The sequence below is a fragment of the Anomaloglossus baeobatrachus genome, chromosome 4, assembly GCF_048569485.1.
Source record: "Anomaloglossus baeobatrachus isolate aAnoBae1 chromosome 4, aAnoBae1.hap1, whole genome shotgun sequence".
NCBI classification, from domain to species: Eukaryota; Metazoa; Chordata; class Amphibia; order Anura; family Aromobatidae; genus Anomaloglossus; species Anomaloglossus baeobatrachus.
Window position 1 is genome coordinate 95,773,056 of NC_134356.1, and position 288,358 is coordinate 96,061,413.

Below are 288,358 nucleotides of genomic sequence, written 5' to 3' on the forward strand. Positions count from 1 at the left end.
TGAGTGGGTGTTTTTTTTATTTTATCTTAGACATGGGCCATTTTGAGACTCCACTTACAAATTGAAAATTTTATATCTCACACCAAAACTATACACTAAGATAATGCATTTCTTATTTGTGATGGTACTCATCCACAAGCTCAACCTTCTGTAGAGTGTATGCAGAAAATGATGACTAGTTACTGGTCTTTAGTGAGTACATTCTTCTGGACATCGCTGCTCTGGTAAGGTGGAAAAATTGTGACATGCATTTTAAAGTGTTATTTAAATAGCGAAAAATTAGTTTGATTACAGCCTGTTGTAGGCCCTGTTTTAAAATTGAAAGGGAATCTGTCAGCAGGTTTTTGCTACCTCATGAGAGCGCAGCATGATGTAGGCAAAGAGGTTCTGAGTTCAACTATGTATTGCTTAGATCAGTGGCTGCAGGCGTTCTGGCACAGTGAAAGACTTGATTTTGCACATAGCAGTGCTGGGAGAGCTGCCCCGGCCCACACCAGGCTTTCAGTGTACATTTCCATAGACAGAAGCTGCTAATCTGAGGGGGGGAGGGGTTGTGGAGATGGCTAGCGCTCATGTGTTGAGACCCACTAATGATAAAGGTAAGAGGCATAAACAAACGTTCTAAGAGAACAACAAAAATTTGAGGTAAGAGACTCAGGGCTGAATTCTCTGTTTTAACTATTGCAGAATTTGGTCATCAGATTACATTGCAAAAACCTGATGACAGTTACTTAAATCTGGTATCTATAATGGGATTAATATTTATCCCAGGTTACCTGTGAAAACACTGGAATATCTTCCAATATGGTATTGGCCTTAATTACCGGAAAATTCAGAAATTACGTTCCAGGAAGCATTCTGTACCAATATTAGCCTTCAGAAAATGACTCTTCCATCTACAATATGATGTACAATACAAAATTATATTGTTGAACAGTGTTAGCTAGAAAAATCAATATAAATCATTTTGTACAAATATTTTTCACTTTACCACAACAGCGCCACCTGAGAGAAAGGTCCAACCATTGTTAGGACAGGAAACCCAATGAAATAAAAATGCGGCACCTCTACTACATCAGTTCGGTTTCCTGTACCAGATAGGAGACCCAGAAGTGCTGTGGTGCTGCTACAGTGAAGGATGGAGATCCTGGGGTTGAGAGCTGGTTGACAGACTGGTTATTCTGCTTTCCTGGTTTTTGGCCCTGGAAGCGTCTCCAGGGGGTAATTTTTTATTTTTTTTTTCCATCACCCATGACGGCACTATGTAAGAGGGGATCAGCCCTTCAAGGACAGGAAACCTACAGGATAAAAATGGGCAGCACTTCTCCCTGCATTAGTTGGTTTCCTGTCCTTGAACAGAGAACCTCCAGATGGCGGTTCAGGAGGCCCCTTGGGGCTGAATCAGATATTGGATGTTTGGTCCGTCCTGGCGGATCAGCGCACGCGCCTCAGTGGCCCACAGGGTGTATCAGCTGGGCTCGCTAACTGGGATCCCTCCCTGGCTTTATGCGACCCCATGCTCCAAGGGGACTGGGTTGGTGCCGGGATGCTGCTGCAGCAGTGAAATACAGGAGCTTACCCAATAAGGGCGGGGAAGTGCCATCTTGCTGGATCCATGGAAGGTGAGGGCCGGCTGCGCATGCACAGGATTGCTAGAGGGAATCCCGGCTGAAGTAGTACTAACGTCGCGTCCGACCGGAAGTGACGTGGGCGGTACAATTGGAGGGCTTTTTGAAAACTGAATGCTGGAGGGAGCAGGCTAGGTATCATTCAGCCTTGCTCCCCAACAAAAAAATGGATGATGAACAGCAGCGGCAGTCGCTGCGGCAGTCACAACAAACGTCTCCGTCATGAGTAAAAACTTCAAGGCCACAAACTGCTTCACCTAAAAAGAAGACTGTCTCGTAAAGGTCGAGACAGCCGTGGACGCTCAAGGAAGTGTGACGAACGGTCCAGTCAGCATAAAGTGACGTCTGGTAGATCCAAAAAGCCCTCCAGAGGAGACTCATCAGCTGATGTGAATATTCCTCCTTCTTGCCTGGCTCCTGATAGACCTAGAAAGTGTAGTTCTAAGGCCAAGAACAGGGAATGTGCTCTCTGCAACTAAGAGTTGTCCAGTACATAGACTAAGAGGCTTTGCCAGGACTGCAAACGGCAAACTCTCTCGGAAGAGACCCCGGAGTTCGTAACAGATTTAAGATCAGTAATCAGAGTGGTAATCAAGGAATCCCTCAGCTCCTTGTCTCAGAGGGATAGTAGCCATTGTGAAGGTAAACCTGCTTCCCCGACTATTGAGGAGTCAGATAAATCTGAAGGTGAATATGATTCTTCTGACTCCCTTTCCCCTTCCTCCTCCTATAGTGATTCTGGTGGCTGTTACTGTTTCCTTGTAGAGAACACAGGAAAATTAGTCAAGTCATCTACTATGGGTATCTAGGAAGAGAAAGTTGAGAAGACAATGTAGGACTGCATGTTTAGTGGGCTAGATCGGAAAAAGCACCGTACATATCCCAGTGGTTGATAAGATTCAGTATCTCAATTCCAGGGAATGGAAGAAGCCAGACAAGAGAAGTTCCCTGCCAGGGATCTTCAAGTGGAAGTACTCCTTTGAGGATGCGGCCTGTTCCTTCTGGGGCAAAGCTCCCAAACTGGATGTTGCCATTACCAAGGCTTCAAAAAAAATTTCTTTGCCATTCGAGGATATGGGGTCCTTAAGAGATCCCTTGGATAGGAAAGCGGATCAGTTCCTTTGGAGTACTTGGGAATCATCGGCAGGAGCGCTCAGATATGCTATTGCAGCTACCTGCACGGCCTGAACTTTGACGGTCTAGATCATTCAGCTGGAAGAGCAGCTGAAGGACGGATCCCATAGACAGTCCATTATTGCATCCCTTCCTTTATAATGGGGAGCAGCAGCATTCTTAGTGGACGCATCTGCAGACTCTGCTCGACTAGCGGCTAAGTCAGCAGCATTATCTAACGGAGCCAGGTGGGCAATTTGGCTCAAAAGTTGTCCTGGGAATATTCAGACTCGATCCTAACTGCAATTCCATGCAAAGGAGAATATCTGTTTGGGCCTGTTTTAGATGACATTTTAGAGAAAGTAGGCGACAAGAGGAAAGGTTTTCCTGGCGCGCCCTTTCGGTCTTTTCAGAGGTCCTTTCGGAAAACTATAATCGATAACAGGGCTTCAAACAGGGACCGGAGTAACTGGTCTGACACAAGACCGTTTTGGGACAGGATCTCCTCCAACAGATGGATCCTAGACCTTTATAACATTAGGTCTCAAACCACCATTCCTGACATTGCCTCCCCGACGATATGTAACAACTCCTCTAAGATCCTCCCCAAGGGAACAGCGGGCCTTGGAGAGAGAGGTCCAGACTCTGGTCCAGAAGTGAGTCCTGTTGGAAGTCCAGAGCCAAGAACGGGGTGCGGGGTTTTACACTACTTTTTTTTTTGGTCCGTAAGCGGGACGGCTCCTTCCGTACAATTATCAACTTGAAGGCCCTCAACAAACACTTAATCGTAGAAAGTTTCAAGCTGGAATCAATGAAATCCACGGTGAGACACCTGTTTCCAAACTGCCACATGGTGGCTGTGGACTTGGAGGATGCAAATTTCTCACAGTAGCCCTCTATGTAAGGGGAAAAATAAAACACTTTCAGTATGCAGCCCTCCCATTCAGTCTTGCCATTGCGCCAAGGGTCTTTACAAAGATAATAGCGGAGGTTTCAGCCTGTCTAAGACAAAGGGAAGTACTCTTTATCCCGTACTTGGACGACTTCTTGATCGTCGGTTTATCCGCACCTCACTGCCACCACCTTCTCATCAACTGGGAAAACTCACGGTTGGTCCCCACCAAACTCCAGCTTTTCTTGGGTGTCATGTTAGATTCAGAAATTCAGGAGACCCGCCTTCCAGAGTCCAAAGTACAAGATCTCCAGGTCCAGGTGATGAGAGCAGTCAAGTCTCCGCAGATAAATATATAGAAATTACAGGCTTCACCACATACACTAAAGGTGCTTAGGGGATCAAGAATCATATAGTAAAGAGAATCCCAGCACTCAAATTGAAGACAAGAGGGAAATTATGCAAAAGTGAATTTATTGACTAATACACTGCAAAAGGAACCTAACCAGAGCAACAGCACCAACGTTTCGGCATAGAGCCTTTCTCAAGGTCGTTGCATCACTGGTCAGAGTAAGGAAATACGGGTCTCGGAGGACAACCAGAGGTTTGCAAATAATGGTAAGGTTCCACACGTTTTTGCAGAGTATGCATGGGTGAAGGGGTGACAGGATCACAATGTGAGGTGAGAGGACGCCTGCAGTGGAGATCCGGGACTGGCATCAGTGGCAGGGAGAGAGGCTGCAGCGGCCTCTCTCCCTGCCACTGATGCCAGTCCCGGATCTACAAAGGAATTACTGGCAGTAGAAAGAGCAATTTGCCAGTTCCTATCATTCCTGACGGGTCATCATGTAAGAGTCCTTTCGGACAACCCTGCTACTGTGGCATACCTCAACCATCAGGGGCGAACACAGTCCAGAGCTCTCATGGAGATAACTAGCAGACTTTTCGTAATAGCAGAAAGCTCCCTTCTGTCACGATCTGTAGTCCATATTAGCGGAAAGGACAATTATACAGCAGATTTTCTCAACCGCAGCGGGCTGCGTCAGGGGGAGTGGGTCTTAAACAATTCAGTGATTTTGCATATAGCAAATATATGGGGCACACCAGTGATAACCTTTTTGCGACCCGTCAGAACAGGAAAGTTCATCAGTTCTGTTCCCTGAATCCAAGGGATCAGCATCAAGCAGTGGATGCACTCCTAGTCAGGTGGGACTTTGACCTCGCATATGCTTTTCCTCTGATTGCCCTGATCCCAGTAGTTCTGAAGAAAATTCAGGAGGACAGGGCAATGGTGATCCTCATAGCCCCCTTTTGGCCAAAACGGCCTTGGTTCTTTTGGATGAGAAGGATGTCCATAGCCAGACCATGGGTTCTACCAGAACTACCGGACCTTCTCACTCAGGGCCCAGTTCGTCTTCCTCTCATGGGCAGGCTACATCTGACAGCTTGGCTATTGAGAGGTTGCTTTTAGCTAATAGGGGATGCTCCCCGGGTCTAGTAACTACCCTCATGAAATGTAGGAAGCCAATTACAACCAAGATCTATGGGCTTGGAGAATGGAGAAAGTTTCTATCTTCCTCAGGGTCGAGGCCAGAAGGTCCCCGTCCCATTCCAGCTATAGAAGGGGTTAGACCAGGGCCTCTCTGTTAGCACTCTTCAAGGGGTGGTTCACCCATATTTTTTATTTTCTAGATCGATATTATATTGAGAAACAATATTTCTCTCAAATATCTTATGTTGGCAGTAATGCCTTTTGAGAGGCGCTATTGCAGACCGCTGTTCCTTATGCCTGACCCCCGGGCTCCTTGACCTCGGGGATCCGGTGACGTCACGTCAAGTTCCTGACTCAGTGGCCGGCCCCAGTTTTCCTGACTCACTGGGCTTTGGGCGGTGTTTCACCGCTTGTCACAGCTCAGTGTGTCTCCTGCATGCAGCACTCTGCTGTGAGGGAGGAGGGAGTAGATGGCCTGTGACGAGCGGTGAAACACGACCCACAGCCCATCACTCACGGACACTGCGGCCGACCACGGTGTTCTGGAACTTGACATGATGTCACCGGATCCCCGAGGTCACGAAGCCCGGGGGTCAGGCATGGGGAACAGCGGTCTGCAATAGCGTCTCTCACGGGCACTATTGCGAACATAAGGTATTTGAGAGAACCTTGTTTCTCAATATAATATCGATCTAGAAAATAAAAAATATGGGTGAACCAATAAATGGGGGGAAACGCGTCAAGGCTTTGTTACTTCTTTTTTGGTTAAGGACCAGGGAGAGCCTGGATATCACCATAAGAGAGAGAGACTATTACTGAAGGGCATCTGCCCCGAATTTATCTCCGATAAGTGATTCTTTTTGCTTTGCTTCCTCTAATATCAAATGACATGACCCTATAAGCCCTGCTTGATAAGAAGGGAGGTGAGGGATATCATATGAGGAAAAGGCGCCGAGGAATGTGGGCACCACTTTACCTTTAGGATACGTGTAACGTAAGTTATATCTCCATTGGTAGGTAGGGGTAAGAAAGATTGAGGGTCATCTAGAATCTGCCCCTTTAATATTATTATTAAATTGATACTCTGAATGTGTATATAATTTTCTCTTGCCAGGAATAATCTATTACGGCTGTCCCATGGTCCTGGGATTTTTTGTGTCATTATTCACGGTGTGGGATGTATAAGAATTTTAATAAGCTTACATAAAAGTGTTATGTAAAATAATTAACGTGGCTTTTGAGGATAATAAAGGCGGCCACTTGGTCCTCACCTTCTACTTCTTATAGGCACTATCGCTTGGATTTATCTGGCATTGACCTTACCTTTAGGAGACGGGTTCTGCAAACTGTAGTCCCTCCCTATCTCATCTATCTTTGTAATTCTCTCGTAGTGCCAACATGGGTGATGAAAAAATACGTAATTACTTACTGGTAATGTGGTGGGTTTTTTTTTTTTTTTTTTTAACCCAGGCCAGCACCTTTCCATTCCCTCCCTGCACATTACAGATTTGTTTTGAGGTGTCTTTTTCTGCATGTGGATTATGTTGGTGGTGGAATTTTTTCTGCTAATGATGTTCCTTGCCAGAGGTCTTTTTTCAGACTCTGTAACCAACTGAAGCGGGGAGAGGTGCCGCCCCTTTTTATCCTGGCGGTTTCCTGTCCTTGAAGGGCGGATCCCCTCTCTCGTAGTGCTGTCATGAGTTCAGAAAAAACACATTACGGGTAAGTAATTACATATTTTTCTTCGAGACGATGCACAGTTGAACACGCCAGACATTGTGCACCCTCCGGGTCTGTGATCCTGCGGGGTACTGTGTGCTGTACCTGCGATTGAACATGCCGGACAACGCTCCTGCCCGCGTCTGCATTCCTACTCGGTGCCCATCGGCTGTCCCTGCAGTTGAACATGCCACGTGAATCCGGACATGCCGGCGTGTTGCATCCAGATGACATCGACAGGCACTGGAAGTGGCGTTCCTGCCTGTACCGGCGTTCCTGCTCGGCGCCCGTTGGCTGTCCTGCTGTGAGCGCGCCAGGTGATGATCTGGAGGTCCAGCGCGACTGGATGACATCAGCAGGTAATCTGGTAACTGCACAGACAATGGCAAGATGGCGCTGCTCCAGGTGAAGGATAACTGCGGTGCGGGAGTGGAATGGTTACGCATGCCCCTCCAGATCTCAGTAGGAGATCAGCAGAAGCGTTTGCACCAGGAGCAGATGGACCAGCAGCGTTGGCCAAAGGGGAGAAGGTCGCATGAGAGGTATTCCTAGAGTGGAAAGTTTTTTTATCCTTTAAAATGTCATCATACAACGGATTCTGGGGGTCTCTGCCTTCCCTTTCCTCTTTCAAACTGTCTGGTGCTGGCACCTCTGGAACATGGGGCCCGCTGCCATCAGCTTACTGTATGCAATGATGTGGTATTCTTGGCTGTGACCTGTGACTCCGCTTCTTTCCATGGAGAGCTCTCGGTGAAGGCTGCACAGGTACGTACACGGTGAATTGCTTAGCCTCTGAGCTGACTGCGGCTGCACGCTCTTAGGCCCCTTTCAGACATCCGTGTTTAAACAGGTGCAAGCCACATGTACCGGTATTGTCGTCTGTGTGACGTCCGTGTTTGCATACGTGTGACATCCATGTGACTGGTACCCGTAAAAAATGCATGATACTGATATGAATGTTTTTTAATGTGTAAAAGATGGCCAAAGCCTGAAAAATTATAGATAGAACAGATAAAATAGACCATATAAGAGCGATATAAAGAAAGAGAAAATAAGAAAGAACATATACAGTTAGGTCCAGAAATATTTGGACAGTGACACAAGTTTTGTTATTTTAGCTGTTTACAAAAACATGTTCAGAAATACAATTATATATATAATATGGGCTGAAAGTGCACACTCCCAGCTGCAATATGAGAGTTTTCACATCCAAATCGGAGAAAGGGTTTAGGAATCATAGCTCTGTAATGCATAGCCTCCTCTTTTTCAAGGGACCAAAAGTAATTGGACAAGGGACTCTAAGGGCTGCAATTAACTCTGAAGGCGTCTCCCTCGTTAACCTGTAATCAATGAAGTAGTTAAAAGGTCTGGGGTTGATTACAGGTGTGTGGTTTTGCATTTGGAAGCTGTTGCTGTGACCAGACAACATGCGGTCTAAGGAACTCTCAATTGAGGTGAAGCAGAACATCCTGAGGCTGAAAAAAAAGAAAAAATCCATCAGAGAGATAGCAGACATGCTTGGAGTAGCAAAATCAACAGTCGGGTACATTCTGAGAAAAAAGGAATTGACTGGTGAGCTTGGGAACTCAAAAAGGCCTGGGCGTCCACGGATGACAACAGTGGTGGATGATCGCCGCATACTTTCTTTGGTGAAGAAGAACCCGTTCACAACATCAACTGAAGTCCAGAACACTCTCAGTGAAGTAGGTGTGTCTGTCTCTAAGTCAACAGTAAAGAGAAGACTCCATGAAAGTAAATACAAAGGGTTCACATCTAGATGCAAACCATTCATCAATTCCAAAAATAGACAGGCCAGAGTTAAATTTGCTGAAAAACACCTCATGAAGCCAGCTCAGTTCTGGAAAAGTATTCTATGGACAGATGAGACAAAGATCAACCTGTACCAGAATGATGGGAAGAAAAAAGTTGGGAGAAGAAAGGGAACGGCACATGATCCAAGGCACACCACATCCTCTGTAAAACATGGTGGACGCAACGTGATGGCATGGGCATGCATGGATTCAATGGCATTGGGTCACTTGTGTTTATTGATGACATAACAGCAGACAAGAGTAGCCGGATGAATTCTGAAGTGTACCGGGATATACTTTCAGCCCAGATTCAGCCAAATGCCGCAAAGTTGATCGGACGGCGCTTCATAGTACAGATGGACAATGACCCCAAGCATACAGCCAAAGCTACCCAGGAGTTCATGAGTGCAAAAAAGTGGAACATTCTGCAATGGCCAAGTCAATCACCAGATCTTAACCCAATTGAGCATGCATTTCACTTGCTCAAATCCAGACTTAAGACGGAAAGACCCACAAACAAGCAAGACCTGAAGGCTGCGGCTGTAAAGGCCTGGCAAAGCATTAAGAAGGAGGAAACCCAGCGTTTGGTGATGTCCATGGGTTCCAGACTTAAGGCAGTGATTGCCTCCAAAGGATTCACAACAAAATATTGAAAATAAAAATATTTTGTTTGGGTTTGGTTTATTTGTCCAATTACTTTTGACCTCCTAAAATGTGGAGTGTTTGTAAAGAAATCTGTACAATTCCTACAATTTCTATCAGATATTTTTGTTCAAACCTTCAAATTAAACGTTACAATCTGCACTTGAATTCTGTTGTAGAGATTTCATTTCAAATCCAATGTGGTGGCATGCAGAGCCCAACTCGCGAAAATTGTGTCACTGTCCAAATATTTCTGGACCTAACTGTAAAATAGGCAGAACAGAATAATGATATAGATATAGAGGTAGCTAGCTTGGCCAGCTGTTTTACAGCATTTTTTTTTTTTAACTTAAAAAATTATGTTGGGTTCCCACCAATTTTCATATCCAGCACAGGACCAGCTGTAGGCTGCAACCTTCAGCTGTGTGCTTTACTTTGGCTGGTTATTAAAAAATAAAGGGGATCCCACACTTATTTTCAAAATTTTTAGATTTAAAAATAAGTAAATTAAAAAAAAAAAAAAAGGCGTGGGGTCCCCTCCATTTTACTAAAACCAGCCATGGTACAGCAGACAACTGGGGGCTGATATTATTAGGGTGGGAATGGCCATGGTTATTTGGCCCTTTCCAGCCGAACAATAGCAGCCCACAGCCACCCCAGAAATGGCGCATCCATTAGAATAGCCAATGCTGGTAATAGAAAAAGAAGGAATGTGCACCGCACTGCTTACCTATTTGGGAGGTAATGTAGTAGTCCCGTTCCAAACACTATTCAGTGTGGCTCTTGCCTGATAATATTCTTGGCATGCCGGGTATAAACATGGATCTTTATCCTGATCTGATGGATGAAGAAGTCACCTACCGAGGTGCTATTGCCCAGCTGAAGCAAGTAAGTCCATAGAAAAAAGGAAGACGGGCAGCACTCTCCGGTATTATGGGACTGCTTTATTTTTCAATGCTGACAGGTGATACAGACAAGAGGGAATGGAGGGAGGGGAGCACGAGAATTAGAAGAGCCAATGCTGGTGCTGGACCCAGCTCTTGCCATTGCCCTGGTGCGGTGGCAAACGGGGTAATATTTATGGGGTTGAAGTCAAGCCCTGGTATTAATAATGGGGGGCGTCTAGCAGACACCACAATTACTAATCCAGTAGTTGAAAGGAGAATAACAAAGTTTATTTGAACAAACCCCCGCCCCCCAACTCCAGCCTTCATTCACCAATTTATTTGATTTTTAAAAATAGAAAAAAGGCCCGCCGTAGTCCATGGTGAGGTCCCATGACATTCCCCAAAAGCAACCTGAAAAGACATAAAAAGCGCGCGTGCGCACACACACACACACACTCTGCTGTGTGTGCTTCCCTGCGGGGACCTGGACCTTACAAGGTGAGCCCAGGTCACCGCAGGAGCGCCCTCAGCACTGTGTGTGGTCTGGCAGTAAAGTCACGGGTTCATCGGAGTTCACAATGAACTCTGATGAACACATGAAGTGACAGCCGCTACACCCGCGGTAGCAGGGGTGTCGTCAGGATATCATCTGAGTTCCTTTGATACTCCGATGACATTCTGACCTCACTGCACACACACTTCTGGATACTCACATGTCCCCAGTGATGCGATCCCAGGCACTGAAGTCGCTGATGCTGCTGCTACCAGCTCCTCAGTGCAGTGCATATGCAATGAGCCTAATGAGAAAGGGGGGCCAGCACAATCTGAGAGTGGCATGCATTTTATAAAAGTGCAAATTCACGGATTTATTCCAACTGTACTATAATACAAAATGAGATTTTTAGCAAATAATTGATCAATTCTTTGAGCCACCCCTGCTACGTCACGGCTAAACTTCGATAGGGGGGTCCTACTCTATATTATGTATTTCATGTGCCATGCGGCCTCCTTTTTTTTTTTTATTTATCTAGGAGGCCGCATGGTATATGATAATAATAATATTTATGCATATTAATTCCACAGTGCTTTACATATATTGACAACACTGTCCCCATCAGGGCTCACAATCTAAATTCCCTATCAGTATGTTTTTAGAGTGTGGGAGGAAACCGGAGAACCCGGAGGAAACCCATTCAAACACGGGGAGAACATAGAAACTCCTTGCAGATGTTGTACTTAGTGGGACTTGAACCCTGCGCTGCAAGACTGCGGTGCTAACCACTGAGCCATTGTACCGCAGATCAAAGTGCACCTGCGCAAGACCTCGATGTCGGTTTGCATGTATGATGTAGAACGCGTCATCCACACTAGCTTCAGAGGAAGGAGGACAAAGATGGCCGAAAGAGGAGGTGCGGACCCGGAGAACGGAGACTCCCAACTGACCAGTCTGGTCCACACCGACTGTTAGATTCCCTTTAAACTTTCTTTTCCAATACCTTTTGAATCCCTTCCATGATCTATTCTCTTGATGTAACCTTTGTGAGGTCGAGCTCTTGTTCACATCACCACTTTGTCTATATGACCACCTAACTATGTATTAGGCTTCAAATTAGTAAGCATCTTCTATCTCTGATTTATTGAGGTCCTAGTTTTTCCAAGTCTCAAAAAGATCTCATAAAGGCTGCTCCAGGATTGTTCTTGTACAAGTGTGTCAGTGGGTGACAGGTCCTCTTTAAACATTGCAGTGTCCAAACCATAGTGTAGACATAGCATTGGTGCCATAGTAACATATACACAAAACTGTCCATGCCTTTGTATACTTAGCATAATTAACCATTGAATTGTGCCAGCCACACATCAGTGCCCACATAGTAGCTACTTCTATAGAAGTGACCAATGCTTAAGACTTACCATTGTCATTTACTTACACCTGTGTAGCCAGTGACATGTATCCATAATTAATGGTCGACAGTGGGAAATTCCACTGGATGAAAGCAATATGGGATGGAATTCTTCAATCAGGTTAATCTTTTGCATTTTGAGACAATACCAGAAATGTTGAACTTTTTTAGTTAACCTAAAATCTTGTCATTATATGGTCTTTCCGAATATACTATCAACAATTCATTACGATAATGGAATACAGCACAGCTAACAAATCTATCCAAACCAAATGTAAGATCCCCGTACAATTTATGCCGGGTACAGAAGCTTCCAGTATCATCCACGATCTACCAGACAAATACATATATACTGTACTTCAAGTGCTATTTTTTAATAAATCCTGCTCGACAGACATTTGTAAACAATGTAAAATGGATACTTTTGGAAATTAAAATACAAGAGCTAATAGATTGTCCTGACATTAAAATAAAAAAAGTAATTCTTAAAGAATAGCTAATCGAGTTCAATGGCAGAATAAAAAAATAGGTATAAATGAGAAAAATGAAGCAATGTCCTTCAGTTCTGATTCAGATGATGTGGACAAATCGTTGTTCTGCTCCTCTGTCTTCAGACAGTCTTATACATACGTTCAGAAAAGTGTCCAATGCAGCATAGCCAACGGCGAAGAAAAGGGCGAAATCGTCAAAATGTTACGTGGGACTAACTCCTGCTGAGGACTCTTCATCGGTGGGATGACACGAGACTGTGGTTATATGTCCGGTAGTTACCTTGGCCGGTATGGCCTTAATAGAAGCAGGCAATGAACAGCTTTGCTCACTTGGTGCAGAATCAGCTGGGCTAGTAAGCTCGCAAGAAGAATAAGCAGAAGTTGATATGCATTGGACTCCAGTCACTGGGGAGGAGGGAGAGTCTACAGGACTTCCATCGGAAGAAATTGGGCTGCCACAGCGTCCTTCTCCTTGTAAGTACCGAATGCACTTCTTTTTCCTCCTAAGAACAGTGAAGAGAGTTATCTGTAAATAAAGGGCAAGTCCATCATTTCACATACTAAAAGGAAACAAGCTAAACAAATAGGAAATAAACATTATATTGAAGTATCAATCTAATAATATAATCTTTGACAAAATTCAGCTCTAGCTACGGACAAACTGGTTCTATTTGGCCCATAGGCATCGCAGATACAGCTGGCACAGAGGTATTTGGACAGTGTCGGGTTTTCCTCTGTACACCAGTACAATAACAGAGCAATTAATATGTGACTTAACTATAGACATTGAGCATTAATTACAAAGATTTCGACAAAGAAATTGCATTAACCTTTAGGAATCACTTTTTTTTCCATATGGTCTTGCCATTTATTTCTGGCCTGTAAGAATTTGGTCAGTTGACTATTAAAAATGTTAACGCCCCCAGAGATTAAAATTGGTGAGTTCAGACAACTTTTAATTAGCCATCTATCTAATGTTAATTGGGGATCCGCCAACTATCCTCCAGCATAAGGCTATGTGCGCACGTTGCGTAATTGCATGCAGTTACGCTGTGATCTGCACCGCAGCGTAACTGCATGCATCCTGCGTCCCCTGCACAATCTATGGAGATTGTGCAGCAGACGTGCGCACGTGGCGTATTAGAGCGCAGCGCTTCTGCTGCTGCCCGAAGCGCGCGTTCTAAGAAGTGACATGTCACTTCTTTCTTGCGCTCTGCATGCATCCCCCGCCCTGTCTATGGGAGGAGCTACATGCAGAGCGAATGAAATCGGCTTTTGTTTCTGCAGCGATTTGAAGCGCACGTGTGCTGTTCAAATCGCTGCAGAAATTTCTGTAGGGCCAGTACGCAATGTGCGCACATAGCCTAAAGATCGGCTATAAGGATCGGCTGGTTTAATTAAGCTGCCAGATGGAGTTTATCAGTGGTCACTTTGCTTTCACCATAAAAAACACATGAATGTCTGTGTGTGCACATTCGTGTATATATAGAGGTGTCAGGAGAGATAGCGCTCAGGAGAATGTGCTCATTCTGCCAACAGTTATCCATGTTATATGTGCACCTTTAACCCCTTTACAATAAAGGATGCACCTATATGTCCTAGGTTGCCTCCCTCCCTTTAATTATTTCCCGTACGTCTGCTGATTTGATCGGAGATCCATCTGTGCCTATTAACTCTGGCAGCATGATCCCCGCCGCCATCAGTAGCCCCATGACGCTATCACGGTGTGCCGGTGGGTTGCTAAGACAGCAGGGGATCAGCTGATGACCCCTCTTGCTGTCATGACTCATTTCCTGTGAATGTCGGCAGAGAACCGGGCACCGGCATTCACGGGAGAGCAGCATCTCTGCTGTTCAGAGCAGCAGAAGTGATCAGATGGTACAGGCATAAAGTCCCCTAAGGGGAGTAGTAAAATCAGTAAAAATGTAAAAAAAAAGTTTTATAAAATATGAAAAACAACCCCCAAACCCTAAAAGTTTCTGATGAGACAACTGTTTTAAAACTGTAATAAAATTCCTAGTAATGCGATTTATACACCTTCTGGCAAAACAACCCAATGTTTCAGACAAACCCTCCCTGACTTTCTACTTTGCGCATATTAAAAACATCAAAATGATGAAGTGTCTTATAATTAGTAAAAACTGTCAGGTGGAAGAAAAAAAGAGGAGCAGGAGCAGTAATGATAAGTCACAGAGGCTGAAATCACAGCTCTATGTTTGTACTGGACAGCACACTAAATATAACCCGGACGGCACGTGCTGTCCATTCACATAAACAACTCACGTATTGACAAGAATGAGTTGGGTTTGCAAACTGGATCAAATTGTTACATGCATCTGCTTTTTTGGGCACTATTAGTCCCCCCTCTTCCCCCAAAAAGTAAAAAAAGAATGCATGGAAAGAGCCATAGGTCACAATGTGGTTGTGTGCTAAATAAAAAAGGGCACATTGATTGGCGAGACTCTAATCCATCTGTTATGAAAACAAGGAAGATCAGCTCACCCACTTTGATGGAGGATGTCACAGCCGGTGCACGTAACGTCCTGGCTTGGGACGGAATCTTGCAGAGAAGAAAAATAGGAAAATCTCCAGCATCCACGGAAGGTACAGGTGAGTAAATTAAAAAAGTCTTTATTGAAGAATCATTAAAAACAGGTATGGAGCCAGATGTAAACCACCATGATACAGACAGGGGAGGATAATCCTACGCGAAAAGCCACTTTATTCATGGATGGTGTCTTTTTGCCGAAACGCGTAGGATTATCCTCCCCTGTCTGTATCATGGTGGTTTACATCTGGCTCCTTACCTGTTTTTAATGATTCTTCAATAACGACTAATTTAATTTACTCACCTGTACCTTCCGTGGATGCTGGAGATTTTCCTCTAATCCATCTGTTGGGTCAATAGTCTCTGGCCGATGGACTGGAGTCTCACGAATTGATCTGTCTCTATCTAGTTTTAACCATTAAACAAACCTATCACTCATACATGAAAACAGCACATGTGAATGAGACCTTACACCACACAATGTGCCAGCATCTCCGCTTCATACACCAGCATTAATTAGGGCATTTAAGAAGCGGACTGCTAATCCTGCGTGTCTGAGAATACTGCTCCACAGCTTCTCACACAACACAAGAAGGGACCTCTCTTTGTAGATGACACGCTACTACAATGTAACCAGTAATTACTATTAAAGCTTGGTGAACAGGTCTAACTCGCTCAGGGAGTTAAACTTGTCATAACATCCCTTACCATAAGCTAAATAAATGACCTGACTAGAGATAAATGTAAAGATGTGACTGTGAGGAGTACGCAGGATATCCGTAATGTATCATAGCTGAGCCCCGCCTGTTATTAAATGCATGCGAAAGAACGAGACTCTTCATCTATTGTATCTGTGTGTTGATGTGTTCTTTTTAACTAGATATAACAACACCTGTTACCTAAAGCCATTAACAACCTGTGACCCTTTTTTTGTATAGAGCTGGCTCAGGAGGCGACTGCTCCATATACTGTACCATAAGCGCCAGCTGTGTGATACAGCCGACACTTGCCTCTAAGTGCCACAACCAGAGCCAGCTCTGATCGCTGATGTTTTGCCATTTAGATACCACTGTCTATTTCTGACAGCAGCATATAAGTGATTGCTTAGTTGTTTGGCCGCCCTTTGGCTGCACAAGAGGCAGTCATAGGATGCTGTTGTATGAATATTGATAGCCGGGGGCTTCGGTGTTTACCAGTTACCTCCATCTTGGTACACCTATGGATTGTTGCATTGAGTAAATACTGCAAAACTGAAATATTGCAGTATAGACTACAAGCAAGTGATCAATCAAGCCAAATGTAATCATTATGATTGTTTTGAAGAAAATTGAATCACCCTTTGTTCCCAATCCAAAAACACAGACATATGAAAAATAAAGATACTTGGATTGGTCTTTTACAGATGCAGCAAACTCTGAAAATGTAGAATTAGGCTAGTTTCACACTTGCGTTGGACGGGATCCGTAGCATTGCGTTGTGTGACGCATGCAACGGATGCGTTGCATATAGTGGCACAACGCAATGCTACGGATCGTACAAAATAACGGAAAGCCGAACGCTCAGCTGGGCGCACAGACATGCCGGTAGCCGAGCACTCAGCTGGGCGCCCTGACATGCCGGCGGCCGAGCGCTCAGCTGAACGTTCGGCCACCGAGAAATAAAATAAAGTTTGTGATAAAAAAAAAAAAAAAAAAAAAAAAGAGCATGCGCAGTTAAAAATAAAGGTTTCTGCTGCTCAAAAAAAGTTACATGCAGCGTTCCATCCGCCAGACGCTCACTGACGGTCAGCGTCAAAACAACTGATGCGCTGCGGGGCGGATCCAATGCAAGACCATCCGTTGCTATCCGTAGCTAATAGAAGTCTATGAGGAATATAACAGTTTCCTGCAACGGTTCAAGCACTCTACAACTCTATGGGAGCATGTGAAACCTCACACTGCACTAACATGTAATCCGACTGTAGTGCGATGTACGCTGAGACAGGCAGCGGATGAGATGGGGAGAAAGTGCTCCCTCCCTCTCCTCCGCAGCTGTGATGCCATATACGCTAATGGAACCGTACCCTAACTGTCACTATATGAGTGAAAGTAACTATGGATAAATGACCTATAATGCCCTGCACATAAGGTAAGAGACATGGTTATATCAGGAGAACTATACAACATTTCTAATTTTAGGCATTTGCTAATATTTATTATTATTAATTATTATTATTGTAATACCTACTACATATTAGTATAGGATCTTGGAGATGAAAATGACCTTTTAAGTAATAATATCCTACTGTGGTTTAAAAAAAACTACAGCAATTATCCCAGTACGTGATCCAGGCCTGGAATCAGTCTAATTCATTATGCTGCTGTCAGATCAGGTAGCAAAAACCTGCTGACAGATTCCCTTTAAGGGCATGTGCACACAACATCTATTTCAGGTGGATTCCTGCTGAAACATGCATGAAAAAACACTTAAGAAAATCTAAAAAGAATTAACTGATACACTGCAATGTTAAAATAATTTGCTGTGCATGTTCTGTCTTTTTGAACTTCTTTGAAACTCTTCAGGATTTGCAAGCTGTGAAGTGGCTAAAAGAAGTGATCTTGCCATTCTTCAAATGTATCCAAAGAAGATGATCATTAAATCTAATATGTAAAGCAGAGTCTATTTATGTGTGGCTGTATGTGTGTGTGTGTGTGTGTGTGTGTGTGTGTGTGTCCGCTAAAGGAATCCACACCGTCACATTTACAATCATGAAATTTTGCACAGATACCTCATGTGACTACTCAGGGAACGTCATAGACTATGTTTTGACGGGAAAATTTAACCCTGCGCTTTACAGTTACTCTCCAAAATACCTGCCTCCATTAAAGTCAATGGAGCTAGGAGTTACAGGTAATAATTAGCAGCTCTAATTGGTTTCTATAGGAACAAAGGACATTCATAGTATAAGAAGCTTATGTGTGATGTAGCATGATGTCGGTGGGGAGACAGAAAGAGAGAGAGAGACAGACGGGGAGAGAGACAGACACAGGGAAAGTGACAGACAAAGGGATAGAGACAGAGCGAGTCAGACAGCGAGGGAGACAGACAGAGACTGGGAGAGAGACAGTTACTATCCCGGGCAACGATGGGTACTACAGCTAGTTATATATAAACTTGTCCCTCAAAAATCAAGCTCTGAAATGGCTATGCAGATTTGGAAAATAAAGTTATGGCTACTGGAAGAAGGGGAGAAAATAATGAAAGATCAAAAGTGAGGAATTGCTCGGTCCTTAAGGAGTTAAACCACTTAAGACCTTGTGCACACGCTGCATTTTTTTTTACGTGTTTTTTGATGCATATTTTTTTTCTTCAAAATCTGCATGCCTCTCCTGAAACCAGCAAAGTCTTTGATTTCTGAAGTGCTGTGCTAACGCTGCGGTTTTTTCTTGCAGATTTTGATTCAGCAAAAATCTGCAGCATGTCAATTATTGGTCCGGATTTGCAGTATTTACATATGTAACAATTTGTATCTATAAATGAGTTTGTTAATAAAAGTATGCCCTCTGACAAGTTAAGGGTTACTATGTTTTTGTGTTAGGAGCAATAAATGGGTTGTCCAATTTTGTGATGAAAATCTGCAGTCTTTCTATTTGATTGCAGACCTCTGAATTCTCACATTGCATGCTGTCAGGATTCTCTGATGCCGGCGCTGAGAGTGGGAGGTCATGAAACCGCAGGTATGTGATTTACATACATGCAGTTCCGTGCCAAGTAGACATGCGTGGCCTCATGCAATACAAGTGAATTGAATGAGGCTAGACACGTCTAGTCGGAATGTGGCTGAAAGTATGCAAATCACATACATGCACTCACGTGACCGTCCACTCTTGCCACCGGCATGGGAGAATCCAAAAATGTGCAGTGCACAAGCTATGAGAATTCAGAATTTTGCAGTTAACTAGGGTGACTGCTGACTTTCATCACAAACCTAGACAAGCCCTTTAATTATAAAATTAAGCAATGTAGCAAGCCCAATTTTAAAGGAGTTGTCCGACATAAACTCCCAAAAAATGTTTTAAACTAATCTGTGCTGTATTCTCATATAAAACACCCCTACATTGTTTTTTTTTTGTTTTCTAACTATTGTTCCTCTTGAATTATCACTTTATTCTCTGCAGCTCTTTGTTTACATTCAGCTCAACCAAACATCACCTCTTCCTGTGCCAAACCTCACAGTCAGAGCTGGCACCGCCCACTGCACACTCATTGGCTGTAAGTATTCTGCCCCAACACTGACCTCTCATCACTCTAGCAAAGATGGGTACATTACTACTGTATATTATATGTGTGGTGGAGGTGAGGTGATTGTGCTGCACAGATGAGAGATCACTGCTCTGTATATCCAATCATTGGTAGTACAGAGCAGTGATCCTGCTTCTCTAATCTGTGACAGCACAATCGCCTCACATTCACCGCACATATAAATATAGTAATGTGCCCATCCCAGTCCCCATACTATACTAATGTGCCTATCCCTGTCCCCATACTATAGTAATGTGGCCATCCCTGTCCCCATAATATTGTAATGTCCCCTTTCCTTGTGCCCATCCTGTAGTAATGTCCACTTGGGCTCCTCTTCTTGTAGTAATACTCTGTCCTGTAGAATTTCCCCCTAGTCTGCCATTCTTCACACACACAAATAAACAAACACAAATCCTTCTCGCCTATACTCGTTCCCTCGGTGCCCTGTGTCCTGCCTCTTGCGGCCGCAGCCCCCTCGTTGCTGATTGCGGCCTCTGCAGGGGGCCGTGCAGTCAGCGCTTTATATCAGTGGACTGATTTCCAGGCACTGTGCAAGGACCTGCTCTCTATGCAGCTTCTCCAGTGATTTGCTGCTGGCTTCTGATTGGCTGGTGGCTGATCATAGCTGTATACAGAGCTTGGCTCTGCAGAGCGCCCGAGAATCTGTCATCTGTTATAAAGTGCTGACTGCACAGCCCCCTGCAGAAGCCACGAACAGCAAGTGGGCTGCGCGCCACAAGCAGCATCAGGAACCGCAGCTGACAGCGCTTTATATCAGATGACAGATTCCTGGGCGCTCTGCAGAGCCAAGCTCTGTATACAGCTACTGCAATAATCCGTGGCTGGCCTCCGATTGGCCGGCAGCTGCTCATAGCTGTATACAGCGCTCTCATCTGCGCAGCGTCAGTGAATCAGTCATCTGATGTACAAGACTGACTGCACGGCCCCAGCACAGGCAGCGTTCAGCAAGGGGGCCTGGACCTACATGCAGCAAGCAGCATCGGGGGCTGCATGCAGCGTACAGGCAGCGAGACCCCTGCACTATGGGATGTGTGGGAGGCTGCAAGGAAGGGGGGCGAGGAAGCCACGCACTGTACCTGCCCAGCAGCGCGCCTACATGACGTCGGCTGTGATGCCCGTCTACAAAGCGAGCATAAGCTCCTGCACCTGTCGTTGTGACATCACACGAAGCAGCAAAATGACGGCAGGAGCGGTCACATAACCGCTCTTAGCCCGGGGAGAAGGGTTGACAGCAGGGCAGGTAGGTAGTCACTATCTACTTACCTGCCCCAATGTAGCCCAATAGTGTAATGACAAGAAAAAGGTAAAATAAGCTGGATAACCCCTTTAACAATGTGTAATATACTCACTGTAAGCTCTGTTTGCTAATTCCAGCAGTCATCACATGGCCACTAAACTCATACTTATGGTCACAGGACATTTAGATGTTCTTCCTAAAGGGCTGTAGTTTTACAATGAACATTGAAAAACTTAGGAAGAGCAGCAGCTTGTAGGCATGTAACTGTAAGTATGCAAATCACTTATGAATGAGAAGTCACATGACGACTACTCAAAACGCATGCAGGGTGAGGGGGGCGCTAAACTGAATTCTTGCCCCAGGTGCTGGAAAAGCTAGATCCACTTCGGAATAGGCCATTGAAATACATGAATGTGATTTGATCTTAACCATTCCATTGTAGCTCTGGCGTATGTTAAGGTTAGTTGTCCTGCTGGAAAGTGAACCTACACTACAGTCTCAAGTCTCTTGCAGTCTCTAACAGGTTTTCCTCCAGGATTGCCTGTATTTAGCTCTATTTGTCTTCCCATCAACTCTGACAAGCTTCTCTGTAAATGCTAAAGAAAAAAATGATGCTGTCACTACCATGTTTGACAGTAGGCAATGTGTTTTCAGGGTAATGTGCAGTGTTAGTTTTCTGCCACAGATAGCATTTAAAACATTTAGCCCAAAAAAGTTCCAGTTTGTCTCAACTGGCCAGAGTACCATCTTGCACATGCTAGCTATATTACATGTAGCCTACACAGCTATTTGCAAACTGCTGGAAATGGCACTCTTCCATGAAGGCCAGATTTGTGGAGTATATGAATAATACTTGTCCAGTGGACAGATTCTCCCACCTGAGCTCTGGATCTCTGCAGTTCATCCAGAGTGAATATGGGCCTCTTGGCTACTTCTCCAATTAGTACTCTCCCTACTTGGGATCTGGGTTTTAGTAAACAGCCATGTCTTGGTTTGCAGTTGTGCCATACTCTCTCCATTTTTGAACAGTGCTCCTTAAGATGTTCAGAGATTGGGCAATATTTTTATTACCTATACCTTCCTTACTCTTCTTCACTATGTTATCCCTGACCTGTCTGGTGTGTTCCTTTGTTTTCATGATGCTATTTGATCCATAATGTTCTCAAACAAACAAGAGGCCTTCACAGAACAGCTGTAGTTATACTGAATAAATATATACTGAATAAATTACACACAGGTTGACTCAATTTACTAAATAGGTGACTTTTTGGGGGTATCAAAGTCTACAGGGTATGAATATCAACACCCATCAAAATGTTCAGATTTATAGTTTTAAAATATTTAGAAAACCATTTATCATTTCTTCTACACTTCACAAATTCGTCATACTTTGTGCTGGTAAATTAGATAAAATCCCAATAAAATTAATTTAGGTTTCTGGGTGTAATGTGGAAGTTCATGGGGTATGAGTGCTATTTCAAGGTATCACACACACACGCACGCACGCACGCACGCACGCACGCACGCACGCACACACACACCAAAGGGCTTTGGTCCAATGAACTTTAATGGACAATAATCAACCATGGTAAATGCCACCGTATTCTACAATGAATGCATGCAGAACAATATTTAATAGCCACAAGCACTTTTGTTAAACAGCACCAAATAAATCCTTCTGATCAATAGAAACTGGTGTATTCTCTCTAGCACAAGCAAGCATGTTAAAAGTAGGAGCATGCAGAAGAGTGAAGGAAGAAAAGCCATAGAAGCAGACACCATAGTTTGTAATACACACCTGCATGGGCCGCACCAGTCCGTTTGTTGGTTGAGGCCAAAACGAGCTCTGCATTTCTTAGGGGAGCCAGGATCTGAGTATAGAAGCATGCGCAGGAAGGAGGCAGAGGCACACAAAAAAAGGAAAGAAAAGATGCAACAGATATTTAGCCACTTAAACCTGAAGATACAGACAAACAGATGCAAAGTGTCTGCAAAGGAAAATAACAAAATACACAACATTTAATACCATTTCTAACAATCTGTCAGTTGCTTTCTACCTTTTAAGGAAGAGAGGTTTGTGCCTTATGATTCCGACTCATCACTTGGCCTGATAGACATTGGTGCCGCTCTTCATCTTATCAGAGATTGTTATGAGTTTGAAAACTTTCATTCACTCCATTGGAACTACTATACACATGCTGTCCAATTGCAGTATATTTAGAGTTTAAAAGGGATTGTCCACTACACGGACAACCTCTTCTCAATCCCTGTGTTTCACCACAGTAAAATAATAACACTTATACTCACCAGTGCAGTTAAAGCACTTGCTCTCCTGGGGTTCCCGTAACATAATGTCACATGATCTTTGCAGCCAATCAGCACTGGCTTCACTGTCCCCTCTTTCAGACAAGGCAGGCATCCAGAGCAAGTGAAAGCTGTGGCTGCTCTAACTTTCTCCTGAGGTCAAATACTTCAAAATAAGGAGACAGTGAAGCCAGGACTGATTGGCAGTAGAAATCATTATGTCATGTGAGCCCTGGGAAAGAAAGTGCCAGCATTGCTGGAGTAGCGCTGGCATTGGAGGGTAGTGTAAGTATTATTATTAGGGGATGTCCAATTAGTGAACTACTCCTTTAAGGGTAAATTCAATCTAAATTGTGGAAAAAAAAAGTGTTTTTGAAGCTTGTGGTTCCTTGTTCCAAAATTGCCTTTACTTACTGTTACTCACCTGTTTTGGCTCCAGCGTTGGCTTTCAGCTTTTCACCTGCTCCTTTTTTCTGTATACCCAGATACCACGGCAATACAGCACTTTCTCCGAAGTCATATTCCCAGGCCTTATAGGCTGGCTCAAGTGGCAGCTCAACACCTTAATATTCAGGTAGTGGGTGTGCTAGCCACTATTTTGGAGGTATGCCTAGTTCCATTAACCCTGTTTGCAAATATACTTTCTGAAATACCCAGCTCTTGTGCTTCATTGGGTTCTGAGATATCAGTACAAGTGAGTCTCCAGGTAAAACCAGCCTTTTGACATAACCAGCTCTTTTGTGCCACTACTACATCATTATTGGTGAGTCTCCTGAAATACCCAGCTCTGCCTTATCACTGGGCTCTGCTACAACTCTACAAGTGTGTTTCCTAGATACCCAGCTCTGCCTTATCACTGGGCTCTGCTACAACTCTACAGGTGTGTTTCCTAGATACCCAGCTCTGCCTTATCACTGGGCTCTGCTACAACTCTACAGGTGTGTTTCCTAGATACCCAGCTCTGCCTTATCACTGGGCTCTGCTACAACTCTACAGGTGTGTTTCCTAGATACCCAGCTCTGCTGTCCTGCTAGCTTTGCTCTATCACTGCTGTCAGTCTCCTGACATACACAGCTCTGTTACATTGAAAAGCTTACTCTACCGTTCCACTATCACGTCTGTTTTATCGGTCTCGATTCACTATGTCTCCGGCTTTCCTGTGGTCTACTACTATACTCCTGTCCAGACCTTACAGCCTCCAATGCTCCAGCCTGTCTGCTTAACAAGCGATCATCTATACTTCGGGTTTGAGGTTCCACTTCACCGGGAGGGACCTAACACGTACTATAGTCATTAGGCACAGCACTCCCTGTATATTCATGAAGGATTCGGGGGTGATAACTCGCAGATGAATCAACATTTGAGCAATCTCACTTTATATACAGCAAATAACAAATCTGAAGGAATATTTAACTGCAGAAAGATACCCGTGATCTATAATAGCAGAAGTGTCACTATGGCCCTTTTAGGTATTTGTACGCAGATGTCACAGTATAGACGTCCGTCCGCTCTATTGTCAAGAGGCATCACAAAGCCAATACTCATCCGGATAGAAGCTTATATCTCGTATAATGAAAAGCAACCCAACATTTTAACATTTTCAATATCTCTGATAGCTCGTCTCATGTCTGAACGATTACACCTCAGATCATGTGCATCAGTCCACTTAATATAAGATGACACAGTAAGAAGATATGTTCTGGTTAGATATGGAAAAACAAAGTATAGTGATCTGAGGATCAATGTACCAAAGGCTCAGAAAAGTAAAGGCTTTCCTGGTGGCTGTGCTTGCAGACCAATGCACATGGTGGACATGGACATGGGGGTCCCCAGGCCCCAGAATTGAGAGCTGCGGCATGGAGGCTCCAAAGATTTTGTAGGCTTCACAGTACAGTTTTGCAGAGACACATTTAGCTTGTACTTTTTACCTGAAATAGTCTAATTGGACCCAAAATGAAAACATTGACAAAATATTTGTAATCTTCACCTTACAGGTCATGTTCAGGTTTTCGGTCCCATTTTTTTCCATGTCCTTTAGCAGTTAATGCGTCTGGACCCCACACCACGTAAATCACATTATCAGCCACTTTTACTAGACAAAAGTACTGCCTCTCCCCCCCCTTTGATTTCCAAAAGTAACAACGGTGTACCCCCTCCTTCTCATAGTCAGCAGAGCAGTTTTTCTTACCCAGTATTACAGCAGTGCCTCCCATCATAGTGACAGCGGTCCCTTCCCCCCCAGGAGGGCCAACGTCAGCACCCGGGCAAATGCCAGGGCATGGGTGGGGGGGCACACTCACTGTATCCAGTCCTGCGGGCCCTGGACTGAGTTCCGAGGACTGCAGTGCTTGGGCTGGCAGCTGCACTACCCTGGATAGTGCAGATGCCAGCCCTTTAATCCACACTGGCACATGGCAATCAGTGCTGAATGCTCCGTGCTCCTCCTGCATTGAAGTTCATCTGTGGGCGGAGCTACTGCGTGGTGTGCTCCAGTCCCACATATGAAGAGGAGCCGCAGCGCAGCTCCAGCCAGTGTCCCCCAGCACATTGAGCACAGCGTATGTCTTCCCGCACTGTATGGCCCCCCTCCACCTGATCTGCATGTTCCACCCTCCCTGATCTGTATGAGGCCCCCCTCCTGACCTGTATGTTCCACCCCCCCAATCTGTATGGGGCCCCCCTCCTGAGCTGTATGTTCCAACCCCCCAATCTGTATGGGGCCCCCCTCCCGAGCTGTATGTTCCACCCCCCCCAATCTGTATGGGACCCGCCTCCTGAGCTGTATGTTCCACCCCCCCCCCCAATTTGTATGGTGTCCCCTCCTGTGCTGTATGTTCCATCCCCCCCAATCTGTATGGGGCCCCCCTCCTGAGCTTTATGTTCCCTCCCTCCATCTGAGCTGTATGTTCCACCCCCTCGAGCTGTATGTGCCCCCACTCCTGAGCTGTATGGGTCCTTTCAGAGCAGTACGTGCCCCCTCTTGAGCTGTATGAGACCCCCCCAGAGCCGTATGTGCTGCCACCCCAGAGCAGTTTGTGCGGCCCCACAGAGCTCTATGCCACCTACCCCAATAATGTGTATGCCCCACAGAGTTGTATGCTACCCAAGTAACATCTATGCAACTCAGTAACATGTATGCCCCCTCCAGTAATGTCCATGCCCCCAGCCCCATCTGTCATTTATATATTGTAGCCTGGAGCCCATCCTGTGATGTACAGTTAGGTCCAGAAATATTTGGACAGTGACACAATTTTCGTGAGTTGGGCTCTGCATGCCACCACATTGGATTTGAAATGAAACCTCTACAACAGAATTCAAGTGCAGATTGTAACGTTTAATTTGAAGGTTTGAACAAAAATATCTGATAGAAATTGTAGGAATTGTACACATTTCTTTACAAACACTCCACATTTTAGGAGGTCAAAAGTAATTGGACAAATAAACCAAACCCAAACAAAATATTTTTATTTTCAATATTTTGTTGCGAATCCTTTGGAGGCAATCACTGCCTTAAGTCTGGAACCCATGGACATCACCAAACGCTGGGTTTCCTCCTTCTTAATGCTTTGCCAGGCCTTTACAGCCGCAGCCTTCAGGTCTTGCTTGTTTGTGGGTCTTTCCGTCTTAAGTCTGGATTTGAGCAAGTGAAATGCATGCTCAATTGGGTTAAGATCTGGTGATTAACTTGGCCATTGCAGAATGTTCCACTTTTTTGCACTCATGAACTCCTGGGTAGCTTTGGCTGTATGCTTGGGGTCATTGTCCATCTGTACTATGAAGCGCCGTCCGATCAACTTTGCGGCATTTGGCTGAATCTGGGCTGAAAGTATATCCCGGTACACTTCAGAATTCATCCGGCTACTCTTGTCTGCTGTTATGTCATCAATAAACACAAGTGACCCAGTGCCATTGAAAGCCATGCATGCCCATACCATCACGTTGCCTCCACCATGTTTTACAGAGGATGTGGTGTGCCTTGGATCATGTGCCGTTCCCTTTCTTCTCCAAACTTTTTTCTTCCCATCATTCTGGTACAGGTTGATCTTTGTCTCATCTGTCCATAGAATACTTTTCCAGAACTGAGCTGGCTTCATGAGGTGTTTTTCAGCAAATTTAACTCTGGCCTGTCTATTTTTGGAATTGATGAATGGTTTGCATCTAGATGTGAACCCTTTGTATTTACTTTCATGGAGTCTTCTCTTTACTGTTGACTTAGAGACAGATACACCTACTTCACTGAGAGTGTTCTGGACTTCAGTTGATGCTGTGAACGGGTTCTTCTTCACCAAAGAAAGTATGCGGCGATCATCCACCACTGTTGTCATCCGTGGACGCCCAGGCCTTTTTGAGTTCCCAAGCTCACCAGTCAATTCCTTTTTTCTCAGAATGTACCCGACTGTTGATTTTGCTACTCCAAGCATGTCTGCTATCTCTCTGATGGATTTTTTCTTTCTTTTCAGCCTCAGGATGTTCTGCTTCACCTCAATTGAGAGTTCCTTAGACCGCATGTTGTCTGGTCACAGCAACAGCTTCCAAATGCAAAACCACACACCTGTAATCAACCCCAGACCTTTTAACTACTTCATTAATTACAGGTTAACGAGGGAGACGCCTTCAGAGTTAATCCAGCCCTTAGAGTCTCTTGTCCAATTACTTTTGGTCCCTTGAAAAAGAGGAGGCTATGCATTACAGAGCTATGATTCCTAAACCCTTTCTCCGATTTGGATGTGAAAACTCTCATATTGCAGCTGGGAGTGTGCACTTTCAGCCCATATTATATATATAATTGTATTTCTGAACATGTTTTTGTAAACAGCTAAAATAACAAAACTTGTGTCACTGTCCAAATATTTCTGGACCTAACTGTATATACAGCTGTGTCACTGTGCTCTGTGTGCGGCCGTGTCTGTTAGTGATGGCCACTAATCAGCGCAGCACAACCACATGCCCAGGAAAAGCTGGACAGGATATGAGCGAGGAGGTGAGTGAGGCTGCTGCCGGCTTCCCCATATTAATAATATCTCTAATGTGTCTGTGTGTCTGTATTGATGATGTGTATCTATGTATGTCAGTGTGTATGTCTGTGTATAGATTTATGTCTATTTATGCGTTTTTGTGAATTTGTCTTTAAATATGTAGATATACGTATGCCTGTATGTGTATGTATCTGTGTAGGTGAGTGTCTGCGTGTGCATGGGGCCCACTGAGACTTTCACCCAGGGCCCACAAAAACTTGGAGCCGGCCCTGCCATCTAGTACTTATAAACAGTAGAACCAGCTGGGCCTTCTCTTTCCAGAAGTTGTGACAAAAAGTACTGTCCACCTAGCGTCTCCATTTGGTCACAGTAGTACCTCCCCCTATAGTCACAGTATGTTTCTATATTGATATACAGGGGATGTAAAAAGTCTACACACCCCTATTAAAAAGTCATTTTTTTGTCCTGTAATAGAAAAAAAAAATTATACCAAGAAGAATCATTTGAGAATGTTTTCCACCTTTAATATCACCCATAATCCATGCTATTCAATTGAAAACAAACTGAAATTTTTTCAGGGGAGAAAGAAAGCTAAAGAACTAAAAGAATGTGGTTGCATTAATACAAAACACCCTTAAGCTTAGACTTTGCTGAAGTAGTATTTTATTATGAGGTTCAGTCTTTGTGAGTCTATCAGCATGGTACATCTACAATTAGCAGTCTTTGCCCACTCTTCCTTGCAGTAGTGCTCCAAGTCTGTCAAATGGTGAGGCCATCTCCTGTGTACAGCGCCCTCTTCAGGTCACCCACAGATTTTTACTAAAATTCAGGTCTGGGCTCTGGCTAGGTCATTAAAAAACCTGTGATCATCTTCTTGTGAAGCCATTCTTTTGTCTATATCAATGTATGCTTAGGGGTACTTTGCACGCTGCGACATCGCAAGCCGATGCTGCGATGCCGAGTGCGATAGTCCCCGCCCCCGTCGCAGCTGCGATATCCTTGTGATAGCTGCCGTAGCAAACATTATCACTACGGCAGCTTCACATAGACTCACCTGTCCTGGAACGTCGCTCTGGCCGGCAACCCGCTTCCTTATTAAGGGGGCGGATCGTATGGCATCACTGCGACATCACACGGCAGGTGGCCAATAGGAGCGGAGGGGTGGAGATGAGCGGGATGTAAACATCCTGCCCACCTTCTCCCTTCCGCATAGCCTACGGGAGCAGCGGTGACGCCGGTAGGAGATGTTCCTCGCTCCTGCAGCTTCACACACAGCGATGTGAGCTGCCGCAGGTACAAGGAACAACATCGGACCATCGCGTCAGCGTAATTATGGATTACGCCGACGCTACACCGATGATACGATTACGACGCTTTTGCGCTCGTTAATCGTATCATCTAGGCTTTACACACTACGATGTCGCCTGCGATGCCGGATGTGCGTCACTTTCAATTTGACCCCACCGACATCGCACCTGCGATGTCGTAGTGTGCAAAGTACCCCTCAGTGTCGTTGTCATGCAAAAAGTTGAAATCCCTCTTCATCTTCAGCTTTTTAACAAAGGCCTGAAAGTTTTGATGCAAAATTTGGAACTGTTCATAATTCCCTCCACACCTTGACTAAAGCCCCAGTTCCAGGTGTCAAAAACACTCCAAAGTTTAATGCGGCCTCCACCACGCTTCAATGTGGGTATGGTGTTCTTTTGGTGATGCACAGAGCTGGCTCAACCTTAATCTCACATGACCATAACATTTTCCCACATGCTTTTGACAGATTTGATGCAAGTTTTGGTAAAACATAGGTTGAGCCTGGATGTTTTTCTTTGTAAGAAAAGGCTTACATCTTTCCACCACAGCCCACAGGGGACACATATGAAGAATATGAGAAATTACTGTTACATGCAGTAGTTGTCAGAAAATCCTACAACTCCTTTAATGTTGCGGTAGACTCCTTGACAACCTCTCACACCAATTTTCTCCTTGTCATCAATTTTTGAGTGATGTCCAGTTGTAGGTAAACTTACTGTTGTGCCAAATATAAGCCACTTCTTGATGAACATCTTCATAGTTTCCTATGGCATATCTAATGCCTTGGAATTTTTTTTTTGTACCCTTCTAACTGATAACTTTTAACAATGAGATTCCTTTGCTGTGTTGTCAGCTGTTTACAGACCATGGCTTTTGCTGTGAAATTCAACTATGAAATCGTCAGGGAAATCTGACTACAACAAAACCTTTTTATGGGGTTAATCAGAATCACTTCAAATAAAAGCAGCGGTGTACTGACTACTAATTAATAGGAGTTTAAATATTACTGGCTAATTTTGAACACAACCAAGTCCTCAATTATAAAAGGGTGTTCAAACTTATGCAGCCACATTATTTTAGATCTGTTATTTTTATTTTCAGTTTGTTTCTCAATGGATTTGTACAGATTTTTATTAGATCTGTAGGTCTAAAGCCAGCTTTACACGTTGCAATTAGTTGTACAATCGCATTTGCGATGTGACACGCCCAGGTTGCATACGGGATCTTATGAGATTGCACGTTGGTCGTTCATTTGCTGTCACACGTGCGTTAGAAGTCTATGTTAAATTGATCAATTTTTTGTGCGATCTGTTTAGATCATGACGTATGCATTGGGCACCTTTTTTTTTTTTTTATTTATTGACTTGCCAAGCGTGTGTAATGTGTAGGGATGCGTTTTTACTATGTCATCTGCCATTCAGCTCTGCTACATGGCCGCTGACAGCAGACACAGACAGCCATGTAGCAGAGCTGAATGGCAGATGACAGCAGGCACAGACAGAGCCGCACTGTCAGAATGTACTCGGGTGAACTTCACCCGACTTCATGGTCATGCTGCGGCTCTGTCTGTGTCGCGCCCTGATTAGCGGTCACCTGTGAAGGGCTCACCGGTGACCGCTAATCTCCTAAGTGACTGAAGTTAGCAGCCCTCTCTCATACTCACCAATCCCGATCCCCGGCACTGCACGGCGTTCACACTGCTCCGGCGGCTTTTACTGTTTTGAAAAAGCCGGCCGCCCATTAAACAATCTCGTATTCCCTGCTTTCCCCGCCCACCGGCAAATATGATTGGTTGCAGTGAGACACGCCCACACGCTGAGTGACAGGTGTCACACTGCACCCAATCACAGCAGCCGGTGGGCGTGTCTATACTGTGTAGTGAAATAAATAATTAAATAATTAAAAAAAACGGCGTGCGGTCCCCCCCAATTTTAAAACCAGCCAGATACGGCTCATACGGCTGAAGGCTGGTATTCTCAGGATGGGGAGCTCCACGTTATGGGGAGCCCCCCAGCCTAACAATATCAGCCAACAGCCGCCCAGAATTGCCGCATACATTAGATGCGACAGTTCTGGGACTGTACCCGGCTCTTCCCGATTTGCCCTGGTGCGTTGGCAAATCGGGGTAATAAGGAGTTATTGGCAGCCCATAGCTGCCAATAAGTCCTAGATTAATCATGTCAGGCGTCTATGAGACACCTTCCATGATTAATCTGTAAATTACAGTAAATAAACACACACACCCGAAAAAAATCCTTTATTAGAAATAAAAAACACAAACATATACCCTGGTTAACCACTTTAATCAGCCCCAAAAAGCCCTCCATGTCCGGCGAAATCCAGGATGCTCCTGCGTCGCTTCCAGCTCTGCTGCATGGAGGTGACCAGAGCTGCAGAATACACCGCCGCTCCGGTCACCTCCACGCAGCAACTGAAGAGTGCCGCGCGATCAGCTGAGCTGTCACTGAGGTTACCCGCTGTCACTGGATGCAGCGGTGGCCGCGGGTAACCTCAGTGACAGCTCAGCTGATCGCGCTACTCACCGCCGCTCCTCTCACCTCCACGCAGCAACTGAGGTGAGTAGCGCGATCAGCTGAGCTGTCACTGAGGTTACCCGCGGACACCGCTGGATCCAGTGACAGCGGGTAACCTCACTGACAGCTCAGCTGATCGCACGGCTGTCTTCATTAGCTGCGTGGAGGTGACCGGAGCGGCTGTGTCTGCTGCAGCTCCGGTCACCTCCATGCAGCAGCGCTGGAAGCGACGCTGGAGCATCCTGGATTACGCCGGACATGGAAGGCTTTTTGGGGCTGATTAAAGTGGTTAACCAGGGTATATGTTTGTGTTTTTATTTCTAATAAATGATTTTTTCGGGTGTGTGTTTATTTACTGTAATTTACAGATTAATCATGGAAGGTATCTCGGGGAGACACCTGACATGATTAATCTAGGACTTATTGGCAGCTATGGGCTGCCAATAACTCCTTATTACCCCGATTTGCCAACGCACCAGGGCAAATCGGGAAGAGCCGGGTACAGTCCCAGAACTGTCGCATCTAATGTATGCGGCAATTCTGGGCGGCTGCTGGCTGATATTGTTAGGCTGTGGGGCTCCCCATAACGTGGAGCTCCCCATCCTGAGAATACCAGCCTTCAGCCGTATGGCTTTATCTGGCTGGTTTTAAAATTGGGGGGGACCGCACGCCGTTTTTTTAAATTATTTAATTATTTATTTCACTACACAGTATAGACACGCCCACCGGCTGCTGTGATTGGGTGCAGTGTGACACCTGTCATTCAGCGTGGGGGCGTGTCTCACTGTAACCAATCATAGGCGCCGGTGGGCGGGGTAAGCAGGGAATACGAGATTGTTTAATGGGCGGCCAGCTTTTTCAAAACAGTAAAAGCCGCCGGAGCAGTGTGAACGCCGTGCAGCGCCGGGGATCGGGGATCGGTGAGTATATGAGAGAGGGGGATAGACTGACATGGACAGAGAGTGAGGGACAGAGATAGTGACCGACTGACAGAGATTAGTGAATGACAGACATTGTGAGGCGCTTCAGAACGCAGCTTTTCAGCTGCGCTCTGAAGCGGACCTTTTTTAAGCTGCAGTGCAGAGCGCACACCTGCGCACATACAGTTAGGTCCAGAAATATTTGTACAGTGACACAATTTTCGCGAGTTGGGATCTGCATGCCACCACATTGGATTTGAAATGAAACCTCTACAACAGAATTCAAGTGCAGATTGTAACGTTTAATTTGAAGGTTTGAACAAAAATATCTGATAGAAATTGTAGGAATTGTACACATTTCTTTACAAACACTCCACATTTTAGGAGGTCAAAAGTAATTGGACAAATAAACCAAACCCAAACAAAATATTTTTATTTTCAATATTTTGTTGCGAATCCTTTGGAGGCAATCACTCCCTTAAGTCTGGAACCCATGGACATCACCAAACGCTGGGTTTCCTCCTTCTTAATGCTTTGCCAGGCCTTTACAGCCACAGCCTTCAGGTCTTGCTTGTTTGTGGGTCTTTTTCGTCTTAAGTCTGGATTTGAGCAAGTGAAATGCATGCTCAATTGGGTTAAGATCTGGTGATTGACTTGGCCATTGCAGAATGTTCCACTTTTTTGCACTCATGAACTCCTGGGTAGCTTTGGCTGTATGCTTGGGGTCATTGTCCATCTGTACTATGAAGCGCCGTCCGATCAACTTTGCGGCATTTGGCTGAATCTGGGCTGAAAGTATATCCCGGTACACTTCAGAATTCATCCGGCTACTCTTGTCTGCTGTTATGTCATCAATAAACACAAGTGACCCAGTGCCATTGAAAGCCATGCATGCCCATGCCATCACTTTGCCTCCACCATGGTTTACAGAGGATGTGGTGTGCCTTGGATCATGTGCCGTTCCCTTTCTTCTCCAAACTTTTTTCTTCCCATCATTCTGGTACAGGTTGATCTTTGTCTCATCTGTCCATAGAATACTTTTCCAGAACTGAGCTGGCTTCATGAGGTGTTTTTCAGCAAATTTAACTCTGGCCTGTCTATTTTTGGAATTGATGAATGGTTTGCATCTAGATGTGAACCCTTTCTATTTACTTTCATGGAGTCTTCTCTTTACTGTTGACTTAGAGACAGATACACCTACTTCACTGAGAGTGTTCTGGACTTCAGTTGATGTTGTGAACGGGTTCTTCTTCACCAAAGAAAGTATGCGGCGATCATCCACCACTGTTGTCATCCGTGGACGCCCAGGCCTTTTTGAGTTCCCAAGCTCACCAGTCAATTCCTTTTTTCTCAGAATGTACCCGACTTGATTTTGCTACTCCAAGCATGTCTGCTATCTCTCTGATGGATTTTTTCTTTTTTTTCAGCCTCAGGATGTTCTGCTTCACCTCAATTGAGAGTTCCTTAGACCGCATGTTGTCTGGTCACAGCAACAGCTTCCAAATGCAAAACCACACACCTGTAATCAACCCCAGACCTTTTAACTGCTTCATTGATTACAGGTTAACGAGGGAGACGCCTTCAGAGTTAATTGCAGCCCTTAGAGTCCTTTGTCCAATTACTTTTGGTCCCTTGAAAAAAGAGGAGGCTATGCATTACAGAGCTATGATTCCTAAACCCTTTTTCCAATTTGGATGTGAAAACTCTCATATTGCAGCTGGGAGTGTGCACTTTCAGCCCATATTATATATATAATTGTATTTCTGAACATGTTTTTGTAAACAGCTAAAATAACAAAACTTGTGTCACTGTCCAAATATTTCTGGACCTAACTGTAGCCTCAGACACCAAAATCGTATGAGGGATGTCACACGTTACAATTGACTAGGTTCGTGCAACAAAACGCTCAATTCTAGACAAAGATACGATGTGTTTGCGATCAACAGTTTTGCGTTCAATCCTGATCGCACGTAGATGTCACATGCAGATACCTCACAAACGATGCCGGATGTGCGTCACTTACAACTTGACCCCAACGACGGATTGTGAGATATATTGAAGCGTGTAAAGTGGGCTTAAGTAAGGCCGGTGTCCTACTTGTGATTGCCTCACGTGTATCTCGCGTGAGTTTCGCGGTGCATCACCTGGCACGGACTCACACTCTGCTCACAGGAGCGGGTTAGTTGCATGCATCTCTATGCAGCTGACCTGCTTCTGTGAGCAGAGTGTGAGTCCATGACGGGTAATGCACCGCGAAACTCACGCGAGATACACGTGAGGCAATCGCAAGTGTGACACCGGCCTAAGGGATGGACTGTCTGCAGGTCTCTTGACTTGAACTTGACAGCCTCATATATGACTTTGAGACTGTCAAGTTTCGGTAGACCTGCACACAGTCTGTGCATCATGGTTTGTACATGGACGGTGACACGTGAATTATGGGTTACATTCAAAGTGGAAAAAGTTCTTGGCATAATTTTTTTTTTACGTAACAAAAACCTGGCATTTTAATACGGGTATGTAGACTTTTTATATCTAAAAGATATCGCTAACTAATATATACATTGTATGATTGCTGTTGTCAGTGACAAACGTGAGGAGTCAGGTTCATATGAGGCTGCAGGTGCACCATGAACAAGCAGATCCTCCATATTATTTCCCACATATTGAATACCATGTGTTTGACTGACGTTCATTTGCTGGAACGAAGAGACATCAATTTAGCATATGGAGATGGCAATAAAAGGGCGATAATGTGGTGAATCCGTGCACTTGTTGAGTAAAGGCCCCGTCACACACAAAGATAAATCTTTGGCAGATCTGTGGTTGCAGTGTAATCATGGACATATTGTTCCATTTGTACACAGCCTCAAACCTGCCACTGATTGTCCACAATTTCACTGCAACCACAGGTCTGCCGCAGATTTATCTCTGTGTGTGACAGGGCCTTTAGTCCACCCTCATATACATTAAGATTTAAAGCCAATTTTCTAAGTGATGGAACATTATGTGGCCACAAAGGTGAAATTCAACTTGTCTTTTTTTCCAATTCTAAAATCCATTCAATATTGACCCTGTTATGACACGTCTGAAATCTCACCTGAGCTGGAATCCTGATGTTTTTCTCTGCTTCTTCGTTTCTTTTTTCCCTATAAAAAAAAATAAAATTAGTATAAGTAAAATAGACACTCTAATAAGAGTAGAGCCGCACATAAAGCAACATCCACATACTAATTTACCACAATAGGCAGTTTCTTTACCCTTGAAGAGTGGGGTGGGGTTTTTTGCAAATAAAATTGTTGTTTACCTGCAAAAAATAGTCCAAAACTAAAACATTTGACTACAACAACGATTCACAATAAAAGATGTAATGTTTATAAAATCTTATAAGGCCCTGGTGCCTAAAGACCGCTTTACACACTTGCGATATAGTGACCGATATCGCTAGCGTGGGTACCCGCCTCCATCGGTTGTGCGACATGGGCAAATCGCTGCCCGTGGCGCACAACATCGTGCAGACCCGTCACACGTACTTACCTGCCCTGTGACGTCGCTGTGACCGGCGAACCGCCTCCTTTCTAAGGGGGTGGTTCGTTCAGCGTCACAGCGATGTCAAAGCAGCGTCATTGAACCGCCGCCAAATAGAAGCGGAGGGGCGGAGATGAGCGGGACGTAACATCCCGCCCACCTCCTTCCTTCCGCATTGCGGGCGGGAGGCAGGTAAGGAGAGGTTCCTCGTTCCTGCGGTGTCACACATAGCGATGTGTGCGGCCGCAGGAGCGATGAACTACATCATTACTGCAGCAGCAACGATATTCGAGAATGGACCCCCATGTCACCAATGAGCGATTTTGCACGTTTTTGCGACAATGCAAAATCACTCATAGGTGTCACATGCAACGGCATCGCTAAAGCGACCGGATGTGCGTCACAAAATCCGTGACCCCAACGAGATCGCTTGAGCGATGTCGCAGCGTGTAAAGCGGCCTTTAATGTGTGCAATGAAATGTAAAGGGGTTGTCCAGTATAACAAGTTATCACCTATGATATGATCTGCTGATCAAAAGGTGTCCATGACTGGGACCCATAGGGCTGTGACTCCCACTGACCGGTATATCTTGGAATGTTTATTCCCGATTGAGAACTTTAATTCCTTTACAAAAATGGTCTGATGGCCGATCGCCACTTCATTCTTCTATTGGTCTGCCAGAAAAATCCAAAGCACAGAAATGGCAGCCACAGAGATTAAATGGAGCAGCTGTCAGTCACACTTCATTATATCAGAAAAAAATCCCCATTCTGCCTATCAATGCCGGTCTGATCAACAAGTCATGTATAGGTGATAACTATTGATGAGCGAGCACTACCATGCCCGACTCTCGAAACAAGCAGTTGGATGCTCTGATGAGCGCAACTCGAGTACCCAAGTATAATGGAAGTCAATGTGAGACTCCCCCATCCGAGCACCAACTGCTCATTACGAGACCCGAGCATGGTAGTACTCACTCATCACCAGAAAAACCTTTTAATGACAAGTGAGAAATAAACGTTTTCACAACACTGAATTATCCAAGTGGACATGGTTTCCTATATAAAGCTACAGTTGAAACCAGAAGTTTACATACCCTATCTATAAAGACACATCTGCATGTTTTTCTCACTATCTGACATGAAATCAGAATAAACCTTTCCCGTTTTAGGTCAATTAGGATCAAAATTATTTTCATTTGCTAAATGCCAGAATAATGAGAGAGAGAATGTTTTAAGGCATTTTTATAACTTTCTGCAAAATCAAATGTTTTCATACATTTCATTAGTATTTTTGTGAAACGTTTTGGCTATCCTTCCACAAGCTTCTCACAATAGTTGGTAGGGATTTGGGTCCATTCCTCCTGACAGAACTGGTGTAACTGAGCCATATTTGTAGGTCGCCTTGCTCACACCAGCCTTTTCACCTTTGCCAATAACTGTTCAATAGGATTGAGATCAGGGCTTTCTGATGGCCACTCCAAAACATTGACTTTGTTATTCGTAAACCACTTTGTAACCAGTTTGGCAGTATGCTTCGGGTCATTGTCCATTTGGAAGACCCATTTCCACCCAAGCTTTCAGTTCCTGGCTAATGTTTTGAGATGTTGCTTCAGTATTGCCACATATTCTTCTTTCCTCATGAAGCCATCTATTTTGTGAAGTACACCAGTTCCTCCTGCATCAAAACAACCCCACAACATGTTGCTGCCATCCCCATGTTTCACAATTGGGATGGTGTTCTTAAGCTTCAAAGATTCTCCCTTTTTCCTCCAAATGTAACAATGGTCAAACAGTTAAATTTTAGTTTCGTCAGATCACCGGACATGTCTCCAAAATTAAGGGCTTTGTCCTGTGTTTATTTGTAAGCATTAATCTGGCTTTTTTATGTTTCTTTTGGAGCAATGGCTTCTTCCTGGCAGAGTGGCCTTTCAGCCCAAGTTGATACAGTACTCATTTCACTGTGGATAATGACACAATCTTACCAGCTTCCACCAGCATCTTCACAAGATTACATCTATCTTTATCAACAATAATCAGTAATAATTATTACCTTGTGGTTTTCCCTGCACTTTTTTAGTGCTTATATTTATACAAACATACAGTCAGGGCCAGAAATATTTGGACAGTGACACAAGTTTTGTTATTTTAGCTGTTTACAAAAACATGTTCAGAAATACAATTATATATATAATATGGGCTGAAAGTGCACACTCCCAGCTGCAATATGAGAGTTTTCACATCCAAATCGGAGAAAGGGTTTAGGAATCATAGCTCTGTAATGCATAGCCTCCTCTTTTTCAAGGGACCAAAAGTAATTGGACAAGGGACTCTAAGGGCTGCAAGGCGTCTCCCTCGTTAACCTGTAATCAATGAAGTAGTTAAAAGGTCTGGGGTTGATTACAGGTGTGTGGTTTTGCATTTGGAAGCTGTTGCTGTGACCAGACAACATGCGGTCTAAGGAACTCTCAATTGAGGTGAAGCAGAACATCCTGAGGCTGAAAAAAAAGAAAAAATCCATCAGAGAGATAGCAGACATGCTTGGAGTAGCAAAATCAACAGTCGGGTACATTCTGAGAAAAAAGGAATTGACTGGTGAGCTTGGGAACTCAAAAAGGCCTGGGCGTCCACGGATGACAACAGTGGTGGATGATCGCCGCATACTTTCTTTGGTGAAGAAGAACCCGTTCACAACATCAACTGAAGTCCAGAACACTCTCAGTGAAGTAGGTGTATCTGTCTCTAAGTCAACAGTAAAGAGAAGACTATATGAAAGTAAATACAAAGGGTTCACATCTAGATGCAAACCATTCATCAATTCCAAAAATAGGCCAGAGTTAAATTTGCTGAAAAACACCTCATGAAGCCAGCTCAGTTCTGGAAAAGTATTCTATGGACAGATGAGACAAAGATCAACCTGTACCAGAATGATGGGAAGAAAAAAGTTTGGAGAAGAAAGGGAACGGCACATGATCCAAGGCACACCCCATCCTCTGTAAAACATGGTGGAGACAACGTGATGGCATGGGCATGCATGGCTTTCAATGGCACTGGGTCACTTGTGTTTATTGATGACATAACGGCAGACAAGAGTAGCCGGATGAATTCTGAAGTGTACCGGGATATACTTTCAGCCCAGATTCAGCCAAATGCCGCAAAGTTGATCGGCCGGCGCTTCATAGTACAGATGGACAATGACCCCAAGCATACAGCCAAAGCTACCCAGGAGTTCATGAGTGCAAAAAAGTGGAACATTCTGCAATGGCCAAGTCAATCACCAGATCTTAACCCAATTGAGCATGCATTTCACTTGCTCAAATCCAGACTTAAGACTTAAAGACCCACAAACAAGCAAGACCTGAAGGCTGCGGCTGTAAAGGCCTGGCAAAGCATTAAGAAGGAGGAAACCCAGCGTTTGGTGATATCCATGGGTTCCAGACTTAAGGCAGTGATTGCCTCCAAAGGATTTGCAACAAAATATTGAAAATAAAAATATTTTGTTTGGGTTTGGTTTATTTGTCCAATTACTTTTGACCTCCTAAAATGTGGAGTGTTTGTAAAGAAATGTGTACAATTCCTACAATTTCTATCAGATATTTTTGTTCAAACCTTCAAATTAAACGTTACAATCTGCACTTGAATTCTGTTGTAGAGGTTTCATTTCAAATGCAATGTGGTGGCATGCAGAGCCCAACTCGCGAAAATTGTGTCACTGTCCAAATATTTCTGGACCTAACTGTATGTCAGCTTTAAAGGTAGTTTTTCCACCTGTGCAGCGCAGATATTTATTATGAACTTGTTAGTCTAGAGTGGTGATTTTTTTTATTTTTTAGTTATTTTTTTTTTATAATATCATTCACACTGTTTAAATCTGCGGTGTCGCTAAGGCTATATTTATCATCCAGTTTTCAGTGTAAGTATAGGTATATTTTCCTGCCGATGATATAGAGAGAAGTCATGTTTGTTCTATTTATAACAACAATAGTAATTATTACCTTGCTTTTTTTCTGCACTTTTATGTGCTTATATCTGTATAGGTATTTGTTAGCATTATAGATAGTTGTTTTTTTTTGCCCACCTACCGTATATGGTACGGTTATCTAGAGTTACATATCATTGTTATATCTATATTTATGAATCATGTAATTTAGCATATACAACCAACCATATCTAGGTTTTATATATATATATATATATATATATATATATATATATATATATATAGTGGTGGCGTTCTTTTTAGGCACTCAGAGTTAAGTGCACTATTTTGGATGGTTTTTCTCAGATGTTGCTGATCAATGTAATTGCATTTTTCCTCCTACCTGTTCCGTCCCCCTTTTTTGTTATTTAAGTTTACTTTGATTTTATGTTTGTTATGGTTACGACTAAGGAAGACTGTCTTCCGAAACGCGTCAACCGCGTCTCCATGTCTGTATGTGTAATGGATTTTAATTAGTACTAATAAACGGGATTTTAATGATGGATATGTTCCCTGAATGAAAACGTTTTTTGTTGTTGGATTCCACCCCCTCTTCTGCAGCATCTTCACAAGGTCTTCTGCTTTTGTTTTTGGGTTGATATGCACAAGTTTGAGCAAAGCACGTTCATCTCTAGTACACAGAACTCGTCACCTTCCTCAGTGGTGTGATGACTGGACATTCCCATCTTGCTTGTACTTGTGTATAATTGTTTGTACAGATGAATGATGCACCTTCAGGTATCTGGAAATTGCATCCCAGGAAGAACCAGACTTGTGCAAGTCCACAATTTTCTTCTTGAGATCTTGGCTAATTTCTTTTGACTTTCCCATGATGCTACACAAAGAAGCAGTGTGTTTCAGGTGTGCATTAAAATACATCCAAAGGTGTCTCTAATTAACTCAGATGTTGCCAATAAACCTATCAGAGGCTTCCAAACACATGACATCATCATATGGGCTGTCCCATATTGTTTAAAGGCATAATACTCTAAAGGCCGCTTTACATGCTGCGATATCGTGACAGATATCGCTAGCGTGCGTACCCGCCCCATCGGTTGTGCGACACGGGCAAATCGCTGCCCGTGGCGCACAACATCGCGCGAACCCGTCACACTACTTACCTGCCTAGCGACGTCGCTGTAACCGGCGAACCGCCTCCTTTCTAAGGGGGCGGTTCGTTCAGAGTCACAGCAGCGTCACTGAACCGCGGCACAATAGAAGCGTAGGGGCGGAGATGAGCGGGAAGTAACATCCCGCCCACCTGCTTCCTTCCACATTGTCGGCGGCCGCAGGTAAGGTGAGGTTCCTCGTTCCTGCGGTGTCACACATAGCGATATGTGTGCTGACGCAGGAGCGACAAACTACTTCGTACACCGATCAGCAGCGATATTTGAGAATGGACCCCCATGTCACCGATGAGCGATTTTGAACGTTTTTGTGATGATTCAAAATCGCTCATCGGTGTCACACGCAAAGACATCGCTAAAGCGACCGGATGTGCAGCACAAATTCCGTGACCCCAACGAGATCGCTCGGGCAATGTCGCAGCGTGCAAAGTACCCCTTAAGGGGGCTTTACACGCTGCGACATCGCTAATGCGGAGTCGTTGGGGTCACGGAATTTGTGACGCACATCCGGCCGCATTAGCGATGTTGCTGCATGTGACACCGATGAGCAATTTTGCATCGTTGCAAAAACGTGCAAAATCGCACATCGGTGACATGGGGGTCCATTCTCGATTATCGTTACTGCAGCAGTAACGATGTAGTTCGTCGCTCCTGCGGCAGCACACATCGCTATGTGTGACGCCGCAGGAACGAGGAACCTCTCCTTACCTGCCTCCCGGCCGCTATGAGGAAGGAAGGAGGTGGGCGGGATGTTCCGTCCACTCATCTCCGCCCCTCCGCTTCTATTGGGCGGCCGCTCAGTGACGTCGCTGTGACGCCGCACGGACCGCCCCCTTAGAAAGGGGGCGGTTCGCCGGTCACAGCGACGTCGCCGGGCAGGTAAGTATGTGTGACGGGTCTGCGCGATGTTGTGCGGCACGGGCAGCAATTTGCCCGTGTAGCACAACAGATGGGGGCGAGTACCCACGCTAGCGATATCGGGACCGATATCGCAGCATGTAAAGTAGCCTTAAGTGTACGTAAACTTTTGACTTTGCAGAAAACAATAATAATGCCTTAAAACATTTTCTCTCTCATTATTCTGGCATTTGGCAAATATAAATAATTTTAGTTCCTAATTTACCTGAAACGGGAAAGGTTTATTCTGGTTTCATGTCAGATAGTGAGAAAAACATGCAGATGTGTCTGTTTAGATAGTGTATGTAAACCTCTGGTTTCAACTGTATATGCCTATGAGGCTGTCATGTTTTGGGTCAAGAGACCCCCGGACAGTTTGTGTATCATGGCCCGTACTTGGTCGATGACTCATGATGTGTGAATCCGGCATAAAAGAAACCTTCTATACCATTTTATAATTTATTCACAAGTGAAGCATCTCTAGGTCGCCTATATCTTTTCACAAAGTGGAGTCTAAACTTCAGTCCCATGTTAACAATGTAGTCTCACAAATAATTTATAAAGGGGAAATAATACATTTGAATCTTTTTTTTATACACCTTAAAATCCTTTTTGCTTTTGCAGCTGCTGCCTGACATTGAGTACTGGTGACCAGCTCACGTGTAACCAGAATATACAAGTCCTTCTCCTGTTCTATATGTTTTCATATACTGTATATGTGGCAATAGGATTGCTCTGGCCTAAGTGCATTACTCTACATTTATCAACATTAAACTTCATCCATTATGTTCTTGCCTGTATTGCTAACTTATCCTTCTTTGTATAATAATATTATATATATACGGTATCTTAGACTTACCATCAACGATTCTGGTGATTTTACCTGAAATGCCATGACATACAGACTCTGTATATGAAATAAATAAGCTTTATGAAAGCTTGATTCCATTTTTGACCATTTTTGCCTGATTGACAGCTGCTCAGAGTCCTCTTCCCTGCTGTTGAAATCTCACACTGCTCAGTACAAGCTGCAGCTATCAGACAGACTTTCCCATTACTGAGATAGGAGATGGCAGTTACTGATGAGATTTTATGTAGATAGAAGAGGGAGGAGAGGGCGGAGCCCTGGCTCTAGCTCCTCCTTCTGCATCTAACCCCTCCCTCTGCCTCTAGCTCCTCCCTCCTCCCGTTGACATACAATCTCATCAATAAAAACTGCCATCTCCTATCTCAGTAATGAGAAAGTCTTCACTGAATACAGATTTTACCTCAGAATTCAGAATTTTGATAATGACTGATCAATTCTGGCCAAGAAAGTTGCTTATTTTCATGTGTACTATTGAATTATGAAATACAAATTAAAACACAGATTGTGCTTTAATGTTTTTCTAATGACTGATTTGTTACAATATCTTAAATGAAGCACTCATTAAGAAAATTCACAGCTGCATTTACAATGAGGAAAAATGTATTGGTGTTCAATTAAAGGGCTATTCTCACTGATTTAGTAAAGGCCACGTCTCACTTAAGTGACATCGCTAGCAACATCACTGCTGAGGCACGGTTTTTGTGACGCAACAGCGATCTTGCTAGCCATGTTGCTGTGTGTGACATCCAGCAACAACCTGGCCCCTGCTGTGAGGTCGCTGGTTGTTGCTGAATGTCCTGAACCATTTTTTAGTTGTTGCTCTCCCGCTGTGAAGCGCACATCAATGTGTGTGACAGCGAGAGAGCAACAACTGAATGTGCAGGGAGCTGGGAGCCAGCTTCTGACAGCCTGCGGTAAGCTGTAACCAAGGTAAATATCGGGTAACCAAGCAAAGTGCTTTGCTTGGTTACCCGGTATTTACCTTAGTTACTAGCGTGAGCCGCTCTCAGGCTGTCAGTGCTGGTTCCCTGCACACGTAGCCAGAGTACACATCGGGTTAATAAGCAAAACGGTTTGCTTATTAACCCGATGTGTACTCTGGCTACGAGTGTAGGGAGCCAGCGCTAAGCAGTGTGCGCTGGTAACCAAGGTAAATATTGGGTAACCAAGCGCTTGGTTACCCAATATTTACCTTAGTTACCAAGCGCAGAATCGCTTCCACGCGTTGCTGGTGGCTGGGGGCTGGTCACTGGTGAGATCTGCCTGTTTGACAGATCACCAGCGACCATGTAGCGACGCTCCAGTGATCCCTGCCAGGTCAGATTGCTGGTGGGATCACTTGAGCGTCGCTTAGTGTGACGGTACCTTTACTTAGATGACATGTAAACAAGCAAGATTGCAATTAACTTGCTTTATCATCTGCTTTCATTTTCTTGCTGTGAGAGCTTTTATCTTACATAGTGTACAGGTTGTTTCCAAGGAGCTCAGCCTCTAGAGCCTGGCTGAGTATACACAGTGGTTAAATTCCGAGCCAACCCCAAACACCCCAGTCCGCTCTCTCCAGCACATTGATTTCTATACAGCAATTAGCTGATCATCTCACTGTGAGATTCTGACCGAGTTGCGGTTATCGCTCATATAAAATCACCAGCCCTCCTGCCCCCACCATAGGCAGTTCCAGTGCAGATCTCCTAATAACAGCCCTCACACTGAGTTGTGTGCTTGATCAAATGCCCTGTTATCTCAATATGTAAATATAGCCATTACAGTGTATTTGGAATTCAGAACAAACACTGACAGTCCAAACTCTTGATCAGAACTGTCAATTATACAGGAGTGCCCATTCTAAAAGCAACTAGGAAGTAAGGAGCCTGCACAGCTTTGAGCAGCTCAAGAGACAACTTAAGAATAGCTTTTTAATAGTTCTTGTACCATAGATGCATCAAGATACATAAAGAGGTCACACACCAATAACAGACACTTTTGATAGTAGTAATATAATAGAGATGATGGGAATACATACTTCACTACTTACATAGTTGTCCCGTGCAGACCAGCCAGGGTAGAGCTGCATATGGAGCTGCCTCTCTTTCCTAGCTAGTTCATAGTACTTTGCTTGTTCCTCTCTGGACAGTGCGTGCCACTAAAAAAAATAACATTAATTAATATTGTGCGGTGTCACCATGGAAATAAACATACATGCTCGGGGTTATTGGAAAAAACAGGCATAATAAATGACTGGAATTACGCAAAGTCTTCTTAAAGGGAATCTGTCACCAGATTTTTGCTCTCCCATCTGAGAGTAGCATAATGTAGAGACAGAGATCCTGATTCCAGTGATGTGTCACTTACTGAGCTGTTTGCTGTCATTTTGATAAAATCAGTGTTTTCTCTGCTGTAGATCTAGCAGTTAGGCCTTAAGCTCTACTTGCTTATGGCAGCCTATGCGAGAGCATTAGAAGCGATATGCCAGTGACCCTCTGCTCATGTTCTGCTGCGAGTGTGAGCCGAGTGTCATGCGACTGTGATCCAATTTCGTGATCGGACTACAGGTACGGAGAAGAGGTACAGAGAATTTCTCCCTGTTCTCTGTTGTCTGTCTGTGCATATATCACACTGCACTTGGATGACATTCGAGTGCAGTGCGATGTTTCACGTACACCCTTAGACTGCCAAATACAGCATGTAGCGATTCTTTTCTTATGCAGATATGGCATGAGAAAAGAATCCAAGATGGACACTGCCCCATAGTTTTACGACTGCAATCTGATGTTTTATTGGATTGCACTTCTCCGTGTAAAATGCAAGTGGAGTCGAGACCTTATACAAAACTCATAAATATCCAGGACTACCTGACAGCAGGCCAAGTAGTCCTCTAATGATAATCGACTGCAGATTAAACAGTGATTTTATCAAAACTACACTAAGCAGCCCAGTAAGTGACACATCACTGGAATCAGGGTTTCCGCCCCTACATTATGCTGCTCTCAGATTAGGTGTTAAAAACCTAGTGACAGATTCCCTTTAAATCAGCTTTAGTGATCTTATCTGAAGGGTGAATAAAAGGGATCTAAAATATACAAAAACAGTCAAATATATTATTAGCTCAAGTTTAGGATGACAACATCGAGTGAAGTTACAAGTATATAAGTCCAGGTGTCAACACTAAACTAAAGCTGTTGTCCTGTGACCAAAGCTCGGTAGCCTGTAGGAGGAATAACGTTTTCATACACACTACAGGTACTTAGAAGGGTTACGTGGGACCTTTTTTTTAACAATGTGCCTAAACACTGATAGGCAGCTAGTTTCTAACCACATGTCTGTTGTGCTCGGCAGTGATCACAGACCACTTTTTCTGGCGATTCAGCGTCTTCTGCTGTTGTCACACGGACAGAGCAGCGGCTTCTTTTCTGCTCTGTTGACGTGGCATGACTGCTGAAGTCATGCTGATTGACAGCCAGGTCTGCGCTGCCTAATTTCCCGAATATCTGACCACTCACAATGACAAAATTCATGGCCTCCAGACAATTTTTCTAGCCAAATATAAGCTTTTTGCACCACTCTGTTGATAATTTCTTCCACTTTTCCACTGCAATTTTGTCAAAATCTTGGATATTTGAAGGATTTCTTTTCCCAACAGCAGATTTCTACAATGCTGTGATAATCGTACGATTTCATTGTTCTTGTGACCATTGAGATTAAAAAAACACCCACAAACTTTGTTCTGATTACATTCAAGGAATTCTTAAATTCCTTATCTCCATGAAATCCAAGCATAAATCACATCAAGAGCACTTGCAACATATTCACTGTATTGTAAACAACAGGAATCCTTCAACAGGTTTGAATTCTATTATTTTAAATCCATGAGGACTTACTGAAACCCTGCATGTTGGAGGTGGAAGGAAATTGTTTTTGTTACACATTCAAGGACTCCAGTCCCAGAAGCCTCAAAGCCGGAAAACAAAATTATGGATCCACCATCATGTTTCACTGGAGGTAGGTGACCTGTTTTTTATAGGTTTCTTTGCGTTGATTATAAAGAAAACACTAGTATTCATTGACAAAAAGTTTGGTTTCATCTATTCGTAAACATTTTCCCTCATGATTGTCTTTTTACCAATATAAATTTTGTCCAAATTGACAGACTTTTTTTATGCTTTTCTTAAGCCTTTACCAACTACGTTTTATTCAATGTACAGCGGACGTTGAAAACTTCACTGTAGTTGTCTCCAGCTCAGGTAAGAGATCTTTAGATGTTATTTCTTTGCCAAATTTAGACCAACTATTGTAGTCTACTCATTAATTTTTCTCTTTCAGCACAATCTGCAATGTGCTTGACCATTTCATGAGTAGCAGCTTCATAATATTTTAAACCAGGATGTCAAGTTCTTGTTCTTTTTAAACTGCTTATGCTTGGTGAGCATTTTTGGTCTGCTTGGTGATGGTTAGTCTGTGCCATTGTGAACAAAGAATAGGAATAAAAAATTGGCCATTTTTAAGTATTAAATCCACTATTATTATTATTATTATTATTATTTATTTTTAGAGCACCATTGACTCCATAGTGCTGTACATGTGTAAACAGGTTACATATAAAATTACAGTGATCAAACTAAAGCTGGTGTCACACACAGCGACAACGACGTCGCTGCTACGTCACCATTTTCTGTGACGTTGCAGCGACGTCCCGTCGCTGTCGCTGTGTGTGACATCCAGCAACGACCTGGCCCCTGCTGTGAGGTCGCCGGTCGTTGCTGAATGTCCAGCTTCATTTTTTGGTCGTCACTCTCCCGCTGTGACACACACATCGCTGTGTGTGACAGCGAGAGAGCGACGAAATGAAGCGAGCAGGAGCCGGCACTGGCAGCTGCGGTAAGCTGTAACCAGCGTAAACATCGGGTAACCAAGGGAAGACCTTTCCCTGGTTACCCGATGTTTACGCTGGTTACCAGCCTCCGCTCTTGCTGCCAGTGCCGGCTCCTGCACTGTGACATGTGGCTGCAGTATGCATCGGGTAATTAACCCGATGTATACTGTAGCAAGGAGAGCAAGGAGCCAGCGCTAAGCAGTGCGCGCGGCTCCCTGCTCTCTGAACTGTGACATGTAGCTGCAGCACACATCGGGTTAATTAACCCGATGTGTGCTGCAGGAGAGCAAGGAGCCAGCGCTAAGCGCGGCTCCCTGCTCTCTGAACTGTGACATGTAGCTGCAGCACACATCGGGTTAATTAACCCGATGTGTGCTGCAGGAGAGCAAGGAGCCAGCGCTAAGCGCGGCTCCCTGCTCTCTGAACATGTAGCACAGCGACCTTATGATCGCTGCTTCTGCTGTGTTTGACAGCTAAGCAGCGATCATAACAGCGACTTACAAGGTCGCTGTTACGTCACCGAAAATGGTGACGTAACAGCGACGTCGTTGTCGCTGTCGTTTAGTGTGAACCCAGCTTAACAATGGCAGACTGGAGATTGCAGAGGACCTTGCCCTTGTGGGTTTACTGCCTATATGATAAAGTGGAAAGAGAAAGTAGGTTGGGGGGTTACAGCAGCTCCAGTGGTAGTGAGGTGGTAGCTGTCAAGTTCTATCTGAAAGTTTAGAATGTGGTAGAAAATTGGATGTTTTGGGGTATAGGATTCCAGAGGATGGGGGGGATAGTTGAGAGAAGTCTTGTAGACGATTGAGTGAGGAATACACAACTGTGGAGGAGAGAAGGTGTCGGGAGAACTGGAGATTACGTGTGGGAAATTACCGTATTTTTCGCACTATAAGACGCACTTTTTCCCCCCCAAATGTAGGGGAAAATTGGCGGGTGCATCTTATAGTCTGAATGTGGCTGCGGGGATTGAGGGTGCTGCGGTGGAGCGGGTCATCGGGGGCACGAGTAGGCTGTAGCAGCGCCTGCCTTGACCACGTGGGTCCGCTCATTACATATGCACGCCCGTCCTCCCGCCCATCATCCCTCAGCGCTGAAGCCAACTCTGACAGGTGGGAAGGATGATGGGCGGGGGGTGCGCGCATAATTAACAGCCGGCCCGCATGATCACCCCTGGTAACTACAGCCTGGAGTGATCATGTGCGGCTGTATTCACTGCCCTCCGTGCATCATTATCAGTGCAGGACACAGTGAATATTACGGTATACTCACCGGTCACTTCCCTGCAGCGTCGCGATCTCCTCCTGTGTGTACCGGCCAGCTGATCTGTGCAGAGAGCGGTGAGCACAGCGATGACGTCATCGCTGTGCGCGCCGCTGGTCTCCACGCAGGTCAGCTGACAGGCAGACAGGAAGAGGAGCGATGCTGTAGACAACGGTGACGGCTCCACACAGATCAGCGCTGCTGCTGGCACTGACAGGAGGAGGAGCGATGCTGCATGGAGCGAGGAAAGGTGAGTATAAACGTTTTTTTTTGTGTGTGACACAGCATACATGCCATATAGCAGGATGGGGGTATATAGCAGGATGGGGATATATATCAGGATGAGAGCATATTCCAGGATGGCAGTATATAGCAGGATGGGGGTATATAGCAGGATGCCAGTATATAACAGGATAAAGGCATATACCAGGATAGGGTACATATATACAAGGATGGGGATCATATACAAGGCAGGAGGCTCATTACCAGGATGGGGTACCTTAGTAGAGAATTTGAGGACATTACCCCCATAACAGTGTCAGCAGCAGATCCTCGCACCATAACAGTGTGTCATGACCACATTGTTTGCTTAAAATTTTATTTTCCTATTTTCCTCCTCTAAAACCAGGGTGTGTCTTATGGTCCGGTGCATCTTATAGTCCGAAAAATACGGTATTGGTAGATTAGTTGAGAGATATAGAAAGGAGACAGAATATAGATGGCTCTGTAGGTCACTGTTAGTAGTTAGAACTGGAAAAGCTAGAGAATTTGGAGACGATGAAAGGATTTGCAGAGGAGCAGCGAAGGAAGAGTAGTGGTAGAGAGGTGAACTAGTAAAGCAGCAGAGTTAAGGATGTTCTGGAGAGGTGCAAGACTTTAGCAGGAAGATCACAGAGGAGTATGTTGCAGTTGTTAAGGCAGGAGATCATGGCATGCAAAGCATTTTAGTAGTTTTAGTTTCGGTTGATGAAAAGATTCTGAAAATATTTTTGAGTTGGAGGTGGCACAAACTGGTAAGAGCTTGGGTGTACAGTTTCAAGGACAAGGCAGAATCGAGGGTTAAGGGTACTTCTCACATAGCGAGTCACAGGTTTTGTGACGTACCAGAGACCTCATCAACATCTCGCTGTGTGTGACACTAAGCAGCGGCCTTGCCCCTGCTGTGAAATCGCTGATCGTTACACACTGCTCTGGTTTATTTTTTGGTCGTCGGGCTCCCACAGGGCAGCACGCATCGGTGTGTTTGACACCTTAACCAACGACCTCGTTCACGACTCACATAGGCGTGCATCTTCGTTGTTTTCCGCGCCCTCTCTGTTCCGATTGGTGTTCGCTACTGCGTTTGGATTTGCCGCTTCCATCCTCTGTTCTGGCTTGTAGATCGCAGTACATTTCAGAGGGCTGAATTCACATGTCCCGGACCGCATGTAGCAGCAGATCGTAATACAGTCCATTCTGCATCGCTTCATCCATTCAACAGTTCTTCTGGATCTGCAAACCAGAATAAAGGATGGAAGCGCTATTATGTTGCCTTCTCTAAAGGCAAGGCCGCCCAGTCACAACGCAGTTATGACCACCAATTGGAGCAGAGGGGGGCGCGGAAAAGGCAATGTAAATGCACGCCTATGTTACTAATCAAGATTTGAATCGTGCTATGTCACAGGGTCCCAGCGACCCCCGTATCGTTGTACAGATCGTTATGGGTCGCCGGATCGTTGCTGCGTCGTTGGGAAGATCTGACTGTTTGACAGCTCACTAGCGACCCTGTAGCAATGTACCAGCCATTCTGACCAGGTCGGAATCGCTGGTACGTCGTTTAGTGTGACGGTATCCTTACTCTGAAGCAGCGGACTTCTGGTGCAGGTTGTAATAGATAGATAAGGTAAGGGATTAAGGGTACCTTCACACTTAGCGATGCAGCAGCGATCCGACCAGCGATCTGACCTGGTCAGGATCGCTGCTGCATCGCTACATGGTCGCTGGTGAGCTGTCAAACAGGCAGATCTCACCAGCGACCAGTGAACAGCCCCCAGCCAGCAGCGACGTGCAAGCGACGCTGCGCTTGCACGGAGCCGCCGTCTGGAAGCTGCAGAGACTGGTAACTAAGGTAAACATCGGGTATGGTTACCCGATGTTTACATTAGTTACCAGTGTGAGCAGGGAGCAGGGAGCCGCGCACACTGAGCGCTGGCTCCTTGCTCTCCTAGCTACAGTACACATCGGGTTAATTAACCCGATGTGTAATGCAGCTACATGTGCAGAGAGCAGGGAGCCGCGCACACTGCTTAGCGCTGGCTCCTTGCTCTCCTAGCTGCTGTACACATCGGGTTAATTAACCCGATGTGTACAGCAGCTACATGTGCAGAGAGCCGGAGCCGGCAGCACAGGCAGCGTGAGAGCTGCAGAGGCTGGTAACTAAGGTAAATATCGGGTAACCACCTTGGTTACCCGATGTTTATCTTGGATACAGCTTACCTCAGCTGTCAGACGCCGGCTCCTGCTCCCTGCTCGCTTCATTTGTCGCTCTCTCGCTGTCACACACAGCGATCTGTGTGTCACAGCAGGAGAGCGGCTTTGAAGAAAACGAACCAGGGCTGTGTGTAACGAGCAGCGATCTCGCAGCAGGGGCCAGATCGCTGCTCAGTGTCACACACAGCGAGATCGCTAATGAGGTCACTGCTGCGTCACAAAAAGCGTGACTCAGCAGCGATCTCGGCAGCGATCTCGCTGTGTGTGAAGCACCCCTAAGTGGCATGGAGGAAAGATGATTAGTTTGGATTTGTCCACATTGAGCTTTAGGAAGCATGATGATAAGAAGGAAGATATGGCCTCCAAGTCACCTCCTGCTGTCCACAATCTCAAGGTGCGAGATCCGAGTATTATCAGCGTATAGACATTACTGAAAGCTATGGGACTCAAGCAGTTGTGTACCTTTGGCCTGGGACATGTAGGGGTTCCAAGACAGAGCCGTGAGGGACACCAACAGAGATGCATTGAGGAGGAGGTAGTATAGAAATGTGAGAAGCTAAATGTGACGTTAGAAAGGTATAAGGAGATCTAAAAGAGGGCAAGGTCTTGGATTCCAAGGAAACAGAGGATCGATAGAGAGTAATCGACTGTGTCAAAGGCAGAGGACAGGTCTAGAAGGAGGAGCAATAGAGAATTGTCTATTCGCTTTGGTGGTGTCAGGTTTCCGGGATTTCCAGTTCTCTTTTGAAAGAGCTTGCCCTCGGTTAAGATGGAGTTTACTGTTCTGTTGCCCTACTTCCTGTCCAGCTGCTTAAAAGGCCGCCTCTAAGCCTAGTCCAGTGCCTGAGTATACTGCTTGCTGTTTGCTCCTGCTTTGCTGCTCCTAATTCTTGATTGCCTTTGGATCCTCCTGAAAGACTACCGACACCGTCTCTGGACCGTACCCCGTTTTCTTCAAGCTGTTCCCGGACTCCGTCTGCCATCTTCGGTCAGCACTTCTGCCCGGTACCTTCCAGTTCGTAACCACTCTGGACTATCATCCCGTACGGACACTTCTGGACTTTACCACTTGCCCCTTGTGTCCCGGCTGCTGCGCATTTAGGCCTTCCGGGGTGATTGCCAGACAGTCCCTGTATAGGGGTTCGCTCTTGGTGGTCTCCCTGGGGGAGTCCGGTGCGTGGCCCCGGGAATTCCCTTCGCTCCGTTTCGGGAAGGTATTTCGTGTATTATTGTTCTACTGTGTTTGTTCCGTTGTGTACCTATCGTGGTTACCTGTTATAAACATATTTGTACCAAGAACTCGTCTCTGGTTGTCATTGCCCTAACGCTATCGAAATCCTCAGAACATACAATAGTATTACATTATACTCAGGCCATAAAAGGATTTCGCTGGGGCAATGACTGAGACACGAGTAGATCAGCTCTTTTCCATGATTAACTCCTTGCAGCAGGAGATGGAGGCGGTACAAACTAAACTTAGAGATGTGGAGGCACAGCTGGGCCATGATCACCAGGTACTGGGTCCGGCTATTCAGGATTTGCAAGTCAGAGTGGAGGCTCAGGAAGCCGTCCCCACTACGTCCGTATCAGCTGCCGGTATGCCTAGGTTACCCCCATTCCGTTTCAATGGTGATCGTAGTCAGTTTCGTGGATTTATCAACCAATGTATACTGTTTTTTGATGTACATGCTGATTATTACCGTTCTGACCGGTCAAAAGTGTTATGTATAATCATGTTATTAACCTCACGAGCACTGGCTTGGGCTAATCCTATGATAGAGAATCGGGATATCCGTTTAAATCACCTGGATGACTTTCTGACCGCAATGGCGCAAATGTTTGATGATCCGAATCGCCGTGCTACCGCTGAATCGGCTCTCCTTTCCTTACGTCAGGGAAAGCGTTCTGTCGTTGAATACGCCACTGAGTTCAAGAGGTTAGTGGTAGACACCGACTGGGGAAACAATGCATTATTGTCTGTTTTCAGAAAAGGTTTGTCCGGTACCATCAAGGATGAGTTAGCCCGTTCCGAATCTCCAGGGGATTTTGAACTGTTTCTCCAGCACTGTGTGCGTATTGATACCCGCTTGACGGAACGTAGACAGGAAAAATGGGCAGCTGTAAACCGAGTAACCAACCTTGCTTTTCCTTCCAGAGAACCCGCTCCCACGGGAGGCCGAGGACGTTCCTATGCAAGTGGACTCTCTGCAAAAGCGAGAGACCAACGAACGTCGTGAACACCGGCTCCGTGAGCGTTTATGTTTCTATTGCGGTCAATCGGACCATTTCTTGATCGACTGCCCGAGACGTCCAAATCGCCCAAATAAGGTATTGGCAGCCATGGCAGAGTGTGACAACACGGACGCAGAGTCCGATATCTCTGAGGCAAGTGGACACCTGGATGCGGTATTTCCCTTGACTGTAATGTCAACATCACCGCAGGACTCAGAAGGGAAATATACCCATTGTTCGCTTCCCATTCAGATCCGGTGGGAGGGACAGCTAATACCTACATCGGCAATGATAGACTCTGGGGCAGGGGGAAATTTCATGGACTCTTCTTTTGCCAGGAAACACGGTATCCGGACTCAGCAAAGAGCCTCACCGGTTACCATGGAGACGGTAGACGGATCTCCGTTAGTTTCTGGACCAGTTGATCGGGAAACAGTACCCCTAGAATGCGTGATGAAGCCGGGTCAGCAGGAGACTCTTGTTTTCATGTTGATTTCTTCTCCTCATTTTCCGATTATTCTAGGAATTCCGTGGCTACGGTCTACAAATCCAGTCATCGATTGGGAGACTAAGGAAATATCCTTCCCACCGCAGTGGTCCGACCATTAGTCCAACTGTACCGGTTCCAGTAACACCGAATGCGGAGGGCACTGTACAGGTACCTGTTTTACCCCCGGTTGCATGTCTACCCGTTGGCGGCACCTGAGCTAGAAGCACTAAAAGAGTACATCGATGAAAGTCTAGCTAAGGGATTTATTCGCCCGTCTACCTCACCAGCAGGGGCACCCATTTTTTCGTGAAAAAGAAAGAGGGGACTCTGAGACCCTGTATTGACTACCGGGAACTGAATAAAATAACCATCCGGAACCGATATCCGTTACCGTTGATTCCTGAGCTATTGGAGAGAGTCCAACAGGCAAAAATATTCACTAAATTGGATCTCCGTGGGACATATAATCTACTTCGCATACGTCCGGGAGACGAGTGGAAGACCGCGTTCCGATGTCGGTATGGACATTATGAGTACCTAGTGATGCCTTTTGGACTTTGTAACGCTCCCGCGGCTTTCCAACATCTAGTTAACGATATTTTTAGGGATATAATGGACCAATTCATGGTGATTTATCTGGATGATATCCTGATCTTTTCTGATTCCCTACAGGAACACCAGGAGCACGTCAAGACCGTACTGACCCGTCTGAGGGATAACCACCTGTACATTAAACTGGAGAAATGCGAATTCCATTGCTCACAAATACAATTCTTAGGTTATGTCATCTCTCCTCAGGGACTGAACATGGAGTCTGGCAAGATACAAGCAATTCTAGACTGGCCGGAACCGGGAAACATCAAAGAGGTACAACGCTTTGTCGGTTTTGCCAACTTTTATCGACGCTTTATCCGTAACTTTTCAGAGATCGTCCGTCCCATCACTCTGTTAACCAAAAAAGGACAGAAGTTTGTGTGGTCCGCCCAGGCCCAGGAAGCTTTCAATCGTCTCAAGGTATGTTTTACCTCAGCGCCAATATTAGTACATCCGAATCCCGCACTTCCCTTTATCGTGGAAGTCGACGCTTCCGACTATGCATTAGGGGCAATCCTTTCTCAAAGGACTGGGGACAAGAGTCTCTTGCATCCGTGTGCTTTCTTTTCTCGACGGTTGTCCCCTGCAGAAAGGAACTATGACATTGCGGACAAGGAATTGTTGGCGATTATTTCAGCTTTTAAGGAATGGAGACACCACTTACAGGGAGCTGCGCAGCAAGTGATAGTACTCACAGATCATCGTAACCTGGAGTTTCTTAAATCTGCCAGGTGCCTGTCTCCACGGCAAGCCCGTTGGAGCCTATTCCTTAACCAGTTCAATTTTATCGTTACATACCGTCCAGGTTCACGTAATGGGAAAGCCGATGCCTTGTCCCGAATCCACGCCGTGGACTCCGTGCCTGGAACCCCGTCTCAGACCGTGTTATCGGATGCCAATTTCGTTGGAGTAATCCAGGACCAGGACTTGTGGAAGGACATCAAGCTGGCCTATGATGGTGACGTATTTCTTGCTGCGCCCCCGAATGATGTAACTCTGGTTCTTCGGAATGGTGTGTGGTTGAGAGAGCGACGCATTTATGTCCCGGAGGCCGTAAGACTTCGGGTTCTCAAGTTGGTTCATGACTCCGTGTTGGGCGGTCATAGGGGGGTACAGAAGACGCAGGAATTTCTGAGCCATTTTTTCTGGTGGCCTACCTGTTTAAAGGACGTAAAGGACTATGTCCACTCATGTGTGGTTTGTGCCCGGTGCAAGGTCCCTCGTGTGGCTCCTACGGGACTCCTCCAACCGTTACCCGTTCCATCTCGCCCTTGGGGTTCTATCTCAATGGATTTTATTGTGGAGTTGCCAGTCTCAGGCGGTCACAATACCATTTTAGTGGTGGTGGATCGGTTGACAAAAGCTGCTCACTTTATTCCGTGTACCGGTCTTCCCTCAGCCGCAGAGACAGTGGATTTGGTTATCCAGAACGTATTCCGATTACATGGGGTACCAGACGAGATCATCTCTGACCGGGGCGTGCAGTTCACGTCTAGATTCTGGAAGGGGTTTTGTACGGCACTCCAGATTGATGTCTGTTTGTCTTCTGCATACCATCCTCAGACAAATGGGCAAACCGAACGGACTAACCAAACCCTGGAACAATACCTTCGATGTTATGTCAGCCATCTGCAGGACGATTGGTTGAAGATGCTTCCGTTGGCGGAGTTTTCGTATAACAACACTCAGAGCAGCTCCACTAAGGTAACGCCCTTTTTCGCTAACTTGGGTTACCATCCGAATGTTTTGCCTAGGTCACCGGTTGCGGTTTCTGTGCCTGCGGTGGAGGACAGATTGACAGAGCTACGACAAAATCTGGAGGTTCTAAAGGACACTGTGGCTACGGCTCAGGAGCGTTACAAGAGGTCGGCAGACACTCACCGGAGACCGGCACCCATGTATAAGGTAGGGGACTCTGTATGGTTATCCACCAAAAACCTGAGATTGGGTGTTCCTTCGCAGAAGCTGGGACAAAAATTCATCGGTCCGTTTAGGATCACCGGGATCGTGAGCCCTGTAGCCTGTCGGCTGCGGTTACCGCACCATCTAAAGGTACACCCGGTCTTTCATGTTTCTCTCCTCAAACCCGTTTCTCCTAATACGTTTCATGGTCGTGTCGTGCCTCCTCCTCCGCCTGTGATGGTTGACGGCGAGGAGCAGTTCGTGGTTGAGGACATTATTGACTCCCGGCTCCATCGTCGTCGGCTTCAGTATCTGGTACGTTGGCAGGGGTACGCCCCCGAGGACGATTCCTGGGAACCGGTGGGTAACATTCGGGCACCCCGGAAGATTGCTCAGTTTCATCGGCGGTACCCGGACAAGCCAGGCCCTAATCCGTCCTGAGGCCGTTTCTGGGGGGGGGGGGAGTAATGTCAGGTTTCCGGGATTTCCAGTTCTCTTTTGAAAGAGCTTGCCCTCGGTTAAGATGGAGTTTACTGTTCTGTTGCCCTACTTCCTGTCCAGCTGCTTAAAAGGCCGCCTCTAAGCCTAGTCCAGTGCCTGAGTATACTGCTTGCTGTTTGCTCCTGCTTTGCTGCTCCTAATTCTTGATTGCCTTTGGATCCTCCTGAAAGACTACCGACACCGTCTCTGGACCGTACCCCGTTTTCTTCAAGCTGTTCCCGGACTCCGTCTGCCATCTTCGGTCAGCACTTCTGCCCGGTACCTTCCGGTTCGTAACCACTCTGGACTATCATCCCGTACGGACACTTCTGGACTTTACCACTTGCCCCTTGTGTCCCGGCTGCTGCGCATTTAGGCCTTCCGGGGTGATTGCCAGACAGTCCCTGTATAGGGGTTCGCTCTTGGTGGTCTCCCTGGGGGAGTCCGGTGCGTGGCCCCGGGAATTCCCTTCGCTCCGTTTCGGGAAGGTATTTCGTGTATTATTGTTCTACTGTGTTTGTTCCGTTGTGTACCTATCGTGGTTACCTGTTATAAACATATTTGTACCAAGAACTCGTCTCTGGTTGTCATTGCCCTAACGCTATCGAAATCCTCAGAACATACAATAGTATTACAGGTGGTAAGTCAATAGTCATTTTGGTTAGGGCGGTTTTAATGGAGTAGTGGGGATGGAAGCCATATTGTAGGTTTTCAAAGAGCGACTTAAAAGAGAGATCAGAGGATAGTTCAGTGTGAACATGTTGTTTGAGGAGTTTGGAGGTGAAAGGGAAAAACGATATGGGATGATAGCTGGATGTAGAGGTTGGGTCGAGGGATGGTTTCTTCAGAATAGGTGTGATTGTGGCATGTTTGAAAGCAGAAAGGAAGGTACCAGAAGTTAATATTAGGTTGAAATGATGGGTTGGGGTGGGATAAATGTGGGAGTAAGGTTGAGGAGGAGGTGGGATGGGATCAGATTAAGTGCCAGGTTGTGATTTGGAGAGAATATGATTAAGCTCTCCTTCAGTGATAGTGAAGAGGAAGGTTATATGGGAATACCATTGGTCTGTTATATGGAACGATTGTGGTGGTTGAATAGTAAATACTTGCCTAATTTCTTCAGTCATATTCTTGAAAAGTGGGACAAAGCCTTCTGCAGAGATGAGGGAGGTCAGTGGGTGGGGGGGGTTTAGGAATGGGGGAGAGTTAAAAGTGTTAAATAACTGTTTGGGATTGTGGGATAAAGAACATATGAGGATTGTGAAGCCGTCCTGTTTAGCAGAGATAATGGCTGATTTGAATATGACAGTTGCTTGTTTGAATGTGGTCAAGTCATTCCATGAGAGCATTTTCTACCAGCGACACTCCACAACCCTGGACCCTAAACAAACTCTTTAATGAGGCTGGTGTACCAGGGTTGTCTATTGATTTGTTGCAATCTTCCATGCAAGAGGGGCGACCAAATAGCGAATGTGGCGTTTTAGAAAATGATGGCAATGTTTGAGTCATGGAGATATTCAAAACAGATGTAGAATAGAGTCAGTGTGTGATATCTAGGTTGTGAGGTTTCTGCGAGGGGAATGCTAGATATGGGGGCAGGTGAAAAGGTTGTGATGGGAAAAGAATTAGATGGTGGTCAGAGAGGTGGAATTATGAGGTTGTGAGGTTAGATAGAGAGAACAGACATGTGAAGATAAGGTCTTTTGTATGTCAGTCTGTGTGGATGGCCGTGAAGGACCATAGAAAGGCCAAAGCGTGAAGCAAGTGACAGGAGCTTGGAGGCTGCCGACTGGTGGGTGTCAGTGTGGATATTGAAGTCACCTATGATGATGGTGTGAATGTCACTAGAGAGAAAGTGTAGAAGCCAGGTGGAGAAGTGATCAATAAAGGCAGCGGCTGGGACCAGGGGTAGTGGCTAAAGTTATCTGAGCACTGACAAAGGCCTCCATACACATTAGACTAAAGTCGGCCAACCTTGATGGACCGACAGTATGGGTCCCCCGGACTCTTCTCCAACAGATTATATCAGTGAAGAGAAGGATACGGGAATTTGGATTCCCAAAAGCTGATCCTTTTGTTTTCCGTGAAAAAAGTCATTCTCTCGTAAAAAATACAGGAGCGCTTGGTCAAGCCAAAAGTTCCTGCGTTCACAAGCAATGAGATTAGTGACACTCATCATTAAATGCAAAACAATTTATTTTTTTCCAACTTCGTTGAAGCTTTTATAATCTTGAAGATTGCAGAGTAGAGAGATGCACAGCAGGTGCATTCACAGACGATGGCGGATTCCCACCAGTGTGCGCTTCCGCAGATCTGAACCGGTTCAGCCGAGTCTTGTTAGCTAAAAACTCCTCATTTCATTGTTAATCACAAAAGTAAGGGTGCAGCCATTGATTAATCCATTTGTATTTCAGGGTAGTACCGAGTTTTTTTCATTTTTCTTTTTCCAGATATTCCAAAAGTTCCTATGTATTGAGAACTTCAATCGTTCAGCCAACAGCCATATCATGTGTTTGGGTAGCTTTAGTCCAATTTCTGATTAATCATAGGTCTGTTTTATATTGTGCTTTGTTTTTAACCTTTTTGCTGCCAAGTATTTTGTTTTACTTTTGTGTTTTGTGATTTTCTGTATTAAGCAGATGACTTAAATCACATATCCAAGCAATTCCACTAAACAGTTTATTTCAAGACATATCTTACATAATATTGATGGCATCTGAGTATGTGTCTGTAATAATGGGCTACACTAATTATTTTCCACAAATTGCACATTTCGATGTAGGATAAAACGCTGGTGAGTCAGGTAGAATGTTGTGGATCAGACGTGATTCACCAGAAGAACTGAAATAGTTCACACCGGTTGAATTCTAAACAGGTTTTTAATATGCCCCAATATCGGTGATCCCTTCACTCTAGACACCTGGCTATGGCACTCGCATAGGACACTCACCCTCCTTCCTAGAATCTGATTGATCGCGGCGCTCTCCTTTAATGTGCACTCAGCAATAACCTTTGCACGCATCTCTTTCATATATAACATAAAAGCATTCAGTGGTTTCTTAATGGTCGGTTTCTTGGGTTCTCTCTCTCTTTTTGGTTCTGAGTGAGGTTTCCTAGAAAACATAATAAAACATTTATGATGAGATAAAGTACTGTTAATATTCTACTGTAACTCTATTAGATGCACTTTTCATCTAACAAAAAACAATCACTTTCATATCTGTGCACCTAACATCCCCAGTGCGGAGATATGGTGGGGGGGGGGTCTTCAGAGAGTCCGAGCAGGTGCCATACTACTCCTTTGTTCATTAGACAGGCGGTGTGGTTTACGACTAGGTGGGTGTGGCCTTAAGCTTGCGCCCATCTAGTAGAATTCTGACCGGGAGTCTGCATATCCCAAACTTGTGGCCAAGTAACCACCGTTCCCGGCTTGGACACCGGAGAATCCTCACAACACACAGATGTTGCAATGTGAGGATTCACAAGTCTGCAATCTCATAAAGTGAAAACCCCTTTAAGATGCCCTTGATGAAGCTTTGGGGTGAAAGGAGTGGTGATTCTCTTTAAAGAGATTCTCTAAGAATAGAAAAAAAAAGATTAAACGTGTCACTATGAATAAATACCTTTAAAAAAAACAAGTTAAACTTGTTTTGTCCAAGGAATCAATCTTTATGTAGAGCATGAAAATAGTCATCGTCTTGTTACAATGGCAGAAAGCCATCTTAGGCCTGTGCCACACACACGTGAAAATCACGCACGTTCCGTGAGACACGTATTTTCCTTTCGTGTTGCGTTTGGTAAGTACGTGTCTTCGGTACGTACGGGCCACGTGTGTTCTTTGTGTGCTATCCGCGATAACACACAGAGAACCGGTAATTTGCATACTCACGTGGTCCTTGCTGCTGTCCGTGGTGCTGATCTTCGGTCTCCAGCCCTTCCGACTCCCCGCTGCTGCTGCCGCTTCCGGCCGCAGTAAAGTGAATATTAAATGAGCGGCGGTCGGCAGCAAGTGACAGCAGCGGCAGAGACAGCAGGGCAGGAGAAGGTGAGTAAAGATTTGTTATTTTTTTCTCTGACATGTGAGTTTTCTCCGGTGCGTGTCACACGGGACCGCATCCACACTACATCCGTGTGGTACGGGTGCGGGCCGTGTGACACCCATGATGCCGGAGCAAAACGGACATGTCAGCGTGAGAAACTCACGGACACATGTAAGTACGGAACGGACACACGTTCCGTTCAAAAATACTTACGTGTGTCCAATACATTAGGAAAACATTGGTCCACGTGTGTACGTGTCTCCGGTACGTGAAAAAACTGCCAAACACGTACCGGAGACACGAACGTGTGACAGAGGCCTTAGAGTGTTTATAGGACAGGTGTCTTTGAGCATGTGGACTATGAAGTCCCCTCCCTGTAGGAAGATGTTTGCTCAGCAATGAGGGGGGAAGCTACTTTAATGCTCTAAGCAGATCGGGCACATTGCCCACCGACCGCCAAGTTCCTTTCCCCAGACACATGTAAAATCTGCTCTGAAGTACACATTTACAGTATCTGCCAGAACTCCCAACACATCAAATATTTCCATATGACCTTATTAATCTAACCAGAGCCAAAATGGCCTTTTGGCCACTGTCAAGCTGGTATACATCACATATACAGTATGTAGATATTTAGCTGTATGGAATGGCATTTACTGCACTATTTATCCACAGACATACAGTCAAAAAAATAACCTATACCTAACTATGTCGGAGTTGGAAGTAGATGACGTGAAATTCCCTTGATAAACACCACTGACAGATACTATAAAACACTCCCAAATAATACACACGTGGTCAAAATTGTTGTACCCCTCATTTAATGAAACTAAAACCCACAATGGTGACAGAAATAGCTTGAATCTGTCAAAAGTAATAATAAATAAAAAAAAATCTATGAAAATGAAAAAATGAAAGTCAGACATTGCTTTTCAACCATACAGATTTTTTTATAAAAATAAAAGTCATGAAACAGGCCTGGACAGAAATGATGGTACCCCAGAAAATAATGTGACAAAAGGAGGTGTCTACAATCTTGTAATCAGTCAGTGGACCTGTATATAGGGCTACAGATACTCACTGTGCTGCTTGGTGACATGGTGTGTACCACATTCAACATGGACCAGAGGAAGCGAAGGAAAGAGTTGTCTCAGGAGATTAGAAAAAATAATTATAGACAAGCATGTTAAATGTAAAGGTTATAAGACCATTTCCAAGCAGCTTGATGTTCCTGTGACTACAATTGCACATATTATTCAGAAATTTAAGATCCATGGGACTGTAGCCAACCTCCCTGGACGTTGCCGCAGGAGGAAAATTGATGACAAATCAAAGAGATGGAAAATTTGAATGGTAACAAAAGAGCCCAGAAAAACTTCTAAAGAGATTAAAGGTGAAATTCAAGCTCAAGTAACATCAGTGTTAGATCGTACTATCCATCGTTGTTTGAGCCAAAGTGGACTTCAGGGCAGATGACCAAGGAAAACACCATTGTTAAAAAAAAAATCATAAAAAAAGCCAGAATGGAATTTGCCAAACTACATGTTGACAAGCCACAAAGCTTCTGGAAGAATGTCTTATGGCCAGATGAGACAAAAATTTAACTTTTTGGCAAAGCACATCAGCTCTATGTTCACAGATGGAAAAATGAAGCATATCAAGAAAAGAACACAGTCCCTGTGAAACATGGAGGAGGCTCGGTTATATTCTGTGGCTGCATTGCTGCATCTGGCACAGGTCGTCTTGAATCTGTGCAGGGTACAATGAAATCTCAAGACTGTCAAGGGATTCTATAAAGACATGTGCTGCCCAGTGTCAGAAAGCTTGGTCTCAGTCGCAGGTCATGGTTCTTGCAATAGGATAATGACCCAAAACACACAGCTAAAAACAAGCAAGAATGGCTAAAAGGAAAACATTGGACTATTCTGAAGTGGCTTTCTATGAGCCCCGACCTAAATCCTATTGACCATATTTTGAAAGAACTGAACATTCCGTCTGGAAAAGGCAACCTTCAAACACGAGACAACTGGAGCAGTTTCCTCTTGAGGAGCGGCCAAAGGACGTCCACTTTTATGCCTTTCTGTGACTCTTCCAGTCTCTCTGTATCTCTGTTGAACCCTGCTGATGACACTCTGACACTGTAAGCTCAGTGGGCACGTCTATTTGAGAACATCCTGCTTGAAGCCTCACAATGGCGAGGTACTGTTGATCAATTGTTAGATTTCGTCTTCGTCTCATGATGTCAAAATGTGAACAGCATGATGAGGAGGACTATATAAATACCAATTCTAATTGAACCCCGAAATTTATTGGATGTTCATGAATAAAACACATGTTGTTAATTTTGCCATTAAGCTTCATGTTAGAGAACAGCAAGTTGTGCAAAAAGTACTGAAACATTGAACAGTTAGACATGTGCATCCAAAAGTTTAGAGAAGGTAATATTAAGTTCACCTGAAAAGGTTAGTGTATTTTAGGGTCATCCTGAAATTTCACCCAAAAAAACCTTAACACACACAAACTACATATATTTTGAATTGTTTTGGGAGGGTTCAATGTAATTGCCAAGATGGTGCCCTGGTAAATTGCCTAACATTCATCCTGATTCTTGCTCCTAGCAGATATTCTGACCCAATGGTAGAGATCTGAAGTAAGACGAGGCTGCTTACACTGCTATCCACCATGTCTTTCTGATCTAATACTGGAGATACTAGTGTTCTGAAGTAAGAAGAGGCTGCTTACACTGCTGTCCACCATATCTTTCTGATCTAATACTGAAGATACCAGAATTCTGTGGTAATAAGAGGCTGCACACACTGCTGACCACCAGGCCTTTCTGAAAACTAATCAGATGCTGTAACCTGGAGATAGTAGTAGATAGATAGCTGTGGTATAGGTTAACCAGTGGAGCTTTTATACTATAAATGGTCAGAAGACAAGTTCTGCTACAGGTTTCAATCAGTGTAAAGCAAAGCAACCAAAATTGCCAGACTATCCTCTGGACATCAGCACACAGCCCACACATTTTTGGGAGAACACTATATAGCAATATCTATTTCCCAGTGGTCTGCATTAAATTATGTAAGGCTTCCTATTAACTGGTAGTTATGGTCCAGACTAGTGTATCAGTTGCGGTATAAAAAGGAGCTTTCCGTACTGCTTTATCGCACTCTCGTCTCACATATTTTAGAAGGACAAACTTTTCCCAAGCTGCCGTCACTGCAGGTCTAATGGTTGTCCACATGAATAAGGACCAATCTTTCTTAGCAGCCTTCTGTTCTGGCTAATGATTAGGGTCCAGAGCAGAGGACCACACTGTATAATATCCTAAAAGGGCGCATAAATGGAACACAAGAAGATAGCTAAGATTTTACCAAAAATAAGACATTTTCATAGTAACGTAAGAAAAAACAGACAATAACAGGGGGTGACTTACATGCCCCGGCCATAGCAGTCCATATCTTTATTCCCTGAGTGAGGCACTATGGCTGGATGAGGGATTCCTGTGGTGTGGACTCCGGAGCCAAGCATTAGGGGATGGGTAAACCTAAAAACAAAAACATTTTTAAAGATTAATTCTACTTTGGTCAAGAAAGAGAAATATATTACACCTTCTATGGTCTAAGATAGAGGTTTATACAGTGTATAAATCGGAGGTGTATGTCAAGATTTGTGCTGATTTCTATGAGTGACAGCAGCTCTTTACTGTGCCCATTACTTACCTGCCTCCAGGATTATACACTAATCCGGGTATGTAGAATAGTACATAATCTCCTACGGTTATTAGGCACGTGTTCGCTTTCTATGAACTTTCAGCTGAAGCGTCTGTGCCGATTGCCTCTAACCTTTAACTAGAATTTGTCTTATGATTCTTACAGTCAAACAGAACTTGTTACTTTAGCTCTTTACCAATTTTCCAGTTCAATAATCCTTAGACACAAGTAATATGTCTACAGAAAAACTGGCATTGGGAGTAAAAGGAACATGCACAGATGCTCAATTTATATTCTGCTTCCTCTCTTAACAGACTGCAAAGTTTCAACTGGAGTGACGTATAATTAGTGCCAAATATGTCCCAGATTTATACACAGGCAAGATCACTCATTTACCAAATAAAAAAAAATATAATAAAAAAAATAATAATATTAATAATAATAATGATAAATATAATATATATATGTATTATAATAATAGCATAATATTATATCTAATAGGAATATATATAAAAATAAAATAATAATAATGATAAATATATATATATAGTATATTAATATATAGTATATATAATAATAGATAGTATATATTATTATTATAAATTATAATAATAAATATATAAATATATATAGTATATATGCAATAATATCTCTCTCTCATAAGTATATATATATATATATATATATATAAAATATAAAAATATATAATAGGAATAATATAAATATATATTAATAACAATAATAAATATATAATAGATAATCATATTTTATATATATATATATATATATATATATATATATATATATATATATATATATATATAATAGTATATATAATAGGAATAATATATTTTAAATAATAATAATAATAAAAATATAATATATAATAGGCATAATATAAATATCTAAAAATAATAATGATAATAATAATAATACCACCAAACAAAATCACAGATTGTAAGCTTTTAGATTTTTCAGCAATGATTGCTTGTGGTGGATTTTGCCATAGATTTCACTCATCCAAATCACAATAAACTAAAAACAAACCTAAAAAACCACTACAACTTAAAACAAACAGAAACCCAAATATATCATTGCTCTCTGCAGTCTCCCCAAAGGTAATAAGCACACACAGGTCATTTTCTTGAAAAAGGATGAACTGAAGACAGACAATTACAATAGAGACAGGCCCTATGTGGCAGAAACAGGTGTAAGATTATTAGATTTTGTAGAATGGTATTATACATGATACCTTAGCTTTTCCATGAGAGGCTAATGCAGTTTATTGTAGATTTACTGGACGTTTTCAATATATGACAATAGAAGCGGCTGTAATGCCAGACTGCGCCACAAGGTGGCAATAGTACACTAATCATAGAGTTCACTAACCAATCTGTAAACATTTTAATAAAGAGAGAGGTTTTTCCCACTTTTTATTTAGATTCCCGTTTCTAGTCCCCCACCCTATTTAAAGCACTCAGGGGAATAGGACTGAGCTGAGAAGAAAAACCAAGCTATAAAGGGGCTATCTTACAATATTACCAATGGAAGTTTGGTGAGAATATGGATCCCACTTCTCACTAGTAAAGAAGCGCTGGATGAATGTGACCACTGCTCAGCCAGTTAAGTAGATCTACAAGGTGGCCATAAAATAACCTAAGGTGTTTGGAGCCGTGTGCAGACTGACCCAGTGGACAGAATTGGCTGAAAATTGATATGTATGCTATTCAAGGCATGGGGAAACGGAAGACATCTTCTCATAAAACAACCGCACTAACAGTGCACGGTCCGGCAAAGAGACAGGCATCTTGCAGACTGAGTTGCAAGGCGCACTCACTGTACAGCACCACTTTTTCACCTGGTGGGGAGTTTTGGTATACATTTTTTTTTAAGATGCCTTCCATGTCCTTATACCTTGAATAGCATACATACCAATTTTCAGCCAATTCTGTCCAGTGGGTCAGTCTGCACACGGCTCCAAACAACTTACCGTAGGTTATTTTATGGCCACCTTGTATAGTAGTGTACATACAGATATGCATACGGTTTATATGGAAACCCTTTTTAGGCTGTGTTCACAAGTTGCATTTGTGCTGTGTTTTTGTTGCTTTTTTTCATGAGTTTTATGCAAATTAAAAGCTGCTTTTTCCAGTACCACCAAAGCTGTAAAATTTCAGAAATCACATGAAGATACTTTTTTTTTGCTGACAAATGGAATTGTGCTGGGTTTTTGAAAGATGCAGCGTGTCAATTCTTTCAGTTTTTTGCAGCGTTTTTCATCATTGAAAGCAATGAGAAAGCGCTAAAGCACAGCTGCGTTATTGCTTTTTTTTGCGGCTTTTGTGGTGAATAAAACTAATTTTATTAAACGTGCACTGTAGACAAATGACAAATCAAAACAGTCGCTCCAAAAAATGCAACAAAAAAGCAAGGAAAAAAAAAAGCAGCAAAAATGCAGCAAAACCTGCAGCTTTTTTCTTTTTACTACGAAGAGACCAGGTTTTGGCTGCAGGAAAAACACAGCAAAACATTTTTTTTCATGGATAGTGGGGTCCCAGTAGACTGACCACCACCAATTATACATATATCCCCTATCCTGTGGCCTGGTACAAAAAGAAAATAATTCCTGAATTAACCCTTTTAAATTTTGAAATACCATTATAGTAGTACAAAGTTTTATACTATGATGCTGGACAATTTTCTCCATATTGGACAGTAAAAGCATCTACTAAAACTAAAACACAGAATTTCTCCTCCGTTGTACTTATTGAGGCATATCCAGCAGGGACGCGATCAGCGTTGAGCACGAAGATTTGCAGGACCTTGGTCCAATGGCCAAGTGAGAAGTCTGTAGAACCTCTTACTATTTACTGGCATCCAGCGCCTCTACTGATTAGTTGATTTGACGTTATTGCGCGACTCATACAATGACGTTGCACCGGGCCTAGTAATCAAAAGAGGCGCTAGAATTGCCCGCAGGTAGGATAGGGACTATTATGCTAAAACAATTATGCGACTAAAGGGTGCTTTACACACTGCGACATCGCTAGCTATTGCTAGTGATGTCACGAGCGATAGCACCCGCCCCCGTCGTACGTAAGATATGTGTTGATCGCTGCCGTAGCGAACATTATCGCTATGACAGCGTCACACGCACATACCTTTGTCAGCGACGTCGCTGTGACCGCCGAACAATCCCTCCTTCAAGGGGGAGGTGCATTCGGCGTCATAGCGATGTAACTGCAGCGTCACTAAGCGGCCGGCCAATAGAAGCGGAGGGGCGGAGATGAGCGGGACGTAACATTCCGCCCACCTCCGCCCTTCCGCATTGCCGGTGGACGCTGGTAAGGAGATGTTCGTCGTTCCTGCGGTGTCACACACAGCGCTGTGTGGTGCCACAGGAACGACGAACAACATCGCTACTCACCAGACAACGATATTTGGTTTTTGAACGACCTCTCCAACACCAACGATTTTTACCACTTTTGCGATTGTAGAAGGTCTCTCGTACGTGTCCCACGCTGTGATGTTGCTAACGACGCCGGATGTGCGTCACAAACACCGTGACCCCGACAATAAATCGTTAGTGATATCCAAGCGTGTAAAGCACTTTTAAGAATTAGCGGATACAAGTAAACTTGCACACCGAAATGGATATAAGGATTTAATTATACAGGCAATCCAAAAAATGTAAAATGTAACGTTTCGACGCCTATATATATAGGTTTTCTTTTCTGTATTTGTCTAATTTCAGTGTCTGATGAAGACCCATACAGTGCCTTGTGAAAGTATTCGGCCCCCTTGAATTTTTCAAACTTTTCCCACATTTAAGGCTTCAAACATAAAGATAAAAATTGTAATGTTATGGTGAAGAATTAACAACAAGTGGGACACAATTGTGAAGTTGAACAAAATGTATTGCTTATTTTAAACTTTTGTAAAAAAGAATAAACTGAAAATTGGGGCGTGCAATATTATTCGGCCCCTTTCTCTGAATGATCCAATGTTGTCCTAAATGACTGATGATGATAAATATATTCCACCTGTGTGTGATCTAGTTTCCGTATAAATGCACCTGCTCTGTGATAGTCTCAGTGTTCTGTTTAAAGCGCAGAGAGCAACATGAAGACCAAGGAACACAACAGGCAGGTCCGTGATACTGTTGTGGAGAAGTTTAAAGCTGGATTTGGTTACAAAAAGATTTCCAACACTTTAAACATACTTTTTCCATTTCAATATGATCGCTTGCACAGTGCTTCTTGGGATGTTTAAAGTGTTGGAAATCTTTTTGTAACCAAATCCAGCTTTAAACTTCTCCACAACAGTATCACGGACCTGCCACTGCAAATTTACCAAGACCCAGCTGTCCATCCAAACTTTCATCTCAAACAAGGAGAAGACTGATCAGAGGAGGCAGCCAAGAGGTCCATGATCACTCTGGATGAACTGCAGAGATCTACAGCTGAGATGGGAGAGTCTGTCAATAGGACAACAATCAGTCGTACACTGCACAAATCTGGCCTTTATGGAAGAGTGGCAAGAAGAAAGCCATTTCTCAAAGATATCCATAAAAAGTTTATTTTAAAGTTTGCCACAAGCCACCTGGGAGACACACCAAACATGGAAAAAGGTGCTCTGGTCAGATGAAACCAAAATCGAACTATTTGGGCACAATGCCAAACGATATGTTTGGCGTAAAAGCAACACAGCTCATCACCCTGAACACACCATCCCCACTGTCAAACATGGTGATGGCAGCATCACGGTTTGGACCTGCTTTTCTTCAACAGGGAAAGGTAAGATGGTTAAAATTGATGGGACGATGGACGGATCCAAATACAGGACCATTCTTGAAGAAAACCTGTTGGAGTCTGCAAAAGACCTGAGACTGGGACGGAGATTTGTCTTCCAACAAGACAATGATCCCAAACATAAAGCAAAATCTACAATGGAATGGTTCACAAATAAACGTATGTAGGGTTAAAATGGCCAAGTCACAGTCCAGACATGAATCCAATCGAGAATCTGTGGAAAGAGCTGAAAACTGTGTACCGCCCCGCGGCCTCGGCTGCGGCCGCCGAGCCGCTCGGATCCATGCTCATGTACTGCGAGTGGTGACTCAAGCCTCTCACGGACCCGGGGGTCACGTCGCTCTGAAAGGGGGGTAGTGGCGGTGCACGCAGGGGTTTGGTGGAATAGGTAAAGTTCGCGACGCCACCCACAGGTTGTGGTGATTGTATGGTGGACACCACCACTGCCGATGAGTAGGCCTCCTGGGGATGGTGTTATGCAGCTCGGTGTTAACCCCTCCGTGGACAGGGGCGATGGTACCGGGGGCCCGTGGGAAGGGTGCTGAGGCAAGGGAGCATGGGCGTCCTGGACGCAGGTGCGGTGCGCGGCCCGAAGGCGCTGGTGTACTCACTCTGACACAAGATACTGGAGTCTCTGGTAAACCAAACGGCAGAATGGACGGGGCCCGCAGCCGGCTGCAGTGTTCTCCCTGGACGGGTTGGTGATGGCTGTCGTTTCCCTGCACCTGTGTTATGTAGATGTTGACTACTGTGCCTGGACACTGGTAGTCCGCTCCCCGGCGTGTAAGTGTCGTAGGAGCCCGGTTGCCCGCAGACGCTGGCCCTTTGGATCTCTTGCCTGTGGCGGTGGCACTTATCCTGGATGGTTGGGCTGTTGCCTTCAATTGGGACTTGGGTGGGAATGAACCCCTGAGGTCCAGACCACAATCAGTGAATTTGACTATCAGGGCGGCTTCTAGCCTAGTCGAGGTCTGAGTACCCTGCCTGGTGCTTGGCTCCCAATCGGCTCCCTGGTTCGGTACCGGCGGGCCACCGCCCGACCCCGGCCCTACGGTTCCACCGACCATGCTGCCAACTCCTGCAGACGGCCACCACCGTCTGCCGACCTTGCTGGAGGTGCCTGGGCTCCGACCCAGATACCTAGCAGTTCCACTGGTGGGCCTGGTCTCAGGTCCGCCGGTGCGTGTCTTTTCTCCTCTCCTCACTCCACTCAACCGCACTCAACTCTACTCAACTGCACTGAACTGTACTGTTGTGTTTTCCCGCCTCCAGGCCTGTGAACTCCTTGGTGGGCGGGGCCAACCGCCTGGCTCCGCCCCACCTGGTGTGGACATCAGACCCTGGAGGGTGGCAACAAGGGTTTTTGTGTGACTGATGTCACCTATCCGGAAAAGGGGTGTGTGTGATGTTGTGTCTGTGACCTCCTGGCTAGTCCAGGGCGTCACAACTGCAGTTCACAAACGCTCTCCATCCAACCTCACTCAGCTCCAGCTGTTTGCAAAGGAAGAATGGGCAAGAAGTTCAGTCTCTCGATGTGCAAAACTGATAGAGACAAACCCCAAGCGACTTGTGCTGTAATCGCAGCAAAAGGTGGCGTTAGAAACTTAAAGGGGCCGAATAATATTGCACGCCCCACTTTTAAGCTTATTATTTTTCATAAAAGTTTAAAATAAGCAATACATTTCGTTCAACTTCACAATTGTGTCCCACTTGTTGTTGATTCTTTATCATAAAATTTAAATTTTTATCTTTATGTGTCAAGCCTGAAATGTGGGAAAAGGTTGAAAAATTCAAAGGGGCCGAATACTTTTGTAAGGCAGTGTGTTTAGGGGTTGAAACGTTTTGGATTGCCTGTATAATAAAATCCTTATATTCACTTTGGTGTGCAAAGTTTCTTATATCTAATGACAGGATTGAACCCTTCTTGAGCACCCATAACTCCAAGTATGCCATAAACCTTATTCTACTGAGAATGAGGAGACAGAAGAAAGACAATCTGACTGCAAGATCAGACTATAAAGGGTTTTATTTGTAGTCTGTAACCATGGAAACAAATACAGGTCATTTCCTCCTTTGCAGTGAGACAAATTCTTTTAAGTAAAACTTTTTTACTTTTTTGTTGCTTAAATGTTCCAAAATATGCCTTGTGCTTTTCTCACAATGCACTTAAAACAAACATTTGCAACATATTTAAAGGGAATCCTTCAGCTGGATTTTACAGGCCAAACCATTTATATGCGCATATGGGTCTATCAAAAAGTCCAGCAATACCAGTACATGAAGCCTCTGTCACTCCAGCTCTATTCCCTACTCAGCATTGCATCCTTTGCCAGAAAAACACACAACAGAGGCTGTCAGTCAAGCAAAAGGAGGCGGCACTCAGTGGGAAATAGAGCTGGAGTGACAGAGGCTTCAGATCTGCAGTAGCTCTTCAACCTCATATGAATATCAATTCAAATGCTGATTTCTCAGCAATGGAGGAACTGACTGGTCATGTAAATGTATAGCTGGACTTGTCTCTGAAAGCATTACATGCACATAGAAATAGTTTGGATGGGGGTGAAATCCTACTACTGGATTCTGTTTAAAGGAAATTTGTCACCAGCTTTTTACTACTCCATCTGTGAGCAGCAGGATATTGGTGTAGGGATCCTCATTACCAGGGACGGCATCACAACCCTCCGCACGGTCACGTGTCGGGGCTTTGGACAAACGGGGGCACTCGCTGTCAGGGACGTCGTCTGCGCTGCTCGCGGACGGTGTCCCCAGCCCTTGATGTATGGGGCCCGGGTTAACAGTCTCTCTTCTCCGTTGAGTTCTCTCCCCCCTGCACTGTGTGTAGAGCGCAGAATCCCGACTGCTGCTGGCTTATAAATAGTAATAAGAGAGACAGTGCCCAGGGGGAAGAGACAACACAGGGGGGAAGAGACAGCACAGGGGGGAAGAGACAGCACAGGGGGGGAAGAGACAGCACAGGGGGGGAAGAGACAGCACAGGGGGGAAGAGACAGCACAGGGGGGAAGAGACAACACAGGGGGGAAGAGACAACACAGGGGGGAAGAGACAACACAGGGGGGAAGAGACAACACAGGGGGGAAGAGACAACACAGGGGGGAAGAGACAACACGGGGGAAGAGACAACACAGGGGGGAAGAGACAACACAGGGGGGAAGAGATAGCACAGGGGGGAAGAGACAGCACAGGGGGGAAGAGCCAGCACAGGGGGGAAGAGACAGCACAGGGGGGAAGAGACAACACAGGGGGGAAGAGACAACACAGGGGGGAAGATACAGCACAGAAGGGAAGAGACAGAACAGGGGGGAAGAGACAACACAAGAGGGACAGAGCGCACAACAGGGAGAGACAGAGACTGCATGTGGGGGGATTAGATTTACATGGATTGCATTATGCATATATACAGCCCACAACCTCTATATTGAAATCATGAATTGTGGTATGTGTTAAAGGGGCCCACGTAAACCTGGAGCCAGCCTTGCTTATTACAGTCATTTATTACTTAGCTTACTGGGTGCAGCAGTTATGATACAATCAATGTTTTCTCTACTGAAGATCTAGTAGTTCTCTCAAGGCTGAGCCCTGTATAACCCCACCGAAACCTCTGCTTGATGGTATACAGAGAGGAGCAGGCCTTGAAGGCACAAGACAGCTAATCCTGTAGTGATAATCTTATGCTGATAAAACAATGATTTTATTAACACAACAGCACACATCCTAATAAAGTGATACATTGCTGGAATCAGAGTCTCTGCCTCTGCATCATGTTACTCTCAGATTACTTAGCAAACAGATTCCTTTTAAGGATTTTTAAACTTATATTTGAATGTCTAATTTAAGTAAAAAAAAAAAAAAAACATTTTTACACATACACACAGATATAATGAATGTGGTTGTGACAATGATACCAAAATCATCCAAAGTTACCAATGCTGGATGCGTTTAAAAAAACCCCCAGGAAATAATCCCTTATTTTGTTATTTTATGATTAAAAGGGAATCTGTCTCACTGCATTTAACCTACAGTTAGGTCCAGAAATATTTGGACAGTGACACAATTTTCGCGAGTTGGGCTCTGCATGCCACCACATTGGATTTGAAATGAAACCTCTACAACAGAATTCAAGTGCAGATTGTAACGTTTAATTTGAAGGTTTGAACAAAAATATCTGATAGAAATTGTAGGAATTGTACACATTTCTTTACAAACACTCCACATTTTAGGAGGTCAAAAGTAATTGGACAAATAAACCAAACACAAACAAAATATTTTTATTTTCAATATTTTGTTGCGAATCCTTTGGAGGCAATCACTGCCTTAAGTCTGGAACCCATGGACATCACCAAACGCTGGGTTTCCTCCTTCTTAATGCTTTGCCAGGCCTTTACAGCCGCAGCCTTCAGGTCTTGCTTATTTGTGGGTCTTTCCGTCTTAAGTCTGGATTTGAGCAAGTGAAATGCATGCTCAATTGGGTTAAGATCTGGTGATTGACTTGGCCATTGCAGAATGTTCCACTTTTTTGCACTCATGAACTCCTGGGTAGCTTTGGCTGTATGCTTGGGGTCATTGTCCATCTGTACTATGAAGCGCCGTCCGATCAACTTTGCGGCATTTGGCTGAATCTGGGCTGAAAGTATATCCCAGTACACTTCAGAATTCATCCGGCTACTCTTGTCTGCTGTTATGTCATCAATAAACACAAGTGACCCAGTGCCATTGAAAGCCATGCATGCCCAATGCCATCACGTTGCCTCCACCATGTTTTACAGAGGATGGGGTGTGCCTTGGATCATGTGCCGTTCCCTTTCTTCTCCAAACTTTTTTCTTCCCATCATTCTGGTACAGGTTGATCTTTGTCTCATCTGTCCATAGAATACTTTTCCAGAACTGAGCTGGCTTCATGAGGTGTTTTTCAGCAAATTTAACTCTGGCCTGTCTATTTTTGGAATTGATGAATGGTTTGCATCTAGATGTGAACCCTTTATATTTACTTTCATGGAGTCTTCTCTTTACTGTTGACTTAGAGACAGATACACCTACTTCACTGAGAGTGTTCTGGACTTCAGTTGATGTTGTGAACGGGTTCTTCTTCACCAAAGAAAGTATGCGGCGATCATCCACCACTGTTGTCATCCGTGGACGCCCAGGCCTTTTTGAGTTCCCAAGCTCACCAGTCAATTCCTTTTTTCTCAGAATGTACCCGACTGTTGATTTTGCTACTCCAAGCATGTCTGCTATCTCTCTGATGGATTTTTTCTTTTTTTTCAGCCTCAGGATGTTCTGCTTCACCTCAATTGAGAGTTCCTTAGACCGCATGTTGTCTGGTCACAGCAACAGCTTCCAAATGCAAAACCACACACCTGTAATCAACCCCAGACCTTTTAACTACTTTATTGATTACAGGTTAACGAGGGAGATGCCTTCAGAGTTAATTGCAGCCCTTAGAGTCCCTTGTCCAATTACTTTTGGTCCCTTGAAAAAGAGGAGGCTATGCATTACAGAGCTATGATTCCTAAACCCTTTCTCCGATTTGGATGTGAAAACTCTCATATTGCATCTGGGAGTGTGCACTTTCAGCCCATATTATATATATAATTGTATTTCTGAACATGTTTTTGTAAACAGCTAAAATAACAAAACATGTGTCACTGTCCAAATATTTCTGGACCTAACTGTGTCTAAACTATTAATATGGGTAAATGGGTTATAGAATGCTGAAAAATGTCACACCTGTCTGCCTCATATCAGATGCCTTGTTGTGGATACATCATCTTTTAATCACTTTATGTAAATGATGTCTGCCAGGCTATGGGGCGGATGCTGCCTGGCAGATAACTCCACTTCCAGTGCTTTTTTTAAATAGAAGGGGGTGTTTACCAGTGTGAGACAAGTAACTGACACAGGACAGAAGAAATTAAATTTGGCTTCTTGCAAACACATTTGCTGCAGCACTGTTGTATTGTAACAATATTACAGCCCTGTCTACCTGTGAGGTGGAGGCTGAAGCTGAGAGGACCCTGCAAATGTGTCAGTTATAATCACACACAGCTCTGCAGTGAGATCAGGGGAGCAGACAGCGGCCATCACACATCTCACTGGTAACGCACCTTCTGTTTAAAATAATCTCTGGAGGTGGAGTTATCTTCCAGGCAGCATCCATCCCATAGCCTGGAAGACATCATTTACATAAAGTGATAAAAGATGTATTATTCCCAACAAGGCATCTGATATGAGGCAGACAGGTCTGATTTTTTTCAGCATTCTCTAACCTATATGCCCATATTAATAGTTTAGATAGGTCAAATGTGGTGACTGATTCCCTTTAAGCTCATCTTATGTATCCTTAGAACTTTCCTTACGAGCAGGAAGAGCTACAAATGCTGTGTGTTCACTTGAAAGTTCAGTTAGTGGAAGACTCTGAAAATATACACATGGAATATTTGGTGGCTTCCTGTACATTCAGATTACTGCTCAAACCACAAAGGTGGCCTCAGGCTTTACATGCTACCAATAACGTAAGACGAACGTCAAAACGTAGAAACACACAACATAAATTCTGCAACGGAATGCTGGAAAGCTGGCTTCTCGGCTGCACTTATTTACTTGCAATGGGGAAATCCACACGTGACAATTCTTTCGGGGGAGAACATTAACAAGATACGGAGGCAACACGTAAAAGCTGGCTTCAACTGCAACTTGCAGGATGGACGAGAATGGCGAAAAAGCTGGAGAGCTTGAAGCTGCAAAGCACTGAACACAGGGAGGCGCTGTCTCACTGGTCCGATACTCACCTGGAGTACGGTGCACCGGTAGACAGTGCTGGTGAATATGGCTGTCTAAATCCACAAGAAGATAGGGGATAGACAGGCTGACTTTGCCTGCGAGTGGGAGAAAACAATCCATGGAGTCAATTTGGGGTCTTAAACATAAAGGAGTCATTTTGAATTATTGATTAATAATATCATTGATAAACTAATCCAAATAAAATTGGGATAGGTGGCTCCCCTATCATTTTTGGATTACTGAATAAACTATGTCTGAAAACTACAGATTAATCCAGAATTACACCATAATGGAAATAAATTATAGTCCGTATGCAACATTCAGCCATGCTTTAATCTGGGGAGTTGATTCACACGGCACTTCTGGGATGGTGCACAAGTAGGGTCCAAAACCGTCTCAAGTAGATGTAGAAACTTGGCACTCAAGATTAATGTGAACAGTGGTTTTTATTGTCAAGAACTTGTAGGACCAGAACAAGCACAGACGTTTCGATCAAAAGACCTTCATTAGAAAACGTGCAGAGGGTCCTCAGAAAGTATAATGGCATGGCGAGTGACGTAGCTGGGTATGACACGGTGTCCACCGCTGTGTATGTGGCACCACACACTGATGAAGGTCTTTTCACCGAAATGCCTGTGCTTGTGCTGGTCCTACAAGTTCTTCACAATAAAAACCACTATTCACATTGATCTTGAGTGCCAAGTTTCTACACATCTGGAACATAGTGGCATTTCCAAGTGAGCACACCGCAAAGAGTATCAATCACCGATCTGGGGCTGCTCTTTATATTTATCTAAACAGTGGGCAGCCCCAGATTGATGACTTCTCGAAATATAACCGATAACAAAACCTTTCAGAAGAAGCCTTAATGTCCATTTAAAGTCCCCAACTTTCTAACAATGTCGGGCCAGAACTTATGGGTTGTGGGATACTAACATATAGCGCTGGATCTCAACCCTCTGTGGCCTCTCTCGCAGTGGAATATCTCATTTTCCACTAATCCAGTACATACTTTACTAACATCGTTAATGTGTTCTTGTCTGTGTAACAGCTTAAAAGAAATTGGTCAACAAGTTTTTGCTATGTAAGCTGAATACAGCATGCTGCAAGGGTTAATATAGAGAATTCAGGGATGCCTGTCTTGTCAAGGTCTGAGCTGTTGTTTATTTGATATGTTTGTTTAAGCAGCAGGACTTTTGATTGCTCAGACTACAATGTCAAGTGCACAGTAAGGGGTGTGCGGGACTGCTGTGCACTCCACCTTGTAGTCTGAGAAATGAAGAGTCCTGCTGCTTAATATTCAGTCGGTCTCTGATAGAACATTATCATTAAATATTCTTGTTACATGCAACTGCCTATATAAAGGCAGGGTTGTCTTATGGTGTTAATGGATATTGTCTGGAATCGAACAACTGATCACCAATCCATAGAATTGGTCATTATCATGAAAGATGATGAGTGCTCATGTACATAAGTTGGGAGACATAGCTGTCTTACGTATATGTCCAACTTTAGGCAAAGTGAGAAAGCCCCAAAATACAAACACATGTAACTGTCCACATGGGACTGTCCAGCTTAGGAAAACTTAGTTACTTAATAAAACATTTTAATACTTTTCTATTCCAAAACCTCAATATTTCCAAAATCTGAGGTTTGTCGATAGTAAAATGGTTATGTTTGGTCACTGATAACCTGATGGCTCACATATCTTACAGACCCTCATTGTTTTTGGAGTCCAAGACAAGAAAGACTTATGCTGGTACGTTAAAGGGAGCGTGTAAGAATAAAATGACTGCTAGGTGCACCCATGGTGTGGTCAAGCAGTCCAGTGCATCTTCGAACCTATTTTTCTTTTAAATTATATCTACCCTCTCCCCATCTTCCTTGATTGACTTCTCTGGCTTTACCGGTGCCAAAGGAGGGTGGAGAAGGAAAACAAGTAGATAGGAAGGGTGCATTGACTTGCTCAACTACGCCGAGGGTGCATTGACCTGCTCAGCCACGCCGAGGGTGCACTGACCTGCTCAGCCACGCCGAGGGTGCACTGACCTGCTCAGCCACGCCGAGGGTGCACTGACCTGCTCAGCCACGCCGAGGGTGCACTGACCTGCTCAGCCATGCCGAGGGTGCATTGACCTCCTCAGCCACCCCGAGGGTGCATTGACCTCCTCAGCCACCCCGCGGGTGCATTGACCTACTCAGCTAAGGGTGCACTGAGACCTGTGACTAGTTTAAAAGTGACTAAATCGGCACAGGATGACTGTTCATACCAAGTGCAGGCACTTGGTGCACTACAGCGAGGTTAATCCTTTAAATTCACCTTCCCGCCTGCTTGTTTTCTCTCTATCTCCACCCCATCCTCTTCTGTGATTGACAGCTCTGGCTTCATAGAGCCAGAGAAGGGAGGAGATCAAAAACAAGCAGGTGGGAAGGTGTATGTAAATGATTAGCCCCGCCATGATGTACGAGGACCTGTACTTGGTGTGAACAGTTATCCTGTGCTGATAGAAGTCCCTTAAAAGTTATGTTCCCAAGTTGCTGATTTGTACGCGCTAAAAACATACGTTTTTTGCTGCAGTTTTGTGGGGTTTTTAATGACTCTTTTATGCATTATTTGATGCGTTTTGTTATGCATTCTGATAGGAGAAATGCTGGAAAAAAAGCACAGAAACAATTGACATGTCAATAGTTTGGTGCAGTATCTTTCTGCACCAAAATCTGGAAAGAAAAAAATCTGGAAAGAAAAATTCGGGAAAGAAAAAATTGCTGGGATGCGTTTTCTCTTGCATATTGATTAAAATCTGCAAGAACAAATGCATCAATAAAACGTGAAAAAAACCCAGCATGTGCACAGATTTTGGGATAGACTCCATTCTACACTGTAGCTATTTCCTTCTTTCAGAAGTCTCTTTATGGATAGCAGGAAAAATAAGTATATAGAGAATTATAAAAAGTACAGTGTGTAACACCCTGCAAGGATTTCATAACGGAGGACCCGAATTACCTCGTATCTTTGTTTCTTCGGCATTTCTCACACTATATAATCTGCTGTGACTGTACAATGGAGAAATTGTGTGACTAGTATTGGGAACCTTTCCTCCCCTGTCATACCACACATATTTGAGAGTGTGAGCACCAGTTATGTGTCCAGGCAACACCATAATTGCGCTGTCACGTCTCGCCTGCCTTTACCTCCGTGTTGCCCGTCTGTTTACAGCCTGTCATACTACAATCACTCCCACACTACTTAAAAGTTAATCATGTATGTTGTGATCACACCAACAAATACCCGGGCGCTGCAGAACATCGCGTCCTTTGAAGTTCCACATTCCGTCCCGAAGCAAAACAGTAACGCACAGAGTTAATCCAACAGTGACATTTGTAACTCCATGGGACAAATTACTAGAATACAAAAGGATTAAGGCCTTCACACCTTTACCCTAAATGAGTCTGACACGTTAATTAGTGCAATTGGAAATCAAGGTTGATGGATAGGAAGGGAAATAGATTTTCCTTTCAGTGTGACATGGTTTGTCCACATCTTTGGAGGCCCTTTCTCATCGGTGATGAATGGAAAACGGACCATTTTCCTAATGTCCCGGTGTAATAAGTCAGTCCTCATCAGGAGAAAAGTTAGAAAATTACTACATATGAGGCCCGCCTAAACCTAATTTTACTAACATATTCTTTGAGACATCACAGGGCATAACCTTCCCCTTTATGGCGCAATCTGAAATGGACAGGTTACTAGGCCCGCAACGCTGGACATGGTTGTTGGACAACGTATACCTGCCAAAGCACCTGCACAAATGGCTGTCAGTGTGCTGACACTGCAGAAGACGTCTTAACATTGACCACCTCCACCCAAAAAAAGAACCCACTGCTACTGAATGCCTGCATATCTTTCCATAGGGAGCCTGTCCTAAGAATCAAGTACCCCACCCTAAAATCACATATGGGCCTTACAGGGCTTTGAAATGTAAATCCATCTGTTGTTGCGTTCCAAAGAAATTAAGAGTTTTAATTCACATGCAAATAAGGTGTTAAATGTAAAGGGTGTCACAAAGCCCTGTAAGAGTCACTGCCTCCTAAAGTTGTTTCCCAGCCCATCATCATCCTCTTTAGCTTGACTGATTGCTTACTGTCTGATTTCCTTACCTTGTGCCTGATGTCACAGAAAGTGAGCTATCAATCAAGCTAAAGAAGCTGGTGGTAGGTGGTGAAACACTCAAGGGAGGCAGTGGCTTATTAAGTGCTCTGTCACACCATTGCACTTAAAGGGGTTGTCCCCTACTTAGACAACCCTTCTTATTCCCCACGTTTGGCCTCATTAAAATAAAAAAAAAATGTACACTCACCTCCCGTGTTCCAGTGGTGTCGGTGCTTCCAGGGCTCACATGAGGTTTTGATGTCACACAAGTCTTCAGACATATGGGTAATCAACAAGAAGTGAGAGCTACGGCTGGCCGTATAAGCTTCTTGCTTTAAATTGGGCAAAACATGGGGAATGAGAACAGGTTGTCCTAGTAAAGGACAACACCTTTAAATCCTTATTTGCACATGAAGGATAAGGTTTAGTACTAGGGAATACAGCAACAGATAAAATATATAAAAGGTGTCAATGGACTTAAGATTTCCAAGCAAGTGTGAAACTGATGGTTGGGGGCCAGCAGGGCATTTGACTCAGGAGCAGCCAGCTGGGAGTTGCCATTAGGCTGCTCCATGCAGGAGTCCCAGTAATCTCCCAGGTCCGCATTCTGCCTCTCCTGAAAATGGGGTTTGAATGTTAAACCGACAGTTTGCTTGGAGAATAGGTAATAGATCGGCTTCCTGTATTCTTTCAGTTGAGAGTAAAATTTGAGATCTGACAGCCAGCAGTTCTGGTATAAAGGCGATATACAGCAGCACAATGAGGTGACCTGATCACACTGCGGACATCACTCCTGCGTCACAGAGAAGAAAATGGTGATAACGTAAACACGCTATTGGAGCAGAAGAAATATAGTAGTTTTATTGTGAAGAGGGCAATGTAGAGGTAAATTATAAAGGGATGGGTTGACTGAGGAGTCACAGTAGAGAGACTGGATAGTGTGGAGGGGACAGTATAGAGAGGTGACAGTGAGCAACGACATTGTGAGGGCACAGTATGGTGGTAAGTGTGTGAAGGGGGCACAGTATAGAGACTGAGCAGTACAGAGGGGAAAAATGTGAGGGCACAGTATAGAGAGGGGGCAATGTGAGTTGGGGAGGGAGAGTAGAGTATTTAAGATAAGCACAATGTGGAGACTATAGCTTATAAGGGACAGCAAGGTAGTTATCTCTATAATTTTATAGGACAGGACAATAAGCAAAATAAGAGGCAATTATTTTTCAGAACCACAGCAAATTTGCAATTGATTGCTGTGCTAAGCTTGGTGATTAATACATCAACAAAACCATCATGCATGTAAAGATGGTGGTTCTGATAATGTATTCCTGTACTCATGGTGGTTCTGGTGCTCTATTCTTTTTTTGTTATTGGTTCTGGTCCTGTATGCAATCATAACATGTCAGATAATGTGATACATTTTGTGACTTCAGACAAGTTAAAGATTACTACCCACATTAAATGTAAGAATGCATTTAGACTTCTTGTAGGACGCTTCCTAATTTTTACTTTTTAGTAAAAGCAGCAGCTTGCAAAAGTATCATGATGTCAAAAAATACTTCAAGACTGCAGCTGTAGATAAAATTGGAAGTCTGAGGAATTGTGCAGTCGGAGGGGGGGAGGTTCTCTTTGGATTGCGGCTCCCTGGAAATTACGACACAAGCTTATCCCCCCTCCCATCGTTGGTTAAAGAAGTCAGCTAAGGCCCGTTTCACACATCTGGCATTTTGCCGGATGCCGGATCTGGCACGCATGCAGTACAGTACATTCATTTACAGTGGAAGCGCGACACCATGCGGTTGTGTGCTTCATGCACAACCGCATTTGTCCGCATGGTGTCGCGCTTCCACTGGGGAGGTGGAGGCCGTGGGATTAGAAGGGCCGTCGAACACCTGATTAAGGCTTCCTTGACTGAAACAACGTGGACAGCTTATCAACGGGTGTGGCAGCAATGAGAGCTTTGGGTGGAGTCTTTGGGTTCATTTGTATCCGAGGAAGAACAGGTAGGCGTGTTGTTGCTCTGGGTCAGACAGTGGTCGGTTTGTGGTTGGTCTTCGGCAAAGGTTGGTCAGCTGGTGGCGGGGTTGACTTTTGGATTTAAGCTTAGAAATCGTCAACATCTGACAAAGAATTTCATGGTGAGGCAGGCACTGAGGGGTTTTCGGAAGGGAAGGTCTAGGAAAGATCGCAGGAGGATTATGTCCTTTGCACTGTTGGAACGCTTTGGTGTGCAGTTAGGATCGGTGTGTAATTTATTATTTGAGGTGACCTTGTTCATGTTGTCCTTTACCTTTGCCTTTTTTGGTGCACTAAGGATTGGGGAGCTGGTCACTGTCAGTCGGCATGACCTGGGTGGCATTTTGACTCGGGATGTTGTCCTACTTGAGGGTAGGGTGGATTTTTGGATTAGGAGGTCAAAAACGGATCAGCCGGAAAAGGCAGGTGTCTAGCCAGGAAAGTTGACTTACTGCAAAGGGAGAATCAATATCAAAGTCAGAAAACAGAATTGAGTCAGAATCCGGGAGATCAGGTAAGCAGAGGGAAACACAAACAACAGACAGGAGCGAGAAGTCAGGGACCGGGGCAGGCAGTCGAACGGGGGAGGGTTAAAGTCAGGACACAATAGCAGGGAGGCAGAACAGATCGGGAACACTCACCAGAACCAGTATACAAGCTGCAAGGCAGAAATATCACTGGCACTGAGCCATAGGTAGAGAGGCAACATATAGTCTCCTGGGATCCAGAACGAGGCAAGGGAAGTTAACCCCTGACATGACCAGGCCAGAGCTGGGTGTAACCAGCAGCAGAGAAAAGCCGGCCTGGATCATGACAGCGGCAGTTTGCACTTTGACCCCCGAGATAATTCAGAGGATTGGGCGCTGGCAGTCCAGGCGGTATCAGAGCTATGTGAGGCCTCAGGGATTTTTTGAGTAACATGGTAGTTTGAGTTGTGCGGGTTAAGTGTTGTTGCTGATTTTTAGTGTGGATTTTTGGTCACTCATTTTTGTTCCTGGCGGCGATCCAGGCTGATGTTCACGTGGAAGGAAGGCAGCTCGGGTTTGCGAGGAGTGCAGCGATTATCATATGGTTGGGTTTTCGAGGTATGTGTTGGGGTTGGGTTTTGCTGGAGGTGCATAGGGCAGTATGTTTGGACTGGGTTCCAGATATTATGGTCTTGCATGTGGGTGGAACCGATTTAGGGGTTGATAAGTGTCGGTATTTAATACGGGATATGAAACACGATTTGCTGTGGCTTTGGGTATCCTTTCCAGGACTTCGGACGGTCTTGTCAGAATTAGACATGAGGCAGATGTTGGCGGAGGCCCATTGAGTGGAAAGGCTTAATAAGGCCCAGATTAAGGTGAATATGGCGATTTCAAGATTCGTCATGAGGAAAGGTGGAGTGGTGGTTCGCCATTTTAACTTAGAGGCGGTGAAGCAGGATTATTGGTTGGCCGACGGTGTCCACCTAAATGCGGTTTGTACGAATTTATGGTCTTTGAGGTTACAGGAGGGGATCGAGAGGGCCATAGCATTGTCGGCGGTGGGGTCTCAACCATTTGAGGTGTTCAAAGTAATTTTGTTGTGGCGGTTGAGGTGGATCCTCGAAGTTGGTGTACATTTTTATTGGGGGGTCCATGGAGATGTTGATCTCCTTTAATTTGTTGGTTTGGGTTGGTGATCTAGTGATTTTGGGGGACCACTGGCAATGGAATGTCGGATTCCGTGTTTGGTATTTACCCCCTCCCTCGCTTTTTACATTGGTGCTCCCGAGTTGGTGGTTGCAGCTGGGAATAAGTTTGGTTCAGGGGGAAGGTAATGCTAGTAAGGTACTAGTCAATCACCAGATTTATAAGCTTTGAGGACCTCGCCCCTATCAATGTTTATTCTATGTACATATGTTAAATAAAAGGTTGCTGTGGATATTTCATCCAACTTGGTTGTTATTCTGTAGCCGTTAGGGATATGGGGTTAGGTAGAAGAGGTATGTCTGGGGGGTCACCGGAACTCGACTATACCAAAGTCATATATACATGAAAAGAAACAAGTTGAAGGGGTGGTTCACCCATATTTTTTATTTTCTAGATCGATATTATGTTGAGAAACAATGTTTCTCTCAAATACCTTATGTTGGCAATAGTGCCTGTGAGAGGCGCTATTGCAGACCGCTGTTCCCCATGGCCTGATCCACGGGCTCAATGACCTCGGGGTTCCGGTGATGTCACGTAATATTCCTGTTGACCTGACATCACCGGGGATGGCCGCACTCTTCATGACTCACTGGGCTGTGGGTGGCGTTTCACCACTCGTCACAGCCCAGCGTGTCTTCTGCTTGCAGCACTCTGCTGTGAGTGAGGAGGTAGGAGGCAGCTGATTGGCTGTCACGCTGGGATGTGCTGAGCGGTGAAATTACGCCCACAGCCAATCACTCACGGACACTGCGATCAGCCACGGTGATGTCAGGTTAACAGGAACTTGACTTGACATCACCGGATCCCCGAAGTCACGGAGCCCGGGGGACAGGCATGTGGAACAGCGGTCCGAAATAGCGCCGCTCACAGGCACTATTGCCAACATAAGGTAAACATTGTTTCTCAACATAATATCGATCTAGAAAATAAAAAATATGGGTGAACCACCCTTTTAATATCATCAGGAGACTCCAAGTCCTTTGACTCTCTGGCTCCTTGGATCTGTACAAACCTAACAAACACACATGTAAATGATTTTCACTGCATTTGAGTGGACCTTAATTTTTAGACCCCACTCATGTGGTGTCTCCATTGTTTCTTTTTATACATGGTAGACCTCAGCTGGTAATTAACATCATATTACCTGGAAATGGTCCCACTTGCCCGAAGCACCAAACCGCAATCTAGGCTAAGAGTCTGTAAAGGGAAATCCCCTTGGTTGAACAAATTCCCCACTCGTGTCTGTATCCTTCCTTCACCGTTGATGTAAAAATAGTTTGTGAAGATGATAAGTTAAATGTTTGCTTCCCACTCATCTGATTAAATTGTACTTTTAGATGTAAGTGCAGCTAAAGAGTACTTTATTTATTAACCTTTATAGTGTTCTTGGTTATTCCTGTAGTTTTATTTCAGTGTTTTTGCTATTTACAATTTGATAATCTTTTATATATTCAAATTACAACCACATACAGAAGAATCAAAGATGAAAAGTCAAAGATTTGCATTATCGGCAGCACAGTGGCTCAGTGGTTAACACTCAGTGGTTGTTTTCAGTGCTAGGGTTCAAATCCCACCAAGGGCAAGATCTGCAAGGAGTTTGTCTGTGCTCTCCATGTTTGCATGGGTTTCCTCTGGTTTTCCCACACACCAAAGACATACTGCTATCGAATTTAGATTCTGAGCCCCAAAGGGAACAGTGATGATGGTATCTGTAAAAAGCTGTGGAATTAATGGCGCTATATAAATGAATAAAATAGTTAGGAGGTCCCAAAAATGACATACTTGACTGCTGAAGGACCAGCTAGACCCAACAGAGCAGCTGCCCTACTTAAGGGGTTGCCCACTTGGTGGTGGTATGGTTCCAGCTGTGTATTGGCTCGCGTTCCGGGGACTCAAGACATACGAGCCTCTTGACCAATCACCGCCGACTTCCCGCTCCCCGCCTTCGGACAAAAGAGTTAATCAACAAGTAGTGAGAGTCAGCGGTGATCCCCCAGAAAGCGAGTGCCAACACCGCAGGAACCACGCCACCACCGGAGAGGAGTATTGGCTTTTTTATTTCAATAGAGGGAAATATGTGGCATGAGAAGGGGTTGTCCTAGTAGTGGACAACCCCTTTAATTGCCAATTCTGGGGCATCTCTTTTAGGACTGTATATTGTGCCACTTCCGATATTCTCCCTTGACTTGTAGAAATTCAGTAGTATCTAGCTCTATACCACAAATATTAACACTACTTTGACATTGATTGTTTTATGATGATAATTTATATTAAACATTTTTTACATACCATGCACCAAAAAAAAAATAAAGAAAATGTTTTTTTAACCACTTTATGCAAGTCATTTTTCAAATTGTCAAAGCGTATATTTTCATTTGCTAGCACTGAGGTATTCCTCATTTTACTCTGAGACAATAGAGAAGAGACTTCTGAATTAGTCAGAGCCACATTGAGACATTCAAGATCAATAGAAATCAATGGACTCCCTTCCAATGATTGGCAATCTAGTGTTCACATTGTAGTTCAACCTCTATTTAAAGGGAATCAGTCATCAGGTTTTTGCATTAATCTTAAAGCAGCATGATGTAGGGTCAGATGGCCTGATTCTAGGGATGTGCCACTTGCTCAGCAGCTTGCTGTAGTTTTAATACAACCAATGTTTTATCAGCAGGACATTATCACTGCAGGACTAGGTGTTGAATGCCAGGCAGTCCAGCTAGCTAATCTGTGTAACCCTACCCCTGATATTGATTGACAGCTACCTCTGTATAGTGTATATTGTCAGCAAGCTGACAGTCAAGGGTATGGGTGGGGTTACACAGGGCTCAGCATTCTGAGCTCTGCTACAGAGAAAATAGAGATCTTATTAGTACCATATCATCAGCTCAGCAAGTCACTGGATATCCCTGGAATCAGGCTCTCTGCCCCTACATTGTGCTACCCTCAGATTCCATAGCAAAAACTAGCTGACAGATTCCCTTTAAAAAGAGATTGTATAATCCAGAGTGCCCATTTAACAAACCAGGGACCCAATACATTATTGCATCTGCGTGTTTAGTTTTTTTACTTTACTTTTGGTAGGTTTTTTTTCAGTTTCTTTCCTTTTTTCCTTTGTGAACATACAACTTTTTTTGTGCTAAAAAGTCTAAAAAAAAAAGTGAAAAACAAAAAAAGGAGCACTTCTGGGATTTTTGCACATGGTTCATGAACTTTCTGCAAAATCCAAACACAAAAATAGAAATGACTTGGGGGAAAAAAAAACAAAAATAAAAAGTTTTCCAAGGTGCCCGGTGGATAATTTGGACTTGTAATTAATTAGATTAACCAGTTGAGGTACTTTGGGCTTACGTCATTATTACCTCTGGTTTCCCATGTTATAATTCTACTTGGGTGTGAATTACTTTGGCGGTCTCGGACTCAGCGTAAACTCCCTTCACTTTCACTTTCATTAGTATATTATGAAGAGATTAGACAGGTTATGAGGATTTGCAAAAAACAAGAGTATTATTTAGGTCAATAACTAATCTCTTAAGAGCAACACATACTCACCAGCCCATTGAAGGCGATATTTGTCCGACACCGCCTGGGGGAATAGAGTAAAATGCTGGAATGTCTGGTGTTTGGGAAGGTCTGTGAGCGCCTGTAGAATAAAAAGCAAATGTTCACCTACCGTAGTGGATAATTAGACATACAAACAGATAGAAGGTCAGACACACCGCTCATTCTATATACCAGTTATGTCAAGTTATCCCAACAATCTACAGATTAGAGCAGAAAATTCTGATATTTTGTGACTTTACTATCGATATTGATCACTGACAGTTAGTACAGGTTCATAGCTATACAGTGTGTCAACCCATATCCTGTCCACCGCCATTAACTTGAGAACGGCGGCAGCTATAGGCATAGAAGTGGAGTCTAGGTATAGTAAAGTAGCCATGCGCTACGCAATGAAACCACCTATAGCGCCACCTGGTGGAAAACAACGGAGTTAGCATTTTTATCTCGAAAACTGAACGAGATAGAGAAAAAGGTGAATTAATAAATTGTAGGGCATCATCAATTCAATACGAATCGACACCTTGCACACAGAAATGCTATGATATGAAACCCATGACTTCCCCAAAACATTGAATGCTGGTCACGCATATGGCGCTCATTTAACTTTGATGCTCAAAGTGGCCCCCGTCAGCTGCAATGCACATCTGGACTCTGGACAGCATACTGTATCTTGCGGCACGTTGTGCAATATGGCAGGTGACACGTTTGCACAAGCATCTGTGATACGTCATCGAAGGTCCTGCAATGTTGGTGGAGGGGTCGCATACATCTGCTGTTTGATGTGACCTCACAGAGAGAAGTCCAATGGGGTCAGGTCAGGTGAGCGTGGAGGACACCCCACACAGCCACCATACCCAATGACTTGTAGGAAGGTCTCCATGAGGTATCGCTTCACTTCCGCAGCCTTGTGAGTTTTACACGTTCTAATCATAGCATTTCTGTATGCAAGGTGTCGATTCGTATTGAATTGATGATGCCCTACAACTTTGTAATTCACTTTTTCTTTCTATCGCGTTATGTTTTCCAGATAAAAATGCTAACTCCGTTGTTTTCCACCCGGTGGCGCTATAGGTGGTTTCATTGCGCAGTAAATGGCTACTTTACTATACCTAGACACCACTTCTATGCCTATAGCTAATGCCGTTCTCATGTTAATGGCGGTGAACAGGATATGGGTGGACACACTGTATGTCTGGAGCTACAACCAACCACAGATCTATCAGACTGCTTCCATATTGACTTTGAAAGTAAAGCAAATTGAGGTCTGAAGGCAGGTTGGTGCAGCACAAAGCTCTAGTCAATGGGGCTATAACAAGAAGATACAATAAAAATAGCGATGAGCGAACACTTCCATGCTTGGTACTCGTAATGACTAGTGATGAGCGAGCACTACTATACTCAGGTGCTCAGTACTCGTAACGACTAGTGATGAACAAGCACTACGATGCTTGGATTCTTGGTACTTGTAATGATTAGTGATGAGCGAGCACTACTATGCTCAGTACTCGTAACGACTAGTGATGATCGAGCACTACCATCCTCGGGTGCTCGCTACTTGTAACGACTAGTGATCAGCAAGCACTACTGTGCTCGGGTGCTCAGTTCCCGTAACGACTAGTGATGAGTGAGCACTACTATGCTCGGGTGCTCGGTACTCGTAATTGGTGATGAGTGAGCACTACTATGCTTTGGTGCTCGGTACTCGCTAAGAGCAGTTGGAAGCTTGGATGGGTGTGACTCGAGTACTAAGTATAATGGAAGTCAATGTGGAATAAGACCATTTTTCTGGCAGATTCCCAAGAAAAATGCTTGAGTGACTTCCATTATACTCAGTACTTGAGTCACACCCATCCAAGCTTCCAACTGCACTTAGCGAGTACCGAGCACCCGATCATAGTAATGCTCGCTCATCACTAGTCGTTTCCACTACCGAGCATAGTAGTGCTCGCTCATTACTAGTTAGGAGTACCAAGAATACGAGCATAGTAGTGCTCGCTCATTACTAGTTAGGAGTACCAAGAATACGAGCATAGTAGTGCTCGCTCATTACTAGTTAGGAGTACCAAGAATACGAGCATAGTAGTGCTCGCTCATTACTAGTTAGGAGTACCAAGAATACGAGCATAGTAGTGCTCGCTCATTACTAGTTAGGAGTACCAAGAATACGAGCATAGTAGTGCACGCTCATCACTAGTCATTACGAGTACCGAGGATATGAGCATAGTAGGGCACGCTAATCACTAATTATGAACTTAAGGGGCTTGTCTCAAATTCAGAAAAAGGTAAAATTGTAAAAACAAGCAACTTTCAATTTATCCTTACAACATCTCTCTGTTCCTAGGCAAGGAGCATGCAGCAGATTCTACATTTTACAGCCCCATACATCACTCTGAATCCATCCACATTGCTGCATCCGACCAGCTTCACTCCACCTATGCTTCTCCCATGTTGCACAGTTCTAACAAGTGGAAAGAATAAGCCGCCGGTCCAAAATGTCAGCCTTCAGGAGTGCACTGCCCCTAACACAGAAAGCCAAGAGCAGGGCGTGGTCAACTCCTTAAAGCCACGTACACACGTTGAGTATTTGGTGAGCTGTAACCCAAAACCAGGAGTGGGGGAAAACAAATGCAGAACTTGTGCCCGTGTTTCCATTAAACTTTCCCTCTGATTGTTCTACCTCTGGTTTTGGTTTACAAATACCGACGTAAAAAACTCTCCAAATACTCAATGTCTACACGTGGCCTAGAGTCATTTTGAGAACACTCCTTTAATAGTTATCAGATATTTGTGGATTTGATCATCAATCTGTGAATGTTTACTAATTCATACCACATATCCCAGTGCCTCTATTCACCCCACGGATGTCATAGGAGTGTTTTGTTATAATTGGGCCAGTAAGCAGTGGGATATTTTTGTTCTCGAGTAGAAATTGTGCTATATGCAAAAATAAATACACTGTTCAATATAGTTTTTCATAATCAGATCCTCTGGAAATCATATGCTGACCTCCTGCTTTTAGTAATTCGGGATCCTCCAAATTAGCCCTCAATCTCAATCATTGGCCAAGATGTACAAACCCCCCCCCCCCCAATACAGTTTTATTAGCCCATTTGATATTTTTGTCGGCTGTTGGATTGATCACCCTTCGGTGCTTGTTTAAAGGCCCCAAAATGGCCAACGTAAAGGGTATATGCTGTACACACATCCTATTCTGGATGCTTATAGAAGTTTCCCATTTGCTTTGTACTTTTACTTCTCAGGACATTGTCCCAGTTTATGGCAGTAAGCTCATCTCTTATACATTAGAAATTCACCTTCCTGAAATTTAGTTTCCTTGTTACCCCTCTACTATACATCTTAATAAAGGATACATGAAAACTTTTTAATTTTGTGATCACTAATAGTCAAGTGACCCCCTGACCCATATATCTGATATGTGGTCCGGCCTATTGGTTAATTTTTGGTCTAGCAGTCACCCCCTGATATGCTGCCTTTTCCATTTGCTTTTTGGGGATAATTTCTTCCATTTCCATTATATTTGGAGACTTTCATAGACCCCTATCAGTATTTTATTATTCTTTCTCCCTCCCCTTATCTCCACCCATAGGCACTCTACGTTGGCTTCACATAAATTATCCCACAGGATGGGTTTTAGGGACGACTTTACATATAAATGCACACACCTCCCCCTCGCTTATTTGTATGGCCATTCCTGAACAGACTATATCCCTGTAAAGTCACAGCCCAGTCATAGCTGTCATCCAGCCAGGTCTTAGTTATCCCTACAATATCATGTTTTTCCAACAATATTAATTCTAGTTCCTCCATCTTGTTGGTGAGGCTTCTGGCATTAGCGTACATGCACTTTATATATTTCCCTGTACCTATAATCCTGTTTAGTGTATTGACTGTCCTAACCCTTCCCTCAATTTCATTACTTATGCCCAGGTCACTATCGGCACTATCTTCCCCTCCTATACAGTAAGTGCCCTCCACCCCAGTCACTACTTCTCCTAACCTTCTAGACCAGAGGTCTCAAACACGCGGCCCGCGGGCCGTATGTGGCCCCTGAGGCTGCTTGTTGCGGCCCGCAGACCCCCTGACGATCGCAGCTCTGCAGTGGGCCGGCGCCGGCACGGCTTTACTACAGTTGATTCATTTGCGGTGCCGCCGCCGCGCAGAGGAGCTGTCAGCACTATACCTATGACTTCTGCCCACCAATCGAATGCAAGGAAGTGACGTCTCTGTATGATGCCACATCCTTGCATCTGATTGCCCGACGCAGCCAGTGCTATAGAGCACAGAGCTCCTCTGTTCGGCACCGCAAATGATTCAACTGTTGTAAAACCGTGCCGGTCCACTGCAGAGCTGCAATCGTCAGGGGGTCTGCTGGCCGCAACAAGTAAGTAAGATACATGCCCACTATCAGAACTCGCGTCCTAAACGTGGCAGGTCCTGACTTGCAGGGCCACCCGCAAGTCTCCTCCGCAGAAGAGCGCAGCTGCCCATGCCCGAGTTCAGGGTGCGGGCCACTGCGGTCTCCTCGCTGTGTTCTCCCTAGGGAGGACACATGCGACTTTGCAGCAAATAACTGACATGCTGCGGCCTTTGAAAGCCGCACCGCAGGTCAGTGTTTGCTGCAAGCAGTACACACACAGTGGCATAGGATTTCTAGGAATCATATCCACTCTGCTTGTACTGCACATCGCAGCGTTTTGGACACAGCTGAAACAGGCTGCATCCAAGACGCTGCAAACACTGATCATGGGCACGGAGCCTAATAAGAGGGAACGGAGGAAAGGTGAGATTTTTTTTTTTGTGTATTACTAAAGGTTGAGCACAATACCACAGGATGGGCACAAGGATGAGCACAATGCTACAGGATAGGCACAATACTACTGGGCACAAGGATGAGCACAATGCTACAGGATAGGCACAATACTAGGCACAATACTACAAGGATGAGCACAATACTACTGGGCACAATACTGCAAGGATGGGCACAATACTACAAGGATGAACACAATACTACTGGGCACAATACTGCAAAGATGGGCACAATACTACAAGGATGAACACAATACTACTGGGCACAATACTGCAAAGATGGGCACAATACTACAAGGATGAGCACAATACTACTGGGCACAATACTGCAAAGATGGGCACAATATTACAAGGATGAGCACAATACTACTGGGCACAATACTGCAAGGATGGGCACAATACTACAAGGATGAGCACAATGCTACAGGATAGGCACACTACTTGGCACAAGGATGAACACAATGCTACAGGATAGGCACAATACTACTGGGCAAAATACCGCAAGGATGGGCACAATACCACAAGGATGAGCACAATACTACAGGGCACAAGGATGGGCACAATACTACGAGGATGAACACAATACTACAGGGCACAAGGATGGGCACAATACTACTGGGCTCAATACCACAAGGATGAGCACAATACTACACAAGGGCACAAGGATGGGCACAATACTACAAGGATGGGTACAATACTACAAGGATGGGTACAATACTACTGTACTATTGAGCACAATACTACAGGATGGGGACATTACTGCAGCACGGGGTCATTACTACAAGATGTTGGCTAAGATTACTACATGATGCAATTAATTGTAAATCAATATTACAAGAAGGTAATAAAATGTAAAAAAAAAAATCAAAGCATGAATTATTTTGAATGTGGCCCCTCTCAATTTCTTTTTTTCTATGTGCGGCCCATACACCCAGCTGAGTTTGAGACCCCTGTTTTAGACAGTTTGTCCCCCAGCACAGCTGCACCCTCCGTATTGAGGTGCAGCCCAGCCCTAGAATAGAGCCAGTAACCAACGGAGCAGTTGGCCCACTTTTCCAGAAATCAAAAATTCTCCTCACTACACCAATTCCTGAGTCACTTATTCACCCCCCTAATCTCCCGCTGCCTCTCTGGCGTGGCACGTGGTGCAGGCAGTATTTCAGAAAATACCACCTTCTTCTTGATCCTTGCTTTAAGCTTACAGCCTAATTCACAGAAATCATGTTTAAAGGACCTTCTATCAACCTCTAACTACGTCATTTGTGCCAATGTGCACCATGACTGCTAGGTCCTCACCAGCCCTTCCCAGTAATCTGTTGACCCGATCAGTGATGTGCCTAATTTGAGCGCCAGGAAGATAACACGCTGTTCATCAATCCCTGTCTTTGTGACAGTTTACCCTAATAAAGTAGTTCCACACTACCAGCACCTGTCTTCTCTGCGCTGCACTCCTTCCCCCCCCTTCTTTATTTGGGCAGACATTCCCCCGGCTTTCAGAGTAGGTGTCGTGCTACTTTTGTACTGATACCCCCCTCATCTGCTGACTGCAAACTTGTTGGGTTGTGCCTGATCAGAACGAACCTACTGGCACTCTACTCTGCCTTCTAACTGTGGCCCAGCTAGCTGCCTCACTGTCCTGTAGCTCCATACTCCCCCACATCTATACCAGCAAGCAGCTGCTCAATGGGCAGCAGAACTCCTTTCCATATGGTCTATGGATCTCAGTGTTGCCAGCTGCTCATTTAGATCCAATAAATGGGCTTCCAAGTGCACAACGAGCATACATCTCGCACAGCAGTATGCACCCTCAAATGGCTGTTCAAGGATTGCATACATGCGACAAGATATACATTGGTTGTTAATGGAGCACATTTTCCTAATGGGGATTTAATAACACAAAAATATTAATAAGTAATAAAAAAATATATTACAAACAGTGATTCAGTACAAATTACTCCCTTCTAACTCCCTGAATCCAGAATCACAAGTCACAAACTCAATCCAAATCACACTTAGGGCTGCTTCTCACTTGCGAGTTTCTCGCAGTAGAGCAATGCGAGAAAAACTCGCATTGAAATCGGACACGTTAGTGAATGATTCAGCTCTCATCTGCGATTTTTTTCTCAGTCAAAATCGGACTGAGAAAAAAATCGCAGCATGTTGCTTTTTTGCGAGTTGCTCGCACCATTTGTCCCAATGATTTCCTATGGAAGGGGATTAAAAGTAGCATCACACACGCGCACCAGCGTTCACATTTGCGAGTGTGGCAGTAACTTCGCTCATTAGATGAATGTGACAGCACATTCCCATAGGTTAATTAAATGACACATGTGTAATAGCTTTTATCTAATTAAGATGTTGCATGAAACTAGCATCGCAATCGCAACACACACGCGAGCAAAAAGCATCGCACTTGCGTTGCACTCGCACCTAACGTGAACTAAAATCAGCCGAGTATTTTTCAGCCCAGTCGGACCGATTTTACTCGCATAGATGTGTTTCCACCCTTAGGGTGGAAACACATCTATGCGAGTAAAATCGGTCCGACTGGGCTGAAAAAAACTCGGCTGATTTTAGGTTCACGTTAGGTGCGAGTGCAACGCAAGTGCGATGCTATTTCTGAATAAATTAATGATTTTACTAGCGTGTGTAATGCGTGTGTAATGCGTATTTTTTACTATGTCATCTGCCATTCAGCGCTGCTACATGGCCGCTGACAGCAGACACAGACAGCCATGTAGCAGAGCTGAATGGCAGATGACAGCAGACACAAACAGAGCCGCACGATCAGAATGAACTCGGGTGAACTTCACCCGACTTCATTGTCATGCTGCGGCTCTGTCTGTGTGCCGCGTACTGATTAGCGGTCACCAGTGAAGGGTTCACCGGTGACCACTAATCCCCCGAGTGACTGAAGTTAGCAGTCCTCTCTCATACTCACCGATCCCCGGCGCCGCGCTGCACGGCATTCACACTGCTCCGGCGGCTTTTACTATTTTGAAAAAGCCGGCCGCTCATTAAACAATCTCGTATTCCCTGCTTTCCCCGCCCACAGGCGCCTATGATTGGTTGCAGTGAGACACGCCCCCACGCTGAGTGACAGGTGTCACACTGCACCCAATCACAGCAGCCGGTGGGCGGGTCTATACTGTGCAGTGAAATAAATAATTAAATAATTAAAAAAAAATGGCGTGCGGTCTCCCCCAATTTTAATACCAGCCAGATAAAGCCATACGGCTGAAGGCTGGTATTCTCAGGATGGGGAGCTCCACGTTATGGGGAGCCCCCCAGCCTAACAATATCAGCCAGCAGCCGCCCAGAATTGCCACATACATTATATGTGACAGTTCTGGGACTGTACCCGGCTCTTCCCGATTTGCCCTGGTGCGTTGGCAAATCGGGGTAATAAGGAGTTAATGGCAGCCCATAGCTGCCACTAAATCCTAGATTAATCATGTCAGGCGTCTATGAGACACCCTCCATGATTAATCTGTAAGTTACAGTAAATAAACACACACACCCGAAAAAATCCTTTATTAGAAATAAAAAACACAAACACATTCCCTCATTACCAATTTAATAAGCCCCAAAAAGCCCTCCATATCCGGCGTACTCCACGGACCTCCAGCGTCGCTTCCAGCATGAAGGTGACAGGAGCTGCAGAAGACACGGCCGCTCCGGTCACCTCCAAGCAGCAACTGAGGTGAGTAGCGCGATCGGCTGAGCTGTCACTGTTGGAGGATCCAGCGGTGGCCGCGATTAACCTCAGTGACAGCTCAGCTGATCGCGCTACTCACCTCAGTTGCTGCTTGGAGGTGACCGGAGCGGCGGTGTCTTCTGCAGCTCCTGTCACCTTCATGCTGGAAGCGACGCTGGAGGTCCGTGGAGTACGCCGGATATGGAGGGCTTTTTGGGGCTTATTAAATTGGTAATGAGGGAATGTGTTTGTGGTTTTTATTTCTAATAAAGGATTTTTTCGGGTGTGTGTGTTTATTTACTGTAACTTACAGATTAATCATGGAGGGTGTCTCATAGACGCCTGACATGATTAATCTAGGATTTAGTGGCAGCTATGGGCTGCCATTAACTCCTTATTACCCCGATTTGCCAACGCACCAGGGCAAATCGGGAAGAGTCGGGTACAGTCCCAGAACTGTCGCATATAATGTATGCGGCAATTCTGGGCGGCTGTTGACTGATATTGTTAGGCTGGGGGGCTCCCCATAACGTGGAGCTCCCCATCCTGAGAATACCAGCCTTCAGCCGTATGGCTTTATCTGGCTGGTATTAAAATTGGGGGGGACCGCACGCCATTTTTTTTCATTATTTATTTATTTATTTCACTTCACAGTATAGACCCGCCCACCGGCTGCTGTGATTGGGTGCAGTAAGACACCTGTCACTCAGCGTGGGGGCGTGTCTCACTGCAACCAATCATAGGCGCCTGTGGGTGGGGAAAGCAGGGAATACGAGATTGTTTAATGAGCGGCTGGCTTTTTCAAAATAGTAAAAGCCGCCGCAGCAGTGAGAAAGCCGTGCAGAGCCGCGCCGGTGATCGGGGAACGGTGAGTATGAGAGAGGAGGGGAAAATGACCGACAGACTGTGAGAGAGGGACAGAGATAGTGACGGACCGACAGAGAGAGAATAGAGACCGAGAGGGAGAGACCGACTGACAGAGAATAGTGATTGACAGACATTGGGAGACATCGCTCGTTTCCAGTGTTTTAGGAAACATGCGAGAAATGTATTTAGAAAATCGGATGTCACTAGGATGGTGTGAGTGCCGTCCCGTGACATCCGATTTTTTACACGCTCCCATAGACTTGCATTGGAGAAACTCGCAGTAGAAACTCGCAAAAAAGCAGCATGCTGCGATTTTTTTCTCAGTCCGATTTGGACTGAGAAAAAAATCGCAGATGAGAGCTGAATCATTCACTAACATGTGTCCGATTCCAATGCGAGATTTTCTCGCATTGCTCTACTGCGAGAAACTCGCAAGTGAGAAGCAGCCCTTAGAAACAAATTACACTCACCCGCTCATTCACACTCGCAATGGAAGAGGATTTATATAGTTACTTTTCCCCTTAGCTGCAATACAACCAGCAACTCGGTGTAATGATTGTAAAGCATATTTATTTCCTTTGTGTGTATTGGTACAACACAAAATTAAAAAAAAAAAAGGAGAGAGAGAAAAAAAAAGGCAAATTGGACAGAATTTCAGTCAAAACCCCAAAAATGGGCAGGCCAAAATTGCTGGCACCTTTCCAAAACTGTGGGTCTGTGGCTAAACATTTTTGTTTCAAGCATGTGATGATTGTTCAAACGCACCTCTAGCAAGTAACAGGTATGGGAAATATGAAAAAGACACCTGAAACTAGATTAAAAAGGGAGAAGTTAACACAATTTTTGCATTGTGTGACTGTGTGCCACACTAAGCATTTAGAACAGAAAAGGGAGAAGAGAACTGTTTGAGGACTTGAGTCAAAACTGTTGAAAAATATCAACAACTTGAAGGTTACAAGTTCATCTTCAGAGATCTTGATGTTCCTTTTGTCCACAGTGCGCAACATAATCAAGAAGTTTACAACCCAAGGTACTGTAGCTAATCTTCCTAGATGTGGATGGCAGAGAAAAACTGATGAAAGGTTGCAACGTGGGACAGTGGATAAGTAGCCCCAATCAAGTTCCAAAGAATTCAAGCTGTCCTGCAGGCTCATGCTGCATCAGTGTCAGCGTGAACTATCCATTGATATATCAATGAAAATAAAACTATCTGGCAGGAGACCCAGGAGGACCCCACTGCTGACACAGAGTCATAAAAAAGCTAGACTGCACTTTGCCAAAAATGAAGGTGAGTAAGCTAAAAATCCTTTTAGGAAAGCGTCTTATGTTCAGATGGGATCAAGATAGAGCTTTTTGGTAAAGCACATCATTCTACTGTTTATCGAAAGTGGAATGAAGAATACAAAGAGAAGAATACAATACCTAAAGTCAAATATGTTGGAGGTTCAAAGATGTTTATTTTGCTGCCTTTGGCACAGAGTGCCATGACTGTGTGCAAGGCATGATGAAATCTCAACATTACCAAAGGATTTTGCCTCAGAATGTAGCGCCCAGTGTCAGAAATCTGGGTTTGCGTACTAGGTCATGGTCTTTAAGCAGGACAGTGACCCCAAACATACTTTAAGAAGCCCCCAGAAATAGATAGAGTCAAAGTGCTGGAAAGTTCTGAAGTGGCAGCAATGAGTCTGGATCTAAATCCCACTGAACACCTGTGGAGAGACCTTAAAATTGCTTTGGGAGAAGGAAACGTTCAAATATCAGAGACCTGCAGCAGTTTGCAAAAGAAGAGTCCAAAATTCCGGATGAGAGGTGTAATTAGCTTGTTGATGGGTATAGGAAGCGATTGATTTCAGTTATTTAATCCAAAGAGTGTGCAACCAAAATATTAAGTTGAGGGTGCCAACAATTTTGTCTGGCCTATTTTTGTCGTTTTGTGTGAAATTATGGCCAATTTGCCTTTTTTTTCGTGTTGTTAAAATACACAGAAAAGGAAAGAAACGTGTATAACAAAACGTGTAATTACAATAATGTTCTGGGATAAATACTTTATTTTCTGAAACAATATGAAGGGTTCGAACACAGTCAGCCATGACTGTATATATGATTACAACCACAACCACCTACCAATGTATGGACAAACACCTCTCAGCGTATGTGAAATCCAGGGGCAAACCAGATACATAGCTGTTGAAGCAAGACGGCTTCCTGTTTCATTCAGCTTTTTTTCAAAGGATGACTGGTTGCTCTCATTTATGGTATAATGCACTTTCCATTTTCATCACCACATGAACACTTCGCTCGCCGCCTGCTGACAAAATCTACTTCCTATCTACAACCCATGCACAGCTCATTATGAGTCGTTACTGGCTCACGACCTGCACTGGCCACGAGGCCAATAACGAGACCAAATCTACTCAAGCAGATGGATGAAGACCACATAACTAAGCTGTCTGAGTCTTCCAAAAGAAAGAAAATTGTGCTACTCCAGTTACCTTTAACGGTGTTGGCCACTACTTTTTAAAATGATGACCGATCTTAGGGTAGGTCACCAACATCAGATATTGGGCTTTATTAGTGATCCACACAGTCAGGGGGCAGCTCAGCAAGTCTGTGTGAATAGGCGTAGGGTTCATAATACATCTATGATCCAGAGTGTACAAAAGTGCAGCATTAACCCCGAGTTATGTAGGTACCTAGCTGTGACATCATCCTTACTGTACAATATTCAGTACATCCCTACAGTCTACGAGTCTCGTATACTTCCAACAGTCTGTCCCTGTAGGTTCTATGAAAATGATCAGAAACCTTTACACTCCCTCAAAAACCACGTGAAGCCCTGACTGATGACTATATGCACTAGCTGCACTTAAACATCTGCATATATAATAATGAATGCATGGTCCTCCATTAAAGGGAACCTGTCAGCAGATTTGGGGCCTATAAGCTGTGGTCACCACCAGTGGGCTCTTATATACAGTATTCTAACATGCTGTATATAAGAGCCCAGGCCTCTGTGTAGAACGTAAAAATCCCTTTGTAATAGTTACCTAAACGGTCGCTGCAGTGGAGTTGGGTCACATGGGTGTCTCTGTTCTCCGATGCCGGCGCCTCCTCTTTCGGCCACATTGGTCCTCCTTCTGAAGCCTGTGTGCATGACGCGTCCTACGTCATACACACTCGCCGATCCTGCGCAGGCGCACTACAATACTTTGATCTGCCCTACTCAGTGCAGGACCTCAATGCCGGCGAGTGTGGATGACATAGGACGCGTCATGCACCCCGGCTTCAGAAGAAAGACGACAAAGATGGCCGAAAGATGAGGTGCTGGCACCGGAGAACAGAGACGCCCATATGACCCAACTCCACCGCACCGATCATTTAGTTAAGTATTATAAAGTGATTTTTACTTTCTACACAGCTTCCTGGGCTCTTATATACAGTATGTTAGAATGCTGTAGATAGGAGCCCAGTGGTGGTGGTTGCAGCTTATAGGCCCTAAATCTGCTGACAGGTTCCCTTAAATGCCAAACTGAATGGTATCAAACACCTTTCCGCACATTTCCTTACGGAATCCAATTTCTCATGATACAAATTCAAGATGCATAGTAATATGCTAAAAAATCCTTCATCAGGCTTAATGCACATCACAGCTCTGGGTGGACACACGTTTACGCCATATGGGTCTACATTGCCTGATAAGAGTATGACAAAATCATGTTTTTCCCCCCCAAATCTGCTCATTTCATGCCTCTCATCTTGGGATATGTCGAGCCAAGAGGAAACGTATGTTCACACTGATTTTTTTTCAGGGTTTTTTGGAGTGGAAACTTTCCAAAATCCTCCTCAAAAACTCTGCTAACAACTTTCTATGGGTAATCCATGCTACTGTTGACATGAGGTTTTTTTTTAGCTCCCTCCCCCACCTGAAAAAACTTAAAAATTCATAGGGGGGGGGAAAAAAGAAGCGGATCCTGAAGGAATCCTCTCTAAACTAAGCACTGTCCAACAAAAGGCTGCAAAAAAAACACTTCAAAAGCATTCAAGATAAAGACAAAGTCCACTAAAACCTCCTCATGATGATGTGTACATGGCGCAATTTAGTCATCGGCGCAGTTGACTAGCTTTTCCAGGCAAAGTCACTTCAGAAAAACACCGGCAATCGCTTTCCTGAGGCAGCTTCACTGGTGGCCTTACCCTAGGTCTTCCACTGGTTTTGCAGTTGGAGGCTTTCACTCTATACATTAAGTACAGAGAGTGGAGGACCTTGAATGAGCAGGTCACTTCTTTTACCAATACTAGATAAAACATGTTCCTGAATTCCATGATTTTAGAATTCCTCACAGTGTGAACAGAACCCAAGGACACATCTATAAAATGTAAACTGTAGTTTTGTCCTATGTCATTATTTCCTTAGCGATCAGAAAGGTAACAATTGAAGACTGAGGCTGTTAGGACTTCTGTGTGCTGAGGTTCAAATTCAGTGCCAAATTTATTGTGCAATGTTCTGGTGCCGTCACGTGACGTCACCCTTTGGCTTGATCTCTGATCATCTCACGACTACAAATGAGACTCACTTTGTACAATCCCAGTACATGGTCCAAATCAGTGCCCGATGACTGTGGACAGGAGAGCATTAAGTTTCTTACCTTCTGTGATACTAGGTTCGGCTTATGAATGGATGGGCTGGTGCGTCGTCCCCTGTCATGCCAGGCTGGAGAATCAAGAGCTAAGCTGGTGAACATGGGAGCTTACGAAACTTGTGCAGCTCCTGACCACATCCAGAGAGCACTGACCTAGACCGAGGTTGTGGGAAGCCACCTGCTCTTTTCTTCTTAGGCCCATAGTTGCATGTGGCTCACCAGGCAACAAAGGTTAGCACCCTTATGGTCTAACCAGTTTGAGAAAAACTCTGTCCCCTGCTTTAATTTACCCTTCCTGGGTCCAGTACTGAGCCTCCACCGCTGCTACCAGTGCCTGTGATTGTCTGCATCTTGGATGTCATGTCAACAGTAATGCAGCCAGTCACCGAATTACAGAAACAGCGTACCTTACTGTGTTACAGTTTCCGTAATGCACATTTCTTTCTTTGATCAATATGCAAGTCCAAAGTTTTATGTTTATAATTTTGGACTTTGACGGAATTGAATTGGTAAGCCAAGGGGCAGGCAATCGTAACCCCCAGAAGGAATGATCAGAGGAGAGCATTAACACCATGTGAATTGTAAGGTTATGGTCGGTGAGGACATTTTACACAATACGAAGTTCCCCTTTTATGGCTTAATTACATTTATCTGGAGCATGCATTAAAGAGGTGGTTCACTGCTCTGCAATAGTGGCCACATCTCTGTAAAACTGATAGGGAAGGCTTTTTCTAAATACCTTGTTCAGCCAATTCTGCCTCTAAGCGGCATTACTGCAGTCTGCTCATCCCCATGAAGTGTACCCCTGTGACCTCTGGGATCCGGTGAGGTCACATCAACTTCCAGTTGACACAGCATCACCGAGGCGGGCCGCAGTCTTCCTGAGTGACTGGGCTGTGGGCTTTGTTTCACTGCTCATCACAGCTCAGCATCGCTCCTGTTACGGGGGGCTGTCTGATAACCTAAAGGAGTATCAGACAGTCAGGGTCCACCGTGCAAAGACTCTGCTGCAGACTATGGCAGAGTGCAATACCTCTGTTAACTCACAGAAGGATATAATAAGTAAGTAAAGCAATTCCTCCCTTACTTGGAGGGTGTGTGGAATGATCTCTGTTAATAATCACAGAGACAAAGGCAATGTGTGCGAAATGGCACCTACCTAGGTCCGCTCTTCTAGTGGTGCAAAAGAGACGAACAGCAGCGTAAGCCGCACAAAGCTCCTACCTGCGTTCGCTCCACTAGTGTGCGAGGACACGAACCACTAGATATGGCACCTGCCTAGGTCCGCTCTTCTAGTGGTGCAAAAGAGACGAACAGCAGCGTAAGCCGCACAAAGCTCCTACCTCTGTTCGCTCCCCTAGTGTGCGAGGATACGAACAACTGCCAGACGCAGTATAAGGAACGTTACCCTAGCGGCAACGTCCACCTACGAGTCGAACCACAAGGCCCAGCCAGACCATGTGCCTCAGGCACCTGCCTATGTCCGCTCCCCTAAGAGGTAAGGATACGGACAGCAGCCGAAGCTGTAAGGTATAAGAACGCTACCCTGCCGGTAGCGCTCACCTAGCATAGACAGAGGAATGCCTAGAGGAACGCGCACAGAGCGTCTACTCTTATGCATGAACCAAGAGGACTGAGCGCCATGCGGCGTGTGTCAGGGTCTTATATAGACTCTGTGCCTCATCCAAGATGGAGGACACCAGAGCCAATCCGCTGCCAGAACGACAGGAGTGACGTCATGCTGGCCTATCACCGAGCAAGGCATCACAAGCACATGACCAGCGACCAATCGGCATAGAAGGTGTCAGAGACATGTGACCTCGTGTCAGCGATGATGTCACCCGCACATGTGCAATGGCTCCAAGATAGGACTTAGTCTCCGGCGCTCGCACATGTGCAGTAGCAAGAAATCTGGACTTAGTCTCCAGCGCTCGCACATGTGCAGTAGCAAGAAATCTGGACTTAGTCTCCAGTGCTCGCAGCAACCGTAACAGCTCCTGCTTGCGGCGCTCTGCAGTGAAGGAGAGAGCGCAACATGCTGGGCTGAGATGAGCGGTGAAATGCCGCCCACAACCCAGTCACTCAGGAAGACTGGGGCCACCTCGGTGATGTTGAGTCATCACCGGATACCAGAGGTTGCGGAGCCCGGGGAGGGTCACTTCATGGGGATGAGCGGACCACAATAGCGTCGCCCAGAGGCAGAATTGGCTGAACAAGGTATTTAGAAAAAGCCTTCCCTATCAGTTTTACAGGGACGTAGCTACTATGGCAGAGTAGTGAACCACCCCTTTAACCATAAGCTTGCCTTTCTAAGGTAAAAACGGATTGTCACCACTGGATTGAAATTACCTGGTTTTTGGTTGAGGTCAGCAGGAAGGTGTGGCGAGTGGGAACTGTGACTGAATGGCTCGTTGTTGTATGGAATGAGAGGAGTGAGAGGGTGGACCCCATGCGATGGCTGCACCACAGGAACCTTACTGGACTAAAAGACAAAATAAAACATTGGATTATATCCCTTGGAATCACAAGCTTTTGTTTTTTTCTACATGACAGTACTTTAGTAGGAATACACAACTTTTTATTAGAATTTAGGAATCTAAAACTAATGTTTAATACAAGTCCTCGGACAACCGCTTTGCATTACCCATGTTTGCCCCCATAAAAATGCCTATACTCCCTTCCAGTTCCGGCGCGGTTCCAGCAATGTCGGAAATCGCGTTCCAGGGGCTTACGTGACAATGTTGTGACACGCGAGCCCCACAACCAATCAGCGCCGGCTTCCTTTTCCCCGCCTTTAGGCACCAGAGTAATTGACAGGACATAAGCGGCTGCCGCAGCTCTCCCTTCCTATTAGTTACTTATCCATTCGAAGGTGGGGAGAAGGAAGACGGCGCTGATTTGTTGCGGAGCTCGCATGTCATAACATGGTCACGTATTCCCTGGGAACGTAAGTTCTGATGTTGCTGGAACTGCGCCAGCACTCAAGGGGAATATAGGCTTTTTTTATGGGGCTGAACATGGCGAATGAGAAGTGGTTGTCCGAGTAGTGGACAACCCCTTTAAACATGGAGTAGTGGCTGCAGAGATGCATAAAACGTTTTTTTTTGTTTTTTTTTTACATTTCTTCTAGATGTTGCAGAGATTTTACTGTTTAACATTGGTTATAGTTTATCCCAACAGGGTGTTACAAGAGATTTTTCTCTGGGGTGTGTGCCTTTTTATTTTTGCATGATGGGAAAAAGAACCTACCCCCAAGAAGTCATAAGAATATGATGTTTACTGTGAGATGTAATGAAAGACAGCCTTGCTCTCAGCCCTGATCTTAGCAGTACTTTGTAAAGTAATTACAAACACATGCTGCAGCTTCCATTTTAAGGTGTGGAGGGAGCTGACAGTCCTGTGAGAGGAGAGCTGCAGAGGTTCTTGTAATCACACTCAGCACTGCTGTACTCAGTAACTGCAAAAATCAGGACTGTCTATCATTACATCTCACAGGAGAAAGTATGTTCTTTTGATCTTCTGGGGGTGTGTTCTATTTTCTTCTCCTGCATATGATTGGTCAATGTCATACATGGGAAGAAGGACACACCCCAGAGTCAAAGTCCTGTTGGAATGATCATAAATTATAGACTAAAATTTAACAAGCTAATATCTCTGCAAAGGAGAGGAGAAATAAACAGATAAAAAGATGCATTATACAGCTATGCAGCCACAACTAATCATGTTTAAATGTGAATACAGAAATTCTTATAATTATGTAGCCACTATTGCCTCCAGCCATTCTGTCTTATTAAGGTAATAAAAATAAGGCACAGAATAAAGGAAACCTTATATGATATATCATAAATAAAAAATAAAAGGTTCAGAATTAGAAAAAAAAAAACATTAACAGGTATAATGATGGTGGAAAACCGAAAAAGCATCTTGGGAGGATCCAAGTCTGAAGTAGCTGGATTGAAGGTAAGGTGAGAAAATATGTTAGACCTACTAAAGATGAAATAAAAGGGGCACTGGAGTACATCAGCAACAAATTCAGTGACTTTTTGGAAAGTTGCAAAGTGATGAATAAGGCAAAAACATCTGGAATGGAATGAAAACCATGGGGCAGTACTGAGCGGTGTGGATGTGAGTCCAGCGCTGGAGTGAGACAAAACAGTGTCTGCTTGTCTTTTGCTCTTTGCGCCTCCTTACCCTTGAATACGGTATATTACAAAGCATAAGCAGATAACCTCAATATGTTGGTAGTTGACTTGCTTTGACCAAGACAGATTTTCGTAGTGGATGATGAATTCAGAGGGCATAGGAGGCTCATTAGTGGAGAAACGAGGCCAGCAAATGACTCATTAGAGGAAAAAGAAGCAGCTTTCTTTCATCAGATATATTACAAACTTCATTATATTTTCCTATATAAAGTGGTTTATGCAAAGTTTGCTAAAATGACAGTGATCATCTAAATTATGAGGAATAAATCTCTGTTTTACTCGGCCACTGGAAGCGCATTGATGGGTCTTGAAAGGGCCACTATAAGAAATCTTATTTCCCCACTGACATTTCTTCTATTGTTTGTATCCCTTTACCTGGTTATACTAAAGGCCCTGTCACACACAACGAGATCGCTAACGAGATCATTGCTGAGTCACGATTTCTGTGATGGAGCAACGATCTCGCCAGCGATCTCGTTATGTGTGACACCTACCAGCGATCAATCCCCGGCTGTGAGATCGCTAGTCGTTGCCGAATGGTCCGGACCATTTTCTTCAAAGGCGATGTCCTGCTGGGCAGGACACATCTCTGTGTTTGACGCCTACCAACAACCTCCTACATGGTCCCAACAGGTCGCTGATCGTTACTGCGTCATTGGTAAGGCCTGACTGTGTGACATCTCACCAGCGACCTCCCAGCGACTTACCAGCGATCCTTATCAGGTCGCATCGTAGTCAGGATCGCTGGTAAGTCGTTGTGTGTGACTGGGCCTTAAGACTTGTAACGTTTTCACTCACTTCAGTGCTGGTTGTGGTATTACGGGAACCATTTAATTTAAAAAGTTTAGCTGATTTATTTTCAGTTCATATAAAATGCTACACAAGAAAACATGAATAAAACCTTTCTCTGGCATAAAGGTGTAAACATAGAATAGAAACAGTTTGTTTAGCTGCAGGGTCGCCCATTCAGGATAAGACCCATTACCTTGAGACAGGTGTCCCACTGGAGGTGTAGCAATCTCCACACACAGACACCTTCTCAGGCCACTCAGGAGAAGACCCGTTACCTTGAGACAGGTGTCCCACTGGAGGTGTAGCAACCTCCACACACAGACACCTTCTCAGGCCACTCAGGATAAGACCCGTTACCTTGACACAGGTGTCCCACTGGAGGTGTAGCAACCTCCACACACAGACACCTTCTCAGGCCACTGGTCTCTATTTTATATTATGTACCACTCCCAATGATGGGGCGTGTGAGCAACCAGACCCGCCCATCTCTCATCTGCTCCTTATTATTATTAATTATTATAGTGCCATTTATTCCATGGCGCTTTACATGCTCATAAAACCCGGACCTGATACGCCCTAATATCTCTCTTAGTACTAGGTGTATTAGAGCTTGCATCCAGGAATCACCTCTGTGATACATACCTCCCATCGACTATGTGACTGGCACCTATCCTACAGGCTTCACAGCCACATTTCCCTATGGGGAAGTAGTAACTTGACAATTGCAAGAACTAAACAGTCACAATTTTTGCAACTATTACACATCAACTACAATATCAGAAACCTTAAGTCCACACTGCCCTCAGATGTTCCTTTGATCATTTCATGAACATGCAGTGCCGCTTTTGTCATCAAGGTGACAGGCACCATTATTAGCCTAAGACTGGGGTGACAAGGAGACCTTTATCGCGTTACAGCAATTTGCACAAACAAAAACATTGGGGCAACTGGTCTGCAGATGGCCATCACGTGATTTAGAGCGGTTATTCTGGTGTAAAAAGAAACAAAATGCAGATACGTTGATGTTGCATGTGACTTGCATTTAAGTCATGTGCAATGTGCAGCCAGCAACCGAATATCCAACACGTTTGTAAACATTTGTGACTCTGTGAAAGTCACAAGAAGTCACAATTAGACACCGTAGAAAATCATTAGATATGATGTTGCAATGAGACATTGTGATTTCAATGTTACGCATGTAGCCAAGGGCACAACAATTGTGGTCGCAGGTATCGCGACTGCGACCGGACCAGGGAGTTCAGGGGGCCCGTTAACCCCAGCCCCTGCTTAAGCTGGATGTGCGCACATCCAGGTGAAATGCATTGCTGCACAGAGTCCCGTTGGGTCCCTGTACTGCGATACACACTGCCGGCCAAACAGAAGCCGGCAGCTTTCATCTGCGTCTCAGTGACTGAGCGCCTCGCATGACAATGACATCATGCGTTGCCATAGCACCGATGCCAATGAAACCTGACAGCCACTGCATGCTGGCTACACAGAAGGAAGTGCGCGCCTTGGTAGTTGAGGAGGGGAAGTTTAATGTTTGATTTTTTTTGTGCTAGACAGAACGGGGACATATTTACCAGGAGGGGACAGTAGATACCAAGAAGGGGACAGTATATACCAAGAAGGGGTCAGTAGATACCAGAAGGCCCGAGGATGGGGGATATAGCTACCAGGATGGGGGACATTTTTTACCAGGATGAGGTTACATATCCCAGGATTTGGCCTAGAAAAGGGAACATATATACCAAAATTGGGGAAATATATCCAGGATGGGGGTATATATACCAGGAGGGAGCCCTGAATGGGGGACATTACTACATAATGACAGGGAGGCAACTTGTATGTCTTTATAGGATTTAAAACGCTATATGTATAAATGCCTAACATACCTCTGACTCGTATGCAAGGGGGAAGGGGGGGGGGGGGGGGGTGGTCAGGTCTAAATTTTGCATCGGGGCCCGTGGCACTCTAGTTACACCACTGCATGTAGCCCTAGGCTAAGACTAGATTATGCAGAACATTGTTACTGTAAACCTCAGGCAGTGGAGGTCCCGCAGCGTCACTCACCACTGCGGACATCATTACAACATTGTCGTAAAGGTACCGTGAAGCTGCACATTTTATCTTTGCATTCGCACGTATCCAAGGCTGTGCCTCCTGTAGATTTCGCTGTGTATTTTGCGGCATGCACATGACATTTCATTACACCTTTGCCCGCACTCTGAAATGCTGCAGATTTTGTGCATGTGAATACGCAATAGAAAATCAGCTAAGATTTTTATCTCCGCACCATGGGAACTTAACCTAACGGGTCCACCTGTTGACGTTGGCGTCCATCACAATCAAAAACTGGCTGTGGGATAGTATAAAGACAAGAAGAGTATTTTATTTTAAATCCCCCTCCTACTAATACTGATATAAAGTAACCAGCACAATCCCTTGCTTATAATATGCACAAATCTTAGGTATAATAGAATTTATTTTAGGACCCAGCTGTGTGTAAACACACTTTTCCACCAAGGAGAAATTGCATTTTCGTAAGGACCATTAACCGGATTCATTACCACTTTGATATATTTTTCTAAAATAAGGATGTCCTTCTAAAGCTTTATTTCATCACATCAAAGGATTCTGTGGTAAAAGCCGGGGAACAATTTGAAACAGGTAGGCAGATCCCTTTCTTAGAAGACCGTGTGTCAAGGAACATTTTGCTAAGGGCAGCCTCGGTAGATTAGGCCTCTTCTGAAATGAAGCCCAAAACAGATTATCCTAACACCAGGTAGCTCATATTTCTATACTATAAGACATTTTCGACCACTTAACAGTGTATATCAAACAGGCCATAATGATAAAAGTAATTTCCAAAGGGCCTTTACAGACATGCCATCTTATTTATATAGGATGGGGTCCAATTTCCTTAAATTTGCTGGATTATTAAACTGTAAACTTAAAGCACACCAATCACCAGGATTTTGCTATATAACCTGAAGCCAGTGCTATACTTTTGCTATCATGATGATTCTATACATACTTTTAGTTGTCAGCTCGGATGTAATGTTTTAGAAACATAAGAAAGTAAAGTTTGTAAAATGAGCAGCTTTTTGATTGGCAGCAGCTGCCGATCAGCTAATAGCTGGGGTAGGTTGTGATAGTGATTCCCGCCCCCCCCCCCCCCGCCTGTTGTTCCTCCCCATATCTGATATTTATGCTAATTCTATGATAGAAGTATTTTACTAAGTGGCTAGAAGGACCTCTCTGGTGTCATACCCATGTGACTAGAAGGGGCGGGGCCACTACATGTACAGTAGTGCAAGTTCCGATCATTGCGCAGCAACACGCGATGATCGAGTTAAGATGACTGCTATCTCTGACAGGGGACCATCCCTACACATTGCCCACCGCGTATGCTGTGATTGGCAGGTCAATTTTGACCAGCCATATATAAATTGAATATGCTCCTCTGCGACCATATATAGCTGGTGCTCAGAAAAAATAGTTCAAGAATAATATAAATTTCTGGCACACATGGGGATGTGAAAAATAATTCTATTTTATTTTGTGTTTTTCTGCAAAAAGTCACACCATTAGTTTGCTAACGTTTCGGCTCTTAGATTCAGAACCTTCGTCAGGAGAAAAACAATCCTGAGGTGGACTATGGCGAAGCTTTGCTGAAATATACAAGTAATGGAGACACTATGAGTGCTTTACTGTTTACTGGAAATCGGCAAAAAAATTCCAAATGCGGAAAAATTGCAAAAAAAGTGCGATTGCACGATTGTTTTGGGAGAATTTTATTCACCATGCCTACTATATGGTAAAACCGATGTGTTGGTGTAATGCCGCAGGTCGGTATGAGTTCGTAGACTCCAAACACGTATAGGTTTACTTTTATCTAAGGGGTTAAAAAAAAAATCAGAAGTTTGTTAAAAAAACTGGCGTACTTTTTGAGCCATTTTCCACAACTTGTAGCGTTCTCATGTCTTGGGATTTGAGGCTCAGTGATGGGTTATTTTTTTGTGTCTTGAGCTGACGTTTTTAATGGTACCATATTTGCACAGATGCTACATTTTAATCAACTGTTATTGCATTTTGCGCACCATTTGCAACGACCAAAAAACGTAATTTTAGTGTTTAGAATTTTTTTGCAGCTAAGCTGTGTACCGATTACATTAATTGATTTTATATTTTCATAGGACGGCCATTTATGAATGCGGCGATACCAAATACCTTTTTTTATTTATTTTACTAGTCCCCCTAGGGGGCTATAAAAATCAGCAGTCTGATTGCTGATTCATTTTTCACGATCAGAGCAGCATCACTCTTATCAGGAGAAATGCTGCGTTACTGTTACAGCTGCTGCGCTGCAGGCTGCAACAGGAACTACGTCATGATAGCGACAGGAGTCATCACATGGCCCTGTGCTACCATGACAACTATTGACTTCCTGTGATCGTATCACGGGGCCTCCGATGGTGGCGGGAAAAAGGTCTGTTCCTCACTAGGGCACTTTAAAATCACGCTACCATATTTTGATAGCGTGATTTAAGGGGTTAACAGGCGCGAGTGGATCACGGATCAAGTCACACATGTCTACTGTTCAAATCAGCAGACATGTGAAGGGATCACCATCGGCTCACCGCAGCAGCCAGTGGTGATCACCCCTTTATGATTTAGGATGTACCGTTATGTCCTAGGTCGTGAAGGGGTAAATATAGGGACGCCGGCAAAAAGCCTTGATCACCTCCTCTGCTTGTCTCCTGTCCAGCTCCTCCCGGGCACGTGGCTGTGCAGGCCGCACCAAGTAAGAGGGCAAGGTACAGAATTAAACTTCAGAAGCTGTGCGAGAATACCTCAGGGTATACCCACGGATTTAGGTTTATAAAAAGAGTGAAACCTGGATTTACCACCCTGAATGCCCTCCTGTCTTGGGGTTGAGTGAGAAACTTGTGTGGGAATTGGTGCACCCACTGCTGGATAAGGGTTATCACCTCTACGCAGATCACGTTTACACCAGCATTTGAGGACTTTGTCCAGTGACTTCATTGTTGATGTGCCCATAGCAATTCTCCTAATGACTTTTGGTGTCATCGCTGCATCTTGAGTGATCATTGATCAGGGAAGGTGTAAGTCCTTTACAACTTACAGTTTGTCGCTGTCCATCTCAAATGTGTTCCAATCATACCAGGCAGTAGTCAATATCTTAGTCTTCTTTCGATTGAATCTTCTGCATATTTAAAGGGGGCTTTACACACAGCGACACTGCTATCGATGTCGCTCGTGAAAGCACCCACCCCCGTCGTTTGTGCGTCACGGGCAAATCGCTGCCCGTGGCGCACAATATCACTAGGAGCCATCACATATACTTACCTTCCTAGCGACGTTGCTGTGGCCGGCAAACAGCCTCTTTTCTAAAGGGGCGGTTCGTGCGGCGTCACAGCGACGTCACACGGCACGCATCCAATAGTAGCAGAGGGGCGGAGAGCAGCCGCACAGAAGTCACGCCCACCTCGTTGCCGGAGGACGCAGGTACGGTGTTGTTCGTCGTTCCTGGGGTGTCACACATAGCGATGTGTGCTGCCTCAGGAACGACGAACAACCTGCGCCCTGAAACAACAATGACATTTTGAAAATGAACAACGTGTCAACGATCAGCGATTAGGTATTTCTGATCGTTAGCGGTCGCTCGTACGTGTCACAACCAACGACGTCGCTAACGAGGCCGGATGTGCGACACGAATTCCGTGACCCCAACGACATCTCGTTAGCGATGTCGTTGCGTGGAACGGGGCCTTAAGATTGTTGAAATGATTTCTTCTTCTTTTTCGGCAAGTCCAACCTTCCTGAAATTTGCTTCTTTGTATAATTTGAAGAGCAATGGTGACAGGACGCAGCCGTGTCTGATGCCTCGCTCCACTTTGAACCTCGTTGTCAGAGTATTCCTCGGACAACTATGAATATACTCACTCAATGATAATAGCCAAACTATGTAAGTGCATGTATTTCTGTATATGACGTTTAAACTTGATACTGAATAAATCAAGGTTTTGAAAATTTTGTTTCCATTTTCTTTCATAATTTGCATATCGGTCCATCCATCCTGTGATTTTCATACTTCCACTACTATTCCTTCTTGGAGTTGCAGTTTCACTGTTGGGGTGTACAAACATACAGAAGATGATGTTTTGACCAGCTTCCAGGTCTTCTATCTGATGCTGTCAGCTGATTTACAAGGTCAAAGCTGTTGACAGACGCCCTGCAAACTTATTTTGTAAGCTGACAGTGGCACCCTCTAGTGGTAACTACAGGAATATGAGGTATATGTACTGGCTGCATATCTGCCGTGGAGATGGTAGTCAGGTCTCCTGATACAGATCTGGGATAATGGTTGTGCTTCGAGCTGCTGTGCTTGCACAATAACTTGAGTGTGTGACTAATTTCACAGTAGGGGGAAATGATTGTCTATGATGTATTCCTACAGAAAGCACGTCTACCTCTGAACACCATTATATCATTTATACATATAGCAGGTTTATTCTTTTTTAATATCTTTTTGGGAGTTTTTTTTTGGGCTATGAAGATTCCCCACTTGATAGTCTGATCCCTTTAAAGGATAACATTAAGTTTGCAGAATGAAAAAGTAGTAGTAAGAATTCTGGTTTGGGCTTACATGGCAGGCCTACACCGAGGAGGACTACTGGTAGCCAATTAATGCATAGAAGCGCTAGTATTTGGGTGGAGGGCTCATAGTCTCCTAAACTTTGGTTACTTTTACTGTTAGACACCTGTTAGGGTTAAGAATACAAGGGAGGTGGCAAAATACAGCAAACACAATAACTCGGGGTTAACCACTACCTGCCTGTAACAGCTGGTAATGTCACCGCACAGTATACAGCTGCCGACAAAACAGACACCAGCAACAGAAAGTGACACCAGCGGCAGTGTGTAAGGTGTGGGGGCAGCGCCTCTCTATTTCTCTTATATAATAGCTATCTGGGCGATCGCCGTATATAACATGAAATGTGTGTTTGGTGTTCTCAGACCATATCACTCAAGGTCAGGTAAACCTAAGAAGGGTAAGGAAAAAAAAAAAACACAGACTGTTCAGGAGACTCCCCAAAAAAGAGCAGGAATTTGCTGAACCTGTGGAACACCATAAAGCGAGGGGATGCTGTTATGGTCAGGAGACCGCTAACATTCTGGTAAATATGCAATTCAAGGGTAAACTCCTTCCCTATCCAGGGATAGAAGCAACCCAAGAACTATGAACTACTCCCCCAAGAGTCCAGGTGGAAAAAACCTAGTAAACCCCAAAAATAGAGCACAAGAGTGGTTGGAAACTAACAGGCGGTAACCCCCACTATATATTTACAATTAGAACTAGTGGTGGAGCGTGCCTATTCTACCTAGACGCCTCATCACCGCCTAAGAAACTAGCTAGCCTCAAAGATGAAAAAAGGAATCCTAACTTGCCTCAGAGCAGCCCCAAAGGGATAGTTAAAGCCCCCAACATATATTGACAATGATATTAGAAGTAAACAATACACAGTTGGTTAGGAATAGACTTGAGCAAAGAGAGGCCCTGCTAACTAAGACACAAAAGGATAGGATAGATCACTGGGTGCTCCCAGCAAAACCCTAATATATGCCAACTCCTGATTATCAAAATTCCCTTAGGACCACACAATCCTCCACCCACTACATCAAAGAACTCTTGTGCAAGTGATACCAGACAAAATTAGCATCCAAAACAGGTTGTCACAAAAAAACTATATTTGAGCAAAAAAAACGCAGGACCGTGTTCAGACAGACAAAACCTCACTATGCGTTTTTTCACCGAGAATGAACAGCTTCCATAGCATTACAAAACTAATTGAAACATAATCAAAATAAACATTGCACACAAGAGAAAAATTCATGAAAACCATTCAATCACAGGAAAGATGGAAGACAAAGTACTTTCCCAGGGTCTAAAGGTGAAATCAGGATGACTAAAAAAAAAAAAAGGGCAAAAATTGCATCCAAAAAAGCAGACAGCACTGGAGATCTCCAAGAGAAGAATACAAGCTGGAGCACACTGGAGAAATGTCCAGCAGGTCACAGACACACGGCCGACATGACAGGAGGACCTGGTGCTCAAGACTTGTTCACTGGTGCAAAACTGACACAGGAAACGATATCACCGGTATCAGCTTGAGGCAGAATTTCTTTTTTTATACACCAAGGGCTGGACATGCTTGGCCCACTGGAAGAGCCATGCCCCACACATGTGTCACTGACAAGCACAGAACCTGACTCACTTCTAGCAAAGGCCACTAGAGGGAGCTCAGAAACATCCTCAGGAAGAATCTTAACCTTCACAACCAGCAACAACCAAACCAACAGAAATACCATTAATAACAGGATGCTATGCAGTTTGTGCGGCAGAGCATCATCCATCTTTTCCAATTATTCTGCCCAGTCCACAATTTCGATTAGGTAAGTAGGTAAGGAGAAATAACCAAGCCGCTGTAGAAGCCAATGGCTCTGGATGGCCAAGTGTATGTGCTGAGTGCATTTAGATATAATTTTCGCCCAACGTTCTGCAATCACACAGCCTCATCTTAGGTCTAGGATGGGTAATGGGCTGCTGATTACAATTCATTTAGCCCACAACATTGCCCCGGTCTATTGAATATACTGATGTTGAATAGCTTAGTTTTTGTTTCAAATGTAAAGACGCAACTATACATATACAGATATTTTCATTTAATCTGTAAGCAGGTTTTTGCTATGTAATTTGAGAGCAGAATAATGTAGGTGTTCAGGGACTTGTCACTTATTAGGCTGTGTGCTGTAGTTTTAAAGCAAATCAGTATTTTATCACCAGGAGATTATCACTGGTTGATTACATGTGTGGTGCAGGCCAATCAGGCTAATCTGTGTAATCCCGTGCCCACCATTGATTGAAAGCTTGCTGAAATTGCACGGTGTGCATAAAAAGCTGCCAATCAAAGGTGTGGGCGGGGTTAAGCACAACGCAGTAGACTAAGGATGCCGTCACCCTTTAGCGATGTTCCAGTGATCCCACCAGCGAGCTGACCTGGTCAGGATCGCTGGTGTGTCGCTACATGGTCGCTGGTGAGCTGTCAATCAGCAGATCTCACCAGCGACCAGCCCCCAGCCACGCGTGGAAGCAATGCTGCGCTTGGTAACTAAGGTAAATGTCGGGTAACAAAGCGCTTGGTTACCCGATATTTACCTTGGTTACCAGCGCACACTGCTTAGCGCTGGCTCCCTGCACTCCTAGCCAGAGTACACATCAGGTTAATAAGCAAACCGCTTTGCTTATTTACCCGATGTGTACTCCGGCTACTTGTGCAGGGAGCCGACACTGACAGCGTGAGAGCGGCGGACGCTAGTAACCAAGGTAAATATCGGGTAACCAAGCAAAGGGCGAGTTAATGGTGTGGATTTTTCACTTCTTTGAGGGTGGAGTTAGAGGGGGACTGAATCCTCAGGACAAAAAGACATTTGCAATCATACATGACATAGCCATGATAGCTAAAAGGTGCATCCTAAGACATTGGATACAGGAGGAGGCTCCATCCACAGGGGAAGTCATTGGCGAACTACATAATCTTTTGAGGATGGAGAAACTAGAAGCAGAAAGGGACAAAGACAATAAGACTACCAAGTTTTTTAGGAGGTGGAAAACTTTTATTGAAGTTTATTTCAAACAGGAAGAAATAAACCATTTAGTGGCACCTTTTAGGCATACGGAGTGGTACCTTCTGAATGAAATCCAGGGCAGCTTGGGAGAGTTGAGGATTACTTAGCGGGGACTAAGGTGAAGGACAAAGTTAAGATGGTATGGCATGATCAAGGCACGGCATCAACATTAGAAATATTAAAGAATGGCACAGGGGCTCAAGGGTTTGTTTCGTGTATGTTATGTTCGAATTTTATAATTTTTACTTATTTTATGTCAATGTAACCTGAAAATCATACTTCTTATGATACGATATTGTATAGAATTTGTAAAATCAATAAAAATTGTTTGGAAAAAAAAAGAATTCATTTATATATAAAAACACAAAATAAAAAAAAGCAAACAACAAACAAATATATTGCAATTAATACAAATATTTAAGCAATAATAAAAAGAAAAGTACACATATTTGCTATAGTTAACAACCTGATCTATACCTCTTTCACACTAGTTAACATTGTTAAGTGAAACATAAAAAAATATGGTAAAAATTACAAAAAAATAAATAAAATAAAGCTATAGCTGTCAAAATATAGTGATGCAAAATATTTTTTTTTTCTATAAAATTGTTTTTGTTTGTCTATGTCTATCGGTGATAATCGGTCCAACATGTCAGGAAGTGCAAAAAAGAGATCATGAATTGTGTCTAGGGTGAGAAAGTGTTGTTTTGACTCAGCACAGTAAGATGACTCAAGAACGTCTACAGTTACTTATATACTACAGTAACAATCAGGAAAGAATGAATCCAACTTCCCATGACAATACCTCACCAAGATTAGTAATGAAGTGCTCACAAAGTCTTGATATTCTCTAGTTTTTCTATCACTTGTAGTTCATCTACGTGGAATCCTCAAAAATTACACTCATTGGTGGCACAAAAGTAAGTGCTCATCAATGAAATGAATAAAACGTTAAGCGGGCTTTACACGCTGCGACATCGCTAATGCGGAGTCGTTGGGGTCACGGAATTCGTGACGCACATCCGGCCGCATTAGCGATGCCGTTGCGTGTTACACCGATAAGCGATTTTGCATCGTTGCAAAAACGTGCAAAATCGCTAATCGGCGACATGGGGGTCCATTCTCAAATCTCGTTACTGCAGCAGTAACGAGGTTGTTCCTCGTTCCTGCGGCAGCACACATCGCTGCGTGTGACGCCGCAGGAACGAGGAAGCTCCCCTTACCTGCCTCCCGGCCGCTATGAGGAAGGAAGGAGGTGAGCGGGATGTAATGTCCCGCTCAGCTCCGCCCCTCCGCTGCTATTGGGCGGCGGTTCAGTGACGTCGCTGTGACGCCGCACGGACCGCCCCCTTAGAAAGGAGGCGGTTCGCCCGTCACAGCGACGTCGCCGGACAGGTATGTATGTGTGACGGCTGTTGTGCGACACGGGCAGCGATTTGCCCGTGTCGCGCAACAGATGGGGGCGGGTACCCACACTAACGATATCGGGACCGATATCGCAGTGTGTAAAGTAGCCTTTACTCTTTGCTTAGTATGGAGCCTTCATGCAAACTATGACTATGGGTTTCTTTACATGAGCAGCACATTGTTGACCGTAACCTCACAATGTCTGACATGAGCTTACACAGGACGAGCATCATGAATGAAATGGTTGAATAGTGAATGCTACATCGTATCCTCGGACGTTGTGTACGGTGGTCACACACGTAATCTGAAGTGTAGGTGTGTTCAATGATCCTATGTATTACAAATAGTGATGAGCCAGCACTACCATGCTCAGGAGCTCCGTATTCATTAAGGGCAGTTGGATCCTCGGAAGGGCACAACTCGTGTATCATTGAAGTCAATGGGGTCATGAGCATTTTTCAGAAGATTTCCTGGAAAAATGCTTGAGTCCACCTTTGACTTCCGGAAGAGAAGGGAATATCAGCAAAAGACAATAGAGGGAATTAATACATAACTTTTGGAGCCTGTCCGAATTATACTCATACATTAATGACAGTAACCACCCCTATCCGGTGTGCTAGCTCCAGTTTTGGTTCCTCATCTAATTGGTCCTCGCAGACATGAATTTGGATTTTGTTTGTTTACACTAACAACTTTTATAGTTGCATCACTGGGCAACATTTTAATAATAATAATCTATTAAAAGTTATGTATTAATTCCCTCTATTGTCTTTTGCTGATATTCTATTATACTTCTAGAGGTATTGTAGTGGTGTTTTTTTCTTACCCCCACTACACTTTGCTGATAGTTTTCACACCTTTGACTTCCATTGTACTCGGGTGCTTGAGTTGTGCCCATCCGAGACAATTGCTCACTACGAGTACTGAGCACCCGAGTATGGTAGTGCTCGCTCATCACTAGTCGTTACAAATACTAAGCACCTGAGCCTGGCAGTGCTCACTCATCACTAGTTGTAACAAGTACCGAGCACCTGAGCATGACAGTGCTCACTCATCACTACTCGTAACGAGTAGGTAGTGCTCGCTCATCACTAGTCGTTACGAATACTGAGCACCTGAGCATGACAGTGCTCACTCATCACTACTCGTAACGAGTAGGTAGTGCTCGCTCATCACTAGTCGTTACGAATACTGAGCACCTGAGCATGGCAGTGCTCACTCATCACTACTCGTAACGAGTAAGTAGTGCTCGCTCATCATTAGTGACTAGTGATATGGTATGATCAGACCATGCCCCTGTACGGTCAGACACAGCCATTACACAGTACATAGCAGGGGCACATTTATATGATTATCTCAGCACAGGGCCATCTTTTTTAAACACATTCAATTTTATAAATTATTATTATAAGATCTATTGATAAAAATAAACTTTGAAATTAACTTTGTTAATGGGAAAGCCCCTTTAAGGTTTTTTCAAGGGGAAGAGAAGAAATCTGCGATCAGACACCTCTGTGTGTCTTATCGTCCCTGAAAACAAAAGGATCCTTGCCTTGAAATTCCATCTGATTGCCGACCAGTTTTCCTTTGCGCCCCCCCCCCCCCCCCGTCACATTTAACGACTTTCCAGTGATCCCGACAATGGTACGACCTGATAAGGATCGCTGGTAAGTCACTATGTGGTCGCTGGTGAGGTGTCAAACAGTCATCTTCCCAACGACGCAGCAACGATGTAGCGACCTGTATAATGATCTCGGTGGTCGTTGGGACCCTGTCACACGGCAGCTAGTGTGACGATTTAGGCCTACGTGGCTGTATGTGTCTGAGCTCTGAGTCGTCAACGAGGTCGTTGGTAAGGTGTCAAACACACCGATGCATCCTGCCCAGCAGGACCTCGACGATCAAAAAATGGTCCAGGCCATTCCGACATGACCAGCAATCTCACAGCAGGGGCCTGGTCGTTGCTATGTGTCAAACACAGCGAGATCGCTGGCAAGGTCGTTGTTGCATCACAGAATCTGTGACTCAGCAGCGATCTCGCTATGTGTGAAGATACCTTTACTTTGACCTAATCTATACTAGGGCCATAAAACTATAAAATCTATTAATCATTTGTCCGAGATCTGAGAAGTCAGGAGACCTCTATGGGTTGAGAATAATTTCAAGACAAGTAAAACTACAACCAACTACCTATATAAAATAATCTCATCTATAGACAATCACATATCTGGTAAATGAAACTGAGATGATCAGCCTCCAAAAATGAAGATAATCTGGAGGACTAAAACTGGGCAGTGTATTTCTTTACATGCACCACATATATACTCTTCCCGTTAGGATAATCATCAATGTCACCCCTACCATAGTCTCTGAGATCACATGGATGAATATAGCCAAACAGTGATTGTAACCTGCACAATTTTATTATTTTACGTGGAGATACCGGTCAGCTCTTATCTCCCTTGATCTATGGACATGAAATGGCCATTCATGCTCTAATGGGCATAAACTACGGCCTATAATGAAGCCAAATATCATCTTCATCGATGACCATCATGCCGTTTTTAGGGCTAAAATTCTGTTTTTTGGTAGTTGAAGAGAAATAGCAGTGACCAATATCGCAGACGTACTAAATAGCATGTTTTCTCCACAAATCATGAGCGGGTTAATGTTAAATCCTTTGAAGAAGATATATGTGCACATAATGATTTATTTCAGGTTCGGTGACAGCGGGGAATGTGCTGCGCTAATAGTTGGCACTTCATTGATGTTCGACTAATTGCTACATTTGTGTCTGAGCTTGTCGCACCTTTCTAATCTAATTATAACATTTTTGCTCCTCCAGCTATGTTTGTCTGGGAGGATAAGTATAGTATGTTTGTTATACGTCCAACAGATACTAAAGGGACATGAATACCAACATTGTGCCCCCAGGCGCTCTCAGCTGTCTAATCCAGTGTTGTACTAGATCTAATGACCCTCGGAGAGATAAGGAATCAGGTTTTGGCTAGGTACGATAAAATCTCTATAAGGGTCTGTTCACATTTTGTTTTTATGATCAATACGCACTGTTCTAAACTGTGGTGGGGGCGTGTTCTTCTGTACTTTGAGTGTTGCTTCATGGCTATGATTGGTCAGCTTTATACAGGAGGAAAAAGTTCACGACCCCAGAAAAAACTCTGATAACACCCACTCGGATTTAAAGGGAACCTGTCAGATCCAATATGCACCCAGAACCACGAGCAGTTCTGGGTGCATATTGCTAATCCCTGCCTAACCGTCCCTCTATACAGTAGCATAGATAAAGAGATCTTTAGAAAAAGTATTTCTAAAGAGATCATTTATCGTATGCTAATGAGCAAGGGCACTAGTCCCCTGGATGTTAGTTCCTCTGGCTAGTTGGCCCCATTAGCATGTTAGTATGCCCCTGTGGGCGTGCTATCATGCTAATAAATGCGCAGCGTCGGAGGATGATCTCACTCACCTCTCTATCCAATCCAATCAATACCTAAATCCAGTGGCATACAGCCAATGGTAGCAGACCACGCGACCGCTATGGGGCCCATGAGTTGGGGGGGCCCGAGCTAGCGCCGGCCTCTCCTGACATTCATCTCATGTTCAACTGTATTGGCATCCTGGATGCCGATACCGTAGACAGCCATGATGAAAGAGGGAGCAGTCTGCTCTCTCGGCATCTGAAGTTCTGACAGGTCCTGCAGCGGGCGAGATGACATCACTTCATCACTCACTGCAGAATGCTCGCTGCCGAGACTGCAGCAGCAGGGAACGAGGGAAGGCAAGGATTTATTTTTCTTAAATCAGTGACTACACTGTGGTGGCTATAATACTATAGAGAGGACTATGGGGTGCAATATATTATCTGGAGGACTATGGGGTGCATAGTACTATATGGAGGACTATGGGGAGTGCATTATACTATATGGAAGGCAATGTTTGGCCTATTATACTATATGGAGGGTTATGTGGGGCCCATTATATGACATCAAAGGCAATGTGGGGCCATTATACTATATGGACTTCAATGTGGGGCCCATTATATGACATCAAAGGCAATGTGGGGCCATTATACTATATGGACTTCAATGTGGGGCCCATTATACTATATGGAAGGTTATGTGGAGCCTATTATAACATTTGGAAGGCTCTTTGAGGGCCATTATACTGTATGCAAGCAATTATACAGTGTGATGGTTTGTATGGGGTATATAATACTGTGTGGGAGGCCACAAATAGGGCAATTTGGGGTTATTATACTACATTTAAGGCAATGTGGGGCCGCAATATACAATATGGAAGGCAATGTGGGAACCATTATAACACTTGGAGGGCTCTGTAAGGGCCATTATACTGTGTGCAAGTAATTATACAGTGTGAAGGTTTGTGTGAGGTACATCATACTGTTTGGAGGGCTAGTGGGGGCCATTAGACAGTATGAAGAGGTCTGAGAGCCATTATACTATATGTAGGCACATTATACTGCATGGAGAGCTGTATGGGGTTCGCAGTAAGGGGATCGTTGTTTGTTGGGGACACCACCATCTCTTCATCTCTTTGCTGGGGGAGTTGAGAGGGGGTAGGGGGTACAGTAGAGTCATTATACTGTGCGTGTGCAGGAATTCACTGTGGGGGTATCATATAGTGTTTGTGGGGCATTTTTGTTGCCATCATACTTTTTATGGGCACCATTAAAGGGGAATTTAGGGGCTTCAATAGGAGGAAAACTACTTTGTAAGGGCTGTAAAGTTATGTGATATGCTCTTCTGTGACCCCACCGAATATTCGTCTTTTCTTTTGGGTGGGGGCAATTAGAACGTCTGCTATAGGGCCCCATGATTTCAATGTATGCCCCTTCCTAAATCTCTCTGGAGGCATAGCTGATCCTACGCCTGGACAGGACATTACCAATCACAGGTGGGCATCCGGCAACGCCATCGTAGACGCATTTGAAGGGTCACAAAAAAAACTACTCTGGACTTTCACATTAACATTTTTTTTACCACTGAATTAAATTATTTTTTGCCCTATTTACCAAATTGAATAAATGATTCCTGGGATGAATTCCAAAGGCTTCCACCACGTTGTAGTCCATTTCTGATGATTATGCTGTACTTTGCTATGGACAGATGTAACCAGGGTAAAAAGCTCAATCAAAAAGAAAGAGCGTGAGAGGAATGAGCTCGGAGCACAACAAAAGGCTTTGAAGACCCTCCAATTACACATATAGGTGAATCTAAAAGGAGTCGTTGTCATTGAGGAACTAATTCTGCTTAGTACATTTGCCAGTTGCAATTAAATAGAGAATTCTCTGTTTCAGCATGTACTGTGCATTGATCTAGACACGCTCTACTTCCAAATTACCAGCGTAGACTGGTGTAGGGTGGCCATCATCTCATTAGAGAACTCATTAAACTCAAAAGGAAGACGTTGGAAGAGTCTGCCATCTTTCCTTTGTTGTCTTTTAAGCTTTGGCAAATCCCATCCAATTATTTGAAATGTTATTGAGAAAAATGAGAGAGAAAAAAAAGTACACCTGAAGAAGCGGTATAAACGTAGTTCTTATATGTTTAATATTGAAAGGAAAGACCGCTTTTTAGATTGTCCCCCGTAGAATAACAATCTCAAAAGTGCCTTAATTATTGCAAATTAAGTACAAGCACTAAAACCTGAAATGCACATGGATATATTACTGCAGCGCTAACTGATAGTGAGTAGGAAGTGTGGCTCTGGCATCTCAGCCCCAGCTGGGTCGCGACCTCACCCGCACTCCCCTGGCCATCCACGTTTGATGCTGCCTCTTTCCCCTCTTGGGCCCTGTATATGCTGCACAGGGTTCTCTGAAGTGTAGCTAAGACACGCATGCACACACTAGCCCTCCTCTTAAAAGGCTGGCGTTCTATTTCCAGGAAATGCCTCTCAGCCATAGGCTGAGAGGCAGAGTGTATTTAAGGCATCCTCCCATTAGGGGAGGTGCCTGCGCAACACTCCTACTTAGTCAGTGTTTCAGTATGCTACCTAGCTAGTTGTTAGGTCCTGAGCTCCTGTCCAGTCATCCCTGTGTCCGTCTCCAGTACCTGCCTTCCCATACCTGTGTCTCCCTGCTGTGCCCACAATTCCTGTCTGTACCTGCCTGTCCAGCCTCAGTCATCCCGCCTGTACCTGTCTATTCCTAAGTCCATCACTTGTCCTGGGGGTCTGCTGCCATATTTCCAGTCACTGCCCTGGGGTGGTACCTGGTGTCCGCCTTGCGGTGGGCGCTTAGTTAAGCCTCTCCCACTAAAGGGTAAGCCTGGGTCCCCCCTGTGGTCCAGTGGGTCCACTAATCCAGCTTGCCGCTTCTACACTGGCTGCGAGCATTACAGGAAGAGTCCTTTTGCTAAGCAGCTGGAGTTTTTTTTTTTTAGATAATCTTTTGGACAGGTCTTAAAGGGGTGTTCCAGGTTTAATATATTGAATGTCTATGGTCAGAATAGGTCATCAGTATTAGGTTATTGGAGGTCCATGCCTTGGTAACCACACATGTGTAACAGTCCCTACAAACAGCTGATCATCAGGAGTCAGACACCACAATGATCACAGCCCGTCATACTAATAGGCCATCAGTATGTTAATTCTAGTAAAACCTTTTAAAGAGGGTGGCCCATTTCTAATAAATGGTAGCAAGATGTTATAAAACATAGTTGAGATATTTGTGACAACAACTGCTGTTACTTTAGGCCTACAAAGTCAAAGATTAGGGTTGGGTATTCTCAACTGATTATTATGCGATATCACTAGTATATTTCATATAGTTTTGGTCGTTTAGGAGTTTGAACTCTTGGATCTAAGTAACTGATATCCAGGGAAACATTAAAGGAGCTGCAGTCCGATGGATTGAGACGGCCTAGGTTATCTGACATCTGCAGAATAGCAAGGGATGGCCGCATTCAATCATGTTTAGTAGTGAGAAAACACCTATTAAAATTGCATATTATGTCTAGTTGAGTGGATTCCTATATTACTTTGGATATAATTTGTGGTATGTGTCCATTCATGGAAATCAGACAATGACAATATTAAGAGATGCAAAATCTGTATCGTACATGTTTGTACACACAAAAAATGATATCTGCTCGTATATTCCTAAAGGTCTTTATGTGTTTCATCAATTCATGAAGCTGGAATTAGGACAAGTATTAACACGATCAAAGCCTTTGGTTTCCTGTTCCACCTTCAGTGCTATAAAGTAGGTGTCTGAGAGATGGACCTATATAAGTATCTGGGAGACAAAGTTGTGGTTTGAGAGAAGGTCACATTGTCAATATACATTAACCCCTTCACCCCCCAGCCTGTTTTGACGTCCATGACCGGCCATTTTTTTTTGCAATTCTGTCCAGTGTCACTTTTTGAAGTTCTAATTCTGGAACACTTCAACGGATTCCGGTGATTCTGACACTGTTTTTTTTGTGACATTTGTACTTCACGATACTGGTAAATTTAGGACAATATTTTTTGTGTTTATTTGTGAAAATATTAGAAATCTGGAGAAAATTTACAAACTTTGAATTTTTATGCCATTAAATCCAATAGCTATCTCACACAAAATAGTTAATAAATAACATTTCGTACATGTCTACTTTACATCAGGGCTAGGGATGATCGAATACCTCAAATATTCGGCTTCGTGAATATCCAACGAATAGGTCGCCGCTTTACACGCTGCGATATCGTTACCGATATCGCTAGCGTGTGTACCCGCCCCCATCTGTTGTGCGACACGGGCAAATCGCTGCCTCTGGCACACAACATCGCTCAGACCCGTCACACTACTTACCTGCCTAGCGACGTCGCTGTGACCGGTGAACCGCCTCCTTTCTAAGGGGGAGGCTTGTTCGGCGTTACAGCGACGTCACTAAGCGGGCACCCAATAGAAGCGGAGGGGCGGAGATGAGCGGGACGTAACATCCCGCCCACCTCCTTCCTACCGCATTGCCGGCGGCCGCAGGTAAGGTGAGGTTCCTCGTTCCTGTGGTGTTACACATAGCGATGTGTAACATCATCGACGAACAACATCGTACCTGCAGCAGCAACGATAATTAGGAATAGGGGGTGATGTCACCGATTAGCGATTTTGCATGTTTTTGCAACGATGCAAAATCGCTCATAGGTGTCACACACAACGACATCGCTAAAGCGGCCGGATGTGCGTCACAAATTCCGTGACCCCAACGAGATCGCTTGAGCAATGTCGTAGCGTGTAAAGCGGCCTTAAGGCTATGTGTCCACGTGTGTGTGCTCTGCACCGCAGCGTTTTGTCACTGCATGTCCGCTACAGAGCGCAGCTGAAAAGCTCCGTTCTGAAACTTTGGTGACTGCAGAATTCGTGCTCTCTGGATGCTGCCTCTCCCTATAGACAGAATGGAGACAGCATGCAAAGCACACGAAAGAAGTGACATGTTGCTTTTTAGAACGCAGCCATTTGGCACCATGCAAATCGCTGCGTTCTAAAAGCCACGTGGGCATGGATTATGCACAATCTTCATAAATTGTGCTGGGGACGCAGGACGCATGCAGTTACACTGCAGTGCAGAATGCACCGTAAACTGCATGCAATACGCACACGTGGGCACAGGGCCTAAGTGAATATTCGATGCACAATGTAAGTCTATGGGAAGCCCGAATAGTTCCGAATAGTTGTTATTCGGGTTTCCCATAGACTTAGGGGTACTTTACACGCTGCGACATCGCTGCCGATATATCGTCGGGGTCACATCGTTAGTGACACACATCCGGCACCGGTAGCGACATCGCAGCGTGTAACACAAATGAGTGACGATCAATGAGCGCAAAAACGTGCAAAATAGTTGCTCGTTGACACGTCGTTCATTTCCAAAATATCGGTGCTGCTGCAGTAACGATGTTGTTTGCCGTTCCTGTGGCAGAACACATCGCTATGTGTGACGCCGCTGGAACGACAAACATCTCCTTACCTCCGTCCACCGCAAACAGAGGAAGGAAGGAGGTGGGCGGCATGTTCCGGCCGCTCCTCTCCTCCCCTCCATTTCTATTGGGCGGCGGTTCAGTGACGCTGCTGTGACGTCGCTGTAACGCTGAACGAACCGCCCCCTTAGAAAGGAGGCGGTTCGCCGGTCACAGTGACGTCGCAGAGCAGGTATGTGCGTGTGACGCTGCCGTAGCGATAATGTTCGCTACGGCAGCGATCACCACATATCGGCAGTGCGACAGGGGCGGTTGCAATCGCGCTCGACATCACTACCAAATGCTAGCGATGTTGCAATGTGTAAAGTCCGCCTTACACTGCGCATCGAATATTCGCGAATAGTTGAATAGTGGCGACGTAATCGGCAAATAGTCGCAAAGCAGAATATTTGAGGTATTCGATCATCCCTAATCAGCACAATTTTTGAAACATCATTCCTTTTGTTAGGAAGTTAGAAGGGTTCAAAGTTTATCAGCAATTTCTTTTTTTTTTGTTTTAATTTAGGGGCCACATCACATTTGAAGCGATTTTAAGAGGCCTAGATGATAGAAAACACCCAAAAGTGACCCCATTCTAAAAACTGCACTCCTCACACTGCTCAAAACCACATCCAAGACGTTTAACCCTTTAGATGTTTCATAGGGACTAAAGCAATGTGCAAAGAAAAAATTATAGTTTTACTTTTCCCACACAGACGTTACTTTAGCCTCACATTTTGCATTTTACAAGGGTAAAGGGTACTTTACACGCTGCGATATCGGTATCGATATCGCTAGCGAGCGTACCCACCCCCGTTGGTTGTGCGTCATGGGCAAATCGCTGCCCGTGGCGCACAACATCGCTTACACCCGTCACACTACTTACCTGCCTAGCGACGTCGCTGTGACCGGCGAACCGCCTCCTTTCTAAGGGGGCGGGTCGTTCGGCGTCACAGCGACGTCACTTAGCGGCCGCCCAATAGCAGAGGAGGGGCGGAGATGAGCGGGCTGAACATCCCGCCCACCTCTTCCCTTCCTTATTGCCGGCAGGACGCAGGTGCGGTGAGGTTCCTCATTCCTGCGGTGTCACACACAGCGACACAAGCAACCTCGCTACTCACCAGACAATGATATTTGGTGTTTGAACGACCTCTCCAAAACCAACGATTTTTACCACTTTTGCGATCGTTGAAGGTCGCTCGTATGTATTACACGCTGCGATGTCGCTATCGACGCCGGATGTGCGTCACAAACACAGTGACCCCGACGATAAATCGTTAGCGATGTCGCAGCGTGTAATGTACCCTTAAGGGGGGCTTTACATGTTGCAACATCGCTACTGATATATCGTCGGGGTCACGCCGTTAGTGATGCACATCCGATGCCGGTAGCGACATCACAATGTGTAAAGCCTAGGTGCGACGATGAACGAGCGCAAAAGTGACAAAAATCGCTGATTTGTGTCACGTCGTTCATTTTCATAATGTCGCTCCTGCTGCAGATACGATGTTGTTTGTCGTTCCTGCAGCTCCACACATCGCTGTGTGTGAAGCCGCAGGAACGACAAACATCTCCTTACCTGCGTCCACCAGCTATGCGGAAGGAAGGAGGTGGGCGGGATGTTATGTCCCACTCATCTCTGCCCCTCCGCTGCTATTGGCCGGCTGCTTAGTGACGTCGCGGTGACGCCGAACGTACCTCCCCCTTGAAGGAGGGATTGTTCGGCAGTCACAGCGACGTCGCCGACCAGGTATGTGCGTGTGAAGCTGCCGTAGCGATAATGTTCGCTACGGCAGCAAACACCATATATCGCATGTACGATGGGGACGTGTGCTGTCGTGCTGGACATCGCTAGCCGATGCTAGCGATGTCGCAGCGTGTAAAGCCCGCCTTAGGCTATGTTCACACAGGGCATTTTTTTTCCTGACCTAAACCTGATCTTGTGGCAGGATGTCTCCTGGGAGTCATCTGCGGATTTGGTGCAGTTTTTGACGTGGTTTTGTGTGGCGGTTTTTGCAGCGGTTTTTCTACAAAGTGGGTTGTTTCAATGCAAAACCGTTGCAAAAACGTAAAGAATTGACATGTTCATTCTTTGAAAAGCTGACCGGTATTTTACAAAATAGGAAAAAATCCGCACACTTTGTTGGGACTGTAAAAAGGAGTGTTTTATTAGCATGGATTAAGGTGTGGGGACCATTCCTGGCTGTGAGAATCGGGGCTCAGCTATAAGATAAGCCGAGCTCCCGGCGGCGCTGGCGGATTGCTCATGTCGAGGGATCGAATCACTGCTAAGAACAAATTTAGGGGCAATCAATACAACAACTAAATAAGTTGGCATCATAAATATAGCAGCAGTAGTGGCGACACTATGATGAAAGCGAGTGTATATGTGAGGTTCATTGTAATAAGTTCACAAAGCACCATGCTCATATCCTAACCATATATTTGTCTATATAGATAAGGACTATAAGCAGCAGGTGTATATTTGGAAGAAGTAAAAGCACCCATGTTGTGCCATCATATACCTGCAAGAATATATTCTTTTTTTTTTTAATACTAAAGCATTTACATTTTGTATATGTTGAGTAACATTTATGAACTGTAGAAAAGTGACTAATGTATGACTGTAAAATCCCTTCTAAGGGGAACAGTCACAAAAAACCTGATTGAAATAGCTTGTAAAAATCCCGGCATTCTGCTGCTTGTGATGCTCTTTTTCATTACTTCCAGAGATGCTCCCATTTCTTGCTATTAGAGCTCAGTATGTGACATTTCTGCTTGAGGATCAACTGGGTATTTTTTCAGTGTCTCCTTTGGGGGCGTATTCTTTCACCCCTCTTTGCCAGACACTGCCAATCACAGCTTGGCAGCATCTGTGCAGGTGGGTTAAACACAAAGTCTCTAAAAGGTGCATTAAGGCTGCTTTCACACTACGTTCTTTTAACATGCGTCATGAACGTGTTTTTAACGCAAAAGTGGATCCAGTGCAAATGCGTTTTCATTTCAATGCATTTGCAATGGACTCGCGTCAACATGCGTTCACATGCCTTTGCGTGCGTTATATTGAGGATCCAGCGACTTGCAGTTTTTTAACTTTTTTCTAAAACGCTTCTTGTAGCGTTTTTGAGCTGCATCCAAAAATTGTTTTTCACTGGATCCTGACTATACTGCACGCAAACGCATGTAAACGCTGGCATGCTGATAGACAGGATCCTGCTTGCTCTACTGAGCATGCCCAGAAACCAGCCTGGCGTGATCAGTCTCTCTCTCCCCTTTCTCTCTCCCCCGCCTGAGAGCGGCGGACGCTCGTAACCAAGGTAAATATCGGGTAACCAAGCAAAGCGCTTCACTTAGTTACCCGATGTTTACCTTGGTTACGTGTGCAGGGAGCAGGCAGCCCGGCTCCTGGCAGCTACTGACGCTCGTAACCAAGGTAAATATCGGGTATCCAAGCAAAGCATTTCGCTTAGTTACCCGATGTTTACCTTGGTTACCAGCGTCTGCTGCTGTCAGATGCCACCTCCCAGTCTATCACGTTCAGTTCCCAGTCTATCACGTTCAGTTCCCCTCACTCCCGATCACTTGACTTCAATGCCCTCCCATAAACTTCAAGTGGCAGGATCCTGCAAAATAACACATGCGTTTGCATGCGTTTTTCTTTGTAAAAACCACTTTTACAGCAAAAAAAGGTTCATGACGCATGCTAAAAAAACGTAGTGTGAAAGCAGCCTAACATGTAAGCTGTGTGTGGACAGTCTCCCAACACTACCAGCTACTTACAAGACCACTCCATAGAGAATGTAAACCAGAGAAAACAAGGACTTTTAAAGGTCAATAAAAGTACAAAATTTATTAGAACACTAGTAAAATTGAATAAAGACATAACAAGGCATAGAACACAATACAGTGGAACCTTGGTTTACGAGCATAATCCGTTCTGGGACTGTGCTTGTAAACCAAGTTACTCGTCTAGCAAAGCAAGATTTCCCATAGGAAATAATGCAAGCTCAGACAATTCGTTCCACAACTTGTTCAATGTCCCCTATTTTGCCATTCCACGCACGCACAAACACATGCAAACACATAAACACATGCACACGCACATATTATGCTCACCTTACCTTCCATTCCATCACCGCCCTCCTGGTTCTTGTAATTCGCCGGTACAGGATGTGTATCGGGTAACCATCGCGACTGATGCCGGAGCTTCCGCTCCCAGTGCACTGACGTCAAAGGCAGGAGCCGCTTGCCTCTGATTGGCCAGCGCGCTGCCTTTGAGTAGAGGCTGACAGCGGAAGTTCCTCCATTGTTGCGATGGTTACCCGATACAAAAACATCCTGTACCGGCGAACTACAAGAACCATGAGGCCGGCGATGGAACAGAAGGTAAGGTGAGCATAATATGTTTGTGTGCGTGTGCGTGCTTGTGCATGTTTGTGCGGACTGCAAGAGCCGGTCAAAGAGCGGTTAAAGTACGGAACCGGAAGTGTGTGTGGTGAGTATTTGCTCGTACAGCAAAGCTTGCTTGTAAACAGAGTTAGGCTATGTGCGCAGGTGTGCGCTCTGCACCGCACACAAAAGGTCCGCATCAGAGCGCAGCTGAAAAGCTCCGTTCTGAAGCGCCTGGTGCCTGCAGAATTTGTGCGCTCTGCATGCTGCCTCTCCCTATAGACAGCATGCAAAGCGCACGAAAGAAGTAACATGTTACTTCTTAGAATGCACGCTTCGGGCAGCAGCCAAATCGCTGCGTTCTAATACGCACACGTGCGCGCGTCTCATGCACAATCTTCAGATTGTGCTAGGGAAGCAGGACGCATGCAGTTACGCTGCAGTGCAGAACGCAGTGTAACTGCATGCAATACGCACACATGCGCACATAGCCTTACAAAGTTACAGCAAGCTTTGCTCATATAGCGAAATGCTCGCAAACCGGGTTACTCGTAAACCGAGGTTCCACTGTACATAAAAATACATAGTGGAGAATAGCACCCAGGTAACAGACCATAAAAAGACAGTTTCCAAAAAGGAGGATCTGAATCCCTTATACATAGTCATGCTTTGCAAGGAAAATAGTACATATACAGCCAAGGGAATATAAGATCACATACCAAAGTGCCAAGTGCTTAATGATATAAGAGACTGCTCTCAGGGTGAAACCAAAGGTGCTCTAAGAATTCTCCAAATATAGACCTCCGACCTCGACGTACGTTTCATGTTCAGTAATTTGCTTAATCATGATTAAGCAAATGACAACTATTAGTGTTCTACTAAATTTTTTACTTTTATTGACCTTTAAAACTCCTTGTTCTATCTGTGCAGGTGGGGTATAAGAGCACAATCCCAAGGAAAACGCTAAAGAAACGCTCAGAGGGTCTGAAGGCAGAGATTTCACATAATGAACTCCAAAATTAACAAATGTGAATATCTCAACGGATTGATTCAGCCCAAAATGCAAAAATGTGTCAGAATCAGGGGAGCGCAGGGATTTTTACATCTTTTTTTAAGCAAATGACATTAAAAGCAGAGAGCAGCAAGCTTTCGTGTGCATCATAGCTTTCCTACAGAGGAAATGGGTTGTGCACAAAATTCTTACCCTTGTAATGAAAACCGTAAAAGGGAAATTTTACTGTAGAAAGTCAGTTTTCGGTTGTAGATGTTACACAATATTTGTAAGATATTGAACCACTACATATGAAACTACAATTGCAAGACAAGGTAAACTGTGTCAACTACCACTAGGCTCTTATATACAGCATTCTAACATGCTGTATATAAGAGCCCAGGTCGCTGTGTAGAACGTAAAAATGACTATATAATACTCTCCTAAACTGTCGGATGGGTGTCTCCGTTTTCCGAATGCGGCACCTTCTCTTTCGGCCATCTTTGTCCGCCTTCTTCTGAAGCCTGTGTGCATGACGCGTCCTACGTCATGCACACAGGCGGGCATTGAGTTCCCGCTCATGCGCACTACAATACTTTGATCTGCCCTACTCAGGGCAGATCAAAGTGCGCCTGCGCAGGACCTCAATGCCCGCCTGTGTGCTTGACGTAGGATGCGTCGTGCACCCAGGCATCAGAAGGAGGACAAAGATGGCCGAAAGAGGAGGCGCCGGACCTAGAGAACGGAGACGCCCATCTGCACCGCACCGACCGTTTAGGTAAGTATTATAAAGTGATTTTTACGTTCTACACAGCAGCCTGGACTCTTATATACAGCATGTTAGAATGCTGTATATAAGAGCCCAGTGGTGGTGGCCGCAGCTTATAGTCACCAAATCTGGTGACAGGTTCCCGTAAAGCCCTACACCCAGCAAAATATAAAGTGACTAATTTACAATTTGTGTCCTAATTAACCATGTTAATTCTGTGATAATGAGCATTTACTAGGGAGAGATTCATTTTGGTGTAAGACAGCATATAAATTTGGAACATCAAAAAATGTGTCAAACTGAACGAGAAAGCCATCTTGTTACTCAGTTTTAGCCAAGTAGGGCCTGACATAGAACTGCCATACATAACTATCACAGCAATTACATTTCAAACCTCTATAAATGTGATTAAAAATAAATAATAGCATTGTTAAGTTTTTAAGTTGCACACTAAAGTGTCGGGGGTGTTGTGATCTTTGTACTTTTTGGAGCAAATAAATATTATATGGAATCTTTCCAAAAAGTAAAAAAAACAGAAGAAAAAATCTACACCAGTTTTTAAGTATTGCTTCATCTCCTTAAAAACATAAAAATCATCCTTAACGCCTACCCCTCCTAACAGTGTTTGTTCACATGGCTGCAGCAGTGACGCTACATCTACAGCATGTGACTGCTGCAGCCAATCAATGGCCTAAAGGCCGCTTTACACGCTGCGACATCGCTCAAGCGATCTCATTGGGGTCACGGAATTGGTGACGCACATCCGGCCGCTGTAGCGATGCCGTTGCGTGTGACACCTATGAGCGATTTTGCATCGTTGCAAAAACGTGCAAAATCGCTCATCGGTGACATGGGGGTCCATTCTCAAATATCGTTGCTGCAGCAGTAACGAGGTTGTTCCTCGTTCCTGCAGCAGCACACATCGCTCCGTGTGACACCGCAGGAACGAGGGACATCTCCTTACCTGCCTCCCGCAATGCGGAAGGAAGGAGGTGGGCGGGATGTTCATCCCGCTCATCTCCGCCCCTCCGGTTCTATGGTGCGGCGGTTCAGTGACGCAGCTGTGACGTCGCTGTGACGCTGAACGAACCGCCCCCTTAGAAAGGAGTCGTTTCGACGGTCAGTGACGTCACAGGGCAGGTAAGTAATGTGACGGGTCTGGGCGATGTTGTGCGCAACGGGCAGCGATTTGCCCATGTCGCGCAACCGATGGGGGAGGGTACCAACGCTAGCGATATCGGTACCGATATTGCAGCGTGTAAAGTGGCCTTTAGTTGCAGCAGTGTCAATAATGGACTAACAGGGAGGAGCAGATTTGTCCCCTATAACACCAGTGAGCCCTTATATACAGCATTCGAGAATGCAGTATATAAGTGCCCAAGCTTATGTGTTTAACATAAAAAGACCTTTTATTATACTCACTTGCGGGACAGTCCACTCTAATGGGCGTCACTGGTCTTGACCCGGCACCTTCTCTCTTTCTTCCATCGCCATCCTACATCATCCGCACAGAGGCCTCCAGCACGCTCCTGCGCAGGCGCACTTCTCTCTGCCCTGAACTATAGTGCGCAGGAACGCGGAAACGTCAAATAATGCCCGCGCATGCGCAATACAATACACTGATCTGCCCTCAGCAGGGCAAAGAAGTGCGCGTGCACAGGAGCGCAATGGAGGCCTCTGTGTGGATGATGTAGGATGCGTCATCTACACAGAACAGGTAAGGAGGCTGGCGATCACAAGAAGGGAGACAGCGCCGAGTCAAGACCAGTGACACCCATCGGACCAGACCGCCCCGCAGGTGAGTATAATAATAGAATGTTGTATGCAAGAGCTTACTGGTGGTGGCCACAGTTTATATGGGACAAATTGTCACGTGTATAGTGACAGGCTCAGGGCTAGCTCTCAACTTACCATCTAGACCATGCACTTTAAACAGGTTTTTCCTTTAGGAACTGATGGGGTTTAATGCAATATCCCTTGCAGCAGCAGACTGGTTCATCTGGCAGCAGTAAATCAATTGCCAGCTGGTATTTAAGCCCTCTGCTTCCTGAATTTGTTACTGGTTACTCTATTCAGTTAGGAGCTAGCCAGGGAGCAGAGAGGACGTTTTGCTCACTACTGCTGCTATCTGCTGTTTGTTGTAAGTTGTTCTCCTATCTCCTTATCTTTGTACTCCTACCTGTACATCTTCTGTTATCCCCTGGTTATGATTTTTTGGTGTGTATGTTTTTTTGTTATCCCGTATGTTGTTCAGTGTTGGTGGGTTGTTGGGCTCCTTCCGGGTCAATCCCCTGGGTGGTGGTGGCATAGTGGTTAGTGCCTGGGCCACATTGGAGACTCGCCCCTGACTACCATTAAGTCTACCATCGGGATAAGGGACAGCTCAGTGTCCCGAGTCATAGGGCCAGCTTAGGAGCCCAGTACCATCCTATTCTCCGCCCGTTACACAAATCTGGTGAGTTTCCCTTTAAATAAGTAGACCAAGTCTTTGTCCTATTGGACTTTAAAAACCTGACAACCCCCTTTAATTAAAATTACTGAACTACATAGTGTATACTAAGTACCCTATGATATTTATATGTACTATTACTTTTTACAGCTGGGTATGTGCTCACGTTGTTTCCATCTTAGGTCTTGTCTAACTGCTAGCATGCCCATAGTGACAGCCACAGTAGCAGAGGACTCCGTGGATTACAGGAAAATCACAGATGACCGGCCCGTACTAATGACGATAAGCTCCACTAGGGGCGTTTTCATTCCCATGAAGATGTAGAAGCAGCAAAACAAGTGAAAGAAACGTCTATTTTGTAAGGACATAAGTGGTCGTCTTTAAAAACAATTCCATATGGAGCTTAATGATCAAAAGAAAAGAAGAACCATTGTTAATGATATACTGACAAATGTTGCCAACTAAGCAACCACAAAGCCATACTGTATAATCTGGCTTCAATACAGCCATGGGTTGGTGGTAGACACTAATTGGAAACAAATGTAAACTCCAAGATATAAAATGCTCCGATATTTCCAAGGCCAAAGCTGCTAAGAAACTTCTGAGGTAACTAAGGACTTAAAGCTCAGTTTCCCCGTCCATTCATTTTGTTTGATAAATGAAGTTGTTAGAGCGTTTATTTAATAAGTAAATAAATAAGCATTTAAAGGGAACCTGTCACCAGATTTGGGGCCTATGAGCTGCGGCCCAGCCCCCATTAGTGCGCATTAAAGGGAACCTGTCACCAGATTTGGGGCCTATGAGCTGCGGCCCAGTCCCCATTAGTGCGCATTAAAGGGAACCTGTCACCAGATTTGGGGCCTATGAGCTGCGGCCCAGTCCCCATTAGTGCGCATTAAAGGGAACCTGTCACCAGATTTGGGGCCTATGAGCTGCGGCCCAGTCCCCATTAGTGCGCATTAAAGGGAACCTGTCACCAAATTTGGGGCCTATGAGCTGCGGCCCAGTCCCCATTAGTGCGCATTAAAGGGAACCTGTCACCAGATTTGGGGCCTATAAGCTGCGGCCACCACCAGTGGGCTCTTATATACACATTCTAATATACTGTATATAAGAGCCCAGGCCGCTGTGTAGAACGTAAAAATCACTTTATAATACTCACCTAACGGGCGCTGCGGTGGAGTTGGGTCATACGGGCGTCTCCGGTGCAGGCGCTTCCTCTTTCGGCCATCTTTGTTCTCCTTCTTCTGAAGCTAGGGTGCATGACGCGTCCGACATCATCCACACTCGCCGACATTGAGGTCCTGCAGAGGCGCACTTTGATCTGCCCTGAGCAGTGCAGATCAAAGTATTGTAGTACGCCTGCGCGGGAGCGGCGAGTGTGTATGACGTAGGACGCGTCATGCACACAGGCTTCAGAAGGAGGATGAAGATGGCCGAAAGAGGAGACGCCGGCACCGGAGGACAGAGACGCCCATATGGCCCAACTCCACCGCAGCGACCATTTAGGTGAGTATTATAAAGTGATTTTTACTTTCTACACAGCGGCCTGGGCTGTTATATACAGCATTGTTAGAATACTGTATATAAGAGCCTACTGGTGGTGGTCGCAGCTTATAGTCACCAAATCTGGTGCCAGGTTCCCTTTAAATGGTCAGATAGAACTTAAAAGAGGCTGTCCCACAAACGCCTTACATTATAATCAATAGATCTTGGAATAATAATAATTTCCACAATTTGATGTGTTTCCATAAAACGTTCCTGTGCTGAGATAATCTTATATACGTGTCCCTGCTGTGTACTGTGTAATGGCCGAGTCTGACTGTACAGGGACATTGCCTGATCATAGCACAGCTCCTGGGCAGGGGAGGAAGTAATAAAGTATACAGACATTACAGCATGGTATCACAAGGTGCTTCTTTCTATGAAGTAAAACATTTCCCTGACTATTTACAACAATGTTTTACCTCACAGAATCAGTAGTGATCCCCTACTTTACTTCCTCACGGAGATGAGGTATGATCAGACCATGTCCCTCTATGGTCAGACACGGACATTACACAGTACAAAGCAGGCACATATATAAGATTATCTCTGCACAGGAACATTTTTTTTTGGTTTTACACATACGTAATTCCAGAACTTAATGTTATTCCAATATCTATTATAATGTACTTTGTTCATGGGACAGCCCCTTTAAAATGGATTCTGGCACTCCCATAGCACTAATCAGTCATATAGGGGACTTATCCAATATAAAAATCATACGTTACTGTACAAATCTATCCCTGCGTTGTATAGGGTATCCAAATTCAGGGGTTGGAAAGGTGCAATAAGGTGGGCTTCACATCAGCGGTATTCTGCCGCAATGCTGGATCCAACACAAATGCGTTTCACTTCAATGCATTTCCTATGGACTCGCGGCAAGTTCCGGTCACATGCAGTTGCGTGCGTCATACACAACCGCATGTGACCGGAACTTGCCGCAAGTCCATAGGAAACGCATTGAAGTGAAACGCATTTGTGCTGGATCCGGCATAAGTCAATATCAACCTTTTAAACGCTTTGCCCTATATTTTAATATAAGAAGTTAAACCAAAAACTCTATTTGCAGACATGTTTCTGGGTGTTTGCTCCTCATCAGTGAAAAGCAGGAGAACTGATTCGGCTAGGTGAGAGCTCTTTGACAATGGATGTAAGCGGTACACTTTCTCAGTGTGAAGAGTGAAAGGTCCGCCTATGGAGACGTATAGACCATGCAATACTTTTATGGCAATTTAAATATGCAAATAGCCTCTTCAGAGAGGAAGAGGATTGGAACTATCCTATTGGATGTAGCAATTCTAAAAGTCAATATTGACCAATTAAGGGGCCTTGACACACGATTTAGGATGTCCTTAGAGTTAAATGTGCTTTGTGGTAAAAGGCTCCCTTTAAAAAGTTAATACGATGAGATATTATGGCCATTTTTGCAATTTTCACAGAAGTGTAAGGGGTACTTTGCACACTACAATATCGCAAGCCTGGCCCCGGCGACCCGCCTCCTTCCTAAGGGGGCGGGTCGTGCGGCGTCACAACGACGTCACACGGCAGGGGGCCAATAGAAGCAGGGGGGCGGAGATGAGCGGGACGTAAACATCCCGCCCACCTCCTTCCTTCCGCATTGCAGCCGGGACGCAGGTAGGAGATGTTCCTCGCTCCTGCGGCTTCATACACAGCGATGTGTGCTGCCGCAGCAACGAGGAACAACATCGTAACATCGGTCCATCCGAAATTATGGAAATGACCGACGCTACACCGATGATACGATTTCAACGATTTTGCACTCGTTAATCGTAGTAAAAAGGATTCACATACTCCGATGTCGACAGCGACGCCGGATGTGCGTCACTTTCGATTTGACCCCACTGACATCGCACCTGCGATGTCGTAGTGTGCAAAGTACCCCATAGGAAAGAATTATGCACAGATGTGGCTGTTTTTTTATGGGCACATGGTCTACAAAAAAAAAACACAAAACACATTGCTATACAGATAATAAAGACATAATGAAAGGGAAATTAAGTTAAAGGGAACCTGTCACCAGATTTGGGGCCTATAAGCTGCGGCCACCACCAGAGATCTTATATACACATTCTAACATGCTGTACTGTATAGAAGAGCCCAGGCCGCTGTGTACAACATAAAAATCACTTTATAGTACTCACCTAACGGGCGGTGCAGTGGAGTTGGGTCATATGGGCGTTTCCGTTCTCCGGTGCCAGGGCCTCCTTTTTCGGCCATCTTTGTCGTTTTTCTTCTGAAGCCTGGGAGCATAACCGTCCTACGTCATCCACACTCGCCAGCATTGAGGTCCTGCGCAGGCGCACTTTGTTCAGGGCAGATCAAAAGTATTGTACTGTGCCTGTGCTGGATCGGCGCGAGTGTGGATGACGTAGGACGCGTCATGCACACAGTCTTCAGAAGGAGGACAAAGATGGCCGAAAGAAGAGGCGCCGGCACCAGAGAACGGAGAAGCCTATATGATCCAACTCCACTGCAGCGTCCATTTAGGTCAGTATTATAAAGTGATTTTTAAGTTCTACACAGCGGGCTGGGCTCCTGTATACCGCATGTTAGAATGTGTATATAAGAGCCCACTGATGGTGGTCGCAGCTTATAGGCCCCAAATCTGGTGACAGGTTCCCTTTAATGCGCACTAATGGGGACTGGGATGATAAGGTATAGAAGGGTGGTGGCACACGATCTGGAGATGCTGCATCCTGGACGCAGTGTCTTCTCCTGCAGAGACAAAAATGTTGTCCGCAGGCAACTGCAGCCCATGCCCACAATCAGGATACGGGCTACTGCAGACTTTCACTCTGCTCCCCTGCTGAAAACACTAATATCTCTGCAAGCATAAACCGATATGCTGCTGCTCAGAAAGCTGCGTCGTAGATCAGATTATGATGCACAGAAAAGAAGCACAGAGGGCAGGAGATTTCTATAAATCCCATCCACTGTGCTTCTACTGTACAATGCAGCGTTTTGGACAGAGCAAAAATACCCTGCATCCAAAACGCTGTTAATCCTGATCATGGGCATGCAGCTTTAAGTGATGTGGAATATAATGACTGCACAAGCTTTTTTGGTCCATCGACCATATTGTCATAGTGAATCAGTCAAAAAGGACTCAGTAAAAATTAAAAGGGGTATTATCATCTGAGACATTTCTAGCAAAGCAAAAGTATATGACAAAAAATCTTAAATAGATAATAGAAAGTAAATTGGGGTTCCCGTTTCACCTAGTTGGAACTTCAAAGAGGTGAAAACCATGTGTGATTGTGTGATCTGATGTGTGTGAGTGTGTGTGTGTGATCTGATGTGTGTGAGTGTGTGATCTGATGTGTGTGAGTGTGTGTGTGTGTGTGCGCGATCTGATGTGTGTGAGTGTGTGCGATCTGATATGTGTGAGTGTGTGTGTGCGTGCGCGATCTGATGTGTGTGAGTGTGTGTGTGCGATCTGATGTGTGTGAGTGTGTGTGTGTGTGCGATCTGATATGTTTGAGTGTGTGTGCATGCGCGATCTGATGTGTGTGAGTGTGTGTGTGCGATCTGATGTGTGTGAGTGTGTGTGTGCGATCTGATGTGTGTGAGTGTGTGTGTGTGTGTGCGATCTGATGTGTGTGAGTGTGTGTGTGTGTGTGTGCGATCTGATGTGTGTGAGTGTGTGTGTGCGATCTGATGTGTGTGAGTGTGTGCGATCTGATGTGTGTGTGTGCGATCTGATGTGCGTGAGTGTGTGTGTGCGATCTGATGTGTGTGTGAGTGTGTGTGTGCGATCTGATGTGTGTGAGTGTGTGTGTGTGTGCGATCTGATGTGTGTGAGTGTGTGTGTGTGCGATCTGATGTGTGTGAGTGTGTGTGTGCGATCTGATGTGTGTGTGAGTGTGTGTGTGCGATCTGATGTGTGTGAGTGTGTGTGTGTGTGTGCGATCTGATGTGTGTGAGTGTGTGTGTGTGCGATCTGATGTGTGTGAGTGTGTGTGTGCGATCTGATGTGTGTGTGAGTGTGTGCGATCTGATGTGTGTGTGTGTGCGATCTGATGTGTGTGTGTGTGTGCGATCTGATGTGTGAGTGCCGGATAGAAGGAGAGGAGGATAGCGTGCAGCATACCTGGAGTACCCGGGAAGGGGGATTTGCATTTTTTTTGGGGGGGGGGTGGTAAACTTCCCCCAACCATGTTTCCCTGAGAATACGCCCTATCTCGAAAATAAGACCTAGTGCTTTTTTCGGGGTAAAAAATATAAGACAGTGTCTTATTTTTAGGGAGACAGGGTAGTAGCAGTGGATCGGTGGGGCTGTTGGGTGTCAGACCACCACCAACCTGATATTAATCACCTATCCTAAGAATTAGTGATAAATATCATCCTGGACATCTTGTTTAATATTCAGTGATTGTCAAAATAGTTTTCTTCAAAGAATAAGGCATAATCTTTTGTGTCCTCTGTAAGAACTGGTACTAGAAAATAATAGCCATTCCATATAATGTTTCCTGAATTACTATTTCGACAACCCCGTATACATAATCTTATGATTGCCTCCACAGTAAAGCTTTGTGGTGTGAATATTAAATGCTGCCATTCGTGTGGCCTGCTATAACAGTATCTATTAGGGGATATTTTAGAAGGTAAAAGACATGATATATACGGCTATAGAAATCTTTGTTGTGGTTAATGTTGACCATCGGGTGCCAGAAATCACACCTAGTGGTAGAGAATTTATTTTGGGTCATCAAAACCACATTAAGACAATACAATCTAGACCAAAATACACCTTACAACATAGTATGTAAGCCTCCTCTTCCTCAGGAAATTGTCTAACTACTCAGCCAGGTTTTTCTAAAATGATCCATAATCGTAAATGGGTCAGTGTCACTTCTACCTACCACTGTAAAACAATTCTTAGTAAAGGATGACCAAGGCACAGATCTGACCTAATTATGTTCCACCACGTAGATGGAAGTGAATGGGTCTGGTTTCCAGCATACTTCCTGTAAATTGGACAACTACAAGAATAAAAATAAACAAGCCCTATGTTACTAACAGAGAATAAAAAGACATAGTATAATACTTAGTATATTATTTTATTAAAGTAAGCACTATGAAGATACATTCATGAGATGTCAAATATGGAGCGACCATACAGATGACAAAAAGACTGACAGTACTCCAAAAATGCAGTTGTAACGCCTGCCTGGATCCACAGACTCAGACAGGCTGTAATGGACAGGCTAGAGGGAAGCCACTCGCCAAGCAGGACCCCCAGAACCCTGAAACCCTTTAACCCCTATACAGGGATTTGGAATTACACAGGGTCCTAGAGATCACTACCCGTGGAAGGCTGCAGTCCGATGAGAGTAGTCGTCAGGCAGGGTCAAACCAGGAATTGCAGAACAGGGACAAAATCGGCAGACAAGGACGTAATCAGAAACAAGCAGAGGTCAAATCCGGATCGGGCAGCGAGGTACAAAAACAGCAGGCAGGAGGGTAGTCAGGAAACAAGCGGTAATCAGCACACAGGAATCACAGGACGAAACAGGAGCCAGAATTCTCAGAACTATCTCTGGCAGAGGTCAGCAGACAGGAGGGGAATTAAAAAGGGTGTGGTGTCTTCCCATAGGCTGTAGTGAATGATGGTACCTCAGCTGGGAGACACCACCTAGTCAGCCAGTGGCACTGTAGATCCCCAGGAAACCCAGACCAGTGGATGAACGGAGCCTGTGCCCACCGGCGCCGCTGGCATCGACTCCTCTCCCATCACCAGCACCATCCACGGCAGGAACACGGCGTCGCCTGGCGATCGGAGCAGAAGTCGATGGAGCGGACTCCAGTGGTGACGTAACATTAGTGTGAACAGGTGCAAAACTGAACATGACATAATAAAAAAGGACAGTTGCATTCTGAAATGCTAAAGCATGCAAACAATGAATGTAAGAATATAGACATGCATTACTTGTTAATGAAATCTAGGAAAAATTGAGATATTTAGCCTACAAAAATGGCCATCTCTGTATCTGCCCAGTAGCCACGTCAAGGCATATCTCTATACTGAAAACCTACTGAACTGAAGCCTCTAGAGCTTTAGAGGCATCAGAGTAGGTACCCAGTATACGTGATACAAGACATATGTCGTATACTGGGTACCTACTCTGACGCCTCTAAAGCTCTAGAGGCTTCAGTTCAGTAGGTTCTCAATATAGAGATATGCCTTGACGTGGCTACTGGGCAGATACAGAGATGGCCATTTTTGTGTGCTAAATATCTCAATTTTTCCTAGATTTTTTTAAGCAGTAATGCATGTCTATATTCCTACATTCATTATTTGCAGGCTTTAGCATTTCAGAGTGCAACTGTCCTTTTTTGTTACCACGAAATTAGAGCTGTGGAGAATAGCGCAATAGGGTCTTACCAGGCAAACAGCAGGCAGTAGGATGTAACTGAACTCACCTAGAGGGGTTGTGAAAGTCACAACTCCTATACTCGCGTAGTGTACAGATGAAACCGTTGCAGCCCCAAAGGATTCAAACTGGATTCATAGGAGGAAACCAGGTGTATCGCCGCGCTATCACCAAACCAACGAAATGGATAAATTATTTGATGTCTTTATTAAATTGCATAGGTCAGATCAGACCTATAATTTATCCACTTCGTTAGTTTGGTGATAGTTTGGTGATAGCGGGGTGATACACCCGGTTTCTTTTTTACCATACAAAGGAGTTAGGCAGGACATACAGAGAGCCAACAGCTGAACTAGCTTTCTCTCGAGTCCTCCATACACAGGAACGCTCCGCTCGACATTCATGTGTTCTCTTGAAGAATGAGTTGCTGTCAGAAGTATCTTCCCACCAAACAAAACGATCATGTGTGGATGAACTACAACCAATTCTTATGAAATATTCTGTCAATGCACAGGCAGGAGGCCACCATGCACATCAGGTAGTCAGATCATGCTGAAATTGGTGGGTTCACACAAATTTTATCTAATGTGTATGGAGGTCTTTAGATATCTTCTAAAACCCAAGTGTTACACAATCAAATAATGATCTGCAGATATGGCTACATGATATTTATAAAAGTGAATAGACGCAAGAGGACCAGCTCTCAGCAGGTCCACTACACTATCCTCCCGGCATTGACCAGCAGATGTCGGATATGGACGGAGACTGTTTTTGTTTGACCGAACATTTGAACATTTTCCACACTACAATACGGCTCAGGAATATCCATATGTACATCATTCACCCGCCGCTCGGAGGAAATAGTCTCCAGTAGAGAGCACAAGACTCCTATGCGGCATAGAGGAGATTTACAAAAATGTCTTATTTCTTGGTAGACGCTTCCAGAGAACTTTGGCTTTAACCACAATAATAAGAAGCTCTTCATAGTCAGGTGCGTTTGTGGTTTACAGAACTGTTTACATCTGACTCCCTTCCACCATTAACATTTATTGCAATAGCATCAAAAACACCTTAAAATTGGTCAGATGTACTTGTCTAACCCCGAATCTAGAGAAATGTATACTCAACAGCACCAACCTACTCTATCCTGAGCATTAGAGTACTTCTCATATCTCCGCTCTCTATACACCTCCAACCATCTAAAAATCAAAAACATTTTTAAAATATACATTGAACAAAAGTATAAAAGCAACACTTGTCCTTGCTCCCATTTTTATAAGTTGAATTCAAAAGATCTTGGAGGCTTTTCCTATGTACTCAAAAGGTAGTTTTCTCTCAAATATTGCTCAATAGTTTGTCTAAATCTGTGTTAGTGAGCGTTTCTCCTTTGCCGAGACAATTCATCCATCTCACAGGTGTGGCAGATCAAGATGCTGATTGGACAGCATGATTATTGAACAGGTGTGCCTTTGGCTATGTTTAGATGTTAGATGTAAGCATATCTATATACTTGTCCGTCCGTTGTGGGTTACCATCAGCATTGTATTATACATATTCTAGTTGGCACACATTTACAGGGTATCCAAGTTGGAGCAAAAACGGAGCAAAACTGATGAAAGAATGGAATTGCTGCTTCTTTCAAAAACACAGCAGTTTTCTATTTCAGTCACGAAGAAAAGCAAGTGTGTCCATGAGATTTCAGAAATCTCATAGCTTTTGCTGGTACTGTAAAAGCAGCTTTTAATTTGCATAAAACTCGTGAAAAATGCTGGAAAAACATAACACGTGAACATGGCCTTAGGCTGGCCACTCTAACAAGCAAAGTTTTATTCCACAGATGTCACAAGTTTTGAGGGAGAGTGCAATGGGCATGCAGACTGCAGGAATGGCCAACAGAGTTGTTTCCTGTGAATTGAATTTTCATTTCTCCACCATAATCTGTCTCCAAAGGTGTTTCAGAGAATTTGTCAGTACATCCAACCAGCCTCACAGCCATAGACCACGTGGAATCACACCAGCCCAGCACCTCCACATCCAGCGTCCTTCACCTCCGAGACCAGCCCCCCAGACAGATGTTGCAACAATCGGATTGCAAAACCAAAGAATTTCTCCAAAAACTGTCAGAAACCGTCTCAGGGAGCCTCATCCGCTGCTCGTCAACCTCATCGGGATCTCCACCTGACTGCAGTTCGTCGTTGTAACCGACTTGAGTGGGCAAATACTCAAAACTTGATGGTGTCTGGCACATTGGAGAAGTGTTCTCTTCATTAATGAATTCCGGTTTTCACTTTACAGGACAGATGGCAGACTGTGTGCATGGCGTCGTATGGGTGAGCAGTTTGCTAATGTCAACGTTGGGAATCGAGTGGTCCATGATGGCAGTGGGGTTATGGTATGGGCAGGCGTATGTTCTGGACAACCAACACAGGTGCATTTTATTGATGCCACTTTGAATGCACAGAGATATTGTTATGAGATCCTGAGGCCCATTGTTGTTGTGCCATTCATCCACGACCATCACTTCATGTTGCAGATGATAATGCACTGCCCGATGTTGCAAGGATCTGTACATATTTCCTGGAATCTGAAAAAATACCAGTTCTTGCATGGCCCCATACTCACCGGACATCTCACACATTGACCATGTTTGGGATGCTCTGGATTGGTGTATACAATAGCATGTTCAAGGTCTGGCCAATATCCAGCAACATCACACAGCCATTGAAGAGGAGTGGACCAACATCCCACAGGCCACAATCAACAACATGATCAACTTTATGTGAAGGAGAGGTGTTGCCCTGCGTGAGGCAAATGGTGGTCACACCAGATACTGACTGGTTTACTTATCTCCTGACTTTGCCAATACTGGAAAACTGCAGATTCTAGAGTGGCCTTTCATTGTGGCCAGCCTAAGGCACACCCGTGCAATAATCATACTGTCTAATCAGCATCCTGACATGTCACACCTGTGAGATGGATGATCTCCAGAAAGGAATAGGGCTCACTAACACCGATTTGTGAACAATATTTTAGTGACAAAGGTCTTTTGTGTACAGAGAAAAAGTCTTAGATCTTTGAACTCAGCTCAAGAAAAATGGGAGCAAAAACAAATGTGTTGCATTATAATTTTGTTGAGTGTATTTTTTACATTTACGCTTCAGCTTAAAAAAAACCATAAATCATATGTCTATGTCTATGTCTAATGCATGCCCTCAAAATCTCCTGCCTTGATTACTGCAACATTCTCCTCTGTGGTCTCCCTGCTTACACGCTCACCCCTCTCCAGTCCATCCTTAATTCTGCTGCCCGAATGATCCACCCCTCTCCTCAATACCACCCCACTCCTACCCTCTGCAAATCTCTCCATTGGCTCACAATCCTCCACCGTATCCAATTCAAATCACTAACACTGACCTACAAAGCCATCCACAATCTGTCTCCTCCGTATATCTCTGAACTAATCTCCCGCTACACTCCAACACGTAATTTCCAGTCCTCCCAAGATCTCTTCTCCTCCTCTCTCATTTGCTCCTCATGCAACCGCCTCCAAGACTTCTCCAGAGCATCCCCTGTCTTCTGGAATTCGCTGCCTCAACACGTCAGATTATCTGCTACACTTGAAAGCTTCAAACGGAACCTGAAAACTCATCTGTTCAGAAATGCCTATAATCTTCAATGACCCCACTGTGTCACCACCACCGGAGCTGCCGCCTCACCACCGTGCCGGAACTGCCACCCAACCAACACCCCACCTACTGTCTCCTCCCCAATATCCTATAGAATGTAAGCCCGCAAGGGCAGGGTCCTCTTCCCTCTGTACCAGTCTGTCTATTGTAACTTGTGTATGTATTCTGTATGTAACCCCCTCTCATGTACAGCACCATGGCATCAATGGTGCTCTATAAATAAATACTAATAATATTAATAGTAAATTAAAAGCCTTGTGATTGTGATATATAGTTCCTACTTTCACCCAAAGTGTTGTGCATTCTTGATTGTATTTGTCCAGGGGGAGGACAATCCAGAATGTGTATTACTTTTATGAGTATGTTCACACAGGCAGGATACGATACATTAAAGAAAAAAAATGTGCAACGTACTACAGTTCCTTTCAAAACATTGAGATTTTACCACATCTCTTGTACATGATTGTTAGAGAATCCGTAAAATCTGTTGGAAATTTGACCTATTTTATGCTTTCAATTTTCATAGAAGATTTCACCCAGGAAAATCTACAAAAAAATCCTCAGGTAATTCATTGGATTTTGAAATACATTGGCCTTTTGATTGTTTACTTTTTTGGGGGATAGCTCTTGATAGACGAGCATTGTTCACACTGCAGAGTTGTGACCGCGAAGGAGATAATCTCCCATCTTCATGGCCGGGAGCACATATGAAGAAGACATTTTCCACTGTGACATTTCAGTGATATTTGGATTTCTCAGTACAGATAAATTAAATTCATCACAATCCTTGAGAAAATAAAAACATGAAAACTCAAAGCTGTAACAATTCTCACAAAAGTCTTCTGAGCAACCAAATAAGGGAAGAACCGTTCATCGTGGGACTGCCAAAAAGTAACGAGTCAGTGTGAAATCTTTAGGGATAAGATGAATATTAACCCACAACAGATCTTCTCGAATTCTTCTATCATGAATACAACTGGAGATGGTGAAGACAACCTGTCACTCCTCTCACTTGTCCACTTTAGGAAATACTTGTACTACTGATTCAATATTGATGGGTCATGGGTTTTTTTCTAGACTTCTGCATCGTGGCATTCCTGTTATTCCGCCTAGACTTTATGAACAAATTGACAACTGGGTGTTACATTCCCAACATCAATAGGCTGTGTCTTCTCCAAAGTTGACCCGGTGTCAGAGTGTATTTTAGAGACACATCCCAATACATACCCCTTAGAAAAATTTTGTGAAGTTCCTACTTGACGTTTATGATAAGATGTTACAGTATTAGGCCAACATTATATCAGTAAAGATTTGTTAATGGATGAAAACATTGTAAATAGGTCAGCAGTGATGGTTCATGCTGGCGATTTGTTGGCCTTCCTCATACAGGGGTTGTCCATTCCTGTTGTGTTGCTGACTGGGTTGCCATTGGTCTCCTGGCTACCTTTCCTAACACAGACCTGTAGCAGTCAACCACTAACTAGCCATCTCTGTGGCCAGGGACTGACTACAGTGGTCATATGCTGTATGAGCTGCAAAAGGGACCCAGGGATAGTTGGAGGACATGGGCAGTGGTACCAGAAGAACAGCGAGGGGTTGGTAGGTTAGGGAGTCAGCTTGCTTTTTAAGTTTAACACCATGCTGAGCCCATTTAAAAAAATACTTCTTTTAGAAAATCAGCCTCAGATGTGCATTGTAGCTTATCCATCCTTCATAGTCTACAGATGTAAACATGTTGGTGAAATTAGGAGTGATAGCCACCATTCAGGAAGAGGACTACTTGGCTTGGTTATATTTAAGCCTTACTTCGAAAAGGCCAAAAATTCCTGCTAGAGCTTATTTTCTGGGTAGGGCTAATTTTCGGGGAAACGTAGTGGTCACCCTACCTGATGTCCTCTATTTAAGTCCTCCACTCAGATCAACATTCTGTTCCCCCAGATTCTAAAAAGGCCACTGCAGGGGCATGTGGAGAGCAGTGCCTAACCCTCATCAGTCCTATCCCATATCACAGAAAAGTCAGGGAAGGTGTGATTCAGACTTCCCACAGCACTCCTCATGCCCAATGTTCACATCTGGAAAGATTAAAGGGAACCTGTCACCGGATGTTTATAATACTCACCTAACAGTCGGTGCGGAGGAGACTGGTCGGATGGGGTCTCCGTTCTCCGGGTCCCGCGCCTCCTCTTTCAGCCATCTTTGTCCTCCTTCTGAAGCTAGTGCAGATGACGGGTTCTACGTCATCTACACTAGCCAACAGTGAGGTCCTGCGTAGGCACACTTTGATCTGCCCTGCTCAAAGTGATTATAAAGATCAATATGTACTAAATTGTATATGGCTACGTTGGTGAAATGAACGTTACCCAGATAATCGTTTGTTTAACAATCAGCCTACACTCCTCTATCTACTGTACACGACCATCGCTTCCGGGAAAGTACGGTCAATCATGTTGATTGGCAACCTTGTTCGCTTCCCAGTGGCAGTTTCCATTGGCCACACAGAAGTCTAGAAATGCAAGTAGGGCTTTATGAAATGGCTAAATTTAATAAGAAAACTTGAGATATAAATAAAAGAATAAAAGGTCCTTCTTCCCCATTTATATAAATTTTATTTATTTTAACTTTTTATTTTTTTATTTTTTTTAAATAGTGAATGAAAGAAAGAAAGAAATAACAGATTTTTTTTCTTTTTTTCTTTTTTCAAATGACCCCATTCAACTCTTGGAGGTCAGTAAGAAATCCTGCAGTTGCCTTAGCTCCACCAGGAGGACGCTGCTAGCCGGCAGAAACATCATTTCCGAATGCAAATATAGCGAACAGATAGTTTCTGAGAAGCTCTAATCCAGGAATGCATGAAATTATAGGTTGGAATTTTAAAAATATCTAAATGCTGGTTAACTAAATTGACTACAGTTGGGAGATTTGAGGTTCCTTAATCTTAAAGCAGCAATATTATTAACCATTGCATGGAGCTTTGCCGTTGAATGAAAAACTTTCTCACATACGAGCAATAGATTAACCACTTAATGGCTTCTCATAAGAGCAATAGCTGGTTAGTCTATAGTGTATATATATATATATATATATATATATATATATATATATATATACAGTGCCTACAAGTAGTCTTCAACCCCCTGCAGATTTAGCAGGCTTGATAAGATGCAAATAAGTTAGAGCCTGCAAACTTCAAACAAGAGCAGGATTTATTAACAGATGCATAAATCTTACAAACCAACAAGTTATGTTGCTCAGTTAAATTTTAATACATTTTCAACATAAAAGTGTGGGTCAATTATTATTCAACCCCTAGGTTTAATATTTTGTGGAATAACCCTTGTTTGCAATTACAGCTAATAATCGTCTTTTATAAGACCTGATCAGGCCGGCACAGGTCTCTGGAGTTATCTTGGCCCACTCCTCCATGCAGATCTTCTCCAAGTTATCTAATATCTTTGGGTGTCTCATGTGGACTTTAATCTTGAGCTCCTTCCACAAGTTTTCAATTGAGTTAAGGTCAGGAGACTGACTAGGCCACTGCAACACCTTGATTTTTTCTCTCTTGAACCAGGCCTTGGTTTTCTTGGCTGTGTGCTTTGAGTCGTTGTCTTGTTGGAAGATGAAATGACGACCCATCTTAAGATCCTTGATGGAGGAGCGGAGGTTCTTGGCCAAAATCTCCAGGTAGGCCGTGCTATCCATCTTTTCATGGATGCGGACCAGATGGCCAGGCCCCGTGGCTGAGAAACAGCCCCACAGCATGATGCTGCCACCACCATGCTTGACTGTAGGGATGGTATTCTTGGGGTCGTATGCAGTGCCATCCAGTCTCCAAACGTCACGTGTGTGGTTGGCACCAAAGATCTCGATCTTGGTCTCATCAGACCAGAGAACCTTGAACCAGTCTGTCTCAGAGTCCTCCAAGTGATCATAAGCAAACTGTAGACGAGCCTTGACATAACGCTTTGAAAGTAAAGGTACCTTACGGCCTCGTCTGGAACGGAGACCATTGCGGTGGAGTACGTTACTTATGGTATTGACTGAAACCAATGTCCCCACTGCCATGAGATCTTCCCGGAGCTCCTTCCTTGTTGTCCTTGGGTTAGCCTTGACAGTTCGGACAAGCCTGGCCTCAGCACGGGAGGAAACTTTCAAAGGCTGTCCAGGCCGTGGAAGGCTAACAGTAGTTCCATAAGCCTTCCACTTCCGGATGATGCTCCCAACAGTGGAGACAGATAGGCCCAACTCCTTGGAAAGGGTTTTGTACCCCTTGCCAGCCTTGTGACCCTCCACGATCTTGTCCATGATGGCCTTGGAATGCTCCTTTGTCTTTCCCATGTTGACCATGTATGAGTGCTGTTCACAAGTTTGGGGAGGGTCTTAATTAGTCAGAAAAGGCTGGAAAAAGAGATAATTAATCCAAACATGTGAAGCTCATTGTTCTTTGTGCCTGAAATACTTCTTAATACTTTAGGGGAACCAAACAGAATTCTGGTGGTTTGAGGGGTTGAATAATAAATGACCCTCTGAATAAACTTTTCTCAATTTAAAAAAATAAATAAAAAAGAAATAACATTCTTTTTTGCTGCAGTGCATTTCACACTTCCAGGCTGATCTACAGTCCAAATGTCACAATGCCAAGTTAATTCCGAATGTGTAAACCTGCTAAATCTGCAGGGGGTTGAATACTACTTGTAGGCACTGTATATCTATATATATAATTGCCTTATTCTGTCTGTCTGTCATGCTCCAAAATTGTGTCCTTACGGTGACACAAAGCTGATGGGCCGCTGGGTTCGCCATGGCCCCGCCCCCCCACACGGATTGGCCTCTCGCCCCGGCTCTCTGCAGGCCCCGCCCCCCTCACGCAATGCACGCTCGCTCTGGTCCCGCCCCCCGCACGCATTCCCCCAACTGACACGGAGCCCCAGGTGAGTACACACACACATCACACTCACTCTCACACACACCTCACACACACATCACATCCACACACTCACAACATCCTGGGATATCGCTTGCTTCTCGCCCGCGATACTGTGCTGTGAGCTTTCAGGACCTGCCGGAGGATCACATGGCCAGAAGCATGTGGTATCTCCGGATGTTGTGAGTATGAGCGCGTATGTGTAATATCGTCAATGTGTGTGTGCGTGAGTGTATGCGATCGGGTGGGTGTGAGTGTATGCGATCGGGTGGGTGTGAGTGTATGCGATCGGGTGTGTGTGAGTGTATGCGATCGGGTGGGTGTGTGTGTGTGTGAGTGTATACGATCGGATCTGTGAGTGTCGGCAGAGGAGCACGGCGTGCTGGAGGAGGCTGGGAGGAGAGAGGCTGATCCTGGGGAAGGCTGGGAGGGTGGAGGCTGAGAGAAGAGAGGCTGATGTTGGGGGAGGCTGAGGCTGGGGTAGGCTGGGAGGAGAGAGGCTGATGCTGGGGACAGAAAAGGCTGATGCTGCGGGCATAGAGGCTGATGCTGCGGGCACAGAGGCTGATGCTGCGGGCACAGAGGCTGATGCTGCGGGCAGAGAGGCTGATGCTGCGGGCACAGAGGCTGATGCTGCGGGCAGAGAGGCTGATGGTGCGGGCAGAGAGGCTGATGCTGCGGGCACAGAGGCTGATGCTGCGGGCAGAGATGCTGATGCTGCGGGCACAGAGGCTGATGCTGCGGGCACAGAGGCTGATGCTGCGGGCAGAGAGGCTGATGCTGCGGGCAGAGAGGCTGATGCTGCGGGCAGAGAGGCTGATGCTGCGGGCACAGAGGCTGATGCTGCGGCCAGCATGGAGGATGGAGCACGTTTGGGAGTACGCAGCATGGCGGATGGAGCACGTTTGGGAGTGCGCAGCATGGCGGATGGAGCACGTTTGGGAGTGCGCAGCATGGCGGATGGAGCACGTTTGGGAGTGCGCAGCATGGCGGATGGAGCACGATGGGGAGTGCGCAGCATGGTAGATGGAGCACGTTTGGGAGTGCGCAGCATGGGGGATGGAGCACGATGGGGGGTGCGCAGCATGGGGGATGGAGCACGATGGGGGGGTGCACAGCTTAGGGGATGGAGCACGATGGGGGGTGCGCAGCTTGGGGGATTGAGCACGATGGGGGGTGCGCAGCATGGGGGATGGAGCACGATGGGGGGTGCGCAGCATGGGGGATGGAGCACGATGGGAGGTGCACACCTCCCCCCAACACACACACACACGCGCACTGCACAACACACACACACTGGGAAACACAAACACCGCCCTACACAGACACCCACACACACAGACAACGCTGCACACACACAACACCCAACACACAAACACCGCGGCATACATAAATATACGCACATACCGCGCAACACACACACTGCACAAAACATACCTCCCCCCAAAACACACACAAACCACGCAACACACACACAATGCTACAGACACACAGCGCTCCACAAACGCAACACACGCAACACACACAACGCAACACACAAACAACCACCGCTCTCACCCCCCGTCACACCCAGACAACACCCAGAACATGTACAGCGCCCTACACAAACACTTGGTAACTACACACAACAACATCTATATATATATATAACAAAAATCATACATGAACTACACAATACATAAATTCTAGAATACCCAATGCGTAGAATCGGGCCACCTTCTAGTGTATATATATATAAAAAGAGATATTCTTTACCGCATGTGGTGAATCAGAAGCCTTGCCCCATAAGCTCATGTGAATGCAGTGTATCAATTACACTAATTATCACTCCCATTGTGAGGCTTCTTCTCAGCAGAAGTCAAATGGGACTATGAGAGGTGGATAATGGACATTGGTTCTAGAATACTTAGAAAGTCTAGGCTAAAGGGAAACTGTTTGTTAAAGGGAATCTGTCAGCAGGTTTTTGCTACCTCAGCTAAGAGCAGCATGATGTAGGCAAAGAGGCCCTTAGTTCAACAATGTATCACTTAGATTAGTGTCTGCAGCCGTTCTGACATGGTGAAAGATTTTAGATTTTGTATGTAGCAGTGCTGGGAGAGCTGCCCCGGCCCACACCAGGCTTTCAGTGTACATTTCCATAGTGGAAAACACTGTGGAAAGAGAGCGCAATAGGGTCTTACCCTACAAACAAATAGGGTGTAATTCACAGAGGTTACTCACCGAGTGGAGTTGTGAAAGTCACAACCACTTTACAGGCATATATAATGGGTCAGCGGCAGCAGTCACCCCTTGGATGAGATTATATTCTTGTAAGTGGAAGGGTATTTAGGTACCGCGCCAACGACCACTCAATATAGGAGATGAATTTAACGTGACTTTATTCCATGTTCAGGTCTACGCGTTTCAGGAGCGTCCGCTCCCTTCCTCAGGACAATACAGGCACAAGCAACATCAAAATCAGCAGTCAAAGACTGAGCCGAAAACATATACCTTCAAGTGTGACGTCATTGATCCGCCCACTTGGACAAGAGAAAAAAATCGGCGGGAATTCCATACATTCATTAACTGACGTAGTAACATGATTTCAATGCAAAATCCGCTTTTCTTTATCATAAACATGTCTTATTAAAATTATCATCAGACTTGCTGTTTAATAAAGGAAAAAAAGACAAAAAGAGTGCTGTGTATTTGTGAAAAGTGACAAAATGTAAAGGATTAGTGGTTATAATGAGTGGGCCGGACAGTGAGTCGGAATCGAACCACCAGGCCATCGGGTCAAATATGTGAGAGAAGTGTAACAGGGGATAGGACCATTAGACCAAACAGTGCAGACAGCGGTGCATATAGAAAACCGACTCCTGCTTCAACAAAAACTCAGATCTTGGTGCAAGAATACACTGTGCAAGTCCTGGGAGACGAAGCTACAACTCTCAGAGAAAATGGGGTCGTGAAAGTTCAAGACCATGAGAAAAAAACTGGTGCGCATGCGGGAGGGAAGGTAAGAAGCGGGATTGAGGTGCGGGGTCGGGAAAGTTCAAAGCGTGGGAAAAACACTAATGCGCATGCGGTGAGGGGTAAAAAGAGGAATAGTCGTGCTGAATATGCAAGGGAATTTATACTAAGCACGGAAGCAAGTATGAGATAGTGAAAGAAACTATAAAAGTGTGCAAGAGCCAAAATTACACACCTAATGGCAAGGACTGGACAACGGACCGTAAATACAGACAAAAATTACATTGGTATTAATATATAAATATACAATTTTTGTGCTCACTTAAAATTATACAAAAAAAAAAACCACACAAATACCAGCAAGGAATTAAAATAAAGAATAAATAACTCCCGAAAATTATTAATATATAATTATAAAAAGGCACCATATTAAAATATAGGGTAGGACCTGATCATGAGCTATAATAAAACCATTAGCCAGAAAAAACAGCATAAAACCAACATAACAATTTGCAATAGCACATGTATATCAATGCAAATTAATAATTAAAAAACCCTGAATATATATAAATAATATTTTTATTCCTACACTTCAGGGTTTTTTAATTATTAATTTGCATTGATAGTTTCTTTCACTATCTCATACTTGCTTCCGTGCTTAGTATAAATTCCCTTGCATATTCAGCACGACTATTCCTCTTTTTACCCCTCACCGCATGCGCATTAGTGTTTTTCCCACGCTTTGAACTTTCCCGACCCCGCACCTCAATCCCGCTTCTTACCTTCCCTCCCGCATGCGCACCTGTTTTTTTCTCACGGTCTTGAACTTTCACGACCCCATTTTCTCTGAGAGTTGTAGCTTCGTCTCCCAGGACTTGCACAGTGTATTCTTGCACCAAGATCTGAGTTTTTGTTGAAGCAGGAGTCGGTTTTCTATATGCACCGCTGTCTGCACTGTTTGGTCTAATGGTCCTATCCCCTGTTACACTTCTCTCACATATTTGACCCGATGGCCTGGTGGTTCGATTCCGACTCACTGTCCGGCCCACTCATTATAACCACTAATCCTTTACATTTTGTCACTTTTCACAAATACACAGCACTCTTTTTGTCTTTTTTTCCTTTATTAAACAGCAAGTCTGATGATAATTTTAATAAGACATGTTTATGATAAAGAAAAGCGGATTTTGCATTGAAATCATGTTACTACGTCAGTTAATGAATGTATGGAATTCCCGCCGATTTTTTTCTCTTGTCCAAGTGGGCGGATCAATGACGTCACACTTGAAGGTATATGTTTTCGGCTCAGTCTTTGACTGCTGATTTTGATGTTGCTTGTGCCTGTATTGTCCTGAGGAAGGGAGCGGACGCTCCTGAAACGCGTAGACCTGAACATGGAATAAAGTCACGTTAAATTCATCTCCTATATTGAGTGGTCGTTGGCGCGGTACCTAAATACCCTTCCACTTACAAGAATATATATGTACATTTCCATAGACAGAAGCTGTTAATCACAGAAGAGAGCAGAGTTGGACTAGAGCTCACATGCAGCTGAGACCCACTAATGATAACGATAAGAGGCTTAACCCCATAGCGACGGCCTAACGTCTCAAGACGTCGGAAAAACAGGGTACTTATTCTGTTCCGACGTCTTGAGACGTCAGGCCGGAAAAACCCTGTAGCGCCCCCCAGTGACGAAAAATCTCGGGGGTTTCAGCTACTGGGGGTAGCTGAGACCCCCCAGATTATGAATCGGGGTGTTTTGTATGCACCCCGTTAATGCGATCGCCGGTATACACCGTATACCGGCGACAACATAAAAAAAAAAAAAATGGCTGGTAAAATTTATTTATTTCTCATCTGACGTGATCAAACATGTCAGATGAGAAATAAATGTGAGCCCTTAGTGCCCCCAAAGCCCCCGGTACCGGAGAAATCCATCCAACCCCCCCCCCCTCCGGAAAATCCAAGATGGCGCCGACGCGCGCTGAAAACTCCCGCCGCCGCCGCCTCTGCATTCATTTCCCTCCGATCTGAAATGATCAAACATTTCAGATCGGAGGGAAATGTCCCCCTCCTGACCTCTCCTCCGGTACACCGGAGCTCTTTGGTCCCTGGAGCCCCCTCCAGTTCTTCAGAGCCCCCCTCCGGAGCGTGCAAGATGGCGCCGACGCGCGCTGAAAACTGCCGCCGCCGGCTCTGCATTCATTTCCCTCCGATCTGAAATGATCAAACATTTCAGATCGGAGGGAAATGTCCTCCCCCTGACCCCTCCTCCAGTCCACCGGAGCCCTCTGGTCACCGGAGCCCCCTCCGGGTCTCCAGAGCCACCCCCCCTCCCCCGCATTCATTCTGCTCTTTCTGCCGCATGTGACACGTCACATGCGGCAGAAAGGTGTCCCCAGGTCCCCCCAGGTCCCACTAGGTCCCCCCCCCAGCCCCCCAGCCCCCGAGCCCCCGAGCCCCCGGTCATACGTTACCTGTCTGGTGATCCGTCCCGCGATCACGCCGCCTCCTTCTTGAATGCTGACGGCGCATGCGCAGACAGCGGCTGTCAGCTGGATTCCTCCCCCGGTCCACAGTGGAGCAGCCTGTGCATCAGCGACGTCAGTCTTGCAGGGACGCTGACGTCGCTGATGCACAGGCTGCTCCACTGTGGACCGGGGGAGAGTGAGTGCAGTAATCAGCAGTCTCTCCATGTGAGGAGTGTGGTCCTCACATGGAGAGACTGCTGTTCCAGAAAATGGGGGGTACGTTCTGTGAGCGTGCCCCTCATATTCTGGAATGAGGTTACTGCAGGTCACTCTGCCCTAAGTTGGACCGGGGCAGTGTGAGTGCAGTATTCTCAGATTACTGCACCCACACTGCTCATGGAGAGCTTGCTCTTCCAGAAAATGGGGGATACGTTCCCTGAACGTGCCCCCCATATTCTAGAAGATCCAGAGTCGGCGTGGGACCTCACGGATTACAGCGGATTACAGCGACCGTAATTTCTTTATTTTCAATAAATTGGGGAAAGAGGAATGTTTCGGGGAGTTTTTTTTTCAAATAAATTTTTTTTTTGTCTTTTTTTTTTTTGTCTATTACTTGACTGGGTTAGTGATGTCGGGTATCTGTTTAGATGCCGTGACATCACTAACCCCAGGGCTTGATGCCAGGTGACATTACAGCTGGTATCAACCCCATATATTACCCCGTCTGCCACCGCACCAGGGCGCGGGATGAGCTGGGGCGAAGCGCCAGGATTGGCGCATCTAATGGATGCGCCACTTCTGGGGCGGCTGCGGCCTGCTATTTTTAGGCTGGGAAGAGTCCAATAACCATGGCTCTTCCCACCCTGAGAATACCAGACCCCAGCTGTCCGCTTCACCTTGGCTGGTGATCTAATTTGGGGGTGACCCCACGTTTTTTTTTTTTTAAAAAAAACGCCTGGGGAGCCCTCCAAATTGATCACCAGACAAGGTGAAGCTGTCAGCTGTGGTTTGCAGGCTACAGCTGTCTGCTTTACCCTAGCTGGCTATCAAAAATGGGGGGGACCCCACGTCGTTTATTTTAATTATTATTTTTTTGGGGGGCTAAATACAAGGCTAGGCACCCTTTAGTGCCACATGAAAGGCACTAAAGGGCGCCAGCTTAGAATATGCAGGGGGTGGGACGTTATATATGTTTGACATGTATCCATTCATCCATTGTAGCATTTTAGGCTGTGCGCCCACAATCGGGATTTGCAGCGTTTTGGGCGCAGAGTGTTTTCCCTGCGTCCATAACGCTGTATTGTGCAGTAGAAGCACAGTGGAAGGATTTTTAGAAATCCCATGCCCAATGTGCTTGCCCAATGTGCTTCTTTTCTCCGCCACATAAACTGACCTGTGGCGCAGCTTCCTGAGCCTCAGCATGTCAATTTATGCTGCGGAGATGAGTGTTCTCTGCAGGTAGCATAGAGCTCCACAGCGGCCTGAACCCAAATCGTGGGCATGGGCAGCTGCGTTCTCTCGTGGACAACACTCACATCTCTGCAGGAGGCTGACACTGTGTACTAGACGCCGTGTCGCTGGCTCATGGCCACATAGCCTAAAAGTGAGACATTGGTTGCTACAGCAACATTTTTGTGAAGTACCTGTGGATTCAAAATGCTTATTATACTCCTGAATAAAATCCAGTTTCCAAAATGGGGTCACTTGTGGGGGTTTCTAATGTATAGGTACCCAAGGGGCCCTGCAAATGTGACATGGTGCCCGCAATTTATTTCAACTTTTCCAGAATTCAAATGGTGCTGCTTCCATTCCAAGCCCTCAAATTTATCCAAACAGAGGTTTTTGGCCACATGTGGGGTATCCCTGTGCTCATAAGACATTGGATAACAACCTGTTGGGTCCACGGTTTGTTGTTGTCTCTTGAAAAAGTGAGAAATTTGATGCTGAAGCAACATTTTTGTGAAAAAAATGAAAATTTTCAATATGGCAACCTAAGCTTATCAAATTCTGTGAAGTATTCGTGGATTCATACTGCTCACTATACACCTAGATAAAAGCCTTGAGGTGTCTTGTTTCCAGAATGGAGTCACTTGTGGGGGACCTCCACTGTTTAGGCACCTCAGGGGCTCTCCAAATGCAACCTGGCGTCCGCTATTGATTCCAGCCAATTTTGCAGTCAAATGGCACTCCTTCCCTTCCGAGCCCTGCCATGCGCCCAAACAGTTGATTTCCACCACATATAAGGTATCGCCAAACTCAGGAGAGATTGCACAATAAATGTTATGCTGAATTTTTTCCTTTTACTCTTGTAAAAAAAAAAGCTACCTGGTTGAAATAACAATTTTGTGGTAAAATTTTTTTTTTTTTTCATGGCTCAACGTTATAAAATTCTGTGAAGCACCTGGGGGTTCAGGGTACTCACCAAACATCTAGATAAATTCCTTGAGGGGCCTAGTTTCCAAAATGGGGTCACTTGTGTGGGGTTTCTGCTGTTTAGGTACCTTAGGGGTCCTCCAAATGTGACATGGTGCCCGCAATCTTTTTCAGCCAAATTTCCTTTCCAAAATTCAAATATTGCTCCTTTCGTTCCAAGCCCTCCCATTTGTCCAAACAAAGGTTTCAGACCACATGGGAGGTATCACCGCGCTCATAAAAAAGTGGTTAACAAACCTTGAGGTCAAATTTTTGGAATTACCTCTTGAAAAAGTGAGAAAATTGATGCTAAAGCAACATTTTTGAGAAAATTATTAAAATTTTCAATATGACAACGTAACGTTAACAAAATCTGTGAAGTACCTGTGGATCTAAAATGCTCACTATACCCCTAGATAGAAGCCTTGAGGGGTCTAGTTTCCAAAATGGTGTCACTTGTGAGGGGTTTCTTCTGTTTAGGTACCTTAGCGGACCTGTAAATGCAACATGGTGCTCGCAATCTATTTCAGCCAAATTTGCTTTCCAAAATTCAAATATTGCTCCTTCTGTTCCGAGCCCTCCCATTTGTCCAAACAGAGGTTTCTGACCACATGTGGGGTATCGGCGCACTCATAAGAAAGTGGGGAACAAGTTTTGGGGTCCATTTTGTTGTGTTAGTTCTTCTAAAAGTGAATAAATTTGGGTTAGAGCAACATTTTTAGGTAAAATTTAATTTTTGCTTTTTTTCATTCCACATTGCTTTTGTTCATGTGAAGCACCTGAAGGGTTAATAAACTTCTTGAATGTGGTTTTGAGTACTTTGGGGGGTGCAGTTTTTAGAATGGTGTCACTTTTGGGTATTTTCTGTCATCTAGGCCTATTGAAGTCACTTCAAATGTCCCTAAAAAAATGGTTTTGTAAATTTTGATGTAAAAATGAGAAATCGCTGATAAACTTTGAACCCCTCTAACTTCCTAACAAAAAAAAATTTTGTTTCCAAAATTGTGCTGATGTAAAGTAGACATGTGGGAAATGTTATTTATTAACTATTTTGTGTCACAGAAATCTCTGGTTTAACGGTATAAAAATTCAAAAGTTGAAAATTGCTAAATTTTCAAAATTTTTGCCAATATTCAATTTTTTTCTTCAATAAACGCAAAAAATATTGTCCTAAATTTGGTACTAACATGAAGTCCAATATGTGACGAAAAAACAATCTCAGAATCACCGGGATCCGTTGAAGCGTTCCAGAGTTATAACCTCATGAAGTGACACTGGTCAGAATTGCAAAATTTGGTCTGGTCATTAAGGTGAAAATTAGCTCCGTCACTAAGGGGTTAACCTAATACTGCAGGTAAACAAAAACAGACTGAGAGAAAGGCAGGGCTGAATGTTTTGTTTTAATTCTTGCAGCATGCTGTCTTCAGAATACATTGCAGAAACCCTTTAAAGGTTCACTTAATAAAAATGGTGCCATTGCTTAGTAACTGAGGACATGTCTGAGTAATACTCCAAATGGTCTTATGGAGATCCAGGGGTGTTATGCTCAGTGGTTAGCACTGCAATCTTGCAGCGCTGGGGTCCTGGGTTCAAATCCCACCAAGGACAACATCTGCAAGGAGTTTGTATGTTCTCCCTGTGTCTGCGTTGGTTTCCTCCGGGTTCTCTGGTTTCCTCCCACAGCCCAAAGACATACAGATAGGGACTCTAGATTGTGAGCCCCAATGAGGACAGTGTTGCCAATGTATGTAAAGCGCTGTGGAATTAATAGCGCTATATAAGTGAATAAATAATATTATTATTCACTTTCAATAAAAAGAATGGTGGGGCCACCTGGGGTAGACTAAAGAGGTGGTCAGCTGGGAATATGTTGAGGATCTGGATTAGTCACTAAAGGTTGTACAAGTAGATTGACGGTTGAGTTGGTGCAAATCATTTTGCAAAAATTGGTCCATTGGCTGTGCCAGTTGTCTGGGGCTGTTGGACAGGAGAACCCGCTCTTAGCCAAGAGCACCTGTGGTTAACCAGATCGGCTACTCAAAAGAAGAGCTGTGGATACTGTCAGATTTACAGGCGATTCTCAGAGTTTCCATCCAGTTGCCACAGATTACTCAGGTTTGTATAAACGCTAAAAACCAATGATCTTATAAACATCCATATGCTAAGCCAGCCACGCATTTTTTAGTCTATATTGGCCACTACAGTCGTTGCAACTGGCCATGGATATTTAATGAGAATGGGCGAAAAACAAGGAGTCTTTCTGAGAATGTTTATTCAGTGAAGGAACGATTGTGGAAAGGTGACTATTGGCCAAATATTATGTACGGCTCACTCCAGCGTTATCATTCACTATTACATTTTTCCCGACAAATGAACGTTTCATATGAAGCCACCTCTGTTTGGACAAATGTAGACTAATGTGTTTGGGCACTTTAAAGACAAGACCTTATAAATGTAGGTATTTTGCATACTTTCTATTCAATATTACACTATTAGTCACACCTACAAGAGCCAAGCTGTGCATACTATGTGTTTCCGGAAACAATTCTGGGCTATTGTTAGAACCATTAAAGGGAATCTGTCACCAGGTTTTTGATACCTAATCCTAAATAATCATCATGTAGAGACAGAGACACTGATTCCAGGGATGTGTCACTTACTGGGCTGCTTGCAGTAGTTTTGCTAAAATCACTGTTTTAGCAGCAGGAGATTATTATTTAAAAAGACTCTGTTACCAGGTTTCTACAATGTAACCTGAAGACAGCATGCTGCAATAAGTTAAAACAGAGGCTTCAACACTGCATCTGTTATCTCACAGTCTTTTTTTTTTGTTTACCTCCAATGTGATGGTTGTGTTGATGGTTAGTAAGGGGATGGCGGCCAGATTAGTTGCCAATGCTCTTGTCACCTTTTTTTGCCAATGATCTATTGTGATCTTCCATGGTTCCAGATCATAACAGTCCTCCCTCACAGCACAGAGCGTTGCATCTCTTGCTTGCAGCGTTCTGCTGTGAGGGAGGGGGGAGCAGGGAGCAGATGGGCTGTGACAGCGGTGAAACACCGCCCACAGCTCAGTGAGTCTGGAAGAATGCAGCCGGCTGCACGGATGTGACGTGTGCAGCACTTGACGGTGACGTCATTCGAGCGGAAACAGCGGTCTGCAATAGCGCCTCTCACAGGCACTATTGCCAACACATGGTATTTGAGAGAAACATTGTTTCTCAATATAATATCGAACTAGACAATAAAAAATATGGGTGAACCACCCTTTTAAGCTTCTTATCTTTATCATTAGTGGGTCTCAGTGGCTAGTGAGCTGTAGTCTGACTTCGCCCCCTTCTGTGATTAGCAACATCTGTCTAGGGAAATGTACACTGAAAGCCTGGTGTGGGCATGGCCAGCTCTCCCAGCTCTGATACATACATAATCTAAAATCTTTCACTGTGTCAGAACAGCTGCACACAGAAGTATAAGTGATACATCGTTGAACTCAGGGCCTCTTTGCCTACATCATGGTACTCTCAGATGAGGTAGCAAAAACCTGCTGACAGATTCTCTTTAAGGACTATTAAAACTGCTGCCACATAGTCCATGAGTATGAGTGCTGTATAACCCCTCCCCACCACTGATTGACATATTTTCTGCCTATGCACAGTGTATACAGAAAGCTGGCAATCAATGGTGAGTGTGAGGATAAACAGTGATATTATCAAAACTGCAGCAAGAAGACCAGTGAAGTGACACATTGCTGGAATCAGGATCTTCACCCATACATCATGTTGCTCTTAGATGGGGTAGAAAAAAACCTGGTGACAGATTCCCTTTAAGCATTATGAATTGCGGATTGCATAGTTGTAATGTGTTTCGGCAGTGGACGTGTCGTAATGAGAATATCTGCTTTGCCTTACAGACCTGCAGTCAAGCTTTCACAAGATGTGAGAGCGCTGGGCAAGTACAATCTAGAGTGTTTTACAACCCTGCAGATTAATAGTCATTTTTCAATAATTATGAATAAATCGCATCATATCCAAGTGACAGATATTCCTACAGTGGGCAAAGCGTCCCTTTATATGACTGAATGTAACAAAGACTTCCATCACAAGCGGATACGATCCAGACTTGAACTAATAACCTCGCTGACCAAAAACAATGTTTACTTTGTATTTGTTAATATGCGACTAATTACACCGGAAGAGCGAGGCTCTTGATACATATACATGAAGCAAGAGGGAAGCAGCAGTAAAACGAGAATTGTTCCAATGATTTACATGCAAATCATTTAGTCCGTTTGGAGAAAGGGATTAGCGACTTTCCACTTAAAAGCGTCATTGGATTTGATATAAGCTTCACTTCAGGCAGCAATTAAGCTGCACGCTGCTTGTTAACTGCAAGTTATAAATCATTTTCTCAAGACTTTTGTGCAAGTAAAATGTTCCAAGATAAACAACGATCCCGCTTGTCAAAGAATGTGAATTATGTTTCTAGAGCATTAAGTATGCGTTTTGCAAAGCCATCCTGTACGCGAGTATATCCAGCATTAATACTCCAGGGCTGGAGGCATTTCATAGCCAACTGCAGCAAAATGTTTAAATGTCTGTAAGTCTAAAAGGGCTATTCCCCAAAAAATAAGTTTTACCCCTATCTCCATCCCCAGCGATTCTGAAAACAAGGCTGTGAATGGAGTGGTGGGGCGCACGCTTGGCCTCAGCTCTATTCATTGTATATGAGGATCCTGGAAATTGTGGAATACTGTGCTTGTCATACATATGAGGGGCTGCTGATAAGTTTTTGGCTTTGTGATCTTTTTTTGTTTCACATGAAAGCCTTATGTGTATAATATATGTTTTCAAAATGTTATGTTTGTTGCTTATGGCATCAGTGTTCTACGCACGCGGGAAAACAAAGTGGCGGAGTCTAATGCGATATTCACAGCAACTGAGAGCAGAGGAGGGATAAAATTCTCATGTCTGCAAGGAAAGTCCACGAAGGATATTTATGGTGATATGTCGCAGACATTGGGGGATCAATGCCCTTCATATTCCACAGTTAAGAACTGGGTTGCCAAATTTAAAACGGGCCACTTCAGCACCAATGATGGGGAATTTCCTGGACGACTGAGAGTGGTTGTTGTTCCGGAGATCGTCGATGCTGTGCACAACCTCATACTGGAGAATCCACGAATTTCAGCTAAACCAATAGCAGACATCATGGGGATTTCCCGTGAACGTGTTTGTGTCATAATCCATGAATATTTGGACATGAGGAAGCTATCTGCAAAATGGGTCCCCAAATGTTTGACAATAGCTCAGAGAAGCATGCGAGTGAAAACTTCCCGGTCCATTTTTCAGCATTTCCAGACTGATAAGAACTTCCTGGATCGACTGGTCACTATGGATGAACCCTGGATTTATTTGTATGACCCTGAAAACAAGGAGCAGTCAAAAGAGTGGAGGCTCATTGATTCTCCTCGTCCAATGAAGTTCAGGATGCAAAAATCAGCCACTAAGGTGATGGCATCTGTGTTCTGTGATAAGGAGGGCGTGCTGCTAGTGGACTACCTTCAAAAGGGTTCCACCATCAATGTAAGGTATTACATTGAACTTTTGGACCAATTGAAGGTAGCTCTGAAGGCCAAAAGGCGAGGCAAGCTGTTCAACGGAATCTTGTTCCTGCAAGACAATGCCTCCGCTCACATTGCACAAGCAACCACAGCAACACTGACAGAGCTGGGCTTTCAGCTGGTTGACTACCCCACTCCCCTTATTCACCAGATCTAGCTCCCTACGACTATCATCTATTTCCAAACCTGAAGAAACACATCAAAGGTACCAAATTTCACTACATTTCTGATGCCATGACTGCTACGGATGCTTGGTTTGAGGCACGACTGAAATCCTTCTGTTTGCTAGTCTTACAGAACTTAGAATACCGATGTAAGAAGTGTGTTGACATCAGTGGAGAGTATGTGGAATAAAGGTAAAGTTTCCTCATCCTATCTCATTTCTTCCTGGGTAAAGCCAAAGACTTATGAGCAGCCCCTCGTAATAGAGCAGAATCCGCACATGCACACCTCCAATCAGGACAGGGTTGCAAAGCCCTGATCTGGGCATCGCTGGGGGGCTCTGCTGTCAGAAGCCCTGCGATCAGCAAGTTATTAACTTTTGGGAGGAAGGGGGGATAACCCTTTAATGCTTAAAGAAGTAATTCTGGTAGAGATTCATAATTTATTAATACTTGTACACTTGATTCAACTGAGGACACATGAAGAAAATGCTGTGGCTTCCATGTCCATGGCAAGATTAAACCACTCATAAATTATTCCAATCCATAAAATACAACCATGATGGCATACAGCTCAGGTGCCAGCATGAACGCATTCAGAATAGGAGCTAAATAGGAAACCTTGTGGCATACAGAAATGAGCAAAATTCTTAGCACCCAGTTCTGACCTCTGGTCCAGTCCTTTGTTACAGCCAGAGTTCACTTTGTGGTCCAGTATCTCCTGGTACCTCTGCTGCTTCTTTGGCCCAGCTTTATCATGGCCTGGGAAGTGTCAGACAGGTCATACCGAGGATGCCAACTACATATGAGAAGTCAACTGCAATAATGGGTGGTATCATAGGGCAGATCAGCTTCGTAAATCCTTTTACTCCTCTCTGGATTTACCTCCAGAAAGTATTAGAACCACATATAGGAGCTCTAAAATTGGTACAAGGAGGCTTATATTATCCGGAACCACTGATTCAGTATGTTTAAAAATTAGATGTAATACTCCCTGTGCTCGTGTACCGGGACTAGTCGGGACAGCTGTCAATAATTCCAACAGTGCACTGATATAATGCCCACACATCCCAACTATCATACATCTGCCTCGGCATAGCTTCATCACCTTACACTATGGCCAATGTCCATTTCTGTATTCCAAGCTGGGTTTTACAAGTGTCTCGGCTAGCTCTTCGGTCATCCTTTGCCTAACTAAGGCCCACTAAGACACACGCCTGTGTCTTGGTATTAATACTCTAAATTTTATTGGCTTTACTGTGCACTTACAGCTGCTCCTGGTCAGCAATGTCTAGGACTTTCCTGGGGCCTTCATTGCTTCAAGTCCTCACTTCTTACGTGCGTTCCTGTGTCCTGTCTACCTGCGGCTTTCAGGGCTCCAAGTCCTCATTTCATACATGCCTTCCTGTGTCCTGTCTGCCTGCGGCCTTCAGGGCTCTAACTCCTCGCTCCACATGTGCCTTCCTGTGTCTTGTCTCCCTGCGGCCTTCAGGGCTCCAAGTACTCACTTCTTACGTGCTTTCCTGTGTCCTGTCTGCGGCCTCCAGCGCTTCATATGTGCCTTCCTTCTGCTGAATCAATGCATAGAGCCCATATGCTACTCGGACTTGAGGCCTAAAGCTCACCTTGTAAAGTGGATCCTCTAACATCAACATTCTTGGGATAATACAAGGATCATTAAAACAGTATTAGTGTCATGGGGCATGACGGGATAACAGGGGACCGGGGCTCCTCGACTAGCCCTCAGGCTAGGAGGCCCTAGCTGTCCCTACTTCCAGTGATACATCTGATGGTGATAATGTCTGCGCCACCTTCCTTGCCTGGCTCTTGGCCAGTCCTGATCTAATACTCCATCTCCACCACCCCAAGGGGAGGACTGGGACAGGACTGGTAGAGCCCACAAATATGGACAAACTGGGGAAACCAAAACTCCAGCACGCTCACAGAGAATAATCAGACAACCAATGAGAAGGAGGAAAATAAATTGCATGGAAGAAATACCCAGACAGGAGAAATTCCACAACACACCAAGCAACATGCAGTAAATCACTAATTATTGGAACAAAACAACACACAGACTGGTTTAGCGAAAGCTATAGTTGGCATGGCAAGACAGATTCCACCATCTTAAAAAGGCGGGGTGTAACTGCGGTAGGTTTCCCGCAACATGTGATCCAAAAGGTAACCAGCAGGCTAGGAGAAAATAACTCCTGCTAGCCCAATAACTAATAGGCACACAGCTGGTCGATGCCCAAGCCTGTGCAACTCAGAAGCACCAGAGAAGACATAGGGTGGAGTGTCAGAGTCTGTTGTCTGAACAGCATCTGATGCCGCCATGACACTTCGTATATTTAGAGCCAAACACCGTGCGAGAGTTAGGAGGCTGACAAAAAGGGGTTCGAATAACTACTGGGGATAAATCCTGCTCTCTGGTTCCCTGTAACTAACTGAAAAGCGGAAATATCATGATTTTATCACAACGGTTTGTAACTTGAGAGGAGACCAGAAGACCAGGCTTCACCTCTATGAGGTAGGTTTGACACTCGCTTTCCTGGTTCCCAGAGTTCAGAGATCCTTGGTGACAGGACACTTTCTACACGTATAATCTGTTTTATGCACAATTTCGAAACATTCAGAATATATTCTTTGCGCTAGAGCAAGGGAAAGTTCATGGACCTTAAAAAATTTATTCTAGCGCAAAAAAACCCCCCAAAAACTTATGTCAACCATAACGAGAAAAATAAACAACGCAACTTGTTCTATGATAATGGATCCTCTCGGTCTTCATTACATAAGAAGGAACATTAAAAGGCTATCTCTAACCTGATAGACCAAGTTGGGTTAGGGAACGAGGCCTCACGCTGGGGGCATCTGGCTCAACTTTCACAGTGGCGCCCTATACTATTTGCTACTTAACTAAATGCCATATGTAAAAAATTCACTTCCATGATATCTTTCTAGATGTCCCGAATGAGTGATACACGGGGTACGACATGCCTGAAATAAATCAAGAATTGAATTTCCTAAAATGCTCTTCAGCAAAGCGCCATCTGATTTCAATAAAACCCAAACCTAATGAACTTCATTCCAGCTCATTAAGACAACAATGTCATTTTACTATACACCCTATTATTTGACTCCGAGCCTACAAACGTTCCGAAAACCCCAAAGCAAAACATTTGTTAGAAGTCTAAAATGTATTTGGGGTGGGAAAAACTAAACCTAAAATTATACAGTGAAATAATTGAATAATTAAATGGTATAAAACTAGAATGGATTTTCCTAAGGAAAAAAAAACAAAAGTTTTTTTGTACGAAAAAAAAAAAAGTATCCTTTGAAATGCCAAGTGGTAAATGAATGCAGCTGTTCATCCAGTATCACAGCAAGGAAGTGGCCGGGCGTTCACATATCTCTCCGATATCAACATTGCACTTAAACTGAGGGCAAAAGTATTAAAAGTATTTATCCTAGAACTTTAAGTGCACAATTTACTGTAATTACGTCCTCCATGAAGCTGCTAGTGTAATGCATCTAGTGTAAAGGATCAGGCACATGGCTCCACATAGTTGTAATAGGCCGTGTTCACACGTAGCGTAAATGCTGCATTTTTTCTCCTGAAGGTGACGGCTCAAACCGCACAATAACAATCGTCCGTGCTTATTTCGATTCAGCTAGATCTTTTTATGCATTTTCCCCTTTATTTCATGTGTTCTGGTGCAAATTTGAAGCAGCATTTTAAAAATGAAATCTGTCAGAAGGATCAACCCTCTTAAAGAGCTATTTCCATCTTCAAGATCCTATCCCAATGTGTAGTAGGTGTAATCTAATATATAAAGATGTGTGTGTGTGTGTGTGTGTGTGTGTGTGTGTCTGTGTGTGTGTGTGTCTGTGTATCCACTAAATGAATCTGTCGCATTTACAATCACAAAATCTTGCACAGACACCTCATTTGACTCAGGGAACATCATAAACTATGTTATGAGGAGAAAATTTAACCCTGCACTTTACAGTTATTAGACCTAAAAACCTGCCTCCATTAAAGTCAATAGAGCTGGGAGCTACAGGTCATTAATAGGAGCTGTGATTGGTTGCTATAGGAACAAAGGACATTCATAGTATAAGAAGCTTATGTGTGAGGTAATATGTCTGTGCAGAGACAGAGAGAGAAAGAGACAGAGGCAGAAAGGGTAAGAGCCAGACAGAGGCAGAAAGGGCAAGAGACAGACAAAGACAGACAGGGAAAAAGACAAAGAAAGAGACAGACAGAAAGAGATAAACAGAGTCAGAGACAGAAAGAGAGACAGAGAGAGACAGAGACAGATGGAGAGACAGAGAGACAGACAGACAAAGAGACAAACAGACTGAGACACAGAGACAGATAGACACATAGAGAGAGACAGAGAGGGAGACAGACAGAGACTGGGAGAGAGGGACAGTGTGAGAGAGACAGAGAGACAGTCACTATCCCGGGCAACGCCGGGTGCTACAGCTAGTAATATTAATATTAGCAAATATTTATAATTAGTAAGCTATTTAATAGAAGTATACTACATACAGTTAGGTCCAGAAATATTTGGACAGTGACACAAGTTTTGTTATTTTAGCTGTTTACAAAAACATGTTCAGAAATACAATTATATATATAATATGGGCTGAAAGTGCACACTACCAGCTGCAATATGAGAGTTTTCACATCCAAATCGGAGAAAGGGTTTAGGAATCATAGCTCTGTAATGCATAGCCTCCTCTTTTTCAAGGGACCAAAAGTAATTGGACAAGGGACTCTAAGGGCTACAATTAACTCTGAAGGCGTCTCCCCCTTAACCTGTAATCAATGAAGTAGTTAAAAGGTCTGGGGTTGATTACAGGTGTGTGGTTTTGCATTTGGAAGCTGTTGCTGTGACCAGACAACATGCGGTCTAAGGAACTCTCAATTGAGGTGAAGCAGAACATCCTGAGGCTGAAAAAAAAGAAAAAATCCATCAGATTGATAGCAGACATGCTTGGAGTAGCAAAATCAACAGTCGGGTACATTCTGAGAAAAAAGGAATTGACTGGTGAGCTTGGGAACTCAAAAAGGCCTGGGCGTCCACGGATGACAACAGTGGTGGATGATCGCCGCATACTTTCTTTGGTGAAGAAGAACCCGTTCACAACATCAACTGAAGTCCAGAACACTCTCAGTGAAGTAGGTGTATCTGTCTCTAAGTCAACAGTAAAGAGAAGACTCCATGAAAGTAAATACAAAGGGTTCACATCTAGATGCAAACCATTCATCAATTCCAAAAATAGACAGGCCAGAGTTAAATTTGCTGAAATACACCTCATGAAGCCAGCTCAGTTCTGGAAAAGTATTCTATGGACAGATGAGACCAAGATCAACCTGTACCAGAATGATGGGAAGAAAAAAGTTTGGAGAAGAAAGGGAACGGCACATGATCCAAGGCACACCACATCCTCTGTAAAACATGGTGGAGGCAACGTGATGGCATGGGCATGCATGGCTTTCAATGGCACTGGGTCACTTTTGTTTATTGATGACATAACAGCAGACAAGAGTAGCCGGATGAATTCTGAAGTGTACCGGGATATACTTTCAGCCCAGATTCAGCCAAATGCCGCAAAGTTGATCGGACGGCGCTTCATAGTACAGATGGACAATGACCCCAAGCATACAGCCAATGCTACCCAGGAGTTCATGAGTGCAAAAAAGTGGAACATTCTGCAATGGCCAAGTCAATCACCAGATCTTAACCCAATTGAGCATGCATTTCACTTGCTCAAATCCAGACTTAAGACGGAAAGACCCACAAACAAGCAAGACCTGAAGGCTGCGGCTGTAAAGGCCTGGCAAAGCATTAAGAAGGAGGAAACCCAGCGTTTGGTGATGTCCATGGGTTCCAGACTTAAGGCAGTGATTGCCTCCAAAGGATTCGCAACAAAATATTGAAAATAAAAATATTTTGTTTGGGTTTGGTTTATTTGTCCAATTACTTTTGACCTCCTAAAATGTGGAGTGTTTGTAAAGAAATGTGTACAATTCCTACAATTTCTATCAGATATTTTTGTTCAAACCTTCAAATTAAACGTTACAATCTGCACTTGAATTCTGTTGTAGAGGTTTCATTTCAAATCCAATGTGGTGGCATGCAGAGCCCAACTCGCGAAAATTGTGTCACTGTCCAAATATTTCTGGACCTAACTGTATGTCTCTTACCACATGTGCAAGGCATTGTAGCTTAAGTATCCCATGGTTACGACCACTCGTATAGTGAGAGTTAGTTGCTAGAAGTCGTAATCCTGGATAGGCAAGTTACTGTAATGCCCTGCACATGAGGTAAGAGAAATGGCTAATCAGGAGAACTATACTACATTTCTAATTGGAGGTATTTGCTAATATTATTTTACACCTACTACATATTCAGATAGAATCTTGGAGGTGGGACTATCCCTTTAAATCATCTACATGGGCATGCAGATCCTAGAAATGTGAATAAAGTGATCCCTCAAAATCTGTAATCCAATATCCTTTTCCAGAGAAATCCACGTTTTTCTTATATGTAACTGAGCTGTTAATATCTATGGGCAGGACACACATCTCCCTGATATTCTGTATCCAGAGCTTATTTTAAATGAAGGGGGAATTACCAAGTAAGGAATTAGTCTGCATTCCTGTTCTCAAAGCTGAGCAGTGTGTGATTTTAACAGTACAGCAGAGCTGAGCTTTGTCTCAGTACAAACACATCTGCAGCAGTGGTTGTCCTCTCATAGTGCTGCCAGTTCTGCTGCAGAGATGTGCCGGATTATACCAGACAGCATATCTGAACCTTGTTTCAATATAAACACTGCTGTCAGCTTTGCTGTACGGCCTTTCCCCCCACACTGGCTACTTGGGAGATGAAAGCTGAAGCACTGTGAGAGGACTGCAGCTGCAAATGTGTTTGTAATGGACAAAGTTCACTTCTGCTGTACTGTGTCATCTCTGAAGTGTTATCTATGATCTCACTGCAGAGCGATGTGTAATTATGAGAGCAAAGCGTCTGTCATTACATGTCTCACACTGGTAACGCCTCCATTCATTTAAAATAAGCTCTGGAGGCCGATTCTTAGGGAGACCAGTGTCCAGCACAAAGAACTGAACAGCTCATTAACATATTAAAAGTGTGGATTTTAATTCAAATTTCTGTTACCTACCTGTTACAGACGACTTAGGAGGATGGACAATAGATTTGATTCTGCACTTAAAAATGCACCTACATTTTTACATGCAGCTTTATCAGGCTCCCTATTGAAGCCTATAGCAAAAGAATTCACAAAAAACACACAGTTTAACAGCATCTTTAAAAAGGCACAGTGGGTAGAAGTTTTCATGAAATCACATCCATTTTGCTTGGATGCGGCAGATTTTCTGCGCAAACAAAATGCATTTATGCTGCATATGAACATGACCATAGGATTCTTCGAGAGGTCCAGGAGACCTCTATACACCTTTTTATGCCTTAAAATTTCACACAGCAGAAAACAGAATTTCTGTAGGAATTTGTACTTAAAGGGAATCTGTCAGCAGGTTTTTGCCATGTAATTTGAAGACAGCAAGAGTTAACATTCAGATTACAGCCTTCCGTCTCTTATCACAAAGTGTGTTTTTATTTACCTGTAATGTTAGTTTAAGCTTCCTTGTTTTATCCTTAGGGTTACGGTTATGGTACCATCTCACAATACGACCTGGTCAAAGATCGCTGGTGCTTCGCTACATGGTTGCTGGTGAGCTGTCAATCAGGCAGATCTCACCAGCGATCAGTCACCAGCGACTCGAGTAACGATGCTGCGCTTGGTAACCAGGGTAAATATCGGGTAACTAAGCGAAGTGCTTTGCTTGGTTACCCGATATATACCCTGGTTACCAGCATACACCGCTTAGCGCTGGCTCCCTGCACACGTAGCCAGGGTACACATCGGGTTACTAAGCAAAGCGCTTTGCTTAGTTACCCGAGATTTGTATTTAGCCAAAAAAATAAATAAATAATTAAAAAAAACATCTTTTGTAGCCAGCTAGGGTAAAGCAGACAGCTGCAGCCTGCAGACCACAGCTGGCAGCTTCACCTTGGCTGGTAATCCAAAACAGAGGGTACCCCACGCTGTTATTTTACATTAAATAAATAATTTAAAACAAAAAACGTGGGGTCCCCCTCAAATTGGATCACCAGCCAAGGTAAAGCAGACAGCTGGGGTCTGATATTCTCAGACTAGGGAGGTCCACTGTTATTGGACACTCCCCAGCCTAAAAATAGCAGGCCGCAGCCGCCCCAGAAGTGGCACATACATTAGGCGTGCCAATCCTGGCGCTTCGCCCCAACTCATCCCGTTGCCCTGGTGCGTTGGCAAGCGGGGTAATATATGGGGTTGATGCCAGATGTGTAATGTCACCTGGCATCAGGCCCTGGGGTTAGTGATGTCACGCTTCTATCAGATACCTGACATCATGAACCCAGTCAGTAAGAAATAAAAAATAGACAACAAAAAAAGTTTTATTTGAAAAAACACTCTCCACATTCCCTTTTTCACCAATTTATTGACAACAACAAAAAATACGGGTCCGGCGTAATCCATACCATAGTCACTGTCCCAGTCAATGAAGAACAGAATGTTCCCTATTGGCTGGTAGAGCAATGCAGTGACCTGAGCTAACATCAATAGGTCAGCCCAGGTCACTGCAGGGGATGACAAGCGCTGCTGTCAGGAGGATAGATGAGATCATTACCTGCTGTGATGATCTCCTGCAGTCCTGCCATCAGCGCTGTCACTGACTTCTATGCCCACCGGGTTCTCAGCAGTATCGCGAGAGCCCGTGACGTCACCGCTAGTGACAGTCTCGGGCCGTGGGCATAGACGGCAGTGACAGCGGTGACGTCAGGAGGCAGGAGATCGTCACCGCAGTTAATGATCTCATCTCACCTCCTGACAGCAGCGCTCGGCATCACCGTGGCTGCCAGCACTGCAGGGTGACAAGCTGCTGACACTGCGGGCAGACACTGACACTGCTGTGCTGGCAGCGGCGGGGCTGCAGCGGGACACAGACTGCACGGGCACCTGGAGGTCACACGGAAGCGCTTCTGTGCGGCGTCCAGGGAGTGTGACGTCTGTGTTTACTCTGCTCCGCTTCCTCTTCTGTCATAATGACATCACTTCCTGCAAAACCGCAGGCAGCGATGAGCATTACCGCAGGTAAATCGCGGCTATACTGAGGGTATACCGCACATCATTTACTACCTGCGGTATACCACCAGTATTTCACGATTACATTACAGTGAATGGAGTGAAATACCGCAGCTACCTGCCGAAAAGAAGTGACATGCTCATTTTCTCAAGAAAATTTTTCTCAAGAAAATCTTCAGAAATAATTTTCTTGAGAAAAAAACGCAGTGTGCGCACAGCTATTTTTTTTTCCCACAGGTTTTGCTGGGAAATGTCTGCAGGAAGATTACAAACATTTCTCAAAAAATTTCCGCAGCAAAACAGTGGGTAAAACCACAGGTAAGGATGCCTAGTGCGCACAGGGCCTAAAAAACTAAAACAAATCCATAAAATATATGGAAACATTGGTGTAAAAGCAATTAGTCATCAAGGCAGCAGGAACTAGTGGCAGAAACCCAGACTCCATGGCTGGATCATTTGATGGGTGCCACCTGTAAAGGTCGTATTATGAGCCACGTTGACAACCCACTGTCGAGTCCTTGATATTTATGTGCTATGTCTGTATCTGCCACTAAATGTAAGGCTCTGTCATGCTAGGTATGGGGAAGTACCAAGCGAACGGCGAAAGGAAAGGGAAACACTCTGTCTAGGGAAAGGGGAGATGGTGACCCCTTACCAAGCCTACAGCTTGGTCACCGGGTCCCTCAGCACCCTAGATCAACTCGGCGGATAGGTGCAATACTTGATACCTGACCCTAGATATCCCCAGTGTTGGACCCTAAGTAGGGAACGGATGGGATGAGCTCTTCATCAACCCCACTAAACACTATAGGAGACACAAAGAGGAAACACGGGGGAAAATGCATGAACTACTTATCCACAGAGGACACCAGTTCAGCAAAGTTTTCAACAAGCCACCTGCTTGCAACCAAGGCTTGAATGAACTGAAAAATATCACCAGCACCAATCCAAGGAAGGAAGGGGTATTTAAGCACCAAGAGAATACTGATGATCAGCAGCTGGATGGAAGGTGAGCTCCTGCTGGGTCCAAAAGGGGGAGAGATGAAAACCAACAGGAAAGCTATGTATACCAATGAATAATAACAGCAGGAACAATGGAAAGTCAGAGAGCAACTGCGACCTTCTATGGCCCAAAACCACATGACTGTCTGTCACCCATGACAGGCTCAGAGGAAGTGCCCCACTATGAAATCAGGCAAAGCAAACAAAATGTAAAAAAAAATAACAAAAACCCAAAAAACTATTCTGTGTAAACCAGCACAAATAGATTGATAAGTTATTTACAGACAATTAAGCCAGAACCAAATAAAAAACAGACAAAGCATGGTATTTTCCGAGAATCCCAGACCTCAAAGCTTCAGAAGGGAAATCAGTCCCAACAAAATGCAGCAAACAACAAATGATGTTCCCATCATTATATAAAGAAAATATCTGACTTCCCACTGTGACCCCAGCAGAGAGAAGACCACCGGTCATGTCACACAGATGAACATTGTGTACAAAAAATAATGTAGTGTTCTAACAGTCAGAAATCCTGGGAAAAACCTGGGGAGGCCTTCATAAACTTTACCCATATTTGACATCATGTCTACACGCATAACAGTCTCACAGGGTGGCAAAGATGCGCTAACGGGGTTGTCCAGGATTGTTGACTTGTGAATCATCACAGCAGTGCGCGTATGGTCAGGATTCTTCGGTGACGGTAGCTGGGGGGCGCATTACCGCAAGCATGCAATTTACATATGTGTAGTCACGTGACAACTAGACGTGTGTTGCGTCGTTCAATACAAGTGAACTGAGAGGCCAGATATGTCTAGTTGGAATGTGGCTGCAAATTACACACTTGCGGCGATGACTGTTGGCTCTGTAAAAATAATGACAGTGCGCACACTGCAAGCCAGGAGAATCCAAGAGTTGGCAGTCACATAGAGTGAAATACAGACTTATACCCCAAAGCCAGACAACTTCCGCCTCCCCCCTTTTTTTAATACGTAAAGCTAATATTTTTAGCCAAGTGGATGTGGTTCTTAACTCCACTTTGGAGTGCTTTTAAAGGCCCATGCCTAGTTGGCTATAAAGAGTTACACACAGGGAGGCGGCTGTATGTCAGGAGTGAAGACCCCTTCACTATATAGGAACAAAAAGAAAAACTATACCGGATAGCACAGCAGCGTTCACACCAGCTAAAAACAACAAAACATAACAATGAGAATTGTGTAAAGTAACAGGTTCTCGTTAACGCTTTCGGAGGTTGTCCTACAGAAGGCTCTCTCTTTTCAGTGGTTTGTTAATATTAATGGGTTGGAAAACTTTGCATTATGGTAGCTGGGGTGAACCAATAGGAATTATCTGAGGACATCCTTGGAGGTCTTTGTTGGGTATAGAACTATGGAGTCTTCAACTAACATTGATCATGATAGCACAAGGGTGAAACCTTAAGGATCGGAGTCTTCACCCTTCTCGGCAGGTAGGCCCCAATATGGAGAGTCCCCAAGAGATAGTAGTTGGCAACTGAAAAATGACATGATGCCCTTTGACGTAAATGAATATTCATGTAATGCATGGGCAGGAAGAGTCCTCCAAAGAGGGGCAGCCATAGGAAATATTAGGAGACATTTGGTAACAATTATGGCTAGTAAAAGTTGTGAATGCAATATAAACAGTTATGATGATATTGCTTAATATGTCTAGATGTTACTTCATGTCACTGACTATACAGAAAATTGGTCCCAATTCATCACTTTTATACCAGAATTGTACAGTAAAAAGCTTTGAAAAGTTGCAAAGTTTTGGCACATCGTAAAATTTAACAAATGTTGCCGTTCTCACACTCTTCTTGTCCAGCTCCAAAAAAGTGGGCAAAGCCGGTGCATGATAAGGGTGTGACAGCCCCTGGATCTTCGAGTGGGGTGATGCTCACTACGCCACAAATCTTACTCCAATCCCTGACTGGAGTAAGATTTCTGGCAAGACGCACTCGGAGGGGCACGATACTTCAGATGCTCGCAATTCATTGAGAAGATTAAATATCTAACTTAATCACCATGTCATCAAAACCAGTGGAAAATCGCCGGTCTTGATGAATCAGAAACACTGATTCTAATACTCTAAGGGGTACTTTGCACACTACGACATCGTAGGTACGATGTCGGTGGGGTCAAATCGAAAGTGATGCACTTCCGGCATTGCTCTCGACATCGTAGTGTGTAAATTGTTTTAACTACGATTACCGAGCGCAAAAGCATTGGTATCGTATGATCGGTGTACGATGTAGTTCCTCGTTCCTGCGGCAGCACACATCGCTGTGTATGAAGTCGCAGGAGCGAGGAACATCTCCTACCTGCGTCCCGTCTGCAATGCGGAAGGAAAGAGGTGGGCGGGATGTTTACGTCCCGCTCATCTCCGCCCCTCCGCTTCTATTGGCCGCCTGCCGTGTGACGTTGCTGTGACGCCACGCGACCTGCCCCCTTAGGAAGGAGGCGGGTCTCTGGCCAGAGCGACGTCGCAGGGCAGGTAAGTGCATGTGAAGCTGCCGTAACGATAATGTTCGCTACAGCAGCTATCACCATGATATCGCAGCTGCGACGGGGGCGGGGACTATCGCGCTAGGCATCGCAGCATCGGCTTGCTATGTCGTAGTGTGCAAAGTACCCCTAACACAACTCTTGCATAATGCGGCCTCGTTACTAACATTTATACAAATTATTTTGGTCAGTCATATATGTGTGTGTGTGTGTGTGTGTGTCTGTGTGTGTGTGTGTGTGTCTCTGTGTGTGTGTGTCTGTGTGTGTCTGTGTGTGTCTCTGTGTGTGTGTGTGTGTGTGTCTGTGTGTGTCTCTGTGTGTGCGTGTGTGTGTGTCTGTGTGTGTGTGTCTGTGTGTGTCTCTGTGTGTGTGTGTGTGTCTGTGTGTGTGTCTGTGTGTGTCTCTGTGTGTGCGTGTGTGTGTGTGTGTGTGTATATAATCCTCATTTATTTGTAGCAATGTCGGGAGGAAAGAAAATCAAACATTACTACTAGTATCCGAGAAAAGCCCAGCTCCAGGCATGGACAAGGAACAAACCACGTGCTCAGTGAAATTGCGACTTCTCCAGCATCCTCCGAGCGCAGCTATTTATAGGATCCTCCTTTCATGTGGTAAAAGTGATGTGGATTTTACAAGAGTGGGCCTAATGGGTTTCATATGGTTCATAGTCAAAGAACAACTCATCTTTATGAGAAAAAAAAGTTTTGGTGGTTAAACTGTTAGAAAAACACTTTTGTCCTAAGATCTGAATGCAGAAACTGTAAAGTTCTACAGAGCGTCCCTAATCATTTAATACAGAGCCGTCTACTCCACAGGAAAATGTCTTATGAAACCTAGAAGACTCATAGGACCCATTCATTATTGCATTTGCATCTTTTTATGTCTAGTTTTTGGTGAAGTTTATTATTTCTGCACCTTAATCCTTTAATTTGCACCATTTTTATTAAAGTTAATTTTACGTCTTCGCCTGTTTGCTGATTAATTTCTACTTTTTGAAGTACCAGATTTTTGCACAAATGTCCTTCAGTACCGTATGCATATATATATATATATATATATATATTTTTTAAAAGGATTGTCCACTACTTTGACTACGCCTCCTCGATCAATACATTTCTTCCAAGGTGCCATTCCAGTGGTGTACACGCTGGTTCTCCTGGGACTCACATGACATTTTTATGTTATGCGATCCCTATGGCCACTTCACTCTCCACTCCTTTGGAGGTAAGTGAAATTCGGAGGAAGTAAGAGCTGCGGCTGCTCCCTCCTGGAGCCCTAGGAGACGAGGCACCAACACTGCTGGAATGGTGCCCCAAACCGATGTGAGTGTAGATATTATTTTACATTGGGGGAAATATAGTGAATGCAGAGGGGCTTGCCCGAGTACTGGACAACCCCTTTAAGACAGTTTCCCCATTATAAAATGTGGCACAGTAAATGTTATTAGAAAGGGTTACTCTTCACTTGAATCTCCTGCTGCTCCATTGGTCTTTTTCGGGACCAGAATTGATGTCCATCAGTTAATTGACCATTTATACCATGGATTAGCTACAGCTCAGGAGAGTGATGGACAGAATATCATTACTTACAGGCCAGACAATAACTCTTCTTTTAATATTTGATAATCCATTCACTGCCGACTTCTCAAAATGTGCAGAAAAGGTTTATAGAAATCTTTTGAGAACTGTGTTTTTTTATTTAAAATGTGACTTACTAAAAAGAAGCAAAAACTGCAGCATCAAAAAAAGTGCTAAAAACACAATGAATAAATGCAAAATACCTCATAGGTGCAGCAACGCTGAAGAAAATCTGCAATATCAAAAACTCACCAAATCCTCGTTGTGGGAACTGAGCCTAAAGTAGATTTATCAGCAGAGTTCACAATACAGACTCCACACTGTACATTATTAAGTAGATCTGTCAGACTCAATTAGGCTGCTGTATTTGTAAAGAATGGCGGTATTATCCCACATTAAAGTTTAACTTGATCTCTGCCCGCCTAGCCTGACTGCTCCTCAGTGTCCCTCCTGCTGCTGAGATCTCACACTGCTCAGTACAAGCTGCAGCTGTCAGTCAAGCTGGGTGGAGGGGGAAACTAAATACACTTGGACTCATGATGAGCTCTCAATCTACTCATGTACATCAGACCCATCAGGTCTAAGATCTATAGGATGGTGACCAGCTACGCTGATAGTGCCACAAGATTGATTAAAGGCATTACAAGAGCAGATTTGAATGTTGCTGGAGATGGGAGTGTCCACATACCTCCTTCACCTGTGGGTGGGGCTCATAGTATATAATGTGAGTGTTTTTTGAGCACATGGTGTGACAGAGCGAGAGACAGTCTCAGGGGGAGACGGCCCCTAGAGGGGGCTGTGCGTGTACTGACTGGAGTCAGTGTGTGGGTGCACACAGTGATGCAAGCTGGAGGCCTGTGACCGGAGAGTCAAGCCCATATGCATCCCTGGTAGTGTCAGACAGAGGTATGTTGTATTAATTACTGCCTAGCCGGGCCAGTCTTTATTGTTATGTCATATGATGTAATACTGTAATTCCATTGTAGAAGTGTTTTACTAATGGTTGTGACTAAATCAAAGTGGTTAGAAGGACCTTGCTGATGCCATACCCATGTGACCAGAAGGGGAGTATCCTCAGCCAACATAGCTGATACCAGGAAGCAACATCATTTTTCTGTTGGCTGAGGCACCACCCCTTCTGGTCACATGGGTATGACATCAGCAAGGTCCTTCTAGCCACTTCGATTTAGTCAAAACCATTAGTAAAACGCTTCTATAATGAATTAGCCTAAATAAAAGATAGGGGAGGAACAACAGGAACTGTTTTACTAATGGTTGTGACTAAATCAAAGTGGCTGGAAGGACCTTGCTGATGTCATACCCATGTGACCAGAAGGGGCGGTGCCTCAGCCAACAGAAAAATAATGTTGCTTCCTGGTATCAGCTGAGGCACCGCCCCTTCTGGTCACATGGGTAAGACATCAGCAAGGTCCTTCTAGCCACTTTGATTTAGTCACAACCATTAGTAAAACGCTTCTATAATGAATTAGCATAAATAAAAGATAGGGGGAAGACGGACAGGCAGGGGGGCGGGAATCATTATCAAAACCTACCCCAGCTATTAGCTGATCGGCAGCTGCTGCCAATCAAAAAGCTGTACATTTGACAAACTTTACTTGCTTGTGTTTCAAAAACTATACATCTGAGCTCACCACTAAAGGTATGTGTAGAATCCGCACGATAGTGCCAGTATAGCCATGGCTTTAGGTTATATAGGAAAATCTTGATGATTAGTGCGCTTTAACCTCTTGATGGCTCACAATTGAGGAAAACAAAAAAAAAAGTAGATTTTTGCAAAATTCAAGTAGAATTCAATTCCACTGATATCTATTCACTCATCTGTAGTCAGTGCCGTAGACTTTAAATCAAGCAGCACTGTGCATGGAAACTCCTTGTAGTGGTCCAAATAATTTTCCTGAGCCGGATGCCCCGTCGTCAGTGACCAGCATTCATTTCTTGCCAGTGTTTCATACAAGCCCAGTGACCACCAGGACAGAAGATACGATGGATCCACCGGATTTCAGCAGCAAAGTGACAAGTGCTGCAGAATACCAGCGACTCCTCTGTCCATGTATTGCATTTCACTTGGTTATAAGGATTTACAACGTTTTCATTTTCAAATGACTCAAGTATGATGTGCGGTTTCAGAGTGCACATTTTCCTTTTTTATGTGTGCCACATCCCTGAGTCTTTGTTTATTCTCCAGCAAGCCAAAGGCAGACCACAGTCAACAGAAAAATGGCTTCCCAAGCTATTCCAGCAGTAAAGTATTTCCATGCCCCCCAGCTGCACCTTAGGCACATCTAGAAACATTGGAACAAATGCCATTTAGGTGGATTATTTTATTTCGGGGACCTTGGGAACAAATAACACTGATCTATGATCTACAGCCAAATTGATTCATAGATGAAAACAGTTCAACTCACTAATATGGTGCCTAAATTTTGCTGATTGGTTTGAATTTTCAAGATCCAGAGGAGATTGTAATTATTTATGACGCCTTTGATGCAGGCTTATAGAAAAATTGCATCTTTAATATTTCACTATCATTATTGCATTGTTAGTAGCTAGTCTATTACATCACCTATTAGTCTATTGAGCCTTCAGTATTCTATCATCTTAGGGCGACCAAAGAAAAAAGACAAACTCAGCTCCGATGATGATTATCTTAATTACAGTTGCATCACTTACAGTTGAAACCAGAAGTTTACATACAGTACAGACCAAAAGTTTGGACACACCTTCTGATGTCTAGAACAACTGTTAAGAGGAGACTTTGTGCAGCAGGCCTTCATGGTAAAATAGCTGCTAGGAAACCACTGCTAAGGACAGGCAACAAGCAGAAGAGACTTGTTTGGGCTAAAGAACACAAGGAATGGACATTGGACCAGTGGAAATCTGTGCTTTGGTCTGATGAGTCCAAATTTGAGATCTTTGGATCCAACCACCGTGTCTTTGTAGAAAAGGTGAACGGATGGACTCTACGTGGCTAGTTCCCACCTTGGAGCATGAAGGTGGTGGTGTGATGGTGGGGGGGTGCTTTGCTGGTGACACTATTGGGGATTTATTTAAAATTGAAGGCATACAGAACCAGCATGGCTACCACAGCATCTTGCAGCGGCATGCTATTCCATCCGGTTTGCGTTTAGTTGGACCATCATTTATTTATCAACAGGACAATGAACCCAAACACACCTCCAGGCTGTGTAAGGGCTATTTGACTAATAAGGAGAGTGATGGGGTGCTACACCAGATGACCTGACTTCCAGTCACCAGACCTGAACCCTATCGAGATGGTTTGGGGTGAGCTGGACCGCAGAGTGAAGTCAAAAGGGCCAACAAGTGCTAAGCATCTCTGGGAACTCCTTCAAGACTGTTTGAAAACCATATCCGGTGACTACCTCTTGAAGCTCATCACGAGAATGCCAAGAGTGTGCAAAGCAGTAATCAAAGCAAAAGATAGCTACAGAGAAGAACCTAGAATATAAGACATATTTTCAGTTGTTTCACACTTTTTTAAGTATTTCATTCCACATGTGTTAATTCATAGTTTTGATGTCTTCAATGTGAATCTACAATTTTCAGAGTCCTGAAAATAAAGAAAACTCTTTGAATGAGAAGGTGTATCCAAACTTTTGGTCTGTACTGTACACTAGCTATAAAGACACATCTGCATGTTTTTCTCACTATCTGACATGAAATCAGAATAAACCTTTCCCAATTTAGGTCAATTGGGAACCAGAATTATTTATATTTCCAAATGCCACAATAATGGCTCCATAGCCTTTGATTTACATAATGCAGGAACATCATTGGAACCACAAGACTACGTCAGACCTGGGAACTTTGCTTTCTAATAAATCAGTGAATGAAGGACAGTCATTTCTTTCAGGTTTCAATTTGTGGACTGCGGGCAAGGAAAAGGCATGAGTAGCATTCACAGGCTACTTTCACACGTCAGTCTTTTTCCATCAGTCACAATCCATTGCCTTGAGAAAAATACAAATCCTGTAAAATATTTTGCAGGATTCATTTTTTTCCCCCATAGACTTGTATTAATGACGGATTGCGACTGAGGGCCTTGTGTTGCATCTGCCACGCGACGGATCAGTCGTGGAGTGACTGACCGCCGGATGGAAGGAACTGACAATGTAACGTTTTTTGGGGCGTCAAAAAAAAAAATCACTGTGCAGTATTCCGTCACAATCCGTCACGAGGTTAAATGGATGTCTATGGTGCAGGATTCCGCCGTAATCCGTCACACGACGGAATCCAGTGCTGGATTTCATCATTCGCTACTGAGCATGCCCCGTATGTACACAATCACATTGCAAGGCTCCAGATTGGCTTGATAATAATAATCCAAACACAATTTTAACTATAACAACATTTATTCTGCCCCTTTCTCTACAAACTGTCACAGATGGCCTATGAAAACACAGTAATAGGTCACCAAAATGTCTGGCACTCCCATTGGGCTGTCCCAAAAACCAACGGATCATTACGGATCCGTTAGATAACGGGCGCACAACGGGTGTAACGGATGCAACAGATCAGTTATTTTACAGGATTCCTCTGAACTGAATCCTGTGAAATAACTCATCTGTTGCGTCTGTTGACAGCTGAAAAACGACGGATACGTTGTTGCGTCACAATGACTGACCTGACGGATTTGAAACGACTGAAGTGTGAAAGTAGCCGTAGTGGTAACAAATGTTTTTGGGAAACTCAAGAGCAGAGAACTATGAAAAGTTGTTGGAAAATCTTAAAACATACAAGGATGTTGACTGTAACATCCTTAAAGATTAATTTCTTACATTCACATCTCAACCTTTTCCTACCAAACTGCAGAGCAAGTCAAGAGAGTAAGAAATTTCACTAAGACATTGCGAGTATGGAGAAAAAAAGATATCAAGGAAAATGGAATCTGGATTGCAGATTACTGATGAACCGATTATAATAGATGATCCAAGCAAGAGAAGAAGAGACAAGCAAGAAAGAGTCATCACTGAATGAGGACCACATTTTGTAGTATTTCGACATGTTTTAGTTACCGTATTATAAGATGTACTTTTCCTCCCAAAAAATTGGGAGGAAAATGAGGGGTGCATCGTATAATCCGAATGTTGCTTACCGGGTATGGTGAAGAGGGATCGCAGGAGCAATGGTGTGAGCGCTGTGCTTGGGCTGCAGGCTACATCCTGAAAATGTTGGCGGTGTGGACTTCAAATAATGGCGCCTGGAGTCGGCGTGTGCGCAGATGGAGCACTCACCTCAAGATCTCATTTGCGCACGCGCCACCTCCGGCCCATTGATCTCCCAGCAGCAAACTTAAGGAAAACGGCGCTCGGAGGTGGCGCGTGCGCAGATGAAATCTTGAGCCGAGAGCTCCATCTTCGCATGCACATACTCTAGGCTCCATTTCTTTGAAGCCCACGCTGCCGACAGTTTTTGGAAGTTGCCTGCCTCACTGCGCCTGCAGCGAGCATGTGGGACACCCGCCGCACCGCCCGCAACATCGCCCAACTCCACCACCCCTCCTGCCTCCTGTCAACCTGCCCCATCACTGTTGCCGCCTGATCCCGGTAAGGCCCTGTGCCCATGCTGCGTTTTTATTGCGGATTTTGCCACATTTTTTTTCGCAGATTTGCGCTGGATTTCTCTAAAATCCGCAGTACAGTGAGTCCCCAGCCATTTCCATGGCATTTTTGAAGTGTTGTGCCCATGCTGCGTTTACTTACACTGCGGAAATAGTGCAGATTTCCCTGCGGAAAAATCTGCAGCATGTCAATTATTCCTGCGGATTTACCTGTGGATTTTGCCCATGCAAGTGAATGTGAGGTCAAAAACCCACAACAAATCAGCAGGTCTGTTCCCACAGGGTGTTTTACCTGCGTTTTTGGTACAGATTTGACACGATATATATATATTGACATTTACATGACATCAAGAATTTTTTTTTTTCCCTCAACCTAATCTGAGCTTTATTCATACACACAACAGTGTACAATGTTTACAATCCGCACCAAATTCCGCACCAAAACGCACAAAAAACGGACAAAAAAAGTAACCAAAGTTTTGGTGCGTTTTTCTGGGAGATACTGCAGATTTTGCTGCAGAAAAATCCGCAACATCTTTTGTCCGCGGGCACATAGCCTAAGACACCACCGGATTGTAAGACGGACCACTTTTTCTTTTTTTACCTTTTTTTCCTCTAAATTTGGGGTGTGTCTTATAAACTGAAAAATACGGTATTTGAATTGTTGCTAAGTTTTTTTAAATTTTCTCTAGGATTGTAGATTAAATTAATAATTTGCTGATTTACAAAATTCTAGAGAATATTTTAGCGCACTCTGCATTATGTTCTACCTCTGCTATCCATCCTGGAAATTTATGATTAAACTGAGAAATAGGAGTAACACTTACTTTGCAGTTGGTACTAGTTAGGCTACTTTCACACATCCGGCTTGAGCTCTGCGGCTCAATCCGGCTGTGCAAGCTATGCAACGGATGCAGTGAAAACACCGCATCCTTTGCATAAGTTTTTCCCATGCGGCCCGCCCGGTTTTTGCCGCTTGCGGCATGCTACTGAGCATGCGCAGTGGCAAAAACCGCATGCGGCGGCCGAATGCGGTATTTGCCGCATCGCGCCGCATCCGGCCGCCATAGGCATGCATTGAGAGATGCGCCGCATCGGCCGAATGCGGCGCGATGCGGTTTTTTTCGCCGCACGAAAAAACGGGCCAGGCAACGTTCCATCCGGCCGCCGCATCGGCTAAATCTGCCGCATGCGGCAAAAAACGGATGGAACGCAAGGCCATGCGGCACAATGCGGCACTAATTAAAGTCTATGCAGGAAAATCGCAACCGGCAGCAAAAAAAACCGGTTGCGATTTTCCTGCAAAGTGCCGGATTGTGCCGCAGAAGAAAAACCGGAGGTGTGAAAGTACCCTTAGTAGCGTGTATCACTATACAAATAATTGCTGGAAAAAAATGAGACACGACACCTCCTGGTAAAGGCTTCAAAATTATGGTTGGCAGCTGCGGCTCCTTTCCTGAGCGATGGTGAACAGACAACACCGCAGGATTCCCAACAATATAGAAGAAAATGCAGCAAATTAGCGATAAAGGCAAGGATTCTTTACTGATAATCAGGCTACATGTTGCAATACCAAATTGGTATCTTCATCAGGCCAAATACCTAATACCATATTTTCCCTGATGATGCCACCAATTCGGTGTTGAAATGTGTCACCTGAAAGTTTTGTCAATAATTATACCTTAAATGCTCTTCTTATTCCATGAGATTCAGGCTTTGAAACACTAACAATTGGCCTCCATGGGTCACATAGCTCATGTTGCAGAAAAGAAGCCAGGAAATGTTCCGGTGTGACCATAGCCAGAGACAAGACTAGTCTGGTGCCTCAACCAAGCCTCAACCAAGTAAGTCCTTCTATCACCTACACAAGCTCTGGGAGAAGCCAGACCAGGCAGAAGCTTTCTGTGAGAACCAGTTCCAAGAAACTGGTAAGTCCTTCTATCGCCTACATGAGCGCTGGGAGAGGCCAGCCCAGGCAGAAGCTTTCTGTGAGGACCAGTCCCAAGAAGCTGGTAAGTCCTTCTATCACCTACACGAGTGCTGGGAGAAGCCAGCCCAGGCAGAAGCTTTCTGTGAGGACCAGTGCCAAGAAACTGGTAAGTCCTTCTATCGCCTACATGAGCGCTGGGAGAGGCCAGCCCAGGCAGAAGCTTTCTGTGAGGACCAGTCCCAAGAAGCTGGTAAGTCCTTCTATCACCTACACGAGTGCTGGGAGAAGCCAGCCCAGGCAGAAGCTTTCTGTGAGGACCAGTGCCAAGAAGCTGGTAAGTCCTTCTATCACCTACACACGCTCTGGGAGAAGCCAGCCCAGGCAGAAGCTTTATGTGAGGACCAGTGCCAAGAAGCTGGTAAGTCCTTCTATCACCTACACGAGCGCTGGGAGAAGCCAGCCCAGGCAGAAGCTTTCTGTAAGGACCAGTCCCAAGAAGCTGGTAAGTCCTTCTATCACCTACACGAGCGCTGGGAGAAGCCAGCCCAGGCAGAAGCTTTCTGTGAGGACCAGTGCCAAGAAGCTGGTAAGTCCTTCTATCACCTACACACGCTCTGGGAGAAGCCAGCCCAGGCAGAAGCTTTCTGTGAGGACCAGTGCCAAGAAGTTGGTAAGTCCTTCTATCACCTACACGAGCGCTGGGAGAAGCCAGCCCAGGCAGAAGCTTTCTGTAAGGACCAGTCCCAAGAAGCTGGTAAGTCCTTCTATCACCTACACGAGCGCTGGGAGAAGCCAGCCCAGGCAGAAGCTTTCTGTGAGGACCAGTGCCAAGAAGCTGGTAAGTCATTCTATCACCTACACACGCTCTGGGAGAAGCCAGCCCAGGCAGAAGCGTTCTGTGAGGACCAGTGCCAAGAAGCTGGTAAGTCCTTCTATCACCTACACGAGTGCTGGGAGAAGCCAGCCCAGGCAGAAGCTTTCTGTGAGGACCAGTGCCAAGAAGCTGGTAAGTCCTTCTATCGCCTACACGAGCGCTGGGAGAAGCCAGCCCAGGCAGAAGCTTTCTGTAAGGACCAGTCCTGAGAAGTTGGTAAGTCTTAAGTTTTGAATTACATGATTGAATGTAAAAAATATGTCTCTTAGCATATTAAATAAGAAAAATGTGAGCATTTTCCTTCGCGAAAGAAAACTAATAAGTGCTCATAAAGTGTTGATGTTTGCAGAAACTTCAAGGAATGTAGAGAGTTGCATTTCTGCATCTTAGGTGAAAATCCAGAAGGGAAGAAAATATTAGAAGAGTCCCTAAAAATAGTGTGCTACCTGCTGGAAAGAGCCACTGCTCTGATCACAAAAACAGGGGAACTTCCATAATTAGGCAATAAAGAGAACCCGACAGATCAATGGTGCCGCCACATCTGAGGGCAGCCTGTGATAAGAGCTGCTGAGATGATTCAGACATAGCATTTGTAAACAGCACAATAAAGTTTTACATTACTGGTGTAAATGGTAACTAGTGGAATCTCTCCCCAGTTCAGGACCATGCAGCGGGCAGCCCATCCCACCCACAAAGCTATTGATGGTGATATGGGCTCCGCGATTATCACAAAGTGCTCTCCAACAGGTCATAAACTGGAAGGTAAGGCTTCACAAAATGGACTTACTGAAATAATAATGCTCCTAATAAGAATGTCAGCAAAATCCACCATTGTTTTCTGTATTGGTCACTATTAAAACACCCCAATGTTTACTATGATAATGCAGACGTCACTGCCGCGACACACACATCATACTGTGGGGCGCGCAGCTGTGACGTCAGGGGTTCACCAGAGTTTATTCTGACACCCTGTGGCTGCGACTAAACTAAGTGATGTCACGCTGATCGTGCAGCTCACTCTGGTAATTTGCAGTCACAGGTGGAGAACTCCAGCTGTGACCGTAAATCACATAAGTGACGGCACCGCTGAACACGCGGCTCACTTCAGTCACTCAAGTGATTTGCGGTCACAGGTGGAGGACTCCAGCACTGGCTACAGCTAACCTGAGTGACGTCACCGCTGATAGTGCGACTCACTTCAGTTGCTGCGTGGAACTTACAGCGAGCAGTCATGCTCTCTAACGCTCATTGTGAGAGGACAGGGATGTAGTAGAGCTGAATCACCGTGGGACCTCGTGTGGATATCTTCAGACCTGCAGAAGTGTTTGGGGATTAATAACGTGGAGAAAGAGAGGACTTTTTGTATTCTATTAAAGGATTTTTGGGGGGCTTATGTTTATTTACTTTCACTTACAGATTAGCGATGGGGCGGGGTCTCAGACGTCTGCCATCACTAATTTAGGACTTAAGCCTGCTTTACACGGGACGACCGATTGTGCGATTTCACAATCGATCGTACCCGCCCCTATCGTTTGTGTGTCACGGGCAAATCGCTGCCCGTGTCGCACAAAGTCGTGAAACCCCCGTCACATGTACTTACCTGCAGAGCGACCTCGCTGTGGGCGGCGAATGTCCCCTTCCTGAATGGGGAGGGACGTTCGGCGTCACAGCGACGTCACACAGCCGCCGGCCAATAGAAGCGGAGGGGCGGAGATGAGTGGGACGTAAACATCCCGCCCACCTCTTTCCTTCCGCACTGCCGGCGGGAGCCACGGGACGCAGGTAAGCTGTCTTCATTATTCCCGTGGTGTCACACGGAGCGCCATGTGCTGCCACGGGAATGATGAACAACCTGCTGCAGGAAAAATAAACGATATTATGAAACTGAGCGACGAGTACACGACTCACGATTTGTGAGCGATACTGCGTCGCTCAGACGTTTCACACGAGACGACGTCGTGTACGATGCCGGATGTGCGTCACGAAAACCGTGACCCCGACGATGCATCGCATAATTCATCGTCTCGTGTAAAGCACCCTTTAGTGGCAGCTATGGGCTGCTATTAACTCTTTATTACCCCAACTGCCACTGCACCAGGGCAATGGGAAAAGCCAGGTCCAGTGCCAGAATTGGCGCATCTAATGGATGCGTCACTTCTGGGGTGGCTGCGGGATTCTATGGTTAGGCTGGAAAGGGCCAAATAACCATGGCCTTTCCCACCCTAATAATATCAGCCCCCAGTTGTCTGCTGCACCATGGCTGGTTTTAGAACATGGGGGGGGACCCCACGTCATTTTTTTATTTATAAATAAATCAAATTAAAAAAAAAAGCGTGGGTTCCCCTCAATTTTTCATAACCAGCCAATATACAGCAGACAGCTGGGGGTTGCAGGCCGCAGCTGCTGCTGTTCCTGTGCTGGATATGAAAAATGGGGGGGAACCCAACGTCATTTTTTTTACCAAAAAAATAATTAAAACAAAAAACAGCTGGCCAAGATAGCTATCCCTCTATTGTGCTGTTCTGTTATTTCTTTCTATCTATTCTGTTCTAGCTATTCTTTCTAGTTTTTTATATCTATCTATTCTAGCAATCAATTATCCTATCCTATCATATTTTGTTCCTCCTTTAAAAAACACATTAACAAAAACACGGCAAAAACGCACCAAAATGCGGCAAAAATACATGCTTTTATATGCTTTTCTGGCCAGAGGTGCTTTTTTTTGCTGAAGAAATAAAACTATAGTGTGCGCACATACCGTTACAAAGCTTTTATTCCAGAAGTCTGTTGTGAAACCTTTAATAAATTGGGCCCAAAGTCTGCATTGAACTTGAGGGGGGAAAGCATTGAAGCATTGAAGCCACCGCTTTTTTATTGATGGCCTATCCTTAAAGGGGCACTTTGCACACTGCGACATCGCAGGCCGATGCTGCGATGCCGAGTGCGATAGTGCCCGCCCCCGTCGCAGCAGCGATATGTGGTGATAGAAAGTTATCGCTACGCCAGCTTCACACACACACTCACCTGCCGTGCGACGTCCCTGTGGCCGGCGACCCGCCTCCTTGTTAAGGGGGCGGGCCGTGCGGCGTCACTGCGACGTCCCACGGCAGGCGGCCAATCAGAGCGGAGGGGCGGAGATGAGCAGGATGTAAACATCCTGCCCACCTCCTTCCTTCCGCATATCCTACGGAAGCCGCAGTGAGGCCGGTAGGAGACGTTCCTCGCTCCTGCGACTTCACACACTGCGATGTCGCATGCGATGCCGGAAGTGCGTCATTTTCAATTTGACCCCACCGACATCGCACCTGCGATGTCGCAGTGTGCAAAGTGCCCCTTAGGATAGACCATCAAAATCTGATCTTTGGGAGTGCAAAGACCAGCACCTCCACCAACCAAGCTGCTTCAGGAGCCAGCTATAAGTCCTTAGATGCTCTCATTTCTATAGAGGCCATGGCCGGATACCACAGATCCACCCACTAGTCACATGGATAGGGAGTGGATCTCTAGTATCCGGCCATGGCCACTATAGAAATGACGGAGCTGCGGTGTCCAGCAGCAGCCAAGAACTTCCGACTGCCCACAGAAATAGCAGATTGTCAGGGGTGGAGGGTGTTGCACACCCACTGATGAGATATTGATGGCTGGCCCCATTCACAATGCGTTCTGATCTCCGTTCAGTGGTCTTGACGGGGCTTCCGTCCGAAACCCCCGCAAAACGGGTTTTGGACGCATGCGCCAACGGGCCCATTGACTATAATGGTGCAGATGGAGTCATCATGTGCTCTGTCGTGCACCATTTTCATGAGTATACGCTTTCCAGAAACACCCCATAGGTAGTATACCCGGTGGGGTTCAGACGGAAGCCCCGACGGGACTACTGAACAGAGATCAGAAAGCGGTGTGAAAGGGGCCTTATCCTAAAGATAGGCAAAAACAGTGGCAACACCTTTAAGTCTTTTCAAGTTGTCTTTAAATTTTACAGACATTAAGACCATTATAGAAAATGGGTCGTGAATAGGGATGATCGAATACCTCAAATATTCGGCTTCGAGAATATTTTTCGAATAGGTCGCCGCCATTCAACTATTCGCGAATATTCGATGCGCAATGTAAGTCTATGAGAAACCCGAATAACAACTATTCTAAACTATTCGGGCTTCCCATAGACTTACATTGCGCATCGAATATTCGCATAGCGGCGACCTATTTGGAAAATATTCGCGAAGCCGAATATTTGATCTATTCGATCATCCCTAGTCGTGAAGGTGGACATCGCCTTTAAACTGGAAAAGGCAGTCACTGTTTGAAATGGAATGAAACTGAAATATTAAGTGGTATGGGGCTTTTAATGAAATAGATTTCGAGGAAGATTAGAGCAGATTCGGGTGCAATTTCCTTGTATTTGGTGACAACCTTTACTACTTTTAGTAGCATAAATAATAGATAAATGGGAATGTCTGAAGATCTGATGAGGTGTACGGCGCTTCCTTCCTTAAATCTTGGTGGAAAAGCATATGTTGCGACAGGACGAACATTCCCTGAAGCCTATATTGAATTACATGTAACAAGTATCAAGGTGGCTTAAGAAGAATAATGTTTAAACAGGTTCAAACTCCAATGTCTGAAACCACCTCAAAGGAGGATTCATGGAGTATAAAAGCAATTAATCATCTCCTTCTCCACAATAGGAGATTTCCAGTGACGGACCCCAGAACAGCCAGAAGAGCGCATGCTTGGAGATCTGCCTTCAACACAGGATTAGACAGCTAATCCGTGCTGCCTACCAATGCTAGACTGGCTTCAGGCAATTTCCCTTCCAGCACAAAGTCTCCAGAAAGAAAGAACACTTGTACTTTACACAGGCACAAAGCAAACAAGAAATAGAATAAGAAAATAACATAGGTAAAAAAACAACAAAATCACAATGGCTGGAATAGAGATAAAAGCTACATTTCTAGCAAACAGTAACTAATCTTCACTTCATGAACTTCAGTCACAAGTTCACATATGTAAGAAAAACAAAAAAAACAAAACCCCTATCATTAACCAGAATGTGTCCCATTAAGTGTTCCTTCATACAGTCTGACCATTTACCTATCAGACTAAATGAGCAGGATAGAGAGATGGCTGGGAAAAAAACCCAGAATGGACTTGTGCAATGTGGCAATCAATCGATTTTGACAGTTATTCCACAAATGTACATTGTAAGTGGACAGTAGTGATGAGCGGGCACTACCATGCTCAGGTGCTCAGTACTCGTAACTAGTGATGAGCGGGCACTACCATGCTCAGGTGCTCAGTACTCGTAACTAGTGATGAGTGAGCACTACCATGCTCAGGTGCTCAGTACTCGTAACTAGTGATGAGTGGGCACTACCATGCTCAGGTGCTCAGTACTCGTAACTAGTGATGAGTGGGCACTACCATGCTCAGGTGCTCAGTACTCGTAACTAGTGATGAGTGAGCACTACCATGCTCAGGTGCTTAGTACTCGTAACTAGTGATGAGTGAGCACTACCATGCTCAGGTGCTTAGTACTCGTAACTAGTGATGAGTGAGCACTACCATGCTCAGGTGCTCAGTACTCGTAACTAGTGATGAGTGGGCACTACCATGCTCAGGTGCTCAGTACTCGTAACTAGTGATGAGTGGGCACTACCATGCTCAGGTGCTCAGTACTCGTAACTAGTGATGAGCGGGCACTACCATGCTCAGGTGCTCAGTACTCGTAACTAGTGATGAGCGGGCACTACCATGCTCAGGTGCTCAGTACTCATAACTAGTGATGAGTGAGCACTACCATGCTCAGGTGCTCAGTACTCGTAACTAGTGATGAGTGAGCACTACCATGCTCAGGTGCTCAGTACTCGTAACTAGTGATGAGTGGGCACTACCATGCTCAGGTGCTCAGTACTCGTAACTAGTGATGAGCGGGCACTACCATGCTCGGGTGCTCAGTACTCGTAACTAGTGATGAGCGAGCACTACCATGCTCAGGTGCTCAGTACTCGTAACTAGTGATGAGCGGGCACTACCATGCTCAGGTGCTCAGTACTCGTAACTAGTGATGAGCGAGCACTACTATACTCAGGTGCTCAGTACTCGTAACTAGTGATGAGCGAGCACTACCATGCTCAGGTGCTCAGTACTCGTAACTAGTGATGAGCGGGCACTACCATGCTCAGGTGCTCAGTACTCGTAACTAGTGATGAGCGAGCACTACTATACTCAGGTGCTCAGTACTCGTAACTAGTGATGAGCGAGCACTACCATGCTCAGGTGCTCAGTACTCGTAACTAGTGATGAGCGGGCACTACCATGCTCAGGTGCTCAGTACTCGTAACTAGTGATGAGCGAGCACTACTATACTCAGGTGCTCAGTTGGAAGCTCGGACGGCTCAATGCGTGTACCAAGTATAATGAAAGTCAAAGGGAAACTCAAGCATTTTTCCTGGAAGATTTCCAAGAAAAATGTTTAAGTTCCCCATTGACCTCCTTTATACTTGGTACACGAGTCACGACCAGCCGAACATCAAACTGCTTGTTACGAGTATCAAGCACCCGAGCATGGTAGTGCTCACTCATCACTAGTTGTTACGAGTACCAAGCACCCGAGCATGGTAGTGCTCACTCATCACTAGTTGTTACGAGTACCAAGCACCCGAGCATGGTAGTGCTCACTCATCACTAGTTGTTACGAGTACCAAGCACCTTAGTACGGTAGTGTTCGCTCATCAATAGTGGTTACGAGTACCAAGCACCCGGTACATACATATACATACTGTGGCTATTTGCTTTCATTAAGTACTGTATATTCTAGTGCAAAACTCACTCAACTGAATAGGCTCATACAATGAGTGCAGAAAAGGCTTTTTCTAATGCTTTGCGCTAATATTTGACCGGTACAGCAGCACAGCGGATGAATGGAGGACGGCATGTGTGGCAAACATCGCACCGTTATAATGTTTGCTTACCCTGGCTCTTGTATGCTCTACCTAATTATATCTACCAATACAGAGAAATCAATCACAGCTCCTAAGAATCTATTTAGTTTATTAATTTACAAATATATCCTCTTTGTCAGATCAGTCACATCACTTGCTCCCCATGCATCTCCATGCGCTTGTCAAAAATGTGGACAAGTGCAGAAACTGTCTGCTGTTGCAATGCGGTCAAGACTACGATATGCCGTCATTACTTTCCCCCACATGGACATTGTTCATGTGGGCTAAGGCGGGCTTTGCACGCTACGACATCGCAGGCTGATGCTGCGATGCCGAGCGAGATAGTCCCCGCCCCCATCGCAGCGGCGATATCCGTGTGATAACTGCCGTAGCGAACATTATCGTTACGGCAGATTCACATGGACTTACCTGTCCTGCGACCGTCGCTCTGGTCGGCAACCCGCCTCCTTATTAAGGGGGCGGGCCGTATGGCGTCACTGCGACGTCACACGGCAGGCGGCCAATAGGAGCGGAGGGGCGGAGATGAGTGGGATGTAAACATCCCGCCCACCTCCTTCCTTCCGCATATCCTATGGAAGCCGTGGTGACGCCGGTAGGAGATGTTCCTCGCTCCTGCGGCTTCATACACAGCGATGTGTGCTGCCGCAGGAACGAGGAACAACATCGGACCGTCGTGTCAGCGTAATCATGGATTACGCCGACGCTGCACCGATGATACGATTACGACGCTTTTGCGCTCGTTAATCGTATCATCGAGCCTTTACACACTACGATGTCGCCTGCGATGCCGGATGTGCATCATTTTCAATTGGACCCCACCGACATCGCACCTGCGATGTCGTAGTGTGCAAAGCCCGCCTAACACCAACTTACAACATCTGTGTGAATTCAACCTAAATCATGCCATATCATAAGTGATCTAGTAAGTGCCATGGTGCCTACGTCTCCCTCAAAGTGGCAATCATGGGGCTAATAGAAAGCGTCCTGCCTTGTGTCTCTACAAAACTGGCTCTTCCAGCTTCAATATCTTCGTTAGACTGTAGGGTCATGTAAATTGTTGGCTTTGTTAACTGTTAATTGTTGCTAATGAAGTAGGGGAGCAAATCAAGTCAGTAGTTACTCCGAAAATATTAGCGCCTCCGTAAGGAGTGAAGGGTCTTGTTGTATGAAAGGCTTTGCTTTTATGCTGTTGAATGTGCATTAAAATACATAAAATAGTAGAGATTTATGTAAATGTTCAAATTAACTTACATAAAGTTGTAACCTACAAACAATAATAATGATATCAGGTTGGCTTCATATTAGTGTTATCTGTACGTATTGTAAGTATAACATGGCTGCTCTAATAATAGTTGGCTTAACCCTACTAGTGATATTTTCTCATGCTACCAGACAAGCGTTAAAGGCTAAAGGTTGCTTTACACACTGCGATATCGCTAGCGATTGCTAGCAATGTTGTAAGTGACAGCACCCGCCCCCGTCGTTCATGCGACATTTGGTGATCACTGCCGTAGCGAACACTATCACTACGGCAGCGTCACATGCACATACCTTGTCAGCGACGTCGCTGTGACCACCGAACAATACCTCCTTCAAGGGGAAGGTGCGTTCGGCGTCATAGCAACGTCACTGCGACGTCACTAAGCGGCCAATAGCAGAGGAGGGGCGGAGATGAGCGGCCGGAACATGCCGCCCACCTCCTTCCTTCCTGATTGCCGGTGGACGCAGGTAAAGAGATGTTCTTCGTTCCTGAGGTATCACACATAGCGATGTGTGACACCACAGGAACGACGAACAACCAGCGGCATGCACCACCAACGATATTATGACAAGGAGCGACGTGTCAACGATCAACGATTTTTTTATGTTTTTGCGATCGTTGATCGTCGCTCCTTGGTGTCACACACAACGATATCACTAACGGCGTCGGATGTGCTTCACTAATGACGTGACCCTGACGATATATTGTTAGCGATATTGTTGTGTGTAAAGTACCCTTAAGAATACCTTACAGCAGATTGTTTGTTTTATCCGTTCTCTTTCTACAGTGTTTCCCCAAAAATAAGCCCTAGCAGGAATTTTTTGCATTTTCGCCGTAAGGCTTAAATATAAGCCCTCCCCCGAAAATAAGCCCTAGTGAAGTTTAATAATGAAGTATCCATGCAGCTAAAAAAGTGAAAGAATACTGCAGGACACTTCATTATAGAAAGAAGACACCCCCAAAAGAGAGAAGACAGAAGAGAGAAGACCCCGCAATCATACTGACCAGACACCGAATGGGAGGACCTGCAGTGAAACGCATCAAGGATCTGTGGTAGAACGCACACATTAGAACGCACACATCAGATCACACAGACAATCACATCAGATCGCACACGCACTCACACATCAAATCGCACACGCAATCACACATCAAATCGCACACGCAATCACACATCAAATCGCACACGCAATCACACATCAAATCGCACACGCAATCACACATCAGATTGCACACGCAATCACACATCAGATCGCACACGCACTCACACATCAAATCGCACACGTAATCACACATCAAATCGCACACGCAATCACACATTAGATTGCACACGCAATCACACATCAGACCGCACACGCAATCACACATCAGACCGCACACGCAATCACACATCAGATTGTACACGCAATCACACACCAGATCTCCCAGGCAATCACACATCAGATCACATACGCAATCACACATCAGATCGCACACATCAGATCGCACACAGAATCACACATCAGAGCGCACACACAATCACACATACACACTCAGGCGGGCTTTGCACACTACGACATCGCAGGTGCGATGTCGGTGGGGTCAAATTGAAAATGACGCACTTCCGGCATCGCATGCGACATCGTAGTGTGTAAAGGCACGATGATACGATTAACGAGCGCAAAAGCGTCGTAATCGTATCATCGGTGCAGCGTCGGCGTAATCCATGATTACGCTGACGCGACAGTCCGATGTTGTTCCTCGCTCCTGCGGCAGCACACATCGCTGTGTGTGAAGTCGCAGGAGCGAGGAACATCTCCTACCGGCGTCACCGCGGCTTCCGTAGGATATGCGGAAGGAAGGAGATGGGCGGGATGTTTACATCCCACTCATCTCCGCCCCTCCGCTCCAATTGGCCGCCTGGCGTGTGACGTCACTATGACGCCGCACGACCCGCCCCCTTAACAAGGAGGCGGGTCGCCGTCCAGAGCGACGGTCGCAGGACAGGTGAGTCCATGTGAAGCTGCCGTAGCGATAATGTTCGCTACGGAAGCTATCACAAGGAAATCACTGCTGCGACGGGGGCGGGTACTATCGCGCTCGGCATCACAGCATCGGCCTGCGATGTCGCAGCGTGCAAAGTACCCCTCACTCTCACCACATCTGACAATTCCAATTTATTCTGGCTGGCAGAAGAACCTGGGACACATTGCAGTGGAGCTCAAGGAACGGCGATGGAATGCATCGATGCGTTCCACCGCAGGTCCTCGCACTCTACTGTCCCAGGTTCCTCTGCCGGATGGAAGCAATCTGTAGCGCTGGAAGTGGAGAGTGTGTGTGTGTGATCTGATGTGTGATCTGATGTGTGAATGTGTGTGCGATCTGATGTGTGAATGTGTGAATGTGTGCGCGATCTGATGTGTGAATGGATGTGTGATTGTGTGTGCGATCTGATATGTGATCTGATGTGTGATTGTGTGCGATCTGATGTGTGATTGTGTGTGTGAGCTGATGTGTGATTGCATGTGCTATCTGATGTGTGATTGCATGTGCGATCTGATGTGTGAATGTGTGTGCGATCTGATGTGTGATCTGATGTGTGATTGTGTGTGCGATCTGATGTGTGATCTGATGTGTGATAGTGTGTGCGATATGATGTGTGATTGTGTGTGCGATCTGATGTGTGATTGTGTGTGCGATCTGATGTGTGATTGTGTGTGCGATCTGATGTGTGATTGTGTGTGCGATCTGATGTGTGATTGTGTGTGCGATCTGATGTGTGAATGTGTGTGCGATCTGATGTGTGAATGTGTGTGCGATCTGATGTGTGAATGGATGTGTGATTGTGCGATCTGATATGTGATCTGATGTGTGATTGTGTGCGATCTGATGTGTGATTGTGTGTGTGAGCTGATGTGTGATTGCATGTGTGATCTGATGTGTGATTGCGTGTGCGATCTGATGTGTGATTGTGTGTGCGATCTGATGTGTGATTGTGTGTGCGATCTGATGTGTGATCTGATGTGTGGTAGTGTGTGCGATCTGATGTGTGATTGTCTGTGCGATCTGATGTGTGATTGTCTGTGCGATCTGATGTGTGATTGTGTGTGCGATCTGATGTGTGATTCTGTGTGCGATCTGATGTGTGATTCTGTGGGCGATCTGATGTGTGTGTATGTGTGTATATATGATTGTGTGTGCGATCTGATGTGTGTGTATATATGAGTGTGTGTGCGATCTGATGTACGCGAGTGTCAGCCAGAAGAGCAGGGGAGGACTGCATCGAGCATTCCTGCTGGGAGCACCCGCCGAAGATCACAGGAGGTCCGCGAAGCGATGTGGACATGCGGGGTCTGGTAGGTATGATTCTCCTGAGAAGTGTCTGCTTTTTTTGGGGGGTGTGGAGGAGGGGAAACTTACACCCATACACCCAACCATGTTTCCCTGAGAATAAGCCATACCCCGAAAATAAGCCCTAAAGCATTTTTTGAGGGCAAAAAAACATAACACAGAGTCTTATTTTCGGGGAAACAAGGTAAGTGCAAAGTTAACCGACTTTCACAGTCTTCATTAGTAGTCGCCTGTAGACAGGTCCGCGGCAGTTTCTCCTGTCCCCTGCCCTGGATTGACAGCTGCCTGCCTATATGAGCACGTAGGCAGAGACCTGGCAATCCAGGGCCTACAATAACTTGCCAGTGACCAATATAATGCACAATCTTCTTTTCCATAAACTAGAACTGTAGGCTAGGGGGCTAAATTGAGAATATATAAGAATGAACACATGCTTTTTATCAGAGCGTCACAATAAAGCCAAAACAATCTCATAATAAACAGTTAAACATTTTCATTAGGATTTAATAACTCGCTGAAGGGTTGTTCAGGCATTTACAGTGGTTTAACCCCTTGGTTACAGATTTATGAGACCCTAGTGGGGAACCACAGTAGGAGTCATTTGGGGTCGTCATCTGACGAAACCTATCAATAGAAAAAGTTATTGCCCAAATTGTTTTGATTGGATGTTAAGTTTCAGCTTTAGAAGAATATCAGACCACCCAACAGTGTCCCGGATCAGTGTGTGTGGCCCCCGGCATTCCAGCACGAAGAAGATATTGATTTCCGACATGAGAGAACAATCTAGTTTAGCCTAAGTAAAATCAGACTGATACGAGTGCCGGTCTAGAGCGGCGGGACAGCACAATATTATGTAAGGTTACTGCAACTCATCCAACACAGATCACAATACATTGCAATAGGCTGAAGAGTCAGTCCATGAATCCCCCACCAGCCATGAAGTAAGGAGGTCAGATCACTCCCGTCATGCAGAAGTGAGAGATTCTAAAAAGTCAACGCCGGCAATTACCATCACATGTAGAATGGAGCCTCACCAAGCCCTCCCTTCCCCATTCACAATGGTGTAGGGGAGTTTTAATAATTGGATCTCCATTCTGGAACCACAACCTGAAGTAATGGAATAATAGCCTGCAGATTATTCACACCCTCATTCCTTCCTCACATCATTATATAGCTCCCTTTACAATCAGTGGAAGTCTTGGTACAAGTTATCAGGATTCACAAATGACCAGGAGGTGATCTGCAGACCCCGGCCACAACGTAGAGCATCGGCCACAACGTAGAGCTTCGGCCACAACGTAGAGCTTCGGCCACAACGTAGAGCTTCGGCCACAACTTAGAGCTTTGGCCACAATGTAGAGCTTCGGCCACAACGTAGAGCTTCGGCCACAACGTAGAGCTTCGGCCACAACGTAGAGCTTCGGTCACAACGTAGAGCTTCGGCCACAACGTAGAGCTTTGGCCACAACGTAGAGCTTTGGCCACAATGTAGAGCTTCGGCCACAACGTAGAGCTTCGTCACAACGTAGAGCTTCGGTCACAACGTAGAGCTTCGTCACAACGCAGAGCTTCGGTCACAACGTAGAGCTTCGGCCACAACGTAGAGCTTCGGCCACAACGTAGAGCTTCGGCCACAACGTAGAGCTTCGGCCACAACGTAGAGCTTTGGCCACAATGTAGAGCTTCGGCCACAACAGAGCTTCGGCCACAATGTAGAGCTTCGTATTAGACTCAGCACACCTGTTATATCCACCTGCTGCTGTTGGAGGGGTACTGGGTGTCCGACCCGCAATGATCTCATATTGATAATCTTTCCCAAGGATATAGTCTTAAAGGGAACCTGTCACCAGTTTTTTAGTGTATGAGCTGATCCCACCACCTTCCTTAGAAGCTATGCTGCATTCTAAAAAGTGGTATATTATGTCCTGACCCCCCTACATACCCCCCCCAAAAAAATTTTTGTATAGCTCCTGCGTTGTATGAAAATGCGACTGTTCCGGACTGATGATGATTGATGTGGATGACACATCCTGCATCCTCTAGATAGCCAAACACAATCTTGCGCCTGCGCAGGAAGATCGTGGTTGACGTAGGTGCATTTTGCTTTGTCCTGCTGCCAACGAATCGGCATTAATCAGATGGGGGAGACAGCGATTACCAGCGAAGAGGCGGGACAGGAGCCACTACAATAGCGCCTATCGGACCGGACGGTTTGTATTTGCATACAGTGCTGGAGCTATTCAAAGGTTTTTTTGGGGGGAGTCAGGACATAATATACCACTTTTTAGAATGCAGCGTAGGTGCTAAGGAAGGTGGTGGGATTAACTCATACACTAAAAAACTGGTGACAGGTTCCCTTTAAGAATATGCTATTCTAAAACCCTTTAAAAAGAAAAAGCAAACAAAACAAAAAAGCAAAATTCTAAGTGTATATTAAAATGATAGAAGAGATGATCAAGTAGAAAATGCCTCCTTAACAGCAGCAGACATTTGTGATGGAAGTAGGCAACTTTCCGTTATGTAACATACAAAAAACAAAAATCATCATATATTGAAGGGGTTTTCCATTTTCAGGAGAACATTTGTGTCTCCAAGCAGTTTGTTGTGAAAAAAAAAAAACAAACGAACAAAAAAACCCCCTATTTCCCCACCAGACCCCCTCCGCTCCTCGATACTGTTGCTTGTCTCCCGTCCTTCTCTTAGCTCGTCAAAATTGCAATGTGCGTATATTTAAAATCCCATCATTATGTGATAATATGGAAAAAATCTGTCTCTTTTGATTGGATCTTAAAATATTGTGGGTTTTAGAGGGTGATAACATTTCTGGCCCATTCTTAGAGCCGCTTCAATACTTCCCCGGTCTTTACTGACTGCATGTGTGACATCACGACTACAGGGCACATGACCACTGCAGCCAATCAATGGGGTCAGCAGCTCTGACATTTACATCGGCATCACAGCTGAGCCTAGTGATTGGCTGCAGCGGTCAGGTGTTCTGTAGTCGTGACAACATTGACCAGGGAAGTGGTAGAGCAGCTTGCTGGACCTGGGGAGAGTGAGCAGAGGCCTGTTTACTATTTGCTACAGCTGCCAGCCTATGAAACAACAAAATGTAATTCCAGACAGCCCTTTACATCATTAGACGTTCTGTGGCCTCGGAATATCCGGTATTATGGCAGACTCACCAGTGTAGACATAGACCCATTAGACAGATACGGATCTGACAGCATGAGGAATGGATAACTGGAATATCCTGAACCTTTATACATGGGCTCCTCCTGATGTTTGATGCCTACAGGAATATAGAAAAAGAGAAATAATAATACAATAGCAATACTCTTCATTTAAATAGACTTCTATGCTAAGTGTTTCCGCAGGACAAGCCCTTCTACCATCATACCGGTCAGAATCTACTTTCATAATGGGGGGGGAGATGTATTCGCACTAGTATGAAGACATAGTAAAGTAGTTGGATATATTTAATCCTAGGGAAGATATGTATCACTTAGGCACAGGATAGGTGATACATGTCTGATTTTGTCAGGGATCCCACTACAGAGATCCCCTTCATTCAGCAGAATTAGGATCCTGATGCCTCATGTATGTACATGGCATAATGTGGCTTAACACTAGAAGTCCCAGGAATTTCGAGCTCCATAGGGTTCCAATGGTAGAAATGTTAAATGACCCCTCTCTGGGATTTCTAGTGTTAAAGCCCCCAAAAAAACATTAGACTTTTGACTGACCGGTCATTATTAGCTGGTTTTGCCAACATTAGGCTGATGTTTACGGGGGCCTCCTAACTCTCCCACCACCGAAGTAAGGATCAGTGCAATTTCAGCCTCACTATCCTCATGGTATAGGCAAGATAATCTGCCAAAATAGGAGTATGTTGGCGGCTGTCTCGTAGAGAGCAAAGAGGGAGTACTCATGTGTATGAAGGAGTCAGAAGAGACAGGCGATTAATCAGGTGACCTATGATTCGGCAGACAGTGGTCTTATTGTGTATGGAAACCCTTGGGAAGACCACCAAGGTCAGTGCTAGGCTAATACCTTTCCCACAATGAATGGAATTGGCAGAACACACTGTATATCGAACCCATAATTAGGGTGAATGGGGTATGTGGACCTTTGTGTTAGTGATCAGGAATTGCAAATAGTGGATAAGTAATGTATATTTTTTTGGAAAAATAATTTTAAAAATTTCAGTTTCAGCTGCAATCTTCCATCTCCATTTTACTTGTTTGAAAAAAAAAGAATATTTATATATTATACTTATATACATACACACAAGAATATAGACCGAAGTGCAGTAATTCGTTGGGTCGTCAGACAAATGACACATCGGTGGAGACATATTTAGTAATCGCTCGCTCTTTTTCTCTTAAGCAGGTATCAATTGTTCACTATAGTCAAAATCAGTTGAATCAGCCATTTTTATCTGATATCTATGGAGTTTTTAAAAGGGCAAGTCAACACAGGACGGATTTGTACAGGTAAAACGCCACAAAACTAGAGACCAATCTCAAAAATATGAAGAAGATTTAAATAATGTAAATGAGGAGTTTGTGAAAAAAAAAATTTAATATTGGAAAAAAATTGCAGTTTTCAGCACTGGTTACAGTTATTCAACAATATCAAACATATTAGTAAATATATTCTCATTCTTTTCCAAGATTCCATTTTTGATCAGATCCTAACAGAAGCCTATAGGTGCGTCCCCTGGAGAGGACGGTCTCTTATATGCGCTCTCCTAGCTTATATCAACAACCACGCTCAGTGAAAATACGGCTTTCCATCAAAGGCTTTTAGAAATGTGGCGGTGTAAGGAGCAATATATGGCAATATGCATATAAATATCAATGATATTTGTAACATCACTACATTCTATTAAAATGCACTTCAAAATATGTTGTGTACTGTATGCAATGTAATTTATGTAATATTAAATATATAGGCTGTACCATTCAGAAAGTTAAAAAAAAAAAACATTTATAAAATAATAAAAATAAATCATACTCCCGTGTAACCAAACATTTTTTAGAGACACAGAATAGCAATGTTCACAATCTGATTTTTTTATGGCATCAAAGAAGTTAATCACTCAGATAGAGGCAGAGATTGGAGAAATAAAACTATTAACAGAGGGGTTTTGGATAATTAAACTAAACGTAAGCAATGTGTAGTATTATCGAACTGCAGTGGAGCTGTGGAGGACACTGTGGAACTATGGGGGGCATTATGAAGCTATAGGGGATACTGTGGAACTATGGTGGAGAGTATGGGGCAATTGAGGGAGGGTGATTGTGAAAAGGGGCTGTGATGGTGGGATATTGTGAGGGTTCATGTTCTGGGCGTGGTGGTCTACCTATTCGATCTATTCAGAAACTTGTGGACAAGAAGGGGTATTTATCATGTTTTTGAAGTAAAATTACTGTACCACAGTTGTGAGAAAGTATACAGTTTTTATTATTACAAAAAGTGCAAATATCAAAATCACATGTGATGACGTAACACCCCGCCCACCTCCTTCCTTCCTCATTGCCGGCGGGAGGCAGGTAAGCTGTGTTCATCGTTCCCGGGGTGTCACACGGAGCGATGTGTGCTGCCTCGGAAACGATGAACATTTAGAAAATGAGCGACGTGTCAGCGATGAACGAGAAGGTGAGTATTTCTGCTCGTTCAGAGCTTTAAGCGGGCTTTACACGCTACGATATATCTAACGAGATATTGGCGGGGTCACGTCGTAAGTGACGCACATCCGGCATCGTTAGTGATATCGTAGCGTGTGACATCTATGAACGAGCAGAAATACTCACCTTCTCGTTCATCGTTGACACGTCACTCATTTTATAAAAAAATCACACGTCCTGTTGTTCATTGTTCCCGAGGCAGCACACATCGCTCCGTGTGACACCCCGGGAACGATGAACACAGCTTACCTGCGGCCACCGCCAATGCTGAAGGAAGGAGGTGGGCGGGATGTTTATGTCCCGCTCATCTCCGCCCCTCCGCTTCTATTGGCCGGCCGCTGTGTGACTTCGCTGTGAAGCCGAACGTCCCCCCCCCTTCAGGAAGTGGATGTTCACCGCCCACAGCGAGGTCGTTTGGAAGGTAAGTACATGTGACAGGGGGTTACAACATTGTGCGACACGGGCAACAAATTGCCCGTGCCACACAAACGATGGGGGCGGGTGCGATTGCAAATGCGATCGCACGAGAAATTGACGCGTGTAAAGCAGCCTTTAGATTGATCCTCTGAGGGAATAGCCAACACCCCAGAGAGACTGTGAGAAACTCCGATTTTCCTGGAAAAGGACTGCTGGAGGATTATGACTAACCTCCTGGGAAATTTATACCATTACTAGACGATTTTACCCTCTGTGTGGTGGATTATTTGATGGACATCCTGGATTGTATGGAATAAATATTCTTTGGATGGTTCAATCATCTCGCGCTCTGTTGATTATGTGATATCAGAAAAGGACCCCATGACAGGGGCATAGTATAGCAGGAATGGGGAGTGAATTTAAGCAGAGAGGCAGTGAGGGGGAAATATTATGGAAAGGGACAGTGTGGAGAGGTGCATTGTGAGGGGGGGGGAATTATGCAGAGGGACAGTGTGTGTGGGAGATATTATGGAGAGGGGCAGTGTGGAGAGGGGCAGTGTGTGGGGGATATTATGGGGAGGGGTAATGTTGAGGAATATTATCGAGAAGGGCAGTGTGGGGATGATATTTTTTGCAGGAATCACAGTGAGTTGCATCATAGGAGATATGTATCTCAGTGGTTCTAGTGCTGCATTCATGAACTGACGGTGGTTCTGGTACCACATACATGTGCTGACGGTAATTCTGATCTTGTACACATGTAGCAATCCATAATGTGTTTCATATGTTCAATATGTTAAAGCTTAAAATCCTCAAAATTTAAAGATGTTAGATTATGAGGAGAATTTGGTGAGCTTCTGGTTTGAACTCTGTTCAAGTTAGCATGTGTTCACACTGATTTTTTTATGGAGCAGAAACTCTCCAAATCCTCAAAACTTGCTACTAGGGATGGATTAATACACCGATGATGGTTTTGGGGATGTATTTATGCAAGTACTCCTTTAAAATGTTTGCAGCTCTTGGGTCTGGTTAAGTATGGCGATGTGGCCCTTGGACCCAAAAATTATGTACACCACTGGAATAAAGCACTGAAGATTTTACCAGCCTATTACAATGCAGTATCTTTTCTTTCCCAAAATCTACAATGAATTACATTACTAGACAAATATGAAACTTGTACTGCAGATGTTATCTGGGAGAAAACTGACATATAGTCCAGATACAGTTTTGCAGGATGTCAATTTATGGTTTTTCACATCTCTCAACATTGCAAGGGTGAAATCTGCAGTTGAGGGGGTGCAGCAGGGGTGAAATCTGCAGTTGAGGGGGTGCAGCAGGGGTGAAATCTGCAGTTGAGGGGGTGCAGCAGGACTAAACTGTGGCACATGCAGTCTTAAAATATTTTACATATACAGTGTGTCCACCCATATCCTGTCCACCGCCATTAACTTGAGAACGGGTATAGGAATAGAAGTGGAGTCTAGGTATAGTAAAGTAGCCATGCGCTACGCAATGAAACCACCTTTAGCGCCACCTGGTGGAAAACAGAGTTAGCATTTTTATCTCGAAAACGGAACGAGATAGAGAAAAAAAGTGAATTAAAAAATTGTAGGGCATCATCAATTTAATACGAAACGACACCTTGCATACAGAAATGCTATGATATGAAACCCATGACCCCCCCCAAAATATTGAATGCTGGTCACGCATATGGCGCTCATTTAACTTTGATGCTCAAAGTGGCCACCGTCAGCTGCAATGCACATCTGGACTCTGGACAGCATACTGTATCTTGCTGCACGTTGTGCAATATGGCAGGTGACACGTTTGCACAAGCATCTGTGATACGTCGTCGTAGGTCCTGCAATGTTGGTGGAGGGGTCGCATACATCTGCTGTTTGATGTGACCTCACAGAAAGAAGTCCAATGGGGTCAGGTCAGGTGAGCGTGGAAGCCACTCCACACAGCCACCATACCCAATGACTTGTAGGAAGGTCTCCATGAGGTATCGCTTCACGTCCGCAGCCTTGTGAGTTTTACACGTTCTAATCATAGCATTTCTGTATGCAAGGTGTCGATTCGTATTGAATTGATGATGCCCTACAATAATTCACTTTTTTTCTCTATCTCGTTCCGTTTTCGAGATAAAAATGCTAACTCCGTTGTTTTCCACCAGGTGGCGCTATAGGTGGTTTCATTGCGTAGCACATGGATACTTTATTATACCTAGACACCACTGTATATCATAATGTCAAAATAATGATAACAAATAACCTCCTAAACAAACTGAATGGTCGGCCAGGATAATGCCAATTTTAGATTGTTCCTTAATTCTCTAAAGAGGTTGCCTGAGATCGGTCAATATTGGGAGCATAGGATTAATGTTGTAAACTAACAAAATAGGCCATACGTACCTGTTGTGGCCATCGCCGTTCCAGCACCCCCTCATGAGTGCTGAAGTCATGGTGGTGAATGCAGGCGGCACAAGAGCAACTAGGGGCAGCAAAGGCTCCAATAGGTACATAACGCTTATTTTCATTTTTTACAGCACCACTTGCCTTTGCCCCAATTTTGTCCCATCTCCACCAAACCCTTTAAGAATAAGAAGGCTTTGAAAATTAAATGTGTTGAATGCGAAAAGTAGCAGCACCCAGAAGCTTTGTAAAGGCTCCCCCCACAGCCATGTCCTTCTGTGTCAGTATGTGACTGTTGCGCTAGGTACGGGGAAGTACCAAGCGAACGGGAAGGGAAACCCGGTGTCTAGGGAAAGGGCAGATGGTGACCCCCTGACGAAACCTACTGCTGGTATCTTGGGTCCCTCACCACCCTAGATAGGTTCCGTACCTATGCGCTGAGCCGGATACCTGACCCTGGGAATCCCTAGTGCTGGACCCTAAATAGGGAACGGATGAGATGAGCTCTTCACTAACCCTACTAAATACTATAGACGACACAAGGAGGACACATAGCGGGAAAAGCATGAACTACTTATCTACAGATGACACAGGTAAAAGTTCAGCAACAACACCATAGAGGAGTACAAGCCACCTGCTTGCAACCAGAGCTAGAATGAACTGAAAATATCACCAGCACCAGTCCAGGATAGAAAGGGTATTTAAGCACCAAGAGAATGCTGCTATCAGCAGCTGGGTGGAAGTCGAGCTACGGCTGGCTCCAAAAGGGAGAGAGATGAATCCAGTAGGAAAGCTACCTATACCAATGAATACTGACCTCAGGAACAATGGAAAGTCAATTGCTGTGATCTACTATGGCCAGAAACCATATTGTTGTCTGTCACCCGTGACAGGTCAAAAAGTTGTTCTTGTTTTATTTATTTTATTCCCATTGCTCCCCTGAATATTAAGCTATTTTTTTTTATTTTTTTTTGTAAATCCACCTTATGGCTCCTGAGATACGGACGGCAGGTGGCCAGAGATGCTCAATTCTGTAGCTGGCCCGTCAACAGATATTGGCCACGGCTGGGTACTGCACATCCACATCCTATTGATTTGAATAAGAGGCGGATGTGCAGTACCCGGCCGCTATCAGAAGGGGCAGGTTTGGGACTGAGCATTTCCCGCCGCTAGCTGTCGGGACCAAAAACAGCTGATCAGCGGGTGTGTCAGGTGTCAGACTCTGGCCGATCAGACATTGATGACCTATCCCAAGGACTAGCTATCAATGTTAAAGGGAACCTGTCGCCACTTTTTTGACCTATAAGCTGCAGCCACCACCACCGGGCTCTTATATACACATTCTAACATGCTGTATATAAGAGCCCAGGCCGCTGTGTGTAGAACATAAACACTTTATAATACTCACCTAACAGTTGCTCGGTTGGCCATATGGGCGTCTCCGTTCTCCTGTGCCGGCGCCGCCTCTTTTGGCCATCTTTGTTCTCCTTCTTCTCTAGCCGCAGTGAATGACGCATCCTACGTCATACATACTCGCCGGCATTCAGGTCCTGAGCAGGGCAGATCAAAGTATTATTACGGGTTGAAGGATTGTCTCTCACCCACCTCTGAGCCACCATTGGTAGGCCCTCCCTCTATGTACCATGGGTAAGTTTGGAATGCTTTTCCTTACATTGTGATTGTTTGATCCTATGGTGCATTTTAAATACACTTCTCTTGATAGTGATTGCACCTTGTTACTTAGCCCTATGGGGTAATGATGGGACAAATCATGGTGGTTCTTTGATGGGTGGGTGTAGGAATCCACCTCACCTCATGTATGTAACCTATGGAAAATGAATTTTAATGGTTTATGTGGTTTACAATAAAATCAATATATTTATATAATTGAATGAGTCTCCTATACGTGTTTTTTTACACAAAAAATATAGTGAATTTTGGGAGTATATTCCATGATATCCGTCTATATGGGGATTATTACATAATCTATTATGAGGAAATTGCAGTATTGTACTTTTCCCCTTCTGTCTATGTTTCATATGACAGATCAAAGTATTGTAGTGCGCCTGAGTGGGACCGGCGAGTGTGTATGACGTAGGACGCGTCATGCACACAGGAGTCAGAAGGTGGACAAAGATGGCCGAAAGGGCAGGCGCCAGCACCGGAGAACGGAGACGCCCATCTGGCCAACTGTGCGACCGTTAGGTAAGTATTAGAAAGTGTTTTTTATGTTCTCACAGCGGCCTGGGCTCTTATATACGGCATGTTAGAATGCTGTATATAAGAGCCCGGTGGTGGTGGCCGCAGCTTATAGGCCAAAAAAGTAGTGACCAACCTCTTGGATTTCTAGAAACACATTGCAGCCCTCCATACAGATTCCCCCTCACATCCTCTGCCATCAGAGGGGCTTACCCTCTATGTCCCCTCTCACACATAGCCAATGTCACTGGAAAGCAGAACATTTCCCATCCCTCGCTCACTCCATTTTCAGAGACAGAATCTACATTTGGTGACTCCTCCAGAAGATGTGGTGTCACTCCTTATCATCCGCGTCTAGACACCAGCCTTTGTTCTTCATCAGACTTCTCTGGGTACTTCAGATATCATTTCTGTGAGCTGTTTACACTCTGATCACAGGAGAAGCGATGACTAATCCGCAAGATGTCACTTCAAGGAAAAAAGAGCGAAACAATAGGGTCACACATGACAAATCACAACACCGCTACAGTGGAGCCGCTTCTACAGCCGCTGAGGTGAAAGGATTTTGATAAGCCATTTTCCTCTGCGGTGTATCAGCACCACTCCCCTGGTGGAACGCTACAGAGGAAATGTCACAACTGTACCTGCACACCTGAATATACACTGTGTGCACAGCTGCTCCGTCACTGCACACCTGAATATACACTGTGTGCACAGCTGCTCCGTCACTGCACACCTGAATATATACTGTGTGCACAGCTGCTCCGTCACTGCACACCTGAATATACACTGTGTGCACAGCTGCTCCGTCACTGCACACCTGAATATATACTGTGTGCACAGCTGCTCCGTCACTGCACACCTGAATATACACTGTGTGCACAGCTGCTCCGTCACTGCACAGCTGAATATACACTGTGTGCACAGCTGCTCCGTCACTGCACACCTGAATATATACTGTGTACACAGCTGCTCCATCACTGCACACCTGAATATACACTGTGTACACAGCTGCTCCGTCACTGCACACCTGAATATATACTGTGTGCACAGCTGCTCCGTCACTGCACACCTGAATATACACTGTGTGCACAGCTGCTCCGTCACTGCACACCTGAATATACACTGTGTGCACAGCTGCTCCGTCACTGCACACCTGAATATACACTGTGTGCACAGCTGCTCCGTCACTGCACACCTGAATATATACTGTGTGCACAGCTGCTCCGTCACTGCACACCTGAATATACACTGTGTGCACAGCTGCTCCGTCACTGCACAGCTGAATATACACTGTGTGCACAGCTGCTCCGTCACTGCACACCTGAATATACACTGTGTGCACAGCTGCTCCGTCACTGCACACCTGAATATATACTGTGTACACAGCTGCTCCGTCACTGCACACCTGAATATACACTGTGTGCACAGCTGCTCCGTCACTGCACACCTGAATATATACTGTGTGCACAGCTGCTCCGTCACTGCACACCTGAATATACACTGTGTACAAAGCTGCTCCGTCACTGCACACCTGAATATACACTGTGTGCACAGCTGCTCCGTCACTGCACACCTGAATATATACTGTGTGCACAGCTGCTCCGTCACTGCACACCTGAATATACACTGTGTGCACAGCTGCTCCGTCACTGCACACCTGAATATACACTGTGTGCACAGCTTCTCCGTCACTGCACACCTGAATATACACTGTGTGCACAGCTGCTCCGTCACTGCACACCTGAATATATACTGTGTGCACAGCTGCTCCGTCACTGCACACCTGAATATACACTGTGTGCACAGCTGCTCCGTCACTGCACACCTGAATATACACTGTGTACAAAGCTGCTCCGTCACTGCACACCTGAATATACACTGTGTGCACAGCTGCTCCGTCACTGCACACCTGAATATATACTGTGTGCACAGCTGCTCCGTCACTGCACACCTGAATATACACTGTGTGCACAGCTGCTCCGTCACTGCACACCTGAATATACACTGTGTGCACAGCTGCTCCGTCACTGCACACCTGAATATACACTGTGCGCACAGCTGCTCCGTCACTGCACACCTGAATATATACTGTGTGCACAGCTGCTCCGTCACTGCACACCTGAATATATACTGTGTGCACAGCTGCTCCGTCACTGCACACCTGAATATACACTGTGTGCACAGCTGCTCCGTCACTGCACACCTGAATATACACTGTGTGCACAGCTGCTCCGTCACTGCACACCTGAATATATACTGTGTGCACAGCTGCTCCGTCACTGCACACCTGAATATATACTGTGTGCACAGCTGCTCCGTCACTGCACACCTGAATATACACTGTGTGCACAGCTGCTCCGTCACTGCACACCTGAATATACACTGTGTGCACAGCTGCTCCGTCACTGCACACCTGAATATATACTGTGTGCACAGCTGCTCCGTCACTGAACACCTGAATATATACTGTGTGCACAGCTGCTCCGTCACTGAACACCTGAATATACACTGTGTGCACAGCTGCTCCGTCACTGCACACCTGAATATATACTGTGTGCACAGCTGCTCCGTCACTGCACACCTGAATATATACTGTGTGCACAGCTGCTCCGTCACTGAACACCTGAATATACACTGTGTGCACAGCTGCTCCGTCACTGCACACCTGAATATACACTGTGCGCACGGCTTCTCCGTCACTGCACACCTGAATATATACTGTGTGCACAGCTGCTCCGTCACTGAACACCTGAATATACACTGTGTGCACAGCTGCTCCGTCACTGCACACCTGAATATACACTGTGCGCACAGCTTCTCCATCACTGCACACCTGAATATATACTGTGTGCACAGCTGCTCCGTCACTGAACACCTGAATATACACTGTGTGCACAGCTGCTCCGTCACTGCACACCTGAATATACACTGTGTGCACAGCTGCTCCGTCACTGCACACCTGAATATATACTGTGTGCACAGCTGCTCCGTCACTGCACACCTGAATATATACTGTGTGCACAGCTGCTCCGTCACTGCACACCTGAATATATACTGTGTGCACAGCTGCTCCGTCACTGCACACCTGAATATACACTGTGTGCACAGCTGCTCCGTCACTGCACACCTGAATATACACTGTGCGCACAGCTGCTCCGTCACTGCACACCTGAATATATACTGTGTGCACAGCTGCTCCGTCACTGCACACCTGAATATATACTGTGTGCACAGCTGCTCCGTCACTGCACACCTGAATATACACTGTGTGCACAGCTGCTCCGTCACTGCACACCTGAATATACACTGTGTGCACAGCTGCTCCGTCACTGCACACCTGAATATATACTGTGTGCACAGCTGCTCCGTCACTGCACACCTGAATATACACTGTGTGCACAGCTGCTCCGTCACTGCACACCTGAATATACACTGTGTGCACAGCTGCTCCGTCACTGCACACCTGAATATACACTGTGTGCACAGCTGCTCCGTCACTGCACACCTGAATATATACTGTGTGCACAGCTGCTCCGTCACTGAACACCTGAATATATACTGTGTGCACAGCTGCTCCGTCACTGAACACCTGAATATACACTGTGTGCACAGCTGCTCCGTCACTGCACACCTGAATATATACTGTGTGCACAGCTGCTCCGTCACTGCACACCTGAATATATACTGTGTGCACAGCTGCTCCGTCACTGAACACCTGAATATACACTGTGTGCACAGCTGCTCCGTCACTGCACACCTGAATATACACTGTGCGCACAGCTTCTCCGTCACTGCACACCTGAATATATACTGTGTGCACAGCTGCTCCGTCACTGAACACCTGAATATACACTGTGTGCACAGCTGCTCCGTCACTGCACACCTGAATATACACTGTGCGCACAGCTTCTCCATCACTGCACACCTGAATATATACTGTGTGCACAGCTGCTCCGTCACTGAACACCTGAATATACACTGTGTGCACAGCTGCTCCGTCACTGCACACCTGAATATACACTGTGTGCACAGCTGCTCCGTCACTGCACACCTGAATATATACTGTGTGCACAGCTGCTCCGTCACTGCACACCTGAATATATACTGTGTGCACAGCTGCTCCGTCACTGCACACCTGAATATATACTGTGTGCACAGCTGCTCCGTCACTGCACACCTGAATATACACTGTGTGCACAGCTGCTCCGTCACTGCACACCTGAATATACACTGTGTGCACAGCTGCTCCGTCACTGCACACCTGAATATACACTGTGTGCACAGCTGCTCCGTCACTGCACACCTGAATATATACTGTGTGCACAGCTGCTCCGTCACTGCACACCTGAATATACACTGTGTGCACAGCTGCTCCGTCACTGCACACCTGAATATACACTGTGTGCACTGCTGCTCCGTCACTGCACACCTGAATATATACTGTGTACACAGCTTCTCCGTCACTGCACACCTGAATATATACTGTGTACACAGCTGCTCCGTCACTGCACACCTGAATATACACTGTGTGCACAGCTGCCCCGTCACTGCACACCTGAATATATACTGTGTACACAGCTGCTCCGTCACTGCACACCTGAATATATACTGTGTACACAGCTGCTCCGTCACTGCACACCTGAATATACACTGTGTGCACAGCTGCTCCGTCACTGCACACCTGAATATATACTGTGTGCACAGCTGCTCCGTCACTGCACACCTGAATATATACTGTGTACACAGCTGCTCCGTCACTGCACACCTGAATATATACTGTGTGCACAGCTGCTCCGTCACTGCAGACCTGAATATATACTGTGTACACAGCTGCTCCGTCACTGCACACCTGAATATATACTGTGTGCACAGCTGCTCCGTCACTGCACACCTGAATATATACTGTGTGCACAGCTGCTCCGTCACTGCACACCTGAATATACACTGTGTGCACAGCTGCTCCGTCACTGCACACCTGAATATATACTGTGTACACAGCTGCTCTGTCACTGCACACCTCAATATACACTGTGTGCACAGCTGCTCCATCACTGCACACCTGAATATACACTCTGTGCACAGCTGCTCCGTCACTGCACACCTGAATATACACTGTGTGCACAGCTGCTCCGTCACTGCACACCTGAATATATACTGTGTACACAGCTGCTCCGTCACTGCACACCTGAATATATACTGTGTGCAAAGCTGCTCCATCACTGCACACCTGAATATATACTGTGTGCACAGCTGCTCCGTCACTACACACCTGAATATATACTGTGTGCAAAGCTGCCCCGTCACTGCACACCTGAATATATACTGTGTGCAAAGCTGCTCCGTCACTGCACACCTGAATATATACTGTGTGCAAAGCTGCTCCATCACTGCACACCTGAATATATATTGTGTGCACAGCTGCTCCGTCACTGCACACCTGAATATATACTGTGTGCAAAGCTGCCCCGTCACTGCACACCTGAATATATACTGTGTGCAAAGCTGCTCCGTCACTGCACACCTGAATATACATTGTGTGCACAGCTGCTCCGTCACTGCACACCTGAATATATACTGTGTGCAAAGCTGCCCCGTCACTGCACACCTGAATATACACTGTGTGCACAGCTGCTCCGTCACTGCACACCTGAATATACATTGTGTGCACAGCTGCTCCGTCACTGCACACCTGAATATATACTGTGTGCAAAGCTGCCCCGTCACTGCACACCTGAATATATACTGTGTGCAAAGCTGTTGATAAATATCATATAGGGGATAGAAAATGTATGACAGCCTGAATAGGATTTCTATTCTCGTCATCAATATTTTATGGAGATTGTTATTTAATAAATACAAAGGGTTAATTTTTCTTACAGTGCACGTCCTCAGTCCAAATCCAAGCAAGTGCAATACCTCCAAGTACAATCGCCCCGAATTCCCCACACACCCCAAAAACATACAGAGCGGATTACGGTCTGTTCTGTTTCAGATATAGGATGTAGATTGTTGACCCATTAGATACAAACACTGGAGCCATGACAATCCTGTACACCGCTGCGGGATACGTAAGCAACAAATAATATCCTCTGCTGATGGTTGTGCCATTTCCCAAAAATTGTAATGAAGAGTGACCAAGTAAGGTTGCCATCTAACTCCAAAGAAGAGGTCGAGGGGGGGATACCTTGTCCTCAGGACCAGGGGAGTCACAGGGGTCAGACAAGGGGTGTCACAAGGGGTCAGGCAAAGGGGCGTCACAGGGGTCAGACGAGGGGCGTCACAGGGGTCAGATGAGGGGCGTCACAGGGGTCAGACGAGGGGCGTCACAGGAGTCAGACGAGGGGCGTCACAGGGGTCAGACGAGGGGCGTCACAGGGGTCAGACGAGGGGCGTCACAGGGGTCAGGCATGGGGCGTCACAGGGGTCAGGCAAGGGGAGTCACAGGGGTCAGGCAAGGGGAGTCACAGGGTCAGACAAGGGGAGTCACAGGGGTCAGACGAGGGGAGTCACAGGGGTCAGACGAGGGGAGTCACAGGGGTCAGACGAGGGGAGTCACAGGGGTCAGACGAGGGGAGTCACAGGGGTCAGACGAGGGGCGTCACAGGGGTCAGACGAGGGGCGTCACAGGGGTCAGACGAGGGGCGTCACAGGGGTCAGGCAAGGGGAGTCACAGGGGTCAGACAAGGGGAGTCACAGGGGTCAGACGAGGGGAGTCACAGGGGTCAGACGAGGGGCGTCACAGGGGTCAGACGAGGGGCGTCACAGGGGTCAGACGAGGGGCGTCACAGGGGTCAGGCATGGGGCGTCACAGGGGTCAGGCATGGGGCGTCACAGGGGTCAGGCATGGGGCGTCACAGGGGTCAGGCGAGGGGAGTCACAGGGGTCAGGCAAGGGGAGTCACAGGGGTCAGGAAAGGGGAGTCACAGAGGTCAGGCAAGGGGAGTCACAGTGGTCAGGCAAGGGGAGTCACAGCGGTCAGGCAAGGGGAGTCACATGGGTAAGGCAAGGGGAGTCACAGCGGCCAGGCAAGGGGAGTCACAGGGGTCAGGCAAGGGGAGTCACAGCGGCCAGGCAAGGGGAGTCATAGGGGTCAGGCAAGGAGAGTCACAAAGGACAGGCAAGGGGAGTCACAGGGGTCAGGCAAGGAGAGTCACAGAGGCTAGGCAAGGGTAGTCACAGGGGTCAGGCTAGGAGAGTCACAGGGGTCAGGCAAAGGGAGTCACAGGGGTCAGGCAAGGGGAGTCACAGGGGTCAGGCAAGGGGATCACAGGGGTCAGGCAAGGGGAGTCACAGGGGTCAGGCAAGGGGAGTCACAGGGGTCAGGCAAGGGGAGTCACAGGGGTCAGGCAAGGGGAGTCACAGGGGTCAGGCAAGGGGAGTCACAGGGGTCAGGCAAGGGGAGTCACAGCGGTCAGTCAAGGAGAGTCACAGGGGTCAGGCAAGGGGAGTCACAGGGGTCAGGCAAGGGGAGTCACAGGGGTCAGGCAAGGGGAGTCACAGGGGTCAGGCAAGGGGAGTCACAGGGGTCAGGCAAGGGGAGTCACAGGGGTCAGGCAAGGGCAGTCACAGGGGTCAGGCAAGGGGAGTCACAGGGGTCAGGCAAATCAAACATTCAGGGCATCTCAATGCAACAAAATGTCATAGGAACTGATCCAACACATACTATCACAAGATCATCCGGCACGTTGGAATGTTGGTACTCCTTGTAATCTGGATGGGACATTTACTGACTTATTCCATCAGTTTAATGGGGAGAAGGTCTCTAGGATTGTTTCTATGCAAGTGTGTCATCTCTATTTAACATCCAGTTACTGACTGAGGTTTTCTCACAGGGTATGTACCAATGGAAAATGGGCTCCTAGGCTGACTCTAAAGGCTGGCTTCACACTTGCGATTAACTCGCACGAGTGCAATGCGAGAAATTCTCGCATTGCACTCGGACCAATGTTAATCAATGAGGCAGCTCCCATCTGCTATTTTTTTCTCAGTCCAAATCGGACTGAGAAAAAAAATCGCAGCATGCTGCGTTTTGGTGAGTTTCACGCGCGAGTCACTCCAATGAAAGTCAATGGCTGCGTGAAAAAAAAGAATGTCACACGGACGGCACACACACCATCCTAGTGACATGCGTTTTTATAAATACATTTATCGCATGTTGCAGAGAACACTGCAAATGAGTGAGGTCTGTCGATGTCGGTCTCTCTGTCGGTCTCTCTGTCGGTCTCTCTGTCTCCCTGTCTGTCGGTCTCTCTCTCTCTGTCAGTCTATACCTCTCCCCCCCTCTCTCATACTCACCGATCACTGGCGCGGTGCTGTACGGCATTCACACTGCTTCGGCGGCTTTTCCTCTTTTGAAAAAGCCGGCCGCTCATTATTCTATCTAGTATTCACGGCTTTCCCCACCCACCGGCGCCTATGATTGGTTGCAGTCAGACACGCCCCCACATTGAGTGACAGCTGTCTCACTGCAACCAACCACAGCCGCCGGTGGGCGTGTCTATATCATGCAGTAAATTAAATAAATTAAAAAAACGGCGTGCGGTTCCCTACAATTTTGATACCAGCCAGAGTAAAGCCACACAGCAGAAGGCTGGTATTGTCAGGATGGGGAGCCCCACGTTATGGGGAGCCCCCCAGCCTAACAATATCAGCCAGCAGCCGCCCGAAATTGCCGCATCCATTAGATGCGACAGTCCCGGGACTGTACCCGGCTCATCCCGATTTGCCCTGGTGCGGTGGCAATCGAGGTAATAAGGAGTTAATGGCAGCAGCCCATAGCTGCCACCAAGTCCTAGATTAATCATGGCAGGTGTCTCCCCGAGATACCTTCCATGATTAACCTGTAAGATAAAGAAAATGAAGATATACACCAAAAAATCCTTTATTTGAAATGAATAACAAAAATAAAACCACCCTCTTTCACCACTTTATTCAAGTCCCCAAATACCCTTCCATGTCCGACGTAATCCACAGAGGTCCCACGACGCTTTCAGCTCTGCTAAATCAGAAGCTGACAGAGAGCGGTTACAGACCACGACCGCTCTCTGTGAGCTCCCCGCAGCGATTGAAGTAAGTCACGCTATCAGCGATGACGTCACTCAGGTTACCCGCGGCCACATATCTCAGCGGGAGGACTTCTGCTGTGGCCGCGGGTAACCTCAGTGACGGCACCGCTGATAGCGCAGATCACTTCAGTCACTCAGGGGATTTGCAGTCACCGGTGACCGAAAATCAGGCCATGCCACACAGACAGAGCCGCGGGATGACAATGAAGTCGGGTGGAGTTCATCCGACTTCATTGTGATCGTGCGGCTCTGTCTTTGGCTGCTGTCACCGGCCATGTAGCAGAGCTGAATGGTAGATGACATAGCTGCTGAGAATAAAAACGGATCCCAGATGCATTAAACACGCATTGCACATGGACTGCAATCATGAGAAAAATCCCAGGATCGCAGTGCTGTTGCATTGCACATGGATCAAGACTTGAACAGAGCTCATGCTACTTTCAAGCATGAGACTCGGACCAATTTTACACGCACAAGAGCATTTCCAGCCTAAGACAGGGGCCCCTGCGCTGTTCCTTACTTCAAAGGTAGGCTCGATAGTAGCAAGGTTATTTATTTATATATATATATATATATATATATATATATATATATATATATATATATATACAGTGCCTACAAGTAGTATTCAACCCCCTGCAGATTTAGCAGGTTTGATAAGATGCAAATAAGTTAGAGCCTGCAAACTTCAAACAAGAGCAGGATTTATTAACAGATGCATAAATCTTACAAACCAACAAGTTATGTTGCTCAGTTAAATTTCAATACATTTTCAACATAAAAGTGTGGGTCAATTATTATTCAACCCCTAGGTTTAATATTTTGTGGAATAACCCTTGTTTGCAATAATAATCGTCTTTTATAAGACCTGATCAGGCCGGCACAGGTCTCTGGAGTTATCTTGGCCCACTCCTCCATGCAGATCTTCTCCAAGTTATCTAGGTTCTTTGGGTGTCTCATGTGGACTTTAATCTTGAGCTCCTTCCACAAGTTTTCAATTGGGTTAAGGTCAGGAGACTGACTAGGCCACTGCAACACCTTGATTTTTTCCCTCTTGAACCAGGCCTTGGTTTTCTTGGCTGTGTGCTTTGGGTCGTTGTCTTGTTGGAAGATGAAATGACGACCCATCTTAAGATCCTTGATGGAGGAGCAGAGGTTCTTGGCCAAAATCTCCAGGTAGGCCATGCTATCCATCTTCCTATGGATGCGGACCAGATGGCCAGGCCCCTTGGCTGAGAAACAGCCCCACAGCATGATGCTGCCACCACCATGCTTGACTGTAGGGATGGTATTCTTGGGGTCGTATGCAGTGCCATCTAGTCTCCAAATGTCACGTGTGTGGTTGGCACCAAAGATCTCGATCTTGGTCTCATCAGACCAGAGAACCTTGAACCAGTCTGTCTCAGAGTCCTCCAAGTGATCATGAGCAAACTGTAGACGAGCCTTGACATGACGCTTTGAAAGTAAAGGTACCTTACGGGCTCGTCTGCAACGGAGACCATTGCGGTGGAGTACGTTACTTATGGTATTGACTAAAACCAATGTCCCCACTGCCATGAGATCTTCCCAGAGCTCCTTCCTTGTTGTCCTTGGGTTAGCCTTGACTCTTCGGACAAGCCTGGCCTCGGCACGGGTGGAAACTTTCAAAGGCTGTCCAGGCCGTGGAAGGCTAACAGTAGTTCCATAAGCCTTCCACTTCCGGATGATGCTCCCAACAGTGGAGACAGGTAGGCCCAACTCCTTGGAAAGGGTTTTGTACCCCTTGCCAGCCTTGTGACCCTCCATGATCTTGTCTCTGATGGCCTTGGAATGCTCCTTTGTCTTTCCCATGTTGACCAAGTATGAGTGCTGTTCACAAGTTTGGGGAGGGTCTTAATTAGTCAGAAAAGGCTGGAAAAAGAGATAATTAATCCAAAAATGTGAAGCTCATTGTTCTTTGTGCCTGAAATACTTCTTAATACTTTAGGGGAACCAAACAGAATTCTGGTGGTTTGAGGGGTTGAATAATAAATGACCCTCTGAATAAACTTTTCACAATTTTAAAAAAAATTAAAAAAAAGAAATAACATTCTTTTTTGCTGCAGTGCATTTCACACTTCCAGGCTGATCTACAGTCCAAATGTCACAATGCCAAGTTAATTCCGAATGTGTAAACCTGCTAAATCTGCAGGGGGTTGAATACTACTTGTAGGCACTGTATATATATATATATATATATATATATATATATATATATATATACACACAGCTCTGGCAAGAATTAAGAGACCACTTCCAAATTTTCAGTTTTTCAGATTTTTCTCCTTATAGGTATATTTTTCAGTAGAATGTAAATTGAGAAATAGTCAAAATAACAAAAAAATGCACTGCTTTCAGACCTCAAATAATGCAAAGAAAACAAGTTCATAATCATTTAGAACAACAATTCTAATGTTTTAACTCAGGAAGAGTTCAGAAATCAATATTTTGTGGAATAACCATGATTTTTAATCACAGCTTTCATGCGTCTTGGCATACTTTCCACCAGTCTTTCACACTGCTTTTGGGTGACCTTATACCACTCCTGGCGCAAACGTTTCAGCAGTTCTTCTTTGTTTGATGGCTTGTGACTATCCATCTTTCTCTTGATTACATTCGGGTTTTCAATGAGGTTCAGGTCTGGAGATTGGGCTGGCCATGACAGGGTTTTGATGTGGTGGTCCATCATCCACACATTGATTGACCTAGCTGTGTGGCATGGCGCATTGTCCTGCTGGAAAAAACAGTCCTCAGAGTTGGGAACATTGCCTGAGCAGAAGGAAGAACTGTTTTTCCAGGATAACCTTGTATGCGGCTTGATTTATACGTCCTTCGCAAAGATTAATCTGCCCAATTCCAGCCTTGCTGAAGCATCCCCAGATCATCACCGATCCTCCTCCAAATTTCACAGTGGGTGCAAAACACTGTGGCTTTTATGCCTCTCCAGGTCTCCGTCTAACCATTAGACGACCAGGTATTGGGCAAAGCTGAACAATAGGTAAACAAAATTCAACAAACTTCTTTGCGAAGGACGTATGAATCAAACAGCATACAAGGTTATCATGGAAAAACAGTTGCTTCCTTCTGCTCAGTCAATGTTCCCCAACTCTGAGCACTGTTTGTTCCAGCAGGACAATGCACCATGCCACACAACTAGATCAATCAATGTGTCGAAGAAGGACCACTACATCAAAACCCTGTCATGGTCAGCCCAATCTCCAGACCTGAACCCCATTGAAAACCTCTGGAAAGTAATCAAGAAGAAGATGGATAGTCACAAGCCATCAAACAAAGAACTGCTTAAAATTTTGCGCTAGGAGTGGCATAAGATCACCCAAAAGCAGTGTGATAGACTGGTGGAAAGCATGCCAAGACGCATGAAAGCTGTGATTAAAAATCATGGTTATTCCACACAATATTGATTTTTGAAATCTTCCTGAATTAAAAAATAAGAATTGTTGTTTCTAAATGATTATGAACTTGTTTTCTTTGCAATAATTGAGGTCTGAAAGCAATGCATTGTTTTGTTATTTTAACGATTTCTCATTTTCAGAAAATAAATACAAAATTTATTGCTTGGAAATTGGGAGACGTTGTCAGTAGTTTATAGAATAAAAGAACAATTTACAGTTTACTCAAAAAAGGGGAAAATCAGAAAAACTGAAAGTTTGGAAGTGGTCTCTGAATTTTTGCCAGAGCTGTGTGTGTGTGTGTGTGTGTGTGTGTGTGTGTCTACATATATATATATATACTAGAAGGTGGCCCGATTCTACGCATCGGGTATTCTAGAATTTACGTATTGTGTAGTTCATGTATGATTTTTGTTATATATATATATATATATATATATATATGTGTTGTGTGTAGTTACCAAGTGTTTGTGTAGGCGCTGTACATGTTCTGGGTGTTGTCTGGGTGTGACGGGGGTGAGAGCGGTGTTGTATGTGTGTTGCGTTGTTTGTGGAGCGCTGTGTGTCTGTAGCGTTGTGTGTTGCGCGGTTTGTGTGTGTGTGGTGTGTTTTGGGGGGAGGTATGTTTTGTGCAATGTGTGTGTTGTGCGGTATGTGCGTATATTTGTGTGTGCCGCGGTGTTTGTGTGTTGGGTGTTGTGTGTGTGCAGCGTTGTCTGTGTGTGTAGGTGTCTGTGTAGGGCAGTTTGTGGTTCCCAGTGTGTGTGTGTGTGTGTGTGGTGTGTTGTGCAGTGCAGTGCGCGCGTGTGTGTGTGTGTTGGGGGGAGGTGTGCACTTCCCATTGTGCTCCATCCCCCATGCAGCGCACTCCCCATCGTGCTCCATCTCCCATGCTGCGCACTTCCCATCGTGCTCCATCCGCCATGCTGCGCACTCCCAAACGTGCACCATCCGCCATGCTGCGCACTCCCAAACGTGCACCATCCGCCATGCTGCGCACTCCCAAACGTGCACCATCCGCCATGCTGCGCATTCCCAAACGTGCACCATCCGCCATGCTGCGCACTCCCAAACGTGCTCCATCCGCCATGCTTCGCACTCCCAAACGTGCTCCATCCGCCATGCTGCGCACTCCCAAACGTGCTCCATCCGCCATGCTTCGCACTCCCAAACGTGCTCCATCCGCCATGCTGCGCACTCCCAAACGTGCTCCATCCGCCATGCTGCGCACTCCCAAACGTGCTCCATCCGCCATGCTGCGCACTCCCAAACGTGCTCCATCCGCCATGCTGCGCACTCCCAAACGTGCTCCATCCGCCATGCTGCGCACTCCCAAACGTGCTCCATCCGCCATGCTGCGCACTCCCAAACGTGCTCCATCCGCCATGCTGCGCACTCCCAAACGTGCTCCATCCGCCATGCTGCGCACTCCCAAACGTGCTCCATCCGCCATGCTGCGCACTCCCAAACGTGCTCCATCCGCCATGCTGCGCACTCCCAAACGTGCTCCATCCGCCATGCTGCGCACTCCCAAACGTGCTCCATTCCCCATGCTGCGCACTCCCAAACGTGCTCCATCCCCCATGCTGCACCAGCATCAGCCTCTCTACCCGCAGCATCAGCCTTCTGTCCCCAGCCTCGGCCCCTCTCTGTCCCCAGCCTCGGCCCCTCTCTGTCCCCAGCCTCGGCCCCTCTCTGTCCCCATCCTCGGCCCCTCTCTGTCCCCAGCCTCGGCCCCTCTCTGTCCCCAGCCTCGGCCCCTCTCTGTCCCCAGCCTCGGCCCCTCTCTGTCCCCAGCCTCGGCCCCTCTCTGTCCCCAGCCTCGGCCCCTCTCTGTCCCCAGCCTCGGCCCCTCTCATCCACTCACACACACCCGATCGCATCCACTCACACACACCCGATCGCATCCACTCACACACACCCGATCGCATCCACTCACACACACCCGATCGCATCCACTCACACACACCCGATCGCATCCACTCACACACACCCGATCGCATCCACTCACACACACCCGATCGCATACACTCACACACACCCGATCGCATACACTCACACACACAGACACTGACGATATCGCACATACGCGCTGATACTCACAACATCCGGACATACCACATGCCTCTGGCCATGTGATCCTCCGTCAGGTCCTGGAAGATCACAACAGCACAGTATCGAGGCCGAGAAGCAAGCGATATCGCCGGATGCTGTGAGTATGTGGATGCGATGTGTGTGTGAGGTGTGTGTGAGGTGTTTGTGAGAGTGAGTGCGATCTGATGTGTGTGTGTATGCGTGTGTGTGTGCTGTTATGTTTGTGCGTGTGGAAGTCGCGCCGCTGCAGGACCTTGATTTACTGGTAACTATGCAAGCATGGTTACCAGCGCAACACGTCCCCCGCTCGCACGGGAGCCAACACCAGCATACGGCGGCGGCGTACGCTGATGTGGGCTCCCGTTGGTGAGGGGGGAAAGGGGGGGGGGGGGGAGTACAGTACTCACCTGGGATTCGTGGCTCCGTGACCGTGTCAGTTCGGGCAATGCGGGGGGGGGGGGGCGAGAGCTAACGTCTATTGCGTGAGGGGGGCGGGGCGTGGCGTGGGCGAGTTGCCAATGCCTGCAGGGTGCCGGGGCGAGAGGCCAATCTGTGGGGGGGGGCAGAGCCTGGGCGAGCGGCTGGCCAATCCGTGTGGGGGCGCAGCCGGGGCGAGAGGCCAATCCGTGTGGGGGGGCGGGGCCATGGCGAACCCAGCGGCCAATCAGCTTTGTGTCACCGTAAGGACATGTCACGGTGACACAATTTTGGAGCATGACAGACAGACAGACAGAATAAGGCAATTATATATATAGATATACATATCTCGAGAGAGAGTTCTATGAATCACATTCACTTCGCTGCGTCATTTATGCATGAAAATACGCAGTGAAAACAATACTCCAAATATTCAGCCACCATCACAGAGGCTCAGTCCCCACGATAAGTGTAACTTTTTACATTTCCCCACAGTTTTAATACAACCTATCTTCTTGTGTGTCTGCAGGCACATCCGTCCATCACTATACATATCCGTCCATCACTATACACATCCGTCCATCACTATACACATCCGTCCATCACTATACACATCCGTCCATCACTATACACATCCGTCCATCACTATACATATCCGTCCATCACTATACACATCCGTCCATCACTATACATATCCGTCCATCACTATACACATCCATCCATCACTATACACATCCGTCCATCACTATACATATCCGTCCATCACTATACACATCCGTCATCCTCTACTTTCGCTGACGGTGACCAATACTGTATATGGGCCTGGCACAGAGAAGACAGCTGAAGCCCTATAATATGGTACCTGGGAGAGCCGGAATAGTGATACTGGTTATTCCGGTTACAGAGTGACAGTGCTACATTGGCCGGACCTGCAGTGACTATATGTTATTTCTCACATATGGAAATCTGCTACCCTGCACCCAGGGAGAGGTGAAGCCGTGACCTGAAGGCTTAGGCTCCATTCACACATCCGTTTCCATCGTTTTTTTTCACTCATGTGTCATCTGTATTGCCCCGTCCGCTTTTTTCTCTTAAAGGGAACCTGTCACCACTTTTTCAGCCTATAAGCTGCAGCCACCACCACTGGGCTCTTATATACAGTATTCTAACATGCTGTATATAAGAGCCCAGGCTGAGGGTATAACATAAAAAACACTTTATAGTACTCACCTAGAAGGTCACTCCAATGCACAACAGTCGGATGGGTGGCGTCGTTCTCCGGGACCGCCGCCTCCCCTTTCGGCCATCTTGGTCTTCCTTATTCTGAAGTCTTATGTAATGCACACAGGCCAGCATTGAGGTCCTGCACAGGCGCACTATAATACTTTGATCTGCCCTGACCAGGGCAAATCAAAGTGCACTTGCACAGGACCTCAATACCAGCGCGTGTGTATGACGTAGACGCGTTATGCACCGCGGCTTCAGAATAAGGAAGACCAAGATGGCTGAAAGGGGAGGCGCTGGTCCTGGAGAACGGCGCCACCCATCCGTCTGTTGTGCACCGCAGCGACCTTCTAGGTGAATATTATAAAGTGATTTTTATGTTGTACACAGCGGCCCGGGCTCTTATATACAGCATGCTAGAATGTGTATATAAGACCCCAGTGGTGTTATAGGCTGAAAAAGTGGTGACAGGTTCCCTTTAAGCAGCTAGACTAACTGTACTTTTATTTATACACTAGCTGCACTACCCGGCTTCGCCCGGGTTAATAACTGCTGTTAACAAAATAGAATGTATTAACAAAAATGTATTCTGCACACAAAAAACACAAAACAAATAGAAATGTAATTATTAAATTGTTGCCTATATTAACCAATCAGAGCTCAGATTAATTAACTGTAGCAAAATAGAAGCTAAGCTGTGATTGGTTGCTATTGGCAGCCTGATAAATCTCCAGGCAGCAGAAAGCCCTCCCCCTGACAGTATATATCACCTCACACATACACATATAGACAGGTCATGTGGCTGACAGCTGCCATATTTCCTATATGGTACATTTGTTGTTCTTGTAGTTTGGCTGCTTATTAATCACATTTTTATTTTTGAAGGATAATACCAGACTTGTGTGTGTTTAGGGCGATTATGTGGTGAGGTTGGTGTATGTGTGGTGAGATGTGTGCTGAGGGTGGTATATGTGTTGAAGCACGTGATAGTGTGTGGCGCATTGTGTGTGTGTGCTCATATCCCCGAGTGTGGTGAGTATCCCATGTCGATGTGACGTCTGTAGATCCTCCTCAAGAATATAATGTAATCAGCTGAAACCAACAAACAAGTAAAACCGTACCTGTAGTTTCTGCAGGAAAAAAGGAGCATTTAGCTTGGTGGAGACGCTGAGAAACATTGAAAAGTGAACCACGCAAGGGAGCGTCATCAACACCAAGGCTGGGGAAAAACTAAGCAGCTACAACTAGCAACCAAACATCCTGCAGCACTCTACTCAGAGGCATTTAGGTTAGTAATTAGCCATGCCAACTGCCCTTTTCCATTGTGCAAGATACTAGTGATGAGCGAGCACTACCATGCTCAGTGCTCCTAACAACTAGTGATGAGCCAGCACTACCATGCTCAGTGCTCCTAACAACTAGTGATGAGCCAGCACTACCATGCTCAGTGCTCCTAACAACTAGTGATGAGCCAGCACTACCATGCTCAATGCTCCTAACAACTAGTGATGAGCCAGCACTACCATGCTCAGTGCTCCTAACAACTAGTGATGAGCCAGCACTACCATGCTCAGTGCTCCTAACAACTAGTGATGAGCCAGCACTACCATGCTCAGTGCTCCTAACAACTAGTGATGAGCCAGCACTACCATGCTCAGTGCTCCTAACAACTAGTGATGAGCCAGCACTACCATGCTCAGTGCTCCTAACAACTAGTGATGAGCGAGCACTACCATGCTCAGTGCTCCTAACAACTAGTGATAAGCGAGCACTACCATGCTCAGTGCTCCTAACAACTAGTGATGAGCGAGCACTACCATGCTCAGTGCTCCTAACAACTAGTGATGAGCGAGCACTACCATGCTCAGTGCTCCTAACAACTAGTGATGAGCGAGCACTACCATGCTCAGTGCTCCTAACAACTAGTGATGAGCCAGCACTACCATGCTCAGTGCTCCTAACAACTAGTGATGAGCCAGCACTACCATGCTCAGTGCTCCTAACAACTAGTGATGAGCCAGCACTACCATGCTCAGTGCTCCTAACAACTAGTGATGAGCGAGCACTACCATGCTCAGTGCTCCTAACAACTAGTGATGAGCGAGCACTACCATGCTCAGTGCTCCTAACAACTAGTGATGAGCCAGCACTACCATGCTCAGTGCTCCTAACAACTAGTGATGAGCCAGCACTACCATGCTCAGTGCTCCTAACAACTAGTGATGAGCGAGTACTACCATGCTCAGTGCTCCTAACAACTAGTGATGAGCCAGCACTACCATGCTCAGTGCTCCTAACAACTAGTGATGAGCGAGCACTACCATGCTCAGTGCTCCTAACAACTAGTGATGAGCCAGCACTACCATGCTCAGTGCTCCTAACAACTAGTGATGAGCCAGCACTACCATGCTCAGTGCTCCTAACAACTAGTGATGAGCGAGTACTACCATGCTCAGTGCTCCTAACAACTAGTGATGAGCCAGCACTACCATGCTCAGTGCTCCTAACAACTAGTGATGAGCCAGCACTACCATGCTCAGTGCTCCTAACAACTAGTGATGAGCCAGCACTACCATGCTCAGTGCTCCTAACAACTAGTGATGAGCCAGCACTACCATGCTCAGTGCTCCTAACAACTAGTGATGAGCCAGCACTACCATGCTCAGTGCTCCTAACAACTAGTGATGAGCCAGCACTACCATGCTCAGTGCTCCTAACAACTAGTGATGAGCCAGCACTACCATGCTCAGTGCTCCTAACAACTAGTGATGAGCCAGCACTACCATGCTCAGTGCTCCTAACAACTAGTGATGAGCGAGCACTACCATGCTCAGTGCTCCTAACAACTAGTGATGAGCCAGCACTACCATGCTCAGTGCTCCTAACAACTAGTGATGAGCCAGCACTACCATGCTCAGTGCTCCTAACAACTAGTGATGAGCCAGCACTACCATGCTCAGTGCTCCTAACAACTAGTGATGAGCGAGCACTACCATGCTCAGGTGCTTGGTACTCGTAACTAGTGATGAGCGAGCACTACCATGCACGGGTGCTTGGTACTCGTAACTAGTGATGACCGAGCACTACCATGCTTGGTAATTGTAACGAGCAGTTGGACAGGCTCAACTTGTGTACTGAGTATATGGAAGTCAATGAGGAATGCAAACATTTATCCAGAATATCTTTGGCACAAGAGTTGAGCCTGTCCGAGCATCCAACTGCTTGTTACGCGTACTGAGCACCCGACCCTGGTAGTGCCCACTCATTACTAGTTACAAGTACTGAGCACCCAAGCATGGTAGTGCTCGCTCATCACTAGTTATGAGTACCAAGCACCCGAGCATGGTAGTGCCCGCTCATCACTAGTTACGAGTACTGAGCACCTGACCATAGTAGTGCTCGCTCATCACTAGTTACAAGTACTGAGCAACTGAGCATAGTAGTGCTCGCTCATCACTAGTTACGAGTACTGAGCACCTGATTATGGTAGTGTTGGCTCATCACTAGTTACGTGTAATGAGCACCCGAGCATGGTAGTGCTCACTCATCACTAGATACAAGTTCTGAGCATGGTAGTGCCCATTCATCACTAGTTACGAATACCTTTCACCTCAGCATGGTAGTGCCCGCTCATCACTAGTTACGAGTACTGAGCACCCGAGCATGGTAGTGCTCACTCATCACTAGTTACAAGTTCTGAGCAGTGTAGTGCCCATTCATCACTAGTTACGAATACCTATCACCTCAGCATGGTAGTGCCTGCTCATCGCTAGCTATGAGTATAGAGCACCCGAGCATGATAGTGCCCATTCATCATTAGTTACAAATACCTATCACCTCAGCATGGTAGTACCCGCTCATCGCTAGCTATGAGTATAGAGCACCCGAGCATGGTAGTGCCCATTCATCACTAGATACAAGTTCTGAGCATGGTAGTGCCCATTTATCACTAGTTACGAATACCTATCACCTCAGCATGGTAGTGCCCGCTCATCACTAGTTACGAGTACAGAGCACCTGAGCATGGTAGTGCCCGCTCATCACTAGTTACGAGTACTAAGCACCCGAGCATGGTAATGCCCGTTCATCACTAGTGACAATCTGTCATGCATTACTGCAGATAGCCTCACGTAAATGCACCATCTAGCTGTAACATGCCCTTTCTTTAGCAAATTTGGGGCAGATTTTTCAATTCATCCCTTTCAATGTACGGGGTGTCAAACGTGAACCAAAATCAACAGACAATATATACCGTAACTAGCTCAGGTATTTTGCTGCAGTTTTACAATGAAATCAGACTCTTCTATGTGAATCCAACCTTAGAACACGGCCATATAGGATGGGAGATCTACGCACATAATGCCGGCAGAAAACATACAATATGTGGATTTTGCACTGAAACGGGTGTATGCCACAGTACAAATCCTTCCGAAAAAATCTGAAGCAGGTGGATTTCTTCAAAAATGTTACTGTCGGTTCTCCATAAGTTATTTTCACCCCCAAAAAATACTGCAGCACTTTTGTCCTGTGTGCCATACTCCAAGGCTATATTCACACGCAGCATTAAAGCTGCATTATTTTGCTGTAGGAAGCAGCACACAATTGCCAGAAACCACAGCAGAAATTTTACATTAATATGTGCATTATTGTTGGGTTGGTTTTTTTTTTTGCTGTTTAGCCTGAAAATGTCAATCAGTAAATAAAAAAATTAAAAAAATAAATAAAAAAAAGGAATTTAGATGATGCAAAAAAAACAACCCCACAGGTCATATAACGCGAGGGAAAATGTGCAACGTGTAAATAAGAATTTTGACATTTATTTTTTTTTGCGGCTACTGTAAAACATTGCAGTTTTTCCTCCCTAGAAAAAGAGATGGGGTGGGAGAAACAAAAAAAATAAATAAATAAAAAAAATAAAAAAAAACCCACAACATTGTGTGTTAATAAGCCACATCGTGTGATGTGTTTATTCGGCTCGGTTTTGTTATTGTATGCGGACAATCCTCTGTGTTTAACAATTGAAGCCCCCTGTGTATAGGAAACATTTAGGAACTTTGCATTTTTGGTGCTTTTTTCTCCAGCAGACTGAAATCAACGCACATCAAATCTCCACTGCGCTTCTTTATATGGGGAATCGTATTGTGTCTTATAGTACAGAAACATTAAAACCCCTACAATTACCCCACATCAAAAATAGATAAAAAATAAATAATCAATAAAAAGCAATAAAATTGTATATTTTGATGAGGACACCTGCTATATATATATATAACAAAAACAAAAACACAAATAATGTTTCATGGATGACCACTCGGCCTTGGGTCCTCGTACATGCGTGAAAATTGTATTACATGCAGGATTTACCCAGAAATGTCAGAGACTTCACCATATGAGTGGACAATGAATGAAAAAGCAATTATACTGAACGATTATCCTAAGGAGCCTCGCTTAATAACCATGCAGTCTGACCAGGCTGACGATCACCGAACGATCAGGCAGTCATTCGTCGGGTGAAATGATGTCTTGGGTTGCTCAAAAGATCATCATTCTTGACAGCGCAACGCTCTGCGTACAAAGTATTCGTGCTACGGAGAGTAACAGCAGCCTGTGCTCACTGAACTATACAGATCATCCAGGAGGGCACTATTATCACGTATTATCCAGGAGGGCACGGTTATTATACAGAGCGGCACTATAATCAGGTATTATACAGGGGGGCACTATAATCAGGTATTATACAGGGGGGCACTATAATCAGGTATTATACAGGGGGGCACTATAATCAGGTATTATACAGGGGGCACTATTATCAGCTATGATCCAGGAAGGCACTGTTATCAGTTATTATCCAGGAGGGCACGGTTATTATACAGAGCGGCACTATAATCAGGTATTATACAGGGGGGCACTATAATCAGGTATTATACAGGGGGGCACTATAATCAGGTATTATACAGGGGGCACTATTATCAGTTATGATCCAGGAGGGCACTGTTATCAGTTATTATCCAGGAGGGCACGGTTATTATACAGAGCGGCACTATAATCAGGTATTATCCAGGGGGGCACTATTATCAGCTATGATCCAGGAGGGCATGATTATCAACCATCATCCAGGAGGGCACTATTATCACATATTATCCAGGAGGGCACTATTATCAGTTATCATCCACGAGGGCATGATTATCAACCATCATCCAGGAGGGCACTATTATCACATATTATCCAGGGGGACACTATTATCACATATTATCCAGGGGGCACTATTATCACATATTATCCAGGGGGCACTATTATCACATATTATCCAGGGGGCACTATTATCACATATTATCCAGGGGGCACTATTATCACATATTATCCAGGGGGCACTATTATCACATATTATCCAGGGGGCACTATTATCACATATTATCCAGGGGGCACTATTATCACATATTATCCAGGGGGACACTATTATCAGGTATTATCCAGGGGGCACTATTATCACATATTATCCAGGGGGCACTATTATCACATATTATCCAGGGGGCACTATTATCACATATTATCCAGGGGGACACTATTATCACATATTATCCAGGGGGCACTATTATCACATATTATCCAGGGGGACACTATTATCAGGTATTATCCAGGGGGCACTATTATCACATATTATCCAGGGGGCACTATTATCACATATTATCCAGGGGGACACTATTATCACATATTATCCAGGGGGCACTATTATCACATATTATCCAGGGGGACACTATTATCACATATTATCCAGGGGGCACTATTATCACATATTATCCAGGGGGCACTATTATCACATATTATCCAGGGGGCACTATTATCACATATTATCCAGGGGGCACTATTATCACATATTATCCAGGGGGGCACTATTATCACATATTATCCAGGGGGCACTATTATCACATATTATCCAGGAGGGCACTATTATCACATATTATCCAGGAGGGCACTATTATCACATATTATCCAGGGGGCACTATTATCACATATTATCCAGGAGGGCACTATTATCACATATTATCCAGGGGGCACTATTATCACATATTATCCAGGGGGGCACTATTATCACATATTATCCAGGGGGCACTATTATCACATATTATCCAGGAGGGCACTATTATCACATATTATCCAGGAGGGCACTATTATCACATATTATCCAGGAGGGCACTATTATCACATATTATCCAGGGGGGCACTATTATCACATATTATCCAGGAGGGCACTATTATCACATATTATCCAGGGGGGCACTATTATCAGTTATCATCCACGAGGGCATGATTATCAACCATCATCCAGGAGGGCACTATTATCACATATTATCCAGGAGGGCACTATTATCACATATTAACCAGGAGGGCACTATTATCAGGTATTATCCAGGGGGGCACTATTATCAGGTATTATCCAGGGGGGCACTATTATCAGGTATTATCCAGGGGGGCACTATTATCACATATTATCCAGGAGGGCACTATTATCACATATTATCCAGGAGGGCACTATTATCACATATTATCCAGGGGGGCACTATTATCAGGTATTATCCAGGGGGGCACTATTATCAGGTATTATCCAGGGGGGCACTATTATCACATATTATCCAGGAGGGCACTATTATCACATATTATCCAGGGGGGCACTATTATCAGGTATTATCCAGGGGGGCACTATTATCAGGTATTATCCAGGGGGGCACTATTATTAGTTAATATCCAGGAAGGCACTAATATCAGTTATTCACCAGGAGGGCATTACTGAAAGTTATTATCTAGGAGGGCACTATTATCAGGTATTATCCAGGGGGGCAGTATTAGTTATTATCCAGGAGCGCACTATTATCAGGCATTATCCAGGAGGGCACTATAATCTCCAGAATGGTACTATTATCAGTTACTATCCAGGAGGGCACTATAATCTCCAGAATGGTACTATTATCAGTTACTATCCAGGAGGGCACTATATTCTCTAGGGGGGCACTGTTATCAGTTATTCTCCAGGATGGCAGTATTAGTTATTCTCCAGGATGGCACTATAATCAGTTGCTATCCAGGGGGGCACTATATTCTCCAGGAGGCACTATCAGTTACTATCCAGGAGGGCACTATTATCAGCTATTCTCCATGGGGGGCACTATATTTTCCAGGGGGGCACTGTTATCACTTATTCTCCAGGGGGGCACTGTTATCAGTTATCAATCGGTAGGGCACTATTATCAGTTACTATCCAGGATGGCACTATATTCTCCAGGAGGGCACTATTATCAGCTATTCTCCAGGGGGGGCACTATATTCTCCAGGGGGGCACTATATTCTCCAGTGGGCCACTATATTCTCCAGGGGGGCACTATATTCTCCAGGGGGGCACTATATTCTCCAGAGGGGCACTATATCCTCCAGGGGGTCACTATATTCTCCAGGAGGGCACTATATTCTCCAGGGGGCACTATATTCTCCAGAAGGGCACTATATTCTCCAGGGGGGCACTATATTCTCCAGGAGGGCACTATATTCTCCAGAGGGGCACTATATCCTCCAAGGGGTCACTATATTCTCCAGGAGGGCACTATATTCTCCAGGGGGGCACTATATTCTCCAGGGGGGCACTATATTCTCCAGGGGGGCACTATATTCTCCAGGGGGGCACTATATTCTCCAGGGGGGCACTTTTATCAGTTATTCTCCAGGGGGGCACTATATTCTCCAGGGGGGCACTATATTCTCCAGGGGGGCACTATATTCTCCAGGGGGGCACTATATTCTCCAGGGGGGCACTATATTCTCCAGGGGGGCACTGTTATCAGTTATTCTCCAGGGGGGCACTATATTCTCCAGGGGGGCACTATATTCTCCAGGAGGGCACTATATTCTCCAGGGGGGCACTATATTCTCCAGGAGGGCACTATATTCTCCAGGGGGGCACTATATTCTCCAGGGGGGCACTATATTCTCCAGGGGGGCACTATATTCTCCAGGGGGGCACTATATTCTCCAGGGGGGCACTGTTATCAGTTATTCTCCAGGGGGGCACTATATTCTCCAGGGGGGCACTATATTCTCCAGGGGGGCACTATATTCTCCAGGGGGGCACTATATTCTCCAGGGGGGCACTGTTATCAGTTATTCTCCAGGGGGGCACTATATTCTCCAGGGGGGCACTATATTCTCCAGGGGGGCACTATATTCTCCAGGGGGGCACTATATTCTCCAGGAGGGCACTATATTCTCCAGGGGGGCACTATATTCTCCAGGAGGGCACTTCAGCTATTCTCCATGGGGGGCACTATATTCTCCAGGGGGGCACTATATTCTCCAGGAGGGCACTATATTCTCCAGGGGGGCACTATATTCTCCAGGAGGGCACTATATTCTCCAGGGGGGCACTATATTCTCCAGGAGGGCACTTCAGCTATTCTCCATGGGGGGCACTATATTCTCCAGGGGGGCACTGTTATCAGCTATTCTCCAGGGGGCACTGTTCTATGGAAGTTGTGGCCAGTTTCCTGCCTGTGTGGAGCCTGAGCCCAGCTGGTCCCGGGTCAGCAGTTGCCCCTGCTGTCCTGGGCTGGGGTCTGGCATGTGTGGGGCTGGAGGAGGGGAGTCAGTGGAGCTTACCATCTTCCATGTGATCTGCCAGCTTCTCCTGGTAGCCTCTGTGCGCATCCTGTGCCCGCCGGATCGCCTGTGGGAAGAGCAGGGCATGAGAAGTTGTGTGGCAGCCTGGCAGCGGCGGGATCCCAGGGCTGGGCTTACCTCCGGGTGCGCCTCGGACTCACTGACCAGCGAGGTCTTGAGGTCGGCCAGGTCGCGCTCGGTGAAGGCATTCTCCGGGATCTTCTCCTCCTGCTCGCCCTCGTCTTTGAAGGCGATCATCTCATCGCTGGCGCCCAGGTCCTCCTCTCCTCCGCTGCTCAGCTGGGGCATGGTGGCTGCTGGCGCCCCTGCTCGGGCACAGGAATCACGCTGGACGGGGCAGGCGATCGGTGCCCTGCATGAGAGGGAGGGGGCACAGGGAAAAGTTTGGAGGGAGCTGATGGCAGGGACAGGAGCTGTGCAGTCTGCAGCCTGTGATCGTGTGAGGACAAGGGGAAGGCAGACACTTCAAAGCACAGCGCCTGCTGATGGATGGCTGCACGGAGCACTGGGGGCTGAGCCAAGGCGGCAGAGCCAGGCTCTTAAAGGGACAGGCACCCTCAGCGCCACAGCCGGCATAGGGGGAGATGTGCCCAGCACAGAGTGTGAGAACTGAGCCCACAGGGGCAGAGAGATGCCAGGCACCCTCAGCGCCACACAGCAGGCATAGGGGAGATGTGCCCAGTATACAGAGGGAGAACTGAGCCCACAGGGGCAGAAAGATGCCAGGCACCCTCAGCACCACACAGCAGGCATAGGGGGAGATGTGCCCAGTATACAGAGGGAGAACTGAGCCCACAGGGGCAGAAAGATGCCAGGCACCCTCAGCACCACACAGCAGGCATAGGGGAGATGTGCCCAGTATACAGAGGGAGAACTGAGCCCACAGGGGCAGAAAGATACCAGGCACCCTCAGCACCACACAGCAGGCATAGGGGAGATGTGCCCAGTATACAGAGGGAGAACTGAGCCCACAGGGGCAGAGAGATGCCAGGCACCCTCAGCACCACACAGCAGGCATAGAGGAGATGTGCCCAGTATACAGAGGGAGAACTGAGCCCACAGGGGCAGAAAGATGCCAGGCACCCTCAGCACCACACAGCAGGCATAGGGGGAGATGTGCCCAGTATACAGAGGGAGAACTGAGCCCACAGGGGCAGAAAGATGCCAGGCACCCTCAGCACCACACAGCAGGCATAGGGGAGATGTGCCCAGTATACAGAGGGAGAACTGAGCCCACAGGGGCAGAGAGATGCCAGGCACCCTCAGCACCACACAGCAGGCATAGGGGAGATGTGCCCAGTATACAAAGGGAGAACTGAGCCCACAGGGGCAGAAAGATGCCAGGCACCCTCAGCACCACACAGCAGGCATAGGGGAGATGTGCCCAGTATACAGAGGGAGAACTGAGCCCACAGGGGCAGAGAGATGCCAGGCACCCTCAGCACCACACAGCAGGCATAGGGGGAGATGTGCCCAGTATACAGAGGGAGAACTGAGCCCACAGGGGCAGAAAGATGCCAGGCACCCTCAGCACCACACAGCAGGCATAGGGGAGATGTGCCCAGTATACAGAGGGAGAACTGAGCCCACAGGGGCAGAGAGATGCCAGGCACCCTCAGCACCACACAGCAGGCATAGAGGAGATGTGCCCAGTATACAGAGGGAGAACTGAGCCCACAGGGGCAGAAAGATGCCAGGCACCCTCAGCACCACACAGCAGGCATAGGGGGAGATGTGCCCAGTATACAGAGGGAGAACTGAGCCCACAGGGGCAGAAAGATGCCAGGCACCCTCAGCACCACACAGCAGGCATAGGGGAGATGTGCCCAGTATACAGAGGGAGAACTGAGCCCACAGGGGCAGAGAGATGCCAGGCACCCTCAGCACCACACAGCAGGCATAGAGGAGATGTGCCCAGTATACAGAGGGAGAACTAAGCCCACAGGGGCAGAAAGATGCCAGGCACCCTCAGCACCACACAGCAGGCATAGGGGGAGATGTGCCCAGTATACAGAGGGAGAACTGAGCCCACAGGGGCAGAAAGATGCCAGGCACCCTCAGCACCACACAGCAGGCATAGGGGAGATGTGCCCAGTATACAGAGGGAGAACTGAGCCCACAGGGGCAGAGAGATGCCAGGCACCCTCAGCACCACACAGCAGGCATAGGGGGAGATGTGCCCAGTATACAGAGGGAGAACTGAGCCCACAGGGGCAGAAAGATGCCAGGCACCCTCAGCACCACACAGCAGGCATAGGGGAGATGTGCCCAGTATACAGAGGGAGAACTGAGCCCACAGGGGCAGAGAGATGCCAGGCACCCTCAGCGCCACACAGCAGGCATAGGGGAGATGTGCCCAGTATACAGAGGGAGAACTGAGCCCACAGGGGCAGAAAGATGCCAGGCACCCTCAGCACCACACAGCAGGCATAGGGGAGATGTGCCCAGTATACAGAGGGAGAACTGAGCCCACAGGGGCAGAGAGATGCCAGGCACCCTCAGCGCCACACAGCAGGCATAGAGGAGATGTGCCCAGTATACAGAGGGAGAACTGAGCCCACAGGGGCAGAGAGATGCCAGGCACCCTCAGCTCCACACAGCAGGCATAGGGGAGATGTGCCCAGTATACAGAGGGAGAACTGAGCCCACAGGGGCAGAGAGATGCCAGGCACCCTCAGCGCCACACAGCAGGCATAGAGGAGATGTGCCCAGTATACAGAGGGAGAACTGAGCCTACAGGGGCAGAGAGATGCCAGGCACCCTCAGCGCCACACAGCAGGCATAGGGGGAGATGTGCCCAGTATACAGAGGGAGAACTGAGCCCACAGGGGCAGAGAGATGCCAGGCACCCTCAGCGCCACACAGCAGGCATAGGGGAGATGTGCCCAGTATACAGAGGGAGAACTGAGCCCACAGAGGCAGAGAGATGCCAGGCACCCTCAGCGCCACACAGCAGGCATAGGGGGAGATGTGCCCAGTATACAGAGGGAGAACTGAGCCCACAGGGGCAGAAAGATGCCAGGCACCCTCAGCACCACACAGCAGGCATAGGGGAGATGTGCCCAGTATACAGAGGGAGAACTGAGCCCACAGGGGCAGAGAGATGCCAGGCACCCTCAGCGCCACACAGCAGGCATAGAGGAGATGTGCCCAGTATACAGAGGGAGAACTGAGCCCACAGGGGCAGAGAGATGCCAGGCACCCTCAGCGCCACACAGCAGGCATAGGGGAGATGTGCCCAGTATACAGAGGGAGAACTGAGCCCACAGGGGCAGAAAGATGCCAGGCACCCTCAGCACCACACAGCAGGCATAGGGGAGATGTGCCCAGTATACAGAGGGAGAACTGAGCCCACAGGGGCAGAGAGATGCCAGGCACCCTCAGCGCCACACAGCAGGCATAGAGGAGATGTGCCCAGTATACAGAGGGAGAACTGAGCCCACAGGGGCAGAGAGATGCCAGGCACCCTCAGCTCCACACAGCAGGCATAGGGGAGATGTGCCCAGTATACAGAGGGAGAACTGAGCCCACAGGGGCAGAGAGATGCCAGGCACCCTCAGCGCCACACAGCAGGCATAGAGGAGATGTGCCCAGTATACAGAGGGAGAACTGAGCCTACAGGGGCAGAGAGATGCCAGGCACCCTCAGCGCCACACAGCAGGCATAGGGGGAGATGTGCCCAGTATACAGAGGGAGAACTGAGCCCACAGGGGCAGAGAGATGCCAGGCACCCTCAGCGCCACACAGCAGGCATAGGGGAGATGTGCCCAGTATACAGAGGGAGAACTGAGCCCACAGAGGCAGAGAGATGCCAGGCACCCTCAGCGCCACACAGCAGGCATAGGGGGAGATGTGCCCAGTATACAGAGGGAGAACTGAGCCCACAGGGGCAGAAAGATGCCAGGCACCCTCAGCACCACACAGCAGGCATAGGGGAGATGTGCCCAGTATACAGAGGGAGAACTGAGCCCACAGGGGCAGAGAGATGCCAGGCACCCTCAGCGCCACACAGCAGGCATAGAGGAGATGTGCCCAGTATACAGAGGGAGAACTGAGCCCACAGGGGCAGAGAGATGCCAGGCACCCTCAGCGCCACACAGCAGGCATAGGGGAGATGTGCCCAGTATACAGAGGGAGAACTGAGCCCACAGGGGCAGAGAGATGCCAGGCACCCTCAGCACCACACAGCAGGCATAGAGGAGATGTGCCCAGTATACAGAGGGAGAACTGAGCCCACAGGGGCAGAAAGATGCCAGGCACCCTCAGCACCACACAGCAGGCATAGGGGAGATGTGCCCAGTATACAGAGGGAGAACTGAGCCCACAGGGGCAGAGAGATGCCAGGCACCCTCAGCGTCACACAGCAGGCATAAGGGAGATGTGCCCAGTATACAGAGGGAGAACTGAGCCCACAGGGGCAGAGAGATGCCAGGCACCCTCAGCACCACACAGCAGGCATAGAGGAGATGTGCCCAGTATACAGAGGGAGAACTGAGCCCACAGGGGCAGAAAGATGCCAGGCACCCTCAGCACCACACAGCAGGCATAGGGGAGATGTGCCCAGTATACAGAGGGAGAACTGAGCCTACAGGGGCAGAGAGATGCCAGGCACCCTCAGCGCCACACAGCAGGCATAGGGGGAGATGTGCCCAGTATACAGAGGGAGAACTGAGCCCACAGGGGCAGAGAGATGCCAGGCACCCTCAGCACCACACAGCAGGCATAGAGGAGATGTGCCCAGTATACAGAGGGAGAACTGAGCCCACAGGGGCAGAAAGATGCCAGGCACCCTCAGCACCACACAGCAGGCATAGGGGAGATGTGCCCAGTATACAGAGGGAGAACTGAGCCTACAGGGGCAGAGAGATGCCAGGCACCCTCAGCGCCACACAGCAGGCATAGGGGGAGATGTGCCCAGTATACAGAGGGAGAACTGAGCCCACAGGGGCAGAGAGATGCCAGGCACCCTCAGCGCCACACAGCAGGCATAGGGGAGATGTGCCCAGTATACAGAGGGAGAACTGAGCCCACAGAGGCAGAGAGATGCCAGGCACCCTCAGCGCCACACAGCAGGCATAGGGGGAGATGTGCCCAGTATACAGAGGGAGAACTGAGCCCACAGGGGCAGAAAGATGCCAGGCACCCTCAGCACCACACAGCAGGCATAGGGGAGATGTGCCCAGTATACAGAGGGAGAACTGAGCCCACAGGGGCAGAGAGATGCCAGGCACCCTCAGCGCCACACAGCAGGCATAGAGGAGATGTGCCCAGTATACAGAGGGAGAACTGAGCCCACAGGGGCAGAGAGATGCCAGGCACCCTCAGCTCCACACAGCAGGCATAGGGGAGATGTGCCCAGTATACAGAGGGAGAACTGAGCCCACAGGGGCAGAGAGATGCCAGGCACCCTCAGCGCCACACAGCAGGCATAGAGGAGATGTGCCCAGTATACAGAGGGAGAACTGAGCCCACAGGGGCAGAGAGATGCCAGGCACCCTCAGCGTCACACAGCAGGCATAGGGGGAGATGTGCCCAGTATACAGAGGGAGAACTGAGCCCACAGGGGCAGAGAGATGCCAGGCACCCTCAGCGCCACACAGCAGGCATAGGGGAGATGTGCCCAGTATACAGAGGGAGAACTGAGCCCACAGGGGCAGAAAGATGCCAGGCACCCTCAGCACCACACAGCAGGCATAGGGGAGATGTGCCCAGTATACAGAGGGAGAACTGAGCCCACAGGGGCAGAGAGATGCCAGGCACCCTCAGCGCCACACAGCAGGCATAGGGGAGATGTGCCCAGTATACAGAGGGATAACTGAGCCCACAGGGGCAGAAAGATGCCAGGCACCCTCAGCACCACACAGCAGGCATAGGGGAGATGTGCCCAGTATACAGAGGGAGAACTGAGCCCACAGGGGCAGAAAGATGCCAGGCACCCTCAGCACCACACAGCAGGCATAGGGGGAGATGTGCCCAGTATACAGAGGGAGAACTGAGCCCACAGGGGCAGAGAGATGCCAGGCACCCTCAGCGCCACACAGCAGGCATAGAGGAGATGTGCCCAGTATACAGAGGGAGAACTGAGCCCACAGGGGCAGAAAGATGCCAGGCACCCTCAGCACCACACAGCAGGCATAGGGGAGATGTGCCCAGTATACAGAGGGAGAACTGAGCCTACAGGGGCAGAGAGATGCCAGGCACCCTCAGCGCCACACAGCAGGCATAGGGGGAGATGTGCCCAGTATACAGAGGGAGAACTGAGCCCACAGGGGCAGAGAGATGCCAGGCACCCTCAGCGCCACACAGCAGGCATAGGGGAGATGTGCCCAGTATACAGAGGGAGAACTGAGCCCACAGAGGCAGAGAGATGCCAGGCACCCTCAGCGCCACACAGCAGGCATAGGGGGAGATGTGCCCAGTATACAGAGGGAGAACTGAGCCCACAGGGGCAGAAAGATGCCAGGCACCCTCAGCACCACACAGCAGGCATAGGGGAGATGTGCCCAGTATACAGAGGGAGAACTGAGCCCACAGGGGCAGAGAGATGCCAGGCACCCTCAGCGCCACACAGCAGGCATAGAGGAGATGTGCCCAGTATACAGAGGGAGAACTGAGCCCACAGGGGCAGAGAGATGCCAGGCACCCTCAGCTCCACACAGCAGGCATAGGGGAGATGTGCCCAGTATACAGAGGGAGAACTGAGCCCACAGGGGCAGAGAGATGCCAGGCACCCTCAGCGCCACACAGCAGGCATAGAGGAGATGTGCCCAGTATACAGAGGGAGAACTGAGCCCACAGGGGCAGAGAGATGCCAGGCACCCTCAGCGTCACACAGCAGGCATAGGGGGAGATGTGCCCAGTATACAGAGGGAGAACTGAGCCCACAGGGGCAGAGAGATGCCAGGCACCCTCAGCGCCACACAGCAGGCATAGGGGAGATGTGCCCAGTATACAGAGGGAGAACTGAGCCCACAGGGGCAGAAAGATGCCAGGCACCCTCAGCACCACACAGCAGGCATAGGGGAGATGTGCCCAGTATACAGAGGGAGAACTGAGCCCACAGGGGCAGAGAGATGCCAGGCACCCTCAGCGCCACACAGCAGGCATAGGGGGAGATGTGCCCAGTATACAGAGGGAGAACTGAGCCCACAGGGGCAGAGAGATGCCAGGCACCCTCAGCGCCACACAGCAGGCATAGGGGGAGATGTGCCCAGTATACAGAGGGAGAACTGAGCCCACAGGGGCAGAGAGATGCCAGGCACCCTCAGCGCCACACAGCAGGCATAGAGGAGATGTGCCCAGTATACAGAGGGAGAACTGAGCCCACAGGGGCAGAAAGATGCCAGGCACCCTCAGCACCACACAGCAGGCATAGGGGAGATGTGCCCAGTATACAGAGGGAGAACTGAGCCTACAGGGGCAGAGAGATGCCAGGCACCCTCAGCGCCACACAGCAGGCATAGGGAGAGATGTGCCCAGTATGCAGAGGGAGAACTGAGCCCACAGGGGCAGAGAGATGCCAGGCACCCTCAGCGCCACACAGCAGGCATAGGGGAGATGTGCCCAGTATACAGAGGGAGAACTGATCCCACAGAGGCAGAGAGATGCCAGGCACCCTCAGCGCCACACAGCAGGCATAGGGGGAGATGTGCCCAGTATACAGAGGGAGAACTGAGCCCACAGGGGCAGAAAGATGCCAGGCACCCTCAGCACCACACAGCAGGCATAGGGGAGATGTGCCCAGTATACAGAGGGAGAACTGAGCCCACAGGGGCAGAGAGATGCCAGGCACCCTCAGCGCCACACAGCAGGCATAGAGGAGATGTGCCCAGTATACAGAGGGAGAACTGAGCCCACAGGGGCAGAGAGATGCCAGGCACCCTCAGCTCCACACAGCAGGCATAGGGGAGATGTGCCCAGTATACAGAGGGAGAACTGAGCCCACAGGGGCAGAGAGATGCCAGGCACCCTCAGCGCCACACAGCAGGCATAGAGGAGATGTGCCCAGTATACAGAGGGAGAACTGAGCCCACAGGGGCAGAGAGATGCCAGGCACCCTCAGCTCCACACAGCAGGCATAGGGGAGATGTGCCCAGTATACAGAGGGAGAACTGAGCCCACAGGGGCAGAGAGATGCCAGGCACCCTCAGCGCCACACAGCAGGCATAGGGGAGATGTGCCCAGTATACAGAGGGAGAACTGAGCCCACAGAGGCAGAGAGATGCCAGGCACCCTCAGCGCCACACAGCAGGCATAGGGGGAGATGTGCCCAGTATACAGAGGGAGAACTGAGCCCACAGGGGCAGAAAGATGCCAGGCACCCTCAGCACCACACAGCAGGCATAGGGGAGATGTGCCCAGTATACAGAGGGAGAACTGAGCCCACAGGGGCAGAGAGATGCCAGGCACCCTCAGCGCCACACAGCAGGCATAGAGGAGATGTGCCCAGTATACAGAGGGAGAACTGAGCCCACAGGGGCAGAGAGATGCCAGACACCCTCAGCTCCACACAGCAGGCATAGGGGAGATGTGCCCAGTATACAGAGGGAGAACTGAGCCCACAGGGGCAGAGAGATGCCAGGCACCCTCAGCGCCACACAGCAGGCATAGAGGAGATGTGCCCAGTATACAGAGGGAGAACTGAGCCCACAGGGGCAGAGAGATGCCAGGCACCCTCAGTGTCACACAGCAGGCATAGGGGGAGATGTGCCCAGTATACAGAGGGAGAACTGAGCCCACAGGGGCAGAGAGATGCCAGGCACCCTCAGCGCCACACAGCAGGCATAGGGGAGATGTGCCCAGTATACAGAGGGAGAACTGAGCCCACAGGGGCAGAAAGATGCCAGGCACCCTCAGCACCACACAGCAGGCATAGGGGAGATGTGCCCAGTATACAGAGGGAGAACTGAGCCCACAGGGGCAGAGAGATGCCAGGCACCCTCAGCGCCACACAGCAGGCATAGGGGGAGATGTGCCCAGTATACAGAGGGAGAACTGAGCCCACAGGGGCAGAGAGATGCCAGGCACCCTCAGCGCCACACAGCAGGCATAGGGGGAGATGTGCCCAGTATACAGAGGGAGAACTGAGCCCACAGGGGCAGAGAGATGCCAGGCACCCTCAGCGCCACACAGCAGGCATAGAGGAGATGTGCCCAGTATACAGAGGGAGAACTGAGCCCACAGGGGCAGAAAGATGCCAGGCACCCTCAGCACCACACAGCAGGCATAGGGGAGATGTGCCCAGTATACAGAGGGAGAACTGAGCCTACAGGGGCAGAGAGATGCCAGGCACCCTCAGCGCCACACAGCAGGCATAGGGGGAGATGTGCCCAGTATACAGAGGGAGAACTGAGCCCACAGGGGCAGAGAGATGCCAGGCACCCTCAGCGCCACACAGCAGGCATAGGGGAGATGTGCCCAGTATACAGAGGGAGAACTGATCCCACAGAGGCAGAGAGATGCCAGGCACCCTCAGCGCCACACAGCAGGCATAGGGGGAGATGTGCCCAGTATACAGAGGGAGAACTGAGCCCACAGGGGCAGAAAGATGCCAGGCACCCTCAGCACCACACAGCAGGCATAGGGGAGATGTTCCCAGTATACAGAGGGAGAACTGAGCCCACAGGGGCAGAGAGATGCCAGGCACCCTCAGCGCCACACAGCAGGCATAGAGGAGATGTGCCCAGTATACAGAGGGAGAACTGAGCCCACAGGGGCAGAGAGATGCCAGGCACCCTCAGCTCCACACAGCAGGCATAGGGGAGATGTGCCCAGTATACAGAGGGATAACTGAGCCCACAGGGGCAGAGAGATGCCAGGCACCCTCAGCGCCACACAGCAGGCATAGAGGAGATGTGCCCAGTATACAGAGGGAGAACTGAGCCCACAGGGGCAGAGAGATGCCAGGCACCCTCAGCGTCACACAGCAGGCATAGGGGGAGATGTGCCCAGTATACAGAGGGAGAACTGAGCCCACAGGGGCAGAGAGATGCCAGGCACCCTCAGCGCCACACAGCAGGCATAGAGGAGATGTGCCCAGTATACAGAGGGAGAACTGAGCCCACAGGGGCAGAGAGATGCCAGGCACCCTCAGCTCCACACAGCAGGCATAGGGGAGATGTGCCCAGTATACAGAGGAAGAACTGAGCCTACAGGGGCAGAGAGATGCCAGGCACCCTCAGTGCCAGACAGCAGGCATAGGGGAGATGTGCCCAGTATACAGAGGGAGAACTGAGCCTACAGGGGCAGAGAGATGCCAGGCACCCTCAGCGCCACACAGCAGGCATAGGGGAGATGTGCCCAGTATACAGAGGGAGAACTGAGCCTACAGGGGCAGAGAGATGCCAGGCACCCTCAGCTCCACACAGCAGGCATAGGGGAGATGTGCCCAGTATACAGAGGGATAACTGAGCCTACAGGGGCAGAGAGATGCCAGGCACCCTCAGCGCCAGACAGCAGGCATAGGGGGAGATGTGCCCAGTATACAGAGGGAGAACTGATCCTACAGGGGCAGAGAGATGCCAGACACCCTCAGCGCCACACAGCAGACATAGGGGAGATGTGCCCAGTATAGAGTGTGAGAACTGAGCCCTCAGGGGCAGAGAGATGCCAGGCACCCTCAGCTCCACACAGCAGGCATAGGGGGAGATGTGCCCAGTATAGAGTGGGAGAACTGAGCCCACAGGGGCAGAGAAATGCCAGGCACCCTCAGCGCCACACAGCAGGCATAGGGGGAGATGTGCCCAGTATACAGTGTGAGAAGTGAGACCAGAGGAGCAGAGAGATGCCAGGCACCATCAGCTCCACACAGCAGGCATAGGGGGAGATGTGCCCAGCATAGAGTGTGAGTACTGAGCCCACGGGGGCAGAGAGATGCCAGGCACCCTCAGTGCCACACAGCAGACATAGGGGGAGATGTGCCCAGCATATGTGATGCCCTGGACTAGCCAGGTAGTCACAGACATACCAACACACCCCCCCCCCACCCTAGGCAGTTACAGCAGCCAAAGACAAAACCCATGTTGCCTCCCTCCAGAGTCTGATGTCCACACCAGGTGGGGCGGAGCCAAGCGGTTGGCCCCACCCACCGAGGAGTTCACAGGCCTGGAGGCGGGAAAAGAGTCAGTTGAGTCTGAGAGTTAAGTCTAGGAGATGGAAGTGAGAGGAGTGAGCACTTGGGTGTCTGGGTTGGAGCCCAGACACTGACAGCAAGGTTGGCAGATGGTGGTGGCCGTCTGCAGGAGTTAGTGGAACTCTGCAGAGCCGTAAGGACCGGGGTCGGGCATCGGCCCGCCGGTACCGGACCGGGGATCGGAGTGAAGCTAAGCACACAGGCAGGGCCATCGGACCCCGACCAGGCTTGGAGCCGCCGTCAATAGTCAAATCCGAATGTGACAGAAACCCCAGGGGTTTCCCAACTACCAAGTCCCGATTGAAGGCAACCCTCCACCCAGAGAGGATATACAGCCACCGCCACAGGCTAGAGATCCAAGGGCCAGTGCCTGCTGGCAAAACGGGCTCCTACGGCACCTATACGCCGGGGAGCGGACTGCCGGTGGGCAACCACAGGAGTCAGAACATTCTAAAAGGGGCAGGGAAAGACAGTCACCATCAGCCGTCCGGGAAGAGCACAACAACAACGCTGCAGCCGGCTGCGGGACCCGTCCATCCGGCCGTTTTGGTTTACCAGAGACTCTGTCAGTGATTGTCTGAGTGAGTACACCAGTGCCGTCCGGCACCGCGCTACGCTGTCCCTGCAACCCTGCACCCCAGCCTCCCCGTTACACCATCGGGCCCCGGGATCACCAACCCCTGCCCACGGAGGGGACAACATCTCAGCTGCACCCTACCATCTCTCCCGGGATCCCCGTTACCAGCAGCGGTGGTGCCATTATCACCACGACCCGTGGGTGGCGTCACGAACAATCTCCCTAACCAAACCACCCCCCTTTTCACTCACGGGTGAGGAGCGCTGCTCGAGTCCCCGAGTCTGGTCCACCGCTCGAACCACCGAGCAGCAGAAGCCCCGGACCCGAGCGTGGCGAGCGCGTCCCCTCCGCCCGCGACACATAGAGTGTGACAACTGAGCCCACAGGGGCAGAGAGATGCCAGGCACCCTCAGCTCCACACAGCAGGCATAGCGGGAGATGTGCTCAGTATAGAGTGTGAGTACTTACCCCATAGGGGCAGAGAGATGCCAGGCACCCTCAGCGCCACACAGCAGACATAGGGGGAGATGTGCCCAGTATACAGTGTGAGAAGTGAGCCCACAAGGGCAGAGAGATGCCAGGAACCCTCAGCTCCACACAGCAGGCATAGGGGGAGATGTGCCCAGTATACAGTGTGAGAAGTGAGCCCACAAGGGCAGAGAGATGCCAGGCACCCTCAGCGACACACAGCAGACATAAGGGGAGATGTGCCCAGTATGCAGTATGAGAAGTGAGCCCACAAGGGCAGAGAGATGCCAGGAACCCTCAGCTCCACACAGCAGGCATAGCGGGAGATGTACCCAGTATAGAGTGTGAGAAGTGAGACCAGAGGGGCAGAGAGATGCCAAGTGTGATGCCCTGGACTAGTCAGGTCGTCCCAGGTAGTCAAACACAACACCACACCCCCCTCACGGTTAGGTAACACCAGTCAAACTAAAAACCTTGTCACCACCCTCCAGGTTTGATGTCCACACCAGGGGGCGGAGCCAGGCAGTTGGCTCCTCCCACCGAGGAGTTCACAGGCCTGGAGGTGGGAAAACAGTTAGTCAAGTTCAGGTTCTATAAGAGTCTAGTTCAAGTACAAGTGGAGAGAAGTCAAATTCACGGGCAGTCCTGTGTCCAGGCTGCCAAGAGACTACCTGGTGGCTGAGTCGGGGCCCAGTCACCATTGGCAAGGAGGCAGACGGTGGTGGCTGCCTGCAGGAGACTGGGAAGACGACCGGTGGAACCGTAAGGGACCGGGACAGGGTAGTGGCCCGCCAGAACCGAACCGGGGAGCCAACTGGATACCGAAGCACCAGGCAGGGTACTCAGACCCAGTACAAAGCCGAGTTGAATCAACTGATTGCGGACTGGACTTAAGAACCGATCCCACACAAGTCCCTTTAGAAGACAACAGCCCAACCATACAGGGTAAAGCCACTGCCAAGGCATAGAGACCCAAAGGGCCAGCGTCTGCGGACAAACGGGCTCCTACAGAATATAGAAGTCGGGGAGCGGACTACCGGTGTCTAGGCATAGGAGTCAAACATTTACATACAGAGGTGCAGGAGAAAGGCAGAACCCACCAACCTATTCTGGGAGAAGCTGCAGCCGGCTGCGGGCCCCGTTCATCACGTTTGGTTTACCAGAGACTCCAGTGTCTTGTGTCAGAGTGAAGACACCCGTGTCATCAGGCACCGCACCGCACCGCACTGCACCGCAACACTTCACCCTGCACCCCAGCCCTCGCCTACTGGGCCCCGGGACCAACACTCCCTACCCATGGAGGGTTCAACACCTAGCTGCGCCATTACATCGCTCCCGGGAGCCACCATACCTTCACAGCAGCGGTGGTGTCTACAATCACCACAACCCGTGGGTGGCGTCACGAACTATCATCCCAAACCAAACCACCGCGGCCCCGGCCGTGGGACTCCTCACCCAAATCCCCGCGTGTAGCGCCGAGTTCCTTGCAGAGCGACGTGACCCCCTGGTCCGTGAGAGGCTCGAGCCACCACCCGCAGTATAAGCACGGATCCGAGTGGCTCGGCGGTCGCAGCCGAGCCCGCGGGGCGGTACACAAGCACCCTCAGCGCCACACAGCAGGCATAGCAGGAGATGTACCCAGTATAGAGTGTGAGAAGTGAGACCAGAGGGGCAGAGAGATGCCAGGCACCCTCAGCTCCACACAGCAGGCATAGCGGGAGATGTACCCAGTACAGAGTGTGAGAAGTGAGACTAGAGGGGCAGAGAGATGCCAGGCACCCTCAGCTCCACACAGCAGGCATAGCGGGAGATGTACCCAGTACAGAGTGTGAGAAGTGAGACCAGAGGGGCAGAGAGATGCCAGGCTCTACCAATTATCCAGTTCACAAGTTATTGATTTTATAGACGTCACATTTTCATGGCTCTAAGTTTTGCAGTGTATGTGGAGAAAAGCTGCAATATCATGTCATATTTAATGGATTTGAGGGGTTTTTTAAAGCCAGAGATTGTGCTGTCTTCACCCAAGTGCTCTGAAAATGTGATGGTGCCGCATAAAAGAAAAGACAGTGCACAAGCTATCTATCGCAGCCTACTCTGAAAGGAGAAGGCCCCCTCAAACCATTCCCTATCCCTCCGAGCCAGCAGGGACTGGGACAAGTGGCTCCAATTCACAGAAGCTCAGGAAAAGCACAAATAGTGCCCATGGCATCAACCCGGCCTGCCCGCTGCCCATGTGGCGCCCCTCAGCCAGAGGTGTGGTATTCCATCCTCGGTGTGGAAGAGGTCATCAACCGGTATGCACACAAAACACACAACACTTCAATTTAGCGGCTTTGCTCCGGGTCAGGGTTAGGGCTTTGGTTTCATTAATGCTAAGTATAGCGACCACTGATAATGGCTCCTCCCTCCCCCTAATCTGACAGGGCCTGGGGGTGGAGTCTAGTGAGTTGAGGACTCTTGAGTGTTAGGCTATGTGCGCACTTTGCTTTTTTTCATGCGTTTCCGCAGCGTTTTCAGCTGCAGCGTTTTAATACAAAAATGCATGCGTTTTGATTTTCAAGCAAAGTCTATGAGAAACAAGGCTTTCTTGTGCGCACTATGCTGTTAAAAACGCAGTGTTTTAGTTGCAGAAAATTTGTCAAAATCTCAGCGTTTAAAGAAGCAGCATGTCAATTGTTTTTGCCATTTTGGCAGCGTATTGCTAACATTAGAGTCAATGAGAAGTTTCAAAACACATCCTAAACCACAATCCTAGCGTTTTACATGCTTTTTTGATGCAGAAAGCATGCTTTTTTGACAAATTAAAAGCATGCGTTTTAGACATTATATTAAGGGCATGATATGTTCCTTTACACACACACACATAGTCCGACAATTTAATTATTGAAAAACAATAAATTAACGCTATTTTATACATAAATATTAGATCACAGTTATCATTTTAATAAAATAAGCTATTTTGAATATGATTTTAATCATGATATTTGTAATCATTTTTTTCCTTTTGTTCCTTAGTGTTTGATTGTTTAAACTTTATTTAGCATTGTATTTATATTCAAAACGCATCTGACTTTAAGCAATGAAAAAGCATGTAAAACGCGGTAAAAACGCGGCCAAAACGTGGTAAAAACGCAAGCGCATTTTTAGCGTTTTTGTGGTCAATACCAAATTTGTCAAAGACAATTTCTGCCAGAGGATGCATTTAGAACTGCAACTAACTTAACGCAAAGTGCGCACATAGCCTTAGAGAGATGGAAGGAGGAGTGAAGACCTGTGGCCTGGATCTGGTGCAGCTCGACCCAAGTACAAGACAGAAGGGGTCCTAGAGCCCACGGGAAGTGCGCCATACTCCCGTGGCCTCGTTCCACATACAGCATCGGAGTGGAAGGACTTGGCCGCAGATCGGGGACTGGTCCCTAGGCTAGAGGAGAAGAACCAACGTGCTCCGCTAGTAAAACCAGAGGCTGAGGACCATCTACTACCAAAGCCAATTCCGCACATGAATCCACTGGAAGGTGACCACATAGAGCCAAGGGATAGAGCTTCAAGCCACCCGACAGGGCCCGCGGACACCGGCTCAGGGCACTGTGTGCGTAGGCACGGGACAGGCGGGAAAGAAGTTAGCGCAGGAAGACGACCAGGGTAGGAACACTAGAAGGGTACACCGGTCTTGACCTCCGAACTACCCCAGATCGGCTGAAGCCTATCACAGTGAAACCCCAGCACTCCAAAGGCGGTCACTGACGTCGTGTTACCTTGGAACCTGCTACAGTGAGTAAAAGCCGTGAGACTGCATCCCTGTGTCGCTCCGTTATTCGCCTACACCCCCACCATCACCTATTACTACCCCTATCTGCCCTGGGACCCAGCTCTTCCTGTGGAGAGCTGCACCATCTCAGCTGCGTCACCATCTGCCCCAGAGGTCCCTATCCCGCAGAGGCGGCACCTACCTTGCCACATACCACAGGTGGCGTCACGAATAAATTGTCATCATCCCCTTTATATTTAAATGACAGTGGGTCACGGAACCAGGCCTGGCCACCGCAACGTCCCAGAAACAGAAGAGCAGCCCGGTAATGAGTGCCCCATGGCCTCGGCGCGGGCGTGTCACCCAAGTAAAACTAAGAGCTAATTATTTAACAGATATCGGACAGAAAAATCTTTGTATTGCCCGCAGAGAATGCTCAGCACAACCAGCGCTGTCAATCATTAGCAAGGGAGGCCGGGCGGTGAAACAAACCCAACAACCTAATCAGCATATTTGATTAGCAATTTAAAGACATAAGGGTGTGTGTATATGCTACATTTTTTTGTGTGCAGAAACTGCTAAATTTAACTCCCTAAGCAAAGTGGATGTGTTTCCATGTAAACCTCTGCTCACTCTGCACTTGAAGGAGTTGTTCAGCATTGGGGTTCAGGTCTGCAGTCAGTGCAGCTGTAGTCTTGTGCATTTTTACAAGGCACACAGTCTGGATTCGTCGGTGCTGCGCGGTTGTGTGGCTACAAGTATGCGATATTGCATATATGCAGTCACATACCGACTAGCCGTGTCCGGCCTTGCTTGGTTCAGTTGTATTGAGGAAGGCCGTGCAGCACATCTAGTTGGTCTCTTGCAGTCACGCGCCTGCAGTTCTATGTGCAGAATAAAGGCTTTTCTCAGCTAAAGAAAACATTTAGGCCATGTGCACATGTTGAGTGTTTGGTGAGGTTTTTACCTCAGTATTTGCAATTCCAAATTATTATTTTTTTTTTTGTGGGGGGCGGGGGTGAATGCATGTTGGAGAGTGTTCATTACATGGTAAAAAATAACCTGGCAGTATGCTCTGTTCCACCCTCAGCTGTTAGCCAGTTATGGCTGAATAATGCAGCCAGCATGTGACATACATGTACATCATATGTCAAAAAGGGGATAAAGTTCCTGTCCTGAACCGGATTTCTTGGATGCTGTACAAGACTTCCACTAGTTTTGTAAAAATTTAAAAAAAAAGGCATGGCAAGGGCATCAGGAGATCTTTGCTGCTTGCCGTAGTCTACTACGTTTGGGTGTCCGCCTCCAGTAGGTGTATACACCTGAAAATGGTGCACAACACAGCTTACGGTAACCAGTCTGCACCATTTTAGTCAACAGCCTTGTCAGGCGCATATGTCCGAATCTCATTTTGCGAGGGGTTCAGACTTAAGCCCCTACGAGAACATTGAACGTGGGGAAGAATGCAATGTGAGAGCGGCCTGAAAAAGGTTGTTGAATCTTGGAAATTCCATATCCAATCCATTTCATTTCTCCATTTTGAGGGAAACGATTGAAATGCTTCAGACACCACATTAGTTGCACGTCTGCCATGATTTCTCTAGCTGGGTTGTCAGCATGGTTGGGGCACAGGTAACCTCAATATTCAGGCCAAGTGACTACACATTAGGTGCATGTGTACCGCCCCTGCAGCAGTCGGACTGCTCGGATCCGGGGTTGCTGTGGCTCGAGGGTCTCCGGACCCGGGGGCTTACGGCCACTCGAAAATAAAAGGGGGGGCTATTTGCAGGGGGTTTAGTGTTCGTGATGCCACCCGTGGTTCGCGGTAAGGGGAGTACCGCCGCTGCCGATGGGAGTACCCGGAGGAGATGGAGCGGGGCAGCCACCTGACGTTCTCTCCACGGGTAGGGTAGGCCCTGGGACTCTGGATGATGGTGGTGTAGGGGAGCGTGGTGTAGGCCAGGCGGGCAGACTCAGGGGAGCGCAGCGTACTCACTCAGGCCATGTAGATGTTAGTGCGACCATTAAGCAGACTCTGATACAGGAGTAAACTAAGTCTCTGGGTGCCACTGCCACTCGGGGGAGCTCGACCAGGAATCCGTCCCTGTTGGTATTGCTGATGGTTCTGGACCTGCCTCCATGCACTATGTTTAGAGTTTTGTGAGTGACCCCTCAGCCTGAAGCTTTCGCGGTCCCGCTCCCTACGATTAGTTAGAGAAGCTATGCTCTCGATGGCTGACACTTGGGATTTCAGTGGGCCGCATAAGCTGGAAAGCCCTATACCCCTCGTTAAGTTGGTACCTTCGATCTCTGAGTTCTTGGGGAAAGTTCATAAAGAGACTATCCTCCACAGGTTAATTATCAGGTTGCGTGAAACTACTCCTTGATCTAGGGTCCAGTACCCCGCCACGCTCGGTACCGGTCTGGTTACTAGATTTTACGGTGCCGACCGCTCTCCAAAACTAAGTCTGGGCACCCTTCTCTAATACCCTGCAACCGGGTTTCCGACTCCTCCGGTCCCAGACCACCATCTGCAACCTAGCCAAAGTCTCCCAGGAAGCTCCAACTCCCTCAGCTCCTCACTCTCTGAGGGCTACTCTGTTCTGACTGTGTCCCTCCCACCAATCTGCCTGACCCCTAGGCGGGTGGCCCTTTTCTAGCTAGACCACCCACTGGTGTGCCTGACAGGGTGTGGTGTGAGGTGTGGCTAGGATTTGGATGCTGATAGAAGCAACACTAACAGTTAGGATCCCAGAACCATAAGGGGTTGAGCTCTGCACCAGAAGAGAAAGGAGTGCAGTTCCCTGTGACATACCTGATAGATTCAGGGGCGTCATACATGTACACAGGTGACTTTCCCTAAAATATTTAATTAAGGCCACGTGCACACGTTCGGTATTTGGTGAGATTTTTACCTCAGTATTTGTAGCCAAACCCAGGAGAGGGTAAATAATGCAGACGTGGTGACGTGTTTCTATTATACTTTTCCTCTTACTGTTCCACCCGTGGTTTTGGCTACAAATCCTGAGGTAAAAAAAAACTCACCAAAGACTTAACGTGTGCACAAGGCTTAATACTGCACAGTTTGTCAGTAAATTAGGACTATTGATTAGTCCTGACAATGGTTTTCAGTTGTCAGCCATCAGCCCTGATTCCTTAATGATGCCTCCCATAACCTTTATTCACTAACTTGTGTATATGTGTTAATACTGTATACTCAGCTACCGCCTTGTCCTCCGGTGCCCAGTACTGCTCCGCTCCTCTTCTCAGTGCCATCACCGCTTTGCCGACTCTCCGTATCACACTGTGCTCTGGGTGACCCGGACGTTGCTTTTATATAAAAGTCTATGGAGCGTCAGAACGAGGCTCCATAGGTTTACACTATAAGGCCACGTTTACACGTTCAGTATTTGGTGAGTTTTTTTCCTCACCATTTGTAGCCAAAACCAGGAGTAAAAGTAGTCAGAGGAAAAGTGTAATATAATCACGGGCACCACTTCTGGATTATTTACCCACTCCTGGTTTTGGCTAAAAAAACCTCACCAAACACTGAACGTGTTAACATGGCCTAAAAGAGAAAGTCTGAATTACCACACATGACTGAGAAGAGAAGCAGAATTGTGCTTGATACTGTAGAAGACAGCAGTATGGGAGTCCCACCTTCCTGGTAATTGCTCAGGCTTCTTTACTGAGCATGCTCGCCCAGGACATCACTAGTTGTATTTTCTGGTTCTGCAGTTGTGCTGTTGGTGTGCCTATCTTCTGATCTTTGTTCTCTCACCCCAGACCGTTATTTGACTCCTCTCTGCCCGCTCCCTGTTCCTGTCTTTTCTTTATATCATCTCCTGGGTTTGGCTTCAAAAGCTGGATCCAAAACTGTTTCCTTTTTGGAAACCCAAAGAGGCCACATCAATAATTTGTATTAGTATTTGATATCCCAAAATCAGGGTTAGAGCCTACAGAATATAGTTAAATAACACTGGTCTACAAAAAAAAAAAAAATTCTGGCATGGACTTTAAGAACAGTTTTACACTAATTTGAGGGTGCTGAATTCAAATCTGATCTTATAATTTCTCTATCACATCACGTTTTTGCGCTATAGGTATATATCCCATTTTCATGAATTACATGAAAAATACAAGTAGTGTATCAAAAGTGCCGGTTTATACGGTTCACTAAGGTAAATTCAGTTTTCATTTAGTTTCCCAATAAATGTGAGAATATCTTTGTTTTCTTTGAACATGCATAATTCCCATTTGTTATGATAAGAAAGTAAACAAACAGTTTTCAACGTACACAACAGTCGTGTGCAGGTACTGTTTTATTTATTGAAATTTTCAATGAATTTTGATATTACCGTGTTTTTCCAAAAATAAGACCTCCCCCCAAAATAAGCCCTAGCAGGGATTTTCAGCATTTTCAGAGAAAGGCTTAAATATAAGCCCTCCCCCGAAAATAAGCCCTAGTCGCGGATCAATAATGAAGTGTTCGTGCACCTAAAAAAGTTACAGATACTACAGCGGCTGGTGCCGCTATCATTATAGATAGCGGCACCAGCAATTACACTCACCCGACGCTGAGTGGCAGGACCTACATGATCACACACCCGCACACATCATCTCACACACACACACACACACGCACACACACAGTCAGATCTCACACACACACCAGATCTCACACACAAACATCGGATCGCACACACAGTCAGATCGCACACATAATCAGATTGCACACACAAACATCGGATCACACGCAAACATCAAATCACACACACAAACATCGGATCGCACACACATCAGATCGCACACACACACACACCGATCTGTTCTTGCCAGCAGAATCCTGAGAGGCGGTGCAGTGGAGCGCAACGAACAGGACCTGCGGCCGGACACGTGACTTGCTCTCATTCCCTGCTGCCGTAAGTGCTGGATGTGATGTCATGTGTGTGTGTGTGTGTGTGATCTGCTGTGTGTGATCTGCTGTGTGTGTCTGCAATCGGCTGTGTTTTTCTGCGATCGGCTGTGTGTCTGCGTTCGGCTATGTGTACCTGTGATCGGCTGTGTGTGCCTGTGATCGGATGTGTGTATTTGTAATCGGCTGTGTGTGCCTGTGATCAGTTGTGTGTCTCTGTGATCGGCTGTGTGTGCCTGTGATCAGATGTGTGTATCTGTGATCGGCTGTGTGTGCCTGTGATTGGATGTGTGTATCTGTGATCGGCTGTGTGTGCCTGTGATCGGATGTGTGTATCTGTGATCGGCTGTGTGTGCCTGTGATCGGATGTGTGTATCTGTGATCGGCTGTGTGTGCCTGTGATCGGATGTGTGTATCTGTGATCGGCTGTGTGTGCCTGCGATCGGATGTGTGTATCTGTGATCGACTGTGTGTGCCTGTGATCGGATGTGTGTATCTGTGATCGGCTGTGTGTGCCTGCGATCAGATGTGTGTATCTGTGATGGCTGTGTGTGCCTGTGATGTGCTGTGTGTGATCTGCTGTGTATATCTGCGATCTGCTGTGTGTGTGTGTGTGTGTGCCTGCGATCGGATGTGTGTATCTGTGATCGGCTGTGTGTATCTGTGATCGGCTGTGTGTGCCTGCATTCTGCTGTGTGTGCCTGCGATCTGCTGTGTGTGATCTGCTGTGTATATCTGCGATCTGCTGTGTGTGTGTGTGTGATCTGCTGTGTGTGCCTGCGATCTGCTGTGTGTGTCAGCGTGTCAGCTAGCAGCAGGGTAGGATGGCGTGCAGCACCCACCGGAGATCACAGGAGGACCTGGGAACCACGCAGACGTCCTGGTCTGGTGAGTATGAGTCTCCTGGGAAGTGGGGGGGTCTGCTTTTTTGGGGGTAAACTTACCCCCAACCGTGTTTCTCCAAGAATAAGACCTCCTCCAAAAATAAGCCGTAGTGCTTTTTTGGGGGGCAAAAAAAATATAAGACAGTGTCTTATTTTTGGAACAACACGGTATTATTTTTATCCTGCTGTTTTTCTGTTTTTTGTTTGTGAATTAATACCTAAGGTGGGGGGGGGAACGGGACAGAAATTCAATGAACAACTCAGGTAGCTAACAACTTTTATCTAGTATTTCTCTGCAGGATGTTTTGCTGATCTAACAATGGCCTCTACATCTTGCAGAAGACAGTGCTCAAATGATCCAAATATTTTTTGTTACATCTGTGGAAACTTTACTGTGAAGACTCAGAGGCGCAACATTACTGACTTTGTTAAGAGGGTGTATTTACTTCAAAGTAAAACATGGAGACCAAGACAAGCATTGGGCTCCTCACAAAGTGTGCAAAACCTGTATTGAGAGCTTGAGATCATGGTCTCAAGGAAAGAATGCTAAACTTCAGTTTGGAGCTCCTATGGTTCGGAGAGAACCAAGCAATCATTTAGAAGACTGCTATTTCTGCCTTGTCGATGTAAAAAGTTTCAATAAGAAAAACAAGCAATATTTGCAATACCCGAGTATCCCTTCAGCTATTCGACCAGTTGCCCATAGTGAAGACATACCTGTTCCAAAATATACTGCGCTTCCAGAAAATGTTGACACAGATCTCTTCTCATATTGTTATACTGATGCAGAAGACAGTCCAGATATTTTTCAGCCATGTGATGAAGATTGTGATAAACCAATTCTGTTTACTCAGTCTGCTTTGAATGATCTGGTTAGAGATCTTTATTAGTGATGAGCGAGCATGCTTGTCACTACTCGGTACTCGCACGAGTATCACTGTACTCGGGCTGCTCGGCGGGGACCGAGTAATCTCGCGATACTCGTGCTTTACTCGTGGTCTTCATTTCTGCATGTTGGCGCTCTTTTGAGAGCCAGCCCTCATACAGGGATTGGCTGGCAGACCACTGCAATGCCACAGCCCTGTTAGTTGTGGAATTGCAGTGATTGGCCGGCCTGCACAGCGTCACCGAGCCTTTATATCGGCCGGCGCGCTGTGCTCTGCTCACAGCTATTCTGACAGTGAGTGTAGGGAGAGTGTCGCTGATTCAGGGAAAGCTTTGCGGCCCTTTATAGCTTTTTCAGTTGCAGGGCTGCAAACAGTGTGACCAAAAGTCCTTCTCAGGACTATTCTAGTTGTATACAGGCAGGCAGGGTATAGCCAGGTCGGCGTACAGTAGCAGAGTCCTTCTCAGGACTATTGTTGCTATATACAGGCAGGGTATAGCCAGGTCTGAATACAGGCTAGTGACCAAAAGAGTCCTTGTCAGGACTATTGTAGCAGTATACAGGCAGGCAGGCAGGCAGGGTAGTGGTGACCGTATACCAGCCTTCATATCTGGGGCTGGTGTACACAGTGTAAAACAGTCCAGATAGTGTCTGACTTGTCTGTACTGTAATTGTCGCTCCCCAAAAAAACCTGTTAGTAGGTTATTATTGCGTCCGTGCTTGGTTTTTAAAACCGCACGTGTGTGCCTGTTGGTGGCAGCGTACAGGTGCACTGGTGTGCGTTTACCAAACTATTATATAACGCACAAGTGTAGTGTATAATACACGTCAGTCAGCAGTGGCTGATAGTGTCAGAGTTCTTAATTTTTGCTCCTAAAACCTGTGTTAGGTTATTATTGCGTCCGTGCTTGGTTTTTAAAACCGCACGTGTGTGCCTGTTGGTGGCAGCGTACAGGTGCACTGGTGTGCGTTTACCAAACTATTATATAACGCACAAGTGTAGTGTATAATACACGTCAGTCAGCAGTGGCTGATAGTGTCAGAGTTCTTAATTTTTGCTCCTAAAACCTGTGTTAGGTTATTATTGCGTCCGTGCTTGGTTTTTAAAACCGCACGTGTGTGCCTGTTGGTGGCAGCGTACAGGTGCACTGGTGTGCGTTTACCAAACTATTATATAACGCACAAGTGTAGTGTATAATACACGTCAGTCAGCAGTGGCTGATAGTGTCAGAGTTCTTAATTTTTGCTCCTAAAACCTGTGTTAGGTTATTATTGCGTCCGTGCTTGGTTTTTAAAACCGCACGTGTGTGCCTGTTGGTGGCAGCGTACAGGTGCACTGGTGTGCGTTTACCAAACTATTATATAACGCACAAGTGTAGTGTATAATACACGTCAGTCAGCAGTGGCTGATAGTGTCAGAGTTCTTAATTTTTGCTCCTAAAACCTGTGTTAGGTTATTATTGCGTCCGTGCTTGGTTTTTAAAACCGCACGTGTGTGCCTGTTGGTGGCAGCGTACAGGTGCACTGGTGTGCGTTTACCAAACTATTATATAACGCACAAGTGTAGTGTATAATACACGTCAGTCAGCAGTGGCTGATAGTGTCAGAGTTCTTAATTTTTGCTCCTAAAACCTGTGTTAGGTTATTATTGCGTCCGTGCTTGGTTTTTAAAACCGCACGTGTGTGCCTGTTGGTGGCAGCGTACAGGTGCACTGGTGTGCGTTTACCAAACTATTATATAACGCACAAGTGTAGTGTATAATACACGTCAGTCAGCAGTGGCTGATAGTGTCAGAGTTCTTAATTTTTGCTCCTAAAACCTGTGTTAGGTTCTTATTGCGTCCGTGCTTGGTTTTTAAAACCGCACGTGTGTGCCTGTTGGTGGCAGCGTACAGGTGCACTGGTGTGCAATTTCCAGAAACTTTGATATAACGCACAAGTAGTGAATATACACGTCAGCAGTGCACAGCATTGCAAAATGCGCAAGGGCATTGGCAAGGAACAAGGAAGTGGACGTGATGGTGGTGCAGGCAGAGGCCGAGGTCGTGGGCAAGCTCTAATTTCGCCACAACAAAGGGCCACATCTAGTCGCTCGCACGTCCTGTCCCAAATTCTTGGGGACCGCAGCAGTACACCGCTCTTGAACCAAGACCAGTGTCAACAGGTTGTTAGTTGGATAGCGGATAATGCTTCCAGTCAGATTGGCACCACCACAAACACTCTGTCTTCCACACGGTCAAGTGTCAGTAGCCGTGATACTGCACCGCACATTTCTGAACCTGATCCTCCTTCCTACCACCAGGCTGAGTACACGTCCTCCTCGGACATTAATGATCCCACACTTGGACACTCGGAAGAGCTGTTCACGTTTCCATTCACACATTCTGGCCTCTCGCCAGCTCATATTGAAGTGGGTCATGAGGAGATCGTCTGTACAGATAGCCAAATATTTGAGCAGCCACGTTCTCACGAAGTTGGCAACGTGTCTCAACAAGTGGTGGACGATGATGAGACACAATTGTCAGCAAGTCAGGAGGAGGAGCAGGGTGCGGAAGAGGAAGACGACGTGGTGGATGATCCAGTAACTGACCCAACCTGGCAGGAGGATATGCAGAGCGAGGACAGCAGTGCACAGGGGGAGGGAGGCGTAGCATCACAACAGGCAGTAAGAAGCAGGGTGGTGGCCCCAGGCAGAAGTCAGGCAACCGTTCCCCGTAACAACACGACGACACCAGGTGCCTGTACAAATGTTAGGTCTTCACGAGTCTGGCAGTTTTTTAAGTTGGATCCAGATGATTCAAAAAAGGCCATTTGCAACACCTGCCGTGCCAGCATCAGCAGGGGTACCAAAACTAGCAGCCTGACCACCACCAGCATGATCAGGCACATGTCAGCCAAGCACCCGACTTTGTGGGAAGTACAACAGAGTCGAGGAGCAGTGCTTGCTGATGTCACTGCTACGTCTTCGCTGGTTGTGCATGCGAGCCAATCCTCTGTCCATGCTGCCTGCGAACAAGCCTCCTCCACTCCTGCACCTGCAGTTGCCTACGCAGAAAGAACACCATCATCAAGCACGTCCTTGTCCCAGCGCAGCGTTCAGTTATCCATTGAGCAAACCTTTGAACGCAGGCGCAAATACACTGCCAACACCCCACATGCCACAGTTCTAAATGCTAACATTTCGCGACTGCTTGCGCTGGAAATGTTGCCTTTTAGGCTGGTGGAGACAGAAGCATTCCGTGACCTGATGGCGGCAGCTGTCCCACGTTACTCGGTCCCCAGCCGCCACTATTTCTCCCGGTGTGCCGTCCCCGCGTTGCATAACCACGTGTCACAAAACATCACACGTGCCCTGAACAACGCTGTTTCACCCAAAGTCCACCTAACCACAGACACGTGGACAAGTGCTTGTGGGCAAGGCCGCTACATCTCGTTGACGGCACACTGGGTTAATATTGTGGAAGCTGGGACCCAGTCTGAGCGAGGGACGGAACACGTCCTTCCCACACCAAGGTTTGCAGGCCCTACCTCAGTCAGTGTTTCACCCACACTCTACAGCTCCGGAATGTCATGCTCTTCAGCCTCCTCCTCCTCCTGCGCATCCTCATCCACTGTGCCCTCCACACCAGTCACAAGCTGGAAGCACTGCAGCACTGCCTCGGCGAAGCGGCAACAGGCTGTGCTGAAGCTAATCTGCATAGGTGACAAACCCCACAATGCAGAAGAGCTGTGGACAGCTCTGAAACAGCAGGCAGATCACTGGCTCACACCTCTGAACCTAAAGCCAGGAAAGGTCGTTTGTGACAATGGCCGGAACCTGGTGGCGGCTTTGAGGCGAGGCCAGCTGACACATGTTCCATGCGTGGCCCATGTGCTCAACCTCGTGGTTCAGCGGTTTATAAAGTCATACCCAGAGCTGTCTGATCTGCTGGTAAAAGTTCGCCGCCTGTCTGCACATTTTCGAAAGTCACCTACTGCTTCAGCCGGCCTTGCCGGCTTTCAGCGCCGTTTGCATCTTCCGGCTCACAGACTGGTGTGTGATGTCCCCACGCGTTGGAATTCAACTCTGCACATGTTGGTCAGGATATGTGAGCAGAAGAGGGCAGTTGTTGAGTACCTGCATCACCTAAGCCGTCGGGAAATGGGTCAAACTCCACACATAACACCTGAGGAGTGGAGATGGATGTCAGACCTATGTACCATCCTCCAAAACTTTGAGGACTCCACCAAGATGGTGAGTGGTGATGACGCCATTATTAGCGTCACCATACCGCTACTCTGCCTTCTAAAACGGTCCCTGCTGAAAAACAAACATGATGCATTGCAGGCGGAGCGCGATGAGTTGCAGCAAGAAACAGTAGTGGGTGTGGGTGATAACACACAGCCCAGCCTCGTCTCATCACAACGTGCAGTGGAGGACTATGACGAGGAGGAGGATGAAGACATGGAGCAACTCTCCGGCCAAATTGAGGATATGACATGCACACCAGTCATATCCTCGATTCAGCGTGGCTGGCCAGAGGACAGGGTAGATGAGGAGGAGGAGGAGGAGGAGGAGGAGGAGGAGGACAGCATGTTCAGTCATCTTGTTGGTCAGGCTACTGAAGTCCTGGCTGTTAAGAGTCTGGCGCACATGGCTGACTTTATGGTAAGCTGCCTGTCTCGTGACCCTCGCGTTAAGAACATCTTGGCCGACAATCATTACTGGTTGGTAACACTGTTAGACCCACGCTACAAGGAGAACTTTTTGTCTCTTATTCCCGTGGATGAGAGGTCAACCAAAATGCAGCAGTTTCGGAAGGCCATACTCACGGAAGTAGGCAAAGCATTCCCCTCACAAAACGCTAGCGGCATAGGTCAGGAATCAGTGGACAACCGAGGCGTACAGCCGAGAGAGGCACAAGTCCAATCCGCCAGAGGTAGGGGAACAGTCTTTAAGATGTGGGACAGTTTTCTCAGCCCCTCACGTACCACAGCCCCTGAGGTGCGGGGTAGTGCCACAAGAAATCCTAAGTTTGCCCAGATGCTGAAGGAGTACCTTGCAGATCGAACAACTGTACTCCGACATTCCGCTGTGCCTTACAATTATTGGGTATCCAAGCTGGACACGTGGCATGAATTGGCTCTCTACGCCTTGGAAGTCCTGGCCTGCCCTGCTGCTAGCGTTTTGTCAGAGCGTGTTTTTAGTGCCGCAGGTGGAATCATTACAGATAAACGCACCCGCCTGTCAACTGAAAATGCTGACAGGCTGACTCTGATAAAGATGAACAAGGGTTGGATTGGGCCAGACTTCACCACACCACCAGCAAATGAGAGCGGAATTTAAAGTTTGCCATGTACCTCCACTCACCCATGGGTACACTTCTCGACTTTGGATAATCGCTGGACTGCTCCTCCTTCTCCTCATGCGCCATCATGATGACCGTTACAATAGTTAGGTCTTTGTTTCAGGTATACCCCCAGTGGTAAATTTTTTCGCCCATTCTTTGCAGAATGGACATTACAACGACAGGAGACCCGCTCCTTTGCAATGGGAACAATGTTTTGAGGCCCTCATGCACGTCTCTACCCAGGGACAACGTGTAGCCTCCCAATTTTTGGCTGCCCTGCCTAAGGGCTATACTGAAATACACCCACTTCCTTAAAATGGACACTTAATGTTTTGAGGCCCTCATGCACGTCTCTACCCAGGGACAACGTGTAGCCTCCCAATTTTTGGCTGCCCTGCCTAAGGGCTATACTGAAATACACCCACTTCCTTAAAATGGACACTTAATGTTTTGAGGCCCTCATGCACGTCTCTACCCAGGGACAATGTGGAGCCTCCCAATTTTTGGCTGCCCTGGCAAAGGGCTATACTGAAATAGACCCACTTCCTTACAATGGGCACTTCAGGTTTAAAGGCCATCATGCACGTCTCTATCCAGGGACAATGTGGAGCCTCCCAATTTTTGGCTGCCCTGCCTAAGGGCTATACTATAATACACCCACTTCCTTAAAATGGACACTTAATGTTTTGAGGCCCTCATGCACGTCTCTACCCAGGGACAATGTGGAGCCTCCCAATTTTTGGCTGCCCTGGCAAAGGGCTATACTGAAATAGACCCACTTCCTTACAATGGGCACTTCAGGTTTAAAGGCCATCATGCACGTCTCTATCCAGGGACAATGTGGAGCCTCCCAATTTTTGGCTGCCCTGCCTAAGGGCTATACTGAAATACACCCACTTCCTTAAAATGGACACTTAATGTTTTGAGGCCCTCATGCACGTCTCTACCCAGGGACAATGTGGAGCCTCCCAATTTTTGGCTGCCCTGCCTAAGGGCTATACTATAATACACCCACTTCCTTAAAATGGACACTTAATGTTTTGAGGCCCTCATGCACGTCTCTACCCAGGGACAATGTGGAGCCTCCCAATTTTTGGCTGCCCTGGCAAAGGGCTATACTGAAATAGACCCACTTCCTTACAATGGGCACTTCAGGTTTAAAGGCCATCATGCACGTCTCTATCCAGGGACAATGTGGAGCCTCCCAATTTTTGGCTGCCCTGCCTAAGGGCTATACTGAAATACACCCACTTCCTTAAAATGGACACTTAATGTTTTGAGGCCCTCATGCACGTCTCTACCCAGGGACAATGTGGAGCCTCCCAATTTTTGGCTGCCCTGGCAAAGGGCTATACTGAAATAGACCCACTTCCTTACAATGGGCACTTCAGGTTTAAAGGCCATCATGCACGTCTCTACCCAGGGACAATGTGGAGCCTCCCAATTTTTGGCTGCCCTGCCTAAGGGCTATACTATAATACACCCACTTCCTGACAATGGACACTTAATGTTTTGAGGCCCTCATGCACGTCTGTATGCAGGGGCATTGGTGAACCTCACAATTTAGGACTGCCCTGGCAAAGGAAAATACTACAAAGACTCACTTCCTCAAAATGGGCACATTAGACTCAAGAGGCCTTCATGTACGTCTCTTCTCAGGGACATCGGAGTGCCACACAATGTTTTCACGTAAAATCTTTCATGTATTGATCTCAAAAAGTAACATACACCAGCTCTATCTCACTATTGGGTATGTGCCCTTAACATTTCCGCCATGAAAAATCATTTTGGGGTCATTTTGGAAGGTTTTCTGGTGAGTCCGTAAAAATGGCGTAAAACGCGGACAAAATTGTTCACAGCTGTGACTTTTGAGTGATAAATGCTTCAAGGGGTCTTCCCCATGCTGTTGCCATGTCATTTGAGCACTCTTCTGAGACTTTTGTGACATTTTTAGGGTTTCTCCATGCTGCCGGGAGGTCATTTCACAAAAATACTCGGGTCTCCCATAGGATAACATTGGGCTCGTTGCTCGGGCCGAGTACACGAGTATCTTGGGAGGCTCGGCCCGAGCTTCGAGCACCCGAGCTTTTTAGTACTCGCTCATCACTAATCTTTATCTACCAAAATAGTCTGCTGAACTATTGGCTTCAAGACTACAAGAGAATCGAATGTTGAAACCCGGAACAAGTGTCTCATTTTATCGTAACAAGGAAGCAGAACTGCGTAAGTACTTCCATTCAGATGGCCAGCTTGTCTATTGTACTGATGTTGAAGGGCTACTTATCTTTATGAGACTTCCAGCATATGAGTCAAGGGATTGGAAGCTTTTTATTGATAGTTCCAAAAGAAATTTACAATGGAAGAACGGTATCAAGGCCGGTGGGACTTACATAACTCTCCGTTACCCGACCTGGCGACCTTTCTCCTGTGCCCCCGCGGTCACCGTTACACAGACCCAGCTCAGGCACGTCCGCACACCTCTCCTGTATGCTACTCGACTCTAGGTTCACTAGTTTTAAAAGTTGTAAAAAATGTAAACAAAATCTGACCCATTGCAGATTAAAGGGTTAAAAAAAAAAAAAATATACACACATTTGGTATCACCGTGTTCAGAATTGCCCAATTTATCAAAATTTAAAATCAATCAATCTGTTCGGTAAACGGCATAGCGGCAAAAAAATTCCAAACACTAAAATTACATTTTTTGCAATAACAGGCCATCAAAACATAGCATCTGCACAAAAATGCATCTGCATCAAAAACATCAGCTCGAGATGCAAAAAATAAGCCATCAGAGAGCCCCGTATCCTGAAAAATGAAAATACTACAGGTCACAGAAAATGTTGCAAAACGTGTGCCAGATTTTTTTTTTTTTTCAATTTTAAGATTGATTGATTTTCATTCAACAACAAGCATTTAACAATACAGCAAATGAAAAGTTATTGTAGTCATGTATATCTGAATATCAGCTTGTAAATTATAGAGAGAAAGAAAGAGACTAAAGAGGGGAGAATAAAGGGTACTTTACACGCTGCGATATCGGTACCGATATCGCTAGAGAGCGTACCCGCCCCCGTCGGTTGTGCGTCATGGGCAAATCGCTGCCCGTGGCGCACAACATCGCTAGGCCCCGTCTTACGGACTTACCTTCCCTGCGACGTCGCTTTGGCTTTCTAAGGGGGCGGTTCGTGCGGCGTCACAGCGACATCACACGGCAGCCATCCAATAGCAGAGGAGGGGCAGAGATGAGCGGGCGGAACATGCCGCCCACCTCCTTCCTTCCTCATTGCCGGTGGATGCAGGTAAGGAGATATTCGTCGTTCCTGCGGTGTCACACATAGCGATGTGTGCTGCTGCAGGAACGACGAACAACATCGTACCTGTAGCAGCAACGATATTTGGAAAAGAAGCGACGTGTCAACGAGCAACGATTTGTCACGTTTTTGCGCTCGTTTATCGTCGCTCCTTGGTGTCACACGCTGCGATGTCGCTAACGGCGCCGGATGTGGGTCACTAACGACGTGACCCCGACGATATAGCGATGTCGCAGCGTGTAAAGCACCTTTAAGACCACATAACTATGGACAAAAAAGAAAATATCCACCTGGACAATTCTAATATATTCTTTGAATTCTGGACACGCGAATCCACCAACTCAAATAATGAGCCACAAAAGAACCCAGGGATGCAACCACTGCTATGTGCCCCATTTTTTGGGCAAACGTCTGATTTTTTTTTAACCACTTAGATAAAAGTAAACATATACATGTTTGGTGTCTATAAACTCGTACCGACCTGAGACATCACACTGACACATCAGTTTTACCATATAATGAACATGGTGAATAAAATATCCCAAAAACCATCCTGCAAGCGCACTTTTTTTGCAATTTTTCCGCAACTGGAATTTTTTTGCCATTTTCCAGTGCACTATATGGTAGAACTTATGGTTTCATTTAAAAGTATAACTCATCCCACAAAAAAACAAGCCATCATATGGCAAGGTTGATGGAAATATACCAAAGTTATGGCTCTTGAAATAAGGGAAGCAAAAAAACCCAAAAAACGGAAATCGCCAGGGGGTTAAGGGGTTAAAGTGTCCCAATACTTTTGTACATTAAATACACATCAGGGAAAATCCATAGAATAGATTGTAAATGATTTTACTCTCTAATTGTAAGCAGGCCGTCCCTCAAAATGATCAACAGTTTAGCCAAAGGCAAAAAATCACAGGCAACTGACATAATTATAAAGCTGGGTGTGTTATGTAGAGGAAATAGGAGAGATTAAAGAAAAATGTGCATGTGTCAAATTGAAAGTGATCCGGATGCGCCTTCATAAGTGTAAAGCACAATATCACCCCAAAATTCTGTTTTGTTACAGGACAGTTGATAACTGAAGGGAAAAATGTTAAAAGCAGTCTGAGTGATTTAGAAAAGCCATTTTCAATACCCTCTATGAGTATGTTTAATGCGGCAGATTGGTAACAAACAATTGCTACAGCAGAAAATACTCTCTAGATCTGAGCAGGGCCATTTCGGCAGTGCACAGATTTTCACACACCTCTATTAGATGTATAGAACAGTTCCTGAAATCAGTGCAGCAAAAAATGCCATGTGAACATATCCTTAAAGTGTTTTGTTAAAATATAAAAGCCGGAGGTGATTAGTGGACTCTGATTGTCTGCAGTGGTCACAGGATGCCCCCATCAGTTATTGATGCTAAGAGAATGGTGGGGAACACAGTGCTAAGTACAGAGGAGCAGAACCATTTTGGAAGGTGACCAAAACCAGCAATATACAGTTAAGACCAGTGATTGGCTGCAGTGGTCACGTACAGCATATCGGCTGTGACAGTATACCCTTAGGAGAAATAGGGGGTCTGCGTTGAAACAGGAGATGAGTACCGTATATGTTTAATATTTTAGCAGCATTGATACCAGTGTGAAACTTTTTACTTAACATGGACAAACCTTTGTTTCTTGCTCAAAAAAATGTGCATTACAAAACAGTGGCAATTTTCAATATAATGCATATGCACTGCTTTCCCTGCCCACCGTCATCTGTGATTGCTTGCGGTCCCACACGCCCCCACCCTGAGTGTCAGCGAGTCAGCTTACTGCTTCCAATCACAGACGCTGTGTGCGTCTATTGTGGTATACAAAAACCTGCATCACTGCCGCATGCGGTATGATGCGGTAGTGATGTGTTTTTTTGCCAGGAGGTGTAGATTGGGTGCAGGAATATGGTGTAAAAATTTCAGCAGAATTCAAGAAAAGGGTTGTCCAGCACCATCTGTTTCAAGCTCCTAAGAGCTCTTAAGGGGGCTTTACACGCTACGATATCGTTAATGTTTGATCGTCGGGGTCACATTGTTAGTGACGCACATCTGGCGTCATTAACAATATCGCAGCATGTGATACTTACTAGCGACCTTAGGCGACCTCGAAAATGGTGAAAATCACCATGGAGAGGTCGTCCCAAACTCAAAAATCGGTAAGGGTTGTTTAGCGTTGTGGTTCATCGCTCATGCGGCAGCACACATCGCTATGTGTGACACCGCATGAGCGAGGAACGTCTCCTTACCTGCCGCCGGCCGCAATGCAGAAGGAAGAGGTGGGCGGGATGTTTACATCACGTTCAGCTCCGCCCCTCCGCTTTGATTGGCCGGCCGCTGTGTGACGTTGCGGTGACGTCGCTGTGATGCCGAACGTCCCTCCCCCTTAAAGGAGGGATTGTTCGGAAGTCACAGCGACGCCGCCGACCAGGTAAGTACGTGTGATGCTGCCGTAGCGATAATGTTCGCTATGGCAGCGATCACAAACAATCGCATGCGCGACAGGGGCGGGTACTTACACGCTCGGTATCGCTACAAATTGCTAGCGATATCGCTACTGTGTAAAGCCCCCTTAACTCATACCATAGACTAACATAAAATGACTGAGCTATATGTGCACAAAGACCAATACTTGCAAGAAACTCCTACCAGACATTTATTGCAATTACACCTGTTTTGTTATGCACATGTTTATTTATTTTGTGTGTAATGGAACAACTCGAAAAACTGTGAAAAGAAGGCAAATTGTCCATAATTTCACACAAAAAACTCAAAATGGACTGGACCAAATTGTTAGCACCCTCAACTTAATATTTGGTTGCACACCCTTTGGAATAAATAACTGCAATCAATTGCTTCCTATAATGATGAACGAGCTTCTTACACGTCTCAGCTGGAATTTTGGACTCTACTTTTGCAAACTGCTCCAATTCTCTCACCTGCTCCCAACAGCAATTTGAAGATCTCTTAGATCCAGACTCATTGCTGCCACTTTAGAACTCTCCAGCACTTTGTTTCCATCCATTTCTGTGGGTTTCTTGAAATGTGTTTGGGGGTCATTGTCCTACTGGAAGACCAATAAACTAGGACACAAACACAGATTTCTGACACTGGGCACTACATTACGACCCAAAATCCTTTGGTAATTTTCAGATTTTATGATGTATTGCACACAGTCATGGCACCCAGTGCCAGAGGCAGCAAAACAAATCCCAAACATCTTTGATCTGCCATCATATTTGACAGTAGGTACTGTTTCCTTTTCTTTGTAGAAATGATGTACTCTACCAAAAAGCTCTATCTTGGTCTCATTTGTCCACAAGATGCTTTCACGAAAGGATTTTGGATTAGGCTACTTTCACACTACGTTTTTTTAACATTTTTTATCGCAAAAACGGATCCAGTGCAAATGCGTTTTCATTTCAATGCATTTGCAATGGACTCGCGTCAACATGCGTTCACATGCGTTTGCGTGCGTTATAGTGAGGATCCAGCGACTTGCAGTTTTTTAACTTTTTTCAAAAACGCTACTTGTAGGATTTTTGAGCTGCGTCCAAATACTGTTTTTCACTGGATCCTGACTATACTGCACGCTAACGCATGTGAACGCTGGCATGCTGATAGACGGGATCCTGCGTGTTCTACTGAGCATGCCTAGAAACCAGCCTGGCGTGATCAGTCTCTCTCTCCCCCTCCCTCTCTCTCCTCTCTCTCTCCCCCCGCCTGAGAGCGGCAGACGCTCGTAACCAAGGTAAATATCGGGTAACCAAGCAAAGCGCTTTGCTTAGTTACCAGATGTTTACCTTGGTTACGTGTGCAGGACGCAGGCAGCCCGGCTCCTAGCAGCTACGGACGCTCATAACCAAGGTAAATATCGGGTATCCAAGCAAAGCACTTCGCTTAGTTACCCGATATTTACCTTGGTTACCAGCGTGTGCAGCTGTCAGATGCCGGCTCCAAGTCTATCACGTTCAGTACCTCTCACTCCCGATCACATGACTCCAATGCCCGCCCATAAACTTCAAGTGGCAGGATCCTGCAAAATAACACATGCGTTTGCATGCGTTTTTCTTTGTAAAAACAGGATCCACTTTTACAGCAAAAAAAAGTTCATGACGCATGTTAAAAAAACGTAGTGTGAAAGCAGCCTTACTCAGGTACATTTTGGCAAACTGCATTCTAGTTTTTTTATGCCTCTGTGTCAGCAGTGGGGTTCTCCTGGGTCTTTTGCCATGGCATTTCATTTCATTTCAAAGTTGACGAATAGTTCACATTGACACTGATGCATCCTGAGCCTGCAGGACAGCTAGAATTTCTTTGGAACTTTATTGGGGCTGCTTATCCACCAACCGGACTGTTTGGAACCTTTCATCAATTTTTCTCTGCCACATACATCCTGGTGATATGCTACTGTAACACCCAGGGATATGGGGTACTCGGTCCTGGGCAGTGTACGTCTGGGGAATGTCAGGGTGGTGGCCATTACCCGGTTCTGTGCCCTGGGCCCTTTTTGTAATGGGGTTATTTACAGGGGATTGTTGAATAAAGTTTATACGTGTTACGTCACCGTGGGAGTCTGCTCCAGCGACTTCTGCTCCGATCGCCAGGCGATGCCGTGTTCCTGCCGTGGATGGTGCTGGTGATGGGAGAGGAGTCGATGCCAGCGGCACCGGTGGGCGCAGGCTCCGATCATCCACTGGGCTGGGTTATCTTGGGATCTGCAGTACTGCTGGCTGACACTGGGTGGCATGTGTCTTCCAGCTGAAGTTGCCAGCGTTCAGCTACAGCCAATGGGAAGACACCACACCCTTCTTATTCCCCCTCCTGTCACATGACCACTGCCAGAGATAGTTCTGTACTCCTGGCTCATGTGCTGTTTGTATTTTGATTCCTGTGATTTCTGCGTGTTTCCTTACTACCCTTCTGCCTGCTGTTTTTGTACCTCGCTGCCCGACCCAGATCTGACCACTGCTACGTTTTCTGTTTACGTCTTTGCCTGTCGATTCTGTCCCTGTTCTGCTATTCCTGGTTTGACCCTGCCTGACAACTACTCTCTCGGACTGCAGCCTTCCACAGGTAGAAATCTCCAGTACCCTGTATAGGGGTTAAAGGGTTTCAGGGTTCTGGGGGTCCTGCTTGGGGAGGGGCTTCCCCCTAGTCTGTCCATTACAGCCTGTCTGAGTCTGTTGATCCAGGCAGGCGTTACAATACGTGACGCCACTTGCGGTGTTGCGGCTATGTGTAGGGAGCCACCGCGGCAGAATGTCTCTACTGGGCTGTTGATATCAGTAGCTAGTCTGGTAGTCCCTCCGCAAGTAGGGTTTTGCCCCAGCGGGTGTATGGTGCAGTGGGCGTCGGAAAAAGGGAGTCCAGACAGGTATTCAGTGCAACTGGTTTACTCACTTGAGGTTTTAACTGGTTGCCCGAGACCGACTGTTTTCGCCTTCAGGTCCCCTTCATCCCAGTGCCAGCTGGTTCTCTGGCCTACCTCCCTTGAACCTGTCTTTGGTAAATGGGTCCCCGTGGTATAGAACACTGGGGGTCTCCATTCTGTGGTTTGTCCACTTCTGTCCACCTGATGGTAGCGTGAACCCTGTGGGGTTGGAGTTTCTGGTCCTGTCCCCGGTTCTCCCTTTGCTACTGAGTCTTCAGATTCTTTAGGGTCAGCAAGGTCCTTGATGGTCCCCTTTGCTGTGCAGGTGTTAACAGGTCAGCTTGAAGCTCTTTCCTGTCCTAGGGTCCTGTACCATGTCGGTGCGTAGTTCCGGGAGTACTCCACCGTACTCCACTGGCAACCACTTCACCTGTGTACCAGGTCACCGTCAACCCAAGTCAGGACGTTGCTCAGTCACACCTTCACACTCCTGCTGTCAACTCTTGTCTGACTACTTTCCACAGTCTGCCCCTCCCACCTGGTCAACTAGTGGACTGGAGTGGCTCCACCTCTAGGCGGCTATCCATTGGTCTCACTCTGGCTAAGTACCATTGTATGGGGGATTGTTGGGGAAACTGGGATTACCTGGGTTCTTGGTGTTACTAGCACTGGGGTTCTGGGTCCATAAGGGGGTAGGCCCTGCATCCTGGTGGGGATGCAGAACCTTGTAGCACCCTGATGGGTTCAGGGCCGCTACACTATAGTGCCATGGGTTGTAAACGTCTTGATTATGTTGTGCACCATGGAACGTCAATATCTCTGGAGATGGGCTTGTAATCTTAAGGTTATTGATATTTTTCAACAATTTTGGCTCAAAAGTCCTCAGACAGTTCTCCTATCCTCTTTTTGTTCTGCATTCTTAGTGTGGCACACACAGACTCAAAATGCAAAGAATAAAGGCCGCTTTACACGCTGCGATATCACTATTGATATCGCTAGAGGGCGTACCCGCCCCCATCGGTTGTGCGTCACGGACAAATCGCTGCCCGTGGCACACAGCCTCACAACATCGCTCGGACCCGTCACACTACTTACCTGCCTATCGACGTCGCTGTGAGTGGCAAACCGCCTCCTTTCTAAGGGGGCGGTTCGTTCGGCGTCACAGCGACGTCACTAAGCGGGCGCCCAATAGAAGCAGAGGGGCGGAGATGAGCGGGACGAACATCCCGCCCACCTCCTTCCTTCCTCATTGCCGGAGGCCACAGATAAGGTGAGATTCCTCGTTCCTGCGGTGTCACACATAGCGTTGTGTGCTGCCGCAGGAACGAGGAACAACATCGTACCTGCAGCAGCAACGATAATTGGGAATAGGGGAGCATGTCAACGATTAAAGATTTTGCACGATTTTGCAACCTTTTTCAATCGCTCGTAGGTTTCACACGCAACGACATCGCTAAAGAGGACAGATGTGCGTCACAAATCCCGTGACCCCAACGACATCGCTTTAGCGATGTCGCTGCGTGTAAAGCGGCCTTAAGTCAACTTCTCCCTTTTTAAAATACTTAAGTATGATTTTCATATTGCCCACACCTGTTACTTGCCACAGGTGAGTTTGAGTGAGCATCACATGCTTGAAACAAAAGTTGTTTACCCACAATTTTGGAAAGGTGAGAACAATTTTGTCCAGCCAATTTTTGGAGATTTGTGTGAAATTATGTTCAATTTGCCATTCTTTCAGGTTTTTTTCTTTTTCCCAATACACACAAATAAAATAAACATGTGTATGACAAAACATGTGTAACTGCAACCATTTTCTGCAATAAATGCTTAATTTTCTGGAACAATTTCAAGGGTGCCAACATTTTCAGCCATGACTGTACTTGAGAACAGCTAAACTCTGTTGTGAAATCTGCAAGACATTTTCATGTCACAGGTCAAACACCATAGCAAGACTGAACACAGGGTGTCTTACTGCATCAGCAAGGTGTAACACCAGTGACAGTTTGGTAACAGGGGCAGTGTGCACCGGAGCTGTCCCTCAAGCTAGGGGTCCCTAGGCTAATCCCTGTCCTCAGGATTACCTCTGAAGGTGGACATGCCTGAGTCGCGTACCTTGCTATACTCCTGGATACGACTCGCCTAATTGGCCTGCTCCCACCCAGGGGAATAGAGGAGCAGGAGAGCAAAGAAACACACATGCAATACAGGTAAGACAGCAGGTACGACAAGGCTCAAAAATTTCCTCCATTTGCAAGTTATGCTGCTGCAAAAGGAATGAACACCTCTGCTCACAGAAACATGCTCCTCCACAGTGGTCAGAATAGAGATATTAATTCTATCTTTGTCATGGAGTGGAGCCATGGGCGGTAGATATAGCAGATAGGAGGGATACTCACAAGCTGCAGCTGATCTGAAGGCTAGGAGAATTCTCAGCCGACAGGGAAAAGGTCCTTAACCCCTTCAGCATAGAAGGAAAAGAACATATGTAGGATAACAGTAAAGTGAGGTCTACAGAAAGCCTGAGATTGATTACACGCTGAGACCTCCTGACCACAGCTCCCCCAGAGGAGACATCAGAACGCGGTACACTCATGACACAAGGTCTCTCCCACGCAAAAATTTCAAAGTAATGTGGGGTTTGCAAGGTTTTTTGGAACATGCATCAAGAAATGGACAAAGTTAAGGACCATAGATACAGTCACTTGGCATGAAAACTTAGTGCAGCAAATGAAAGACACATCATGCTTACTTCCCTTTCAAATTGGAAAATGTCCAGCAGTGCCATCAGCTCAGAATTGCCAGCAACCAGTGAGATCCTGCCACACCCACCTACTGTCAGAAATGTTTGGCAACGAGTGATCTTCATGGAGGAATTAAGTAAAAAATGCATACTTTTGACATCGAAACAAATACAAAGTAGCAATTTGTGAAGTGTAAAGGAAATGATACATGGCTTTGAAATATTTTAAAAATATAAATCTGAAAATTGTGACGTGCATTAATATTAGCCCCCCCTGAGTCAGTTCTTTGTAGGACCACCTTTTGCTGCAATTACTGCTGTAAGTCTTTTGGGGTATGTCTGTACCAGCTTTGCACATATAAAGGCTAAAATATTTGCCATTTCTTTGCAAAATAGCTATAGCTCAGTGAGATTGGATTGGGTACATCTGGGAACAGCAATTTTTAGGTCTTGGCACAGATTCTCAATGGGATTTAAGTCTGGACTTTGACTGGGCCATTTAAACACATGAATATGCTTTGAACAAACTAAACCATCTATTGTAGCTCTGGCAGTATGTTTAGGTTCACTGTCCTGCTGAAAGTTGAACCTAAACCTCAATCTCAAGTCTTTTGTAGCCTTCATCAGGTTTTCCAGGATTGCCCTGTATTTAGCTCCATCCATCGTGCCATCAAATCCGACCAGCTTCCCTGCCCCATCTTAAGAAAGGCATCTCCAAAGCATGATGCTGCCACCACCATGTTTGATGGTGGTGATGATATTTTCAGGGTGATGTACAGTGTTAATTTTCAGTTACACACTTTGCTTTTAGTCCAAACAGTTCTACTTTGATCTAATCTGACCAGAGCACCTTCTTCCACAGGCTAGTTGTGTCCCCTACATGGCTTTTTACAAAGTGCAAACAGGACTTCTTATGTCTTGTTTTCAAAATGGCTTTCTTCTTGTCACTTTTCCATAAAGGCCAGATTTGTGGAGTCTATGACTAATAGTTGCCCGATGGACACATTTTCCCAACTGAACTGTGGATCTCTGCAGCTCCTTCAGAGTCACTATTAGCCTATTACAAAAAGATTAGCTCGGGCACACATAAAAAATGAAAGTCTGAGACAAGATGATGCTGGTGAATCAATCTGCTTATTTTTTATTTTGGTGCAAAGGTCAAAACAGTTCAATTCAATTTTTTCTAACGTTTCGGCCTCTGTCTATAGGCCTTCGTCAGAGAAATCTATAATGAAAGTATACAGAAAGGAAAAAAAACATGTTCATAAAGACATAATCACAATATCGCACATATGTGTCATATGAAAGAATGATACACAATATACACGATATGCACCAAAAACAAAAATGAATTAGATACTTGAACAAATCATGAAATAAAGAGTTACATATTCCATATACAACATGAAAAGTCATGAAAAACGAACATTTCATATACATAGGAGAAATTACCCACAAAAAGGTAGTTAGAACTAAACGAGAACATACCTATATGGTCAAAGAAGATAACAACTAGTGATGAGCGAGCATGCTTGTCACTACTCGGTACTCGCACAAGTATCGCTGTACTCGGGCTGCTCGGCGGGGACCGAGTAATCTCGCGATACTCGTGCTGTACTCGTGGTCTTCATCCCTGCATGTTGGCGCTCTTTTGAGAGCCAGCCCTCATGCAGGGATTGGCTGGCAGACCACTGCAATGCCACAGCCCTGTTAGTTGTGGAATTGCAGTGATTGGCCGGCCTGCACAGCGTGACCGAGCCTTTATATCGGCCGGCGCGCTGTGCTCTGCTCACAGCTATTCAGACAGTCAGTGTAGGGAGAGTGTCGCTGATTCAGGGAAAGCTTTGCGGCCCTTTATAGCTTTTTCAGTTGCAGGGCTGCAAACAGTGTGACCAAAAGTCCTTCTCAGGACTATTCTAGTTGTATACAGGCAGGCAGGGTATAGCCAGGTCGGAGTACAGTAGCAGAGTCCTTCTCAGGACTATTGTTGCTATATACAGGCAGGGTATAGCCAGGTCTGAATACAGGCTAGTGACCAAAAGAGTCCTTGTCAGGACTATTGTACCAGTATACAGGCAGGCAGGCAGGCAGGGTAGTGGTGACCGTATACCAGCCTTCATCATATCTGGGGCTGGTGTACACAGTGTAAAACAGTCCAGATAGTGTCTGACTTGTCTGTAATTGTCGCTCCCCAAAAAAACCTGTTAGGTTATTATTGCGTCCGTGCTTGGTTTTTAAAACCGCACGTGTGTGCCTGTTGGTGGCAGCGTACAGGTGCACTTGTGTGCAATTTCCACACACTTTGATATAACGCACAAGTAGTGAATATACACGTCAGCAGTGCACAGCATTGCAAAATGCGCAAGGGCATTGGCAAGGAACAAGGAAGTGGACGTGATGGTGGTGCAGGCAGAGGCCGAGGTCGTGGGCAAGCTCTAATTTCGCCACAACAAAGGGCCACATCTAGTCGCTCGCACGTCCTGTCCCAAATTCTTGGGGACCGCAGCAGTACACCGCTCTTGAACCAAGACCAGTGTCAACAGGTTGTTAGTTGGATAGCAGATAATGCTTCCAGTCAGATTGGCACCACCACAAACACTCTGTCTTCCACACGGTCAAGTGTCAGTAGCCGTGATACTGCACCGCACATTTCTGAACCTGATCCTCCTTCCTACCACCAGGCTGAGTACACGTCCTCCTCGGACATTAATGATCCCACACTTGGACACTCGGAAGAGCTGTTCACGTTTCCATTCACACATTCTGGCCTCTCGCCAGCTCATATTGAAGTGGGTCATGAGGAGATCGTCTGTACAGATGGCCAAATATTTGAGCAGCCACGTTCTCACGAAGTTGGCAACGTGTCTCAACAAGTGGTGGACGATGATGAGACACAATTGTCAGCAAGTCAGGAGGAGGAGCAGGGTGCGGAAGAGGAAGACGACGTGGTGGATGATCCAGTAACTGACCCAACCTGGCAGGAGGATATGCAGAGCGAGGACAGCAGTGCACAGGGGGAGGGAGGCGTAGCATCACAACAGGCAGTAAGAAGCAGGGTGGTGGCCCCAGGCAAAAGTCAGGCAACCGTTCCCCGGAACAACACGACGACACAAGCTGCCTGTACAAATGTTAGGTCTTCCCGAGTCTGGCAGTTTTTTAAGTTGGATCCAGATGATTCAAAAAAGGCCATTTGCAACACCTGCCGTGCCAGCATCAGCAGGGGTACCAAAACTAGCAGCCTGACCACCACCAGCATGATCAGGCACATGTCAGCCAAGCACCCGACTTTGTGGGAAGTACAACAGAGTCGAGGAGCAGTGCTTGCTGATGTCACTGCTACGTCTTCGCTGGTTGTGCATGCGAGCCAATCCTCTGTCCATGCTGCCTGCGAACAAGCCTCCTCCACTCCTGCACCTGCAGTTGCCTACGCAGAAAGAACACCATCATCAAGCACGTCCTTGTCCCAGCGCAGCGTTCAGTTATCCATTCAGCAAACCTTTGAACGCAGGCGCAAATACACTGCCAACACCCCACATGCCACAGTTCTAAATGCTAACATTTCGCGACTGCTTGCGCTGGAAATGTTGCCTTTTAGGCTGGTGGAGACAGAAGTATTCCGTGACCTGATGGCGGCAGCTGTCCCACGTTACTCGGTCCCCAGCCGCCACTATTTCTCCCGGTGTGCCGTCCCCGCGTTGCATAACCACGTGTCACAAAACATCACACGTGCCCTGAACAACGCTGTTTCACCCAAGGTCCACCTAACCACAGACACGTGGACAAGTGCTTGTGGGCAAGGCCGCTACATCTCGTTGAAGGCACACTGGGTTAATATTGTGGAAGCTGGGACCCAGTCTGAGCGAGGGACGGAACACGTCCTTCCCACACCAAGGTTTGCAGGCCCTACCTCAGTCAGTGTTTCACCCACACTCTACAGCTCCGGAATGTCATGCTCTTCAGCCTCCTCCTCCTCCTGCGCATCCTCATCCACTGTGCCCTCCACACCAGTCACAAGCTGGAAGCACTGCAGCACTGCCTCGGCGAAGCGGCAACAGGCTGTGCTGAAGCTAATCTGCATAGGTGACAAACCCCACAATGCAGAAGAGCTGTGGACAGCTCTGAAACAGCAGGCAGATCACTGGCTCACACCTCTGAACCTAAAGCCAGGAAAGGTCGTGTGTGACAATGGCCGGAACCTGGTGGCGGCTTTGAGGCGAGGCCAGCTGACACATGTTCCATGCGTGGCCCATGTGCTCAACCTCGTGGTTCAGCGGTTTATAAAGTCATACCCAGAGCTGTCTGATCTGCTGGTAAAAGTTCGCCGCCTGTCTGCACATTTTCGAAAGTCACCTACTGCTTCAGCCGGCCTTGCCGGCTTTCAGCGCCGTTTGCATCTTCCGGCTCACAGACTGGTGTGTGATGTCCCCACGCATTGGAATTCAACTCTGCACATGTTGGTCAGGATATGTGAGCAGAAGAGGGCAGTTGTTGAGTACCTGCATCACCTAAGCCGTCGGGAAATGGGTCAAACTCCACACATAACACCTGAGGAGTGGAGATGGATGTCAGACCTATGTACCATCCTCCAAAACTTTGAGGACTCCACCAAGATGGTGAGTGGTGATGACGCCATTATTAGCGTCACCATACCGCTACTCTGCCTTCTAAAACGGTCTCTGCTGAAAAACAAACATGATGCATTGCAGGCGGAGCGCGATGAGTTGCAGCAAGAAACAGTAGTGGGTGTGGGTGATAACACACAGCCCAGCCTCGTCTCATCACAACGTGCAGTGGAGGACTATGACGAGGAGGAGGATGAAGACATGGAGCAACTCTCCGGCCAAATTGAGGATATGACATGCACACCAGTCATATCCTCGGTTCAGCGTGGCTGGCCAGAGGACAGGGTAGATGAGGAGGAGGAGGAGGAGGAGGACAGCATGTTCAGTCATCTTGTTGGTCAGGCTACTGAAGTCCTGGCTGTTAAGAGTCTGGCGCACATGGCTGACTTTATGGTAAGCTGCCTGTCTCGTGACCCTCGCGTTAAGAACATCTTGGCCGACAATCATTACTGGTTGGTAACACTGTTAGACCCACGCTACAAGGAGAACTTTTTGTCTCTTATTCCCGTGGAGGAGAGGTCAACCAAAATGCAGCAGTTTCGGAAGGCCATACTCACGGAAGTAGGCAAAGCATTCCCCTCACAAAACGCTAGCGGCATAGGTCATGAATCAGTGGACAACCGAGGCGTACAGCCGAGAGAGGCACAAGTCCAATCCGCCAGAGGTAGGGGAACAGTCTTTAAGATGTGGGACAGTTTTCTCAGCCCCTCACGTACCACAGCCCCTGAGGTGCGGGGTAGTGCCACAAGAAATCCTAAGTTTGCCCAGATGCTGAAGGAGTACCTTGCAGATCGAACAACTGTACTCCGACATTCCTCTGTGCCTTACAATTATTGGGTATCCAAGCTGGACACGTGGCATGAATTGGCTCTCTACGCCTTGGAAGTCCTGGCCTGCCCTGCTGCTAGCGTTTTGTCAGAGCGTGTTTTTAGTGCCGCAGGTGGAATCATTACAGATAAACGCACCCGCCTGTCAACTGAAAATGCTGACAGGCTGACTCTGATCAAGATGAACAAGGGTTGGATTGGGCCAGACTTCACCACACCACCAGCAAATGAGAGCGGAATTTAAAGTTTGCCATGTACCTCCACTCACCCATGGGTACACACTTCTGGACTTTGGATAATCGCTGGACTGCTCCTCCTTCTCCTCATGCGCCACCATGATGATGACCGTTACAAATTGCAATACTTAGGCCTTTGTTTCAGGTATACCCCCAGTGGTAAATTTTTTCGCCCATTCTTTGCAGAATGGACATTACAACGACAGGAGACCCGCTCCTTTGCAATGGGAACAATGTTTTGAGGCCCTCATGCACGTCTCTACCCAGGGACAACGTGGAGCCTCCCAATTTTTGGCTGCCCTGCCTAAGGGCTATACTATAATACACCCACTTCCTTAAAATGGACACTTAATGTTTTGAGGCCCTCATGCACGTCTCTACCCAGGGACAACGTGGAGCCTCCCAATTTTTGGCTGCCCTGCCTAAGGGCTATACTATAATACACCCACTTCCTTAAAATGGACACTTAATGTTTTGAGGCCCTCATGCACGTCTCTACCCAGGGACAACGTGGAGCCTCCCAATTTTTGGCTGCCCTGCCTAAGGGCTATACTATAATACACCCACTTCCTTAAAATGGACACTTAATGTTTTGAGGCCCTCATGCACGTCTCTACCCAGGGACAACGTGGAGCCTCCCAATTTTTGGCTGCCCTGCCTAAGGGCTATACTATAATACACCCACTTCCTTAAAATGGACACTTAATGTTTTGAGGCCATCATGCACGTCTCTATCCAGGGACAATGTGGAGCCTCCCAATTTTTGGCTGCCCTGCCTAAGGGCTATACTATAATACACCCACTTCCTTAAAATGGACACTTAATGTTTTGAGGCCCTCATGCACGTCTCTACCCAGGGACAACGTGGAGCCTCCCAATTTTTGGCTGCCCTGCCTAAGGGCTATACTATAATACACCCACTTCCTTAAAATGGACACTTAATGTTTTGAGGCCATCATGCACGTCTCTATCCAGGGACAATGTGGAGCCTCCCAATTTTTGGCTGCCCTGGCAAAGGGCTATACTGAAATAGACCCACTTCCTTACAATGGGCACTTCAGGTTTAAAGGCCATCATGCACGTCTCTATCCAGGGACAATGTGGAGCCTCCCAAATTTTGCCTGCCCTGGCAACGGGCTATACTGAAATAGACCCACTTCCTTACAATGGGCACTTCAGGTTTAAAGGCCATCATGCACGTCTCTATCCAGGGACAATGTGGAGCCTCCCAATTTTTGGCTGCCCTGGCAAAGGGCTATACTGAAATAGACCCACTTCCTTACAATGGGCACTTCAGGTTTAAAGGCCATCATGCACGTCTCTATCCAGGGACAATGTGGAGCCTCCCAAATTTTGGCTGCCCTGGCAAAGGGCTATACTGAAATAGACCCACTTCCTTACAATGGGCACTTCAGGTTTAAAGGCCATCATGCACGTCTCTATCCAGGGACAATGTGGAGCCTCCCAAATTTTGCCTGCCCTGGCAAAGGGCTATACTGAAATAGACCCACTTCCTTACAATGGGCACTTCAGGTTTAAAGGCCATCATGCACGTCTCTATCCAGGGACAATGTGGAGCCTCCCAATTTTTGGCTGCCCTGGCAAAGGGCTATACTGAAATAGACCCACTTCCTTACAATGGGCACTTCAGGTTTAAAGGCCATCATGCACGTCTCTATCCAGGGACAATGTGGAGCCTCCCAATTTTTGGCTGCCCTGGCAAAGGGCTATACTGAAATAGACCCACTTCCTTACAATGGGCACTTCAGGTTTAAAGGCCATCATGCACGTCTCTATCCAGGGACAATGTGGAGCCTCCCAATTTTTGGCTGCCCTGCCTAAGGGCTATACTATAATACACCCACTTCCTGACAATGGACACTTAATGTTTTGAGGCCCTCATGCACGTCTGTATGCAGGGGCATTGGTGAACCTCACAATTTTGGACTGCCCTGGCAAAGGAAAATACTACAAAGACTCACTTCCTCAAAATGGGCACATTAGACTCAAGAGGCCTTCATGTACGTCTCTTCTCAGGGACATCGGAGTGCCACACAATGTTTTCACGTAAAATCTTTCATGTATTAATCTCAAAAAGTAACATACACCAGCTCTATCTCACTATTGGGTATGTGCCCTTAACATTTCCGCCATGAAAAATCATTTTGGGGTCATTTTGGAAGGTTTTCTGGTGAGTCCGTAAAAATGGCGTAAAACGCGGACAAAATTGTTCACAGCTGTGACTTTTCAGTGATACATGCTTCAAGGGGTCTTCCCCATGCTGTTGCCATGTCATTTGAGCACTCTTCTGAGACTTTTGTGACATTTTTAGGGTTTCTCCATGCTGCCGGGGGGTCATTTCACAAAAATACTCGGGTCTCCCATAGGATAACATTGGGCTCGTTGCTCGGCCCGAGTACACGAGTATCTTGGGAGGCTCGGCCCGAGCTTCGAGCACCCGAGCTTTTTAGTACTCGCTCATCACTAATAACAACGTATAATTCCCTTATAAAGGAGATCCAGATATAGCTTTATTTAATTGCCTAAAAAATAGACATGGATTTAAAAATGGAACCTAACATGTATTTCAAAACAGAATTTTTATGGAGAAAAAGTACGTCCCCATAAAGTGGAGCGGCGGGGGAAAGTATAGGTGTGGTAACAGGGATACAGAGGCGAGGTCAAAGAATTGATAATAAAAGAACAAAAAAACAATAGAAAAAGGATAAAAAAGGTAAAAGAGGTTAAAAAAAGGTGGACACAAAGGAATAGAGATGAAATAGAAGTAGATCACTGAGAAAGGGAACCCAGATGGATCAGAATAGAAATACCTTTGCTGTTGATCAATATTGGTATATCAAGGAAAGGGGATGTGGGCAAATGCTCCAAAGATGTTTATATGAATTATGATATCCACTAAATAGTGCTGTGATAAGAGATATAAATAGTAGGTTATATGGTAACATCCTGCTGCACAAACCATAAATAATAGTATAGGATGATATACGTACCCACTGGGTATCCTATACCGAAAAGTAGGTAATCCCCTCACAATACAGAGAAAACGTGATGACCACGCACTAAAACCTACCGGTGTAAATATATATCAATATACAGGTGTATGTCCACTAAAAAGACAAGCATATAATGATATAAAGACTACAAACCGCTTAAGTGTGAATTGAAACAGATCTACGTGGGTCTGCTGGTAGTACTGCAATCCTTACAGCTGATTAAGCAGTAGAGGCTTGGTGTAATGACTGATGATATCCTATGGATAAACTATAAATAAATGAAATATCCATGTGTGCGCACCATTGTCCCAAGTGAGGAATCCCAGGTACAAAACGGTAATACATACCACCCAAAAGTAAGCCGACTTCACATAGGCCCCACAGAGAATAGTCACACTGAGGGTTGGAGTGCTACAATGTACCTGTCTGAAAGACGTATGTAAAGATCTCTATCAAAGGTCAACAGCATAAGGGAGGGAGAAGTACAAAGTGATTTTAACACACCTGGTATGCTGTTAAAGAGTAAGGATGAGAAGGTTAAGGAGAGCTCATCACATTCCTAGAAGTAAAAGATAAGTGAGAAATAGAAGGCAAACAACATCAATAGAAAAGCAGTGATAGCCATGGAAGTAACTATACCTGGGGAAAGAGAAAATCTCAAAAGCATTGGTTGTGAAAGCAGTCTCCATGTGAATCCCTGTGGTGCACAAGGTGATAGGAGACCCGCCTTTATATACAAACTGGATCAGCTGTGAGCAGAGATTCGTGACGTAGGAACTGGCCGTGGCGCATGCTGCCCATGCGCGGAGAAGCCACAAAGGCTAATCGGCGCATGCGCCTGCCGCGTCCACAGACAGCCCATACGCGTGAAGGTGATGATGGGGCGGGATATCCGGTCCGTGAACCGCACTGTGGAATGCTCAATCGCCCATGCGCAGAAGGGCCCACAAGGCCGATCGGCGCATGCGCAAGTGGCGATCAACGGAGACATGCAAGGAAAGGAGAAACGGGCCGGGCGCAAGCGCAGACAAGCCCTAGTTAGGGACATGACCGCGCATGAGCGGGCTCACCTCTCCCCTTAATCGTGAGGCCGACAGGGCATTCCATGTGCTCAATACTGCGTCTGTGATGTGAGATCGTGCGAAAGTCACTGCGCCTGTGTTAATTTTCAGTTACACACTTTGCTTTTAGTCCAAACAGTTCTACTTTGATCTAATCTGACCAGAGCACCTTCTTCCACAGGCTAGTTGTGTCCCCTACATGGCTTTTTACAAAGTGCAAACAGGACTTCTTATGTCTTGTTTTCAAAATGGCTTTCTTCTTGTCACTTTTCCATAAAAGCCAGATTTGTGGAGTCTATGACTAATAGTTGCCCGATGGACACATTTTCCCAACTGAACTGTGGATCTCTGCAGCTCCTTCAGAGTCACTATTAGCCTATTGGCTGTTTCTCTAATTAGTGCTCTCCTTGTTTGGGATGTCAGTTAAGGTGGACAGCCATGTCTTGGTAGGTTTGCAGTTGTGCCAAACTCCTTCCATTTTTGGATGATGGACTGAACAGTGCTCTGTGGAATGTTCAGAGGTTGGGCTATTTTTTTTATGCCATAACTCTGCTTTACACTTTTTCACAACTTTATCCCTGACCTCTCTGGTGTGTTCCTTGATTTTCATGATACTGTTGATCCCTAATGTTTTCACATAAACCTCTTTGGCCATCACGGGTGGACTCAATTTCCTAATTAGGTGATTTCTGGAGGCAATTGGCTACTCAGGATTTTATTTAGCGCTATCACACCAAAGGGGGATTAATACAAATGCATGACACAGTTTTCAGATTTATATTTTTAAGATAATTAGAAAACCATGTATGATTTCCTTTATACTTCTCAAATACTTGCTATTTTGTATTGGTATATCACATAAACCCAATAAGTTAATTTAAGTTTATGGGTGTAACATAAAAAATGTGGAAAAGTTCACAGAGTATGAATACTTTTTGAAGGCACTGTATGTATATATATATATATTTACCCATTTAGTGTATAAAGATTGGAAGACATTGCTTTGGAGTCCCCCTGCACTTGGCTAAATTGACACTATGTTCATCCGGAACTGTATGAAATGTTTCACAGCACATATGTAACTGATTTCCTATGTCAGAGCTTGCATCTTCAATTGAAAAAAAAAAGTATACAGTACATCTGGCTGATGATAGTGTATGGGAACGATATATACTATACATCAGGAAAAAATGTGAACATATACATTGAGCTACTTAAGTGTGGAAGGAACTCACATGTCTGATTTTCTAGTACGAGTGATATCCATGGTCTTCGCCAATAACACTCATACATGTGATAGTTTCTGGGGCCATTCACATGTCTGTTATTTTTCACGGACATATTAGTCCGCAGAAAAGCGCAAAGACAAGCTCCTGCTTAAAGTTAGCATTAACAGATCGGCGCCACACAAAAATAATAATGAATTTCAAAAGAATTTGACGTTTTTTGGGTTGAAAAAAATCATAAAGGCAAAAAAACTAAAATAACTCAATTAATATTAATAAAAAAGGAAGCTCATTAAAGGTAATCTTTCAGCAGGTTGTTGCTAATCAATCTGAGAGCAGCATAATAAAAGGCAAGGGAGCTTGATTACAGTGATGAGTGATGTGTCACTGTCATGAGCCTGTCGCGCTCTGTTGAGATCTCAGGTGGATCGAGGATCAGAAGACCTCAGTGTTTGGTTGATCGCAGATCCGTGTTAGAATCCGCCCAAAGCTTATCCTGAGTTGGTCTCTTTTCTATTTACTTGTAGCTGTTAACCTCAGCTGCTGCTTTATCCTTCTGCTATATAAATTCACTCCTCACTCTCTCCTATGCTGGCTATAGCTCATTCTATAACTGACCACCTTTGAAGAAGTCAGGCTTTGGAGAAGCTGAGGTGTTGTTTCTGTTGCAGCTGAGAGGCTTCCTGCTTAAATAGCTGTGGAGAACTATTTTTTTGTGGTTTATTTGTCTCTCTTACCTTGCTCAAGTTGTTTTAATGTAGTGGTGAAACTTGTGTCAAACTGGCCTTTGCACTAGTCAGGGTGAGTTCAGGGCCACCGAGGGTCTAGGCACGTGACGGCACATGAGGGATGGACCTGTCTAGGAACGTTAGGGAGTGAAGGGATCAGCCTCAGGTGAGTGTTAGGAGGTGACCCCATTCCCCTCTCTGTAGTGCCAGGGCCATCCGTTGTATTGTTTACCTGGTGTACCCTTTGTGTTCCTCTCGTCCTCGGTGTTACAGTCCCTTACTAGACTGTATGCGATAGTTTAAATAC

At 46.1% G+C, this 288,358-nt stretch overlaps 1 protein-coding gene across 7 annotated transcripts; it reads right to left on the reverse strand.

The window, feature by feature from the left end:
* Window positions 1-12,441: 12,441 nt before the first annotated feature.
* Window positions 12,442-237,416, reverse strand: TCF7 (transcription factor 7). Of its 7 annotated transcripts, none has more exons than XM_075344478.1 (12): window positions 237,066-237,416; window positions 236,928-236,994; window positions 203,517-203,623; window positions 104,550-104,682; window positions 88,158-88,248; window positions 76,778-76,864; window positions 64,884-64,994; window positions 60,358-60,520; window positions 45,140-45,247; window positions 35,806-35,854; window positions 22,462-22,534; window positions 12,442-13,079 (listed from the first exon to the last, which is right to left on the reverse strand). In XM_075344478.1, exons 1-12 carry the CDS (start codon window positions 237,234-237,236, stop codon window positions 12,779-12,781), a joined length of 1,461 nt encoding a protein of 486 aa, XP_075200593.1. In that variant the 5' UTR covers window positions 237,237-237,416; the 3' UTR covers window positions 12,442-12,778. The 7 variants fall into 7 exon arrangements, with proteins under 7 accessions (XP_075200593.1, XP_075200592.1, XP_075200595.1 ...); XM_075344477.1 differs by having other exon boundaries at window positions 45,128-45,247; XM_075344482.1 differs by having other exon boundaries at window positions 13,016-13,102; window positions 45,128-45,247.
* Between the last annotated feature and the right edge of the window lie 50,942 nt (window positions 237,417-288,358).

What these genes read in the sequence shown, in the direction of transcription:
- TCF7 (XM_075344477.1), bottom strand. Translation starts at nt 237,236, where the DNA reads ATGCCCCAGCTGAGCAGCGGAGGAGAGGAGGACCTGGGCGCCAGCGAT. An exon ending in GACTGCTATGGCCGGGGCAT is followed by an intron (nt 60,521 to 64,883) that starts GTAAGTCACCCC and finishes TATGTTTTCTAG; the next exon opens with GAAACCTCACTCAGAACCAA. An exon ending in ACAACTATGTAAGTAGTGAA is followed by an intron (nt 35,855 to 45,127) that starts GTATGTATTCCC and finishes TTTTTTTTATAG; the next exon opens with GGAAAAAAGAAACGAAGAAG.